The sequence below is a fragment of the Drosophila serrata genome, unplaced genomic scaffold (genome assembly GCF_035046125.1).
Source record: "Drosophila serrata isolate PLE 108 unplaced genomic scaffold, ASM3504612v1 contig_2, whole genome shotgun sequence".
Taxonomy (NCBI): Eukaryota; Metazoa; Arthropoda; class Insecta; order Diptera; family Drosophilidae; genus Drosophila; species Drosophila serrata.
Genome location: NW_028256900.1, coordinates 505815 through 758974, shown reverse-complemented (window position 1 = coordinate 758974; position 253160 = coordinate 505815). Strand labels below are relative to the sequence as shown.

General features: G+C 40.1%; 33 protein-coding genes, 1 long non-coding RNA gene and 2 other non-coding genes across 69 annotated transcripts; 15 read left to right on the top strand and 21 right to left on the bottom strand.

Annotated features, from left to right (window-relative positions):
- Positions 1-29682: 29682 nt before the first annotated feature.
- Positions 29683-32361, bottom strand: croc (forkhead box protein crocodile). Its single transcript, XM_020961922.2, has one exon. It carries the CDS (start codon positions 31884-31886, stop codon positions 30360-30362), a length of 1527 nt encoding a protein of 508 aa, XP_020817581.2. The 5' UTR covers positions 31887-32361; the 3' UTR covers positions 29683-30359.
- Positions 32362-41080: 8719 nt separating this feature from the next.
- bin (biniou) lies at positions 41081-45336 on the bottom strand. The gene is made up of 4 exons (XM_020961953.2): positions 43731-45336; positions 42540-42816; positions 42094-42478; positions 41081-41556 (listed from the first exon to the last, which is right to left on the bottom strand). Exons 1-4 carry the CDS (start codon positions 44816-44818, stop codon positions 41246-41248), a joined length of 2061 nt encoding a protein of 686 aa, XP_020817612.2. The 5' UTR covers positions 44819-45336; the 3' UTR covers positions 41081-41245.
- Positions 45337-52671: 7335 nt separating this feature from the next.
- LOC110190611 (uncharacterized) lies at positions 52672-54004 on the top strand. The gene is made up of 4 exons (XM_086832088.1): positions 52672-52938; positions 52997-53115; positions 53176-53397; positions 53467-54004. Exon 3 carries the CDS (start codon positions 53230-53232, stop codon positions 53395-53397), a length of 168 nt encoding a protein of 55 aa, XP_086688214.1. The 5' UTR covers positions 52672-52938; positions 52997-53115; positions 53176-53229; the 3' UTR covers positions 53467-54004.
- A 3341-nt stretch (positions 54005-57345) lies between these two features.
- Galphai (G protein alpha i subunit) lies at positions 57346-66023 on the top strand. Its single transcript, XM_020958594.2, has 5 exons — positions 57346-57945; positions 64208-64679; positions 64746-64840; positions 64910-65098; positions 65157-66023. Exons 1-5 carry the CDS (start codon positions 57825-57827, stop codon positions 65345-65347), a joined length of 1068 nt encoding a protein of 355 aa, XP_020814253.1. The 5' UTR covers positions 57346-57824; the 3' UTR covers positions 65348-66023.
- Positions 60614-63538, bottom strand: LOC110191211 (uncharacterized). The gene is made up of 2 exons (XR_002320024.2): positions 63070-63538; positions 60614-62636 (listed from the first exon to the last, which is right to left on the bottom strand). It is a non-coding gene; the product is annotated as an uncharacterized LOC110191211 (long non-coding RNA).
- Positions 66024-66094: 71 nt separating the features above from the next.
- LOC110189323 (uncharacterized) lies at positions 66095-67188 on the top strand. Its single transcript, XM_020959369.2, has 2 exons — positions 66095-66471; positions 66554-67188. Exons 1-2 carry the CDS (start codon positions 66393-66395, stop codon positions 67108-67110), a joined length of 636 nt encoding a protein of 211 aa, XP_020815028.2. The 5' UTR covers positions 66095-66392; the 3' UTR covers positions 67111-67188.
- LOC110189313 (putative serine protease F56F10.1) lies at positions 67102-69293 on the bottom strand. Its single transcript, XM_020959359.2, has 5 exons — positions 69178-69293; positions 68226-69098; positions 67943-68081; positions 67417-67888; positions 67102-67353 (listed from the first exon to the last, which is right to left on the bottom strand). Exons 2-5 carry the CDS (start codon positions 69011-69013, stop codon positions 67226-67228), a joined length of 1527 nt encoding a protein of 508 aa, XP_020815018.2. The 5' UTR covers positions 69014-69098; positions 69178-69293; the 3' UTR covers positions 67102-67225.
- Positions 69294-69537: 244 nt separating this feature from the next.
- LOC110189306 (cilia- and flagella-associated protein 52) lies at positions 69538-72391 on the top strand. The gene is made up of 5 exons (XM_020959346.2): positions 69538-69962; positions 70014-70718; positions 70777-71006; positions 71072-71288; positions 71349-72391. Exons 1-5 carry the CDS (start codon positions 69538-69540, stop codon positions 71998-72000), a joined length of 2229 nt encoding a protein of 742 aa, XP_020815005.1. The 3' UTR covers positions 72001-72391.
- A 323-nt stretch (positions 72392-72714) lies between these two features.
- On the top strand, positions 72715-103135 carry LOC110191316 (uncharacterized). Of its 2 annotated transcripts, none has more exons than XM_020962135.2 (5): positions 72715-73419; positions 94896-99806; positions 99870-100650; positions 100731-102169; positions 102231-103135. In XM_020962135.2, the coding sequence occupies exons 2-4, from the start codon at positions 95838-95840 to the stop codon at positions 102134-102136; spliced, it is 6156 nt and encodes a 2051-aa protein (XP_020817794.2). In that variant the 5' UTR covers positions 72715-73419; positions 94896-95837; the 3' UTR covers positions 102137-102169; positions 102231-103135. The 2 variants fall into 2 exon arrangements, with proteins under 2 accessions (XP_020817794.2, XP_020817795.2); XM_020962136.2 differs by lacking the exon at positions 72715-73419 and adding an exon at positions 85620-86142.
- Positions 102869-105249, bottom strand: LOC110191317 (uncharacterized). Of its 2 annotated transcripts, none has more exons than XM_020962138.2 (2): positions 105041-105249; positions 102869-104412 (listed from the first exon to the last, which is right to left on the bottom strand). In XM_020962138.2, exons 1-2 carry the CDS (start codon positions 105119-105121, stop codon positions 103696-103698), a joined length of 798 nt encoding a protein of 265 aa, XP_020817797.2. In that variant the 5' UTR covers positions 105122-105249; the 3' UTR covers positions 102869-103695. The 2 variants fall into 2 exon arrangements, with proteins under 2 accessions (XP_020817797.2, XP_086687833.1); XM_086831707.1 differs by having other exon boundaries at positions 104499-105198.
- LOC110191332 (uncharacterized) lies at positions 104894-106933 on the top strand. The gene is made up of 3 exons (XM_020962168.2): positions 104894-105293; positions 105431-105961; positions 106022-106933. Exons 2-3 carry the CDS (start codon positions 105773-105775, stop codon positions 106931-106933), a joined length of 1101 nt encoding a protein of 366 aa, XP_020817827.2. The 5' UTR covers positions 104894-105293; positions 105431-105772.
- A 128-nt stretch (positions 106934-107061) lies between these two features.
- LOC110191331 (2-oxoglutarate dehydrogenase complex component E1) lies at positions 107062-120430 on the top strand. 2 transcript variants are annotated; one of them, XM_020962167.2, is made up of 9 exons: positions 107062-107238; positions 107301-107775; positions 107831-107903; positions 107957-108267; positions 108337-109151; positions 109208-109362; positions 109424-110321; positions 110380-110534; positions 119889-120430. In XM_020962167.2, exons 1-9 carry the CDS (start codon positions 107062-107064, stop codon positions 120175-120177), a joined length of 3348 nt encoding a protein of 1115 aa, XP_020817826.2. In that variant the 3' UTR covers positions 120178-120430. The 2 variants fall into 2 exon arrangements, with proteins under 2 accessions (XP_020817826.2, XP_020817825.2); XM_020962166.2 differs by having other exon boundaries at positions 108319-109151.
- On the bottom strand, positions 113696-119000 carry LOC110191330 (uncharacterized). Its single transcript, XM_020962165.2, has one exon. The coding sequence runs from the start codon at positions 118833-118835 to the stop codon at positions 114009-114011; it is 4827 nt and encodes a 1608-aa protein (XP_020817824.2). The 5' UTR covers positions 118836-119000; the 3' UTR covers positions 113696-114008.
- LOC110191334 (protein OPI10 homolog) lies at positions 120421-121324 on the bottom strand. Its single transcript, XM_020962169.2, has 2 exons — positions 120787-121324; positions 120421-120712 (listed from the first exon to the last, which is right to left on the bottom strand). Exons 1-2 carry the CDS (start codon positions 121180-121182, stop codon positions 120515-120517), a joined length of 594 nt encoding a protein of 197 aa, XP_020817828.1. The 5' UTR covers positions 121183-121324; the 3' UTR covers positions 120421-120514.
- A 172-nt stretch (positions 121325-121496) lies between these two features.
- On the top strand, positions 121497-126377 carry ABCB7 (ATP binding cassette subfamily B member 7). 3 transcript variants are annotated; one of them, XM_020961564.2, is made up of 6 exons: positions 121497-121734; positions 123689-123818; positions 124163-124289; positions 124350-124504; positions 124560-125908; positions 125977-126377. In XM_020961564.2, the coding sequence occupies exons 1-6, from the start codon at positions 121624-121626 to the stop codon at positions 126220-126222; spliced, it is 2118 nt and encodes a 705-aa protein (XP_020817223.2). In that variant the 5' UTR covers positions 121497-121623; the 3' UTR covers positions 126223-126377. The 3 variants fall into 3 exon arrangements, with proteins under 3 accessions (XP_020817223.2, XP_086687655.1, XP_020817222.2); XM_086831529.1 differs by having other exon boundaries at positions 121510-121734; positions 121973-123818; XM_020961563.2 differs by having other exon boundaries at positions 121542-121734; positions 124076-124289.
- Positions 122041-123642, top strand: LOC110190905 (SET domain-containing protein 4). The gene has a single exon (XM_086831612.1). The coding sequence runs from the start codon at positions 122041-122043 to the stop codon at positions 123379-123381; it is 1341 nt and encodes a 446-aa protein (XP_086687738.1). The 3' UTR covers positions 123382-123642.
- A 7-nt stretch (positions 126378-126384) lies between the features above and the next one.
- On the bottom strand, positions 126385-195051 carry GC (gamma-glutamyl carboxylase). Of its 2 annotated transcripts, none has more exons than XM_086831304.1 (4): positions 194567-195051; positions 128047-128637; positions 127639-127988; positions 126385-127584 (listed from the first exon to the last, which is right to left on the bottom strand). In XM_086831304.1, exons 1-4 carry the CDS (start codon positions 194770-194772, stop codon positions 126491-126493), a joined length of 2241 nt encoding a protein of 746 aa, XP_086687430.1. In that variant the 5' UTR covers positions 194773-195051; the 3' UTR covers positions 126385-126490. The 2 variants fall into 2 exon arrangements, with proteins under 2 accessions (XP_086687430.1, XP_086687500.1); XM_086831374.1 differs by having other exon boundaries at positions 194440-194628.
- LOC110177638 (uncharacterized) lies at positions 191612-194166 on the bottom strand. Its single transcript, XM_020944450.2, has one exon. It carries the CDS (start codon positions 193198-193200, stop codon positions 192451-192453), a length of 750 nt encoding a protein of 249 aa, XP_020800109.1. The 5' UTR covers positions 193201-194166; the 3' UTR covers positions 191612-192450.
- Positions 195052-195795: 744 nt separating the features above from the next.
- On the bottom strand, positions 195796-203529 carry nSyb (neuronal Synaptobrevin). Of its 9 annotated transcripts, none has more exons than XR_002319310.2 (8): positions 203361-203458; positions 202479-202882; positions 201476-201540; positions 200996-201146; positions 200702-200860; positions 200589-200640; positions 199206-199335; positions 195796-197952 (listed from the first exon to the last, which is right to left on the bottom strand). XR_002319310.2 is itself a non-coding variant. In XM_086830642.1 (7 exons), the coding sequence occupies exons 3-7, from the start codon at positions 201502-201504 to the stop codon at positions 197771-197773; spliced, it is 573 nt and encodes a 190-aa protein (XP_086686768.1). In that variant the 5' UTR covers positions 201505-201540; positions 202479-202882; positions 203361-203384; the 3' UTR covers positions 195796-197770. The 9 variants fall into 9 exon arrangements, 4 of the variants coding, with proteins under 4 accessions (XP_086686768.1, XP_086686805.1, XP_086686834.1 ...); XR_015271198.1 differs by having other exon boundaries at positions 202479-202885; positions 203361-203426; XR_002319308.2 differs by lacking the exons at positions 199206-199335; positions 203361-203458 and adding an exon at positions 198528-198979.
- Mettl2 (methyltransferase-like protein) lies at positions 202649-205158 on the bottom strand. Of its 6 annotated transcripts, none has more exons than XR_015271097.1 (4): positions 204573-205158; positions 203665-204521; positions 203361-203541; positions 202649-202885 (listed from the first exon to the last, which is right to left on the bottom strand). XR_015271097.1 is itself a non-coding variant. In XM_020944448.2 (3 exons), the coding sequence occupies exons 1-2, from the start codon at positions 204798-204800 to the stop codon at positions 203702-203704; spliced, it is 915 nt and encodes a 304-aa protein (XP_020800107.1). In that variant the 5' UTR covers positions 204801-204946; the 3' UTR covers positions 202649-202882; positions 203665-203701. The 6 variants fall into 6 exon arrangements, 4 of the variants coding, with proteins under 4 accessions (XP_020800107.1, XP_086686566.1, XP_086686518.1 ...); XR_015271139.1 differs by having other exon boundaries at positions 204706-204946; XM_020944448.2 differs by lacking the exon at positions 203361-203541 and having other exon boundaries at positions 202649-202882; positions 204706-204946.
- Bgb (core-binding factor subunit big brother) lies at positions 203487-206116 on the top strand. Of its 2 annotated transcripts, none has more exons than XM_086830885.1 (2): positions 203487-203614; positions 205095-206116. In XM_086830885.1, exon 2 carries the CDS (start codon positions 205153-205155, stop codon positions 205792-205794), a length of 642 nt encoding a protein of 213 aa, XP_086687011.1. In that variant the 5' UTR covers positions 203487-203614; positions 205095-205152; the 3' UTR covers positions 205795-206116. The 2 variants fall into 2 exon arrangements, with proteins under 2 accessions (XP_086687011.1, XP_020800108.2); XM_020944449.2 differs by lacking the exon at positions 203487-203614 and adding an exon at positions 204937-205041.
- Positions 206117-206204: 88 nt separating this feature from the next.
- On the bottom strand, positions 206205-210441 carry alphaCOP (coatomer subunit alpha). 2 transcript variants are annotated; one of them, XM_020944327.2, is made up of 3 exons: positions 210310-210441; positions 209155-210201; positions 206205-209085 (listed from the first exon to the last, which is right to left on the bottom strand). In XM_020944327.2, the coding sequence occupies exons 2-3, from the start codon at positions 210098-210100 to the stop codon at positions 206324-206326; spliced, it is 3708 nt and encodes a 1235-aa protein (XP_020799986.1). In that variant the 5' UTR covers positions 210101-210201; positions 210310-210441; the 3' UTR covers positions 206205-206323. The 2 variants fall into 2 exon arrangements, with proteins under 2 accessions (XP_020799986.1, XP_020799987.1); XM_020944328.2 differs by lacking the exon at positions 210310-210441 and having other exon boundaries at positions 209155-210239.
- A 266-nt stretch (positions 210442-210707) lies between these two features.
- On the top strand, positions 210708-211190 carry LOC110177558 (transmembrane protein 60). The gene has a single exon (XM_020944331.2). The coding sequence runs from the start codon at positions 210708-210710 to the stop codon at positions 211101-211103; it is 396 nt and encodes a 131-aa protein (XP_020799990.1). The 3' UTR covers positions 211104-211190.
- On the bottom strand, positions 211131-212594 carry LOC110177557 (uncharacterized). The gene has a single exon (XM_020944329.2). It carries the CDS (start codon positions 212592-212594, stop codon positions 211188-211190), a length of 1407 nt encoding a protein of 468 aa, XP_020799988.2. The 3' UTR covers positions 211131-211187.
- Positions 212595-213091: 497 nt separating this feature from the next.
- Bro (Brother) lies at positions 213092-214426 on the top strand. The gene has a single exon (XM_020944446.2). It carries the CDS (start codon positions 213121-213123, stop codon positions 213769-213771), a length of 651 nt encoding a protein of 216 aa, XP_020800105.1. The 5' UTR covers positions 213092-213120; the 3' UTR covers positions 213772-214426.
- Positions 214207-217347, top strand: LOC110177607 (putative acetylcholine receptor chaperone). Its single transcript, XM_020944406.2, has 3 exons — positions 214207-215307; positions 216512-216650; positions 216716-217347. The coding sequence occupies exons 1-3, from the start codon at positions 215182-215184 to the stop codon at positions 216934-216936; spliced, it is 486 nt and encodes a 161-aa protein (XP_020800065.1). The 5' UTR covers positions 214207-215181; the 3' UTR covers positions 216937-217347.
- Vta1 (vesicle trafficking 1) lies at positions 216745-218971 on the bottom strand. 2 transcript variants are annotated; one of them, XR_015270975.1, is made up of 5 exons: positions 218589-218806; positions 218461-218522; positions 218224-218374; positions 217336-218081; positions 216745-217281 (listed from the first exon to the last, which is right to left on the bottom strand). XR_015270975.1 is itself a non-coding variant. In XM_020944403.2 (4 exons), the coding sequence occupies exons 1-4, from the start codon at positions 218696-218698 to the stop codon at positions 217475-217477; spliced, it is 930 nt and encodes a 309-aa protein (XP_020800062.2). In that variant the 5' UTR covers positions 218699-218971; the 3' UTR covers positions 217287-217474. The 2 variants fall into 2 exon arrangements, 1 of the variants encoding a protein (XP_020800062.2); XM_020944403.2 differs by lacking the exon at positions 216745-217281 and having other exon boundaries at positions 217287-218081; positions 218589-218971.
- LOC110177606 (peroxisomal membrane protein 2) lies at positions 218840-220064 on the top strand. Its single transcript, XM_020944404.2, has 4 exons — positions 218840-218973; positions 219062-219165; positions 219224-219482; positions 219592-220064. The coding sequence occupies exons 2-4, from the start codon at positions 219077-219079 to the stop codon at positions 219820-219822; spliced, it is 579 nt and encodes a 192-aa protein (XP_020800063.1). The 5' UTR covers positions 218840-218973; positions 219062-219076; the 3' UTR covers positions 219823-220064.
- A 1939-nt stretch (positions 220065-222003) lies between these two features.
- On the bottom strand, positions 222004-233241 carry Srrm234 (Serine-arginine repetitive matrix 2/3/4). 12 transcript variants are annotated; one of them, XR_015270926.1, is made up of 12 exons: positions 232961-233145; positions 232547-232874; positions 231958-232059; positions 229067-229426; positions 228942-229004; positions 227649-227817; positions 226356-226426; positions 224565-226299; positions 223381-223571; positions 223026-223241; positions 222557-222926; positions 222004-222475 (listed from the first exon to the last, which is right to left on the bottom strand). XR_015270926.1 is itself a non-coding variant. In XM_020944414.2 (11 exons), the coding sequence occupies exons 2-11, from the start codon at positions 232783-232785 to the stop codon at positions 222301-222303; spliced, it is 3321 nt and encodes a 1106-aa protein (XP_020800073.2). In that variant the 5' UTR covers positions 232786-232874; positions 232961-233145; the 3' UTR covers positions 222004-222300. The 12 variants fall into 12 exon arrangements, 9 of the variants coding, with proteins under 9 accessions (XP_020800073.2, XP_020800077.2, XP_020800070.2 ...); XR_015270916.1 differs by lacking the exon at positions 232961-233145 and having other exon boundaries at positions 229607-232059; positions 232547-232688; XM_020944414.2 differs by lacking the exon at positions 222557-222926.
- Positions 231854-234450, top strand: LOC110177614 (splicing factor C9orf78). Its single transcript, XM_020944419.2, has 4 exons — positions 231854-231938; positions 233273-233531; positions 233589-234199; positions 234255-234450. The coding sequence occupies exons 2-4, from the start codon at positions 233416-233418 to the stop codon at positions 234407-234409; spliced, it is 882 nt and encodes a 293-aa protein (XP_020800078.2). The 5' UTR covers positions 231854-231938; positions 233273-233415; the 3' UTR covers positions 234410-234450.
- Positions 234451-234577: 127 nt separating this feature from the next.
- Positions 234578-234675, bottom strand: LOC147645176 (small nucleolar RNA Me28S-Am2634). Its single transcript, XR_015272729.1, has one exon. It is a non-coding gene; the product is annotated as a small nucleolar RNA Me28S-Am2634 (small nucleolar RNA).
- Positions 234676-234813: 138 nt separating this feature from the next.
- On the bottom strand, positions 234814-234908 carry LOC147645175 (small nucleolar RNA Me28S-Am2634). The gene has a single exon (XR_015272738.1). It is a non-coding gene; the product is annotated as a small nucleolar RNA Me28S-Am2634 (small nucleolar RNA).
- Positions 234909-235121: 213 nt separating this feature from the next.
- RpL23A (ribosomal protein L23A) lies at positions 235122-236570 on the bottom strand. Its single transcript, XM_020944410.2, has 3 exons — positions 236514-236570; positions 235715-236136; positions 235122-235653 (listed from the first exon to the last, which is right to left on the bottom strand). Exons 1-3 carry the CDS (start codon positions 236542-236544, stop codon positions 235264-235266), a joined length of 843 nt encoding a protein of 280 aa, XP_020800069.1. The 5' UTR covers positions 236545-236570; the 3' UTR covers positions 235122-235263.
- A 277-nt stretch (positions 236571-236847) lies between these two features.
- Positions 236848-238194, bottom strand: RabX5 (RAS oncogene family member RabX5). The gene is made up of 6 exons (XM_020944427.2): positions 237873-238194; positions 237713-237814; positions 237584-237648; positions 237382-237515; positions 237084-237312; positions 236848-237022 (listed from the first exon to the last, which is right to left on the bottom strand). The coding sequence occupies exons 1-6, from the start codon at positions 238124-238126 to the stop codon at positions 236964-236966; spliced, it is 843 nt and encodes a 280-aa protein (XP_020800086.2). The 5' UTR covers positions 238127-238194; the 3' UTR covers positions 236848-236963.
- A 284-nt stretch (positions 238195-238478) lies between these two features.
- LOC110177633 (dynein axonemal intermediate chain 4) lies at positions 238479-241000 on the bottom strand. The gene is made up of 4 exons (XM_020944447.2): positions 240632-241000; positions 239114-240576; positions 238837-239052; positions 238479-238780 (listed from the first exon to the last, which is right to left on the bottom strand). Exons 1-4 carry the CDS (start codon positions 240821-240823, stop codon positions 238564-238566), a joined length of 2088 nt encoding a protein of 695 aa, XP_020800106.2. The 5' UTR covers positions 240824-241000; the 3' UTR covers positions 238479-238563.
- Positions 241001-249306: 8306 nt separating this feature from the next.
- On the bottom strand, positions 249307-251414 carry LOC147645174 (uncharacterized). Its single transcript, XM_086829222.1, has 2 exons — positions 250810-251414; positions 249307-250253 (listed from the first exon to the last, which is right to left on the bottom strand). Exons 1-2 carry the CDS (start codon positions 250844-250846, stop codon positions 249904-249906), a joined length of 387 nt encoding a protein of 128 aa, XP_086685348.1. The 5' UTR covers positions 250847-251414; the 3' UTR covers positions 249307-249903.
- Positions 251415-253160: the final 1746 nt, after the last annotated feature.

Here is a 253160-nt window from a genome sequence, read left to right as displayed (position 1 = left end):
ATGGCCGGACAGGGAAATTCCGTAACTGGCTAAGCGGCGGATTGACTTACCAACTTGCTGGCCAGGATTTGGCCAGTGGGAAAATGGGAAATACTGTGGGGATATATTGGGTTTCTTTCCGGCGGCTGCCGTTGCGGTTGAGCCCTGTTAATCCCGTCACAATTCACACGTTGCTTAGGATCCCTTCCATAACGTTGATGATGATGTGTGCAGCGTATAAACATCCGGTTTGTGGCATTTCCCAAATCAATAAACTTATTATTATCCCATTTCCACCAAGTACGCGTGCATTTTTATTTGGAAAAATTCTTAATTAAGCGTTTGCCTCTCGCACTCTCTTCGTTTTTATGAATGAAGTGGAATGAATATATGTTTGCCCACGCGTTCTCCACCCCATCATCAGTGATTTCTTTTGCTTTTACAGAATTTTAAGTGGAATTACTTGGCTAGCAAGGTGAAGCTGTGTAAATCTTTTGAATTTTTATTAAAAACAAAAAGTTTCGTTTGATTGTTCCGTTTTACCTGTCCAAGGGATCGATGCGGGGGAGGGGAGGGGGGCCAAGCACTTGATGCCCAACACTTTCGACAGTTTTATTAATGAAATTCGCAGAAAAAATTATCCACTGATGTGCTGCATCTCACTCTTCTCCTAAGGTGTTGCTCTTACTCACACAGTTTCCTTTCTACACAGAGAGATAAATTAAGATAATTAGGTATTAAAAAAGTATGAGCTATTTTGTGCATAATTAAATAATTTTATTTATCAAACTTCTATAAGATGCTTTGTTAAGCTAAAGTTTGAAGGTCATTGCATGGGTATAAACATTAGACTGTGGTTTTAAGAACTTGTTGATGCGTACAAAACTTTGTTTTACTTAACATATCTTAAGTGTTCAATGTATTATCAAGTTTCAAATGTTTTATAGTTGCAAATAGTATAGTATATATTATATGTGTATTTTTTCCCCTGTGCAGCTGCGATTTTATGAACTGCTCGAACTGCTCCTCCCCCATCAGTCGCCCCCTTGGCCACCCCCTTTGGTCCAGCTGGCGGCGCACACTTCTAAACAAATTGGGTGTCAAAAAGTGCGCACATTTCAAAAGATTTAACCGTTTTGCAGGCACCATTCGCTGGCCTTTGATCTTTGCCGCCCCCAAACGGCAGACGCCGCTGCCGGTGCCCGTTTATGTGGTTGCCACTGTGGCAGCACAGTGGAGCCTGCTGCCCCCCCCTTGGCAGGCAGGCACAGTGGGTGTGGCATTTCTTAAGGGAGAACAGGTATTAGAGTTCTCCACCCTCTAGAACTCATACGTTTTTATTGGACAACAATAACATTATAGTAATGTGTAATATTAAGATAAGTACTTGGTTTTATGTTTCATGATGAGCTTCTGGTATCTAAATTATTATTATATGTGGAAATGGGTATAATAAATTAAGGTACTTGATTTTTTGAAACATTCATAATGGTTATAAATCGATAATATTTTATATGCATCATTAGGTGTTCCATTTAGGAGGTTTCTTTAAAATGTTGCAAAATTGGGAAAGCCCAACTAAAACTAATACATTTTTCAATAATTTCCCAAAATTCCGGGTAACCGTTTAAGGAACCAATTCACCCACTGTAAAATACTGTCTGCTCTGGTCTTCTCTCAATATAAACACGATCCGCAGATATATCTTTTATCCGATTCGCTTTATACACATATACCACGCGTCTTCGCCGCCTCCGCCTTATGTCGAATTGTGTGAGAAAAGCGTCAACACAGCATTGAGATATAGTTGCAAAAAAAGGAACAATTTCGCGAAGAGACTGTTTTTTATATAAATTAGCAGGCAGTGAGATCCCCTCGTAGCTATCGCTCCCCGGGCGGGATTACGACTACAAAGAGATCAGGGGATCAAGCCGAGCGCATCTGAGGCGCAACTGTAACGGTGGCGGTATTGAGATATCCAAAGCCGCAGGCGAGGATTAAAGTCCGTTGGACAATGGGATGGATATGGCACAGTTGGGATGGGATATAGATCGAGGATGCCACCGTGCTCGAGTTTGCCATTCTTTGGCCATCTATTCTCTGCGGAAAGGTGATATAATGCGACTCCTGGGGTGGAGGAGAAGTATCTATCGTTGCTTTTGTTGGGTAATTTTGTTTGTTTACGAATTGGCAACAAAAAACGCCAGACAAAAGGCCATGGTTGTAGTTCACTGGGTTCGCACACGTACCAAAAAAAAAACGTAGAAAAGAAAACTGAATCAATCAAATCGAAGCTGCAATAACAATGTGATCAATGATCATCAACGTATGATCAGACCCGGGAACATCTTAATACTCCCAGCCTGTCAAATTATTTCTGGTTGCCCATTTTCATCTCGCCTCGTTTATCGTTTTTTGATTGTTTCTGTACAAAAAAAATAGAAAGAAAATTGTTCTCTGTTTTTCTTCCTTTTCGCCTTTTTGCTTTTCCGCTTTTCCGTTGGCGTTTTTCCATCCACCCCAACTAATTGTGCCTGACATTAATGTCACTCTGCATTAAATATAGCCTCCAGCATCTTCTCCCACCTCCTGCTCCATTTCATATTTGGGAGTAAGGGTCCCCAAGACTATATAGCTTGCTATATGGGATCGGTGTCGGAAGATCTTGGTTCTGCTTCTGGGGAGGGAACTTTGGCTTTGCCTTAGCAACGTGTTGACAGCCAGTGACAGACACATTCATTTAGCCGGAATGATTCATATTCCAAAGGAGGGACAGGGACACTGATCTGACAAATGGCTGGCTAATTTGAAGAGCATTAGACCAAGTGATTTAGGGCTTCGACTTGCGGCTAGTTGGGCTTCATCAATGAAATGGCTGACTGGCACTTGGTTGGGCATGATTTTGGATAATTTATGGGAGTCAATTGATTTATTAATTAATAAGGGCAAGGGAAAGGATCTCTTGAACCAAATCTTTGAAAAATTATATCGCAATTTAGATTTATTAAATTAGATTACACGTTAACTAGAAAGGTTATTCTCGGGAAACCGAATTTTCAATAACTTGCAATGAAATTATATCATAACTCGGTCAAAAATGGATTATATTCAGATCGGAAAGCTTTTCTGTTCTGGATTTACAAATCTCCATACTAAATTTAAATTTTAAAATTTATAAAATTTTTTCTCACAATTTTTGAAAATTTTAACGATGTAACCCCTTATAAAATTTAAAAAATTTTGAAAAAAATTAATTTGAGCCAAACATAGCTAGATCGATTGGGAATTTGATGCTGATCAAGAATATATATGGTTTATAGGGTCTGTTGTAGCTGTTTTCATTTAAAATCATTTATAAACTACCTTGTAACAATCATCTTTAAAATCTTAGAGCCCTAAAAAAAATTGTCACCAGGTGTCTCCTAGATTCTTTAATAATAGGTATTAAAAAATATTCTTAGTCATAAAACTAATATTTAAATATTTCGTATACCTCAAATAATGGCTTTTCTTCCCCTTCTTATATGATCCTAATTTTTCCTTCAAAATAGTCTTAATCATTAATAAACTATTATAATAGTTATTGAATCCCAAAAAATCTTTCATGACTTAGAATTCTCCGCCGTGTTATGATGTCACACAATAAATACGAATATATATTTAAGTATTTGCCTGTCTTTGCTTTAAAAATCAGTATCGGTTTTGCTTTCATAACCAAAATAAAAAAGAAATCCAGACCTTCCTCTGATTAATCGAATTTCGTGTGCCGCCCAATCCTTGGAATATATTTTCCACTTATTGAGTGAAATGGCGAATGAACGAGCAAACGGTCAAACCAATTATGGATTACGTCCTCAAGTCCATATGCGCGAATAATATTTTGAGAGTAAATATTGCCGGGGCGTTTTCGGGTTCCGGAGGGAGTTCGTCTCTGGTGATTTCAGGGAGGGATTGGCAATGGCCGGGGTCTCGTGTGTGTGTCCCCGCACATCATCATCATCATCATCATTTCGCATGCAAGCCGTGGGCGCAGCTCGGACACGAAATGGGCGCGGCCAAGTAGCCGCCGGTTGCTTGGCCAGAAAGGGCGACAATGCGAAAAATTGTGCAATCGATTGGGGGAGGCCAAGACCAGAATAAAAAACTTTGGGGGGAATTGGGTTTTCAATATTGGAGCTCGGCCATATGTTAAATCAAAGAAGAAATCAGGAGTGGGCCCCGGCACGAGTGTGTGTGTGTATATCCTTGATTGTTTTTTATCCATAACAAGCCCGAGGCCCCAATTTATAATAGACTCCCTCTCGGAATATATGTATATACACATACATCTCTCTGTATCTATGCCGCTCAGGCACAGGTGCCGGAGTTCACAAGCCAAACAAGGGAGTCCTTGGAATTTCTATGGAAATTCTGTAGAATTTCACAGCCCGGGCATTCCCGAGCTGCATATCTCTCCCCCCAGCTGCATACAGTAAATTACAGCAAACACACACAATGCATATAACCATAAAACCTGTCCCAGTCTTAGGATCTTAGGAAACCCAATTTGAATCGAATTCAAGTGTCATGCTATTTTTGGGCATGGAAATTTGTCACTGAGCTGGCTCAAGTGGCCACCAGACCGAGTCCCCGACCAAGACCCAGTTGCAAGTCCGTTTTCGAGGCGACATAACCCAAACCCCAGACCGTCGGGCCAGACTGCCGGGCGACACTTTTGTGGACGTCATGCCCTGCCCTAGCCCTCATCAAACTATTTGCTCATGTTACATCTCCGGCAGCCCGATGTGCCCGGAGAGGCCCAGGCCCTAATATTGTTCATGAAGCAAGGGAACAGTGGTGCTGGATGTAACCAAAAACTAGAAATCCAATAAATAAATATGTAATAGAAAGAATTTCTTAAGAAGCTATACCGAATTATATTTAATTTCCTTTTCAAGACTCCGATAATTCACTATTTCCCTAAGAATAAGCATTTAAATCCTATTTCAAAGCCTTTTTAAGACCCCTAAACTTCCATTATTTTTAAAAAGAATCCTTTCATAATATCTATATATGTTATATATCCTTATATCTGAAACTGCAACCACTGTTCTTAAAACAGCCTCCTGGTCGCTTCTTTTATCGGTCGGAGCTGGAGACCAGATTGGACGATGATCTTGGGCCTGCTCCTCGCACTTAATTGTTGGTCATGCACTGACGCTGCATTTATTTATGGTTTTCTTAATGAGTCTCATATTTATTACACAGCGGACGGTCGGACTGGCGGACACAGAGAGTCATCCACATTCATAACCATGTCCATACTACGTACTCGTATATAAGTATATCCCAGTTCCAGATCCCGTGCTGGGCCAGGGGAAATACGTGTCACATTTCATTAACGGGGCTCCCTTTCGACGAGGCCCAATCGAAGGCAAGAGTTTGTAAAATATATCGAGTGTAATTTGAATATGCACTTGAAATTGCATGGAAATTATTTGTCGCATTCGTCTTGACACTTATTCCGGTCGGAAATGACCGTACTTGGAGGCGGTGATATTGGATTTGAATGGGTCATTCGGGTATATATTTGTTTTGGGTCTGACTTTAGCTGCGCTACTCGAGCTAGAGGGGAAGTGGGTGTTGCTCTTGAGATGATCGTTTTCCGTTCATTACTAATTTGAATTAAGGGGTTATCTTTGGATGTATTTAATATATATGGTTGTTAGAGCGAAGCTTAGTGTTTCCGGTTAATCCCTAAGCTTCAAGGATTCTAATCTGGTGCTACTGGGAGTCAATTCTACCCACAATCAATTAACTCATCACTCCCAGTGGAAAACGTGATCCCTCACCAGCTTGGCTCACCTTTAAGCCCACCCTTTTTGGCCACCTCTTCAGCTCTTTGGCCGAATTGCCGCTGGGCCAGAATTGATAACATTGTAACATTGAATTTTCTGCATATAAATGAATTAATTTTCTACCGACGCATCCTGACAGCGTCAGGCTCCCTTCAGCCTTTGTCCTTCGTATCAGCCGACTGGCATCCATGGTCCTTGGTCCTGCCACGCTGCAGGCATTGTGTACCGGGCTAATTTCCATAAACCCCCCCAACTTTTCCGGAGACGAAGAAGTCGCAACGCCATTGTTATGCTAAAGTTCGTTCTGCGCGAAAGGGGTTGCCAGCTTTGAGAGAGAGAGAAATGGACGGGACCACCAGGGTTCGAGTGGGAATCCGCTAACAAAAAATTGTTGCCAGCCTGCAGGGGTCGCAGGGGATGAGCTCACCACCAAACCAAATTGTTGCACAAATGTATTCCCCGGAATTTGCCAAAAGACAGCAGCAGCAGCAGCGAATAATGGGAAAAAAGAGCAACCCATGTAAGCACCTTAAATATCGAGGCCGTAGCGCCCCTAAAAACCTGCCTTTCTCAGGGAGATACACTTGGAAAATAATAAACTAAGAAAAGGGAATGAAAATGTGTTAGAAAATGAGTTTTAATTTGATAGCACAGAATAAAAAGTTAAAAAATTGAAATATACTTTACCTAGAAGCTAAGAAAAAATCATCAGTTTCGATTTAAACCTTGCTGGGTATTATAATTTTTTCGCTGTGAAGGAGTCATTTCCGACCCTATAAACCATATATATTCTTGATCAGTATTAACAGCCGAGTCGATCTGGCTATGTTTGGATCAAATTAAATTTTTTCAAAATTTTGAAAATTTTATAAGGTTACATTGTTAAAATTTTTAAAAATTGGTAAAAAATTTAGTTTTTTTAATTTTTAAATTTTAAATGCAGATTTATAAATATAACAGAATCCAACACAGAAAAGCTTTCCGATTTGAAATTAATACATTTTTGATTGAGTTATGATAGATCGCAGTTCGATTAAGTGATCCAATTGCACAATGCAAGCGAAAATGTTCTAAATTTCAAGCAAATTTATTCCAAAAAAATCGAATGTTTACAAATGAAAAGAAATTTATTCACAGTGCATAGATATCGGGCAATTGTGATAAGTCCACCATTCTCCCAGGAACCTAATCGTCCGTGAATAAGGGTCCAAGGATCCTACGCCGGCTGAGCTACTTAGTTCTTTGTTGCTTCGCATTGCCTGCAATTGCGATTGCAAAATCGCCTGTGAAATTGCACAGAAATGTGAATTGCATTAGTCCCTACCCGATACAGTAGCAGTTATAGACAATATATATATAGACGCCCCGGCAGTCCTGTCAATCAAAACAGATCGCTCAAGACGGGGGTGAAGTCGGGGGTGAAAGACGACGAGTGAGCGTAAGGTGTTCGCTGTCAGATTTTCTCCAAAAACGGATCGCTATAAATTTTATACGCTTCTCGAAACTTTATTTTATGGCCAAAACGAAAACGAGCAGTGAGTGAAATAAAAAAAAAGAGAAAGAAATAAGGAAAATGCTGAGTATGGAAAACTAACAGCGGAATAGAACGCCGTTAATTTACGAGATATACTCCCCATGGTTTTTTCGGTTCTATTTGGTCCATTTTGTGTATACAAAGCGATCGTGTTGGGAGCAGCGGATCCGGGACTTTCCTCCTCCGCAGGCTTGGCATTCGTGTGAATTTGAAATAAAACACACTGCAGCCACTGCAAGTCCAAAAAATGGTCAAGTGCGGGGCCAAAAGGGGTCCCAAGTATCCAGAGATATTGGCTAAAACAGATGGAAATTTATTAAAACCAAGATATTACAACTTGATGGATAGTTTTTCTGAATAGTTACCTAAAAGTATATCTCCATTTCCATACCTTCTTACTATTAAAACTTTAAGATACAGTAATTTTGTAGCACTAAAACTCCCCACATAACAGCCTTGAAACCACGTCCATGTAGGATCATGAAAGATCTCAAGATCCCCCAGCTCTGTGGCATCCACAGATGCCAGCGACATGCCACAAATGGACTGTGGACTCCCCCCTTTTGGGAGAGCCTACCACCTCCCCAAACCCAATCCATCGTATCCATCTCAGCTCCATCCATTCCCATTCCCAATCCCTGATAGATTGTGACAGCAAACGACCCCGGCGGAAGAGAGAGAGACAGTCCCGCGACCCGGACATGTGTCAAATCAGCGCGTTAAATGTTTGTGGAGCATTTAAGGAATATTTTCATGTAATTTGGTAAACTAATTGTTTTGACAATAAGGCATTTGTAGCTTTTCAGCGCAAGATTCGATTTTGATTGACTTGGGCTGACAGACAGGCGAGTTGCAGGTCTCTGGGTCCCCGGGCTTCGGGGTTTTTTCCGGTATTCATTTGCCATGTTGCATTATGTTCGACTCGACATCGACATGTAATTGATATATTGGCTGCAGGCGCTTCCACGGAGATCACTCCCACTCGACCCACACACTGCTCCTCCAATTCGGATTCCCAACTAAACAGATGTTTTGCATGCTAATGTTTGTTTACTTTGTATTGTTTTTAAACTAATGCTGATGCTTCGCTCTGCGATTGTCCGGAGTTGTGCCTACAAGCTCCGTCGATCCGCTGCGGTTTTCCATATGTCAGAAGGGAGGGGGAAAATTCTTAATTGGTCGGATATTGGAAAGCAATTAAAAGAGGGCAGAGTTTTGAAAAGGTGTTGGTTTCCGAGGGACTTTGTGGAGGATTAAATGTGGGCCCAGGCGATATATTTATAAGATATGTTTATTAGAAGGTTGTATGGACGTTTCGTGAGTAAATAGTTGTTGTTTTAAATATTTATATAAAATTATTAATATATATATATAATATTTAAATTTATTTATCTATATTTAAAATATTTAATTGACTTAAAAACAAATGCAAACCGATTTCGCCTTATGTTAGGTACTTTCCCCTAAAACATCGTTTGAATCAAGATCGTTAAGCCAGACAACAAATATTTTTAGAAAATAAAATAAAAAATAAATAAATAAAAATCAATTTTCAACAAATACATTCTTATCCCATTATTCCCATTTAAATATATAATTTCTTCAACTCCAAATTAACCGATTCGTAGCATCCACATGCCCCAGTCTTGTTCATCCAATGCAATCACTCAAAAATTCTATAGAAAATGCATAAAAACTCAAGCACGGTTTGTATATACAAATTTGTTTGCTAGTAATTAACAAATTTAGGGGAAACAATATCATTAATCCTCGACAATATAAAGTCAGAGTTTATTTCCAACAATAATACAAACATTTAAAGGCCCTGCCATTCCAAAATCCCGTTGTCGTAGGGCTTCCTCGGTCCTCCGTCCTCTGAACTCCAAACCCCATCATCCTCCATCCTTCTGGGCTGTATATCAAATCTGTAATAAGTGCTGAGTGCCAGAGGAGGAGGATGATGTTGATGATGATGGGGCTGTGGCTGTGTGGGATCGGATCTGGTCTGGAATCCGGTTGGGCACATGCCTTCTTCAATTGTGTTTTTTTCTGGGAAAAAACTGTCGACGCAACGTCTACGGTGCAGCGTGCAGGGCAAGTCCATAAAAAGCAGGCGAGCGCATAATGGCAATGCCCATTAAAAAAGGTGCAGAACTGTTGATGTTTATGGCCACATCGTTCAGATATATAGCCCAGATTTACACGCATCGAATCGGTGCCAACTATAGGGAGTATTGTCTGTCCCATTCAATGGAGACAATTGTGGTGCCTCTTAATATTTATGAGAGAAATCGGTGTAATACAGAGATATTAGGAAACAATTCAATAGGTTACAAATTTAATTTATTAAGGAAAATTATTAACAATTATTAGTACCACTAAAATTAGTTATTTTGGAATTTGAAAATTATATATAATATAAAGAAGTTTATAGTCAACAACACATATTCCGTATTTTAACACAAACCGTATAAAGTTGTGGTTAACAATAAAATCTTCTAAAACATATCGTCTGTTTTTTGAAAAATTATAATAATAATATTAAACAATTTCAGTTGAAAATGCAATTTCCAAGTCTCTCACACTCGTCGACTTTCGTAGAAAGTGCCCTTGACATTTGCCTTTTACCTTTCTCCCAGTCTCAGTCCCAGTCTCAGTACTCTGGGGCGTTTCCTGTTTGTTTAACTGATTTCTTTCCTCTTTTTGGCCACCTTTCCCGAGCAAGTTTTCCCAGCGATCGTTGGGCAAAATGGCTGCCATGGGAGTAACCACCATCGGAGCTAAAGTACGGTGTACGGAGAGCCAAAGCCACCCCGAGAGCACAGACTAGACAAATATTGGGTTTTTCAATTAGCACCCCGAAAAGTTGTCTCTCTCTCTACCACTCTGCCTTTTAGCCGCCCCTTTTTGTGGCTGCAACAGAGGAAAACTTACCCCCAATGGAAGCTGCCTTCAAATCTCTCTTCTTTTCTGCACAGAGAGAAAGGAATGGTTATTATGTAAATGTAGATTTAATTAAACATTTAGTTGATAATAAGCTTAAGGTAAAATAAATACACATGATTCTACAGTTAGAGTTTTAAGCACTATATCAAGCTTGTTATTATATTTGTTAATAAATTTAATTAGAAATCAATCAAGGTCACAAAAGGGAATAATCTATTCCAGTTTTAATTTTAAATATGGTTTGATTATATATATAAATAAATGCTGATTTTCTTATTTTATGAAATTATTTTAGCAATGGAATATATCATATTATATATTCTCTTTCAAATTTAAAATGTCGTAAACAGATGCTAGCTTTTAGATGTTTTATTAACTTGAAATGATATACAAGCAGTATATTAAAGCAGTATTCTAATATATACATATAGACATCTAAATAATCACACACCCCTTAGCATGTTGAAAATCCATTAATTATCGCTCTCGGTTTTCCTCAGTGTGGATCCCCCTTCCATATTTCCTTTTTTTTTTTTTTGGTGGAATAGACGGGAACGGGAGTGTTTGTCTAAAGGATCAGGCCTCTGTTTGCGTATGGCCGCGTTAATTGCCCATAGTGGCGAGCGTTTAAAGCCGCCGCAAATCCCCGCCGACGAAATGTCATGTCGCCCCTCGCCACGTGTTTGGTGGTTTCTTTTTACCATCCAGCATTTACCTTCCGGAATTTCCTTCCTCCTCCTCCTGTGTGTGTGTGTGTGCGGAAAAGATATAGCAAACTGATCCGGGGACTCCTTGTTGTTTGCCCCCGCTTGTTTTTCATGTTGTAAAGTTAATTATAAATTAAATATTGATTCTGTGCGTGCGACACACACAGCTCACAGCTCATAGCTCTTGTTTTATTCCAATTTTCATTGCATTTTCACATTTGCACATTTTCCCTGGGTATGCGAGAGGGTTTTTCTTTTTAAACGCATGAAATTGATTGGTCACGTATGATTTATTAATATTTTCTTTTCATTACGCATCCGCAGCGTTGACAGCAGCTGTTTTAATTGGTTTAAAATTTCCAATGCAATGAAAACGCTGCTCCTGCTGCAATTTAGCCCCCAGTCGTCTGAGGTTTAATGGGCCACAGTTGTTCGTTCGCTCGACTTTCGATTTGCATATGGGAAAATTGAACGCAGAGTGAGATACATTTGCTATCTATTCTACAATAGTAAGTAAGTCATCCCAGATCATGATGTCTACCCGTTCAATTTTATTAGATTTCCTCACATGTTTTGATTAACTAATTGCAAGCTCGGTGTTAGGGTAAATATACATATATCTCTGCCTAAACTCAAATGTATCTGGAAGTTGGTTTCACAAATCCCTTAAATTGATAAGACCTAATTAATTATGTTGGGTTATATGAATTGGAATCTTGTCGAAATATTGGGAAAATTAAAGAGAAATATGTGTGCTTAGTAAACTAATTATGTTTGAATTGTTGCTTAATTCGTATCTTTGGATTGTCATGAAATAGCAATTCATTAGGTCCTATTACAGTTTATTTATTAGAGGCAGATCTATTTAATCAATTCGAATAAGTATATGTTAGCAGTTTAAATGTGACTATAGACCTTATATAATTTCACTCTTCAATAGATATACATATGTGTTTTTCTATTTATTTTAATTATTAAACCCTTGCAAGTTATTATATTATAATTCAGCATAAAAAGCCTAATCGATCTAGAAATGTCTGGTAAAAAAAATATTTTTGAACATTTTTTCGAAATTTAAAAATTTCATAAGGGCTTACATCGTATATATATTGTCAATATTTGGCAAACAAAAAAAATTTTTTTTGATTTCTAAAACTCAGTATGCAGATTTGTTATTACAAAATATCATAGAAAAGCATTCCGAATTAAAATTAATGCATTTTTAGCTTAGTTATGATAATTTCAATTATCAAACTGTAAGAGTATAAAAACGTTAATTTCCCGAAGTTAAATTCTGGTTTTCCTTCTGGGTTTGCATTGAAAAAATTATTTAATATGAACTTTAGAAATATTCTAAATAAGATCTTTTTAGTTTACTTTTGTTAAAAGCTTCATAAATATTAATATTGTAACAAATTCTTTATTTTTTTTAATTTTCTTAATATATTGAACTAACTTGTCTCTTACTCACTGCAATTTATTCGAATAGCGACGGCGAAATGTATCTTCAAAAACTTATAGCTCTCGGCACACACACACACAGTCTCAGACCTTGCAAACACACACACAGCCACACACATATTTGTATCTATGTGTGTCGACAGGTAAAACCAACCAAGATGGACAGGTCGCCACGGCAGAGAGCGGAGTGAAGGTGCAGGCGGGGAAAGGTGGAACGAGCTTGTTGCCAGTAATTTATGTGTGCGGCCATCGATGTGGTGATTCGGACGGGCTCTTGCCTCTTGGCTCTTGGCTCTCGGCTCTTGGCTCTGTGTGGAGGTGAGGCAAATGGCCACACCGTTGACCGACTGGTCAAAACAAGTTCCCAAGGGAGCGGAGCGGGCTGGGGATGGGGATGGGGGTATAGTTAAGATACAGATATGGGATGAGTGTGCTGTGTGGAGACGATCTGGAGTGAAGCGCGGAGGCAGACTGCGCGGCCCGAACGAGTTGGATTGTTCAATTGCCAATTGTTGTAGTACGAACCCCTTGGACTCACCCCTCCTCTCACTTAGCCCTGGTGCGGTGCTGCTGCCACTGCCACTGCTGCTGCTCTGTCGCTGTCGCTGTCGCTGTCGCTGTCGCTGCCGACGTTGGCTCTCTCGCCAAGTATCTGTGAGATACTTTTGTATCTGCTGCGCAGTTAGCGCTGTGGGCGTGGCCTAAACTCGCACGAATTTCGCCAAAATACTTGCCATCGTCCCCGATTTGAATTTGTGGTGTGTGGTTGTGGCACGCCCCAGTTAGATACATAAATATTTATAAACTTTAGATACTTTTCGCTAAGGTTTTTGCGTCAAGGTGTGAACGAGCAGGATGGCGCTACACAAGCCATATTTTTCGTTGGCAGATTATGAAAAAGTTTTCGAAGGCACCTTTAAATTAAAAAAAAGGAAATGAAAAAAGAACCCCAGACATTGGCAATAAAACGTGGGATATTCGAAAAATGGCCGAATCGAATTGAGGAAAATTCGACAACAATTTCATTTGATGGCCGCCTTCTTCTATTTATTTGCTTAGCGATTTCTGATTTTTTACAAGCCACAACAACCTGGTCAGGTTGTTGTCTCACTGCCTTTGCCTATTTTGCATAATTTTGCTAATTTCCATTGTTTATTTTTGCAATCGATTTGCCTTTGTGTTTGTGTCAATAAACGAGTGCGCGCGAGTTTTTCTCCCATTTATTTTTTCGTCCCGCACAATTGTGCTAATTTATTTTATTGCACTGAATATATCTATGTATCTATGTATCCATCTATCGATGTGTGCTTTGTAATTGCTTTGATTTTCGGTCCGCTTTGGCTAGAATTTTATTTGAAATTTTAATTGTGATAATATTATGCTACGGATTATGCGATTTATTTGTTATTAAACGGAAGTCATGAAAATGAAATTGGAAATTGTAATTTCGATTGTAATTTAACAATTTGGTATTATTGTTTTCGCACCGTTCGTCCGTCCATCTATTGTTGTTATTTATTTGAAATGTATCCGGCGGATAAATTGTGCACACAACCGGCACATGCTCCTCGCCTGCATTGCGATATTTTTTAATGAAGCCTGAAACATTTCAATTTCGATTTTCATTTACATTTCCATTTTCATTTCGATTTCCATTCCAATGCGGATTTGATTGCCGCCTTTTGTTTGTTATTGAATGATTTGTTCTAAAATTTTATGATGCATAGATTTGTGTAATATTTCAATTAAATAGTCAATGGTTTGCGTGTGGCTCTCAGGTTAATTAACTTTTATGAAATGAAAATGTTTGGATAGATGGATTTCACTTCCCTTTTTTCTATATATTGTTGGTGTGGCTTTCTGTTTGGATGTTAATTTGAAATGAAAATATGATGGAATTTGAAATCAAGATGCATTTGCTTGTGGCTTATGCGATTTGCTAGATAAATGCCGTTTACAAATGATTTATTGCTTATTTATTAATCAATATCCAGATTATTGGTGGGTAAACAATTAATACAGGATTTAAAACTCTGTTAGCATATAACTAACTAGGATAGTAAGTGTTTTCCATGTTTTCATACCCTTTCTGGGTATTGAATTTTTAGTTTAAAGCTTGAAACACCTGAAAGAAGTATTTTCCGACCCTATATATTCTTGATTAGCATTAACAGCTGAATCGATCTAGCAATATATGGTAAAAAAATCATTTTCAAAATTTTTCAAAATTTTTAAAATTTTATAAGGGGTTACTTCGTCAAAATTGTCAAAAATTGGCAAAAATTTAATTTTTAATTGAGTGTGTAGATTTATTAACCTAAACATAACTTACATTGCAAAGCTTTCCGAACTGAAATTAATACATTTTTGGTTAAGTTATGATCGATTTAATTTCGATAAAATGAACCTATTGGCAACTTATTGTTAGAGCACTATAAATTCAGGTTTCTCAAAGCTTATTTCATTTCTAGTTACTTACAATAAAGAGTAAGACTTATTTAAAAAGTATTCCCATAGTAACCCCTTAAAAAACAAAGTCTCAACTTATTTTCCATATTCCTATCCAATCCCAAACTTCCCCATACATGCCCATCATATCATCCTTTATTCAAGTTCCCACTGCCTCGACTCAAGAGTAAACACCATAAATCGATTATTGATTATTTGAAACGATCCTCTCTGCTGCAGTGCTCTCGGAATGCATTTAAAGGGCAAACGGCTGAAATTGAATTTCCAGGGAGTAAAACTAATTAAATGGAAGCACTTTAGTGGCCACAGTTGCCGCAGGAGTAGCAGGAAAAGGACGAGGACCAGGAGCAGGAGGCGAAGTTAGATGGCAGATAGTCGCCATTACGAATGCCAATTGAGAAGGCGACAATGCGCAGCCACAAAGGCGGATGGAAACGAGGGTAACTCGGGTAACTCGGAATGGCAACAAAAACTCCAAATGAAACTCGAATTTCGAATTCGGGCATAAGTGACAATTCAATAAGCCATGACGTGCCCAAATGTTTATTTAGCATATAGCGACGGGCGAATGAGCGACGCTCGACTGCGACTGCGACTCCGGAGCGAAGGCAAATCGACGGAAAGGGATCCGGATCGGGGAAGTACTGGCCAGGGCCATGGCTGCTGCGGAAGTGGGAGAGGGATGAGGTGGAGGAGCAGTAGCAGGAGCAGGAGCAGGAGCAGGAGCAGGAGCAGGAGGAGTCCCTTTTGGGATGCAGGGCGAGTGCTGTGCGTCTGCCTTTAAACGGTGGTACATTTCAGGCAGACAATTTACTCGACCCATCACCAGAGCTATCAGCAAAGGGACACTTGAAGAAAATATTAGCCAAAGTAATACATAATTTGAAGAATTCTAAGAATGCTAAGTTTGTTAAAAATTATAAAAAGATCACATTAAGATTTCTACACTTGCAGGGTGTTAGTCAGAAGCTTGGAACACAGTGAAGGAGTAATTTCCGACCCCATAAATCATATATTTTCTTAATCAGCATTAATCGAATCGAATTTAGGAAATGAATCGATTAAGGGATGTCCAGCCAAAAATTAAATTTTTGAAAATTTTTTCGAAATTTAAAAAAAAGATTAAGGGTTAAAATTGTTAAAATTGTCAAAAATCGGAATCTCTTAATATTGTAAATGAAGTATGCAGATTTGTTAACCTATTAAAAACTTATATAGGAAAGCTTTCCAAAATGAAATTAATGAATTTTTGGCTTAGTTATGCATTTCTTAAATTTCAATTTATCGAAAAAATTGTCATTTATAAATATCAATAAATATCTACATATTCAAAGATTGCAAATATTTTGAGCCTAGTTTTGATTGATTGTCAATTAACATTTACTTTAAAGCCTTTGTAGTATTTAAACTGTAAGGTTGTGGCCCCTAACTTATATTATCATAATAGTAAAAATAATAATTAATAATATCTATGGAATGTTCTTACTCTATTTTTCTGGCAGTGCCTGTGTCTGGTTGGCCGCTGCCACTTTCATAAAATGTTGCTGCTGTCGCAGTCGCTATGTTGCCGCTGATGTTGCTGTGGTGGCTGTGGCTGCTGAAGAGAGATGAAATGTTTATTTAGGACAAATTGTCTTGGCTCGACGACGACGACGACGACGGTGAGTGTAGGCAGCAGGAAATTGCTCATTGCAGGGCGGTCTGAGGGCTATATGTCTGCGTACCTTGTTAGGAGCGAAGCCTCGGCCGCAAAATGGTTTACCAATTAATATGCCTTGGCTGGAAAACAGGGTAGACTTCACCCTTCGCCTACTCCCTCCCGCACAGTAATCATTTTCATGGGCGTTACTCGTCAAATTGACTGCGAAATCTTCATCTTTGGCCCTGTTGACATGTGCTCGCCTTGGGGGAACTTCTTCTGATGTGTCTCCTCCGCCTGTCTCGATCAGCCTTGACTGCATCTTTTTACCACATATCTTCTTTATTTTTTGGGCCTTGTTTGCTTAGCCGCGCGCCATTGACGACACGTTTTCTTTTTTTTGCTTCTTGCCCAGCTGCCGGAGTTTCGTTAATCTGTCGCAGATACATTTTCCAATTCAGTTACAGATGCTGAGATACAGATACAAGCCTTAGATATGTCTAATTTGGTTATTTTCGAATTTGTTTTCATTGCTTATCAGCTGCATAATTAATGGCCAACACGAGTATCTGACAGATACGTTTTTAATAATCTCACTGACGGCTACTTGTGGCTGTAGAGATATAATCAGAGTGTACCTCTCATAAGTGGCAGATAGTTTTGAGTAAATGCTGAAATTATAAATTTAATTTGATTATTAATAATTAAATAGGTAATGTAAAACCTTAAAGTAATATCTATTTACAGTTTGCAGTATAGTTATTAATTTATTTATTTAATCCAAATATCTTTCTTAAAAACCACACAGAATATGTAACAAAATATTTACAATCCTAGAAATGTAAAAAAAATCTTAAGTAACAAAATATTTATAATTCTAGAAATATGAAAAATTTTAATTTATAATTTATATTTGCTTTTGTTAAAAATTATTTCTTTAAGTTAAACCCTTTTCATATCCACATTTCCACATTTTCTCTCTAAGGCTTTAATTCCATTTAACCCTTTTAAGTTCTCCTTTTTTGCCAACAAGCCACGCCCTTTGCTGGGAAAATCCCACCCCCTTTTTGGGTGGAAAACAACCAACCGCCGTCCCCCTTTGGGCTGCTAACCCCCTGCTTCTCCAAATGCGTAATTTGTCAACGTCTTCGGCGTGGTAGACTCACGTTCTCGTCGCTCGCCTCGCTGCAGTTGTTTTCCCAATGTAAATATTTAAATATTTTCAAGACAAACAGCGGCATGTTGTCTCTGAAAATATGTTGATAAAATATTTGCTTGGCAAACTGGTTAAAAATTACAACAATTCACGTCTCGTGTGTCTGCTCGTTCGCTGACTTTTGGGCATTTGTTTTATTAATTTTCTCAACACTTTTTTGCCTTTGGGTGTGGTTTGTCTTATTTCATCTGGTTTTTAGTGGCTTCTGATTTTTATACCCTTGCAGGGTATTATAATTTCAGTCAGAAGTTTGCAACGCAGTGAAGGAGGCACCTCCGACCATATAAAGTATATATATTCTTGATCAGGATCAACAGCCGAGTCGATCTAGACATGTCCGTCTGTCCGTTTCTACGCAAACTAGTCTCTCAGTTTTAAAGCTATCTTAATGAAACTTTGTAGTTAGCCTTCTATATACTCTCACTCATATATATGTCGGAACGGGCCATATAGCTGTCATAGGAATGATCGGAAAATGTTTACAAAAAAAATTATAACATTTTCAGTTTTCAGCAGATTTTTATCAAATTTGAAATATAGCCATTTTATTATACTCTACATTCTGTGTAAAATTTTATGAAAATCGAACTACTATATCATACAGCTCCCATAGGAACGATCGAGAAATTAATACATTTAAAAATTACAACTATTTCAGTTTTGAGGTGTAGCCATTTTATATTAGTCTTAAATTTTGTGTAAAATTTCATGAAAATCGGACGACTGTATCTAAGTATTCAGATGTCAAATATTAAATATATCATAACTAAGCCAAAAATGCATTAATTTCAGTTTTATTAGGGTAACAAATCTGGATACTCAATTTAAAAATTAAAAAATTCAAATTTTCGTCAATTTTTCACCATTTTAACGATACCCTTTACAAAAATTTAAAATTGTCAAAAAATTTGAAAAAATTAAATTTATGCCGGACCTGGCTAGATCGATTCGGCTGTTAATGCTGATCAAGAATATATATGAATAGTAGGATCGGAAATGACTCCTTCACTAAGTTTCAAGCTTTCGGCTGAAAGATAGGCTTTGTTAAACTATTTGGTACATAGAGCGCTCTCCTCTGCGATTCTCAAGTCTTATACTTAAGCAAGGCTCTAGCTAGAGGAAGTTTAGTTTTCTTCTTCTTCTTTTATATAAATTACTAATTTAGTGCTTGGTGGTTGATAGACTTTGATCAAGTGGATGTGGCAACCATGGCTAGATCGAGTTAGCTGTTCATGCTGATCAAGAATATATATGAATAATAGGATCGGAAATGACTTCTTCACTAAGTTTCAAGCTTTCGGCTGAAAGATAGGCTTTGTTAAACTATTTGGTACATAGAGCGCTCTCCTCTGCGATTCTCAAGTCTTATACTTAAGCAAGGCTCTAGCTAGAGGAAGTTTAGTTTTCTTCTTCTTCTTTTATATAAATTACTAATTTAGTGCTTGGTGGTTGATAGACTTTGATCAAGTGGATGTGGCAACCATGGCTAGATCGAGTCGGCTGTTGATGCAAGGTCATCCTGTCTTGTTTTTGTTGACTTATCTTATTATTCTTTTTAGTTTAGCTACATTTTTGCAGTTAGCTGTTGGACTTTAAATAGGCAGCAAAAATTGCAATGCCTGTGGCCCTCTGTTTGTTGTTGTTATAATTATTGTGGCCAGAAGGCGAAATGTTGTTGCTATTGTTATAGCTATTGTTGTAATTTTTGTTGTTATAATTGGCAGAACAGCTCGTGCAGACAGCGCGGCACCAAGTGTTTCACATCCCATGAGCAAAAAAAAAAGAAAAAGAAAAGAATAAAACCCGAAATGCGAGGATGGAATAGAAACGAATTCAGGGAATACAATGGCAAAATATTATCTGGTTGTGTGCTCTACTTTGGGCCAATTTGCATTGTGTTCTTGAGGATCTTGAGGAGAGGATAACAGAACTTTAACCCTTATCTCAATCCCAACAGGCAGTCCACTCTTCTATCCTATTTTATTCTATTTCAACCGGGAAACAAGAAATTGAATCAAGTATCGGTGGCTGGAATTTCACATAACACATTCCAATTGCCACTAGCTGACATTAATTGTGGCGCAAACGATCGATTAGCAACATTTTAAAATTCATTAATGAATTGCTTCTCAAACACACGTACACCACACTCACAACCCAACCAACAGCCATGTACATAAATAAGCAATTCCCCCCAAGTCTCCGATCCCCACATGAGCGCCTTCAAGTCTCTGGATATATGTATATATTCGAAGCTATAGCACAGTGATTTCTATAAGTTTTACTCTAGATAAGTTTAATGAAACTATAAAATATTTGATTCTTAAATAAATTAATTAATTGAGCTGGTAAAAACATTCCCTAGAGTGGAAATCTTAACTCTCTCTGTTACTTTACCCTTAAAGACTTTAACTTTTAAGCATTCTTTAATTTATATTTAAATATTTTTAAATTATTTTCATTTCTATCCAAATAAACCCCCACGTCCAGGTACTTTCCTGTATCAGTGTTTGACTTTTACTTCCTCACACACCAGAGCAAACCCAATAATAAATCGAAGAGAAAACTGTCTAAAAAATGACGAGCTGACGAGTTGTATGGTATTTAGATATCCACAGACAGCACCAACAAAACCCCCAAATTATCCAGAGGCGTACGTATAAGGGGGTTTTATATACAGACTCCAATCTATAGCCCTTGGCAGCCCTTTTTCGCACCTCCACTGGCAGCATTCAAAAAACTTATTATGCACAAATAAATACTAGAAGCGGCAGCAAATTTCCCCCAAATAGATAAAAATGAAGAAAAATCTGTTGTTGCTTTGGTTTCGACCTATAGTTCTTATATTTTTTTTTAGTTTTCCTCCAGTTGATTTATACGAGGAACGGAAATCGTAGACTTTTCGACGCGCAGCATGAGTGCAACAGACGCAGATACACAGATACATCTGCTGGCTGGCACATATCTTTGAGATACGAGAGGCAAGGAGGGAATGCGGTTGCTGAGATGCCCCGCTGAATGAAATTGGGCAAAGCGCATGAAATATGTTTGCAAACAAATTAATAACAATCGATCTGAAACTGCCCGAATGCCTAGAGTTGCCAGGTCGACCGCCCCCTCGACAAAATGATCAATGATCTGGACACTTGCAGAAAATTTATGCGATTTTAGTGCTTCTTTTTGCAGTATTTTATATGAAGAAGATTAAATTTGTACCCTAAAACATAAATTAATCATTGGTTACTATTTATTAAGTATTTATTGGGTATTAAATCTAATGAGTGATGTATGTAACTTTTACAATATCGTAGAAGGGGATTTGGACTTCAATCTATACATTAACTTCTAATGATTAAGTAAATATTTTAGTTAATATACAACTTAAAGATTGATTGATTCCTACTGATAATTTTAACTACTGAAATATATTAACAGATTTCGAACTCCTTTTATTAGGAACACAATCAAACTATTACTAGATTTTATGAAACAATATGCAGGTTCAACTGGTCTTTCTTTTTCAATGGTTTTAAATTAAACAATAATTATTCAAACAGGTAATTAAATGACTTTCTTTTTTATAAGTGCATTTCCTAAGGCTTCTGTTTTTATAATTTGGGTTACACAAACAGAGCAATAAATATAGTATTCTGCGAATGAGCGATGCAGAATTGGCCATGGACGGCTGCTTGCTGATCATTATCCCGATCTCTTCTAGGTGGTTTTTGGCATTTTTGCGAGGGCCTCTCCATACGTTCCACACACCCTCCGATCTTCGCCTATTCTCGTGTTTATTTACCAATGCATTGGTTCGACCAGACATTGGAACGCCAAAAAGCTGTCGTAACCATAAATTAGCACCTCCTTGGGACTCCACCATATGGTTTCAATGTAAACTGCATTCTGCAATCGAAGAGATTTATTCTGCCAATTTCTAAATGCTTCTAAATGAGTTGCTTGGCTTTCTTCCACTTGCGATTATTATAGGGGATTTAACATATATATATGTAATTGCAATAGATGAGATGGCTTCCGTAAACATAGGAGGGTAGCCCTTGACGATGATGGATTGAGTAGCAAATACGGAGCATTACATTGTTGATAGAGCAATATATACCAAATTTCGGTGATATTTTAAAATTCACTTAAAATATGTTTTTAGAAATAATATTTACGAATTTTTGGAACAATATTCTGCTGGATTTCTTCAAATACAACCTTCAGCTGGTCAGTCCCTAGACACGCCTCTCGCTTCTGAAAGAGTAGAATCGAGTTCTTTGCCTGCCATGTGTGAGGGATTACGGATTAGATGTGCTCCCGACCTGGTCCCGGATCCGTTGCCATACCCATGACCGTCTGTGGTCGCAGCACGAGCTGGCGCTAGGAAGTCCAGTTCGGGTGTCTGTTTTATAGCCCAAGATCTCCGTTGTTCCGAGCATTTACCACCTCCGTGGGCGATAAATCTGCAGTGCGCCCGTGGCGCAATGAACTCGAAAAACTCCACCTACCACACCCACTGGCAATTCTCCTACTCCCAGTGCCACTCCTCCTAGTCCGCCTCCTGCTCTTCCTCCCCGGGTGATTCCATTTGCTGCGGTTTGTTTAGCTTGCGTGGCGACGATAAACACCTTGGCGCCAGAGGAAAATAGCACGAGGATTGGTGAGTGGACCAAGTCCTGGTTGGAAACCATGTTGACAATGTTTCGGGCCACACGAGGCACTTGAGACCAACTCCCCCATTAAGCCTTTCAGCTGGTCAAGTGGTCCAGCTGATCGGTATGAATAATACCTGTGCCATATACACACCTGTTGCCCAATTTTGAATGCCATGGCTGGGTTATCAGTTCATGCAGATCAGTGGTGATCATGTAGGTATTTTATAGAACATACTAATTTATAGACTTTTAGTAGTATAATAAATAAATAATGTAAGATTTGGTTAAACAAAGAGTATTAAACATTTGTAAGTACATTTATTAAAAATGGAAATGAATGTTTAAATTACTTGAGCTTCTTACTGACCTATTAGTTGGATTAAAAGAGCTAAATTAGAATATTTTTGAGGAGTAAAATTATGAAGGATTTCGATTAACAAAACTACAACACACTGGCCTTAGTATATTTTTATTTTTATAACAAATTTTATTAAGAATACCTACTTATACCTACTGCTTCAATATTTCCAATATTACGTATACGACTAGTGTTACAGTTGATGCAAACAAAAAATAATAATAAAAATACAAGAACCAATAGGAAGCCTAAAATATATTCTAATTCACTAGAACGGGACTATTTTATGCCTTTTTCAGTACATTTTTTTTTAACAAATATTTTTAAATGATACAGATAAATGTTTGAAAATATTGTTTTTACGTTTATTTATACTTGGACCTCAAAAAATGTAAGAAATTCTTCTAAAAATATATTTTCAAATAGTTCAAAATTATATTTTATAAGAAACTTGAAATTTTTCAATTTTATTTAACCATTTTGATCATCTCCGATCCTGTCTAGAGATCGCTGGGATTTGGTTTTAGTGACGACGCTCTGGCGGCTGTCGTGGGGAGCGGGCTTCCGTCGAAAGCTCTTGAAATTACACACGATATCGGGCGGTAATTATGCATGCATTTATGTTATTGTTAATTGTTTAAACAATACACCTCTTCCAGTCTTCGATTGTTTAACGATTGGTTGGCGGGAGGCGGGGGCAGATCGGTTACGAAATGGAAATGGAATTGGATTCGGAATAGGAATCGGAATCCGGATTCGTTGAATGGCCGCTGTTCATTCATGCGTTTCTATTTTTTTTTTATTTTTGAGAAGGGAGTAGGGCGTAGGTGGTGTGGGCTTTCGGCGGAGTGTGAATGATTCCGAACTTATGGGCCTTCATTCGATTCATGGAAAATACTCGCAGTCCATAGACGTTCGGTATAAAATATAATCATATGCCTCAACCCAGTGCCAGTGCCCATCCCCAATTATATAACCTCATTGCAGTCACTCATTCGACCCGATGTTTTCGCTTCCCGGCATAATTACAAGAGAGAAATTCCGGAAAAGCCATTGGAAAGCTTTTGCAATTGATTTATGACCACTTCCCTGGAAATTGTCGACAAAATGTCTGGCCAGAAATTGAGGAATCAAGGGATTGCTGCTTGGTTTTCATATATGTACATATATTTTCCACGATGTTCCAATACTCTTTCTTTTTTTTTTTGCCTGCGCTCGAGGAATGCCAACGAGTTGTTGGGAAGAAGTCGTTTCCGTGATTTACACGCCAACGAAATTAGAAAATAAACAATGGATTTTAGTATTTCTGGCTGCTGGGACGCGTGATGCGGATTTCCAGAGGATTGCCTGCGGATTCCTCGAGAGCGACTGAATTTGATTATTTGATTTTCAGCCTAAGACGATGTCGGGCCCGGCACTTTGATAGTGCTGAATCGGGGATAGCTATTCGCCATTTGCCATTTGTCATTCGTTATCCCGTAATTCCCCGATTTTCCATATTATTTATTTGCTTATGTCGCGTCAACTGGTTGGCAACTTCGTCGGCAGCATCAAATAGCCCAAAAAACAGGCTAGAAATAAAAAAAAATTGAACATTCAAAGCCATAGACAGTGACGCATAAACATTGCCCCTAATCTGAGTCGGAATATATATGACTGACTGCCGATCAGGATGATCGGGATGATGATGATGATGTAGTCGTAGTGACATCAAAGCCCCCAAAAGCCTGATAAGCCAAATAAACCAAGCATCAGCATTGATAATCAACTCGACTGGGAGATAACTTTATTTTCCATAGGGGTGAAAATAAGGATTCTCATCAGTGATGGCATTTGGGTATATTTTATATTCGTTTTAACGTCTAATAAATTTTATAAATATTATAAGAACCATTATGGAATATCAGTATTATTGGTTAGAGATATGATCATTATTTTGTAAGGTATTATTTAATTGAATTAAAGTTCAACAAATATCTTAAGCTAGATTTTTTGTATGTAACCCTGAGCGTATTTTTAATTTTGAGTGATAAAACCTCTTCTTTTTCTTGATCAATTAGTTAATATCTTAATTTATTTAAAGTAAAACTCTTTCTAAATAAAAAAACAAGGCCACACTGAATCCGTTTCTGAGATCCCCGATCCCATTTAATCACTATCAGAGCGCCATCTGTTGACGTCGCCTTGCAGGATGACTGATCCATCGATCCGCCCATCGTAGATCGCAAATCGCAGATCGGAGTTCTCAGATCAAAGCGTTTCAAGCGCAGCAGTCAATCAAAGTTTCCTCCTCAGTTTTCCCCCTGAGGCTGGGCCAATAAATCCCCAGCACTCCCCCAGATTTTCCTCGATTTTTCGCAGCATCCCCTTTCGGTGTGGATAATTTACTCAAATGTCGACGCCTGGCGCTGCCTATTTGCGATTTTTTTTTGTTTTTGTTTTGGCCTATTTGGTCTTTGCCGTTGGCATTTGCATAAATCGATCATAAATTTGATTTGAAAACTGCTGGCTATAGGCGGCCTTTTGGACCAAACTCCAAAGTCATTTCTGCGTATTTATAACTCAATAAAACTTCAAAAGTGTTCGAAAACATACGCTCTCAAAGTTTGTTTAATGCCATAAAAATGCAGTTCGCCTTCTTGTTGTTCTTGTCGCTCCGCGTATTGTGTACTAAAAATCCCGGCCATAGCTTTATGGCCTTTATAGAACTCCGAGGGAAGCAGGAAGTTTACTCTATCGAGGAGTAAAAGGAGCCTCTACAAAGTCCAAATTGATTTCGATTCCGGGTGGAGGAAAAACAATCAATCTGAAGTTGATCGTCATCAAATCTGGCATTGGATTTCCCAGAAAAGAAACCATAAAGAGTCATCCAAATTTTTTACAATTTCCTTTACAATGGTTATATGATTTATAAATAAAATTTGGTAATTAGATTTTTATGGTTTTACAAAAAATTCTTTATTATAAATTGAATTTATATGTAAATTGTATACCCTTGCGGGTACTTTAAGTTTAGTCAAAAGCTTGTAAATCTATGACCCCATAAATCATATATATTCTTGATCATTTGTGTGCTTTTAATTCTAATTAAAATTCTGTGCCACTTTCCCAAAAATATTTAAATATTCCCAGATGATTAGATGTTTTTCCAAGGCTATTCTTAGTGTTTGCCAACTTTGTTGACATTTTCTTGACCCTTTTATTTACCTCCTATTTGTGGTTGTCATATTTTTCCCATTGTGATTTCAGCTTTTTCTCCCTATACACACTTTAAAAAAATTAACCAGGTTTTTGGAGTACATTAATTTACCTGCCATTTTTTCCCACACCAATTTACAAATGTCATACCGATCAGATGCAAACTATATATACACACACATAAGTACATAGGTTGTCCGGCACAATATGAATTTACTTTAGAGCCATTGTCTATTATGGCCTGGTTAATTGCAACGACAGCTGCCAAAACAACGGCAAACCGTGCAAGAACAACAACGCGAGCTCCCAGTGTTGTTGTCACCGGCGTTGAACAACGTTGAATTCTGGCCGCTGAATTTATTGTTATAACGGGGCAATGATAACAGGTCATCAACACAACTGGCCAGGTAAATAAATATCAGGTGGCAGTGGGCGGTATACACACCTCCCTAAAGGAGGGAACGCGTCCCCACCCCCTGAAAAGCGCGAAAAATAAGCAGCGTTAATTACAAAGGATCTCCCGCGGGCCAAGGCGCAGTCACAGAATACCACAGGATACGGGACAGGACACACCGTGTGTCCCATGTCTGGAGTATCCTTCTGCAAGCGTTTAGCAGCTGGCCTGGCTAATACTTGCATTTAATTAGGCTTGCAATAATATTTATGTAAATCGGGCTGGTTGCGCGATGAGCCACAGAGACAGCTGTCAATATTTGTGACGGGATACAGGGAGAGAAAATAATGCTTAGTTTAGGAGTGAGTAATTGTCATAAAAAGGATAATATTCTGAGGGCTTGAGGTGAAAATTTTAAATTTGAGATTAGACATAAGGAACACTAAGATACTTTTAGGTAAATAATTGTATACCCTTGAAGTTACGTTCTTTTCTGATAGACCTTTAATATCTTTGTGTATTAAAATATTTTGTAAGCATTTATTTAAGTAAATTAATTGATAATTAAGTAAAATATTTGTAAAATAAAAAACCCAGAGATCTTAATCAACCAATTTATTTTAAATCTCTTTATAGGTCTGCAATTCTTCTTTCTGTGTACTCCTCTATCCCACTCCTCTCCGCCATCCATTCTCTCGATTTGATTATTGGACATTTGGCATTGTTGTCCTGGCTGGTGTGTATCTGTGTGTGTGTGGGCGCGTCCTTATCGCTAAGCAAACAGTGCAACATTTTGTCGCCATCGCATTTGTTTTTCTTGTCCTCCGCTTGTGAAAGTACGCTGGACCCTGCGATTCCGGATTGTAAATTCCGGATCTGGACCACCCCGGCTGCACTCCAAGCAAGGCAAATATACACACATCGTCTCTTGTTGTTTTCGCATTTAATTTTGTTGCTTTTGACACCGAATGGAGTCGGGATGGCTTGGCATTTTTCGTTGTCAACGCAGCAGCCGAAAATTTTTGAATTCCGAATGTGCTGAATTTGCATAGCAAACACTCTCGGACACTGGACATACACGGCTCCAACGAAATATTCTGATTTAATCAACCCGAAATTTGAGACTTGCCAAATATAAGCTTTTATGGAATTTTTGGGAAATTTATGGGTTTATTACATTTCTGGAGAAAATCCGAAAAATCTTCTGTTTTACGTTATTTTTTCATCTGAAATGGCTTGTTTTGTTTAAGAATTATTACATTTAACAAGAAAGGAAACTAACTTTCTGATGCCTTCTTATTTGGAATCAAATATAGGATCAAGCCAGAAATCGATTTTTTTTTAATGAAAAATTTTTCAAAAAATATAATTTCCAAAAATTCATAACTAAGCCAAAATCGCATTAATTTTAATTCCGAAAACAGTTTTATGTTAGTTTTTATTGTGTTAACAAATCTACATACTCAATTTAAAATTTTAAGAAAATCAATTTTTTGCCAATTTTTGACAATTTTAACGATGTAACCCCTTACAAAATTTTGAAAAAAATTTTAAAATTTATTTTTTGACCGGACATAGCTAGATCGATTCAGCTGTTGATTCTGATCAAGAATATATATGATTTATGGGGTCGGAAATGACTCCTTCACTGTTTTACAAGCTTTTGAAATTCCAAGCAAGGGTATAAAAAAGGAATTTTTTATTGATTTAATTTTGAACTCTTAAAAGAAGGATAGAAGCTTCTGAAGCAAGGTAAACATATAAGCTTCTATATTCCTTATATCCCCCCACAAATTTTGTGTTGCCTAGTGTAGACCTCTATTTAAAGCTCACTTTCAGGCCTACAGTCTTTGGCACACTTTTCGCCGGTACTCAAGCCCCATTCACATGCCACCCAGCCAGGTATTTCTTTGTTATAGCCACGGCCAGTAATGTATACCAATTGACTGGCTTTCAAGCCGTGTCCGCCATTGAAAGCCACATCTGTGTACCCTCCACCGATAAATCCCCCTGCTCCCAAGTCCAAAACACCTGAGCGGAGTTTAGCCCACAAATCGAGAGTTGGAGATTTTTACCCATTTTTTCCCCCATTTTTCTGAGTGCGATCTCAATGCCGCGGTGGCGCCAAGCGAAGCTCAAGTGACAATGGCGTATTTTTAACCTTTTTTCACTGGACATGACAGCCTTATTAAAGCCCGAACTTCAAGACGAGACCGTGACAAGCTTCGTATCGCAAATAATCATCGTAGCATCGCCCAAATCAGCAGCATTTTCGGCCATCAATCAGAGGCGATCCATCTCCAGTCTTTTTTTCGGATCGATTGGGTAACTGGTTCGTGGACCAATAAGCTTCCTATTTATATATATAAATATATATATATTGCTTTATTTTTTGAGTCATTATTAATGTTGCGCAGGTTGAATTGACCCCAGAGCTTGGTGTTTTACTTTCTACCAATTTGCAGCAATTGTTTGGCAATTAGGAGGCTTAAAGGAAATGCTGAAGTCTTCTCAGTTTGCTTAACTAAAGATTTCTAATTTGCAGATCATTGTTGGGTGGTTATTTGAGTGAAAGCTAACATTTTCTTTGATAAATATAGCCAATAAATGTAATTTATTTTTATTTATGTCTGGGAAATTAAAGAAAACGGAGAATAAAGAACTTGTAAATAGATTTTTGGGTTAAGACTTTATGGGAAATCCAAACTTTAATTTATAAATAATATTTTTAAATATTTAAGGCCTGAGGAGTTTTGAATATTATTATGGGTTCTGGCTTTAAAGTATAAGAAGCTGATTTAGGAACTGTCTTTAAGTTACTTAGAAATGTATGAATAGTATACCTATTAGTTGTTGAATTTGTTGTAAGTTAGGTACATGCTTAAAGCAGCTCTTCATTACATACTCCTCTAGCTTAGAATATATGTATTTACTAGCTCCAATAACCAAATCGATTCATAGTTAAATTTCCATTGAAACAGTTTCTCAACCGATCGCTCCATTCATATTTCTCCTCTTTCTATAAATCCATCAGAACTGCAGCCATTTGATGTGATATTGTTACCAAGAAAGCCATCTTCCAACGACAACTTGTCAATTGAGCGTTGAGTCAGTCAGTCCATTCAGAGCTCGAAATGGACACGGCTTGAATAGTTATTAATGCTTTTATCTGGGAATTGTGCGATTCGGGGTAAGAAGTCTGTTTTGCCAGCGTTCAATGGCCAGATGGAATGGCAACACCTCCCATGGAAACCGAAATCAAAATTGGCGAATAAAATAAAACACACAATTTGAGATATTTTAACATATTTTCAATACACTTTTTTGTTCGGCTCATATTGGTTTTTGCTTGTACGCTAGTTTTGATAATAATTATATTATAGCTACGATTTAGTTGTATAATTTATTATTGCTTACATGGGCTAGGCTAGTGTAGTTGCAATAGTTTAGTTATTGACAAAATGCGCTAGTTTAAGTTCATATATATGTATATATATAATTCTGTATAGCAAAACCTCATCACAAATTGCATAGCAGACAATTGGGACTAAGCCTAAACGCGATAACAATTTAAGGACTACAATTACAAATACAGTTAATACAATTATGCGGTTCTGGCTTAAACAACTAAAACTTGCTTCGTATACAATAAAAGATGGAGCCAAAGGTTATAGAGCTAATGGATGGGAAAATATCTGCAAGATATGGAGCTCAAATCATTCCTTTCTTCTCCACTAGCTCATTTTCCCCTTGGCTGGAAACAGTTTCTTTTTGGACAAACAGAAAATCAGCTTAAATTCGTTCTGAGATACAAGATACATCTACAATCTATAGCTGTGGTTCGTTCTTGGGAATATATTTACACGAATATACAAGAGAGCCCAGCTGGCGGCTGTGGTGGTGATGGTGGTGATTATGGTGGGTCAGCGGGAATCCCCCTGGGGGCGACTCCTCGTTGAATCCCTCCTAGACCCCATACTTGATGCCATACTCCTGGTAGTGACCCACATGCGGCCGGTAGTGACTGAGGTTGCTCAGCTGTCCCAGCTGACCCAGGTTCCCGCTCAGCGCCGCATGGTGATGATGATGATGATGGTGGCTACTGATCACCGCTGCCGCTGCTGCCGCGGATGCTGCCGCCACGCTGGCCGGTGCCGGTGGACTGGCGGACTGAAGACTGCCCGTGGGACTACCCTGATCCAGTTGGCAGGATTGATTCTGCTCGAAGATCATATCCCGGAAGCCCAAGGCTGAGGTGGGACTGCTGGTCAACTGGGAGCCTCCACCGCCGCCTCCTCCTCCTCCTCCGCCTCCATTATTATTGAGGACACTGTTGTTGTTATTGTTGTTGCTATTCCCATGTCCCGGATGAGTGGGCGTTCCCTGCTGGTTATTATTATTAGAAATAGGCTCCGATGGCGGTGTCTCCGGTGTATACCAGCCCCCGTGCGCTGGTCCATGAGGCGTGGCAATTGTGGTGGGCGAATGACCCGACGATTGGATGCCACCGCCGCCTCCATGGCCACCGGGGGTCAGGGGATGCGAGACATGCGCCACATGGCGCTGCAGCTGCTGAGCATGATGGGCGGCGGCGGCATGGTGGGCATGATGCATCTGGCTGGTGGCCAAATTGTCGTCGTTCAAGTGGTAGGGATAGGCGCTGTGATGGATTCGCGGGTTATACACATTCATCAGGGAGTCCACCGTGAAACCGGCATGCTCCACGCCCCCGCCGGTGGCGGCCAAGTGGTTCATCTGGGCCAGACTATCGTGGCAGGAGTTGAGCATGGCGGCATGCGACACATCCTTGCTGCTCAGGCAGCCCAAATCCATCAGTGGCTCCTTCTTGAAGTGAGCCGCATGGGCGGCCATGTGCTTGGCCTCCAGAATACCATTGGTCATCAGCTTCAATGGCTTCATCTCGGCCAGCTTCTCGTTCATCATGGCCTGTCGCTTAATGGCCTCCTCCTTCTCCCGCATCACATCCTTCTTCTTGAAGCGGCGCCTCCGTCGCAGGAAGGAACCATTGTCAAACATGTTGTACGAGTCCGGATCCAGGGTCCAGTAGGAACCCTTGCCAGGCTTCTTATCATCCCGCGCCACCTTCACGAAGCACTCGTTGAGCGAGAGATTGTGCCGAATGGAGTTTTGCCAGCCCTGCTTGTTGTCCCGATAGTACGGGAATCGCTCCATGATGTACTGATAGATCCCGTTCAGCGTCACCTTCTTGTCCGCCGCATTCTGGATGGCCATGGCGATGAGGGCGATGTACGAGTACGGTGGCTTCACAATCTCCTTGTTCTGATGCGGAGCACCCAGGCCGTAGGCACTGGCCGAGTACGGATACCGGGAGTACTGGTCGTATGCGTAATGTGCCGCCGCCGCTGCAGAGGCACTGCTGGCCGCTGCCACCGCCGAGGCGGAACCATAACCGGCGGCTGTCTGGGCATAATGGCGGGTAAAAGAGTTCTGGTCACTGAATAGCGTATGCATGATGGATGATCTTGCTCTCCTCCGGTTCCGGCGGAACCTGCCTCGTGCTCCTGGTTTACTGGTACTTCTGGTTTCTTTTTTTCTTTTACTTTTTTGTTTGCTTGGAAACACACTTGGGGCAAAGCTCAACTACAATTGCTTCTGATAATATTTGCTTAAACAAGTCGGGCACATAAGTACGGCGGGATATATTTCGTACTCTACATATATATATATTTGTATATATATATGTTTGTGTACTGTACTATATATATTTGTGTGTTTTTTCTGGATATTTCGGGGGGCTAGAGAGATCACAGCGCAGAGCGAGCGCAGAACCGTCCGGAGTAGTAACACGTCTGATACTGAATCTGTGTAACTGAAATAACACGCAGCTCGCTGGGAAGCGACGCACCGGGCAGCGTCGTTGGCGGCGGCAGCGAAATGTATCTGCTGCTGCTGGCAGCCAGTGTGTATCTGTATCTGTGTGCCGCTCGACTGTATCTGTATCTGCAGCCAACCAACGAGGGCTGGCACTCGCAGTCAGTAAGTGAAGCGCCGAGCACGCTCTCTCTCACAGATACAGATGCAGATACAGATACTGTCCGCCGCCGCCATTCATGATTTCTCCTCCTGCTCTCTGCTCTGGCCAAATAGTTGTCCTTTCCCCGTGTGTTTTTGTTGTTCAAACTAATGCTTAAAATACGGCCTAGGCACATGCTCTCTCTCTCTCTCTCCCGCTCTAGCCCATGGCAAACAAGTGAGAAGCGAGCGAGAGGCATACATATACCTAGTTGAGGCACCTGGGAAAAAGCCAACCGTTCAAGTGGGCGACTTTCGGTGGGTGGCGTATGGAAGGGACTTTCCAAAACAAAAAAAAAAACCTACCCTGGCATAAATTAGTGCTCAAAGCTTTTTTTCAATTCCAGCTTAAAGTTCCCTTAAAAAGGAAAGAGAGAAAAGAAGTTCCTTGGTAATTTGCAGTTTGATGGGTTTTATGCCAAGTTTTTGGCCAAGTTAAGGTTGTTTTCCTTTCGAAGGCAAAAGGCATTAAGTATTTTAAAATTTTACTTGGTGGTAACTTCGTTTTTCGTGGAAGAATAAAATAAGAGAGAAAGAGTTTAAATAAGTTACATTTTGAGAAGAGATTAAAAGGAATCAATTATTAAAGTAATTCCTTTGGTAGTATCAATCAAATAAGACTTCTTTTTTGGGAATTTAAATTGATAAAAACTAGAATATTTAAACTTATATTTTTATAAGAAATACTCCCTTATATTAAATAAGATTTAAGGGTAACCTTTGGGTTTTAATATGTAAAACTACATGCATTCCTTACCTAAGAAATTAGAAAAGAAAAATTAAAAAGTAGCATTAATGTATGAGCTACTAAAACAATATAATTTTATATGTTCATTTTCTATAATAATTCATGACCTGTATCAAATTTTTTAATAATTATTTGTCTTAATCGAAAACCAATCTATATTTAATTAAAATTATATATTCTGCAAGCTCCTTGATGCAGGCAATTTAATTAAAACCATTTTTGATAGCTTTTAATATCATATTTCTTATGTAAATATTAAAATACATTATTATTTGTATGCATTTACCAACTGGCAACCCATTCACACACCCGATGAGTTAACAGGGCTAAAACCCACAACAATCAAATAAAGATATAGCCGCGCATAAAAAGTCCTTTCCCTTGCCTGCCTCCATGGGTGTTATTCTTGCATTCCTTTTTTTTCTGCCGACTTTGCCTCTCTTTTTTCTGCTTATTGAAACAATATTTTTTATTGACTTTGTCAGCTTTAAAGTAAATTTTATATGTTTATTTGGGCAAGGGCGAGTGTGTGTGCGTGCGAGTGGCAGAACGGGATAGTCAGCGTGTTTGTCTGGTTATTAGACGCATCGAAAACAAACAAGAGTGTACATATATTCGGTATTTGTTTAATTTAAAAGTATGCTGACTATTTTTTTATTATTATTCATCATTTATCCCTTTGAAGGATGGCGAAAAAACGGCAGACGCTTTGCATGCATTTGCTCACTCACTCACAAGCACACCACCCTCGTGTCTGGGTAATTGATACAAGAATAATATTTGGCTCTATTAACGCAATCGCATTATTTTGACAAATATTTGTATTGTCTTAACATAATTTTTCGCATGCGATCTGTCGAGGGTTGTGGCAGGGAAATGCCAAATGTCGAGAGATGAATCATTGCCATGTGTGTGTCCAGTTATATCCATGTCCTTCGACGAGAGTCGTCCTGCATTTGAAATTCGAATGAGGCGAGTCCCAGGCTCCCAGGCTCCAGCTGCTCCATTTTACGCATTTCATTTGGACTCTCTTTTTTATACCCTTTACAAGGGTATTATAATTATAGTTAGAAGCTTGTAGCGATGTGAAGGAATCCTTTCCGAAACCATAAATCATATATATTCTCTCTCCCTTTTTATATCCTTTGCAAGGGTATTATAATTAAAGTCAGAAGCTTGTAACGATGTGAAGGCGTCATTTCCGACCCCATAAATCATATATATTCTTGATCAGCATCATCTGCAGAATCGATCTAGGCATGTCCGGTCAAAAAATTAATTTTTTTTTTTAATTTTTTCGAAGTTTCAAAAAATGATAAGGGGTTACATCGTTAAAATTTTCAAAAATCGACAAAATTTTGAATTTTTTTAAATTTTAAATTTAGTATGCAGATTTGTAACCTAATAAAAACTAGCACAGAAAAACTTTCCGAATTGAAATTAATGCATTTTTGGCTTAGTTATGAAGGATGCAATGTTGGCATCCTGAAACAACTTGAAAGGGTATACAAAATTCAGCTTCTCGAAATTGGCTTGCTTTCTGGTTTATTATACACTTTTTGTATGTATAAAAATTATCAACTAACTTTATTTATGCTAAATGCACAGCTTGAAGATTCGTATTTAATTTCTAGTGTTCATTTAATTTGGCTTTATAGAGTCTCTTTAAAGGTATTTAAAAAACTACATAAACTATCTTTATAAGCCAAACTTTAATAGGTTTTCTTTTTAATTCATAGTTAACTCCTGAGTTTTAAGCCTTGATAATTTTTATAGTAACTGTCAGAGTATCTCAACTTCGTTCTGCCATACAATTTTCAAAATGCCGCTGCTGATTTAACAAATTTCTGTCTTCGACATCGGCGCCGTGATTGTGATTGTGTGTGTGTGTGTGTGTGTGTGTGTGTGTGTGTGTGTGTGTGTGTGTGCGAGTGGGTGTTAACGTTTTTTTGTGACCAACTGTCTGAGTACGTCTGTGCATTTTTGCACAGTTCATGTTATTCTTACGTAGTTGCCATTGCCTGTCTGTCCCGTCACCAATCCCGATTTCTCGATTTACCCCAGTCCAGGCCATATCCGATATGCCATTCCATTACATTTCAATCTGAAACCATCTCATCCCACACAGCTGTCGCCAACCGGAGTACTCCTTGCATTCCTATCCGTATCCATATCTTTAGTCATCGTCCCACTGCATTTGACCTATCCAAATATTATTTTAGTTTTTCAAAACTGCAACTTAACATTTTTTCCGGGCCAAAATTAAGTGAAAGTCGAAAGCTGGTGTGCTTAATTTTAATATATTCCAGTCAGGGTTTTATTTAAAGGTATCTTTATTGAAACTAACGAAGTAATCTTTATTGAATATGTAAAATATTAAATTCAGTAGCTTAACTTTTTGAAACAAAAAGAAACCTTCGAAAATTTAAGTTCTTTTGACAATGTGTCTTTTTTAAAAAGTATTTAATGACTAAAATGATATTAAAATATATGATAAATACAAACAACTCAAACCTCACCTTAATTAATATTCTTTTTGACGGTTCAAAATACATTAAATTAATTATAATTTGACCAAATAAATAATGTTGATAATGTTTGCCAGAGTTCCTTGAACTTGAGGCCTTGATGGGAGACCGTATTTCAACCCGGCTTTCGCCGCACACAACATGTCAATTTGGCAAACATATTTGCCATATCAAAACGACAACCGTGTCATTATTTTTGGGGTGAACTGTATAGAGTGGGGATACCAGGGGGAGTAGTAGCTTCACCGCTATGTCTCGCCCATTAGCCACGCTCAATTAGATGCAGTCAACGGAGCAGCGATGACATCGGGGAAATGGTGAAGTCTGTCCGAACATGTGGCCATTATTAAATTTTAGCAATTCCCCCCGCTCTCTCCTCTTCTATTTTTTGCCTTTTTTCGGGGCTGTAATCTAAGAATAATATTGATTTTAAAGAGCTGAAGCTGAAGGAGTGGGGGGTGAGGGAGTGCACCTAATCAGACACTTGAACCAAGGATTTGAGCGGCAACAAAAATACGGTTTTTCAGGAAAAACGAAGAAGGAAGAAGGAAACGGCTCCTAAAAATGCTGATAAAGCGGTTTCAATCTTTTTCAAAAAAACACACCACAAACACACACACAGATACGGGGTATCCGGCAGATACAACACGCACACAATCGCACGCGCTCTCTCTCTCTCTCTCTCATTCTCTCTCATGAATATGCAACGGCTATGTGAGAGGGGGTTCCCACGCACTCACACACTCACGAAAAACGTCTGCGCAGCACTGAGAAGGGGGCGTGGCCAGCAGCGAGCGAGATGCAGCTATGGCTGCCTGCATCGCAGCCTCTCTCTCGCACACTGCACTTTCCTGTTTCGTATCCCTCAGATACACAGATACGTAGATACATTTCCCCATCCAGGAAAGTTTTTGCTGGTTTTTCGGGGTGTTTTCGCTCACGGAGTTATGGCTGCAAAATTAAGGGTGCGGGTGTGGGCCAGGGGTGAGGTTGGGGGTGGTGGTGCGGGTGCGGGTACGGGTGAGGGGCAACTATATTGGCCACTCATTAAAATTTATGATTTGTATACAGTTCTGGGCTTATTATGCATACATATATTCCCTATCTTTATTCTCCTGCTCCTTTTTGCCCAGACAATTTACCAGATTAGTTAGTAGACAAACATGGCCAATGCACTTGGGGAAAAAATTGAAGGGGATTTGTTTCAAGAAACACACTAATTATATTCTACTAATTAAATTTATATAATAAATATTTGTAAAATATTTACCACCTAAAGAAAGACATTTTCTACAGATTTAAGTTTGGTTTTAAACAGTTTGAATGTGGGAAAACATTTTAAAAAAATAATTAATCTAATAATCGAATAATATTCATTAATTATTTTTGAATAAAAGCAAGTTAAAGCTATGGTTAAAGCTCTATTAAATAATAATAAAATATACCAAGCAAAAGAGTGGTTCTTAAATCCTTTTATATATAATTTAAAATCCATTTTAACTTTTTTTAAATTGAAACATCCTTTTGCAAAATAAATGCATTCAATAAATCTATTAAACATTAATAATTAACCATCCAAGAATTTATAACATTTTTATAATTTCTATTAAATTTATAATAGCGTTTATAATTTTCAATCAACCTACATTATAAACACGATTTCTCAACTTCGCAATCGTTGTTCCCGTTTAAGGGGTTGGGAAATATCCGCCATTACCTTAATCGTAATCATAATCATGGCGAAAATCTTCCGGTCATAAGCAGCGGAAATTCTAGAGACGGCGCTAAGTCCGGAATCGAGAATCCGGAATCCCAGATTCCTACCTAACCGGATGCTAATCATCGACGCTTAGCGGGAAAAACTTTTTAAGGCATGTTTAGACTTTAATGCGCGCCGCGGGAATTCTTAATGAAATCTCTCCGGGTTTTCCCCCAGATGCTCGAGATTTAGGACTGAATCTTTACGAGATACTTTACCTGACCGAAGGTGTGTCGGCTACTGTTCAATGTGTCCGGTCTTTTGGTTTTTCCCCCCCTTTTTCCGTAATGATGATTATGATGATGATTCCACACGCGTGTCCTGCGGTTTCTGTGGCTTATTTGCGGTTTACAGTTTTGAATTTTTATGGCTTACAACCCGCTGGGAAGTGGGAGTTCCTGCGGCTGCCACTGCTGCTGGGTTTCTGGGTTTGGTTTGCTAAGGCGACCTGGGAGGGTGGCCGAGGTGTGGATCTTTTGGCTAAGTGATGAGCTGCCGCTGGGTTTCCGGGAAGTGACCTGTCCGGCAAGCTAATGAAGGACACTCTGAAGGTTCCCTGATGGGAGGAGGTTCAATATAGATGTTATTAGGTAGATATTGGGGTGTAAATAGGTCAAGGTGTTTTATGAATATAGTTTTATAAATATTTAAGGAATGCAAACCTTTTAGAAATTTAATTTAACATTTAAGTAGTTACGTTTTATTTACCCCAGACACTGACATATTTAAATCACTGACATTTTGAAATCACCCTCCGCCATTCCGTTCCATAAATCTCAGCCCACATTATGCCGCATTACCTGGGCCAACTCTTAAATTCATTCATAAAACACCTTCTCAAACCCGATCTCAATCCCGAAACCAATCCGGTCTCCAATGCCTTGGCCATTAAGAGTTTGTAACTCGTAACTCGTATCTACTGCTGCTGCTGCTGCTGGTCTAATGTTTATTTAATAAATATTCCCTGCCATGTTATTGCAACAAGACTTTTGTTTATTTATATGAGAAATACGCGCGACATACTCGAGACGTTGTCGATATGTAGAGGGGAACCCAAAAATAAAAAGGGGGCGTAGCTTTAGTACAGGAAAATTCGCAATGGGGAAAACTCTTTGAATTTTTTTGGGGAAAATCTACATCTATATGTTATTGTCCGAGCCATTCGGCATGCCTGTTGTTTCGTCTATAAAAACAATCGGCAGCTGCTGGTGGAAATCCTTGCGAAAAATGTTTTTAATTTTCGCATAAATTTAAAGTAAATAAAAGTGCAACAAACGGTTTTTAAAAAATTTCTTGTTTATTTTAACGCAAAGAAAAATGTTTCATTCTCTCTGGGTGTGTGTGCTCTGCGCAAAAATAAAAATGTTCAAATCATTTTATTTATTTATTTATTTATGCAGGCTGTGCATCTTCGATTTGGTTTTTCGTTTCGTTTCGTTGCGAGTCCTGCAGGCTCTCTCATCGCATGGCATGTCCTGGTTGGGATAAAGGCAGGCTCCTACCAATCGTATGTTTACTTGACGCGCAAATCCTCTTACGACGGTACACTGTCCAGTGTCCCTGGGTCCTTGGTCCTCGTTGCTCGGTCCTCGGTCCTCGGTCCTCGGTCCTGTGTCCCTTTTTGTGGTTTTCGGTCGGTTTCGCTTTGCAGTTCGATTCGAGGCGGAACGAAACGAACAATTGCATGTTTTGATTGCCGCCTGCAATTGTCCTGTTCGTCTCGGTCCAGCCTGAGCCTGGGACCTGGCCTCGTCCTGGCTGTGCGCACTGTGCACTTGTGACAATATTTTCATAATTTTTGCATCTTTTTTCCGCCAACATCATCGCCAACGGTAGGTGCGCGTGTAAACATTAACTTTTCAAGAAGATTTAATCCCGATTATCCTTTGACTGTGAAATTTTTCACTCAAAAACTTTGCTTGCTAGCCGGGCCTTGTGTTTGTCTTTGGCTTTTCGGCTGAGACTCCGTCGACTTCCAATCCTTGAATCCCTTTTTTTTCTCGTTCTCTCTGTCCTTTGGCAGCTTTGTCCCTGCGAATCCCCGGATTGTCCAGCGTCTGCGTCCTGCGAGGCAGAGAGATAATGATCAGGCGGCGACGACTTCTTGATGCGATTGCTGCTGCCTTTTCGCCTCGCAGGACAATGGCTACGAGTCGAGTCGCAGGAAGAATCTTACCTCTCCTCGATTTGACTCTGGGCAGGATTTTAATTTGCCCATAAAGGTGAGACAATTAACAGAATAATTGGATTGTTCATCTGCAGGACAATGAGGTTGGTCGGTCGGGGAGAGTAAAGGATATTCAATGGGTCATCTCTTAAGCTGATTAGCTCCTCAATGGGACAGGAATTGTTGTCCACTTTTGTGGCTCAATTAACTTGTCGTTATCTGTGGTTTCTGTTTTATTGGCTTGTTTAAAATTATGGGAAATGGGCTTTGTTACAAATACAGATAGGAATTACTCCTTCAAGATACTATTGCAACATTTTTAACTAGCAAATGTAAAAACTTGAGTGTGTTAAGCATGGCATAAGGAATATTTTATAGTTTTTTCTTTAGCCAATATTTATTTATTTGAAACAAAACTTGCACTGACTGTAATTTTTAACGTACATTAATTCATTTACAACTAGCATTGCATTATATATCAAAACATTTAAAGTTTTTGATCATTTCAAAAGAAAAAAAGCAGAACCAGAAGACCCCCGTTGTCAATTGCTTCATCATAATATTTAAAAAGATTCATTTTCTAAATGTTTAAAATCTGCGCGCTTCTTCGATAACTTATTAAATCGATGCAACTCCTAGAGCTAATCTATGGCGCCCCACAGCGGATACCTCCTTAGAACAACGTCAGATGGCGCCATTGGGCTGTGTATTTTTACATGTAAGTCTGCCAGTGCTGCCAGTTAAATGGCTGTGATCGTTGAGTACTGCCACAAAATGTGAACATATGAATGTGAAATGTAAAAATGAACATATCTGGAAAGGAGCCACCTGTGGTTTGGTGAAGAAAACACCGATGATAAACTTAAACAATTATTAATTATATTTTAAAAATTTAAGTCAGAAGCTTAAAACTCACTGAAAAAGTCATTTCCGACTCTATAAATCATATATATTCTTGATCAGCATCAACAGCTGAGTTGATCTAGCTATGTCCGATCAAAATATAAATTTTCAAAATTTTTTTCAAAAATTTAAAAATTTTATAAGGGGGTCGTTAAAATGTTTAAAAATTGGAAATTTTTTTAATTTTTAAAAATTTTACATTAAGTATGCAGATTTAATAATCTAATAAAAACTAGCATATGACCGCTTTCCGAATTCAAATAAAAGTCTTTTTGACTTAGTTATGCGATTTTAAACTTTGATTTTTCGAAAAAATTGTCATAGAAAGATATCGTTTTAAAGAATGCATATATTTTAATGCATATTTTTAATTTAATATATATATTTCAGAATATAGTTTTTCACCTTCATTTTGATTTAAACATATTTCAAGGCAAATTTGTTTCCTTGGTAAATACGTTGTATAATAAATAATAAAAGTCGACGCAATAATTTTATTGTTATATTTCATATATTATTTAACTCGAAACTTCGCTGCGAGGCATGTCTTGTTTATAAATAATTTGTTTTTATTGCTACGCGTACAATGGAGAGTTTCCCCCACTTAGCACTAAGCTCTACTTAAGTCCTAATTTAACGCGATTATGTGTGTGTGTCCTTTGAGGTAATGAAACATTATAGGGCCTTTGATGCCTAGTACTTGAGGGCCTCATAGTATCCCCCACCTCCGCCGCCTCCATTCAAAGCCACCGAAGTGGGCGGCGGTGTGATGGGCGGCAGGTAAACCGGTTTCCGGTCAATGGGCGAATGCGCATGGTCGATGACATGGTTGCCACCGGACTGCGATGGCGGCGGCGTCATGGAACCATGACTCTGGTGGAGCGAACCATGGTGCTGCTGCTGCTGCTGATGCTGGTGATGCTGCTGGTGGTGCTGCTGATGATGATGATGCTGCTGGATGCTGGACAGTCCGGGCAGCTGCTGCAGCGAGATTGAGCGGAGACCTGAGAGAAAATAAAAAAAAGAAAACGAATTAAACTCGCAGTTCTTCTCATTTTATGGACAAGCGCTAAAATTCACACTGCGCCACGACGGCGGCGGCATCTATAAAAAAAGGGAGGATCGAGTGCGGCATAGATTACCATATGTTGTGTTTCCCCCTCTCCGTAATCCGAGCTGTGAAACGTCAGCAATTAAATTACCCTGATTGACGCGAACACCCAGGAACATAACGATTCCCACTCCTCCCATGCCCTAATCCTCTCAAGTGGTTACACGGTGAAAAAAGTAAGATCTACTGCTTAATTTCTTTAAATTTGATGATGATTCTAATTAATTATTATGCTTAAGATGTCAAGGAATCTTGAAAACGAAAAACTAATACAGTTCTTATTTAAATCTGACACTAAAACTGGATTTCTTCTCTAGATTTCTTTCTCTATCTAGATTCTACTTTGTTATTTACTAATACCCGTACTACCCCCTTCTTTTTGCCAGTGCATCTCAACCCTCATCTCTTTCTAGAGGAGCCGCTCACTTACCATTGTCCAGGCTGCTGGCACTTGTTGCATAGGAGTAGCCCGCGGCCACGAGACTGGCGGTTGGTGCATAATCGCTTTGAAGCGCCGCCGAACCCAGCGGAGAACTGGAGGAGCCCGTCACCGAGGGGGCCATCCCAAGGGCAGAGTGGGCCAGCGGTGGCGTGGCCGAGGAGCCATTCAGATTGCCGCCAGCGGTCAGGCAGGATATGTTGGAGTACTGTGGCAAAGAGCCAACGACGCCCATCGAAGACGATCCACTATGGGCTACATGACCGTTCCAGGCATCTCCAAAGCCCTGGACACTGCCCGGGGAGACGCCACTGACTCCAGCCGAACTGTAGTCATAGCTGCCGTAAGCAGGCGAGGCATAGAAGTTGGCATTGTCCTGGAAGGATATAGAATTATTAGTTATTCCGGTGCTTAAGGGAAGTTAATCTTCGTCTTACCATTCCCGCATCCCCGTAGCTTCCGGCAAAGTAACCATTGGCATGACCCCCATACGCCTTGACCTTGATCTTGGAGCGATAGCCCCTGGGCCTGCGCCTCAGGCTGCCCTCGTCCTCGAAGAGATGTGCCGAGTTCTCGTCAATGGTCCAGTAGTTACCCTTTCCCGGTTTGCCCACGCCCATGCCCTTGGGCAGCTTCTTGAAGCACTCGTTCAGGCTGAGATTATGACGCACCGAGTTCTTCCAGCCCACATAGGGTCCGCGGAAGAATTCATAGCTGCAGGTAGAAAAAGTTACATTTTAGAAGGATTTTTTAATAGAAAAATAAGTGAAAGTACTCTTAATTAATATTCAATATGATTAATGATTTAATATTATCATTTATATTGCCATAATTTCTTTCTCTGTTCTGCCAAAGACGAAAATGAAGTTGATTATTTATTTGGCTGCGCTGGCGAAACTCAATTAAAACCTTTTTATTTTTTGGACGATCGGAGACTGGCGACAAAAAAACCAACCATGTCAGCTTAAAAGCCCCTCACGCATCGCCACTTTGCCACTTCACCCCCTCGATGCCACCGATTCCCTCTGGTTAAAGCTCAAGTGGATCCCCGTCTCGTCGCCGAAATCGAAGTCCAAACAAACCGCCGCGAAATCTGAGCTATCTGAAGGATGCGCATGCGTTTCGTTTCGGGTTTTCATGTTGGCTAAATAATATCGGATGCAAGTAAATAAAGGCCACAGCCATACATATATATTTTTTTGTTGTAGCTACGGAACTAGATATGGCTGAGCCACCAGGTTTGGATGACGATGGAGCCACTTGGCGACATCCGAGATGCCGCCCCTATTTATTGGATTAAATAATGGTTCAAGGGGGGTTTCTTGGCACGGATTATACGGAAATATTTTTGGTATTTCTATTAACTATTATTTATAAGTTGGATATGAGTTTGAAGGTTATTTTTAATATTTATATATCTATATTTATATTTATATATTGATACATAATCTTTAGATCTGGTAACCTCAGTATAGTCATTTTTTAAAGTAAATATAGTTTATGGCATAGATAAGATAATTGTTTTTGGTGCTTTTGATAAATATTTCAAGTTCTGTTTTAAATCCCTAATTTTTCACACTATATAAGTCCTCCAAAAAATATAAAGTATATAAAACCACCTCGATTACCTCTTCTGCAAATAGGCATAGATCTCAGAGAGCGTCAGCTTGCCGGTGGGCGACTCCTTGATGGCATGTCCAATCATATTGATATAGCTAAGGGCGGGCTTTTCGGGCCTTCGAGTGCCCGACTTCTTGGTGGTGTCCGGTGTACTGATTGCATCCTGATTACCCGAACCAGATCCTCCGCCTGTGCCTCCTGCCTTGCTGCCCTGCTGCTGCTGCTGCTGATTGTGACTGAGCGGCGAGGAATCGGATCCATTGAGTGACTTGGCGGGCGAGGAGCTAGAACTGGAGTAGTTCACTCCATGCGAGGACATTCCATGGGCATTGCTGATCACCTGGCTGGGCGAGGTGGAGATACGTGGCAGGTAGGCCACTCCTCCGCTGGGCGAATGCTGGAGCGGCACTTGCTGCTGTTGCTGCGGAGTCCCCTGCTGCTGCTGCTCCACCTGAGCCTCGTGGCTGGTCAGGAGCTGATAGTCATTGGCACTGAGAATGGTGTTATTCGAGCAGTACTTGATGGTGGATGCATACTGATGGTTCATGGGCTGCAGTTGCACCTGCAGGGGCTGCACCTTGGAGGAGGCCGAGCTGGTGGTCACATACTGCAGATCCTGGGGCTGCAGGTCCTGTGCCGTGGGTGTCTTGGAGCTGGACTGCGGCGAGACGGGTCCATAGGGCGGAATGGGACTCGAGGAGGCCGGCGGAGTGCCCATGCTGTGCAAGGCACTCAAGCTGTAATGCTGAGCCGCCGACACAGGTGTGGCCGTGGGAGTGACTTCCATGTAGTGCTTCAGCTCCATATACGCAATGTTTGGCTTCTCGTCCACCAGCTCTGTGGGCGACTCACTGCCCCCCATTGTCTGGTAATTGCCACCGACCAGCAGGCCATTCCCCGTGCGATACAAGTGCCCACTGTGCGGATGGGAGTGTGGATGTCCATGGGGAAGGCCATGAGGATGTGGGTGGGGATGTGGATGCGGATGGGGGTGGCCAAAATGGGGGTGGTAGTAGCCACCGCCTCCGCCTCCAGAGCCGCCCAACTGATCCACCGACATTAGAGAGCGTTCCGATACCTCTTCACTCTTGATCATCTTTCACTGGAGTATTTTGTTTTTTAATGGCACAAACTTTGAGAAATATTTTAAATATCTCCTTTTTATAATTTGTATATGTTTTTGATATTTATTGATCAATTTAGTTTCACTATTTATGTTTATAAATTGATTAGAACTTTTAGAAATATTTTGAATATTTTTATAATAAGATATATGTTTTGTGATTTATAAAAGTATCTTTTGGATATTTGTATATCTTTATATCTCTTTCAGTGAGTTTTTCTTTTTCTTTGTGTAACACAGCTTGAATAATTATTTTAAATATTTTTTCCAACTCTTTAATTTGTTTTCTTTTTCTATCGAATCACTTTGTTTCTTGTTTTAAATTTTAATTAACAATTCCGTAGCTTTGAAGTTAAGCTTTTAAAAATCATATTTAAATTCCTTATTGTATTATATTAATATTCGTTTGACTCGCAACTTTTCCGGCGGATATGGGTTTTAATTTTGTAACCAACTGGAGGACCACACCGCTTGGCTATTCTCGCTCGACTGATTGCTCCTGGAGCAAGAGTCTCTGGCGCTGCCACGATCCCATCCGATGCGATCCACTTGAGTTGCTATCGGCTGGGAATTCTTTTTTTAGTGCGCCTACGATCGCCGCTCTCTCCGATGTCTCCCCATATGTACATATGTATATATATTTTTAAATATATATATATATCGGGGATGTCGATGGGTTTGCTCTCTTTTTTCTCGCCGCCAATTGGCTCGTCACAGAGGTTTTCTTCTCTCCGGGAAAATGCAAATGATATGGAATTCTCCATTTCGCAGATCTCTGATTTGAACTGCGGCTATTGAAGATACGCACAGGTATGCCTGGAATCTAGGGAAATCATTGGAAAGTCGAGATCTCAGTGGATTACTGTTTCTTATAGGAAAGTAACCCTAAAGTTCCAGTACAATAGGAAGTTACTTTTGGTTATAGAAAAATAGCAAAGATAGGGTTTACTTATAGGGATTTCTACGTTTAATGTTTTTACTTAAAATAAGAGATAGTACAGTTTAATATATTTTTATTATTATATGTATTTATATTAATATTTTCATTCCCAATTAAATATTTTCAGCTACTCGAATTTAATCCTTAAAAACCCCCTATCTGTTAATTATCAACCAAAACATCGCAGTAACATGGTTTTTCCCACTTGTAAGTATTTGTAAATAATAAATTCATATTATTTTCATTTAGTAAATAATTTTCGCAGCTTCAAAGCAGAACTTTTGGCACATTCAAAACTGTTATTTGTAAATATTTGGTAAACCAAAAAGTGCAATATTGGATTCAAATTGTGGGGAAGTACTTAAATCAATTTCCCCTCCTATTTACACCTCCTTGACCCCAAATACCTCGGTTCGGATCGGAACCCACTCATTACTGACTCATTATGGCTGTTATTTCCGAGCAGAACGATGCCATCTCCTCCCCCGCTGGGACAACGTTGCGTCCCTGGCCAGTCAACAGTTAATAAATAGTCAAAAACAGAGCAAGATCCTCGGAAGGCGAACCCGCAATTAGCCCCAATGAATTAGCGTTTCTCTGGAAAACCGAGGAAAGAAAAAGAAGAGAAAAAGGAAGCTGCCGTTGCTGGAGGCGGCGTTCGGATTTCGAAACGAGCTGTTAATTGATTTAGTCGTTGCCTGGCACGGATCCGGACCAAGATCTGGAGCGGGAGCTGGTGCGGACTGCGGCTGGAGAGCGGAGACCTGAGTGCCGCCATTGCTGTCAGCACTACGTCGACTCGGAGGCGACCGTGACGGCAACGGAAACAAGGGTGGAGAACTCAGGGGGAGCAGCAAAGACAACAAAATAATAATAAATTTAAACTATTTACATTCAAAATAATAATAACAATAATAATACAAAATTGAATTAGTGTATTAAATAACATATTCATTTCTATATCCTTACTGGGTACTACATTTTCAGTCATATGTTAAAAAAGAAAGTGAAGGAGTCATTTCCGACCCTATATTCCATATATATTCTTCATCAGAATCAACAGGCCAGTCGATCTAGACTTGTCCGGATGAAATATAAATTTTTAAAAATTTTTCGAAAATTTCAAAATTTTATAAGGGGTTACATCATTAAAATTTTCATAAATTGATAAAAATTTCTATTTTCTTAAATATCAAAATTAGAATGCAAATTTATTAACCTAATCAAAACTAACATAGAACAGCTTTCCGATTTGAAATTAAATAATTTTTGGCTTAGTTATGCATTTTTTAAACATTGATTTGTACAAAAAATGATCATATAAAATGAAAATAGATTTATCTATCTAATAAATTAATTTTTTTATTTCAAGTCCATTGTAAGGTATATATATTTTTATATTATATATTCAAATTTATATTTAATAACTAATTGTTAAAATAGACCCCCATCTACGCCTCTGAACTGAGACGATGGCGACGATGTGATCCCTCTCGTTCTGGCCCTCTGGCGCTGCTTGCTCTCTCCCTTTCTCTCTTGGGGCAACGTTTCAATTCGATTTGGGGATCCGAAAAGCGAAACGAGAATCGAAAAGAACCGAAGAAGAAGATACACAGGGGAGCGCACTGAGAGATACAGAGATACATTTTGTGGGAGGGACACACGGGGGCGGAGTTTTGTTTACATTTCACGAAATTCTATTTGTCGACGGCGGCGGGCACTGATTGAGAAAACCCAAAGCGGGGGGGAGCAGGGAGCAAGGAGGAAAAGCAAAGAAAATTCCGTTCCGTTCGCCGGCTACACTTTTATTTTATTATTTTCCTATTTTGTTGGCCTGTCTTGAAAGATATTTTAATTTCATCCGCCATATATCAAGCCACTCGCCATTTTCTGCGAATTTCCCAGAAGCATTTCCATTCCATGGGGTTTCGGGTTTTCCAAATTTCCCCACAGCATTCCACTCTCTTTAGTAATTTTCAATTTGGCATACAGATATTTTTCACTTTTGGCCATTTTTCTTGAGGCTTCTGCGGTTTGGAGGCCATAAATTAATTTTTCTTTTGATTATTATTACTTCTCCTTATTCGTTTCGTTTTCTTTAATTTTTGTCTGCTTCTTTTTATTTTTATATTCGATTTTCCTGCTGCTTTTGTTTTCAGGAATTTTCGCAGTGAGTGAGGAATAAATTAAACAGGCCCCGAACAATAGCTCACAAGACCCTGAAAATGGCGGGAAATTTATTAATTGTTCTGTTCTGGAATGGTTTTCTGAGAAATCGACTTTAACAAAATGATTTAGACCTCAATGTGATTTATTATGGGATTATATTGTAAATATTATTAATGTTTTCTTGTGGTTAAATAAGGTTTATAAGCTAGGAGTAAGTTTTGAAAGGTTAATTACTCAATTAAAGTTACTTGAACCATTCATTTGGATTTATTTCCAAAATGTATTTCCTCTAGGAAACAGTTTCAAGGCTAAATAAAACGTAAAATCGTAAAAATTGGCCACAAAATCAATCAACATTTTCCATCCGCAATTTGATTTGTGTAGGGCTTACACTATAGTAAACTATAAACGGAATATTTATTGGAAATTCTGATCAAAGATACAGTCTGCTGCGATATTTTGACAGTTTCCGTTTCAGCAGAAATGTTTGCCAAGAAATTTTTCCCATCCGATATCCAAGATAGAATTTATAATTTTGCATTTTCCGGTACGACATCTTGTCTTTATAGCCAACCGAATTATTTATAGACGATGTCCGAGCAATGCACTGGCCACACACGCAGAGTGCGTCATCCTTAACTGGGTCAACAGTTCCGGCCAGATTCGATCGAAATCCATGGTCCATGGTCCATAACCTATGCAGAAATCTTTGGCCAGACTGAGGAGAGAGATCCATAAACATAGCCAAGGGAATTCCCAAACAAAAGCCGTCATCGCTTTCAAGTTCAGATAATCATAATAAAGATAAGTTGGCATAGAGACGGGCAGAGCTTCTTCTTGTTTTGCTTTTAATTTTAATGTTAATGTTATTAAATGGCCGAAAATTGTTTACTACTCTCTCTATGCGTGATGTTTGTAAACAAAATTATGTATACGACGCGTTGAGCCGGCCGATCTCTCCATCTCCATCCCGATTCCATCCCAGTTCCCATTGATGGTGTTGCGGTGATCCTGGAGAGAGCAGGCGAGGCAGAGGCAGTGGCAGAGGCATTGGCCATTGTTTAAACTGTAGTTTTAATAAACATTTAACAATTAAACGCTGTACTCTAAACACACGATCACGATCAACCACCACCACCGACGACTTGTTGTTGTATACAAGAAGAAGCCGCCGCATTTGGATTTGTTTTTGCACACTGACCTACAACAACTGGTAAAAGCAAACAATTGCACCTAATACCGCCTGCCACGCCCCCGCTTATTAAACAGTCACCCCCTCCGATCCCTCGCCCAATTCCAGACAATAAATAATCAAATCGAAGCCAAGAGATATGCATTGGAATCTGGGGAAATTTCAAAATATTTACATAGAGTTTTTGAACCGAAAAAAAATTTGAGAAAATTATGCCGTCTAGTTAGAAACTTCTTGGCCGACCAAAGACTTTTGTTTAAATATTTACAAATTCCGGTCCAGTACACTATATATGTGCCGATTCCCGATCTCGAATCTATATTGTTTATCACCGCAGTGTCTTGATTAGGATCACGTGTTGCCGAAAAACATCAAAATCAAATACTCACACATAAACACAATATGATTTTGCTCTCATTTGTTTTTTAACCAGCCACGTTTTTTTTTGTTTTTAAGTTGTTATTGTTTTTTCCCACGACTGTAATTATGTGTGTTTGTAAATATTTATGAATCTCCGTGCTTTATTTCCCATTAAATGCGCTCGTTTCTGGCTAAGTGGATTCGATCTTGTTTGGGCCAAATGCGGTTGACAAACTTGAGTGTGGCATAAACATAGATTTTTTATTTGGGATTAGAAAGGTATATAGAATTAGAAAGATGTATTTCTTTAGAATAGATTAGGAAAGCTCCTCTTATTTATATAAATAGGGATTAAGAAAAGGTATTTATGAGCTAGAAATATTTAGAAATCAGGTTTACATTCACTTAGTAAATATTAAACTCAAAGATATCTTTGAATTTTAGATAAAATTGTATTTAAATGTTTAAGTAGAAGGCATTTAAACCTGGAAAAATCCATAAAATACTTACCTTAACCCATTTATATATATTTAGCCTTAATTAGGTTTACCAACTATAGGTTTTTCCTTTGATTTCTTTACAGGTTGTGCTATATTTTCCCAGCTAATGGCATTTTCGGACTGTGCCGCCTGTGGTGACCGGCGATTGCCACACTTTGGCACTTGGTTTTTCACGTGGCGGCCATAAACACCTTTGCCGATGTGTGAAATATTCCCAGCTATGTGTGTGTGTGTGTGAAAGCAAGATGGCCGACTTGCGCAAGATGGCCAAGAAGATGCCATTGCCAAACTATGCGAACTGTACCCCCTCCCTGCTCCCCCGTGTTTGGCGCTTTGCGCCATTCAACTGTCGAAGCTGGCGCAATAAAATCGAACAATTTATAGACTTGCGATCCATTTGGTGCGCAATAATTGCGCCAAATGTACAGAAATTAAGAGAAACAAGAAAAAGAAAACGAACTCAGAGAGAAGAAAGAAAAACCAAGAGGGAAGGCAACGATCTGGAAGATACGGGGCACTCGGCGAGTCGATTTCCACTTTGGGCCGCTTTTTGGTTGTTTAGCTTTTAGCTTAATAGCCGGTACTTAAAAATGCGTTGACTCACAGGAAACAGAACGAGACCGAAGCGAGGAACATCTGATCGATGGCGATTTATGCGATCATCGATTCCGCAACGTTGGCAGTAATTAATCTCTCGGCTTAAGCACATTTGCCAAAATGGCTGATCACGCACACTTAACGAGCTACCAGCTACAGTCCGCAGTATCTTTTTGTGATCTTGTATCTTCCAGATACCCTTTATTGGGCTTGGCATCTGTTTCGTTTCAATTGACGCTCATTGTCGTCATTGCCCCGCTCCAAGATCTCTGGCTCTCCCCTCTTCCACAGAATTCTCCCGTGTCGTTCGCTTTCGCTTTGTTCTTCCAGGGCTTTTGTAGTCGCACATCTCCACATCTCCGATTCGTGGTCTTTGGCCTTCGGCGGGAGCAGCGACGCACCTGTGGGGTCTAAAAATATCCGCAAGATACAAAAAACGATTTTGTGGATAGCTTGGCCAACATTGAAATGTCATGGGTGGTAGTGAGTTTCACAACTTGACAGTTGAATGCTGAATGCAATTAGCCTAGATACATTTCACAGATCTCAAGGATATATAGGAAAAAAGGAAAATGGCCTTAAAATTAATATTTTTTTAGTCTGTTTATTAATAAAATACCTTGAAGTATATTGAGTGACTTATTTAAACCTTTGATTAATTATTATTTTCCCAATTTAGAAACATGTAACCCCGCAAACCTTTATCCCTGTGACAAGCTATCAACACCAGATCATTAGTGAAAAGACAAGATCCTAGGACCAAGCCCAATATCATGTTCAAGTGGCTGTCAGGAGAGAGCAACCCAAAAGTAAATGTAAATTCTGTTGGTTTAATCGATGGCGACATCCCGTCGCAGGAGTCGCCTAATTATCCACACCAAGATCGTAAATCGAAGCAATTGAGGCGCTGACGACAAATATTTTGACGTGGCGCCGCCCAGCCGTTTTCCACTGAAGGATACGCATGGTCCAAGGATAATGTGTGGTCGGCACTTGAAACCGATTCTGGAAGCAGTAGCCACGGGGAACTATAATTGAAACCGAACACTCCGAACTCGAAACCAAAAAAGGGAAACCAAGCAGCAATTGAGAAAAGGCTCAGCCCACACGGTACTTTAATTATGTCAGTAACTGTAAAATACTAAAAAAAAAAGCAGAACTCAAAATTTTAGGCTAATAAGATTTTTTCATAACTTTTGGCAAACCGATTTTTGGCAACACAAAAAATTAAGGATGCAGCGATTCACCCTCACAGCGTTCATGAAGATGAGCGATGCTTTGATGACAAGGTCCAGAAGGGAGCAAGAAGCCGGCCAGAAGAGCTTCTCCGGGCATCACTCCTGTTGGCAGACCTCTAGACAGGATTGCTTTCTCCAGGATCCCTGCATGAACGATCCATGCCCCGAAACCTGCAAGGATGGCCCTAAGAAGGATCTCCCTAAGAAAGTGCCACCTAAGATAGAGCCACCTAAAAAAGAGCCACCGAAGAAGGATCCCATCGAAAAGAAGAGCCCGTGTCCTCCGGAAAAGAAAAAACCAAGCCCACCTCCTGAAAAGAAGAAACCATGCCCGGATCCTTGCAAAAAGCCAAAACCCTGTCCGGATCCTTGCAAAAAACCGAAACCCTGTCCGGACCCTTGCAAAAAACCGAAACCCTGTCCGGACCCTTGCAAAAAGCCAAAACCCTGTCCGGATCCTTGTAAAAAACCGAAACCCTGTCCGGACCCTTGCAAAAAGCCAAAACCCTGTCCGGATCCTTGTAAAAAACCGAAACCCTGTCCGGACCCTTGCAAAAAGCCAAAACCCTGTCCGGCTCCTTGTAAAAAGCCAAAACCATGCCCTGATCCTTGCAAGAAAAAATGGTTCTTTTTTTAAACGTGAACACATGCCAAACTTAAATTCAAGTATAGAAACTGTTAAAACATAAGTAATCTTTGAATATATACATATATTTATCGGAACTTAGTCTTTAATATATTTAAAAATAATTCTACTAAGTAGGATACATGTGAATAATTTACCTTTACAAAAGAAAACCCCAAATCAAAGCAACTCTTGAATTTAACTTATCCGGTTTTTATTTAAAAAAAATTTTAGTTTTAATTAAAAATTTTATGTAGCTAGTTTTCTGCTATTTGGTTAATAGTTTTAATAATGAATTCGCTACGGAATCGGGTCTTAATTCAACTTACAGAAGGAATGCGCCTGCGTCTCTTATCGGAATCGATAGATAAGAGCGGCAACCAACCAACCCAGCAACCCCAAGGACCCACGCCCCAGGGCGAGCCATCAAAGGATCCAAAAAAAAAGAAGCCGGAGAATATCTGTGGAAAACGTAGGTTAATATAAACATATCCCTGAGACTTTATTTAATCATTCCTTACTTCCTAAAGCTATACAACCCACCGGTCCACGCTGCAAACCCAATAAATCCGACAATTCCAAATCCAATGAAACGGAAGTCCCAAAGCCAAATTGAAGCACAGTATTTCAAATTAAAATTTAGGTTCAAGTATGCCTTGGGAATAACCTTAGTCCGTTTCGAGTTGAAATTTTCTAGTTCAATTTTTAGTTTCTCACACTTCGCTCTGGCAGACAGTTCACAAAAAAAATATATAAAAATAAAATGTCAGGAGTATTTTTGCAGTGTCGCAGAACTTTGGTGATTCTTCGCCAAAACACGGCTGTGAATAATGAGAAGGGTATCTTTTGCAAGATCCTTGACAATTACCAGAAATTCCGAAAGGATGTTAAGAACGAGGTGACCGAGGGAGAGGAACCAAAGAGGTCGTAGGTAAGAAACATACCATATAGTACATAGTACAGTGCTATATTACTCATCTCTCCTTTACTCCCTATATAGGCACAACCCTAGGAACTAGAAACTAACCCCGTTCCAAATCAGATCATATAATGGCCAACAAATTACCATATTGTTGCCGGGAGCCCAACATGAATCGGCGTCCGTTTTACGGGCAGATCATAAAACGGAACGCTCCCAGACATTATAAAGCCATAAAGCATCCAACTAAAATCGGGCAAAAATAGCTCGACTATAGAAGACCAGACGAAGAAGAAGAACAGACCCAAAAACAGACAAGTGATATAACTACATTTCAAGGGACGGTTTACAAAGTCTTAACCCTTTGGGGATGAGGAGTTGAAGAAAAGTCAGATTGATCAGATAGAAATATGACAAAAACAGGGCTGACCACAGAAGATGGATTCACCTCCCAGTAGATGGAGGATTCCCGATCTCAGCAGCAAACCCATCACCTAAATCATCATAATATTTCCATATGGGAGCTCTGTCCAAGTTCCAGATGCACAAGAACGACTCGATGACTTTGTAGTTCCAATAAATTCAATACCCACCAGAGTGGGTGGTGGTTACGATCGAATGCATTCTGGGTTCTTTCCAATTTTAATGGCAATTCAATTGCATTGCCAGCGATTCTAGCTTCCTGCCTCGAACCGATCTCCGCATGCTCTTCGGTGGCAGGTTGCAACCGTATGGCCATGTAAGATCTATATTTTTGGGTATCCTCCTTCGGTCGAAGTAAACAAATGAGGGAACAAATAAAGTCTACCCCCTCCTCTATAGTCACACTTGTCGGCCCAAGACATCCAATATAGTTCAAATACTTTTTTACCAGTTCGATTCTTTTTGCTTTATTTTTATATATTTTTTTGTACGTTGCCTTGGGGTGTGAACGATTGAATCGTGGATCGGTGTAATATATGTATAGGAGATTTTTTGTTGGTGGGTAATTATTACTTTATAGCAGCGCGTAAACAATCTGAAGCGGCTAATTTTAGTTGAAGAGATTATTCGCTCTGATTTTATGATTTTGCGGCCTCATTTCGTTGGTGAATCGTTGGAATTTATTGGATCAATGGGGTTAACTGGGGATGGGGATGTCTTTAAAGATGGTTTTTGGCAAACGAATAATAAATTTCCACAGCAATATCTATTTGTAGGGTAATGGAAATTTTATCAGAAACAAAACTGCTCTAAAATAGGACTTGAAATGTTTTCAAATCTTATCAAAATTTAAGCTATATCCCTTCGCTCTTTCTACACCTTCCCTACACCCATTTTATTCCCTCCACCGATTTATTTTCTCTACTTGTCGGCCTCTTGACGGCTTTTGAAAAAGTGCCGAAAATCAATCGAATCGCCCGACGATCGACGATCGACGCCCTGAAGAATCCATCAGTACTCTTTAAACGTCTGCAACTTCACTCTCGGGTGAGTGGTGTGCTGGGTGTGTGTGCCGTGTGTGTGAATGGGTGGGGTTTTGGGGGTATAATCGCCTGTCTGTTCCACCTTTCAACGAGGCGGCAAAAGTTTTCATACGAAACTGAATTTTCCGCTTCCCGAATTATCGGGGAAATTAATCTTCTCAATAGTGAGTTTGCCCAGTGCCATCTAACACATGTGCTAAACTCTCTGCACAGAGAGAAATATATTTTTTTGGTGCTTGATAAGTTTTTGATTTTAAAATTGATTTAAATAGTATGTATTATATATTTTTTTAAAATCAAGAGGGAAATAAACTAGCAGAAAAGCTACGGTCTAAAGCTGCTGACTAGGGAATACCGTGTACCCTAAATGGACCTAATTGTCTCTGTAAATTCACCAACATTTTCTCTCTCTGCACACATGTGCATGTGTGTGTGGGTGATCTAACGGTATACATATCTATTTCAAGGCCTTTTCCATCCTTGTAATTGCTCCTACTCCCTCTCCTTCTAGCGGCTGTTTGCATGGCAGCTTGTTGTTTTTGCTTTTTGTTCCAGCTTCCTTCTATCTCGTGTGTGTGTGTATTTGTGTGTGTGTTTTTTGAGCGCACGCCGATTGAAGTTTTTGGATGAGATGCCGACGACGACGACGACGTTCGTCAAATTTGTTGGCATCAGCAAACAGTTTGGGATTCCAGCTACAACAACAACAACAATGAGAGCTGCAGCAAACGAGAGCAATAACAATGCGGGCAGCATGCGCCTCATCTGTACACCCCAAGTGGGAAAGAGACAGGCAACGAGACCACCCAAAGCGCAGCATCCCCTTCCCTCCTCCTACTCCCACGACACACACATACACACACAGAATAACCGCAGAAATCCATATTTCTCTAGCCTGCGCTTTTTACGATAAATTACAAAACCAATGCAACAGGGAGCAGGGACAGCCAGGAGGAGAAGCTATCATTCATTCATACGGCAGCGGGATCGCGATCCCGTTTCCCCTCCAAACTGCCGCACATTTCGTGTAAACATGTGTAAATCATGACCCGTGTGTTGATGGCCTCCACCTATGTGCATGGGGGGAAGGGGGAAGGCAACATATGACGTTGTCCTCCTCCAGCAGCAGCGGCGAAACTTTTGCACTGCGACCCCATCCTCTGCGAGTTCTTATTGCTCTTCTCCTCTATCATTCCCTTCTCGATCTTCCTGCCTCGTCTGTCTCCTTTTTGTTTAGATAAATTAGCTGCGGAAAGCCCTGCGCGCCCTCCCATCTGGGCAATTTTCTTCTTTAATATCATTGATTTTGGAATACAGTAAAGATGCCATATCAGAGGAACTATCCTTGATATCTTCCTAAAATCAATTTTCTCTTGCACTCGTAGGGAAGTACCCCTGTAGCATCCAGCCAAGCGAACATGCAACTGCACACATTTGGAATCCAATTCAGAAATTCAAAATTGTATTGTCCCGAAAAGGCAAATATTATTTATTCCAGAGCCCTGAGAACTTTTTCCTCTCGGCTTGCGTCCACATGGAGTGGAGAAAGGCTACGGGGGCATAGAATGAAAGGGGTGGGCGACGACCGCCTGCATATCCGAACAACAACAACAAAAACATATTTTCGGTAAGGTTTATTTATACTTAAAGCGTTTAAACAACAAACAAAGAGCCAGCCAAAAGGGCAAGTTGAGGGGTATAATCAGATCGCAATACATAATGATCACGATGCTTAACCAGCCGAAATAAGTTCATTTCAGGGGCGTTTAATTCTAGATATTCCAAAATATGATGGTTTATTATATAAATTCATAATTTTTTTACTCAAAGGTTTTTTAAATGTTATGAATAAATGGAAATATTTTCAATAGCTTATATCAAACATATGCATTCGTTATTTTTAAGAACATTTAGTTACAACAGTAAATTAAGTATATTAATTTAATTGTTAAACATTTTTAAATTGACCGCGAAAATGACAGTTCTTGCCTTGAATGTTGGAAAATGCTTAAATGTATAAACTGATCTTTGCTATTGGTTTTTGCATATGGTTTCTCACCATTTAATCTTTATAAAGGCTTATAACAGTTAACATAGAATTCATCCTATTTCCGAACCGGGTTTATGAAAAGGAGAATGGTATTTTTCAGCACACAGGTCACTGAATATAACAACGTTCGTAACAGCATTGGAATTCAGAGTGACCAAAACAAAAATACCAAAAAAAAATCAAACAGAAAATATCGCAACATCGATATTTGAGCAAACTAAATATCGATATATCAACGATGGACACTCGATAGCATTCTGTTAATAAGAGGAGGTCTGTTAATATATTTTACTTCCTACGTGTCAAATGTTATCTAGACGTGTAAAATGTTTATTAACAGCTTCGGGATTTAGTGTGAGCAGAAACATTCTACATGAGAATTTGACTCCATGTATCTGTAAACGCGTAAAATTATTATCTAGACATGTAAGGTGTAAAATTTTCAATAACAGCTTCGGAACTCAGAGTGACCAGATCGCAACATCGATATTTGGTCAAACAAAATATCACGATAAGTACCATTTTGAGAAAAAAACCAAGCGATCGTGATTCACAACTAAAAAAAAATCGGCGGATACGAAAGATTGAAAAATTAAGTGCTACTAAATCCGAAAAAGAACGCGAATTTGTAACGAAACCGCGGTTTAATCAAGCAACTGTGGATTAAGGAGTGTCTTCCCAGCGTGTGTTTGTGTGTGCGCATGTGTGGTGTGCTTGGGTGATCGGCGCATAGGTGGAAATACACCGAAAAAGAAACGAAAAAAAAAGCGTACAGCCGACGCGCAGACGCATCTGGAAAACTGCCGAAAAGTGCGGAAAACGCGAGTGAAAAGTGCGGAAGTTGCCGGAAGAGCGAGTGCCTGTTGCCAAGCTGCAGCTCCAGCGGATTTAATATTGAAAAGCGATAAAGACAAGCAGCGAATATGGGTTGTGCCGTGAGTACAGCACGCGATAAAGAGGCCATCGAACGCTCCAAGAACATCGATCGGGCGCTGCGGGCGGAGGGCGAGCGGGCCGCCTCGGAAGTGAAACTGCTGCTTTTGGGTGCGTCTTTGCTCTTATTACTTCCCACTACTTCCCTCCTTTATTCTCCTTTTACTTTTAACGTTAATTTACTTGTCGAACTCCGTATTCGGTGCAAAATTCGCTTGGATGACCTCGTTTTTTGTGCCTGAGCGGGGTGGGTTTCGTTTGTGGACCGTTTTATTTTTTCGGCTACTGTGGTGAGTTCGGCGCAGGATTTTTGCCGGCAATCCCCTAGGGAATAACCCCTCCTTCCAGTGACTTTCCAGCGGCTGGCAAACAACTGTTAGTTCTGTGCGATACAGTGAGACACGCCTAAAGTCTACTGGTTCTTGCTATAACGAAAATAATTGATATTGCTTAAACGTATAAGTGTGATATCTAACTTTTTTGTGAGTTATTAACGCTTTTAATTCCTTGATCCTCGATTCGTAATTTTATATATTAGGAATACAAATTATTAAGGGGATATTGGTATGCCTAACCCCTTAATTTATTGGTTTTTATAAGAAACTCAAGACTTTATTCTCAACTTTTTCCTAGAACCAAAATGTTTGTAAATAAAACTTTATAAGCAATTACAACTGTTTATTCGAGTGCGCATTATGCAATGCATGTGTCGAATATTTCGTTGGCGATAAGGGAATTGAACGTAAATTGAAACCAAATGTCTCGGGTCTCCTCCGTTCTTGATTCTCGTCTTATGGCACGCACTGTTCTTCAGATCTTTTGGATTGGATCGCCTTGCCGCCGCCAGAACAAGTGGGGCGCCGCATGTTTGTGGCGCTTTGATACGAGGCTTGGTTATCGGTGGTTCTAGCTCTGGTTGCATTGGTTTCTTCTTACGGGGGAAGGGGAAGCATCCATTGAAGCGTCGAGGCGCCATCATATCGCAGCGCAATGCATCGCATTGGTGACCCGACCTCTGCGGCAAAGGCAGCGAAACGAAATGAAATGCCGCTGGTGCGATCTAACCTTCTGCAATTAAATTTTCCACACACCTGTGCATATAGACATATCTGCCATATAGACAGACAGACACACACGATATGGGAACGAAGATAGTGCTTGTGTACTTTTCATTTTCATTGCCATTCATTTTCGAAAAAACAATGCAGTTGAGGCTTTTCTCCAGCTTTTCTGCGATATTGTGTTGCACTGCTGCTGATTTACTAATGAAGCGACCCGCGATGACTAAGGCATCACCCAGTGCCAGGCGAAAAAGTACAGTGGAAAGTGGATAATAAGAACACCTGGATAAACTATCAACTTTCTTGCAGGGCATTATAATTTAAGTCAGAAGCATGAAACGCAGTGAAGCAGTCATTTCCGACCCTATATTCCATATATATTGTTGATCAGCATCAAATACCCAATCGATCTAGCTATGTCCGGTTGAAAAATATTTTTTTTAATTTTTTCAAAAATTCTAAAAAATCATAAGGGGTTACATCGTTAAAATTGCCAAAATTTGACAAAAAAAAAAAATTGAATTTTTTAAATTTAAAAACTTAGTATCCTGATTTGTTAGCGCTATAAAAAGTTGCACAGAAAAGTTGTCCGAATGGAAATGAATAAATTTTTGACTGAGTTATGGTAATTGAAAAACTGTGATTTACCCACAAAATAAGCACATAAAAGTATTGATTTAATATACCTAGAATACACACGTTGGCTTAGTTATGATAGTTTTCCTACCCCTGGTACCAAAAATTGAAATCGAAAATAGGTTTCCCAGAGACATAAATATGTCAATGAAAAACCTGTTTTAAAAAGGCCAAAGGAAATGCTAAGAAAATGTCTAAAACTTAGAGGTTTTGAGTTTTCAACCCCCAACATTGTTTACTTCTTTTATTCACTGTTATCGCACATTTCCCCAGTTGTTTTTCCAGCTGAAAAAAAGAAGCCTGGTTGGCCAGTGTAAGTTGATGCAGGTTGACGGCTGAGGCCAGAAAGCACCTTGCACTAGTTGCATTTCAGGCTAACATTTTTCCGCTGCCGCTGCACTTGGTTTAATTGTTGATATTGTTGCTGTGCGTGTGTGTGCGAGTGTGTTTGCACTTCTGTTTTTTCTTTTTATAACGAAAACTGCTCTCTGATCTCTGCTGTATTTGTTGTTTTCTTCTGCCTGCTGCCGCTGCGCCTGCGCTCTCTCTTTGTGACTGACTCTCCCACTCTCAAAGCTGAGTAATTGGCCATTCGTTGTTGTTGTTGCTGTTGTTAATGTTGTTATTGTTGCTTTGTTATTTGTCCGCTGACATTTCAAGTGGGGTGAACGATATTAGCGCAAATAAATGGCCCCACCACCAAATGCAGCTGCCAGAGCTACACGGCAAAAAATGTAGGGTTTTACTTGAGGCCTTTTAAGAAAAAATAGTTCAGACAAAGAACATGCATTTATTTGTATAACATAGAAAACAAATTTTAAGCCTGATTCTACTCAATAAAGAATACAAAAAATAATACAAAATAATATAATGCCAAAAAATACATTATTTTTCTGCGTGTCCCAGCAGCGAATGCTTCTCAAATTGGATTCGGAATTGACAGCCCCCAACGTTGCTGGCTGGGCTTATTGTGTAGATTTAATAAAAAGCTCCTCCGCCGCTGACACTCAATTTATATTACATTCGCCCTGCCCTCTCTCTTTTTTCCCTTTCTGCACGCCATTCAATTGAAAAACTACAACTTTCGGTTCAATTTCTTTTTATTTTTTCACTCCATAAGTCCACAAGCTGATAACATTTCGTGTACAAGTAAAAAGAATGCGAATTAATGTTATTTTTTAACGATATTTGCATCGAAAGAGTGAGAGCGAAGAAGGAAAGAATACCTAAGCCGCATTTGGGGCATGAGTAAGCTTCTCTCACATATAATATGTACATACATATATCTGTAAAAAAAAAGTAATATACTATATAAACAAAACAAATGTCATGCTTCGGACGCACCAATATCAAAATCGAAGCAACAGCAGACTGTCAACACAGCGACTTAATCTACAAAATATACTCGTATATATTTCAAGAATGCACATACAAACAAACCCTGAAAGTATCATTTCGCTTATCAAAATTATCGCTAATCGACCTTATACGTCAATTTTCAACCATATAAACCGTTAAATAATTGATGAAACCGTAATAATTTATATAAGAAAGTTGGGGGGAAAAATCGATGATAAGTAAGGTTTTGCGTGAAAGTCATCAGTGGGTTCATCACTAGGAAAGGGTGGGGGTTTCCGTTGCACGGCCCTATTTCATCTGATTTAATTGTTTACTTTTTTAGTCGATCCGCACAATTTTACACTCTGGCGCCGCTGATTAACACATTTCCCCGCCACCTCAGATAACTGACTTCCAGGCGCCATTTAACACGATTACTCATGGCGCAAACACTTTCCCAAAACGAGAAAGAGAGGAGCAGTACCGCGATTCTCCTCTTCTCTCGCTGGCTTTGGCTATTGTTTCTGTATGGGGTTCTCAATGGGGGCCTTAGTCACCGCTTCTAATGATGATTCTACAGACTTCAATCATCACCCTGGCCAATTACTGGACTGCACACGCCCGGAAAGTCCCCGCCCTGGAGGGATTGGTTGAATGAGAATAATATACCCTTGCAGGGTACTATAATTTTAATCAGAAGCTTGTAACGGTGTGAAGTTGTCATTTTCGACCCTATAAAGCATATGTATTCTTGATCAGAATCAAAAGGCGAATCGATCTAGGCATGTCTGGAAAAAATATACATTTTTCAAAATTATAAGGGGTTACATCGTTAAAATTTTCAAAAATTGCGAAAAATTTTAGATTTTAAAAAATTTTTTAATTGAGTATGCAGATTTAATAATATGATTAAAACTAACATAGGGCCGCTTTTCGATTCAAATTAGTGCTATTTTGACTTAGTTATGAATTATTCAAATTTTGATTTTATTAAAAAATGTTCATTATCAATATTAGTATAATATTGATATATATCAATTCAAAGAATGCAAATATGGACCCTATAAAGTTCAGGCTTTTCTTAAGAACCTGAACTGAAATTTTAAACAAACCAATATAAAAATATAATCGTCTAAAAATATATTTAATTATACCTTAACGAGCTCATTTTTATAATTATTAATATATAAAAAATTTGCGATCCCTTAGGCTCTTGGTAAGAAGGCATTTTATATACCTCTCTTTCTGCGATTCCAGAGCCCCAAGAGCTCTTCGCTCTTCGCGCGATATCCACTGCATAATGATGTTAATTATAATACCGTTTGAGCAAGGGGCACGATCAGCACGATCGCGATGATAATGGGCTTGTAAGCGAGGCTTAAGATCGCTTTTGTGCGTACCGCCGTTGTTCTAGCCCTCTCCCGGTCTTTCTCCCTTGTTATGGCACACAGCTAACGGTGCATTGATAAATGAATACCCAGACACACACACACACACATACTATTTGTTGCTATTATTATTATTATTAAATTGACCTTTTTCTGCCGTTCATTTGTGGTTTTCGTTGTCAGTCTTCTTTTTTTCCATACGGTGGCAGTGGCAGGTCTGAACGTCGCCTAATGTCCATATTCGTATTCAGATCTGTCATTTCCATCATTATGTGACGACGATCGACCGTGTTTTTCAGCCATTATCTTTGTGTGTCCTCTGTTTCTCACTTTACGACATTTAGTTTATTGCAAAATTAGTACGCATTGTTAAGATTACCTAAAATTAAAAATAACTATTTGGATTTTGTTTACGAAAACATGCTCAAAGCAATGGTAATGGCGGTATAGTAATATATTTTAAGGTATCAGAGGTATTTTATTGCGATAAACCTTTTATTATTAAGGTTTTCATTTGTATATTAAAAATACATTTTAAAATTTAATTTAATGGTTAAAAATACTGTTTTAAATGTTTTGTACTTGCTACAGCTAGTATTCAGAATCTTATCAGTATCACAAAGATAAATCATAAGAGCTATTAATAAAGTTGAATATATAAGACTAAGAATCATGCCAATCCTTGGCATATTTGTTAACCACTTTTGATAACTAATAGTTCGACCCAAGGGAGTTTTAAAACTTATATGCATGATTTATTTTTAAAAAGGAAACAAAATGTATTAAAACAATCATGGTTTTAGTGCAATTACCCATCATCCAAGCCCTAAAATGGAGAAAAAAGTGAAAGTAATGCTGTCTTAGAGCTCCTAGCAATTACCTAATCATCCGGGGCCTGTGACTGAGACTGGGGACCGAAAGTATGGGGCTCTGGGAATGGAGCCAAAGTGCAACAAAAAGGCGGCTTAATGCGCCATTGTTGCAATATCACCAGCAAACACTCGTATAACGCTTGATAACTGAAATAAAACTTAGACCGGTAGCTATAGCTCAGCGGCAAGAGTTGCCAATTTTGTTTTTTTATTCCAGTGTTTTATTTTGCCATTTTTTCCACTATTATATTGCTGAGCTGTCTTCATCGAAAAGGGAAACTGGTAAACACGTAATGTGATTATGTTTTTTATCATTTGAAACAGAAATTAAACTCATGTGGTCAGCCAGCCGACAGAGGATTGTGTTTGTTTATTATTAAAGCTCTCGCGGCGGTCAGGTCTCATTTTACAATTGAAAGTTTTCAGAAGTATTACTGTGTCGGCTTTAGGTTCCCCCGGGTTTTGATAGGCGTCGAGAATCGCTCGGAGCCGCCGGGGGAGGTTCAATGAACCCAAGAGCTTGGCGATAATATATTTAAAAAGGCTTTGGTACTCATTTCATGGCAACATAAATTCAGCAAATAATGATTAAGGTTGAGGAAAATGAATAAATAAATAAATTTGTTTAGCTATAAATATTATTTGTCTTTTACATTATATGGCCCATAGACGTACATATCTTACCCATTCTCAAGATTCATTCATTCATTTCAACATGACCAGCGCAATTAAGCGTAAACCGGCAGCTTTTTGGCCTCTTGATCCCGCCAATTGAGCGAGTTTTCTGGCATCGTTCTTCGCATTCATTCATAAAAATCCTCTTCCCATTCCCCCCAACTTCAGTTTGGATCCACCTCTTTCTATTTTCATTCCTACGATCGTACACTCATCGATTCATTCAGCTTTTTGAGTTCCGAACGTGATATTTCGATTAGTTATGGACAAGTCACGCCCACCAGGGAGAAGTATTTTGCATGAATGAGCTCACACCTCTTCTGTGGAAGACATGTGAATGTGTTTTATTAAATTGTTTATATTATATTTAATTAATCCCTTTACCAACTGCTATTTATTTTAGGAGCCGGCGAATCGGGGAAATCCACGATAGTGAAACAGATGAAGATCATCCACGAGACTGGCTACTCGCAGGAGGAGTGCGAGGAGTACCGTCGAGTGGTATACAGCAACACTGTCCAGAGCCTGATGGTAATCATCCGGGCCATGGGACGTCTTAAGATTGAGTTTGCCGATCCTGGCAGGACGGATATTGCCCGCCAGTTCTTCACACACGCCTCCGCTGCGGATGAGGGCATCCTGCTACCCGAGATTGTTCTCCTAATGAAGAAACTCTGGGCGGATGGTGGAGTACAGCAGAGTTTCGCCCGTTCTCGTGAATATCAGTTGAATGACTCGGCGGGCTACTACCTCAACTCGCTGGATCGCATCGCGCAGCCAAACTATATTCCCACCCAGCAGGATGTGCTCCGTACGCGAGTCAAGACCACTGGTATTATTGAGACGCACTTCTCCTGCAAGCAGCTGCACTTTAAGTAAGTTGGGATGACTTTGTTTACTTTTGGGTTGATGTGATTCTAATGGATGAACTCTTCTTACAGACTGTTTGACGTGGGCGGCCAGAGATCGGAGCGCAAGAAGTGGATCCATTGCTTTGAGGGAGTTACAGCCATCATCTTTTGTGTAGCACTGTCGGGTAGGTGTTATTTTTTAAAGTTAATAGTGTATTTATATAACGTTTAACACTTTCCCCTCTATATTTTAGGCTACGATTTGGTTCTGGCCGAAGATGAGGAAATGAACCGCATGATCGAGTCCCTGAAGCTTTTTGATTCCATCTGCAACTCCAAGTGGTTTGTGGAAACCTCTATAATACTTTTCCTCAACAAGAAGGATCTGTTCGAGGAGAAGATCAAGCGATCTCCCTTGACGATATGCTTCCCAGAGTACACAGGTAAGAAGCCATGATATTATAACCATCAATCAGATATTTAATTTCTTATTAAAAACAGGTACCAACACCTTCGAGGAGGCGGCCAACTACATTCGCATGAAGTTTGAAAATCTCAACAAGCGAAAAGACCAAAAGGAGATCTACACGCACCTCACCTGCGCCACGGACACGAACAACGTCAAGTTCGTTTTCGATGCCGTCACTGATGTGATCATCAAGAACAATCTGAAACAAATCGGTTTATTCTAAGGGGCGGCAAGAGATCATCATTATTTAGCTTGCGTCGTATGTAGTATTAAAGGAAAACACGCGTCAACACATTTCCATTACCCGCTAAGGAACTCGATACACTTACGCTCTATTTACATACAAATTCGTAATTGTATGCTCCATATATATACATATGTTTTAAAATGCTTTACATGCTTGACACACACTTATGTTTAATAACCGATTTGGTTGCCAGTAGTCGCGGAACAAATTAACCAACTGCAATTTAGTTAACCACCGTTGCGCACCCCATAGGTTAACTAATTTAAAAACCTTAGCCCCTAACAAATGTAAAGTACGCAAAGGACAACCGATGAGTTTCTGTATATCCTAATAACCAGCCCCCTGAGCTCGATCGGTTTTCTTTTGGAACTTAGTTAAGTTACTTTTTCGCTATCTAATGGCGCAGCCGCAAAAGGGGCAATTATTCTATCGTACAGATGAGCCCCTTTTCGACCGCGACATTTGTTTTTGCGTTTTGCAGCCCTGGCGCTGTTACGCATTTAATTTTTTTGCCAAGAGCTTGACAGCGTTGAATTAATGTAAACTTTTAGGCCTGGAGTTGTATGCGATCGCTTATAAGCCTTAAATGTAACTAGTAAACTTACTAATATGTTTAGTAATAGCATAAATAAAAAGACAATTTATAAAACAATATACATATTTGTACTGCCTAAGTTGCCACATCGTCGGGTCACTAGGCATTAGCTTTTTTCATCTCAAATCGGAATTGATATATAAATTCTTCAGAGAATATTAATTATCTAATTGTTTGTTATAAATCTTAAACGTTAAAATTAGAAATTAGCTTAGAAATTAATTTTGTATTTAACCTATATCTTTCCTGCTTTTTTGTATCCCTCGAAATGTGTTCTTTCCCTGTATTCCCGTTTCCTTTGAATGTTATGACAACTCTGGATCTCAGTTGGCCCCTTTTGTGTTGTCGGCTTGTCAACGTCGTTGTCAGACCTTTCGGAAAAAGTTGTTGAAATTCTGCATTCGTTGTAACAGAAAATCTTGGACAATGATTCGAGCAACTTTGATGGCCAGAAACCATTTGAAATGCAATCCATTTGTGGCTGGATGCCGGGTCCATTTCTGGGGTAAGTAGAGAGCACGTGCTGTAGTGTCTACTGGAAAGTAAGCAATATAATAAATCGTTGTTCGTCTGTCTGTGTCTTGCAGCTGGCTCTTCTACCTTAAAGGTGCGTAATGGTAACAAGTCGGTGGTAGTGCTAAATTCCCATCGCTTATACTCTGTGGAAGGAACAGAAGGTAGCAAGCCGACCAATTTTATGGATGTTGGGCCGATTGGGGTGAATGATCAGGGTCACCCACAGAAGGGAACTGCTACCACGGAGTTGCGTGCACCACCGACAATTGTAGGCAAACTGGGCAAAATCGAGCCCCTGGAGACTTGCGTGAACTTCAAGGACAAGTGCGATGAGGGTATTCCCTCGGAGGGACAGGAAAAGCAGGAAAAACAGAGCGATAATCAGAAGAAGGCTAAGGAGGCCCAGGATGCGGCTGCCAAGAAGTTGCAGGATATCGTGGCAAATCTGCCCAGCAAGCAGCAGACCGAGAAGTACTTTTTCCGCGTGGTTGCCTTCGCCTATGATCTAACCTACCTCACTGGTACCTGGGTGCTGCACTTTATCGATCAAAACATCATTCAGAACGACAAGGTGCAGCATTACTGGAAGCGCTTCCACGAGAAAATGGAACAGGCCAAGAAGGATTAACCCGCAGCGGAGTGTATTTAATATCCGAATGCATGCACAACTAAACAAAATAAAGATAACATGCTGACAACCAGGAAACCGACATACGTCTGCACTTTCTGCTGCTGCTCGGGTTTCAGTTGGGAACCACGGTGTAGCCCTCCAGCAGTTTGGCCAAATATTTGAGAATCTTGTTGCGGGCGGCCACTAGTTGCGGAGGATCGGTTTTCACCGGCTCATACATGTTGGCACAATGAGCGGTTCCTAAAAGGTAGAATACATTTCAAATGTGTGTTTTGTACTTATTCAATGGGGAGACAACCTCACCTTCTATGTAAATCGTAGGAGTTGCCTTGTCTGTAGATTTGATAAGACCCAACGCATGCCAGGGATCAATAGAGCCGTGCACATACAACACATTGGTCGTCTGTGGATGCAGGGCTCCATAATGCTTGTTGGTCTGCGACACAACCTGCTCCAAATACTTGGCATCCATGTTGTCCGAGAATACATCCATGCACTGGCGTATAAAGAAGTCCACTCCAAACCGGCCACCAAAGATATCAGTCTTATCTTCCGATGTCTGATAAAAGCCAAACTCGTTGCAGGTCTGGTACGTCCACTGACGCATTCCCTTGGCAGTCTCCGAGTCCCAGGACACGTTCTTCATGTCAGCCACCATTTTGGCATACTTGTAGTCAAGGCATGTGGTGTTCGATTCCTTCAGCAGCATCGTATTCACCAGACCCAGACGAGTCACAGGCGGGCCAGCGGTGGTATTAAGCATTACATCGCAGATCTAGAGATATAGATAGTATAGTTCTTTAGAGGATTATGTAGGTGTAAGGCTTACATCGTCAATGGTTATGGTGGCATGTGGACTGTTGTCCTTGTTGTACTGAACAACGCCAGCAAAGTTTCCAGCCAGATTCTCAAAGAAACTGGCAATATCAAGTTGGTTGTCAATCGAGTCCTTGATTGGAGTGCAGGTCCTAAAAGAAATTCATTTAGATTATACAGTCTTGAAGAGAATGTAGGGTTATAAATAACTATAGGTTAAGTTATAGCTTTTTAAATCTGAAGAATCAGCTATCTTAAGAGTTTAACATTCCTTTGGAATTTTCGAGTACACTCACTTGAACTTCTCGTCCAGACTACGTTGCCCGATCATGTGCCTCATAAGGATTTCCACTTGGGAAAAGCTGCGCGCCACCGCCTCCACGCATTCCGGTTTGTAGGCGGCCAGCGAGGCCTTAACCACCTCGAAGTACTCCTTGAAGTCCACTTCGGCCAGCAGCGGGCCACTGGAGCTAATGGAGCCGAAGATGAGATGAGGATACTTTTCCCTGGCCCAGGCAGCCAGCGATCCTGGATAGGAGCCACCAAAAGCAATCCATTTCTGTCCGTCGGCCAGATTGAACTTTGCCTTCATGGCAACCACAAACCTGGCCAGATCCTCAAGCGCTTGCTCGGAGCTCAGATAGGCCAGATTGGCGGTGGACAAGTCCTCAGTGGGATGGCTCTTGCCGTAGAAACGATGCTCCAGCTGCAGACACAGAGCACCGAAGTGCTCGGCATAGTGCACCCAGGCGCCTTCCCGCATCCACTTGGCCGAGGCCTCGCCCTCGCCGCCAATCATCAGGAATATGGGGGCGGAGGAGTCGTTTCTATAGTGGTCGGCATTCACAAAGTATCGCTGCTGCCAGGTGCGTGAGTCCTGACGGTTGAAGTGATCCAGCGGCTGCTCGAACCAGAGATCATCGGCGGGCAGGGACCGCTGAAGCGTGGCCTTCTGGCTGGGGTCACCGATGAAGCCGCTGAATAGGCGACCTCGTCGGAATCGCACTCCCTGCGAGGGCACTATCAGTCCCACGAGGAGCAGGGTTAGCCCCAGGGGCCACAGAACGCCCCCAATAGAAGGCATCGTGTTTGTTTCCTTTGTTTGCTTCGGTCAAGTGGGAGATTTATTATTATTGAGTATTTGAGTTGCTTCGCCTTTCGCCGCTCAACTGTAAATAGCGATTTAAAGAGTGGTGTGAGCTATATATAACTATATAGGCACCGTTATGTGTGTGTCGTCGTTCTTACCCCGATTATTCAGTTCTCGCTTCTCTCGCTTCCACGCCTCCAAATGAAAACCGCGATAATTGCAAAAACTAAGCAAAATGTAAACACCGCGTTGCCAACTGTCGCCGGCGGCTGCTGTTCTTGTTAGAGCGGGACAGCTAGCTGAGCATGTTAAAATGTTTTTGCCGTTAAAATTCAAATTTCGAATTCAAGTTTGTTGGCAACGGCAACCAAGCAACGCTGGAAAATTCTTGTTTTCAAACAGAAAACAAGCCGTCAAAACATAAAGCATAAAATAAGAGTAGACACAAACCTCTCATCATATGTTACATTCGGAAATATATATATATTTTATTAATATAATCCATAATACCTGTAAGAATGGCCCATGAGCAGGAGGCCTGTCGGCAGCTTCTGCCGCGCGCCATTTTTGGAATCAATGGAAAGGTGGAGAATGGAGTGCGCCAGCATCCGGCCACCGGATCCCTGATCTTTGCGCTGGGCAACAAAATCGGGATCGCCGACTACGCCAAGAATACCCAGGAATTTGTGGCGGGACACACCAACACCATATCCTGTCTGGATCTAAGCAAGAGCGGCAAGTACATGGCATCGGGTCAGATTAACCACATGGGCTTCAGGGGCTACGTCATCGTCTGGGACTATGCGCAGCGCAAGGAGATTGCCCGTCACGATCTACATAAGGTCTCCGTGCAGGCTATCTGCTTTACGGCCGAGGACCGCTGTGTGGTGTCTATTGGTGGTGTGGACGACGGATCTGTCATCATCTTCGACATGGAGTCATTGTGAGTTGGATCATAGTCCAAATAGATCACAGCTAATCCTGCCTCCCACAGCTCTCCGATTTGCCAGACTCCGGCCTCTCGGGCCATTTCCGGCAATGCCCTTACTGTCCGGCCATTGCACAATAATCCGTACTTCTTTTTAACCGCCGGAGATCGTCATTTGCGCCTTTGGAGCATTCTGCGGGAACAGAAGAAGCTGTACGTCCAGGATGTCCTGATGGCCAGCAAGACTCGGGTCTTTTACTGCGCCCGCATCAATAAGACGGATGATTTCGCTTATTTGGGTACTGGAACCGGCGATATCGTGAAGATTGCCCTCAATTGCTGCGATCGTGATTTTGTAAGTAAGCCGGGATCCACCAGCGGCATCCTTGGAGCCTTCGGCACCCACAATCCTCGAAAGCCAACGGGTCGGGATTGCAATCGGTATGTTAATGGAGTTCGCGCTTTGTATGTCCTGGAAGGAGGACGTCTGCTGATTGGTGCCGGCAATGGCGATATCGAATTGGTGGAGGAGCGCACCGATGTGCCGCTGATCAATTTCCGGGACTATCCAGGACCCACCTGGCCGTATCTGCGCACCCTAAAGAAGACCCATGTTTCGGGAAGGATTTCAACGTTTGTTCGCTCTAAGACAGATCTCTTTTACATTTGCACCGACACCAACGAGATTTACGGCCTCAACATAAAGACTTGGGTCCTGAAACTACTCCGAACATGTCACACCAAGTCCGTATACTGCATAACCTTTCCCAAGTGAGTTTTCCGTTGAAGGATTTAATAAGTTATAAAAAATACCTATTCCTTTAACCAGAAACTACTCAGCTGTTTTTGCCACTTCGGGCAAGGAGTCCATTCGCATCTGGTCCTCCGGACGCAAGCAGGAACTGCTCCGCATTATGGTACACAACTTTAACTGTGCCGCTGTTCGTTTCACCCATGACGGGACCAGCATCGTCTCCGTCTGGAACGATGGAATCATTCGAGCCTTCACCCCGATTACCGGAAGACTCATCTATGCCATTCCCAATGCTCACAATAAGGGTAATAATACTGAACTTTGATTCTTGCTACTTTTACCAACCATGTCCTACCCTATCTAATTCAAGGATGCAGCGCCTTGGCCGTAGCCTCTACAGGTCGCCTAATCGTTACGGGAGGCATCGAGGGTCAAGTTAGGGTCTGGAAGATTGATCCCTATCGTCAGGATCTCCTGGGCGTTCTGAAGGATCACTCGGGGCCCATAACGTCGCTAGATATTAATTACTTGGACACGGAGGTGATCTCTGCCTGCACTGATGGCTCCTGCGTCATCTGGGACATAAAGTAGGATGAGTATAATAAATTTTCTCTTACCAGTTAATGTTATAACCCAATTCCCGACAGACGTATGACCCGCAAGCAGGTGGTGACTTCGAACACTCAGTTCATGTCCGCTTTATATTTCCCAAGCGGTGTTCAGGTCATCACTTGCGGCTCCGACGGCCGGATCATCTACTGGAGTGTATACAATGGAGCCCTGATCCGGGAACTGACTGCCTCTAAGAAGTCCTCTGTTAATTGCGTGGCCATCAACGATACCGGGGACTACTTCATCAGCGTGGGTAGCGATCTGCAGGTGAAGCTTTGGGATTACAACAGCGGTGCCGTGGTAGGATTGGGTTCCGAGCACGCCTCATCGGTGATTAGCTGTGCCTACAGTCCCTGTATGACCATGTTCGTTACCGGGAGCACAGACGGATCACTGATCATTTGGGATGTGCCGCGTGACTTCTGGGGAAGACCCAATCCACCGGATGCGCCTAGGTACTCGCAGCCCAAGTCCTCCTCCTCCAAGACCAAGCTGAGCGAGGTGCCTGCTCGCGTCAATTCCGGTACGAACCTGAAGCCACCAAAGGGCGAGAACATCGATGGACTGCTGAAGGCCACTGCTAAGGACGATCTCTGCTGCGTGGAGTGTCCGCCGTGCGCTAAAAAGGAGGTTAAGCCTGATCCCTTCGCTGAGTGCGGAATCGTTCCAGATGTGAGGAAGTGCTGAGTCCTAATTGTTTAAGTTATATATTTATGAATAAAATTTGTTTAGCGACAGTGGATATATGCATAGAAACTAATTAGAGTTTTACCAGTTTTAGGCAATACAGACTTTTGAGGTTGCGAGTGTGAATTAGGAGGTGTCTCCGAAGAATATAGGCCCTGGGAAACGACTTTAAGCAGAAGGAGCATTTGAATGGTCGTTCTCCAGTGTAAATTCTGATATGGCTCTGTAGATTACTATTCGATAAAAACGACTTTGAGCAATGGGAACACTTGTATGAGCGCTCTCCAGTGTGAATCCTGATGTGGTTATGTAGTAAAACCAAAATTTGTATTTAATTTGTCTTGTTTACGATGAAAACACGGTTAAAGAGACCAAGTGGTCTTTTTTCAAATATGGCGGATCAGAAAGTCTGAATAAAAAGTGCCTAAAAAATACTGCCTTTTTTAACTTATCTGCACCATAACGCCCCCTTGTTTTCAAAATTGAAAGGTAATGTAACAACTGATGTAAATTTTTTTACATTGTAAAACGAGGAACTTTGGAACTTATTATTAAAAACATAGGACCGAATAAAATAAATAATAATTAACCTTGCGAAGTGTATACATTTCTTTACTTATTATTAAAAACAGTCACTAAATCATATATTCATATATATATGATCATATTAATTCAGTATGCAGGTATGACGTCTTAAAAATGTTAATTCATCAGCAACTTCTCTTAAGTCTCTTTATCATTTATGTTTACCTATCTTTTATTTATTTCACCCGCAAAATTCTGTTAAGATCTCCCATTTTTATAAATTCACTCGCAAAATTCTGTTAAGTTCTTTCATTCTTTTAAATTCGCCCGCAACATTCTGTTAACGTTTACCAGCACTTTTCTGTAAACATTCTGCTGAGAAACTATCGATATTATCGTTTCTGAACATCGATGTCTTTATCGATGTGCCCATCGGGTTTTGCTATCGATGTTGTTTCACCTCTATCCCCGCTGGACGGTCCGTCGCGTTTTTCGTCATTCTTTAAAAAACAAAAAATAATAAACAAACGGAGTGCAAGCAAGTGAATTGTCGCGCAATTGATAGCGGCCTATTGGTGCGGTGCGTGTGCAATAATTGAGACAAACAGAAACTAGGTACGCGAAACCAAATGAGTGTGCAGAAAAACCAGTTCTGCCCCAAGTTCGCGCAGTGTCTCCTTTTCGCTGAGCCATCGCGAAAGATGAAATAAGAAGAGAAAAACAAGCAGTGTCCAGTTTTTATGGTCTGCAAAGGAAAATCATTAATGAAAGTGTCGTGCAATGGAGCCGAATTAATCAAAATAACATCGGGCAAAAATGCTGCTTAGCTGCTGTGAAACTTTCAATAAGGCCAAAGGCGACTTCCTGCGAGCGGCGCTTGCTTAACTAAAAAAAGTAAGTACGAGCCCTAGTACAGGCCGAGTATACACACACGTCAGTTGTTGTTGTGTTGCCGTTTGTTGTTGTGTGGGTTTTGGCATCTCCTTATTTCTCCTCCTTCTTGGCCGCCTCTGCAACGACATGGGTGTGAGTGCATGCGTGAGTGTGCAGGTAGGAAAGAAACGGTTGATAAAAAAGAGAAAAACAGAAAACGAGTCAAGGGCATTAATTATAGCGTGCGATTTAGCGGGGGATAGTGGCTATTTTTAGGTCCCTACGGTGTGCCAATTTTATACGCCACTTTTATAACGCCTACTTTATGTAATTCGCAAATAATTGGGGGAAATCGGATCCCAGTGAAAAATCGATAAATCAGCGCCGCTGCAGCTGGGTTTTCATCCTGCCTGTAAGTGTGTGCGTGTGTGTATGCGTGGGCCGTTTTGGAGCTGCCGGGCACAATTGGGGTAGGAATAGAGCCCTCTCTCTCTCTAGCGTTCTCGCATCCTGTATCCTCGCATCTCCCTCAAATTTTCTCTCTCTTTCTCTCTATTCCCACTAATACACGGGCAGTGACTTACCGCAAAACAACAAATAAACCGAACGCGTATTTTTGGCGGCCCACTCTTTTCTCTCTTTCTCTTTCTTTTGCCCCTGCCTTTGGCCCTTTCTCCAGCTGCATTTCCCAACAAATGGAAATGCAAATAAGAAAAATCAATAAAACCCGCATCAAGAGCTGTGAAAATAAAAGTCATCTAATGCAAAATATAAACATGGAAATAAGTTATTAACCCAATTTACATACAGTCGGTTGTGCTTTTCACGGAATTTCAGTGGGAATAACCTTTTTTATGGAGGAAAGCGATAAACAACTAATTCCATAGCCAGAAAATTAACGAAAATGTTATAATTTCACCGTTAAATCAAGAAAATATTAATTTGGTCAGAAAAATACACATTTCTAAGTGGTTTACAAACTTTTACAAAACATTGCCTTAGATTAATGTCCCTGTTTTAAGAGTTATAACATATAACAACATAACTTAACATTAACGTATAGTTAATACATCCCTATGCTCTAGAGTGATCGTGATAAATATCTTTATACCTGAAACTAACTTCGACTTCTACGAAATTCCCCAAAAATTGTGTGAGAGCATCTTCATTTAAAAAAAGGCAAGGTATAGTTAAATATGACTGCATTGCCGACTAGTTAATCAATCAAACCAACACCAAATTTCCTCGAAACACCTCTATATATGACTCACTGACAGCCAACGAACCAGAAAAAAAAGAAAATAAGTAAATTCAAATCCCAACAGCTGTGTGCGTTTAAATTTATTCAGTTTGCTCAGCATTTGGCACTCTGTTTTCTGGATGCGCAATCCCCATATCACGATTCCCAGACCAATCCAAAATCCAAACAGAAGCGTGGGCATTCCAATTTGGCCAAAAGTCAAGTGGGTCTGGACTTAGGGGGCTTACTTATAGCAACTAAGTGATATGCGTCACTGTTTCCAGTGCAATTCTTATCCTTATCTTGGCCAGGTCAGGTACTATTATTAAAGAAGGGGGTGGCGGAATCTCCCTTAGATAACAGTTGAGGACAATATCATTATTTTATTATTATTATTTTTAAATCGAGAGAAAAATTTATGGTATTTGTCAAATCATATTCCAAAAATTAGGTGTTATAATTTCAGTCAGAAGCTTATTTAAACTTCGTTTCTTTCTTCCTCGTTTCCAATTATTTTTGCGTTATCGATGTCCTATTTATTTCTTGAGAATTGGGTTGCCAAAAGTTGCTATTTTTAAGCATGGAAAATGAAGTGCTTCATCGTCGCTTCTGGCAATCGATCAATAATGCCGCCAACCCGGTGTCTCATACGAATTTCTCCAAGTCGGAAGTCGGGTGTTATGGTTATATCTGATGTCTGTATCAGGGCGCCAGTAACGCTAGATTGTTTATGTTTACTTATCATTAAATATACAAATTCCATCGTTATCATATTATAAATGATTAAGCATAGGCATGGGTGTACAATGATAATAAAAGAACATACTAACATATGTGATTTTATATCTGTATACCCTTACTCTTGGCTTTTTCTGAGTGTGTTTTCAAAGTTCGTCCATAACGCTTGTCCACTGTATGGCACATGAGCTCATTTCCACCACTGACCTAGAAATGTTTTCCCTCTAATTCTCTTTATCCACACACACTATAATTTACAACAATTCGCGCTGACTGCCAAAGCCAAAGCCTCGCTTTGTAGTTTGTAACATAGTTCACTTATTTTAATTGTCGCATTCATTTTGACCATTTCATGTGGCCACGCACACACACTAATTTGTTCTCAGTGTGTGTGCGAGCGAGCGAGATGCCAAAGACATGACGCCATATTGCGTGCAAGAATGATGGTATGAGGGGGCGAAAGAGATAGCGACAGATAGGGGGGAGTGGGGAGGAAACAGCTGACACTTGACTCTTTGCACAAATTGCAATTACAAATGTTTTTTACCGTTAGGGCGACTATGCCACACACATGTAAATATGTAAGCGTGCTAACACTTTTTTAAAGCGTTTCCCATTACTAATTTCTCATTGTTATACCCTTGCTGGGTGTTATAATTTTAGTCAAAAGTTTGTGACGCAGCGAAGTAGTTATTTTTGACTCTATAAGGATCGAACTACTATAGCTACCATAGGAAAGATCGTTAGATGAAGGCTTTGGCGAACTTAGCTTTCGGTTTAATAATAATAAAATATTGTAATGGCTGTAAATAGTTTTCTCCCTCTCTCCTTCTCTATCTCAGGGTCTCCTTCTCTCTCACTCTCAGTTTCTCTATTCTCTTTACTCTGGGACTATAAATACAGGCAGTGCCGTCTCGCTTACCCTCATTCTGTTCGCTGCCTCCCTCCTGTTAACATCTATGGCGATTGTGATAGTGATTACCCTTCGACCCCGGAAATATCACCTGAGCAATTAAATACTTATGGATGACCTGGAAGAAACTGCAAGGGTATACAAACTTCGACTTCTCGGATGTGGTTTGCTTTTGAGTTCATTTTCCATTTCCATTAGAGGAAAGGGAAGAGAAGCCACAAACAGAAGCAGAAAACGGGCAAAGACAAATGCAAAACAAATTTTCAATTAGTTAATCAGTTGCGAGTCTTAACCGCTGTGGGTGTGAGGTGTTTCCTATCTACGTAACTGTAAAGACCAAGTGTAAAAGATATGGTAACATAACGCTTTCTCTTATAATCTCAGTGATTTTTAGGCGTCCCATATTATTTTAAGGCATCATTGAAAGTAATTTTATATTTGTTATAAATTATAATAAATAAAATCTTCGGCTAAATTCCGTGTATCGTTGCCAAAGTAGAAGGGAAACTACCTGAGCAGTTCTTCTGTTGTATCTGTGTTATCCACTTTGTTTCCTTAGAACCCAATCTAGATAGTAAAATTTCTTTTCTCCTTTTTATTATTATTATCGTACTATTTTAATGGTTGCTTACACAAACAGCTATACAGATAAGCTGCTCTTGGGCAACCAAAAGATCTTTTAAAGGGAGTATTTACTGTGCCCTCTCACCCACATTCTCACACACATGTGTTTGTTTTTTGTGTGCCTTGTTTGTGTTTGTTTCCACGTTCGCCGGCCTCGTGTTGTTTGCTTTTGTTTGCTGCCTTTCGTTTGTTTGTGTGAAAGTGAGTCAAATGATATGCTTTCCATAGGCACGAGTTTCCTACATTTGTATGTACATATGTCCCCTCCCCATCACCGTCTTTTTCCCCCATTAGTTTGGTGTCTTATCAGAGAGCGTCTTGCCAGTGCGGTGTACTTTTCCATTGAACATTAACATTAGAAACAACAATCAATGGCCGACCTGCAGCCTATTTAATTATTGAATTTGATTTCTGTATTAACACTGAAAGTTATAGTTTAGTTCTGGAAAAAATAAAACTATTATTATGAAAATGTATTAAAATTGTAATTGAAATTATCAGAAAACATATTATTTCCGTTTTAAACCTATAGGAAATATTGATTTCAGCTAATTAGTTTAATATGTATCTGTCTTCCTGCTTTTTAATTCATCTGCGGGCAAACTTAATTAGCTGAATGGCGCACATGCTGCAAATTAATTTGAAATATGTGCTGCAGCAACCGCCGCCTTAATTGTTTACAGATTAGTTTCAGCTGGGTGTGGCTCCAAACCCATTCCCATTCCGAACGAATGGCGGGTGTGAACAATTAGCCGGGCTCAGTGAGAATGCGTTGATCCCAGGCGACGCTTGGCAAAAGTGTCACGCAAATTGGGGGGGCTAGGAGAAGCGCTATGGAGGAAGCTCATGGCTCTTCATCATCATCATCATCATCATGTTCGACTGGCTGCCCAGATGCTAATCGCTTGCTATTTTTGGGCACACTTTGTTTACGTTTGGCCTGGGGTATGCCGCCATTTCATTACCCATTCCCTTGTGGGCGTAGCTCTTTTGGATCTGATTTATATTTGGCATAAATTTAGCCAAGTTTTGGGCCAGGATGAAGTGCTAAATGGCGTAGGTTGGAGAAGGTCACATACATATGTATATTGCTGTCATAATACGGTGGGAATATTCTCTATAAAATTGTCCCCAATTGGAAGAGAGGCTGAGAATGTGTGAGTTGTGAAACAAGGCAGTAGTACACATCAATCAGTTCATAAATCAATCATTCGTATAAATAATTGTTATTACCAATCAAAGCCAATCAAAATGGGAGTCTCGAATGTGCCTAATTCCAATATAACGCATGCTTGTTTGCCGTTGTTTATGGCCATAAAATATGATTTATGCGGCAATCGAACAAGCCACAATGCAATTCCTCCATAACCTTCGACACCTTTAATTTTGCGCAACATCGCTGGAAACGCTGAAATCAATTTTCAATTTGCATGCAAAAAATATACATATAATTTCAGAGTGTTTTTCGCGTGCAAAATTATGCAAATTAGATAAGTCAACACGACGGGTGGGAGAGGGCGAGCGGCAGCAGCAGAAAGGCTAAAATCAAAAAAGACGAGGAGAAACCAAAATTCCACTTGAGGCCAAAAACAAAGGGGTTTCTAGCACCCTTCAGATGCGCTTCGTCGACCAATTCAAATACGCGAGAGCGAGCTGACGTAGCACTTATCGATTTTTATTTTTATTCCTTTTCGACAATTACGAAATAATCCGCTTTTGGGGGTCAATGCAGTCGTTATGAAATTGAACGGAAAAACTGCAACGAGAATCGAAAGTTGCAAAGTTTTCCCAAAAGTTGGAAGCCGGTTTTATGGGACAAATTGCAGAATCATACTTTACCGCTTTTAGCTATTCCTTAATTATAAGGTTTTCACTTTCAGTATTTAAGATTTTCTATGCTGAATTCCCTATAAAACCCTTTACATTTCGGTAACCTTGAGAGCTTATTATTTTACCTGCCAGTTATATTGAAAGACTACCAAAAAGATTGATCATCTTTTACATAAATCAAAGCTAATCCCCTCTACTTTTACAGACCCTTACAGTAAATCCCTTGTAAGGGCACTCCCCCAATCAATTTCCGGGCTTGCTAAACATTTTAAAATATATATCATCATAAAATATATACGGCTTACAATTAATTCAACATGGCAATGTCCTCCAAATGATGTTTATTTGATCATCAATAAAACCTCCCTCGATTAATCCATTTTGGCGGCACGACACGTCGATTCGATGGCTTTTGGTCATTTACCTTTCGGCGCTGCGTGAGTTCACTGCTCACCCGTTCTCGGTTCCCAGACCCAGAACAAATCAAGATAAATTGTTTATAGTTTCAAAGTTCTACTTTTGCAAATCGAATACGGGGAGGGGCTGGAGGAGCTATTTTGGCATTGACCGGACACATAATAAACGTGTCGAGCGTCGCGTTTTCTGTGTCACTTTTGCATATATGTTATATGATTCATGGGGCTTTTCTTTTGCGTGATGTGTTGGGGCTTGTCTTTTGCTTTTCTGGGTTTCCTCTTTAGGGATTGGGGAAAGCGGTATCTTTTGAAAATATAAAAGCAACCAAGAACATGGAGAAACTAATAAGTTTTCAAAGATCTATTGGTGTTATGGGATGTACCTAACATGTGTGCTATTTCTAATGGAAAGTAAGAGTTTTCTAGACCGCAAATTGTGATGTTTGTATATGAGAAAGTACAGTAGTTAATTACTGTCTTATATATTAGCCAAGTTAAGATTTACCTTCACCCCTTTCACTGTCTGCCTTCAAGCCAGGTTTCCTTTTATTGTACATATGTGTTTCATTTGGTGTGACTTTCTTTCCACATCGTTTTGGACATGGAAATTTGTCAACCCGACGCTTTATTGGATCTGTTTTTCAAGTGTTTATTTGCCCATCTGTCGCCGCCAGCGATCGCTTTTATTGTACAATTGTTCAGCTTACAACATAATTTACCAAATGTGATTAGCAAATTATGGACATGGACTCGGAGCCGGAGCCGGAGCCGGAGCGGAGCAGAGCTCGCTTTCAATTCAACGCTTCGCTTAACTGAGGCAAATTGAAAGCTGGCTGGCAGGCTAACTGGCAGAGAGAAGCGAACTGAACTAGCAACAATTACAGAAAATTGAAAAGCATATATACTACATACGGACGGTTTTGTGGCAATAAAAAATTGGCCACCGACGAGCTTGGGGAGCTATGGAACGCGAGTTCATTGACTTTGTTCCTCTTTTTGTTTTTTTGTTTTTAACTGTGGCATATTGCTCTGCCCCCGGGGGTAGAAATAAGCTTCAGCTTCAGTTTTTTCTTTCTATATTATTTACTGGCATTAGAACCCCGCTCAGCATACCGTATCCCCCCGTTCTATTGTCACTTGGCCTCCCAAAAGCGATCTCTCGATGTCGTCATCATAGTTGCGTGGGTTTCAGTACTCTTTCGCTTTGCCTTTGTGCGGCCTTTTCTGCCTTTTACTACGTATTTTGTTTAATTAGACTGTGTAATTATTCATTACGAACTGCAATTTATAACTAAAACTAGACGATGTGTGTGTGGGTGACACTGACCAAAAACAAATTGTAAACAAATGGAAGCGCAGTAAACTTTACGCTGTCGCTGGCGTATTTTATGGCCCATTTAAACTTTCTAGGAGTGTTTTTTTAGGGGAACTCTAAAGCAAAGTTTGGAAACTACAAAGTTGGAGCTGGATATATATTTAGGCCATTAGCTTTTTTCGATTTTATCAATTGACTAAACAGTTTTAGGTGTTTATTTGATTGTAGTATTGTTTAAAATTCTCAAGTGACTTAAACAATTTCCTTTAATTTAATTAAACTAACACCTGAAGCTCTTATTTAATTATTTAATTATTTCCCAGTAACTTAATTTCTCTATTAACTTTTTTGGTTCTTTTTGTTATATGTATAACATTTTAAACAATTGATTGAGTGAATCATTAGCCAGTTTACGCTAATTGATTTGGCTTTTTGTTTAGATATTTGCTGTCATCTTTTGAATCTTGGTCAGCTTTTTCGTTTAGTACAAATACTAGCAAAGCATATTAACTAATATAAGCCAGCATTATAAAAAAGTATATAACGAAACCAACAAGTTTTGTTAAAAATAAGAAGATTGATGATACTTAAAAGGTCGCTTAAATAATGTTTCAACCTTGCACTTTTGTCTGACTCTGATTCTAATACGATTTTAGATCAAAGAAATATAATTTTTGGCTTAAAAATTAAAGATTATTTGGCGCAAATTATAGAAAAGTAAAGTTTCTGTAATTTAGAAATGTCAAAATAATACTTTCTGTTAAGTATTTAATTGTATCTCCAGACACTTTTGCATATTAAAATATTTTCGCCCTGAAGATGATTCACCTTTTGCAGTGAACTCACCCTCTGGTTTATTTTTTGTTTGCTGTTTGGGCTTAAAGATGCGCTGCCAATGATGATTCAACAACAAAAAGTTCACAAACGGCAAACATCTGCTTATATATACATATTTTATATTGTATTTATTACAATTGCTGTGATGACTTTCGTTGGCAAATTGCTGAAAAGCGAGATTTTTGGATTGAGCATGGAAATTATTTGCTATTCGCTGGCATATCAAAGCGCATATATTTTGCGCAATTATAATAAATGTAGTGGCAGTGGCAAATATGCCTTACCTCTTTTTGTTTTCTGCTTTTGCGCAATAAAAGTTTATTAACATTTTGCACATTTGCCTAGCAACAACAATAACAATGGCAGCGGCAATAACTGGGTAAATAATAGTAGGCAACGGTAGACGACCGCAAAAGTAGCTGTTGGATTTATGTACAAACGTAACGGCACTTGAGCATATTCAGTGTTGAATAATGATGGAGCATAAACAAAATAAAAAGAAGAAAGATTAACAAATGAGCTCCAGACGCCGGCTTCTTTGCTTTTCTTGTTTTCCTACCGCTTTTCCATCTCTTTTCCATATGCAAAAACCCCACCTGGACCACGCCCAGTTGTCAGTTGCAATTTGCAGAAACCAAATTACGTGTTTCTTGACTTCCTATTCTCCCTGCTCACGGAATCATATAGTATAGTATGGTTATAGAGTGCCAAAGAAAAGTAAAATCGAAAAGAAACACTCTTAATGAGCGGCTTATCTGCGCACTTGCATCGCCAAACTCTAATCACAAACAATGGAAAATTTTTTCAATATGGAAAGTTGCAAGAGCAGTGGAGTTTTGAGTCTATACTATGTACACAAAACTCTATGTCTGGCCTAATCTCTTTCCCTCTGCCCCACCTCATGCTGCCTTTAGTATAATATCGCCCCGGTTTTTAGTAGCCGTCGAGTGAGAGCGTTGGCCTGTGTGCCTATCTATCAATGTGCTAAAAGCACTCAGACTAAAATGAACAGAGAGAAAAACTAGTTGGGAATTAGTAAGGGAACATTTATAAGTTGACACTTTATATCTATATAGTGATTAATGTGCCAGTGGACTAAGATGAAGACTTTAAAGATTGTGGTTACCTTACGTCATCTTCTTACTTGTAAATCCCATATTAATCAATATTATTTTAAATATTTGTATATAAGTATAGGTCAGACTGTAGATTTTAATTATATTCACTTTTTTTTAATGGATATTTATTGATATTTTATATAACATATGATTTAAAGTAACTTCCCCTTATTTTCTCACTGTGTCCGCTCTCAAGAGCAAACCGGCAGTCAGCCACCAAATTCAGATTGAGAGCCAGATTCAGATAGAGCAGAATTGTGTTGTTTCTGTACAACAATAGGCATTCAACGTTTGGATCCGGTGGCGCTGCTGCCTAACTGCCACTGCGCTCTAATAATTATTTATAATAATTACTTTTTCAGCGGCCCGCTGTTTGGACATTAGCAGATACTTTTCGGGCTTTTTTTCGGCTTCTCTCTACGGCTGTCTGTCTCTCTCCCCAATCTATGTCTGTATCTGCCTTAATTAATCTAGCGAGCGGACTGCCAAAAGTATTTCCACTCGATTGGTATCGAGCGCTGACCTTGACGATTTTGTGGGGGGCTATAAAATAATGCCAGACGATGATCATTGCGTCGCCTGAAAATGCATTCACTTGCACTGACCGCAACTGCAGTTGGATCGTAAATTATTCGCTTGCGGCACGCACTTTCCCATTACCCCAAATATTTATTTTTTGTTTTACTTTGGTTGTTTCTTTTTTTTTTTTTTTTTTTTTTGGCACGCACATGTGGCAGACCCACAGACACCCCATCGAAATTCAAAGGCAATGGCAGAGTCACGGAGCCATTATATGCACCAGCACACACATCTCATTTGTCGTCGATCCTGACATTAAACATTTTCGCAGCCGACAATGTCAGAAATGATGGCTGCCTAGCATGAAATGCAGAAAGAAAATTTAATTTTATATAAAAACGAAGAGCGAATTACCCTGCTTATAAAAATGTTTACTTAAATATTGTGAATTTGAGGCTCCAAGTCAAAGTATCCATACTTTTGAAGCCAAAAAGGCTACACTAGAACCATCGTTAGGGACTTGTGAATTGAATTTTAATGCAACCAAAACAGATTAGATTTTATTCCTCCACTTATTCTTTTTTTATTTGCCTCAATTTGCATTGAAAACATATCGTATTATATATTCATCAATTCCAACTACCAGGAAAGGGAATATTTTGCGCGGAAAAGTGGCAGCAGCTTGCACATTTGTGCATCTTTTGGTTTTTATTATTTTTTGTTTATTTTCTGCTGATGTATTTTTGGTAGCTGGGCATGTGGATGTGCATATGCATGGTGTCTGTTTTTGCTTTGTCGCCTCGAGGTCATAAATATTTCGTTTTCGTTAAAAAAAGACGAAAAGAAGAAAAACAAAATTTTACTTCTGCAAAATAAACTTTTTGTCAGACACTTTGTTTCTTTTTTTTCTCCGTTGCTGGGCTGAAATTTGCATATGAACAGAGTGAGTGAGTGAGTGAGTTTTGGCTTGGCCCAAAGACACTGCGCGACATGTGTCTAAGGTCTATAGTCAGCTAAATAGTTTGCCAAGATGAAGATTTGGTTTCCTAAATGGTGTAGCTTCATTTTAAAATGTTAATTATACTTTTTGTGGCCAGAACGAAAGGCACGTTCCAAAAAAAAGCTGCCAACTGTTGGCCAAGTTGCGTGGAAATGCCATAAAATTGTGATTTATGCTTACAACAAAAGCGAAGCGGAATGCTTTGTTCTGTCCCACAACTGCCGCCAGCAAAATTGTGTTGCCTCTTTTTCAGATTTTCTGATTTCCTGATATTTTGTGTAATCAACGTGCATTGAACTTTCGCACATCATCGTCGACTTTGCTTTGTTTATATCGCGTCGGGCCTACGAAACTGAAATTGAGGCAGGTTCACCAACAAAAATAATTTGCCTTTCATATCAGTGGGAAATAAGAACGATATACAACTGCTCAGAGAAACAGAAATTCATTTATAAACATCCCATGTATTACATGTTTCCATTTAAAATTTAATTCATTATTGTTTACAAAGAGGGAAAATATAATTTACAAATTGAAATGACTTTGTTGATGATTTTAACAATGATTTTAAGCTAAGTGATATAATTTTTATTTAGGATACAAGTTATTTGAAGGCTTGCCAAATTAATATTCAAACATCTCAATAGGGTTAAAAAATATTTTACATATCTTAAAAACATCTAATACAAATTTACATTTTTTTAGCCAGTCTCCAGCTTATGAAAAATGTAAATTTATTATCTTAACAAAATGTTTACGCTTGACACTAGTAAATAGATATTGATATGTTTTTAGCTTGGAAATATTCCAAATTGCTTTTGCCACTTGTTTGTGAAATGTTTATTTCCATTTCAAAACATGTTTATGTTTTGTTTTAAGTTTCGCATATATTTTATTGTTGAGAAAGTTCACACCCTTTTGAACGTTTACACCTTTTAAATGGATACTAAAATACTTAGTTAATGATTTAACAAAACTGTTTCTGAATTTAAGCGTTATTCGATATCTTTTAAAGTGTTTTAATTCGTTTGATTAAAGCCGAAGCCTTTTGTGAATGTACATTTTATTATTTATAAAATAAATGATAAATGTAAGGGAAATCTTTTGATTATTTAGTAAATTATCAAGTTGAAACTAGCTTTCTCAACAATTTTCTTCTGTGCAGAAATGCTTGGCGGATGGATGGATCACTGGCTTTTTGTTTACTATTTGTTCGAGACCCCAGTGCTTAATTTTCCGCTCTTATATTATAAAGTAGGTAAATTTGCATAAAGTTTCACACGCCGGCTTCCTCCCTCCCCCCAACCCTCCCACTCACACTTACCCCAACACTCTCTCTCTCTCACTTGCACCATGCATTCAAAGTGCAACGGCGGCTGTGACACTCTCTTTTCTCTTCTGCTCATTAGCCGAAGCACAGTGGGATATATTTTAAATGTTAGGTAGCAGAAAATAAATGAGTATTTTTATAATTAATTTAATTAATTGATAGTTTGTTATAAAAAAGTACTGATAAGGAGGGAGCTAAGGTGGCGCTACATTACTGCCCCCTGTATCGACACTCTCATATCTGTCTTAACGTAAACAATAATTTGAGCAAGACTTGTAGGTATACAACCACTGTTCAGCACTCTCCTCTCCTCTCCTCGGGCTGCTCTCGGCTCGCTCGCTCAGAATGTGGAGCCCCGCCGCTGCTCATTGTGTTTTGAGCGGTGCTGGCGAGCGGTACACACCGAAAAGATTGTTTAAATGTTTATAGTTTAAACATTCACAAACGTCGTTGTCGTAGTCGCCGCGCGTATTGCCATAATATAAAAAAAAAAATAGACCTAAATTAATTTCTTTTGTCGCTCTCTCTCCAATTCGGTTGTGTGTCTCCTCGTCCCAACGAATCTCGAGACACGGCGGCAAGCAAATTTGATTAGCAGCGCTATCAAAAAAAGTCAAAATTGTATTTTTCGCGCTTCGACGTGTTGGTATTTAATCAGCAACAATTCTCTGTGTGTTCGGTGTTTCCAATAATTGGGCGAAATCTATAAATCGAATGAGAATCCGAAGGCCCCCGAAAAAAAACTTCCGTTTGCCACCTTATAAGGCAATCATAATAATAAAATAATTAAATCAAATTCCAAATGCAAAACCAAAGCCAAAGCTCAGTGCTAATGTGTAACGAACGTATATGCAAATATATTCTGTAAGTTTCCTCAGTGTGTGGGATGTAGAGTATATAAAATACAATATATAATCGTGAGAACAGATTCCAATGGAATCGGATCTTTAGATGGACTGTCAATACCATAAAAAATGGATTAATGCATTGAGCTTGCTCTCGATATAGTGAAGAATATTATTATGTGTATAAATAAGAGTGTATTTATAAGAAAATATGGTGGTAAAGTGATCTACTCTTAATAATACATACAATATGATTATTAAATATACCAAGCAAATAATATTAAACCCAAGAATGTAAACTCTACTGTTGTTTCTCAGGGTTTTAATAATAATTCAAATAAGAGTATGTTTACATCTAAAACCTAAATCAATCAGTTTAATTTAATAACTGATTTCATTGTTTGAAATGTATACTCTAAATACCATATAGTGTCTCTGGAATTTCTTATATATTTGATAGTAGTTATAGATGGTTCAGATTTCAATTTAATGTAAATAAAACACGTTGTTCTGGAATTGAGATAGGAATTATCGCCGCCTTACCTTTCACAATAATCACATTCCGCACATATTATACTATATATTCGAACAAACACATCGTTGAACAGCTGTGCTCTTGATGTTTTCACAGTTGGCTTGGCATTAGCTTCAGCTTTTGATTCGGTTTTAGATTTTAGCCCCAGCTCCAGCTCCAGTCTCAGCTTTTGGCTTTTGGCCGACTTGGGGCCCCGACACTTTGACGGATCTGATGACGGACTGGTCTCGATTTTTCGGTTTGTTTCGCTTCGGTCTCGTCTCATTTGATTTCAAGGGCCGCACACACATTTTGACGCCTGATTGAGTTACAAACGGCGCCCCACCGCTCGTAAATCAATTTTTTGTTTGTTGTTTGTAAGAGTCGCCTTTGGTGTACTTGAAGTTTATGCCAATTTACAGGTAAACTTGGCTAGGTTGTAACTCTTTGAGTTTGAAGTTTAAAGATTTATCACCAAACTAGTATTTAGGATACTTTTTAGAGAGTAAATCTCAGATTTTTCAGAGAGTTTTTAAAAGAGTTTTCATTTAAAATATAAATTTTTGATGAATACTTCTTAGAAAGACGGTTGTTTTGAAGTTGCCTTTCAATTTATTTAAGCTTCCATTAATTTAGCTATATATTTTATTAGTTTAGTTTACTGTGGCATTGTCCCCATTGAATACTGTTCGTTCCAGTCGTGATATTACACCCAACAAACAACAACGACGACGTCGGCCTCTTTGCACTCTGCGTGATCTTTAATTATGAATTAAGCCCAGCTGCGTGGTGGCTGGGCTCTCACAATTATCGTATGCATGGAAATGATTTGCATGTCGAGGGGGAGGAGGTTCATTCCATTCCATTCAGTTCACTTCCTTGAGTCTCTCTGCGAGTCGGGAAAGGTCAGGCTCTCAAGTCAATGCCAAGAGGTAGCCCCCAAGTCCGCTAATTAGCGCTGCAGTACTGACGAGGAGGCGCCACTAAATGTACACTGTAATTGCACTTTATTTGTATTTTTAATTGCCCTTCCGCCTGATCGCAATGGAGAGACGTCAGCGATGCTAATTTAATTTTTGATTTATTAACACGTTTCGCTTGCAGTCAGGGTCACTTCGTCTCGCTCCCTGTTCAAGCTCCACGTCACTCCCTTTAGAAACTTGACTTGGCACGGAGTTGGTCTGTCGGCGCCCTAATAATGGCGTGCAGTGTCCTTCGGAATGCCCCTAAAACGTGGGCTCTGCACTTGGAAATATTAGTATCAATTTTCCACATCCATTTAGGAAAAGCTTAGGGCAAACAAATGTTTGAAATTAATGATATACCAAGTGCAGTGCCAGATATCACATTTTTCCTTAGGTTTTCTACTTAAAAACATATTTGTAGCGCCATATATAACACTTTCCCTTTATTGTTCTACTTAAAAACGCATTTATTAAATGCTTTTCTCTGTGTAAAGTCTCCCAAAAAGGGGGTTGCCTTTTAAATCACAGCCATTACTGACCTCGCAACCTCGCTTTTTGGCTAGCTTCCCTGGCTCTTTGACTTGGCTGTAAGTGCAGCAGTAAGTGGCTGAAGGAAGACCCACATGGCAGGGCCCAGTGGCTTTTAGTGGTTGCCAACAACGAATCACCCAAGCACCCGCAAACCGCCCATAAAATATTCGTGGCCAGTGGTCAGAGCCAGAGTGTCGGACTCTCAGACATTGCCTCAATTCGGTTTGTTGGTTTCTTGGTTTCTGGGCCGCAGACGAAAGTGAATTCTGGTTTCCTCTACACAAGCTCTTCTAGCCCGCACGCAAGGTTTATTTTGGCGCTCATCAAATGCTATTCAACGTGCCAGCGATTGTCCATGCATGGCGCACATAATTGCCCCAAACACCAAAGTACACACACACACACACACACACTCGTTCTGCAGGTAACGCACATCGATGGAGTTGGAGCTGGAGCCTCCTCGGGTGTTATGGCTAGAGATGAGCTAGCGTGACGAGTGGTAATCCCTTCGAGGTAAACACCTTGAGGTTTATGGCATTTTCCTTGGAACAGTTTACTGGCAAAAGGTGTAAAGGATAATGGCCGAGATGGTGGTTTTCGATTAAGAGTCCTTCTTTTTCAAACCAATAAAGCTTGCATTAAAGCCATTAATGTTTGAGGCAGTTCTCTGTTGTCTCTTTAAATGCCTTATTGATTTTTCGATTAGGGTCTGATTTTTAGCCATGTCATGATCAATTGTTGTTGCTAATTTGTAACCCTTTTGGTACAAATGGAGTACTTTTAGTTTATGGTATACATTTATGTATATAAAAATATTATTTGCTGGTTTTTAAGCTTCTGTTAGTAGCTAGCTACTATTTAGTCTTTTAATCTTATCTCTCTGGCAGTTAAAGTATTTGATTACCAACCATATTTCATGAAGTTTGTACTGAAACCTGATTTAAATGTTTAACTGATTAATGTTTAATGGGAAACCTCAATTCCCCTTGGTTTTTGGTTACAAACTAATGCTTGTCTTCGAGACTCTGCCTTTCCCCATATTTAGTTACCGATTAATGTACATAGCTTGTCTTTATTCACCCGAATATATCATTTATCAGATTTTGATTGTAAATGGAGATTTACTATATGGTTGCCAACTTCCATCTCTAGCTCCACATGTGCCAATACCTGTGCCGCAGGCTCTCATCATTTGGCGGACAATTTGCTTGGCAATTTGTGAGTGTTCGTTGACTGGATACTCGTTGCTATTATTGGCTTTTATGACTGAGAGCTTGGAGAGCTCCATCGATTTGCAAAATCATGGAGCGATCGTCGAACCTCTAGGTCCCCGCCCAACAAAACGCTTTGTGCCTCCTCCTATAAATACAGGCCATTATGATTATTATTTCTTTCTTTTTTCCCCCTCTATAGTTTTATTTCTCTTTTTTATATATATAAATATTTTACTCTATCAAGTTTGCTGGCAACAATGTAGCCGCATTTATAAACTTATCGTTTGTCACTTGTCTCTATCTATCTCTGGTATCTCTCCATTCCACACCGCGACGCTCCACTCCTCCTCCATGGGATCCACACCAGCAAAACGGTGACTGGTTTCGGATGGTTGGCTTGGCTGGATGGAGGCAGAGCCAGAGCCATTGACATTCATGGCACACACTCCCCGGTCTTGACGTCGTCTTTGTTTCTATTAAAATAAACTAAAAACAAAACAGAAAAGAATATTTCAATAAGGGAGAGAATAAAGCAAGCAATTTAGATTTATGTAAGTTGAGAGGAGAGTTGTCTGTCTGCAAAATAAATTAAGATGTCTTCTTAGCTCTAAGGTTGCTGGATAAAACAAGTTTATTAGGGTCACATACTTCTTAATAAATTAGAAGCCAAAATCATAGATAAACTTGATGTATATAATTTTAATTAATACATAAACAACAAAGGATTGGCATTCGATCACAAATATAAATTATGTTAAAAAACAATAATATAATGGCTATGTATCAAATTTGATGCAAATTTGTTTAAAACTGAAGGAGTTATAATATTTTTTCATAAAATTTTCCGATCGTTGCTATGGCAACTATATATATGTATACATATAGTCCACCGATTCGCCATGCCCCGACTTATATACTAGTAATATTATATAGAAGAGTAACTCCATACTTTCATTCAAATAGCTTAAATTTGCTCCAAAACAAATGTCGCACATCTGTGCATATGATTCTCAACTGGTTCTAACATCCCCGGAACGAAGTGACTGTTGCCGGCCACGTCTCAGATATGTGTTGTGTTACAAAAGTTGCAAGTCATTGTTTATTAGTGTTCAGAGTTACTTACTGCTCATAGATACTTACTGCTCATAGATACACACTGTTCAGAGTTACTTACTGCTCATAGATACTTGCTGTTCAGAGTTATTTACTGCGCATAGATACTTACTGTTCAGAGTTAATTACTGATCAAACATACTTACTGGTCATAGATACTTACTGGTCATAGATACTTACTGTTCGGAGTTACTTACTGCTCATAGATACTTACTGTTCAGAGTTACTTACCGCTCATAGATACTTACTGTTCAGAGTTACTTACTGCTCATAGATACACACTGTTCAGAGTTACTTACTGCTCATAGATACTTACTGTTCAGAGTTATTTACTGCGCATAGATACTTGCTGTTCAGAGTTACTTACTGCTCATAGTTTTATTAATCGTCCAATTGTTCAGATATATAAATATATATATATATATATATAGTCCACCGATTCGGCATTCTCCGACTTATATACTAGTAATATTATATAGAATATAACTCCATACTTTCATTCAAATAGCTTAAATTTGCTCCAAAACAAATGTCGCACATCTGTGCATATGATTCTCAACTGGTTCTAACATCCCTGGAACGAAGTGACTGCTGCCGGCCACGTCTCAGATATGTGTTGTGTTACAAAAGTTGCAAGTCATTGTTTATTAGTGTTCAAAGTTAGTAACTGATCATACATACTTACTGGTTATAGATACTTACTGGTTATAGATACTTACTGGTCATAGATACTTACTGTTCGGAGTTACTTACTGCTCATAGATACTTTCTGTTCATTGTTACTAACTGATCATAGTTACTTACTGGTCATAGATACTTACTGATCTTGACTCCTTTTGCGTTGCAAACTTCTGACTAAAATTATAATACCTTGCAAGGGTATAACAAAACAGAAAAGAATATTTTTAATAACGGAGAGAATAAAGCAAACGATTTAGATTTATATAAGTTAAGAGGAGAGTTGAATAAACCAAGATATTTTCTATAACTTTACGTTGCCTGATAAAACAAGTTAATTATAGTGACATACTCTTGGGTTTTTAAATAAATTAGAAGCCAAAATCATAGATAAACCCGATGCATATCATTTAATTAATTCAAATTAAATTAAAGATAATATAGAAAACTTATTTATAGCAGATATTCTTATTTAACTCGTAAAGGATTTAAAGGATTAGTATTCATTTTATTCAATAGAAAATATATAAGAATATATTGTTATAACATATTCGAAAACGATAACAATTACTCAACTTCTTACCTTTCAACTTTCGCTTGTGAGCTCTTCGCTCCAGGGGCCAATTAAATCTAACAATCTTCTCGTGTTTTGACTTTAAACTTCAAAAGTTCTACCCACTCTTCCTGGTGCGAGGCATTGTTTTGTTTGACTTTCGTACATTTTCCATTTCCAGCAGAACCTCTCTTATACAATCTATACAATTTACATGCTTGATTTCAGATTTCTCCGTATTACTTTGGCTTTAGCTTTGGGTCGTCATCAACGTGAAACTTGTCGTCATCGTCAACTTGTTGCGCCCATATTTGGCAACAGATTCAAATCAGCGAGGAGCGACGTCTCTTGATCGTTTTATTTTATTTTATTTTATTCACTCTATCGACAGCTAATATCTTGTTTGGACTTGGTCCGTCTGTCTAGTGGCTGGTTGGCGTTGTTCTGGGCCTTGGATTACTCATGCCGACCTTTGTTTGGTATCTGCCAGCGATAAATGGGTGTTTCAGGGTGCCAAGTAACGCCAGGTTTTAATGTGGGGGCGTTTTTTCTATACTTTACAAATAGGATAGATTCCATAAATGTTTAAACATACCTTGATGGAAATATTAAATCCTAACAAACACTTGCCATAAACGATGGTTTCTATTAATAATTTACCTTAAAATTATTAGTAAAGGGTTTGAAATGCAAGTAAATATAATATGATTTCAGATCTTAATATGGAATTATATACTTAAAAAAGTTATTCATCATTAAATCTCTTCCCATCTTTACTTTGCTATTAAAACGCTTCTTCTCCATAAAAGAAAATCTTTTATAGATTTCCGCCTTGTAAAAACTATGATTTTAAAGTCATACCTCAATGGCTATCGTTAAATGTTTAAAGTGTACTATTAACCATTTAATTACATAAATTTCGTGTGGAATATTAAATAAATCAGCATTTGCCGTATATGGAATATTATGTTATGCATGGATTCCATCAACTTGAATATGAAGTCATACCTTGGGGGCCACAGAACGTGCAATTATCGAGTTACAAGTGAATTTATTTTTATTTTTCCGTTTTCCTTCTGCTGATTATGGTACTGGTTTCTTATTGCTGCCACTGCATATCGGCAGAGTGAGCCATAAATTACATAATTGCCGTGTGTTTATCCGCTGGATATTGCAACTGTTTGCAACTGGGGACACAATCTCGATGCCCTGGCCTTTGTTTCCAGTTCGGTTGGCAAATGTCTTTGTTTCAGAGTCGGAGTTGCTGAAGATACGATCTCTGGCAAAGTGTAACAGACCAAGAGAGCGATCGATCTTTGTCCACAGATTGATTTACTATATATTCTTCTATATACGCGAGACAAGTCCATTGTTTGTTTACCCGAGAGACAGACACACGATTTGCATGATTAACCACTCGATAGAGGTGGAGACACCCGATAGAGTACGTAGCTTATTAATTTTCATGTTTAACTATTTGTTTTTTTTTTTGCCTTTGTGTGCAAATTTAAATGGAGAATGCAATGAGTATAGCTTGGAGATATAATATATAATAATATATACAAATAAATAGCAATTTGTTCAAGCCCAAGAGGTTTTCCTTGTTTATTATAATCTTGAATATTTTCCTGACACTCGAGAATGCGTCAAAGGGATATTATAAGATACAATACAAGACTTTAAGATTAGAAAGCTCAGAAAGTCAACTAAAAATAAAGCACCACTGATCGCAAGAGACCTCACTTTAGTTTAAAAATGATTTTGAATATTAATAACTTCCCATGCCTAAAGTATAAAACTCTTTGTTGAAGGTGTTGTAGCCTGTTTTATTTCCCATAAATAAACCTCACCTTTCTGTCAACTCTCTCGTTGAACTGTGTCAATATTTGCTGGATAAATATCGTATATTATATTTATTGTTTGTGCGTAAGTTCGCTGAAATCCTCAACTCAAGGCGTTTTCCCAAACTGTGTAAACAGCTTCAGAGCCCGAGTTCCCAAGTTTTTTACTCAACTAATTCCACTTGGCCTCAACATATTCCTCCCGCTTTCCAGTATCGGATTTCAAACGCAGCGCCATTGGTTTTGCATGTGCACTTGCTTCTGAGATAACAAATTGGAATGGAATTGAAATTCTATATGTTTTCTCAGGACCGACCCCAAAAAGGGGGAAGCAAACAACAAAGTCGAGGGGCAAGCTTTTGCTATTGTAGAATGCGGTTTCTGAGGGTTGGTTTCTGGTGTTCCAAATGGGCGGTGGGTGGTTATATACAATATACACTATATATATATAGCTGAATGTTGAGGAGGTGCCATATCCGATGGGTTAAAGCCGGGAGCTGCCAACTGGCAACGATTTAGATTCGGATTTCGATTCCGGGTGGATGTGAAGCATTGACGTCATCTGGGAGCAGCGATTGTACATCGGTCTTTTGGGGAAATAAATAACTTAATTTAATGAAATTGTTGTTTATTTCTCTATAGATATATAATAGCAGATAAACCTTTTATGTATATAGTTTAAAGTTGCTGAATTTCTGGGGTGCAGATAACCTACTTGAGGCATCTCTTAAAAAAATCTAAAGACAAGGCTAAATACGTAAATTTAATTTGATATTTGAGTTCAATTGAACTAGATGTAATTTAATTTATTCAAAGCTGTCAATCCTCATTTACTGGTAGTGTTTTATTAATTAACAGAATATGTAATTGTAACATTTTGGACAATTTTAATCTTTGAAAATATACCACATATTTTGTTTCGTTAAAAAACTCATAACTAAGAAAAAATAACATTAATTTGCATTCGGAAAACGTTTTTATGCTAGTTTTTATTACGTTTAAAACCCGCATACTCAATTTAGAATTTAAAAAAATTAACATTTCTCCTTCAAGCTTCTGACTTAAATTATAATACCCTTACAAAGGGTATAAAAAGCCAAACGACAGTAATTTATTATTGAATTATATACATACGTTTCCCGTCTCGCAAGCCCGGACTTAATGCTTAATGAGACTTAAGTTTTTAATAATTGCCAGTACACAAAATTTAATAAAAAGTTAGCTGCAGTTAAAGGCACTGCAATAAAATAAAAGTAAGCAAATGCAATAATTTTTGCCATGTGTGTGTGTGTGTGATTGTGTGTATTTATTTGTAGTTGTTGCCGTGTGAAGTAATTCATGTTTTCTCTTATTTTTTTTGCAGCTTAATTGTGCAACAACAACAGCAACAGTGGAGTCTCAACAATTGGCACAATTGGCGATAAATCAGCAGCAGCAGCAGCAGTAACACAATAAAAACAACAACAAACCCCAAGATAGCGAAGCTACAGAAGAAGTCAGTGTGAACTTTTAGCAGACGCAGCAGAAAAAAAACAAAACAAACAAAAAACGAAATAATAGCGACGTTGCACATGAAGAAAGGGAAAACGAATAAATCTACGAACAACGAAAACAACGAGCTGGAGTGAGATAGCAGATCTGGCCCTCATTAGCATTCTCAGATATTCAAGAGCAAATGAAGAGGAAGCCAATGCACCATATAATTAAAGAGAGTGAACGGCAGGTGTAGTGGTAAGCAGTTCTGGAGCAAGAGGAGAGTTAAGCTCGAGAGAACCAAAGGATCTTGAAATTCATCTAAGAGAAAGCAAGCAGTTCGAGGATTAATCAGCAGGCAAATGTGCAAAGCAGTGTAAGCAGACGCAACGATTGACTCAAGAGAGAGCAGCCTTAAAAGCAGTAAGCTCAAGAGAGATCCAGCTGTCGTGCACTTAACACTCTTGAGTATCGATTTCACAGCCTGCCACTGTTGTTGTTGTTGTTTCCAGTTGCCAACACGCGCTGACAGTTGACAATTTGACAGTTGGCAGCTGCAGCGGGGAGAGGGGGACGTGGCATCATCAGCATGTGGCCCTAGACAAAAAACAACGGCAACAAAAAACTGCAAAGATAGCTAAAAGAAAAGAAGACAAAACAAAAAACAAGGAGAGAAGAAGGAGGAGGAGAACCACTTGGCATTCAGCAGGCAGCGAAGCATAACCAGGCTTGGTTTGCGCCCAGACCGGAAAGCGTCGATGAGTTGAGTGAAGCCACTCATTCCACTCTCCACTCACTCCACTGTCCACTCCTGGAACCCCATTCCCCCGCGATGGATGCATCGCCTTTGTCGCCGGAACAGGCACCCGTCCTGGTCACCGGCCGCTCGCTGGACCAGCAGGTGGACGCCAGTTCGCCGAATCACTCGAACTACTCGAATCTCACCAATAGTAGCAGTGGCAGCAGTGCCTGCAGTCCCTCTGCCTGCTCATCCTCGTCCTCGTCTTCCTCAGCGCCGCAGTACAGCGAGGATATACGCCGGGCGGCGGCCGCAGTGCGTCCTGCTCCTGGAGGAGCTTCACAGCTGCAGCATCAGCCTGGCTCGACTTCCGGTTCGGGTTCGGGTTCAGGATCAGCCAAGACCTGCGAACTAGACTTGGGTGAGGAGCGTGACACCTTTTCGCCCGTCTCCAGTCCCGACTGCAACGGAGCTGCCGTCTCTGCCGCGGATGTGCTGCCCTCGGGCAGTGGCCTCACCGTGGACAATAAGATCTATGAGGGTGCCAGTGCCAGCAAGGTGAAGCCGCCCTCCAAGGAGGAGAAACAGCGCCAGAACGAGGAGATCGTATGCATGGAGACCTCGACAGTGTCAACGGAGACTGGTTCCTGGGAGTCCATGTATCCAGCAGCCACCACAGTTCTGGCACCAGAGGGGGAGCCGGAGGAGAACACAGAGAACACGACGCCTTCTGTTTTTAAGGGCATCACCGCCAGCTGCTTGCTGAGGGATCTGGAGAAACGGGATCAGCCGCTATCGACCTCCGGTACCAGTGCTTGCTTCATAGACGCCTCCTCGTTGAGGGACGAAGACGAGGTTCTGTCTTTTCCCAGTCTCGATGGCCATGCTCACGAAGAACCAGAGCCACAGCAGGAGGAGGTGGAGCCAGAAGAGGCTGAGCCCTCGCCCACACAGCAGCTAGAGCAGTTCCACAAGGCTTTTGCCAGGTGCAAAGCCGGTCGACAGAGTCAGGAGCAGGAGGAGCAGCGTGAGCATGAGGAGGCAGCCGAAGAGACGGCAGAGGAACGTCCGGCAGCGCCCATGTCCGTTCCCTACAGCTTCCAGCACAATGCCCAGCATTTTAGCGTGCATCCACTGGGCAGCAGCCCCAAGTTCACACACCACCAGCTCCAACATCACCAGAGTCAGAGCCAGCACCATCCCGATCTCAGCTACACCACAGACTACTCCTCCAGCAGTCCGGCTCCGAGTCTAGTGTGGTCGGAGCAGGGCAGGAGCCACCAGGGTGCCTCGGTGTCCGCTTCGGCCTCAACGCCGCACAACTCCATGGTGCACATCGAGCCGGCGTCCGCTGGGAGTAATAACTCGTCGATCCACCGTGACTATACACTGTCTTCCTCACTCTCACATCACAGGGACTCGGGAGCTTATTGCAGCGATGCCACCGACTCGCCGCTGCCCCTGCCACGAACTCCCAAGCGCAGCTCCAAGTTTGACGAGGCCAATCCCATTGTCTCGGGCGGTGCGTCCATCGAGGACTTCCGGGAAAAGCAGTGCGAGAGTCCAAGCATCAAGAGGCGCACGGACACCTGTCCGATTGTCTCCGGGGGCTTCGTGTCCCTGGATTTTGCGCCCACTCGCCCGCTGGCGGATGAGGATGATGATGAGGAGGATCTGGCCGAGGATCCAGAGATTGCTGGCGTGGAAATGCGCGTCAAGCGGAAGCCAGTGTCTGGCATTGCCTCTTGGGTGGTGGACATGAGCGACTGCCGCCCGGAGCGACGACGCAGCACCAGTAGCACCACCTCCAGCTTCCGTGAGCGCTCCGACTCGAACAGCTCGCACAAGAGCGGCTGTGGTTTCTACGTTTCCCTGGATGATATGGACAGGAAGCCGCAGGAGCAGCCAGCAACAAAGCCTGCAGCTGGAGTGACGCCTGCTTCGCAGCTAAGCAAATCCTACACGGCTCCAAAGTCGGCGGGATTCTTTGTAGATCTCTCGCAAAGCAGCAAGGACGAGGAACAGGAGCGCAAGGAGCGAGAGCTGGCCCAGGCCCGGGAGGAACCCAAGCCGGAACCAAAGAACATATTCAGCATGTTCATTGACTTTGGGGAGCAAAAGACCCCACGTTCCAATGGGCGCAAGGAACCTCTCAGTCTGGCCCAGCGGCTGTCCAGTTCCCTGAGCTCCTCATCGACTCCCCAGCGAAGAGCCGGCGAGACCGAGGTGATGAAGTCCAGTGCCAGTTCCACGGAGACCCTAATGGCCAAGAGTGCCAACCAAAAGGACCTTGCACCGGTAGCCTCGGGAGAGAGCAAATCTCTAGATTACAGGTGCAACCTAGAGCCTCCGTTGACAGTGGCTGCCCTGCGTCGTCTGTCGCAGCAGCAGCGCCAGCAAAGCGATCCCGCCAAGCGGCACAGCTGGGGGAGCAACAACGGATCGGGACCGGGTACAGGCAATGAGTGCAAGCGTTCCATCAGTCTCACAGCCAACGGAGGAACGGATTCGTCGTCGTCGGGCCTCATGAGCATCATCGACAAGCTGCCCATTATATCGAAGGCGTCCTCCCTGTCCATTGACAGCTCTGTGTCGCCATACGACGACTTCAGTGGCTCCAATCCCGGCCTAAGCAGCTGCTCGGAGGAGGAGCAGGCCCATGCCCAGAATACCAGGATCAAGAAACGCCGAAGGGATGTGCAGCTGAATGAGACGTATGACAAGTCGAGTCTGGCCTCGGTCACCGAAGGAGTGCTCTCCAAAGACATGTCGCCCGCCTCCAACACGGACACGGATGATCTCACCTTCCAACAGGACGAGAAGCTGGCCAAGGAGCAGGCGGCGGAACTGGTGGCACTGCCCGTGTCCATCCAGCTAACCAGCAGCAGCTCCAATCGCACCAGCAGCGTGATGGAGACGATTATCGAGGCCAAGGAGACGGCTTCGCCCAAGAAGCAGGTTACGGTGGCGCTTAGCAATGGCCACACCATGGAGTCCCTACACGCAACCATCGAGAAGCAGAAGCAGCTGCTGGAAACGGTTAACGAGCACGGTGAGCAACAGGCGTCGCAGCAGGCCCAACAACAGCCCTCCCAGATCCCCTCCAGCTTTGTCAAGCTCTCGGACATGGACAAGCCGGTGAAGCACGATCTACAGTCACCTGATTCGATGAGCAAGAGTGTGGGCAATAACCACCGTAGCTCCCAGTTGGGCCAGAGGCTCTACCGGGACGAAAACCGAGCGCGTCCGCACTCGTGGGCCATGACCCGATCCACAGGGAACACTCTACAGAACTTCACCAACTCGGTGGACAACATTAGGAGCCTCTCCCGCCTGTTTCCCAACTTCTCCAAGGAGTTCTCCAACTCGCTGCCCAACGACATGACCCTGGAGCAGGGCCAAATGCAGCAGCAACAGGTGGACTACATCCAGACGGATCTCAGTGCAGACTCGAGTCTCGCCTCCAGCTTCAGCCGATCGGGCATGGATGAGTCCTCGCTAAGCTGCCGGCAGCCCCGTCGTTTAGGAGAGGATTTGCTCAAGATGTTCCTGCAGGAGATAGCCACGGACATGCTGGTGGAGGTGCATGGTCGTCGAATCCGCGCGCACAAGTGCATCCTGCGCTCCCGCTGTCAGTACTTTGCCGCCATGCTGGCGGGCCACGGAGCCCAGAGCGTCGTCTCCCTGCAGGGCTACTCCTATGCGGCTGTGCACTTTGCGCTGTGCCACATCTACTCGGGGGCGTCGCATCCGCCAGATGGCATCAGTCTGATGGAGCTGGCCGCCCTAGCAGATCTGCTGGGTCTTGAGGGTCTCAAGGAAGTCACCTCCCATGCTCTGAAGACGAACTACTGCCACAACTTCCACAAGCCGTGCTCCGGCTGCACGGACGGCATCCTGCAGGTCCTGCCTGTGGCCTTGAACCATGCTCTGGACGACCTATACAGGAAGTGCCTCCGCTGGACGTGTCGCCACTATCTGAAGGTGTGGCCCACGCGGCAGTTTGCCCAACTGCCGCCGGATATTCTGGGACGATGTCGCCAGCAGATCGTCGCTTACTTGGTGAGTAATCCCCTGGAGGACTCTGATGTTATCTATTTCTGAATGTTTCCTTTCTCTCGCCAGACTTCCGAGACAGTGCTGGACACGGTGCTCGACTGCGACCACCTGCTGGCCCAGCTTTCGGCTTACCGCTGGGGCCACGTCTGCGAACAGCTGGTGCGCGACATCCTGGACGCTGCCTACGCCTACGTGGGTGACCACTTCGCCAGCCTGATTGCCAGCGACGCTTTCCTGTCGCTAGGCCACGATCGCAGCCGGCACATTCCACGCCTGGAGACGCTCCTGTTGCACACGGCCGCTGAACTGACTCCGGAGCAGGCCTGCCGAAGCTATCAGCGTGTGACCCGCTTGAACACGGTGTTGCAGGCCAAGGTCATCCATATGCCATCCAGCTTGGGTCAGTCTGAACTGGCCCGCGAGCTGCAGGGTCTGCAAGAGGAGCAGCTGGACTGGCAGCCTGAGTATATCCGGCTGGTAGGAGCTCTCGTCTATGCCGTAGAGCAGTGTCTCATCCGGCAGTGCTCACGGGCTATGCGAGTCACAGCCTGGCAGCGCATGGACCTGGAGCTGCGCAAGAAGATTCAAACGCTAGCCCGTCTCACCGAGCCGCTGGACATGAAGCGGCAGAATGGCAAGCCGGTGGGCAAGGCGTTCTCCTTCGGTGGCAACTCACGGAGCCAGGATCTCGTGCAGATTAAGCTGGCCATCCAGGCGCAGACAAAACGAGCGCACGCACAGGAGGCGCAGCTATACAAGGCCACGCAAACACACGAGGCGGCAACTGGTCACGTCCAGACCGCGGATCGGGGAGTGCAAGCGAACCACGAGTCCCGCGAGGGAGGAAGTAAGCCCTGTTCCATAGTTCCTATAGAAGCTAATACCTCTTCTTTACTTATGTACATTTTTCTTGCACATCTTTTACAGGCAAAATACTCAAGTCTAACTCCCGGGCCTATGTTCCACATCGCGCCAGCTCTCAGGTGGCCTCGGAGCGCAACAGCTTGAATCTGCATCGACGTACCCAGTCGGAGGCCCCTCCGGTGACGCACAAGAAGCCAGTTCCGGCAGCGGCGGAATCCAAGGCTGCTGCCCCAGCGAAGACAGTCGCTGCCACTGCTTTGGCACCCACTAAACTGGCAGAGGTGCGACCTCGTTACCTGGAACCCCGCAAGCCAAGGGCTGCAGCAACAAATGGCCACAGTGCCGGACCAGTTCGCAGTGCCACCAGCTCGAGTATTCCAGCCAATGGTGGCAGAAAGGCGCCAGCGAAGAATCTGCACATCTCCTCCAGCGACAGCTCACGGAACTCGAGTCCAGCGGCTCGCCGAGTGCAGCAGAATGGAGCTCGACTGGGCAACAAGTCAAGCAATCTCTCCATGGACAGCCTAGCCTCGCCGGCGCGTAGGGCCAAGAGCAACTCGCGGGGACCACAGGACAGGTACTCCTCCGACCAGAACTCTCTGGCGGAGAGCATGAAGAGCTCGGTCATCACCAACAAAACGATCTCACACGAGTCGCTCTCGGGCAGTTCGAAGCTGGCCAGAGTACAGCAGCTCAACGGCCACGGAAAGGCAAATATCACGGGCAAGATCAAAGCCACACAGCGTGGCTCTACCGTGGGCAACAAGTCGACGCGTCAGCTGAAGCAACAGCACAATGCGGTGGCCTCCAATGGATCCAGTCCCAGTTCCGTGCATACGACCAAGTCGGCCGCCAGTCGCCTGTCCTCGGTCAGCAGCACGCTCTCCACCCGGGAGCTGTTCAAGCAGCGCTCCATTTCAGTGCCAGCAGGTGGAACAGATGGCAGCGGTGGTGGAGCACCGAACAAGGGACGCCACAGCTTCCTTTCGGCCAAATCCCGCGAAATCCTGGCCAAGCGGGCCGAGAAGAACAAGCTCCAGCAACAGCAGCAGCAACAGAAGCAAACCGAAGCGCCGGGCGATGAGCAGGTGCAACTGCGCGCTTCGGCCGGACCCCTGCGCTCCTCCTCACATTCCGCGGTGACCAGCATGCTGCAGCAGCACAATCTACGCAACAGTCTGCCCTCCAGCATACCCACCCGACGACCCAATACGCTGCATCTAAAGAAGACCACAGCGGCGGTGTCCAATGGAGTGGCCACCACCAAAACCACCACTAACGGGCTTACGAATGGATCCTACAAGTCAGCCCAGGCAGTCAAACAGAAGCTAGACCTGCTCATCGATGCCCAGATGGAGGGCGGGGCGCCGGCGCCCAAGGAGCGCGTAGAATCCAAGCTAGAGCGTTCGAGCACCTTCTGCAAAGACAGCGCCGATCTGGATATCAGCGAACTGCAGATTGTAGAGTAAACTCAGCCGGAACAACAGCATCAATATGATGGGGTGAGTAAGCATGAGAGAATGGATTACACCGGTAATCTAATTCGCTTCTTTCTATCCACAGGTTGTATCAAATATGACCCCAGAAACGAAGCCGAAGTCCATAGAATCCAGCAACCAGAACCCCGAACCGTAAACGTCCCATAAGGCAACACTAGTCAATAATTTAGCATAGGCAGCTGCCGCAGGAACCCATTTGAAGGATAACGAATACTAATGCGAAGATGTTACTACTATCAACGGATAACCGAGATAATTAACAATCCCAAAAGTCCCCGAGATCCAAACCAGAGTTGGAAACAAGTTATATAGCCGTTGAACCTAACCCAGCCCACTTTAAAGTATAACTATATATATTAGCTTATTGCGATGATAGGAAGGCGACGACGAGCGACGGATATATAGGCCAGGGAAATTGCTAAAAGGAAAAAGAAAACAAAACTGATAAATGAAACAAGTATTTGGTGATATTATTTAGAGTGCGTTTTATGTTTACGTTTAAATGCTAGCGACATGTGCTTATACCCCCGAAAACCAGCTCTCTACTCAAAGTACGAACCAGCGATGGCCTACTGTATGCTTTATGCGCTTTACAGGCTGCATTTAAAGTCTCTCCTCTAAGCTCTCTCTTACCCCCGCTTGATGATAAATATATATATATAGAAGAGGGATCTATATATATGTAATATTTTAGGCTTGAACTCTTTTTTATACTGTTGTTTATTTAACTCGTATTCGTACTCGTAACACAATGGCGCATTACTTCAGCAAGGCAACCAAGGAAACGTCTATTTTACACATAAATCTATTATTTCATACAATTAATTTATACATTTTAATTAGTTTCGGTTATTATACTTAGAACGAAGCGAACGAAAGTGAGTTTTTGTAAGCAACGGCATTGATATATTGATAATGAAGTGCAAGAAGTAATAAATGTGTGTATTTATTAAAAGTTACCATATAAAATTAAAAGGGTTTTACTCTATCGGTTGGTTAAATGAAAAGTTGGTTTGCATTTCACTAAAATTTCTCAAAGTAAAATTAATTAAATCACTTTTCTATTCTCTCTCTTACAAAGTTGCAATTGAGAGCAATCACAACAATCAAAATAAACGTAACAAATACGTGAGAAGTGCATTGATGAGCCCATTTTCTGAGCTGTGATATTTCTGTAGCTGGTCTCCGCACTTACGAAAGGGATCTGGCCACTGATAACAACAAATAGATGGAGAGAGCACCGGTGCAGTGAAATTCGTCGTATTCTATTTTTATTCCGTTCTTTTCTACAATCATTATCGTTATGTGTGGTGATCTATTATTAGTTAAAATATAAAAAAGCTTGGCTTGCGTTCATTCCGTTTCCGCACATTTGCTAATTACAACCGAAACTGGGACTTGTACACTAATTATCATATCGCGCATTCTCGCATTTCTTCGTATTTATATACCCGAACGATATACGAAACCGGGGGAGCTGTGCAAGTTACATATAGAATCTAGAGTCTAGACTTAGCCTAGGACCGGGTTCAGTCGGTGGCAGCAGGGGCACCTGCTACAAGGTCGGGCTTTTTAATGCTCAGCGCCCATTCGTTAAAAACGTTGCGGCAGTGGATGACGACGCACTCGTTGCTGCAGTACTCGTCCTCCCAGTCGGGATTGATGATGGCCGGTTTGTTGCACTGCTCCCGCGTACACTTCTGCACCCTGGCCGCCTCGCTGAGCAGCTGGATCTGTTCGGGCGGCGGTTCCTGCGGCTGCTCCACTTGTGGCTGTTCTGGCGGGTCCACCTTACACACTTCTGACTTGGGAGCCACAGCAGCGATAGCAACAGCTGGAGTTTCTAGCTCCAACGTGGCCTCTGATTCGGACAGTTGCTGGCGATAGTCTCGTATGAGACGCACATAGTCTCGCTTTTCCTGCTCGTGCCGCTGAGTATACACATTCTTCTGGGTCTCATCCAGGGAGTCCCACATGGTCTGTACAATGACCTGCATCTGCTCCAGCGAGCAGGAGGGATTCTGCTGTTTGATGGCCGTCACAGTGTCCCGGAAGAACAAAGCAAACGGCGCCAGCGGCTTGGGTGGTGCCTGTGCCTGTACCTGTGTCTGTTGCTGGGGAATCAGCACCTCCTGCTGCGGCTGGTGCTGTTGGGCCACCAAACCTTGGCCACCGCCATATGTGTCGTACTCGTCTTCATCGTCGTCATTCAACGTGGAGTGATCCAGGCTAAGCATTCTCCGCGACTGGAAAAAAGGGAGAACAGAGGCATTGTTAGCGACGGCTGCCTTTCACAACTCCGACCGATCCGGCCCGAAGCCAGGGAGCTCACTAGAAACTTCTTCATCTGACGCGCAATCCCACTCGCAGAGTGAACAACTAAACTAATGTACAAATCGTTCGCCCAAGCACAGTCCACTTGGATGGAGGCGGGCATAGCGGGGGAGGGCGCTATGTGCTGTGCGGTGTGGTAACCTGCCCGTCGCCTCTGTCGTTGCTGTATGAGCGTGTGTGCGTGCCGTTTGCTGATAAGAAGCTGACGCGGCGTTTGTGCCCGCTCTCCAAACGATAACCCCCGCTCGAAATGGGGGGAAGGGTGTGTGCTCCACTTGCAATTGTGTGCGTGCGTACATGCGGCCGGGGAGTCCATTCGTCCAGCTGGTCGCCAAAACAAACGCGATTGCCCGGCGATTTCGATCTGTTGTTCATTATAAAACCATTACGGCCATCGATGCACAGCAATTACTGCGGGCGGTCGGCTGTGAAAACTGTTGCTGAGTTTTCCCGAGCTGGTGGCTCGTCTCGCCTTCAAACCTCCGAATCGGATCGGATTTGTTGGCTTCCTTCGGTGTCTGCCAGAGCAGTCGTACTTACCGCCTGGGTCGGACTCTCTGCCGGAGTGTCATTCAGCTCGAAAACTTCGTCTCCGAAGGAGGGCGTATGAAACTGGTTCATCGTGGCGCCTCCAACAAGTCTCCTGGCTTATTTACAAAAGATATCTAAACAATTTAATAAAGTTTTTTTTAATAAGTTCGCTAAAGTGACCGTATCGTGCCAATTGAAAAATGCCTTGCACAAAAGACACCACATTTTATGGTTTCTAACACTGGACCGAGTCAGTTACCAGGTAAGCAGTTTTGAAATAATTAAACATGGTTTTTAAATTTTTATAAAATAAGAAGCGGAGCTTGCATCTTAATTTTAACTGTTTTTTTTTATTTTGTAATTTTTCTTACCTAAATTATGTTGTAAATTTTTTTGCAGAAAGCAGTGGCTATCTTTGGCCTTTCCCAGTGCCCGCCCAACTGTTTAAAGGGGCACATTCGCCTTTTGTTTATTCTTTCAGTCTAAACGATGCACTACTTTAGGGCCTTTCATACCCATTTGTTTAATAGCATACTTTCACGGTATACTTGCATACTTTTACGCAGTAATTGAGCACAGTCCCGATATGTAGTATACAGCTAACCGACTTAGGCTTGCCATTTAGCCAGGCGAAACCTGTCTTTCATAGAAATGATTTTCTAAAAATTACCCATTTTCGAGGCGACCATCTAAATTATTCATTTGGCATAAAAATAGCTAAATTGAGGGTTTTCTTTTAATATGGCGTGGACCACCGGTCGCATACTCCTACAGCTATACTCGCACCGAGTCCAACGCCAGAGCTTCGCCTCAACGACACCTGATGGCGCCAGTGGACAGAAACTAGACGGGCTTCCAACTACTGCGAAGGGCTCGTTTATGGAATCACTATTTTCCAAGTGGCTGCAGGACCACAGGTCGATCCATGGAGTAAGTATTACAAAATGAACTTTTAATATATATAAAATAATGCTTCATTTATTATTGCAGACCTGGAATCGATTCTTTAAGGACTTTGTGGAGGACAAAGCTGCGGCCAGTGACGATTCCAGTACTAAGACTGATTCGGAAAGCAATCAAGGAAGCGAGATCCTTGGACAAGGGGACACCTTACCACCACAGCCCACGTTGGATTCAATATTACCAGGATCGGTGATCCAGCTCCCAGAAAAAATTACCCAGCAGGAGACACCAGAGGAACCCGATAAATCAGCCAAGGGTGACGAGAAACCTACAATCCGCAAACGCAGAAGGTTTCCGAAATTCACTTTATTCCATAAATTTGCAAAATTTCGAAGGCGTGGGGTGCAAGAAACAAAAAAAGGCCGATCCGTGCTCTTCAAGAGCTATTACGAGGACAAACTGAATAAAGAGAAAGCTAAGCAATCAAAGCGGAAACAAGATGGCCTCAAGGATAATCCAAAGAAGGAATTGCTTGAGAAGTCGCAGGAAAAGCTACAACCAATCCATCTTGGTGACGAGTTTCACGATCCAAATGAATCGCCCAAAACTAGTACATATAAAAGCCTGGACGCCATTATCGATGAACTGGACAATGCCACCATAAATATGGCCTTGCCCCATCCAATTCACAAAGAGGGAGTAAAGGAAATTCAACTTTGGAAGGCAGACGGAGCATTACAACTTTGTAAAATGCCTTCAGATATCAAATCTTTTACAGATTTACCGAGAACATTGATAGATCACTCCGAGAAAAGCTCCAAGTCTGAAGAAATAGTGTTGATGAGTGAGGATAAAGCAACAGATAATGTATCCACCGCCGAAGTAACTGCAGAAGCCAAGTCTGAGAATCTCACTGAGGGACTCCAAGCTCCACTTGACGATGTCATCGACAAGAAGCACGAAACGGACGCTCCCACGCAGCCTCCCATTGATCCCTAAGCTGTATCTTGGATGTTCAATCTCAGCATGTCTGGAATTTAAAGGCTTGACTAGCTTAAAACTCTCCTCTCTCTTTAGCTATTAACATCCAAAATTTTCCGGGCTTACCAATAGTTTATGACAGAATCATGAATATAAGGCGACTGCTGTTTAAAAAGGACCTGGTGTGGGGCCTCCGCTTCCTGAGGATAAGTCTTTCGCTGAGCAAAGCCAACGATCTGGACTCCTTTACCAGTGGGTGCAGTGCCGCCTACATTGAGAATATGTATAACAGGTGGAGAAATAATCCCAAGTCCGTAGAAAAGGTAAGAAGCACTTATGGTTAGCCGTCCTCCGATTGTAACATTCCTCACTGTTTAATTTCTAGTCCTGGAATGCGTTCTTCAGCGGCAAGGATAAGTTGCTTTCCAAAAAGTTGCCAGATACCAGGAAGTTCAGGAAGAGCCCACCACCAGACAACATACATATTAAGGCCCGGTCGCCCAAGGGAACGACTTCTGACAGCCAAGTGTCTACTCCACCGGCGCCTACTCCACCGGCGACTGCTCCATCGGGGGCTAATAAACCGGTAGCTGCTCCACCGAAGTCCACTTCATCCGCCTCTGATTCACCCAGGGCAGCTTCACCGGGACCTGCTCCACCAGCGCCTGTCGCCAACTGGAAGAACGTCGACGACCATCACACGGTGCAATCAATCATCCGTGCCTACCAGTTGCGTGGTCACCTGGCAGCCGATCTTGATCCTTTGGGAATCGTGGGACCCACGAAGACATCCTCGGTAGACGGCACCCAGCGACAAGCAGCAAAGGAGGTACTCAGGCAGCACTACTCTTACATATTCGGTAAGGATTTGAGTCGATCTTCACTTCACATCTCCATCTTACTCCCTTTTTGCAGGCGATCTCAATGCGATGTTCAAGCTGCCCTCGTCCACAATGATCGGAGGCGATGAGAAGTTTTTACCCCTCAGGTGAGTTCCAAGGCATGAATCCTGGCTACGTCACGTGACTTTATTGCCTGCAGGGAGATTCTGGACCGTTTGGAGCGCTCCTACTGTGGACACATCGGAGTCGAGTATATGCAATTGACTTCTTTAGCCAATACCACATGGATTCGCAGAAGATTCGAGAAGCCAAGTGCCTTGGACTTCAGCAAGGATGAAAAAAGGATCATCCTGGAACGACTGGCCCGTGCGACGGGCTTCGAGAACTTTCTAGATAAGAAGTTCACCTCGGAGAAGCGTTTCGGTCTAGAAGGATGCGATATCATGGTGCCCGTCATCGATGAGGTGGTGGATAGGTCCGCCAAAGCCGGTGTGGAATCCTTTCTTATAGGTGAATCGTAGAAGTCTCCCTTGATTAACCTTTTATGATATCCTTTAACAGTATCTTTTCTTACCGCAGGGATGGCCCATCGCGGTCGCCTTAATGTACTGGCCAATATCTGCCAAAGGTCCATTGCCGACATTTTGTCTCAGTTTCACGGTTTGGAGGCTAGCGACTGTGGATCCGGTGATGTGAAGTACCACCTGGGTGTGTTCCAGGAGCGGCTGAACGAATTGAGCAACAAAATGTTACGCATTACCGTGGTGGCCAATCCCTCGCACTTGGAGCACGTTAACCCAATCGTTTTGGGAAAGGCACGGGCGGAAATGGATCTGCGCGGCGACACGACCGGCGATAAAGTTTTGCCCATCATCATTCACGGTGATGCCTCCTTCTGCGGCCAGGGTGTGGTCTATGAGTCGATGCACTTGTCCGATCTGCCCAATTATACCACCTATGGCACCATACACATCGTCTTGAATAACCAGGTGGGCTTCACCACGGACCCACGCTTCTCGCGCTCCTCGCGCTACTGCACGGGTGTGGGCAATGTAGTGAATGCCCCCATTTTCCACGTGAATGCCGACGATCCGGAGGCATGCGTCTACTGCGGTCGCATTGCCGCCGATTACCGCGCCAAGTTCAAAAAGGATGTGGTCATAGATATCGTTGGCTACCGTCGCAACGGGCACAACGAGGCGGATGAGCCGATGTTTACCCAGCCATTGATGTACCAGACCATCCGAAAGAAAAAGCCCTGCCTGGAACTCTATGCGGAGAAGCTCATCAAGGAGGGCATCGTGTCGGACAGCGAGTACAAGGAGATGGTTGCCAAGTACAACAAGATCTGCGAGGAGGCATTAATTGAGTCGAAGAAAATTAAAACGATCAAGGTGAGTCCTGAAAAGTCTCTGCTCTCCTCCGTCTCTTACTCTCTCTGTGGCCACAGCACTCCACATGGATCGATTCACCATGGCCTGGTTTCTTCGAGGGCCGCAACCCGCTCAAGGAGTGTCCCACTGGCGTCAGCGAGGACACCCTCAAGAAGATTGGCACGATTTTCTCCAGTCTACCGCCTCCGGAGCGCAAGTTCAAGACGCACAAGTGAGTAGAGGGGAAGGATTTCAAGAGCAGCTAGTTTGAGAGACTAACATATTACCAAAAGGGGCATTGAGCGTATCCTGTCGCAGCGGAAACGGATGGTGGACAACAGGGTGGCGGATTGGTCGTTGGGCGAGGCCTTCGCCTTTGGATCGCTGCTAAAGGAGGGTATCCACGTGCGTTTGAGTGGCCAGGATGTAGAGCGCGGTACGTTCTCGCACCGACACCATATACTCCATCACCAGACAGCCGACAAGACGGTGTATTCTCCACTGAACCACTTGTATGCCGACCAGGCGGAATACTCCGTCTCCAATAGCTCGTTGTCGGAGTGTGCAGTCCTGGGCTTCGAACATGGCTACTCGATGGCCAGCCCGTATGCCCTGGTCATTTGGGAGGGACAGTTCGGAGACTTTTGCAATACGGCGCAGTGCATCATAGATCAGTTCATTGCCAGCGGTGAGTCCAAGTGGGTGAGGCAATCTGGCGTGGTCCTGCTGCTTCCCCACAGCATGGAGGGCATGGGCCCGGAGCACTCCTCTGGTCGCATGGAGCGTTTCCTGCAGATGAGCGATGACGACCCTGATATATACCCGGATACCAACGACGATGACTTTGCGGCACGCCAGTTGATGAACATCAATTGGATCGTAACGAACCTATCAACGCCGGCCAATCTCTTTCATTGTTTGCGGCGTCAAATAAAGATGGGTTTCCGTAAGCCTCTGATCAACTTCTCACCCAAGTCGGTTTTGCGCCACCCGATGGCGCGGAGTCCCTTTGAGGACTTTAACGAGAGCAGCTTCTTTCAGCGTCTCATTCCAGAGAAGGGTCCAGCTTTAGAGAATCCCGAGTGCGTAACCAAGCTAATATTTTGTTCCGGAAAAGTGTACTATGATCTTTTCAAGGAGCGTGAGGACCACGAGCAGGTGAACACCGTGGCCATAGTGCGGGTGGAGCAGGTAGGTTTTAGTGGCCTTCTTTACTAACCCCTATTTAATGGCTTCTCCCTTACTTCAGATTTGCCCCTTTCCCTATGATTTAATAACGCAACAAGTGGAGCTGTATCCGAACGCGGAGTTGCTCTGGGCCCAGGAGGAGCATAAGAACAGCGGTGCATGGTTCTACATTCAGCCACGATTCGACACTATGTTGCTGCAGAACGAGAACGAAACGTAAGTCTCTAAATGCCAAGGTGCCGTGTCGGTGGGGACCTTGGGCTACTCCCCTTTTGGGTGATTCAATTCAGGTGCGATTATCGTCGACGCGCCTTCAAAGTGTCAATCGAGGGGTGCGTGACGACGACGAAGAGTACTTTGCAGAAACCATCTAAGATCTATCCCAAGAAATGGTGGGCGACGACGCCGTGTGACGCCATCTTTGGCGTTCACGGTGATGCCGATGGCGATGGCTATGGCAAGATGGTGACACCCAAGCCCAAACCAAAGGCATGCCAACAGCCAGCGAATGTCTTTTTTTGTTTGGGGAATTTTCTATTTAATTGTTTTTGCTGGGAAGATGGGAAGATGAGGTTCGTTTGGTTTGTGGGGATGTTTGTTATAATTTAACATCAAATCTATGGAAGGACTTGGTGTTATAACTAAGTTTTACAAATATTTCAGCTTTAGGAAATGTACAAATTTAAACTGATGTAGAAATTAACTAATTTCTTTCAGTTTTCCTCCTCCATTTTATACAAGAATTTCTAATTAATTCCTTTGATTCCTTCACAAATCACTTATTTAATTAGTTGTACTTTCTAGCAGGTAGCATCATCTAATCATTGTCACTTGTTGTTCTGCTTGGCTTTTCTTCTCTTTTTTTTAGTGAAGCGTGTGCCAAGCAAATCCGAGCAGGTTGCCTTGCTCTGTTCTTGCCCCAATGATTTATAGTTTGTGGGTTGTGTGCGCCCTCGTAAATTTACAAAAACGGCCTTGCCAGAGTTCAGAGCCAAAGATACATAGTTCCTCCATGGAATTTATGGAATCTCCTAGGACAAACAGAAATACACTGAAGCGTGTGAGTTAATGGATACTTGGCACCTCTGTCGCTCTGATACGATTAATTGTGCTCCAATAATTTGTTGAATTTGGCAATTGCGTTGTTAGTAATGGGGTTCGACCCGATCCCAATTGAGCAGCCTCGTGGCAGACCTCAGACAGCCACATCGATGTTGGACATCGCATTGTAGTATTTTACGAGCAAGGAACTTGGCACAGTTTCGTTACCAAAGTGCTTCTCCGCTCTCTCCAACAATGATCCTCCGTTCAGCTCCTCCTAATGCTGACCACTAATGGTTGCTAATGCTCCGCTAGATTTCTGCTCTGATTTATGGAAAGCACATAAAGATTTCTGGGGAAAAACTGAAAATAATATAAGCATATGGCTATGAGAGACATAGTACATACATATATGATTTCGCGTGTAACCACAGCGAGGACTCTTCTCTGCACTTGAAATCTTTGATGTTGATGCTGCGGCGATGCCAATGTTTTGTTTTTTTGCTCTTCATAAGTGTTCCCAACTATCGCTCAACTCGAAATTCCGAACATATAGAATAAAATGTGTTTTGTTTTCTATTTTGTTTTCAATTGCTTTTGAGCAAAATATGTCGGTACACATCGAGAAAGAAGGGAATGATTATAAGAAATGATATTAGTGAGTGTATAAGGTATTTTAATTCATTTCATTTTATCCTAGTATGTTTTAAGAAAAGGATTTATTAAAGAATGCAAAAGGTCCTCCGTGTGCTTAGTCCTTTGTTCTGATCTTAATGTCTTAAGCAGACTTGTATCTCTACTAAATTTAATTACTTTGTTGTACTTCATCATACTATATATTTTATTTATTTCCCTGTTTTAAATCACTTATCCAAAATTTATGAGAACAATTACTGCCCCTGATTGATCACCTTGTTTACCTGTGTGTGCCTTTGTCGTAAATTGATTTAAATCTGAAAACTCTTGACAGATCTGTGACAATAGCTCATAAAATATCAAATTTTTGTTCCGTGTACTCGTTACCAGACGTACATAATGTCTTGATCGTACATATATATGTTAGATATATGTATATAGTACTGCGGTTGCCAGCTCCGAGAATTGAATGAAAATCCCGCCGGCCAGCGGCCCCCAGGAATGTAGCATATTCGCAGGTCTACTATATTATGGTATGCCCCATCTGATCTGAACCCATCTCCTGCCCCCCGCATCATGGCATCATGTTATGTTTATGGCTGGCATGTGTGTGCTCTGCATTTTGTTTTCCCTCAATTTCTTTGTGGTTTTTGTCGGCGCGAATTAAAGTCTCTTGTATGAAGCGCGGCGATAATTGCGAGAGATTTCCCTCTGAATTCCGAAAGCGCCAAAACGCCTTGACAATCAATTATGAGAAATGTCCGACGATCTTTAGCGGAATGTTTTTCTTTTTGTTTCCTCGGGTTTTCCGATTTTCCGATTTTCCGATTCTATATATTCGATTTTCACTCCTATATCTCGAGTGTGTGTGTTAATGGTGGGATGCAGGCCAATGCACAGCAAAGCTGCGCCAAAGTTTTATTAATGGCACGCATTTCTCTGTTGTCCAAACTTTCGGGGATTGTGGATATATGTATATAGTATATGGGATATAGTATTTAGGGGCATATCGACGTTGATGGAGTGGGCGTTGGAATATCGTTCTGTTTGTCGATTGAGAGGTTTGCCTGGCACATTTTATGGCCAAATGACCATGGAATGCTAACATGGTCCAAACGAGAAGGCGTCCGAATCCATCCAACCATTCCAACACTGAACAAAATGGTACAGTTTATATTCTTTTATATCAAAGGAGGAAAGAAAAGCTACCCTTGTGAATGGGAAATCTATCATAACTTTGGTAAAACTATATTAATTTCAAATATTTGTAGATTGAAAAAGGCTTTTAATCGAAGTCAAAATGAATTGACCAGCACAAGCATCTGGCAAGATCCAGTTGGAGCTGGAGCAAAACAAACACTAAATGCTCCCATAAAACTAAAACAATATAAAATTGTTGATCTTCAAACAACCTAAAATGTATCTTGAACATTGCTCATCAGATTTTTTGTTCGTGTGTAGCGCCTCTGGCCTTTGTTTTATTGTGTTCATTCATCGCCCGATTTGCCCCGATCAGCGGTTGCTTTATAAATAAACCGAAAGGCGAAAGGCGAAAACAAGCAAATCTCGGCCAGAGTCGCGGGGAAGCATCAATCGTCGTAGAATGGGAAGCATCGGAATAAACAGATTCATAAATGTTTTTATGAGTAATTGGCTTTGGAAAACCCCAAAAATAGAATGGCGCAGCTCTCGCTCTCGCATAACTGAAATATTTTCCGCTTTATTTAACATTAAATTGCTTGTTTTATATTTACACATACAGAGTACTTAAAATGTAAACGAAAGGCCACATCGCAGGGCTCTACAGCGATCCTGGAATCCTGGAATAAGTTACACTAAACACTAGGATAACACTAAGCTCTAGACTGAACACTAAACATAACTGAATGTCGAGTTGAGATCCTTAAAAAATCCCCCTGAAGCCGGGCCAGGGAGTCTTTTAATTCCACTCAAAGGTAACCGAACACTGGACACCACTGGGGTTGGGATTTTGGTCCTGAACCAAAGCTGGACCTACACCATGTTCCATATGCTGTAGCTGGCCGCCCGGCGCTCCTCCTCGGCCACCTGCTCGTAGTCAATCTCCAGGTACTCCTTGCCCCCGAAGCGCACCTTCCGTCCGGTGTACTTCTTGATATAGCTGACATGGGCGGGCACCTCCTTTCCCTCGATTTCCAACTTGTACGAGATGCTGGTGATCCGCTCCAGAACTCGGCCCCGTTTCCAACGCACCTGGGTCTTGCGAAAGCGTTCGGCGTATAGTACCAGGTCCCCGATCTTGTATTCGCGGGCATGCATGCAGGATTTGAGAGCCTTGCTGGGTTCCTCCTCGGGTGCCTGTTCCTCCTCCTCCTCCTCGTCATCGGTCACGTAGGCAATAGCCCGCTCAATGGTCTCGATCTCTGGGATCGTGGGCTCCTCAGGTTCCGGCTGCAGGAAGAATGTGTCGCCGATGGAGAGACGTCGCTTCTGTCGCTTGATGATCACCTTCTTTTTGATCTTGCGCGGCTTCTTGGGCTTCGGAGCAGGCTCGGGTTCGGGCGCAGGTTCCGTTTCGGGTTCCTCTCCAGGCTCAGTTTCTAGTGGAGCCTCCTCCGCCACTGATGATTCCTCCTTTGGCTGCTCCTCCTTAATCTCCGTTGCTAGTTTCTTTTCCTCCTCCTTGGGCTGGGTGGGCGGTTGCTTTACTGCCTGCTTCTTGGGCGGCGTGAGCTTGTTGATCCTGGAGGAGAGCTCATTGATCTTGTTCTTGTCGCGCAGTATGTTGCTCAACTTAGTAGAGTCCTGCTGTTTCTGATCCTGCTGGTACTCATCCTTGCTCTTGTCTATGGAATTCTTGCGCACCAGCTTCTTGAGGTGCGACGGCGCCTTCTTCTTGACCAGCGGCTCCTGTCCCTTGGCCTCATCGTGTGGCTGCTCAACGGTCTCGATCTTGACGGGCTGCACCGGGCCCGCAAGTACTTTCAGCTCCGGCATGATGGCTAGACTGTCGCCGGGAGGCGCCTGTTCTCCGACTTTTGTAGCTTCGACCGCCTCCGCCTGCTGCTCTGGCTGCTGCTCAGGCGATGACTCTTCCTGCCTCAATGTCGTCGCTATTTGCGGCGCAATGTCAGCGGCGACGGCCACCTGTTGAGGCGTTGCTTGCACCTGCAGCTGCGTCTCCTGATTAATGGGTTCTTTGGACTTGGTTGGAGGCAATGCCTCGGTGGCTGCTACTGCTGCTGGGACTGGATGGGGTGCCGGTACTACCAGCACCGTTTCACCAACCAACTCCGCTAATTTCAGGCTGGCGCGTCTGCTTCGATTGCCTGCTGGCGCTAGATTGCCATCGATTGCCTCCGTCGGCGTGGCTGCTGCAGTTGTCACTGCCTCCGCCGCAGGCGTTGTCGCCTCTCCTTGGTCACTCTTGGCACTGGCCGACTTGGCTGCCACTGATGTGACCTCTGGCGTCGCCAATTGTTCTTCGGCTATCGAAGGCGTCGCCTCCCTCCGATTGCCGGAAGTTGTAGCCGCCGATGTTGTTGATTTTGCTGCGGCTTCTGCTGCTGGCGGGGATGTGGTTGGGGATGTGACTGCGCCCATTAATTTCAGCTTCTTCTTGCGCTTCACAATGGCCTCCGAGTCGGAGGGTCTCCGCTGAATGATGAGAGCATCGATCTGCTCGACGGCCGGCTCCACCTTGATCTTGGATGGCTCCACGGCTGCTATAGAGGCGCGCCTCGGGTTCTTCGCCTTCACGATGACTTTCTTCTTGATCTTGGGCGGAGGCTGCACTGCGGCTGACTCATCTGGCAGCGGCCCAGCATCATTGGCTGCGGTGACTACTAGTTCGGGTTTAACTGGTTTATGGGAAGTGGTTTCCTTGGGAGTCTCCTCCTTTGGCAATGCTGCCTTGTGTGCTTCTTCCTTTGGCGTTGTTTCTTTGAGCGATGCTTTCTTCGATGTAACTTCTTTTGGAGTTGTTTTCTTTGGCAAGGCTTCCTTTAAAGCTGATTCCTCTGGACTTCGTTCTTTGGCAATTGTTTCTTTGGGTGCTGCTTCCTTGCGACTGGCTTCCCTCACGGACTTGGACTTGAGCTCACTTTGTACCTTGGCAAGGAACTCAAGTTTAGTCTGGCTTTTGCTCTTCTCGAGGACTTTGTTTATATCCCCATCTGTCCTGGGTAGCTCACCATTTACCTTTGGTGGTTCCTCTGGGACTTCTTTAAAATTAGATTTCGTTGTAGCATCTTCTACTTTTTCATTTTTCACAGGATGTTTTGCTTCTTTGATTTTCTCAGATTTCTCATTTGGTTCTTTGGTTGCCTCTTTGATTTCTTTCGACTTTAGTAGACCAGTCGACTTGGACTCCTGGTCCACTTCAAAAGCTTGATTTTCCTTGTGCAGAACTCCAACTTGATCAGACGTATCATTTAAATCCTTTTGCTTTTCATCCACGCCTTCTTTTTCCCTACTTTCCACATTTTTATTAGGGCTCGATTCATTTTTCTCAGTAAAGGCAAAGGGCGTCTGTTCTCTCTTAATTTTATTATCTTTTTGTGGAACAGAAAGGTAGCCCTGATTGCTCTGCTTTTCCTTATCCTTAGTAGCTTCTGTCTGCCCTCCTGACTGAGCCTGCTCCTTCTCCTCCTCGGCCTCGTCAAAGTAGCTGCGTCGCCGCACTTTTGTCACAAACCGAAAGGACACTGGAGCTGTATCCGCGGCAGCTAGTGATGGCTTCGATGACGGCGTCTCTTGGGCTCCACCTTCCGCCTCGCTCTCCGTGCTGTACTGCTTGAGCACGCCCTTCACCTCGCTAAGGGCTCCGGAGATGCGGGCCTTCAGCTTGTTTATCCGTTCAATCACATCCTCAGGCTTTTCCTCCACGGAATCCTGTGAACGCATGCGTCGCTGTCGTCGGAGACGCGTCCTCTCCGGCAGCACTGAGTCCGTATCAATGGAGGAGGCCTCGGTGGAGCTGCGCTTTAGTTCGCCCAGCAGAGGAGTTGTCGTTGTCCGGGTGGTTCCCTGTACACCCGCCACATCGCGTATACGACTCGTGGCACTTGGCCTGCTGCTTGGTTGAATTGCGGGCTGAGGAACCTCTGTCCTGGGAATCCTACTGGCAGTACTCGTTGAATACTTCATATCGATGGGCTCTGTGATAGTGGCGGAGATGCTGCTGCTATTGTTGTTGTTGTTGTTGTTGTCCAGCTCCGACTCCAAGTCTAGGGGCTGATCGAGTTGCTCGGCGGCGGCGGGATAAACGTCGACGGTTTCTGTCTCCCGCTCCTCACTGACTTTGCTGACGGTCATGTCCGCTCCGGCCTGGACCGCCTCCTCGCTCCAAAGGTTACCCGTATCCGCAGGTGCGGCGCAGAGCAGCTCGATGGCGTTGGTCAAAAGTTCGAGCAGCTCCCAGTCGCAGTCCCAATCCCAGTCAATCGGAGAGCTGTCGGCGAGAAAGGCGCGCACGGAACTCTTTAGTAATTCTATATTTGGGCACGGATTCCGATAGCAATTCTGAGTTCGATTCCGCTCGCGGGTCAGTTGCTGTCGACCGAGATTATTCACGTCCACTTGCTCTGGCGACGATTCGCGCGCGTCTGAGGCTGAGAGTTCGCCGGATAGCTGCCACCGCCGCCGTCGTTGCTGGTGGTTGCCATTCCCATTCCCATTCCCATACCCATACCCATCCCCATCTATTGTCTGCTCCCTGGCCAAGCATATTGACTGCCTCTGCCACCGCTGCTGCTTCTGCTGCTGCTGCTCTTGATCCGCCAAGTTCTCAGTCATATTTAGCTCATTATGATCTTCGGCCTTCTCTAATTTGCTTTGCTCGCATATTTCGCGTTTATTTTTGGCCACATCCACATCCATGGCGTCGTCGCTGACTCTGCCTTTGTAGTCGTGTCGCTGGCCGAAGGCGTCATTAAGATTTTCCGCCTGTTGATGCTCGATTTCCTTCGCCACCGCCTCCACCACGTTCAAGTTTAATGCTGCCGCCGCCGCCGTTGCCGTTGCCCTCCTCTCGGCCTCGGGTTCATTATCAAACACCTTATGTACACCACCGACGCCTCCTTCGTCTATTTCGGTGACTTTGGCGGGTCCCCGCTGCGTCACAGTTGTTGTTGCGGGCGTCGTCTTTGGCCCATCTTCATTCGCCACCGTTCGATAATTGGGAAAGCTAACAAATTGCTTTTTAATTATGGGAAATTCCTGGGGAGCCATCGCGATGGGTGGTGAGCTGGCCACTGCTGGTTTGCGCCTGGTCATTGTGATGCTTATGTGCGGGACTGCATCACCGGAATTCTTGCGGTTCCCCAGCTGTATCATTTGGGGAAATCCATGGTGCAATGGGGCGTATACTTGATGTAGGGGAAAGCAGGGTGTCGAATACGGGGCGTATACTTGATGTCGCGGTACTGTTTTTGGTTGTCCTTGATTGGAGGTGGTGTATACCTTCACTAAACTCAATGGAAAGCGTATATTTTCTTTGAAATCCAAGGGAAAGACTTGGTGTTCTCTAAAATCTTGAATTAGAGGAAATTTGCCCGCCTGTACTAGATGTGATCGAGAGTTCCTGCTTCCATGTTCGCCCTGTGATGACGGTTGGTGGTGATTCATTGGGTTGCTCCCGCCCCAGGTGATCCCTCGACCAACCGGAAATTGCCCTGTCATACCGAGCACTTCCGGCGCCGTCGCCATCGCTATTGACAAACAAAACACGGCTGACTCAGGCTCTTGATTTACGAGGCGCTGCGAATTATTAGTATTATTAGCTGCTGCCTGCGACATTGATTGCGTCTGCTGGGTCCGTTGCTCCTCTCCCGCCCTTTCCTCTGGCTTCGTCTCTGTCATGCTGTGGGTGTGGGCGTGGCCGTGGGCAGTGCTCTCCTGTTGACCTATCTTCGTGGTCGCGGTCGCCAATTTTGATTCGATTCGCAGCACAATCTTCGGCTATGTTGCACTCAACACGTTGCAAGCGAAACTGGCGCAATCTGTCGACAATCGGGCAGAGGCATCACTAGCACCAGTTCCCTGGGGGCTGCGCCTCGCTGGCACAGGCACAGCATCCGATCATTGATCAGTCAGCAATCTATGTAATTGCAAGTGAATTATGTAGTGTCTGGGGATGATTTCAAAACGAAGCGCTTATGCCCTGTAAAAAACGTGGCTGATATCAAGATAATGTAAAAAGAAATATCAAAACCCTGTTCGCTATATAGACGATGATTGCCCAACTAAAAAGGATTTATTAATTAAAATACTTTTCATTATTAGCGGCAAGGTCTGCCAGCATTTATAGATATAGTTTGACAATAAAATAAGTTAGCCAAGTCTTTGTAGAAACATGCTCACAAGCCCCAAGATCCCTGACACACATATATCTATATTTATTTATGGGATATATTTAAAGGAGAATCTTCCGCCAAGTATTTAATTAAATGAACCCATTAAGCGCCTATAAGAACTAATTAAAATCCCAGAGCAGCTCCGTTCGATTATATGCAGGGCATATCAATTGTTTATAGATCTTGTAAGACAATAGAAACCGCGACATGGTCAGGAGAGGTTGCGCGTGTTTCGGATGCCACGCAGACAGAGACAGAGGAGCGGAGCCCTCGTGTAGACGGTCTATATCTATTGGTATATATACTATATCTGCCACTATATAGACTGAATAAATATGTCAGCTTGCCAAATTGCTTTTTTGCAGGCCGCAAAAAAGGAAAGAGCAATAGGCGGAGAGAGAACGGATAAAAATCAGTTCGTGTCGCCAATGCTATTGTTTAAATAGACCAAAGACCATGCCAGCGACGTTGTCTGATATCTGGGTGATGGGAATATGTCGCGCACAGATACCGGGTGTCCAATTTTAGCATGAATTCCCATTTTTCTCTTTGTTTACAGACGCTGCGTGTCCTACCATGGACGTGCGCCCAGCTCCTCGCCGGCGACTGGCAATAAGATGCAACACTTCAAGGAGTATAAGGCCTTCATGGACAGCATATTTGGCGAGCTGACCGAGGAGAATAAGGCCCGCCTGCAGCGCATCGTCAAGGATCAGCAGGCGAAGACCAAGGCTGAATTCCAGACCTCTAGACAGAATAGTCCAACGCCACCGCAGAAGCCGAAAGATGATGTTCCGCCACCTGTTAAGGCTGAATCACCAAGCAAAAAGCCCTCGAGTCCGTCCTGAGCCAAATAGAAAAGAAATTCACGTTTCTGAATCCAGAGCAAGCCCTCCGACGCCGACCAAAGGTGCATCCCCTTCTTCTACTCCTGTCACAGAAAAAGTCTTGTCCAAAAAGTAGCGCAAGCCTAAGCCTTCGCCAGACGAATCTAACCGAGGACCCTAAGGCGTCAACGAAGACCAATGTGTAGCCTTAATTATCGTTCGGGATGACCTACATTAATCCAGCAAATAAACCAGAAAACAAAATTCACTGAAAGAACATATTTATAAAACTTTACTCCTAATATAAAAAACTTTCGGAGGAGAAGGCAGCTTTCGCCTCCTGCCACTCCCGGTGCCCTCAATACTTCCAGAAGTTCGGATTTTGTTCCATTCGCCGCTGGAAGTTCGTATACCAATTCTGAACGACGGCAAAGGGAACAAAAGTTTCGCTTGTACTGGGCGGTATGTCCCTGGCCGCCACTCCGAAGCTGGAGGCGTAGTTGAAAAAATTCTCCAACATCCGCTGGCCGAATTGTTTGTTGTCGTTCGCACTGGACTGCAAAAACAGGAGTATCGGTTAATATTATCTAAGTTCTGCCTACCGCTTATCTAATCCCATGAAGAACTCACCACCGCCGGCGTCTGCTGCGCCACCGTCAGTTCCGGCTCGAGGGAGACGCCGATCTGGGCGATGTGCGAGATCTCCTGGCTGCCAAAGACCATCCCATGGGCCTGCGCCTCCAGTTCGTGGCTCTTCTTCAGCTGGGCGATCTTGAAGATGGCGGAGGGCTTGTTGTTGTTGATGTGACCCAGATACTGCCATGTGGGCGCCGCATTCGCGTCCGGCCAGCTGAAGTATATGGCGGCAGCGGTGCCCACGGGCAGCGGCGAGACGCCGGTAAGGAATACTACCAGGTAGTTGACGGTGTCGATGTCTGGCACATTGATCAGCAGCTTGGTGGCGTCCACGGCCACGAAATCTGATTGCGGCAGGCGTCCTGAGATAATCAGTCCAAAGAGGGACATCCTTAATATTTGTTCTATCACGTTTTGTGTGTGGATATTTCAAGTTTTCACCAAACGGTCACACCGAACCAGTGTTGCCAAGTTAGACGTTGCCGTCTTTTTTTTTTTTTTTTTTTTTCGATGTCAATGTGCAAAAAATAACAAAAAACCGAGAACGCCAACAACATTGAAAAGGCTTGTGGATGCATCTAAAGACGCAATAAAATGGGATAACATAAAAAAATATAAATTTAATACCATTTATTTTCATTAGCTATTTTTTAGCTGCCCTTTAAATACCGTCTAGATTTTTCCTATAATAATTCTTGGCAACACTGGCGCACACACACAAACAAAACACACCAAACAGCTGGCGGCGCAGAAGACTCCGTAGCAAAAACACGGGAAGAAGGGACGAAGGAAGAGGGACTTTTATTTTGATTTCGTTGGCCAAATTGAGTAATGGCCGGACTCCTTCACCTGACCAAAAAGTGCAGCCTCCACCTACCAATCTACTACGGACGCGTGAAATGCCACACCGCTGCTAAGGGAGCACACGTGCAGGCGAGAGTGGTGAGTAGCACTTCTCCCGTTTCAAGGCCACGCGCCGAGCGCAGAGTCACTATCTAGACTAGATTGCTATTTCGTAATTACGCGTAAATGCCTGATGAATTGGCGGTTTAAATGATGACTGGGACAAACGGAGGCGGAAGCGGTCAGGCAGCAGTCTGCGTGTGTGTTGTTTTGGCCCATTTTCCGAGCTAAATCCCGAATTAATGCACCACAACCACCCTTGCTTCTTTACTTGCAGCAAGCGTAGAGCGAAGAACTAGAGACGGGCAAAACAGCACACACGCAGCAGGTCAGGGATCAGGCACAATGGGTCGTACTCAGCGTCGTCGTCACAGCCAGCTCCACAGCAGGGACAAGAACCACAGGGACTCCAGCTCCTTGCAGGCTCTGTACGTTGACCTCCACTCCCGGGGTTGGCAGAACTCTACGCACCTTTCGGCTTGCAACTTTGCACAAACGGGCAGAGGACTGTGCTCGAAGCGGGCGACTTTTGCCTCTGAGGATGAGCTGATACGTCTGCCTGTGGACTGCCTCATAAGTATAGCCAACCTAGAATCCGATAAAACTTTTAAGGAGCTATTCAACAAGGAGCTCTTTGACAAGGACGCCAGGATCTCCTTTCAGGCCCTTATAGCCTGCTATCTTATGTACCAAAAGCACCTACAAGACTGCTCAAACAGCTCAGCCTACACCGCCTACTTAAATACGCTGCCTGTGAGTTACTCCACACCCTATTTCTGCTCCATTCCCGAGTTACAGTGCCTGCCCGAAACGGTCCTGGAACGAACAGTGGCCCAGAACCGGCAGATAAAAGAATACTACGGAATAATCAAAAGTCTGGTGGGCTCCTTGAGCTGCCAGTGTTGTGACCAAAGCTACTGCCAGGAGATTTGGACCCTGTCTGATTACCGGTTGGCATACTTTGCCGTAAACACCCGCAGTGTATATCTTAGTGCCAGGTTTCTGAAGAAACAGAGCAGCCACTTTCAAGGCTTACTCAGCGGAGACACCAACTTGGCATTAGCTCCCTTTCTGGACCTTTTCAACCACTCGGATGCCGTGCAGACCACCGCTGAGATACAGGCTAAGGACTACGTGGTCACCTTAAAGTCCCTGCCTCTGAGTGAGATCAAACCCTACAAGCAGTTGTTCATCAGCTACGGCGCTCTGCCCAACTTTAAACTCCTGACTGAGTACGGATTTTGGCTTAAGGGCAATGCCCACGACTACTTTGAGTTCTCCCTGCTGGACATCGAGCATATGATCAAGCACCGCAAAGAGCTGTGCTCGCAGACCTTTCACCGCAACATCTTTAAGTTCATAAGGGAGCATAATCTATCCGATCAGATGTTCGTCCACCTTGGGGACGGATGCTCCCACAATTTACGGGTGGTGCTGCACCTGATTTTCAAGCAGCAGGCCTACTTTCCCAACATACTCAACCAGATTGCCTTTGGCGATGCCGATCAGTTCGAAGACGTTCAGCCGGAGCTGACGTATCTTGTAAAGTACAAGGTGCAGGAGTACGAGATCTTTATCGGAGAGCTGGATAAACTTCCCGAGCTGACGGAGAGTGGATCTATTGCGCGATCTTATTTGCAAGAGTGTATTCGTTACCTGGGCGACTTTGAAGCTATGCATTTCTGACTAAGGGAACCTAAGATAAGTTTAAATTTGGAGCAGAGTGGAGAGTACTTTCTCAGGGATACTTTTGTACTCTTATAAGAATTGAAATGTCATCATTTTTAAATAATTGATAGGTCATAAGTTATTCCTACTTAGTTTCGCTGAGCATAACCGTTATCGAGTTGAGTTTTTTTATACTAATGAAATGAAATGAATATATTTCTAAAACGATATGAGTCAAAATGTTAACGGCTTTTATAATAAATCCCTACAAAGCCCTAACCTCCATTCCGTGTTCATTTGATCCAAAATTGTACACCTTTTTCAGCTGTACTCTTCGCTAGCCAAGAGTGATGACCAATCTGCCAGCAACGATGGCAAACGGAAAAAGATCACACCCTTTACGCCGACACCGGGAAGCAAGCTGCTGGGCGGAGTGTTCGGCAAAAAAGCCAAAGGTAAGGTGCCCGTCCAGCCTCCAGTGTTTCCCAGATGCCTAACCGATGTCGGAATATGCGTAATTAACCCAGCACCCACTCACTTCGATACAGTTTATTGTTTAGTAATAGCTTCTCACGCTTTTTACGATTGACTAACCCCAGACAATTGAGTTACCTTACCCCCAAAAAGTTGTTTGTTTGTTCGTTTGTTTGTGCGCTTGTTGTGTGTTGAGCGCCTGTCTGAATTTGGCTGCATCCAAGTGGATTCAATGCAGGTGGAGCACCAGCAACATCAACGACAGCAACGCTACAGCGGCAGCACCCACAACGACAACAATTACGACTATGTCACGTTCATATAGGAAGCGGCAGCGGCGATGGCAGCTCAGGACTGGGGAAGTTGGACGCACCGGAGGTCACCTCCAAGGATATGCTACGCGCCATGATGGCCTATATTTGGCCGAAGGAGGATCCTCTAGTGCGAAAGCGGTGAGTAATGGAGAAGTCCAGATCCAAGGTGCTGAATAATACCTGTTCTCGATTTTATAGAGTGGGCATCTCTTTGGGTCTGCTGGCAGGCTCTAAGCTGCTGACCGTCTGCGTTCCATTTATGTTTAAGGGAGCAATAGACACCATGACCACCCTGAACATGGACACCGCACCGGATGCAGTGCTCTCGGCAGCCACTGCCCTGCTGCTCGGATGTAAGATGGTGAATTATGGATACTCCAAGTATATATAATAATGAATCTCCCCCAGATGGCATCGCCCGCGCTAGTGCCGCGGGCTTCAATGAGCTGCGTAATGCGGTGTTCGCCAAGGTGGCCCACCATTCAATCCGTAAGATTGCCAGCAATGTGTTCCTGCATCTCCACAATCTGGATCTGGCCTTCCATCTGAACAAACAGACCGGCGCCTTGTCGAAGACCATAGACCGAGGCTCTAGGGGCATCAACTTTGTGCTCTCCGCCATGGTCTTTAACATCGTGCCTACGATCTTCGAGCTAGCGCTCGTGTCCAGCATTTTGGGTGTGAAGTGCGGCCTGGCTTTCGCCGGCGTGAGCATGGGCTGCGTGGGCATCTACGCCTTGTATACGTTGAGTGTGACCCAGTGGAGGACCCAGTTTCGGGTGTACATGAACCAGGCCGAGAACGAGGCCGGAAACAAGGCGGTGGACTCCCTGATCAACTACGAGACAGTGAAGTACTTCAATAATGAGAAGTACGAGGCAGGCTGCTACAATGAGGTGCTGAAAAAGTACGAGACGGCCAGCCTTAAAACCAGCTCCAGCTTGGCACTTCTCAATTTTGGACAAAACGCCATCTTCAGCAGTGCCCTCAGTCTGATCATGGTGCTGGCAGCCAAGGAGATCGCCCAGGGCAACATGACGGTGGGCGACTTGGTGATGGTCAATGGCCTACTCTTCCAGTTGTCGATCCCCCTCGGCTTCCTGGGCAGTGTGTATCGCGAGGTGCGGCAGGCGCTACTGGATATGCAAGCCATGTTCACGTTGATGAATGTTGACAGTCGCATCCAGACTGCGCCCAATGCCCAACCCCTGTTCGTGGACAACAGCAATTCGTCTATTGAGTTCCGCAACGTGAGCTTCGAGTACGAGCCGGGTAAGCCGATTTTCCGTGACCTCTCGTTCACTATTCCCGCCGGCAAGAACGTGGCCATAGTTGGGGGCTCTGGCTCTGGAAAATCTTCAATGGTTCGTCTCCTGTTCCGGTTCTTTGAACCGAACTCTGGCAAGGTTCTTATCGGCGGCCAAGACATCAGCGCCGTGGACCTGGAGAGTTTGCGCAAAGCTATCGCTGTGGTGCCACAGGACTCAGTGCTCTTCCACAACACCATCGAGCACAATATCCATTACGGCAACCTGACAAAATCGCATGCCGATGTGCAAAACGCGGCTCGTATGGCAGATCTGCATGACTCTATCATGTCCTGGCCGGCTCAGTACGGTACGCAGGTGGGCGAGCGGGGACTGAAGCTCTCTGGTGGCGAGAAACAGCGCGTGGCTATAGCCCGAGCTATTCTCAAGAACACACCCATCCTGATCTTTGACGAGGCAACCAGCAGTCTGGACTCCATTACGGAGCATGTGAGTGTGGATTCTGCATAAAGAGGTGTATGATAATATTATAAGCCTTTTTCGTTTTGTTTCCACAGAACATTCTGCAAGCATTGACCCGTGCTACCTCCGGTCGGACTAGCATTTGCATTGCCCACCGCCTGTCCACTGTCAAGGACGCCGATGAAATCCTGGTGCTGGAAAACGGACGGGTGGGCGAGCGCGGCACCCATGCGCAACTGCTGACGCAGAACGGTCTGTATGCGCGCCTCTGGGAGACGCAGACTCAGCAATTTGATCCAAGTAAAGAGTCCAGGGATGAGACGATAGCCGGTGCGGCATAGGCTTGGTCCCATACCTCCTATATGTATGTTTGTTCCGACGTTAAACCAACCCCATTCGATCGTCCCTAATCTGTCCCCCCAACCCTTACTCCCGTAACCCATTAAGTATCATTGTGGCGTTTGTAAATACAGTTGTAGATATGCGATAGGAGAAAGAACATATTTAAAAGGGATGCTGCGGTACAACATGGAACATTTATTATCAGTTCTATCACTCAAAACATTCTACGGCTATGTTGGAGATTGTGGCCTCCATCTTATCATATTCTCAATCTCTCTCCCTCACGGCCAATGGAATGGGGACATCGTAGAGCAAGTACAAAAGGCAGTTGGCAATGTGGCCTAGGAACTGGTGGTAGTTGATCACCCGCTGCTGGAACTCCTGCCACAACGGCAGGACGGATCGATCTTTTGCCAACGAACCCGGGTCGTCTATCGTGATGCCCTGCTCCATCATGGTTTTGTTAGTGTACGTGAACAGATAGGACGCTGGCCGCTGGCCAATGGTGGTCACTAGGTGGGTAATGTTGCTCTCCAGACCGATACTCTTGCCGGCTGTAAGGAAATAGGCTTCCGGATCCATCTCGTTCCGATATCGCACGTTGCCCTCTAGAATGGTCAGCGTGCAATTTATGAGATCCGGCGAGATGAAGTTAGTGAGTGTTAGACCAGGGAAGTCAGCCACGAAGATGACGTCGGAATAGTTGTTCCATGCCAGCACCTCAGTCTCGATCGTCCGAAGCTTGGGCCTCATGTGATTCAGTTCAGTGAGCAGGGGTAGCGACCAGGAGGTGCTTTCAAAGGGCGACCACTTGGCCTTGAGGAGATCCACACGCGGATCAAAGGAACGCTGTTGAAAGCGGCCGTTCATGGAACACCAGATGTCAAAGTAGACGGAGATGTTGTTGCTAATAGCTGCCGGCTGACCCACACGGAGATTCTCCTCGATGCATTTGGCATACTGCACCGCCATGTCGGCGTACTTGGTCCAGCGATCGTACTCCGTAAAGGCGTAGGGGTTCAGGTTATGCACCTGTCGGCTCTCATTGTCCACCACCTGAATGGAGGTCTGCAGGGTGTCGTACGAGTGGACCATCATATCCCAGGAGTAGCCGTATAGGCCATTCGTCCAATTATTGTAGCCCTTGGTAATGAAGTGGGAGTAGGGCAGAAAGAGCTGCAGTGCGCAGTATCCGAGGATGAGGCAGGTGCGCAGCCTGGCCAGAATTCCTGGCTGCTTGATCGCCTCTGTTGAGGGCTGGGTGGGCAGAAGTGGCTTTGATTCACCACCCCATATCCTCCGTGGCCAGTCGGGGCTGAAGAAGAGCGGCACCTCGGCCAAGCACACCCATGGAAACATGCCTAAAGATAGATTTCGAATGGTTTCAATTGATTCATTTTTGGACACTCACTCACCAATCACAAATAGCCGGGAGTTCATCAGATGGAAACTGAGCATAAAGGGGGTGACCAGCAGGCGCGTCCTCTCCATAGTCATAAAGAAGGCGATGGACAGATCGAAAACGGCGGTGAACCAGTGAACGATCAGCAGGTCGATCGTCTCCGAGTCTAGCATCTGGCGGAACGGTGTGAAGAGCCAATGGTGGCTGAGGTTGGACATGGCGTATCCCGAGAGCCACTCCACGGAGAACTTCTTCAGCCCCGCGTACAAGTACAGCACGAAGAACTGGAACTTGATGAGGAAGTAGTTCCAGTAGGGAATGTATTGACTCCTCCTTCGCGGATGAAGCCAGCTCTCCAGGGAGCTAAAGGATAAAACAACATTAGGATTTTAACGAATTCAGAGTGTTCCGCTCTCCAGACCAGTAAGACTCTGCCTGGGTGAAGAGCAGCAGCGTGCCCGCTAGCCCGAACAGGTAACTATGGTTGTTCCACGTTGGCTTGTCCAGCAGGAATATGTACCAGTATGGCACCAGGAAGGCCACACAGCTCGCCCGGAATCGAAAGCCCAGCGTGATGCCCCAGGCCCCCAGCCACATGCACAGGTAGACGCAGCCCATCAACGGATATGGCAGAGCACCAATCTCGTTAAAGAGTGGAAAGTGACAGTGATGTGGTTCGCCAAACCGTACATCCAGCTGGCCACCGCCTCGCTCCTCCGCTATATCGATAAGCATAGCAGCGCCGTAGAGCATCCGAAAGATGCCCAGAGCGGCTCCATCCACGGGTCTCTGCAGCCACAAGGTAAAATGAGACAAGCTGATGAAGTTGCTCAACTCATGGCCCATACAATCGCGAAAGAATTGCCCAAGCATTGAGCAATCCCTTGCTACGAGAGAAACTTTCTCGGTGACAGACTTTTCCGTTCGACGGTCCTTTGTCGCTGTAGCATTCTCTAGAGAAGTAGCTTTCGCGATCAACTTGCGTTTGGAGTTGGCCATTCTGGAAGTAGCTCTGAAAAGTAAAAGATTGCTTTAGAGGATACGCAAGGTAATTTTTAAGTTAAAAAATTTCATAACTCGGCCAAAAATGCATTAATTTCCATTAGGAAAGCATTCTTTTGTTTTTCTTTATTAGGTTAATAAATCTGTAATTTTTTAGCTTAATTATGATGTTTTGAAAAACACTGATTATTTAAAAAAATTGCCGGCTTTTATACCTTTTTGCGTGGTATTATAAGTCAGAATCTTATACCGGCAAACGCAGTATGCAGATTTGTTAGCGCCTTACAAATTAGCACATAACAGCTGTCCGAATTGAAATTAACGCATTTTTGGCTTAGTTATGATGTTTGCAAAACACTGAATTTTTACAAAAATTGACTGTTTTTATACCTTTTTGCTGGGTCTTAGTATTATTCAGAAGCTTAAAACACAATGAAGGAATCATTCCCGACCCTATAAATCATATATATTATTGTTCAGAATGAACAGCTGAATCGATCTAGCCATGTCTAGTGGCAAAATAAATGTTTGCATTTTTTTCCGAAATTTGAAAAAAACATAAGGGGTTACATCATTAAAATTTGCTAAATTCGACCAAAAATTGAATTTTTTAAATTTCAAAACGCAGTATGCAGATTTGTTAGCGCTATAAAAATTAGCACAGAACAGCTTTCCGAATTGAAATTAACGCATTTTTGGCTTAGTTATGATGTTTGCAAAACACTGAATTTTTACAAAAATTGCCTGTTTTTATACCTTTTTTCTGGTTATTATAATTTCAGTCCGAAGCTTTTAACAGCATCAACAAACGCAGTATGCAGATTTGTTAGCGCTATAAAAATTAGCACAGAACGGCTTTCCGAATTCAAATTAACGCATTATTGGCATAATTATGATGTTTGCAAAACACTGAATTTTTACAAAAATTGCCTGTTTTTATACCTTTTTTTCTAGTTATTATAATTTCAGTCCGAAGCTTTTAACAGCATCAACAAACGCAGTTGCAGATTTGTTAGCGCTATAAGGACTACCACAGAACAGCTTTCCGAATTGAAATTAACGCATTATTGGCATAATTATGATGTTTGCAAAACACTGAATTTTTACAAAAATTGACTGTTTTTATACCTTTTTGCTGGGTCTTAGTATTATTCAGAAGCTTAAAACACAATGAAGGAATCATTCCCGACCCTATAAATCATATATATTATTGTTCAGAATGAACAACTGAATCGATCTAGCCATGTCTAGTGGCAAAATAAATGTTTGCATTTTTTTCCGAAATTTGAAAAAAACATAAGGGGTTACATCATTAAAATTTGCTAAATTCGACCAAAAATTGAATTTTTTAAATTTCAAAACGCAGTATGCAGATTTGTTAGCGCTATAAAAATTAGCACAGAACAGCTTTCCGAATTGAAATTAACGCATTTTTGGCTTAGTTATGATGTTTGCAAAACACTGAATTTTTACAAAAATTGACTGTTTTTATACCTTTTTCTGGTTATTATAATTTCAGTCCGAAGCTTTTAACAGCATCAACAAACGCAGTATGCAGATTTGTTAGCGCTATAAAAATTAGCACAGAACGTCTTTCCGAATTCAAATTAACGCATTATTGGCATAATTATGATGTTTGCAAAACACTGAATTTTTACAAAAATTGCAGGCTTTTATACCTTTTTGCTGGGTCTTAGTATTAATCAGAAGCTTAAAACACAATGAAGGAATCATTTCCGACCCTATAAATCATATATATTATTGTTCAGAATGAACAACTGAATCGATCTAGCCATGTCTAGTGGCAAAATAAATGTTTTCATTTTTTTTCCGAAATTTGAAAAAACATAAGGGGTTACATCATTAAAATTTGCTAAATTCGACCAAAAATCGAATTTTTTAAATTTCAAAACGCAGTATGCAGATTTGTTAGCGCTATAAAAATTAGCACAGAACAGCTTTCCGAATTGAAATTAACGCATTTTTGGCTTAGTTATGATGTTTGCAAAACACTGAATTTTTACAAATATTGACTGTTTTTATACCTTTTTTCTGGTTATTATAATTTCAGTCCGAAGCTTTTAATAGCATCAACAAACGCAGTATGCAGATTTGTTAGCGCTATAAAGACTAGCACAGAACAGCTTTCCGAATTGAAAATAACGCATTATTGGCATAATTATGATGTTTGCAAAACACTGAATTTTTACAAAAATTGCAGGCTTTTATACCTTTTTGCTGGGTCTTAGTATTAATCAGATGATTAAAACACAATGAAGGAATCATTTCCGACCCTATTAATCATATATATTATTGTTCAGAATGAACAACTGAATCGATCTAGCCATGTCTAGTGGCAAAATAAATGTTTGCATTTTTTTCCGAAATTTGAAAAAAACATAAGGGGTTACATCATTAAAATTTGCTAAATTCGACCAAAAATCGAATTTTTTAAATTTCAAAACGCAGTAGGCAGATTTGTTAGCGCTATAAAAATTAGCACAGAACAGCTTTCCGAATTGAAATTAACGCATTTTTGGCTTAGTTATGATGTTTGCAAAACACTGAATTTTTACAAAAATTGACTGTTTTTATACCTTTTTCTGGTTATTATAATTTCAGTCCGAAGCTTTTAACAGCATCAACAAACGCAGTATGCAGATTTGTTAGCGCTATAAAAATTAGCACAGAACGTCTTTCCGAATTCAAATTAACGCATTATTGGCATAATTATGATGTTTGCAAAACACTGAATTTTTACAAAAATTGCAGGCTTTTATACCTTTTTGCTGGGTCTTAGTATTAATCAGAAGCTTAAACACAATGAAGGAATCATTTCCGACCCTATAAATCATATATATTATTGTTCAGAATGAACAACTGAATCGATCTAGCCATGTCTAGTGGCAAAATAAATGTTTTCATTTTTTTTCCGAAATTTGAAAAAACATAAGGGGTTACATCATTAAAATTTGCTAAATTCGACCAAAAATCGAATTTTTTAAATTTCAAAACGCAGTATGCAGATTTGTTAGCGCTATAAAAATTAGCACAGAACAGCTTTCCGAATTGAAATTAACGCATTTTTGGCTTAGTTATGATGTTTGCAAAACACTGAATTTTTACAAAAATTGACTGTTTTTATACCTTTTTTCTGGTTTTTATAATTTCACTCCAAAGCTTTTAATAGCATCAACAAACGCAGTATGCAGATTTGTTAGCGCTATAAAGACTAGCACAGAATAGCTTTCCGAATTGAAATTAACGCATTATTGGCATAATTATGATGTGTGCAAAACACTGAATTTTTACAAAAATTGCAGGCTTTTATACCTTTTTGCTGGGTCTTAGTATTAATCAGAAGCTTAAGACACAATGAAGGAATCATTTCCGACCCTATAAATCATATATATTATTGTTCAGAATGAACAACTGAATCGATCTAGCCATGTCTAGTGGCAAAATAAATGTTTGCATTTTTTTCCGAAATTTGAAAAAAACATAAGGGGTTACATCATTAAAATTTGCTAAATTCGACCAAAAATCGATTTTTTTAAATTTCAAAACGCAGTAGGCAGATTTGTTAGCGCTATAAAAATTAGCACAGAACAGCTTTCCGAATTGAAATTAACGCATTTTTGGCTTAGTTATGATGTTTGCAAAACACTGAATTTTTACAAAAATTGCCTGTTTTTATACCTTTTTTCTGGTTATTATAATTTCAGTCCGAAGCTTTTAACAGCATCAACAAACGCAGTATGCAGATTTGTTAGTGCTATAAAGACTAGCACAGAACAGCTTTCCGAATTGAAATTAACGCATTATTGGCATAATTATGATGTTTGCAAAACACTGAATTTTTACAAAAATTGCCGGCTTTTATACCTTTTTGCTGGGTCTTAGTATTAATCAGAAGCTTAAAACATAGCTTAAATTTCAAAACGCAGTATGCAGATTTGTTAGCGCTATAAAAATTAGCACAGAACAGCTTTCCGAATTGAAATTAACGCATTTTTGGCTTAGTTATGATGTTTGCAAAACACTGAATTTTTACAAAAATTGACTGTTTTTATACCTTTTTTCTGGTTTTTATAATTTCAGTCCAAAGCTTTTAATAGCATCAACAAACGCAGTATGCAGATTTGTTAGCGCTATAAAGACTAGCACAGAATAGCTTTCCGAATTGAAATTAACGCATTATTGGCATAATTATGATGTTTGCACTGAATTTTTACAAAAATTGCAGGCTTTTATACCTTTTTGCTGGGTCTTAGTATTAATCAGAAGCTTAAGACACAATGAAGGAATCATTTCCGACCCTATAAATCATATATATTATTGTTCAGAATGAACAACTGAATCGATCTAGCCATGTCTAGTGGCAAAATAAATGTTTGCATTTTTTTCCGAAATTTGAAAAAAAACATAAGGGGTTACATCATTAAAATTTGCTAAATTCGACCAAAAATCGATTTTTTTAAATTTCAAAACGCAGTAGGCAGATTTGTTAGCGCTATAAAAATTAGCACAGAACAGCTTTCCGAATTGAAATTAACGCATTTTTGGCTTAGTTATGATGTTTGCAAAACACTGAATTTTTACAAAAATTGCCTGTTTTTATACCTTTTTTCTGGTTATTATAATTTCAGTCCGAAGCTTTTAACAGCATCAACAAACGCAGTATGCAGATTTGTTAGTGCTATAAAGACTAGCACAGAACAGCTTTCCGAATTGAAATTAACGCATTATTGGCATAATTATGATGTTTGCAAAACACTGAATTTTTACAAAAATTGCCGGCTTTTATACCTTTTTGCTGGGTCTTAGTATTAATCAGAAGCTTAAGACACAATGAAGGAATCATTTCCGACCCTATAAATCATATATATTATTGTTCAGAATGAACAGCTGAATCGATCTAGCCATGTCTAGTGGCAAAATAAATGTTTGCATTTTTTTCCGAAATTTGAAAAAAACATAAGGGGTTACATCATTAAAATTTGCTAAATTCGACCAAAAATCGATTTTTTTTAAATTTAAAACGCAGTAGGCAGATTTGTTAGCGCTATAAAAATTAGCACAGAACAGCTTTCCGAATTGAAATTAACGCATTTTTGGCTTAGTTATGATGTTTGCAAAACACTGAATTTTTACAAAAATTGCCTGTTTTTATACCTTTTTTCTGGTTATTATAATTTCAGTCCGAAGCTTTTAACAGCATCAACAAACGCAGTATGCAGATTTGTTAGTGCTATAAAGACTAGCACAGAACAGCTTTCCGAATTGAAATTAACGCATTATTGGCATAATTATGATGTTTGCAAAACACTGAATTTTTACAAAAATTGCCGGCTTTTATACCTTTTTGCTGGGTCTTAGTATTAATCAGAAGCTTAAGACACAATGAAGGAATCATTTCCGACCCTATAAATCATATATATTATTGTTCAGAATGAACAGCTGAATCGATCTAGCCATGTCTAGTGGCAAAATAAATGTTTTCATTTTTTTCCGAAATTTGAAAAAAACATAAGGGGTTACATCATTAAAATTTGCTAAATTCGACCAAAAATCGAATTTTTTAAATTTCAAAACGCAGTATGCAGATTTGTTAGCGCTATAAAGACTAGCACAGAATAGCTTTCCGAATTGAAATTAACGCATTATTGGCATAATTATGATGTTTGCAAAACACTGAATTTTTACAAAAATTGCAGGCTTTTATACCTTTTTGCTGGGTCTTAGTATTAATCAGAAGCTTAAGACACAATGAAGGAATCATTTCCGACCCTATAAATCATATATATTATTGTTCAGAATGAACAGCTGAATCGATCTAGCCATGTATAGTGGCAAAATAAATGTTTTCATTTTTTTCCGAAATTTGAAAAAAACATAAGGGGTTACATCATTAAAATTTGCTAAATTCGACCAAAAATCGAATTTTTTAAATTTCAAAACGCAGTATGCAGATTTGTTAGCGCTATAAAAATTAGCACAGAACAGCTTTCCGAATTGAAATTAACGCATTTTTGGCTTAGTTATGATGTTTGCAAAACACTGAATTTTTACAAAAATTGCAGGCTTTTATACCTTTTTTCTGGTTATTATAATTTCAGTCCGAAGCTTTTAACAGCATCAACAAACGCAGTATGCAGATTTGTTAGCGCTATAAAAATTAGCACAGAACAGCTTTCCGAATTGAAATTAACGCATTTTTGGCTTAGTTATGATGTTTGCAAAACACTGAATTTTTACAAAAATTGCCTGTTTTTATACCTTTTTTCTGGTTATTATAATTTCAGTCCGAAGCTTTTAACAGCATCAACAAACGCAGTATGCAGATTTGTTAGCGCTATAAAGACTAGCACAGAACAGCTTTCCGAATTGAAATTAACGCATTATTGGCATAATTATGATGTTTGCAAAACACTGCATTTTTACAAAAATTGCAGGCTTTTATACCTTTTTGCTGGGTCTTAGTATTAATCAGAAGCTTAAAACACAATGAAGGAATCATTTCCGACCCTATAAATCGTATATATTATTGTTCAGAATGAACAGCTGAATCGATCTAGCCATGTCTAGTGGCAAAATAAATGTTTTCATTTTTTTCCGAAATTTGAAAAAAACATAAGGGGTTACATCATTAAAATTTGCTAAATTCGACCAAAAATCGATTTTTTTAAATTTCAAAACGCAGTATGCAGATTTGTTAGCGCTATAAAAATTAGCACAGAACAGCTTTCCGAATTGAAATTAACGCATTTTTGGCTTAGTTATGATGTTTGCAAAACACTGAATTTTTACAAAAATTGCCTGTTTTTATACCTTTTTTCTGGTTATTATAATTTCAGTCCGAAGCTTTTAACAGCATCAACAAACGCAGTATGCAGATTTGTTAGCGCTATAAAGACTAGCACAGAACAGCTTTCCGAATTGAAATTAACGCATTATTGGCATAATTATGATGTTTGCAAAACACTGAATTTTTACAAAAATTGCCGGCTTTTATACCTTTTTGCTGGGTCTTAGTATTAATCAGAAGCTTAAAACACAATGAAGGAATCATTTCCGACCCTATAAATCATATATATTATTGTTCAGAATGAACAACTGAATCGATCTAGCCATGTCTAGTGGCAAAATAAATGTTTGCATTTTTTTCCGAAATTTGAAAAAAACATAAGGGGTTACATCATTAAAATTTGCTAAATTCGACCAAAAATCGATTTTTTTAAATTTCAAAACGCAGTATGCAGATTTGTTAGCGCTATAAAAATTAGCACAGAACAGCTTTCCGAATTGAAATTAACGCATTTTTGGCTTAGTTATGATGTTTGCAAAACACTGAATTTTTACAAAAATTGCCTGGTTTTATACCTTTTTTCTGGTTATTATAATTTCAGTCCGAAGCTTTTAACAGCATCAACAAACGCAGTATGCAGATTTGTTAGCGCTATAAAAATTAGCACAGAACAGCTTTCCGAATTGAAATTAACGCATTTTTGGCTTAGTTATGATGTTTGCAAAACACTGAATTTTTACAAACATTGCCTGTTTTTATACCTTTTTTCTGGTTATTATAATTTCAGTCCGAAGCTTTTAACAGCATCAACAAACGCAGTATGCAGATTTGTTAGCGCTATAAAGACTAGCACAGAACAGCTTTCCGAATTGAAATTAACGCATTATTGGCATAATTATGATGTTTGCAAAACACTGAATTTTTACAAAAATTGCAGGCTTTTATACCTTTTTGCTGGGTCTTAGTATTAATCAGAAGCTTAAAACACAATGAAGGAATCATTTCCGACCCTATAAACCATATATATTATTGTTCAGAATGAACAACTGAATCGATCTAGCCATGTCTAGTGGCAAAATAAATGTTTTCATTTTTTTCCGAAATTTGAAAAAAACATAAGGGGTTACATCATTAAAATTTGCTAAATTCGACCAAAAATCGATTTTTTTAAATTTCAAAACGCAGTATGCAGATTTGTTAGCGCTATAAAAATTAGCACAGAACAGCTTTCCGAATTGAAATTAACGCATTTTTGGCTTAGTTATGATGTTTGCAAAACACTGAATTTTTACAAAAATTGCCTGGTTTTATACCTTTTTTCTGGTTATTATAATTTCAGTCCGAAGCTTTTAACAGCATCAACAAACGCAGTATGCAGATTTGTTAGCGCTATAAAAATTAGCACAGAACAGCTTTCCGAATTGAAATTAACGCATTTTTGGCTTAGTTATGATGTTTGCAAAACACTGAATTTTTACAAAAATTGCCTGTTTTTATACCTTTTTTCTGGTTATTATAATTTCAGTCCGAAGCTTTTAACAGCATCAACAAACGCAGTATGCAGATTTGTTAGCGCTATAAAGACTAGCACAGAACAGCTTTCCGAATTGAAATTAACGCATTATTGGCATAATTATGATGTTTGCAAAACACTGCATTTTTACAAAAATTGCAGGCTTTTATACCTTTTTGCTGGGTCTTAGTATTAATCAGAAGCTTAAAACACAATGAAGGAATCATTTCCGACCCTATAAATCGTATATATTATTGTTCAGAATGAACAGCTGAATCGATCTAGCCATGTCTAGTGGCAAAATAAATGTTTTCATTTTTTTCCGAAATTTGAAAAAAACATAAGGGGTTACATCATTAAAATTTGCTAAATTCGACCAAAAATCGATTTTTTTAAATTTCAAAACGCAGTATGCAGATTTGTTAGCGCTATAAAAATTAGCACAGAACAGCTTTCCGAATTGAAATTAACGCATTTTTGGCTTAGTTATGATGTTTGCAAAACACTGAATTTTTACAAAAATTGCCTGGTTTTATACCTTTTTTCTGGTTATTATAATTTCAGTCCGAAGCTTTTAACAGCATCAACAAACGCAGTATGCAGATTTGTTAGCGCTATAAAGACTAGCACAGAACAGCTTTCCGAATTGAAATTAACGCATTATTGGCATAATTATGATGTTTGCAAAACACTGAATTTTTACAAAAATTGCAGGCTTTTATACCTTTTTGCTGGGTCTTAGTATTAATCAGAAGCTTAAAACACAATGAAGGAATCATTTCCGACCCTATAAACCATATATATTATTGTTCAGAATGAACAACTGAATCGATCTAGCCATGTCTAGTGGCAAAATAAATGTTTTCATTTTTTTCCGAAATTTGAAAAAAACATAAGGGGTTACATCATTAAAATTTGCTAAATTCGACCAAAAATCGATTTTTTTTAAATTTCAAAACGCAGTATGCAGATTTGTTAGCGCTATAAAAATTAGCACAGAACAGCTTTCCGAATTGAAATTAACGCATTTTTGGCTTAGTTATGATGTTTGCAAAACACTGAATTTTTACAAAAATTGCCTGTTTTTATACCTTTTTTCTGGTTATTATAATTTCAGTCCGAAGCTTTTAACAGCATCAACAAACGCAGTATGCAGATTTGTTAGCGCTATAAAGACTAGCACAGAACAGCTTTCCGAATTGAAATTAACGCATTATTGGCATAATTATGATGTTTGCAAAACACTGCATTTTTACAAAAATTGCAGGCTTTTATACCTTTTTGCTGGGTCTTAGTATTAATCAGAAGCTTAAAACACAATGAAGGAATCATTTCCGACCCTATAAATCGTATATATTATTGTTCAGAATGAACAGCTGAATCGATCTAGCCATGTCTAGTGGCAAAATAAATGTTTTCATTTTTTTCCGAAATTTGAAAAAAACATAAGGGGTTACATCATTAAAATTTGCTAAATTCGACCAAAAATCGATTTTTTTAAATTTCAAAACGCAGTATGCAGATTTGTTAGCGCTATAAAAATTAGCACAGAACAGCTTTCCGAATTGAAATTAACGCATTTTTGGCTTAGTTATGATGTTTGCAAAACACTGAATTTTTACAAAAATTGCCTGGTTTTATACCTTTTTTCTGGTTATTATAATTTCAGTCCGAAGCTTTTAACAGCATCAACAAACGCAGTATGCAGATTTGTTAGCGCTATAAAGACTAGCACAGAACAGCTTTCCGAATTGAAATTAACGCATTATTGGCATAATTATGATGTTTGCAAAACACTGAATTTTTACAAAAATTGCAGGCTTTTATACCTTTTTGCTGGGTCTTAGTATTAATCAGAAGCTTAAAACACAATGAAGGAATCATTTCCGACCCTATAAACCATATATATTATTGTTCAGAATGAACAACTGAATCGATCTAGCCATGTCTAGTGGCAAAATAAATGTTTGCATTTTTTTCCGAAATTTGAAAAAAACATAAGGGGTTACATCATTAAAATTTGCTAAATTCGACCAAAAATCGATTTTTTTTAAATTTCAAAACGCAGTATGCAGATTTGTTAGCGCTATAAAAATTAGCACAGAACAGCTTTCCGAATTGAAATTAACGCATTTTTGGCTTAGTTATGATGTTTGCAAAACACTGAATTTTTACAAAAATTGCCTGTTTTTATACCTTTTTTCTGGTTATTATAATTTCAGTCCGAAGCTTTTAACAGCATCAACAAACGCAGTATGCAGATTTGTTAGCGCTATAAAGACTAGCACAGAACAGCTTTCCGAATTGAAATTAACGCATTATTGGCATATTTATGATGTTTGCAAAACACTGAATTTTTACAAAAATTGCCGGCTTTTATACCTTTTTGCTGGGTCTTAGTATTAATCATAAACTTAAAACACAATGAAGGAATCATTTCCGACCCTATAAATCATATATATTATTGTTCAGAATGAACAACTGAATCGATCTAGCCATGTCTAGTGGCAAAATAAATGTTTGCATTTTTTTCCGAAATTTGAAAAAAACATAAGGGGTTACATCATTAAAATTTGCTAAATTCGACCAAAAATCGATTTTTTTAAATTTCAAAACGCAGTATGCAGATTTGTTAGCGCTATAAAAATTAGCACAGAACAGCTTTCCGAATTGAAATTAACGCATTTTTGGCTTAGTTATGATGTTTGCAAAACACTGAATTTTTACAAAAATTGCCTGGTTTTATACCTTTTTTCTGGTTATTATAATTTCAGTCCGAAGCTTTTAACAGCATCAACAAACGCAGTATGCAGATTTGTTAGCGCTATAAAAATTAGCACAGAACAGCTTTCCGAATTGAAATTAACGCATTTTTGGCTTAGTTATGATGTTTGCAAAACACTGAATTTTTACAAAAATTGCCTGTTTTTATACCTTTTTTCTGGTTATTATAATTTCAGTCCGAAGCTTTTAACAGCATCAACAAACGCAGTATGCAGATTTGTTAGCGCTATAAAGACTAGCACAGAACAGCTTTCCGAATTGAAATTAACGCATTATTGGCATAATTATGATGTTTGCAAAACACTGCATTTTTACAAAAATTGCAGGCTTTTATACCTTTTTGCTGGGTCTCAGTATTAATCAGAAGCTTAAAACACAATGAAGGAATCATTTCCGACCCTATAAATCGTATATATTATTGTTCAGAATGAACAGCTGAATCGATCTAGCCATGTCTAGTGGCAAAATAAATGTTTTCATTTTTTTCCGAAATTTGAAAAAAACATAAGGGGTTACATCATTAAAATTTGCTAAATTCGACCAAAAATCGATTTTTTTAAATTTCAAAACGCAGTATGCAGATTTGTTAGCGCTATAAAAATTAGCACAGAACAGCTTTCCGAATTGAAATTAACGCATTTTTGGCTTAGTTATGATGTTTGCAAAACACTGAATTTTTACAAAAATTGCCTGGTTTTATACCTTTTTTCTGGTTATTATAATTTCAGTCCGAAGCTTTTAACAGCATCAACAAACGCAGTATGCAGATTTGTTAGCGCTATAAAGACTAGCACAGAACAGCTTTCCGAATTGAAATTAACGCATTATTGGCATAATTATGATGTTTGCAAAACACTGAATTTTTACAAAAATTGCAGGCTTTTATACCTTTTTGCTGGGTCTTAGTATTAATCAGAAGCTTAAAACACAATGAAGGAATCATTTCCGACCCTATAAACCATATATATTATTGTTCAGAATGAACAACTGAATCGATCTAGCCATGTCTAGTGGCAAAATAAATGTTTGCATTTTTTTCCGAAATTTGAAAAAAACATAAGGGGTTACATCATTAAAATTTGCTAAATTCGACCAAAAATCGATTTTTTTTAAATTTCAAAACGCAGTATGCAGATTTGTTAGCGCTATAAAAATTAGCACAGAACAGCTTTCCGAATTGAAATTAACGCATTTTTGGCTTAGTTATGATGTTTGCAAAACACTGAATTTTTACAAAAATTGCCTGTTTTTATACCTTTTTTCTGGTTATTATAATTTCAGTCCGAAGCTTTTAACAGCATCAACAAACGCAGTATGCAGATTTGTTAGCGCTATAAAGACTAGCACAGAACAGCTTTCCGAATTGAAATTAACGCATTATTGGCATAATTATGATGTTTGCAAAACACTGAATTTTTACAAAAATTGCCGGCTTTTATACCTTTTTGCTGGGTCTTAGTATTAATCATAAACTTAAAACACAATGAAGGAATCATTTCCGACCCTATAAATCATATATATTATTGTTCAGAATGAACAACTGAATCGATCTAGCCATGTCTAGTGGCAAAATAAATGTTTGCATTTTTTTCCGAAATTTGAAAAAAACATAAGGGGTTACATCATTAAAATTTGCTAAATTCGACCAAAAATCGAATTTTTTAAATTTCAAAACGCAGTAGGCAGATTTGTTAGCGCTATAAAAATTAGCACAGAACAGCTTTCCGAATTGAAATTAACGCATTTTTGGCTTAGTTATGATGTTTGCAAAACACTGAATTTTTACAAAAATTGCCTGTTTTTATACCTTTTTTCTGGTTATTATAATTTCAGTCCGAAGCTTTTAACAGCATCAACAAACGCAGTATGCAGATTTGTTAGCGCTATAAAGACTAGCACAGAACAGCTTTCCGAATTGAAATTAACGCATTATTGGCATATTTATGATGTTTGCAAAACACTGAATTTTTACAAAAATTGCCGGCTTTTATACCTTTTTGCTGGGTCTTAGTATTAATCATAAACTTAAAACACAATGAAGGAATCATTTCCGACCCTATAAATCATATATATTATTGTTCAGAATGAACAACTGAATCGATCTAGCCATGTCTAGTGGCAAAATAAATGTTTGCATTTTTTTCCGAAATTTGAAAAAAACATAAGGGGTTACATCATTAAAATTTGCTAAATTCGACCAAAAATCGATTTTTTTAAATTTCAAAACGCAGTATGCAGATTTGTTAGCGCTATAAAAATTAGCACAGAACAGCTTTCCGAATTGAAATTAACGCATTTTTGGCTTAGTTATGATGTTTGCAAAACACTGAATTTTTACAAAAATTGCCTGGTTTTATACCTTTTTTCTGGTTATTATAATTTCAGTCCGAAGCTTTTAACAGCATCAACAAACGCAGTATGCAGATTTGTTAGCGCTATAAAAATTAGCACAGAACAGCTTTCCGAATTGAAATTAACGCATTTTTGGCTTAGTTATGATGTTTGCAAAACACTGAATTTTTACAAAAATTGCCTGTTTTTATACCTTTTTTCTGGTTATTATAATTTCAGTCCGAAGCTTTTAACAGCATCAACAAACGCAGTATGCAGATTTGTTAGCGCTATAAAGACTAGCACAGAACAGCTTTCCGAATTGAAATTAACGCATTATTGGCATAATTATGATGTTTGCAAAACACTGCATTTTTACAAAAATTGCAGGCTTTTATACCTTTTTGCTGGGTCTTAGTATTAATCAGAAGCTTAAAACACAATGAAGGAATCATTTCCGACCCTATAAATCGTATATATTATTGTTCAGAATGAACAGCTGAATCGATCTAGCCATGTCTAGTGGCAAAATAAATGTTTTCATTTTTTTCCGAAATTTGAAAAAAACATAAGGGGTTACATCATTAAAATTTGCTAAATTCGACCAAAAATCGATTTTTTTAAATTTCAAAACGCAGTATGCAGATTTGTTAGCGCTATAAAAATTAGCACAGAACAGCTTTCCGAATTGAAATTAACGCATTTTTGGCTTAGTTATGATGTTTGCAAAACACTGAATTTTTACAAAAATTGCCTGGTTTTATACCTTTTTTCTGGTTATTATAATTTCAGTCCGAAGCTTTTAACAGCATCAACAAACGCAGTATGCAGATTTGTTAGCGCTATAAAGACTAGCACAGAACAGCTTTCCGAATTGAAATTAACGCATTATTGGCATAATTATGATGTTTGCAAAACACTGAATTTTTACAAAAATTGCAGGCTTTTATACCTTTTTGCTGGGTCTTAGTATTAATCAGAAGCTTAAAACACAATGAAGGAATCATTTCCGACCCTATAAACCATATATATTATTGTTCAGAATGAACAACTGAATCGATCTAGCCATGTCTAGTGGCAAAATAAATGTTTGCATTTTTTTCCGAAATTTGAAAAAAACATAAGGGGTTACATCATTAAAATTTGCTAAATTCGACCAAAAATCGATTTTTTTTAAATTTCAAAACGCAGTATGCAGATTTGTTAGCGCTATAAAAATTAGCACAGAACAGCTTTCCGAATTGAAATTAACGCATTTTTGGCTTAGTTATGATGTTTGCAAAACACTGAATTTTTACAAAAATTGCCTGTTTTTATACCTTTTTTCTGGTTATTATAATTTCAGTCCGAAGCTTTTAACAGCATCAACAAACGCAGTATGCAGATTTGTTAGCGCTATAAAGACTAGCACAGAACAGCTTTCCGAATTGAAATTAACGCATTATTGGCATATTTATGATGTTTGCAAAACACTGCATTTTTACAAAAATTGCAGGCTTTTATACCTTTTTGCTGGGTCTTAGTATTAATCATAAACTTAAAACACAATGAAGGAATCATTTCCGACCCTATAAATCATATATATTATTGTTCAGAATGAACAACTGAATCGATCTAGCCATGTCTAGTGGCAAAATAAATGTTTGCATTTTTTTCCGAAATTTGAAAAAAACATAAGGGGTTACATCATTAAAATTTGCTAAATTCGACCAAAAATCGATTTTTTTAAATTTCAAAACGCAGTATGCAGATTTGTTAGCGCTATAAAAATTAGCACAGAACAGCTTTCCGAATTGAAATTAACGCATTTTTGGCTTAGTTATGATGTTTGCAAAACACTGAATTTTTACAAAAATTGCCTGGTTTTATACCTTTTTTCTGGTTATTATAATTTCAGTCCGAAGCTTTTAACAGCATCAACAAACGCAGTATGCAGATTTGTTAGCGCTATAAAAATTAGCACAGAACAGCTTTCCGAATTGAAATTAACGCATTTTTGGCTTAGTTATGATGTTTGCAAAACACTGAATTTTTACAAAAATTGCCTGTTTTTATACCTTTTTTCTGGTTATTATAATTTCAGTCCGAAGCTTTTAACAGCATCAACAAACGCAGTATGCAGATTTGTTAGCGCTATAAAGACTAGCACAGAACAGCTTTCCGAATTGAAATTAACGCATTATTGGCATAATTATGATGTTTGCAAAACACTGAATTTTTACAAAAATTGCAGGCTTTTATACCTTTTTGCTGGGTCTTAGTATTAATCAGAAGCTTAAAACACAATGAAGGAATCATTTCCGACCCTATAAATCGTATATATTATTGTTCAGAATGAACAGCTGAATCGATCTAGCCATGTCTAGTGGCAAAATAAATGTTTTCATTTTTTTCCGAAATTTGAAAAAAACATAAGGGGTTACATCATTAAAATTTGCTAAATTCGACCAAAAATCGATTTTTTTAAATTTCAAAACGCAGTATGCAGATTTGTTAGCGCTATAAAAATTAGCACAGAACAGCTTTCCGAATTGAAATTAACGCATTTTTGGCTTAGTTATGATGTTTGCAAAACACTGAATTTTTACAAAAATTGCCTGGTTTTATACCTTTTTTCTGGTTATTATAATTTCAGTCCGAAGCTTTTAACAGCATCAACAAACGCAGTATGCAGATTTGTTAGCGCTATAAAGACTAGCACAGAACAGCTTTCCGAATTGAAATTAACGCATTATTGGCATAATTATGATGTTTGCAAAACACTGAATTTTTACAAAAATTGCAGGCTTTTATACCTTTTTGCTGGGTCTTAGTATTAATCAGAAGCTTAAAACACAATGAAGGAATCATTTCCGACCCTATAAACCATATATATTATGGTTCAGAATGAACAACTGAATCGATCTAGCCATGTCTAGTGGCAAAATAAATGTTTGCATTTTTTTCCGAAATTTGAAAAAAACATAAGGGGTTACATCATTAAAATTTGCTAAATTCGACCAAAAATCGATTTTTTTAAATTTCAAAACGCAGTATGCAGATTTGTTAGCGCTATAAAAATTAGCACAGAACAGCTTTCCGAATTGAAATTAACGCATTTTTGGCTTAGTTATGATGTTTGCAAAACACTGAATTTTTACAAAAATTGCCTGGTTTTATACCTTTTTTCTGGTTATTATAATTTCAGTCCGAAGCTTTTAACAGCATCAACAAACGCAGTATGCAGATTTGTTAGCGCTATAAAAATTAGCACAGAACAGCTTTCCGAATTGAAATTAACGCATTTTTGGCTTAGTTATGATGTTTGCAAAACACTGAATTTTTACAAAAATTGCCTGTTTTTATACCTTTTTTCTGGTTATTATAATTTCAGTCCGAAGCTTTTAACAGCATCAACAAACGCAGTATGCAGATTTGTTAGCGCTATAAAGACTAGCACAGAACAGCTTTCCGAATTGAAATTAACGCATTATTGGCATAATTATGATGTTTGCAAAACACTGAATTTTTACAAAAATTGCCGGCTTTTATACCTTTTTGCTGGGTCTTAGTATTAATCAGAAGCTTAAAACACAATGAAGGAATCATTTCCGACCCTATAAATCATATATATTATTGTTCAGAATGAACAACTGAATCGATCTAGCCATGTCTAGTGGCAAAATAAATGTTTGCATTTTTTTCCGAAATTTGAAAAAAACATAAGGGGTTACATCATTAAAATTTGCTAAATTCGACCAAAAATCGATTTTTTTAAATTTCAAAACGCAGTATGCAGATTTGTTAGCGCTATAAAAATTAGCACAGAACAGCTTTCCGAATTGAAATTAACGCATTTTTGGCTTAGTTATGATGTTTGCAAAACACTGAATTTTTACAAAAATTGCCTGGTTTTATACCTTTTTTCTGGTTATTATAATTTCAGTCCGAAGCTTTTAACAGCATCAACAAACGCAGTATGCAGATTTGTTAGCGCTATAAAAATTAGCACAGAACAGCTTTCCGAATTGAAATTAACGCATTTTTGGCTTAGTTATGATGTTTGCAAAACACTGAATTTTTACAAAAATTGCCTGTTTTTATACCTTTTTTCTGGTTATTATAATTTCAGTCCGAAGCTTTTAACAGCATCAACAAACGCAGTATGCAGATTTGTTAGCGCTATAAAGACTAGCACAGAACAGCTTTCCGAATTGAAATTAACGCATTATTGGCATAATTATGATGTTTGCAAAACACTGCATTTTTACAAAAATTGCAGGCTTTTATACCTTTTTGCTGGGTCTTAGTATTAATCAGAAGCTTAAAACACAATGAAGGAATCATTTCCGACCCTATAAATCGTATATATTATTGTTCAGAATGAACAGCTGAATCGATCTAGCCATGTCTAGTGGCAAAATAAATGTTTTCATTTTTTTCCGAAATTTGAAAAAAACATAAGGGGTTACATCATTAAAATTTGCTAAATTCGACCAAAAATCGATTTTTTTAAATTTCAAAACGCAGTATGCAGATTTGTTAGCGCTATAAAAATTAGCACAGAACAGCTTTCCGAATTGAAATTAACGCATTTTTGGCTTAGTTATGATGTTTGCAAAACACTGAATTTTTACAAAAATTGCCTGTTTTTATACCTTTTTTCTGGTTATTATAATTTCAGTCCGAAGCTTTTAACAGCATCAACAAACGCAGTATGCAGATTTGTTAGCGCTATAAAGACTAGCACAGAACAGCTTTCCGAATTGAAATTAACGCATTATTGGCATAATTATGATGTTTGCAAAACACTGAATTTTTACAAAAATTGCCGGCTTTTATACCTTTTTGCTGGGTCTTAGTATTAATCAGAAGCTTAAAACACAATGAAGGAATCATTTCCGACCCTATAAATCATATATATTATTGTTCAGAATGAACAACTGAATCGATCTAGCCATGTCTAGTGGCAAAATAAATGTTTGCATTTTTTTCCGAAATTTGAAAAAAACATAAGGGGTTACATCATTAAAATTTGCTAAATTCGACCAAAAATCGATTTTTTTAAATTTCAAAACGCAGTATGCAGATTTGTTAGCGCTATAAAAATTAGCACAGAACAGCTTTCCGAATTGAAATTAACGCATTTTTGGCTTAGTTATGATGTTTGCAAAACACTGAATTTTTACAAAAATTGCCTGGTTTTATACCTTTTTTCTGGTTATTATAATTTCAGTCCGAAGCTTTTAACAGCATCAACAAACGCAGTATGCAGATTTGTTAGCGCTATAAAAATTAGCACAGAACAGCTTTCCGAATTGAAATTAACGCATTTTTGGCTTAGTTATGATGTTTGCAAAACACTGAATTTTTACAAAAATTGCCTGTTTTTATACCTTTTTTCTGGTTATTATAATTTCAGTCCGAAGCTTTTAACAGCATCAACAAACGCAGTATGCAGATTTGTTAGCGCTATAAAGACTAGCACAGAACAGCTTTCCGAATTGAAATTAACGCATTATTGGCATAATTATGATGTTTGCAAAACACTGCATTTTTACAAAAATTGCAGGCTTTTATACCTTTTTGCTGGGTCTTAGTATTAATCAGAAGCTTAAAACACAATGAAGGAATCATTTCCGACCCTATAAATCGTATATATTATTGTTCAGAATGAACAGCTGAATCGATCTAGCCATGTCTAGTGGCAAAATAAATGTTTTCATTTTTTTCCGAAATTTGAAAAAAACATAAGGGGTTACATCATTAAAATTTGCTAAATTCGACCAAAAATCGATTTTTTTAAATTTCAAAACGCAGTATGCAGATTTGTTAGCGCTATAAAAATTAGCACAGAACAGCTTTCCGAATTGAAATTAACGCATTTTTGGCTTAGTTATGATGTTTGCAAAACACTGAATTTTTACAAAAATTGCCTGGTTTTATACCTTTTTTCTGGTTATTATAATTTCAGTCCGAAGCTTTTAACAGCATCAACAAACGCAGTATGCAGATTTGTTAGCGCTATAAAGACTAGCACAGAACAGCTTTCCGAATTGAAATTAACGCATTATTGGCATAATTATGATGTTTGCAAAACACTGAATTTTTACAAAAATTGCAGGCTTTTATACCTTTTTGCTGGGTCTTAGTATTAATCAGAAGCTTAAAACACAATGAAGGAATCATTTCCGACCCTATAAACCATATATATTATTGTTCAGAATGAACAACTGAATCGATCTAGCCATGTCTAGTGGCAAAATAAATGTTTGCATTTTTTTCCGAAATTTGAAAAAAACATAAGGGGTTACATCATTAAAATTTGCTAAATTCGACCAAAAATCGATTTTTTTTAAATTTCAAAACGCAGTATGCAGATTTGTTAGCGCTATAAAAATTAGCACAGAACAGCTTTCCGAATTGAAATTAACGCATTTTTGGCTTAGTTATGATGTTTGCAAAACACTGAATTTTTACAAAAATTGCCTGTTTTTATACCTTTTTTCTGGTTATTATAATTTCAGTCCGAAGCTTTTAACAGCATCAACAAACGCAGTATGCAGATTTGTTAGCGCTATAAAGACTAGCACAGAACAGCTTTCCGAATTGAAATTAACGCATTATTGGCATAATTATGATGTTTGCAAAACACTGAATTTTTACAAAAATTGCCGGCTTTTATACCTTTTTGCTGGGTCTTAGTATTAATCATAAACTTAAAACACAATGAAGGAATCATTTCCGACCCTATAAATCATATATATTATTGTTCAGAATGAACAACTGAATCGATCTAGCCATGTCTAGTGGCAAAATAAATGTTTGCATTTTTTTCCGAAATTTGAAAAAAACATAAGGGGTTACATCATTAAAATTTGCTAAATTCGACCAAAAATCGAATTTTTTAAATTTCAAAACGCAGTAGGCAGATTTGTTAGCGCTATAAAAATTAGCACAGAACAGCTTTCCGAATTGAAATTAACGCATTTTTGGCTTAGCTATGATGTTTGCAAAACACTGAATTTTTACAAAAATTGCCTGTTTTTATACCTTTTTTCTGGTTATTATAATTTCAGTCCGAAGCTTTTAATAGCATCAACAAACGCAGTATGCAGATTTGTTAGCGCTATAAAGACTAGCACAGAATAGCTTTCCGAATTGAAATTAACGCATTATTGGCATAATTATGATGTTTGCAAAACACTGAATTTTTACAAAAATTGCAGGCTTTTATACCTTTTTGCTGGGTCTTAGTATTAATCAGAAGCTTAAAACACAATGAAGGAATCATTTCCGACCCTATAAATCATATATATTATTGTTCAGAATGAACAACTGAATCGATCTAGCCATGTCTAGTGGCAAAATAAATGTTTGCATTTTTTTCCGAAATTTGAAAAAAACATAAGGGGTTACATCATTAAAATTTGCTAAATTCGACCAAAAATCGAATTTTTTAAATTTCAAAACGCAGTAGGCAGATTTGTTAGCGCTATAAAAATTAGCACAGAACAGCTTTCCGAATTGAAATTAACGCATTTTTGGCTTAGCTATGATGTTTGCAAAACACTGAATTTTTACAAAAATTGCCTGTTTTTATACCTTTTTTCTGGTTATTATAATTTCAGTCCGAAGCTTTTAATAGCATCAACAAACGCAGTATGCAGATTTGTTAGCGCTATAAAGACTAGCACAGAATAGCTTTCCGAATTGAAATTAACGCATTATTGGCATAATTATGATGTTTGCAAAACACTGAATTTTTACAAAAATTGCAGGCTTTTATACCTTTTTGCTGGGTCTTAGTATTAATCAGAAGCTTAAGACACAATGAAGGAATCATTTCCGACCCTATAAATCATATATATTATTGTTCAGAATGAACAACTGAATCGATCTAGCCATGTCTAGTGGCAAAATAAATGTTTGCATTTTTTTCCGAAATTTGAAAAAAACATAAGGGGTTACATCATTAAAATTTGCTAAATTCGACCAAAAATCGAATTTTTTAAATTTCAAAACGCAGTATGCAGATTTGTTAGCGCTATAAAAATTAGCACAGAACAGCTTTCCGAATTGAAATTAACGCATTTTTGGCTTAGTTATGATGTTTGCAAAACACTGAATTTTTACAAAAATTTACTGTTTTTATACCTTTTTTCTGGTTTTTATAATTTCAGTCCAAAGCTTTTAATAGCATCAACAAACGCAGTATGCAGATTTGTTAGCGCTATAAAGACTAGCACAGAATAGCTTTCCGAATTGAAATTAACGCATTATTGGCATAATTATGATGTTTGCAAAACACTGAATTTTTACAAAAATTGCAGGCTTTTATACCTTTTTGCTGGGTCTTAGTATTAATCAGAAGCTTAAGACACAATGAAGGAATCATTTCCGACCCTATAAATCATATATATTATTGTTCAGAATGAACAACTGAATCGATCTAGCCATGTCTAGTGGCAAAATAAATGTTTGCATTTTTTTCCGAAATTTGAAAAAAACATAAGGGGTTACATCATTAAAATTTGCTAAATTCGACCAAAAATCGAATTTTTTAAATTTCAAAACGCAGTATGCAGATTTGTTAGCGCTATAAAAATTAGCACAGAACAGCTTTCCGAATTGAAATTAACGCATTTTTGGCTTAGTTATGATGTTTGCAAAACACTGAATTTTTACAAAAATTGCCTGTTTTTATACCTTTTTTCTGGTTATTATAATTTCAGTCCGAAGCTTTTAACAGCATCAACAAACGCAGTATGCAGATTTGTTGGCGCTATAAAAATTAGCACAGAACAGCTTTCCGAATTGAAATTAACGCATTTTTGGCTTAGTTATGATGTTTGCAAAACACTGAATTTTTACAAAAATTGACTGTTTTTATACCTTTTTTCTGGTTATTATAATTTCAGTCCAAAGCTTTTAATAGCATCAACAAACGCAGTATGCAGATTTGTTAGCGCTATAAAGACTAGCACAGAACAGCTTTCCGAATTGAAATTAACGCATTATTGGCATAATTATGATGTTTGCAAAACACTGCATTTTTACAAAAATTGCCGGCTTTTATACCTTTTTGCTGGGTCTTAGTATTAATCAGAAGCTTAAAACACAATGAAGGAATCATTTCCGACCCTATAAATCGTATATATTATTGTTCAGAATGAACAACTGAATCGATCTAGCCATGTCTAGTGGCAAAATAAATGTTTGCATTTTTTTCCGAAATTTGAAAAAAACATAAGGGGTTACATCATTAAAATTTGCTAAATTCGACCAAAAATCGAATTTTTTAAATTTCAAAACGCAGTATGCAGATTTGTTAGCGCTATAAAAATTAGCACAGAACAGCTTTCCGAATTGAAATTAACGCATTTTTGGCTTAGTTATGATGTTTGCAAAACACTGAATTTTTACAAAAATTGCCTGTTTTTATACCTTTTTTCTGGTTATTATAATTTCAGTCCGAAGCTTTTAACAGCATCAACAAACGCAGTATGCAGATTTGTTAGCGCTATAAAGACTAGCACAGAATAGCTTTCCGAATTGAAATTAACGCATTATTGGCATAATTATGATGTTTGCAAAACACTGAATTTTTACAAAAATTGCCGGCTTTTATACCTTTTTGCTGGGTCTTAGTATTAATCAGAAGCTTAAAACACAATGAAGGAATCATTTCCGACCCTATAAATCATATATATTATTGTTCAGAATGAACAACTGAATCGATCTAGCCATGTCTAGTGGCAAAATAAATGTTTGCATTTTTTTCCGAAATTTGAAAAAAACATAAGGGGTTACATCATTAAAATTTGCTAAATTCGACCAAAAATCGAATTTTTTAAATTTCAAAACGCAGTATGCAGATTTGTTAGCGCTATAAAAATTAGCACAGAACAGCTTTCCGAATTGAAATTAACGCATTTTTGGCTTAGTTATGATGTTTGCAAAACACTGAATTTTTACAAAAATTGCCTGTTTTTATACCTTTTTTCTGGTTATTATAATTTCAGTCCGAAGCTTTTAACAGCATCAACAAACGCAGTATGCAGATTTGTTAGCGCTATAAAGACTAGCACAGAACAGCTTTCCGAATTGAAATTAACGCATTATTGGCATAATTATGATGTTTGCAAAACACTGAATTTTTACAAAAATTGCCGGCTTTTATACCTTTTTGCTGGGTCTTAGTATTAATCAGAAGCTTAAAACACAATGAAGGAATCATTTCCGACCCTATAAATCATATATATTATTGTTCAGAATGAACAACTGAATCGATCTAGCCATCTCTAGTGGCAAAATAAATGTTTGCATTTTTTTCCGAAATTTGAAAAAAACATAAGGGGTTACATCATTAAAATTTGCTAAATTCGACCAAAAATCGATTTTTTTAAATTTCAAAACGCAGTATGCAGATTTGTTAGCGCTATAAAAATTAGCACAGAACAGCTTTCCGAATTGAAATTAACGCATTTTTGGCTTAGTTATGATGTTTGCAAAACACTGAATTTTTACAAAAATTGCCTGTTTTTATACCTTTTTTCTGGTTATTATAATTTCAGTCCGAAGCTTTTAACAGCATCAACAAACGCAGCATGCAGATTTGTTAGCGCTATAAAGACTAGCACAGAACAGCTTTCCGAATTGAAATTAACGCATTATTGGCATAATTATGATGTTTGCAAAACACTGAATTTTTACACAAATTGCCGGCTTTTATACCTTTTTGCTGGGTCTTAGTATTAATCAGAAGCTTAAAACACAATGAAGGAATCATTTCCGATCCTATAAATCGTATATATTATTGTTCAGAATGAACAACTGAATCGATCTAGCCATGTCTAGTGGCAAAATAAATGTTTGCATTTTTTTCCGAAATTTGAAAAAAACATAAGGGGTTACATCATTAAAATTTGCTAAATTCGACCAAAAATCGAATTTTTTAAATTTCAAAACGCAGTATGCAGATTTGTTAGCGCTATAAAAATTAGCACAGAACAGCTTTCCGAATTGAAATTAACGCATTTTTGGCTTAGTTATGATGTTTGCAAAACACTGAATTTTTACAAAAATTGCCTGTTTTTATACCTTTTTTCTGGTTATTATAATTTCAGTCCGAAGCTTTTAACAGCATCAACAAACGCAGTATGCAGATTTGTTAGCGCTATAAAGACTAGCACAGAACAGCTTTCCGAATTGAAATTAACGCATTATTGGCATAATTATGATGTTTGCAAAACACTGAATTTTTACACAAATTGCCGGCTTTTATACCTTTTTGCTGGGTCTTAGTATTAATCAGAAGCTTAAAACACAATGAAGGAATCATTTCCGATCCTATAAATCGTATATATTATTGTTCAGAATGAACAACTGAATCGATCTAGCCATGTCTAGTGGCAAAATAAATGTTTGCATTTTTTTCCGAAATTTGAAAAAAACATAAGGGGTTACATCATTAAAATTTGCTAAATTCGACCAAAAATCGAATTTTTTAAATTTCAAAACGCAGTATGCAGATTTGTTAGCGCTATAAAAATTAGCACAGAACAGCTTTCCGAATTGAAATTAACGCATTTTTGGCTTAGTTATGATGTTTGCAAAACACTGAATTTTTACAAAAATTGCCTGTTTTTATACCTTTTTTCTGGTTATTATAATTTCAGTCCGAAGCTTTTAACAGCATCAACAAACGCAGTATGCAGATTTGTTGGCGCTATAAAAATTAGCACAGAACAGCTTTCCGAATTGAAATTAACGCATTTTTGGCTTAGTTATGATGTTTGCAAAACACTGAATTTTTACAAAAATTGACTGTTTTTATACCTTTTTTCTGGTTATTATAATTTCAGTCCAAAGCTTTTAATAGCATCAACAAACGCAGTATGCAGATTTGTTAGCGCTATAAAGACTAGCACAGAACAGCTTTCCGAATTGAAATTAACGCATTATTGGCATAATTATGATGTTTGCAAAACACTGCATTTTTACAAAAATTGCCGGCTTTTATACCTTTTTGCTGGGTCTTAGTATTAATCAGAAGCTTAAAACACAATGAAGGAATCATTTCCGACCCTATAAATCGTATATATTATTGTTCAGAATGAACAGCTGAATCGATCTAGCCATGTCTAGTGGCAAAATAAATGTTTTCATTTTTTTCCGAAATTTGAAAAAAACATAAGGGGTTACATCATTAAAATTTGCTAAATTCGACCAAAAATCGATTTTTTTAAATTTCAAAACGCAGTATGCAGATTTGTTAGCGCTATAAAAATTAGCACAGAACAGCTTTCCGAATTGAAATTAACGCATTTTTGGCTTAGTTATGATGTTTGCAAAACACTGAATTTTTACAAAAATTGCCTGTTTTTATACCTTTTTTCTGGTTATTATAATTTCAGTCCGAAGCTTTTAACAGCATCAACAAACGCAGTATGCAGATTTGTTAGCGCTATAAAGACTAGCACAGAACAGCTTTCCGAATTGAAATTAACGCATTATTGGCATAATTATGATGTTTGCAAAACACTGAATTTTTACAAAAATTGCCGGCTTTTATACCTTTTTGCTGGGTCTTAGTATTAATCAGAAGCTTAAAACACAATGAAGGAATCATTTCCGACCCTATAAATCATATATATTATTGTTCAGAATGAACAACTGAATCGATCTAGCCATGTCTAGTGGCAAAATAAATGTTTGCATTTTTTTCCGAAATTTGAAAAAAACATAAGGGGTTACATCATTAAAATTTGCTAAATTCGACCAAAAATCGAATTTTTTAAATTTCAAAACGCAGTATGAAGATTTGTTAGCGCTATAAAAATTAGCACAGAACAGCTTTCCGAATTGAAATTAACGCATTTTTGGCTTAGTTATGATGTTTGCAAAACACTGAATTTTTACAAAAATTGCCTGTTTTTATACCTTTTTTCTGGTTATTATAATTTCAGTCCGAAGCTTTTAACAGCATCAACAAACGCAGTATGCAGATTTGTTAGCGCTATAAAGACTAGCACAGAACAGCTTTCCGAATTGAAATTAACGCATTATTGGCATAATTATGATGTTTGCAAAACACTGAATTTTTACAAAAATTGCCGGCTTTTATACCTTTTTGCTGGGTCTTAGTATTAATCAGAAGCTTAAAACACAATGAAGGAATCATTTCCGACCCTATAAATCATATATATTATTGTTCAGAATGAACAACTGAATCGATCTAGCCATGTCTAGTGGCAAAATAAATGTTTGCATTTTTTTCCGAAATTTGAAAAAAACATAAGGGGTTACATCATTAAAATTTGCTAAATTCGACCAAAAATCGATTTTTTTAAATTTCAAAACGCAGTATGCAGATTTGTTAGCGCTATAAAAATTAGCACAGAACAGCTTTCCGAATTGAAATTAACGCATTTTTGGCTTAGTTATGATGTTTGCAAAACACTGAATTTTTACAAAAATTGCCTGTTTTTATACCTTTTTTCTGGTTATTATAATTTCAGTCCGAAGCTTTTAACAGCATCAACAAACGCAGCATGCAGATTTGTTAGCGCTATAAAGACTAGCACAGAACAGCTTTCCGAATTGAAATTAACGCATTATTGGCATAATTATGATGTTTGCAAAACACTGAATTTTTACAAAAATTGCCGGCTTTTATACCTTTTTGCTGGGTCTTAGTATTAATCAGAAGCTTAAAACACAATGAAGGAATCATTTCCGACCCTATAAATCATATATATTATTGTTCAGAATGAACAACTGAATCGATCTAGCCATGTCTAGTGGCAAAATAAATGTTTGCATTTTTTTCCGAAATTTGAAAAAAACATAAGGGGTTACATCATTAAAATTTGCTAAATTCGACCAAAAATCGATTTTTTTAAATTTCAAAACGCAGTATGCAGATTTGTTAGCGCTATAAAAATTAGCACAGAACAGCTTTCCGAATTGAAATTAACGCATTTTTGGCTTAGTTATGATGTTTGCAAAACACTGAATTTTTACAAAAATTGCCTGTTTTTATACCTTTTTTCTGGTTATTATAATTTCAGTCCGAAGCTTTTAACAGCATCAACAAACGCAGCATGCAGATTTGTTAGCGCTATAAAGACTAGCACAGAACAGCTTTCCGAATTGAAATTAACGCATTATTGGCATAATTATGATGTTTGCAAAACACTGAATTTTTACACAAATTGCCGGCTTTTATACCTTTTTGCTGGGTCTTAGTATTAATCAGAAGCTTAAAACACAATGAAGGAATCATTTCCGATCCTATAAATCGTATATATTATTGTTCAGAATGAACAACTGAATCGATCTAGCCATGTCTAGTGGCAAAATAAATGTTTGCATTTTTTTCCGAAATTTGAAAAAAACATAAGGGGTTACATCATTAAAATTTGCTAAATTCGACCAAAAATTGAATTTTTTAAATTTCAAAACGCAGTATGCAGATTTGTTAGCGCTATAAAAATTAGCACAGAACAGCTTTCCGAATTGAAATTAACGCATTTTTGGCTTAGTTATGATGTTTGCAAAACACTGAATTTTTACAAAAATTGCCGGCTTTTATACCTTTTTTCTGGTTATTATAATTTCAGTCCGAAGCTTTTAACAGCATCAACAAACGCAGTATGCAGATTTGTTAGCGCTATAAAGACTAGCACAGAACAGCTTTCCGAATTGAAATTAACGCATTGATGGCATAATTATGATGTTTGCAAAACACTGAATTTTTACAAAAATTGCAGGCTTTTATACCTTTTTGCTGGGTCTTAGTATTAATCAGAAGCTTAAGACACAATGAAGGAATCATTTCCGACCCTATAAATCATATATATTATTGTTCAGAATGAACAACTGAATCGATCTAGCCATGTCTAGTGGCAAAATAAATGTTTGCATTTTTTTCCGAAATTTGAAAAAAACATAAGGGGTTACATCATTAAAATTTGCTAAATTCGACCAAAAATCGAATTTTTTAAATTTCAAAACGCAGTATGCAGATTTGTTAGCGCTATAAAAATTAGCACAGAACAGCTTTCCGAATTGAAATTAACGCATTTTTGGCTTAGTTATGATGTTTGCAAAACACTGAATTTTTACAAAAATTGCCCGTTTTTATACCTTTTTTCTGGTTATTATAATTTCAGTCCGAAGCTTTTAACAGCATCAACAAACGCAGTATGCAGATTTGTTGGCGCTATAAAAATTAGCACAGAACAGCTTTCCGAATTGAAATTAACGCATTTTTGGCTTAGTTATGATGTTTGCAAAACACTGAATTTTTACAAAAATTGACTGTTTTTATACCTTTTTTCTGGTTATTATAATTTCAGTCCAAAGCTTTTAATAGCATCAACAAACGCAGTATGCAGATTTGTTAGCGCTATAAAGACTAGCACAGAACAGCTTTCCGAATTGAAATTAACGCATTATTGGCATAATTATGATGTTTGCAAAACACTGCATTTTTACAAAAATTGCCGGCTTTTATACCTTTTTGCTGGGTCTTAGTATTAATCAGAAGCTTAAAACACAATGAAGGAATCATTTCCGACCCTATAAATCGTATATATTATTGTTCAGAATGAACAGCTGAATCGGTCTAGCCATGTCTAGTGGCAAAATAAATGTTTGCATTTTTTTCCGAAATTTGAAAAAAACATAAGGGGTTACATCATTAAAATTTGCTAAATTCGACCAAAAATCGATTTTTTTAAATTTCAAAACGCAGTATGCAGATTTGTTAGCGCTATAAAAATTAGCACAGAACAGCTTTCCGAATTGAAATTAACGCATTTTTGGCTTAGTTATGATGTTTGCAAAACACTGAATTTTTACAAAAATTGCCTGTTTTTATACCTTTTTTCTGGTTATTATAATTTCAGTCCGAAGCTTTTAACAGCATCAACAAACGCAGTATGCAGATTTGTTAGCGCTATAAAGACTAGCACAGAACAGCTTTCCGAATTGAAATTAACGCATTATTGGCATAATTATGATGTTTGCAAAACACTGAATTTTTACAAAAATTGCCGGCTTTTATACCTTTTTGCTGGGTCTTAGTATTAATCAGAAGCTTAAAACACAATGAAGGAATCATTTCCGACCCTATAAATCGTATATATTATTGTTCAGAATGAACAGCTGAATCGATCTAGCCATGTCTAGTGGCAAAATAAATGTTTTCATTTTTTTCCGAAATTTGAAAAAAACATAAGGGGTTACATCATTAAAATTTGCTAAATTCGACCAAAAATCGATTTTTTTAAATTTCAAAACGCAGTATGCAGATTTGTTAGCGCTATAAAAATTAGCACAGAACAGCTTTCCGAATTGAAATTAACGCATTTTTGGCTTAGTTATGATGTTTGCAAAACACTGAATTTTTACAAAAATTGCCTGTTTTTATACCTTTTTTCTGGTTATTATAATTTCAGTCCGAAGCTTTTAACAGCATCAACAAACGCAGTATGCAGATTTGTTAGCGCTATAAAGACTAGCACAGAACAGCTTTCCGAATTGAAATTAACGCATTATTGGCATAATTATGATGTTTGCAAAACACTGAATTTTTACAAAAATTGCCGGCTTTTATACCTTTTTGCTGGGTCTTAGTATTAATCAGAAGCTTAAAACACAATGAAGGAATCATTTCCGACCCTATAAATCATATATATTATTGTTCAGAATGAACAACTGAATCGATCTAGCCATGTCTAGTGGCAAAATAAATGTTTGCATTTTTTTCCGAAATTTGAAAAAAACATAAGGGGTTACATCATTAAAATTTGCTAAATTCGACCAAAAATCGAATTTTTTAAATTTCAAAACGCAGTATGCAGATTTGTTAGCGCTATAAAAATTAGCACAGAACAGCTTTCCGAATTGAAATTAACGCATTTTTGGCTTAGTTATGATGTTTGCAAAACACTGAATTTTTACAAAAATTGCCTGTTTTTATACCTTTTTTCTGGTTATTATAATTTCAGTCCGAAGCTTTTAATAGCATCAACAAACGCAGTATGCAGATTTGTTAGCGCTATAAAGACTAGCACAGAACAGCTTTCCGAATTGAAATTAACGCATTATTGGCATAATTATGATGTTTGCAAAACACTGAATTTTTACAAAAATTGCCGGCTTTTATACCTTTTTGCTGGGTCTTAGTATTAATCAGAAGCTTAAAACACAATGAAGGAATCATTTCCGACCCTATAAATCATATATATTATTGTTCAGAATGAACAACTGAATCGATCTAGCCATGTCTAGTGGCAAAATAAATGTTTGCATTTTTTTCCGAAATTTGAAAAAAACATAAGGGGTTACATCATTAAAATTTGCTAAATTCGACCAAAAATCGATTTTTTTAAATTTCAAAACGCAGTATGCAGATTTGTTAGCGCTATAAAAATTAGCACAGAACAGCTTTCCGAATTGAAATTAACGCATTTTTGGCTTAGTTATGATGTTTGCAAAACACTGAATTTTTACAAAAATTGCCTGTTTTTATACCTTTTTTCTGGTTATTATAATTTCAGTCCGAAGCTTTTAACAGCATCAACAAACGCAGCATGCAGATTTGTTAGCGCTATAAAGACTAGCACAGAACAGCTTTCCGAATTGAAATTAACGCATTATTGGCATAATTATGATGTTTGCAAAACACTGAATTTTTACACAAATTGCCGGCTTTTATACCTTTTTGCTGGGTCTTAGTATTAATCAGAAGCTTAAAACACAATGAAGGAATCATTTCCGATCCTATAAATCGTATATATTATTGTTCAGAATGAACAACTGAATCGATCTAGCCATGTCTAGTGGCAAAATAAATGTTTGCATTTTTTTCCGAAATTTGAAAAAAACATAAGGGGTTACATCATTAAAATTTGCTAAATTCGACCAAAAATTGAATTTTTTAAATTTCAAAACGCAGTATGCAGATTTGTTAGCGCTATAAAAATTAGCACAGAACAGCTTTCCGAATTGAAATTAACGCATTTTTGGCTTAGTTATGATGTTTGCAAAACACTGAATTTTTACAAAAATTGCCGGCTTTTATACCTTTTTTCTGGTTATTATAATTTCAGTCCGAAGCTTTTAACAGCATCAACAAACGCAGTATGCAGATTTGTTAGCGCTATAAAGACTAGCACAGAACAGCTTTCCGAATTGAAATTAACGCATTGATGGCATAATTATGATGTTTGCAAAACACTGAATTTTTACAAAAATTGCAGGCTTTTATACCTTTTTGCTGGGTCTTAGTATTAATCAGAAGCTTAAGACACAATGAAGGAATCATTTCCGACCCTATAAATCATATATATTATTGTTCAGAATGAACAACTGAATCGATCTAGCCATGTCTAGTGGCAAAATAAATGTTTGCATTTTTTTCCGAAATTTGAAAAAAACATAAGGGGTTACATCATTAAAATTTGCTAAATTCGACCAAAAATCGAATTTTTTAAATTTCAAAACGCAGTATGCAGATTTGTTAGCGCTATAAAAATTAGCACAGAACAGCTTTCCGAATTGAAATTAACGCATTTTTGGCTTAGTTATGATGTTTGCAAAACACTGAATTTTTACAAAAATTGCCCGTTTTTATACCTTTTTTCTGGTTATTATAATTTCAGTCCGAAGCTTTTAACAGCATCAACAAACGCAGTATGCAGATTTGTTGGCGCTATAAAAATTAGCACAGAACAGCTTTCCGAATTGAAATTAACGCATTTTTGGCTTAGTTATGATGTTTGCAAAACACTGAATTTTTACAAAAATTGACTGTTTTTATACCTTTTTTCTGGTTATTATAATTTCAGTCCAAAGCTTTTAATAGCATCAACAAACGCAGTATGCAGATTTGTTAGCGCTATAAAGACTAGCACAGAACAGCTTTCCGAATTGAAATTAACGCATTATTGGCATAATTATGATGTTTGCAAAACACTGCATTTTTACAAAAATTGCCGGCTTTTATACCTTTTTGCTGGGTCTTAGTATTAATCAGAAGCTTAAAACACAATGAAGGAATCATTTCCGACCCTATAAATCGTATATATTATTGTTCAGAATGAACAGCTGAATCGGTCTAGCCATGTCTAGTGGCAAAATAAATGTTTGCATTTTTTTCCGAAATTTGAAAAAAACATAAGGGGTTACATCATTAAAATTTGCTAAATTCGACCAAAAATCGATTTTTTTAAATTTCAAAACGCAGTATGCAGATTTGTTAGCGCTATAAAAATTAGCACAGAACAGCTTTCCGAATTGAAATTAACGCATTTTTGGCTTAGTTATGATGTTTGCAAAACACTGAATTTTTACAAAAATTGCCTGTTTTTATACCTTTTTTCTGGTTATTATAATTTCAGTCCGAAGCTTTTAACAGCATCAACAAACGCAGTATGCAGATTTGTTAGCGCTATAAAGACTAGCACAGAACAGCTTTCCGAATTGAAATTAACGCATTATTGGCATAATTATAATGTTTGCAAAACACTGAATTTTTACAAAAATTGCCGGCTTTTATACCTTTTTGCTGGGTCTTAGTATTAATCAGAAGCTTAAAACACAATGAACAGCTTTCCGAATTGAAATTAACGCATTATTGGCATAATTATGATGTTTGCAAAACACTGAATTTTTACACAAATTGCCGGCTTTTATACCTTTTTGCTGGGTCTTAGTATTAATCAGAAGCTTAAAACACAATGAAGGAATCATTTCCGATCCTATAAATCATATATATTATTGTTCAGAATGAACAACTGAATCGATCTAGCCATGTCTAGTGGCAAAATAAATGTTTGCATTTTTTTCCGAAATTTGAAAACATAAGGGGTTACATCATTAAAATTTGCTAAATTCGACCAAAAATTGAATTTTTTAAATTTCAAAACGCAGTATGCAGATTTGTTAGCGCTATAAAGACTAGCACAGAACAGCTTTCCGAATTGAAATTAACGCATTGATGGCATAATTATGATGTTTGCAAAACACTGAATTTTTACAAAAATTGCCGGCTTTTATACCTTTTTTCTGGTTATTATAATTTCAGTGCGATGCTTTTAACAGCATCAACAAACGCAGTATGCAGATTTGTTAGCGCTATAAAGACTATTTTTTAAATTTCAAAACGCAGTAGGCAGATTTGTTAGCGCTATAAAAATTAGCACAGAACAGCTTTCCGAATTGAAGTTAACGCATTTTTGGCTTAGTTATGATGTTTGCAAAACACTGAATTTTTACAAAAATTGCCTGTTTTTATACCTTTTTTCTGGTTATTATAATTTCAGTCCGAAGCTTTTAACAGCATCAACAAACGCAGTATGCAGATTTGTTAGCGCTATAAAAATTAGCACAGAACAGCTTTCCGAATTGAAATTAACGCATTTTTGGCTTAGTTATGATGTTTGCAAAACACTGAATTTTTACAAAAATTGCCTGTTTTTATACCTTTTTTCTGGTTATTATAATTTCAGTCCGAAGCTTTTAACAGCATCAACAAACGCAGTATGCAGATTTGTTAGCGCTATAAAGACTAGCACAGAACAGCTCTCCGAATTGAAATAACCGCATTATTGGCATAATTATGATGTTTGCAAAACACTGAATTTTTACAAAAATTGCCGGCTTTTATACCTTTTTGCTGGGTCTTAGTATTAATCAGAAGCTTAAAACACAATGAAGGAATCATTTCCGACCCTATAAATCATATATATTATTGTTCAGAATGAACAACTGAATCGATCTAGCCATGTCTAGTGGCAAAATAAATGTTTGCATTTTTTTCCGAAATTTGAAAAAAACATAAGGGGTTACATCATTAAAATTTGCTAAATTCGACCAAAAATCGAATTTTTTAAATTTCAAAACGCAGTATGCAGATTTGTTAGCGCTATAAAAATTAGCACAGAACAGCTTTCCGAATTGAAATTAACGCATTTTTGGCTTAGTTATGATGTTTGCAAAACACTGAATTTTTACAAAAATTGCCTGTTTTTATACCTTTTTTCTGGTTATTATAATTTCAGTCCAAAGCTTTTAACAGCATCAACAAACGCAGTAAGCAGATTTGTTAGCGCTATAAAGACTAGCACAGAACAGCTTTCCGAATTGAAATTAACGCATTATTGGCATAATTATGATGTTTGCAAAACACTGAATTTTTACAAAAATTGCAGGCTTTTATACCTTTTTTCTGGTTATTATAATTTCAGTCCGAAGCTTTTAACAGCATCAACAAACGCAGTATGCAGATTTGTTCGCGCTATAAAGACTAGCACAGAACAGCTTTCCGAATTGAAATTAACGCATTGATGGCATAATTATGATGTTTGCAAAACACTGAATTTTTACAAAAATTGCCGGCTTTTATACCTTTTTGCTGGGTCTTAGTATTAATCAGAAGCTTAAAACACAATGAAGGAATCATTTCCGACCCTATAAATCATATATATTATTGTTCAGAATGAACAACTGAATCGATCTAGCCATGTCTAGTGGCAAAATAAATGTTTGCATTTTTTTCCGAAATTTGAAAAAAACATAAGGGGTTACATCATTAAAATTTGCTAAATTCGACCAAAAATCGAATTTTTTAAATTTCAAAACGCAGTAGGCAGATTTGTTAGCGCTATAAAAATTAGCACAGAACAGCTTTCCGAATTGAAGTTAACGCATTTTTGGCTTAGTTATGATGTTTGCAAAACACTGAATTTTTACAAAAATTGACTGTTTTTATACCTTTTTTTTGGTTATTATAATTTCAGTCCGAAGCTTTTACAGCATCAACAAACGCAGTATGCAGATTTGTTAGCGCTATAAAGACTAGCACAGAACAGCTCTCCGAATTGAAATTAACGCATTATTGGCATAATTATGATGTTTGCAAAACACTGAATTTTTACAAAAATTGCCGGCTTTTATACCTTTTTGCTGGGTCTTAGTATTAATCAGAAGCTTAAAACACAATGAAGGAATCATTTCCGACCCTATAAATCATATATATTATTGTTCAGAATGAACAACTGAATCGATCTAGCCATGTCTAGTGGCAAAATAAATGTTTGCATTTTTTTCCGAAATTTGAAAAAAACATAAGGGGTTACATCATTAAAATTTGCTAAATTCGACCAAAAATCGAATTTTTTAAATTTCAAAACGCAGTAGGCAGATTTGTTAGCGCTATAAAAATTAGCACAGAACAGCTTTCCGAATTGAAATTAACGCATTTTTGGCTTAGTTATGATGTTTGCAAAACACTGAATTTTTACAAAAATTGCCTGTTTTCATACCTTCTTTCTGGTTATTATAATTTCAGTCCGAAGCTTTTACAGCATCAACAAACGCAGTATGCAGATTTGTTAGCGCTATAAAGACTAGCACAGAACAGCTTTCCGAATTGAAATTAACGCATTTTTGGCTTAGTTATGATGTTTGCAAAACACTGAATTTTTACAAAAATTGCCGGCTTTTATACCTTTTTTCTGGTTATTATAATTTCAGTCCGAAGCTTTTAACAGCATCAACAAACGCAGTAAGCAGATTTGTTAGCGCTATAAAGACTAGCACAGAACAGCTTTCCGAATTGAAATTAACGCATTATTGGCATAATTATGATGTTTGCAAAACACTGAATTTTTACAAAAATTGCCGGCTTTTATACCTTTTTGCTGGGTCTTAGTATTAATCAGAAGCTTAAAACACAATGAAGGAATCATTTCCGACCCTATAAATCATATATATTATTGTTCAGAATGAACAACTGAATCGATCTAGCCATGTCTAGTGGCAAAATAAATGTTTGCATTTTTTTCCGAAATTTGAAAAAAACATAAGGGGTTACATCATTAAAATTTGCTAAATTCGACCAAAAATCGAATTTTTTAAATTTCAAAACGCAGTATGCAGATTTGTTAGCGCTATAAAAATTAGCACAGAACAGCTTTCCGAATTGAAATTAACGCATTTTTGGCTTAGTTATGATGTTTGCAAAACACTGAATTTTTACAAAAAATGCCTGTTTTTATACCTTTTTTCTGGTTATTATAATTTCAGTCCAAAGCTTTTAACAGCATCAACAAACGCAGTAAGCAGATTTGTTAGCGCTATAAAGACTAGCACAGAACAGCTTTCCGAATTGAAATTAACGCATTATTGGCATAATTATGATGTTTGCAAAACACTGAATTTTTACAAAAATTGCCGGCTTTTATACCTTTTTGCTGGGTCTTAGTATTAATCAGAAGCTTAAAACACAATGAAGGAATCATTTCCGACCCTATAAATCATATATATTATTGTTCAGAATGAACAACTGAATCGATCTAGCCATGTCTAGTGGCAAAATAAATGTTTGCATTTTTTTCCGAAATTTGAAAAAAACATAAGGGGTTACATCATTAAAATTTGCTAAATTCGACCAAAAATCGAATTTTTTAAATTTCAAAACGCAGTATGCAGATTTGTTAGCGCTATAAAAATTAGCACAGAACAGCTTTCCGAATTGAAATTAACGCATTTTTGGCTTAGTTATGATGTTTGCAAAACACTGAATTTTTACAAAAAATGCCTGTCTTTATACCTTTTTTCTGGTTATTATAATTTCAGTCAAAAGCTTTTAACAGCATCAACAAACGCAGTAAGCAGATTTGTTAGCGCTATAAAGACTAGCACAGAACAGCTTTCCGAATTGAAATTAACGCATTTTTGGCTTAGTTATGATGTTTGCAAAACACTGAATTTTTACAAAAATTGCCGGCTTTTATACCTTTTTGCTGGGTCTTAGTATTAATCAGAAGCTTAAAACACAATGAAGGAATCATTTCCGACCCTATAAATCATATATATTATTGTTCAGAATGAACAACTGAATCGATCTAGCCATGTCTAGTGGCAAAATAAATGTTTGCATTTTTTTCCGAAATTTGAAAAAAACATAAGGGGTTACATCATTAAAATTTGCTAAATTCGACCAAAAATCGAATTTTTTAAATTTCAAAACGCAGTATGCAGATTTGTTAGCGCTATAAAAATTAGCACAGAACAGCTTTCCGAATTGAAATTAACGCATTTTTGGCTTAGTTATGATGTTTGCAAAACACTGAATTTTTACAAAAATTGCCTGTTTTTATACCTTTTTTCTGGTTATTATAATTTCAGTCCAAAGCTTTTAACAGCATCAACAAACGCAGTAAGCAGATTTGTTAGCGCTATAAAGACTAGCACAGAACAGCTTTCCGAATTGAAATTAACGCATTTTTGGCTTAGTTATGATGTTTGCAAAACACTGAATTTTTACAAAAATTGCCGGCTTTTATACCTTTTTGCTGGGTCTTAGTATTAATCAGAAGCTTAAAACACAATGAAGGAATCATTTCCGACCCTATAAATCATATATATTATTGTTCAGAATGAACAACTGAATCGATCTAGCCATGTCTAGTGGCAAAATAAATGTTTGCATTTTTTTCCGAAATTTGAAAAAAACATAAGGGGTTACATCATTAAAATTTGCTAAATTCGACCAAAAATCGAATTTTTTAAATTTCAAAACGCAGTATGCAGATTTGTTAGCGCTATAAAAATTAGCACAGAACAGCTTTCCGAATTGAAATTAGCGCATTTTTGGCTTAGTTATGATGTTGGCAAAACACTGAATTTTTACAAAAATTGACTGTTTTTATATCTTTTTTTCTGGTTATTATAATTTCAGTCCGAAGCTTTTAACAGCATCAACAAACGCAGTATGCAGATTTGTTAGCGCTATAAAACTTAGCACAGAACAGCTTTCCGAATTAAAATTAACGCATTTTTGGCTTAGTTATGATGTTTGCAAAACACTGAATTTTTACGAAAATTGCCTGTTTTTATACCTTTTTTCTGGTTATTATAATTTCAGTCCGAAGCTTTTAACAGCATCAACAAACGCAGTATGCAGATTTGTTAGCGCTATAAAGACTAGCACAGAACAGCTCTCCGAATTAAAATTAACGCATTATTGGCATAATTATGATGTTTGCAAAACACTGAATTTTTACAAAAATTGCCGGCTTTTATACCTTTTTGCTGGGTCTTAGTATTAATCAGAAGCTTAAAACACAATGAAGGAATCATTTCCGACCCTATAAATCATATATATTATTGTTAAGAATGAACAACTGAATCGATCCAGCTATGTCTAGTGGCAAAATAAATGTTTGCATTTTTTCCCGAAATTTGAAAAAAACATAAGGGGTTACATCATTAAAATTTGCTAAATTCGACCAAAAATCGAATTTTTTAAATTTCAGAACGCAGTATGCAGATTTGTTAGCGCTATAAAAATTAGCACAGAACAGCTTTCCGAATTGAAATTAACGCATTTTTGGCTTAGTTATGATGTTTGCAAAACACTGAATTTTTACAAAAATTGCCTGTTTTTATACCTTTTTTCTGGTTATTATAATTTCAGTCCAAAGCTTTTAACAGCATCAACAAACGCAGTAAGCAGATTTGTTAGCGCTATAAAGACTAGCACAGAACAGCTTTCCGAATTGAAATTAACGCATTATTGGCATAATTATGATGTTTGCAAAACACTGAATTTTTACAAAAATTGCCGGCTTTTATACCTTTTTTCTGGTTATTATAATTTCAGTCCGAAGCTTTTAACAGCATCAACAAACGCAGTATGCAGATTTGTTAGCGCTATAAAGACTAGCACAGAACAGCTTTCCGAATTGAAATTAACGCATTGATGGCATAATTATGATGTTTGCAAAACACTGAATTTTTACAAAAATTGCCGGCTTTTATACCTTTTTGCTGGGTCTTAGTATTAATAAGAAGCTTAAAACACAATGAAGGAATCATTTCCGACCCTATAAATCATATATATTATTGTTCAGAATGAACAACTGAATCGATCTAGCCATGTCTAGTGGCAAAATAAATGTTTGCATTTTTTTCCGAAATTTGAAAAAAACATAAGGGGTTACATCATTAAAATTTGCTAAATTCGACCAAAAATCGAATTTTTTAAATTTCAAAACGCAGTTTGCAGATTTGTTAGCGCTATAAAAATTAGCACAGAACAGCTTTCCGAATTGAAATTAACGCATTTTTGGCTTAGTTATGATGTTTGCAAAACACTGAATTTTTACAAAAAATGCCTGTCTTTATACCTTTTTTCTGGTTATTATAATTTCAGTCCAAAGCTTTTAACAGCATCAACAAACGCAGTAAGCAGATTTGTTAGCGCTATAAAGACTAGCACAGAACAGCTTTCCGAATTGAAATTAACGCATTTTTGGCTTAGTTATGATGTTTGCAAAACACTGAATTTTTACAAAAATTGCCGGCTTTTATACCTTTTTGCTGGGTCTTAGTATTAATCAGAAGCTTAAAACACAATGAAGGAATCATTTCCGACCCTATAAATCATATATATTATTGTTCAGAATGAACAACTGAATCGATCTAGCCATGTCTAGTGGCAAAATAAATGTTTGCATTTTTTTCCGAAATTTGAAAAAAACATAAGGGGTTACATCATTAAAATTTGCTAAATTCGACCAAAAATCGAATTTTTTAAATTTCAAAACGCAGTATGCAGATTTGTTAGCGCTATAAAAATTAGCACAGAACAGCTTTCCGAATTGAAATTAGCGCATTTTTGGCTTAGTTATGATGTTGGCAAAACACTGAATTTTTACAAAAATTGACTGTTTTTATATCTTTTTTTCTGGTTATTATAATTTCAGTCCGAAGCTTTTAACAGCATCAACAAACGCAGTATGCAGATTTGTTAGCGCTATAAAACTTAGCACAGAACAGCTTTCCGAATTAAAATTAACGCATTTTTGGCTTAGTTATGATGTTTGCAAAACACTGAATTTTTACGAAAATTGCCTGTTTTTATACCTTTTTTCTGGTTATTATAATTTCAGTCCGAAGCATTTAACAGCATCAACAAACGCAGTATGCAGATTTGTTAGCGCTATAAAGACTAGCACAGAACAGCTCTCCGAATTAAAATTAACGCATTATTGGCATAATTATGATGTTTGCAAAACACTGAATTTTTACAAAAATTGCCGGCTTTTATACCTTTTTGCTGGGTCTTAGTATTAATCAGAAGCTTAAAACACAATGAAGGAATCATTTCCGACCCTATAAATCATATATATTATTGTTAAGAATGAACAACTGAATCGATCCAGCTATGTCTAGTGGCAAAATAAATGTTTGCATTTTTTCCCGAAATTTGAAAAAAACATAAGGGGTTACATCATTAAAATTTGCTAAATTCGACCAAAAATCGAATTTTTTAAATTTCAGAACGCAGTATGCAGATTTGTTAGCGCTATAAAAATTAGCACAGAACAGCTTTCCGAATTGAAATTAACGCATTTTTGGCTTAGTTATGATGTTTGCAAAACACTGAATTTTTACAAAAATTGCCTGTTTTTATACCTTTTTTCTGGTTATTATAATTTCAGTCCAAAGCTTTTAACAGCATCAACAAACGCAGTAAGCAGATTTGTTAGCGCTATAAAGACTAGCACAGAACAGCTTTCCGAATTGAAATTAACGCATTATTGGCATAATTATGATGTTTGCAAAACACTGAATTTTTACAAAAATTGCCGGCTTTTATACCTTTTTTCTGGTTATTATAATTTCAGTCCGAAGCTTTTAACAGCATCAACAAACGCAGTATGCAGATTTGTTAGCGCTATAAAGACTAGCACAGAACAGCTTTCCGAATTGAAATTAACGCATTGATGGCATAATTATGATGTTTGCAAAACACTGAATTTTTACAAAAATTGCCGGCTTTTATACCTTTTTGCTGGGTCTTAGTATTAATAAGAAGCTTAAAACACAATGAAGGAATCATTTCCGACCCTATAAATCATATATATTATTGTTCAGAATGAACAACTGAATCGATCTAGCCATGTCTAGTGGCAAAATAAATGTTTGCATTTTTTTCCGAAATTTGAAAAAAACATAAGGGGTTACATCATTAAAATTTGCTAAATTCGACCAAAAATCGAATTTTTTAAATTTCAAAACGCAGTATGCAGATTTGTTAGCGCTATAAAAATTAGCACAGAACAGCTTTCCGAATTGAAATTAACGCATTTTTGGCTTAGTTATGATGTTTGCAAAACACTGAATTTTTACAAAAAATGCCTGTCTTTATACCTTTTTTCTGGTTATTATAATTTCAGTCCAAAGCTTTTAACAGCATCAACAAACGCAGTAAGCAGATTTGTTAGCGCTATAAAGACTAGCACAGAACAGCTTTCCGAATTGAAATTAACGCATTTTTGGCTTAGTTATGATGTTTGCAAAACACTGAATTTTTACAAAAATTGCCGGCTTTTATACCTTTTTGCTGGGTCTTAGTATTAATCAGAAGCTTAAAACACAATGAAGGAATCATTTCCGACCCTATAAATCATATATATTATTGTTCAGAATGAACAACTGAATCGATCTAGCCATGTCTAGTGGCAAAATAAATGTTTGCATTTTTTTTCCGAAATTTGAAAAAAACATAAGGGGTTACATCATTAAAATTTGCTAAATTCGACCAAAAATCGAATTTTTTAAATTTCAAAACGCAGTAGGCAGATTTGTTAGCGCTATAAAAATTAGCACAGAACAGCTTTCCGAATTGAAATTATCGCATTTTTGGCTTAGTTATGATGTTGGCAAAACACTGAATTTTTACAAAAATTGACTGTTTTTATATCTTTTTTCTGGTTATTATAATTTCAGTCCGAAGCTTTTAACAGCATCAACAAACGCAGTATGCAGATTTGTTAGCGCTATAAAACTTAGCACAGAACAGCTTTCCGAATTAAAATTAACGCATTTTTGGCTTAGTTATGATGTTTGCAAAACACTGAATTTTTACGAAAATTGCCTGTTTTTATACCTTTTTTCTGGTTATTATAATTTCAGTCCGAAGCTTTTAACAGCATCAACAAACGCAGTATGCAGATTTGTTAGCGCTATAAAGACTAGCACAGAACAGCTCTCCGAATTGAAATTAACGCATTATTGGCATAATTATGATGTTTGCAAAACACTGAATTTTTACAAAAATTGCCGGCTTTTATACCTTTTTGCTGGGTCTTAGTATTAATCAGAAGCTTAAAACACAATGAAGGAATCATTTCCGACCCTATAAATCATATATATTATTGTTAAGAATGAACAACTGAATCGATCCAGCCATGTCTAGTGGCAAAATAAATGTTTGCATTTTTTCCCGAAATTTGAAAAAAACATAAGGGGTTACATCATTAAAATTTGCTAAATTCGACCAAAAATCGAATTTTTTAAATTTCAAAACGCAGTATGCAGATTTGTTAGCGCTATAAAAATTAGCACAGAACAGCTTTCCGAATTGAAATTAACGCATTTTTGGCTTAGTTATGATGTTTGCAAAACACTGAATTTTTACAAAAATTGCCTGTTTTTATACCTTTTTTCTGGTTATTATAATTTCAGTCCAAAGCTTTTAACAGCATCAACAAACGCAGTAAGCAGATTTGTTAGCGCTATAAAGACTAGCACAGAACAGCTTTCCGAATTGAAATTAACGCATTATTGGCATAATTATGATGTTTGCAAAACACTGAATTTTTACAAAAATTGCCGGCTTTTATACCTTTTTTCTGGTTATTATAATTTCAGTCCGAAGCTTTTAACAGCATCAACAAACGCAGTATGCAGATTTGTTAGCGCTATAAAGACTAGCACAGAACAGCTTTCCGAATTGAAATTAACGCATTGATGGCATAATTATGATGTTTGCAAAACACTGAATTTTTACAAAAATTGCCGGCTTTTATACCTTTTTGCTGGGTCTTAGTATTAATAAGAAGCTTAAAACACAATGAAGGAATCATTTCCGACCCTATAAATCATATATATTATTGTTCAGAATGAACAACTGAATCGATCTAGCCATGTCTAGTGGCAAAATAAATGTTTGCATTTTTTTCCGAAATTTGAAAAAAACATAAGGGGTTACATCATTAAAATTTGCTAAATTCGACCAAAAATCGAATTTTTTAAATTTCAAAACGCAGTATGCAGATTTGTTAGCGCTATAAAAATTAGCACAGAACAGCTTTCCGAATTGAAATTAACGCATTTTTGGCTTAGTTATGATGTTTGCAAAACACTGAATTTTTACAAAAAATGCCTGTTTTTATACCTTTTTTTTGGTATTATAATTTCAGTCCAAAGCTTTTAACAGCATCAACAAACGCAGTAAGCAGATTTGTTAGCGCTATAAAGACTAGCACAGAACAGCTTTCCGAATTGAAATTAACGCATTTTTGGCTTAGTTATGATGTTTGCAAAACACTGAATTTTTACAAAAATTGCCTGTTTTTATACCTTTTTTCTGGTTATTATAATTTCAGTCCAAAGCTTTTAACAGCATCAACAAACGCAGTAAGCAGATTTGTTAGCGCTATAAAGACTAGCACAGAACAGCTTTCCGAATTGAAATTAACGCATTATTGGCATAATTATGATGTTTGCAAAACACTGAATTTTTACAAAAATTGCCGGCTTTTATACCTTTTTTCTGGTTATTATAATTTCAGTCCGAAGCTTTTAACAGCATCAACAAACGCAGTATGCAGATTTGTTAGCGCTATAAAGACTAGCACAGAACAGCTTTCCGAATTGAAATTAACGCATTGATGGCATAATTATGATGTTTGCAAAACACTGAATTTTTACAAAAATTGCCGGCTTTTATACCTTTTTGCTGGGTCTTAGTATTAATAAGAAGCTTAAAACACAATGAGGAATCATTTCCGACCCTATAAATCATATATATTATTGTTCAGAATGAACAACTGAATCGATCTAGCCATGTCTAGTGGCAAAATAAATGTTTGCATTTTTTTCCGAAATTTGAAAAAAACATAAGGGGTTACATCATTAAAATTTGCTAAATTCGACCAAAAATCGAATTTTTTAAATTTCAAAACGCAGTAGGCAGATTTGTTAGCGCTATAAAATTTAGCACAGAACAGCTTTCCGAATTGAAATTAGCGCATTTTTGGCTTAGTTATGATGTTGGCAAAACACTGAATTTTTACAAAAATTGACTGTTTTTATATCTTTTTTCTGGTTATTATAATTTCAGTCCAAAGCTTTTAACAGCATCAACAAACGCAGTATGCAGATTTGTTAGCGCTATAAAACTTAGCACAGAACAGCTTTCCGAATTAAAATTATCGCATTTTTGGCTTAGTTACGATGTTTGCAAAACACTGAATTTTTACGAAAATTGCCTGTTTTTATACCTTTTTTCTGGTTATTATAATTTCAGTCCGAAGCTTTTAACAGCATCAACAAACGCAGTATGCAGATTTGTTAGCGCTATAAAGACTAGCACAGAACAGCTCTCCGAATTGAAATTAACGCATTATTGGCATAATTATGATGTTTGCAAAACACTGAATTTTTACAAAAATTGCCGGCTTTTATACCTTTTTGCTGGGTCTTAGTATTAATCAGAAGCTTAAAACACAATGAAGGAATCATTTCCGACCCTATAAATCATATATATTATTGTTCAGAATGAACAACTGAATCGATCTAGCCATGTCTAGTGGCAAAATAAATGTTTGCATTTTTTTCCGAAATTTGAAAAAAACATAAGGGGTTACATCATTAAAATTTGCTAAATTCGACCAAAAATCGAATTTTTTAAATTTCAAAACGCAGTAGGCAGATTTGTTAGCGCTATAAAAATTAGCACAGAACAGCTTTCCGAATTGAAATTAGCGCATTTTTGGCTTAGTTATGATGTTGGCAAAACACTGAATTTTTACAAAAATTGACTGTTTTTATATCTTTTTTCTGGTTATTATAATTTCAGTCCAAAGCTTTTAACAGCATCAACAAACGCAGTATGCAGATTTGTTAGCGCTATAAAACTTAGCACAGAACAGCTTTCCGAATTAAAATTAACGCATTTTTGGCTTAGTTATGATGTTTGCAAAACACTGAATTTTTACAAAAATTGCCTGTTTTTATACCTTTTTTCTGGTTATTATAATTTCAGTCCGAAGCTTTTAACAGCATCAACAAACGCAGTATGCAGATTTGTTAGCGCTATAAAGACTAGCACAGAACAGCTCTCCGAATTGAAATTAACGCATTATTGGCATAATTATGATGTTTGCAAAACACTGAATTTTTACAAAAATTGCCTTCTTTTATACCTTTTTGCTGGGTCTTAGTATTAATCAGAAGCTTAAAACACAATGAAGGAATCATTTCCGACCCTATAAATCATATATATTATTGTTCAGAATGAACAACTGAATCGATCTAGCCATGTCTAGTGGCAAAATAAAAGTTTGCATTTTTTTCCGAAATTTGAAAAAAACATAAGGGGTTACATCATTAAAATTTGCTAAATTCGACCAAAAATCGAATTTTTTAAATTTCAAAACGCAGTAGGCAGATTTGTTAGCGCTATAAAAATTATCACAGAACAGCTTTCCGAATTGAAATTAACGCATTTTTGGCTTAGTTATGATGTTTGCAAAACACTGAATTTTTACAAAAAATGCCTGTCTTTATACCTTTTTTCTGGTTATTATAATTTCAGTCCGAAGCTTTTAACAGCATCAACAAACGCAGTATGCAGATTTGTTAGCGCTATAAAGACTAGCACAGAACAGCTCTCCGAATTGAAATTAACGCATTATTGGCATAATTATGATGTTTGCAAAACACTGAATTTTTACAAAAATTGCCGGCTTTTATACCTTTTTGCTGGGTCTTAGTATTAATCAGAAGCTTAAATCACAATGAAGGAATCATTTCCGACCCTATAAATCATATATATTATTGTTCAGAATGAACAACTGAATCGATCTAGCCATGTCTAGTGGCAAAATAAATGTTTGCATTTTTTTCCGAAATTTGAAAAAAACATAAGGGGTTACATCATTAAAATTTGCTAAATTCGACCAAAAATCGAATTTTTCAAATTTCAAAACGCAGTATGCAGATTTGTTAGCGCTATAAAACTTAGCACAGAACAGCTTTCCGAATTAAAATTAACGCATTTTTGGCTTAGTTATGATGTTTGCAAAACACTGAATTTTTACGAAAATTGCCTGTTTTTATACCTTTTTACTGGTTATTATAATTTCAGTCTGAAGCTTTTAACAGCATCAACAAACGCAGTATGCAGATTTGTTAGCGCTATAAAGACTAGCACAGAACAGCTCTCCGAATTGAAATTAACGCATTATTGGCATAATTATGATGTTTGCAAAACACTGAATTTTTACAAAAATTGCCGGCTTTTATACCTTTTTGCTGGGTCTTAGTATTAATCAGAAGCTTAAAACACAATGAAGGAATCATTTCCGACCCTATAAATCATATATATTATTGTTAAGAATGAACAACTGAATCGATCCAGCCATGTCTAGTGGCAAAATAAATATTTGCATTTTTTTCCGAAATTTGAAAAAAACATAAGGGGTTACATCATTAAAATTTGCTAAATTCGACAAAAAATCGAATTTTTTAAATTTCAAAACGCAGTATGCAGATTTGTTAGCGCTATAAAAATTAGCACAGAACAGCTTTCCGAATTGAAATTAACGCATTTTTGGCTTAGTTATGATGTTTGCAAAACACTGAATTTTTACAAAAATTGCCTGTTTTTATACCTTTTTTCTGGTTATTATAATTTCAGTCCAAAGCTTTTAACAGCATCAACAAACGCAGTAAGCAGATTTGTTAGCGCTATAAAGACTAGCACAGAACAGCTTTCCGAATTGAAATTGACGTATTATTGGTATAATTATGATGTTTGCAAAACACTGAATTTTTACAAAAATTGCCGGCTTTTATACCTTTTTGCTGGGTCTTAGTATTAATCAGAAGCTTAAAACACAATGAAGGAATCATTTCCGACCCTATAAATCATATATATTATTGTTAAGAATGAACAACTGAATCGATCCAGCCATGTCTAGTGGCAAAATAAATGTTTGCATTTTTTTCCGAAATTTGAAAAAAACATAAGGGGTTACATCATTAAAATTTGCTAAATTCGACCAAAAATCGATTTTTTTAAATTTCAAAACGCAGTATGCAGATTTGTTAGCGCTATAAAAATTAGCACAGAACAGCTTTCCGAATTGAAATTAACGCATTTTTGGCTTAGTTATGATGTTTGCAAAACACTGAATTTTTACAAAAATTGACTGTTTTTATACCTTTTTTCTGGTTATTATAATTTCAGTCCAAAGCTTTTAACAGCATCAACAAACGCAGTAAGCAGATTTGTTAGCGCTATAAAGACTAGCACAGAACAGCTTTCCGAATTGAAATTAACGCATTATTGGCATAATTATGATGTTTGCAAAACACTGAATTTTTACAAAAATTGCCGGCTTTTATACCTTTTTGCTGGGTCTTAGTATTAATCAGAAGCTTAAAACACAATGAAGGAATCATTTCCGACCCTATAAATCATATATATTATTGTTAAGAATGAACAACTGAATCGATCCAGCCATGTCTAGTGGCAAAATAAATGTTTGCATTTTTTTCCGAAATTTGAAAAAAACATAAGGGGTTACATCATTAAAATTTGCTAAATTCGACCAAAAATCGAATTTTTTAAATTTCAAAACGCAGTATGCAGATTTGTTAGCGCTATAAAAATTAGCACAGAACAGCTTTCCGAATTGAAATTAACGCATTTTTGGCTTAGTTATGATGTTTGCAAAACACTGAATTTTTACAAAAATTGCCTGTTTTTATACCTTTTTTCTGGTTATTATAATTTCAGTCCAAAGCTTTTAACAGCATCAACAAACGCAGTATGCAGATTTGTTAGCGCTATAAAGACTAGCACAGAACAGCTTTCCGAATTGAAATTGACGTATTATTGGTATAATTATGATGTTTGCAAAACACTGAATTTTTACAAAAATTGCCGGCTTTTATACCTTTTTGCTGGGTCTTAGTATTAATCAGAAGCTTAAAACACAATGAAGGAATCATTTCCGACCCTATAAATCATATATATTATTGTTAAGAATGAACAACTGAATCGATCCAGCCATGTCTAGTGGCAAAATAAATGTTTGCATTTTTTTCCGAAATTTGAAAAAAACATAAGGGGTTACATCATTAAAATTTGCTAAATTCGACCAAAAATCGAATTTTTTAAATTTCAAAACGCAGTATGCAGATTTGTTAGCGCTATAAAAATTAGCACAGAACAGCTTTCCGAATTGAAATTAACGCATTTTTGGCTTAGTTATGATGTTTGCAAAACACTGAATTTTTACAAAAATTGACTGTTTTTATACCTTTTTTCTGGTTATTATAATTTCAGTCCAAAGCTTTTAACAGCATCAACAAACGCAGTAAGCAGATTTGTTAGCGCTATAAAGACTAGCACAGAACAGCTTTCCGAATTGAAATTAACGCATTATTGGCATAATTATGATGTTTGCAAAACACTGAATTTTTACAAAAATTGCCGGCTTTTATACCTTTTTGCTGGGTCTTAGTATTAATCAGAAGCTTAAAACACAATGAAGGAATCATTTCCGACCCTATAAATCATATATATTATTGTTCAGAATGAACAACTGAATCGATCCAGCCATGTCTAGTGGCAAAATAAATGTTTGCATTTTTTTCCGAAATTTGAAAAAAACATAAGGGGTTACATCATTAAAATTTGCTAAATTCGACCAAAAATCGAATTTTTTAAATTTCAAAACGCAGTATGCAGATTTGTTAGCGCTATAAAAATTAGCACAGAACAGCTTTCCGAATTGAAATTAACGCATTTTTGGCTTAGTTATGATGTTTGCAAAACACTGAATTTTTACAAAAATTGCCTGTTTTCATACCTTCTTTCTGGTTATTATAATTTCAGTCCGAAGCTTTTACAGCATCAACAAACGCAGTATGCAGATTTGTTAGCGCTATAAAGACTAGCACAGAACAGCTTTCCGAATTGAAATTAACGCATTATTGGCATAATTATGATGTTTGCAAAACACTGAATTTTTACAAAAATTGCCGGCTTTTATACCTTTTTGCTGGGTCTTAGTATTAATCAGAAGCTTAAAACACAATGAAGGAATCATTTCCGACCCTATAAATCATATATATTATTGTTCAGAATGAACAACTGAATCGATCTAGCCATGTCTAGTGGCAAAATAAATGTTTGCATTTTTTTCCGAAATTTGAAAAAAACATAAGGGGTTAATCATTAAAATTTGCTAAATTCGACCAAAAATCGAATTTTTTAAATTTCAAAACGCAGTATGCAGATTTGTTAGCGCTATAAAAATTAGCACAGAACAGCTTTCCGAATTGAAATTAACGCATTTTTGGCTTAGTTATGATGTTTGCAAAACACTGAATTTTTACAAAAATTGCCTGTTTTTATACCTTTTTTCTGGTTATTATAATTTCAGTCCAAAGCTTTTAACAGCATCAACAAACGCAGTAAGCAGATTTGTTAGCGCTATAAAGACTAGCACAGAACAGCTTTCCGAATTGAAATTAACGCATTATTGGCATAATTATGATGTTTGCAAAACACTGAATTTTTACAAAAATTGCCGGCTTTTATACCTTTTTGCTGGGTCTTAGTATTAATCAGAAGCTTAAAACACAATGAAGGAATCATTTCCGACCCTATAAATCATATATATTATTGTTCAGAATGAACAACTGAATCGATCTAGCCATGTCTAGTGGCAAAATAAATGTTTGCATTTTTTTCCGAAATTTGAAAAAAACATAAGGGGTTACATCATTAAAATTTGCTAAATTCGACCAAAAATCGAATTTTTTAAATTTCAAAACGCAGTATGCAGATTTGTTAGCGCTATAAAAATTAGCACAGAACAGCTTTCCGAATTGAAATTAACGCATTTTTGGCTTAGTTATGATGTTTGCAAAACACTGAATTTTTACAAAAATTGCCTGTTTTCATACCTTCTTTCTGGTTATTATAATTTCAGTCCGAAGCTTTTACAGCATCAACAAACGCAGTATGCAGATTTGTTAGCGCTATAAAGACTAGCACAGAACAGCTTTCCGAATTGAAATTAACGCATTATTGGCATAATTATGATGTTTGCAAAACACTGAATTTTTACAAAAATTGCCGGCTGTTATACCTTTTTGCTGGGTCTTAGTATTAATCAGAAGCTTAAAACACAATGAAGGAATCATTTCCGACCCTATAAATCATATATATTATTGTTCAGAATGAACAACTGAATCGATCTAGCCATGTCTAGTGGCAAAATAAATGTTTGCATTTTTTTCCGAAATTTGAAAAAAACATAAGGGGTTAATCATTAAAATTTGCTAAATTCGACCAAAAATCGAATTTTTTAAATTTCAAAACGCAGTATGCAGATTTGTTAGCGCTATAAAAATTAGCACAGAACAGCTTTCCGAATTGAAATTAACGCATTTTTGGCTTAGTTATGATGTTTGCAAAACACTGAATTTTTACAAAAATTGCCTGGTTTTATACCTTTTTTCTGGTTATTATAATTTCAGTCCGAAGCTTTTAACAGCATCAACAAACGCAGTATGCAGATTTGTTAGCGCTATAAAGACTAGCACAGAACAGCTTTCCGAATTGAAATTGACGTATTATTGGTATAATTATGATGTTTGCAAAACACTGAATTTTTACAAAAATTGCCTGTTTTTATACCTTCTTTCTGGTTATTATAATTTCAGTCCGAAGCTTTTACAGCATCAACAAACGCAGTATGCAGATTTGTTAGCGCTATAAAGACTAGCACAGAACAGCTTTCCGAATTGAAATTGATGTTTGCAAAACACTGAATTTTTACAAAAATTGCCGGCTTTTATACCTTTTTGCTGGGTCTTAGTATTAATCAGAAGCTTAAAACACAATGAAGGAATCATTTCCGACCCTATAAATCATATATATTATTGTTCAGAATGAACAACTGAATCGATCTAGCCATGTCTAGTGGCAAAATAAATGTTTGCATTTTTTTCCGAAATTTGAAAAAAACATAAGGGGTTACATCATTAAAATTTGCTAAATTCGACCAAAAATCGAATTTTTTAAATTTCAAAACGCAGTATGCAGATTTGTTAGCGCTATAAAAATTAGCACAGAACAGCTTTCCGAATTGAAATTAACGCATTTTTGGCTTAGTTATGATGTTTGCAAAACACTGAATTTTTACAAAAATTGACTGTTTTTATACCTTTTTTCTGGTTATTATAATTTCAGTCCAAAGCTTTTAACAGCATCAACAAACGCAGTAAGCAGATTTGTTAGCGCTATAAAGACTAGCACAGAACAGCTTTCCGAATTGAAATTAACGCATTATTGGCATAATTATGATGTTTGCAAAACACTGAATTTTTACAAAAATTGCCGGCTTTTATACCTTTTTGCTGGGTCTTAGTATTAATCAGAAGCTTAAAACACAATGAAGGAATCATTTCCGACCCTATAAATCATATATATTATTGTTCAGAATGAACAACTGAATCGATCTAGCCATGTCTAGTGGCAAAATAAATGTTTGCATTTTTTTCCGAAATTTGAAAAAAACATAAGGGGTTACATCATTAAAATTTGCTAAATTCGACCAAAAATCGAATTTTTTAAATTTCAAAACGCAGTATGCAGATTTGTTAGCGCTATAAAAATTAGCACAGAACAGCTTTCCGAATTGAAATTAACGCATTTTTGGCTTAGTTATGATGTTTGCAAAACACTGAATTTTTACAAAAATTGCCTGTTTTCATACCTTCTTTCTGGTTATTATAATTTCAGTCCGAAGCTTTTACAGCATCAACAAACGCAGTATGCAGATTTGTTAGCGCTATAAAGACTAGCACAGAACAGCTTTCCGAATTGAAATTAACGCATTATTGGCATAATTATGATGTTTGCAAAACACTGAATTTTTACAAAAATTGCCGGCTGTTATACCTTTTTGCTGGGTCTTAGTATTAATCAGAAGCTTAAAACACAATGAAGGAATCATTTCCGACCCTATAAATCATATATATTATTGTTCAGAATGAACAACTGAATCGATCTAGCCATGTCTAGTGGCAAAATAAATGTTTGCATTTTTTTCCGAAATTTGAAAAAAACATAAGGGGTTAATCATTAAAATTTGCTAAATTCGACCAAAAATCGAATTTTTTAAATTTCAAAACGCAGTATGCAGATTTGTTAGCGCTATAAAAATTAGCACAGAACAGCTTTCCGAATTGAAATTAACGCATTTTTGGCTTAGTTATGATGTTTGCAAAACACTGAATTTTTACAAAAATTGCCTGGTTTTATACCTTTTTTCTGGTTATTATAATTTCAGTCCGAAGCTTTTAACAGCATCAACAAACGCAGTATGCAGATTTGTTAGCGCTATAAAGACTAGCACAGAACAGCTTTCCGAATTGAAATTGACGTATTATTGGTATAATTATGATGTTTGCAAAACACTGAATTTTTACAAAAATTGCCTGTTTTTATACCTTCTTTCTGGTTATTATAATTTCAGTCCGAAGCTTTTACAGCATCAACAAACGCAGTATGCAGATTTGTTAGCGCTATAAAGACTAGCACAGAACAGCTTTCCGAATTGAAATTGATGTTTGCAAAACACTGAATTTTTACAAAAATTGCCGGCTTTTGTACCTTTTTGCTGGGTCTTAGTATTAATCAGAAGCTTAAAACACAATGAAGGAATCATTTCCGACCCTATAAATCATATATATTATTGTTCAGAATGAACAACTGAATCGATCTAGCCATGTCTAGTGGCAAAATAAATGTTTGCATTTTTTTCCGAAATTTGAAAAAAACATAAGGGGTTAATCATTAAAATTTGCTAAATTCGACCAAAAATCGAATTTTTTAAATTTCAAAACGCAGTATGCAGATTTGTTAGCGCTATAAAAATTAGCACAGAACAGCTTTCCGAATTGAAATTAACGCATTTTTGGCTTAGTTATGATGTTTGCAAAACACTGAATTTTTACAAAAATTGCCTGGTTTTATACCTTTTTTCTGGTTATTATAATTTCAGTCCGAAGCTTTTAACAGCATCAACAAACGCAGTATGCAGATTTGTTAGCGCTATAAAGACTAGCACAGAACAGCTTTCCGAATTGAAATTGACGTATTATTGGTATAATTATGATGTTTGCAAAACACTGAATTTTTACAAAAATTGCCTGTTTTTATACCTTCTTTCTGGTTATTATAATTTCAGTCCGAAGCTTTTACAGCATCAACAAACGCAGTATGCAGATTTGTTAGCGCTATAAAGACTAGCACAGAACAGCTTTCCGAATTGAAATTGATGTTTGCAAAACACTGAATTTTTACAAAAATTGCCGGCTTTTGTACCTTTTTGCTGGGTCTTAGTATTAATCAGAAGCTTAAAACACAATGAAGGAATCATTTCCGACCCTATAAATCATATATATTATTGTTCAGAATGAACAACTGAATCGATCTAGCCATGTCTAGTGGCAAAATAAATGTTTGCATTTTTTTCCGAAATTTGAAAAAAACATAAGGGGTTACATCATTAAAATTTGCTAAATTCGACCAAAAATCGAATTTTTTAAATTTCAAAACGCAGTATGCAGATTTGTTAGCGCTATAAAAATTAGCACAGAACAGCTTTCCGAATTGAAATTAACGCATTTTTGGCTTAGTTATGATGTTTGCAAAACACTGAATTTTTACAAAAATTGACTGTTTTTATACCTTTTTTCTGGTTATTATAATTTCAGTCCAAAGCTTTTAACAGCATCAACAAACGCAGTAAGCAGATTTGTTAGCGCTATAAAGACTAGCACAGAACAGCTTTCCGAATTGAAATTAACGCATTATTGGCATAATTATGATGTTTGCAAAACACTGAATTTTTACAAAAATTGCCGGCTTTTATACCTTTTTGCTGGGTCTTAGTATTAATCAGAAGCTTAAAACACAATGAAGGAATCATTTCCGACCCTATAAATCATATATATTATTGTTCAGAATGAACAACTGAATCGATCTAGCCATGTCTAGTGGCAAAATAAATGTTTGCATTTTTTTCCGAAATTTGAAAAAAACATAAGGGGTTACATCATTAAAATTTGCTAAATTCGACCAAAAATCGAATTTTTTAAATTTCAAAACGCAGTATGCAGATTTGTTAGCGCTATAAAAATTAGCACAGAACAGCTTTCCGAATTGAAATTAACGCATTTTTGGCTTAGTTATGATGTTTGCAAAACACTGAATTTTTACAAAAATTGCCTGGTTTTATACCTTTTTTCTGGTTATTATAATTTCAGTCCGAAGCTTTTAACAGCATCAACAAACGCAGTATGCAGATTTGTTAGCGCTATAAAGACTAGCACAGAACAGCTTTCCGAATTGAAATTGACGTATTATTGGTATAATTATGATGTTTGCAAAACACTGAATTTTTACAAAAATTGCAGGCTTTTATACCTTTTTGCTGGGTCTTAGTATTAATCAGAAGCTTAAAACACAATGAAGGAATCATTTCCGACCCTATAAATCATATATATTATTGTTCAGAATGAACAACTGAATCGATCTAGCCATGTCTAGTGGCAAAATAAATGTTTGCATTTTTTTCCGAAATTTGAAAAAAACATAAGGGGTTACATCATTAAAATTTGCTAAATTCGACCAAAAATCGATTTTTTAAAATTTCAAAACGCAGTATGCAGATTTGTTAGCGCTATAAAAATTAGCACAGAACAGCTTTCCGAATTGAAATTAACGCATTTTTGGCTTAGTTATGATGTTTGCAAAACACTGAATTTTTACAAAAATTGCCTGTTTTTATACCTTCTTTCTGGTTATTATAATTTCAGTCCGAAGCTTTTACAGCATCAACAAACGCAGTATGCAGATTTGTTAGCGCTATAAAGACTAGCACAGAACAGCTTTCCGAATTGAAATTAACGCATTATTGGCATAATTATAATGTTTGCAAAACACTGAATTTTTACAAAAATTGCCGGCTTTTATACCTTTTTGCTGGGTCTTAGTATTAATCAGAAGCTTAAAACACAATGAAGGAATCATTTCCGACCCTATAAATCATATATATTATTGTTCAGAATGAACAACTGAATCGATCTAGCCATGTCTAGTGGCAAAATAAATGTTTGCATTTTTTTCCGAAATTTGAAAAAAACATAAGGGGTTACATCATTAAAATTTGCTAAATTCGACCAAAAATCGAATTTTTTAAATTTCAAAACGCAGTATGCAGATTTGTTAGCGCTATAAAAATTAGCACAGAACAGCTTTCCGAATTGAAATTAACGCATTTTTGGCTTAGTTATGATGTTTGCAAAACACTGAATTTTTACAAAAATTGCCTGTTTTTATACCTTCTTTCTGGTTATTATAATTTCAGTCCGAAGCTTTTACAGCATCAACAAACTCAGTATGCAGATTTGTTAGCGCTATAAAAATTAGCACAGAACAGCTTTCCGAATTGAAATTAACGCATTTTTGGCTTAGTTATGATGTTTGCAAAACACTGAATTTTTACAAAAATTGCCTGTTTTTATACCTTTTTTCTGGTTATTATAATTTCAGTCCGAAGCTTTTAACAGCATCAACAAACGCAGTATGCAGATTTGTTAGCGCTATAAAGACTAGCACAGAACAGCTTTCCGAATTGAAATTAACGCATTATTGGCATAATTATGATGTTTGCAAAACACTGAATTTTTACAAAAATTGCCGGCTTTTATACCTTTTTGCTGGGTCTTAGTATTAATCAGAAGCTTAAAACACAATGAAGGAATCATTTCCGACCCTATAAATCATATATATTATTGTTCAGAATGAACAACTGAATCGATCTAGCCATGTCTAGTGGCAAAATAAATGTTTGCATTTTTTTCCGAAATTTGAAAAAAACATAAGGGGTTACATCATTAAAAGTTGCTAAATTCGACCAAAAATCGAATTTTTTAAATTTCGAAACGCAGTATGCAGATTTGTTAGCGCTATAAAAATTAGCACAGAACAGCTTTCCGAATTGAAATTAACGCATTTTTGGCTTAGTTATGATGTTTGCAAAACACTGAATTTTTACAAAAATTGCCTGTTTTTATACCTTCTTTCTGGTTATTATAATTTTAGTCCGAAGCTTTTACAGCATCAACAAACGCAGTATGCAGATTTGTTAGCGCTATAAAACTAAGCACAGAACAGCTTTCCGAATTGAAATTAACGCATTTTTGGCTTAGTTATGATGTTTGCAAAACACTGAATTTTTACAAAAATTGCCTGTTTTTATACCTTCTTTCTGGTTATTATAATTTCAGTCCGAAGCTTTTACAGCATCAACAAACTCAGTATGCAGATTTGTTAGCGCTATAAAAATTAGCACAGAACAGCTTTCCGAATTGAAATTAACGCATTTTTGGCTTAGTTATGATGTTTGCAAAACACTGAATTTTTACAAAAATTCCCTGTTTTTATACCTTTTTTCTGGTTATTATAATTTCAGTCCGAAGCTTTTAACAGCATCAACAAACGCAGTATGCAGATTTGTTAGCGCTATAAAGACTAGCACAGAACAGCTTTCCGAATTGAAATTAACGCATTATTGGCATAATTATGATGTTTGCAAAACACTGAATTTTTACAAAAATTGCCGGCTTTTATACCTTTTTGCTGGGTCTTAGTATTAATCAGAAGCTTAAAACACAATGAAGGAATCATTTCCGACCCTATAAATCATATATATTATTGTTCAGAATGAACAACTGAATCGATCTAGCCATGTCTAGTGGCAAAATAAATGTTTGCATTTTTTTCCGAAATTTGAAAAAAACATAAGGGGTTACATCATTAAAAGTTGCTAAATTCGACCAAAAATCGAATTTTTTAAATTTCGAAACGCAGTATGCAGATTTGTTAGCGCTATAAAAATTAGCACAGAACAGCTTTCCGAATTGAAATTAACGCATTTTTGGCTTAGTTATGATGTTTGCAAAACACTGAATTTTTACAAAAATTGCCTGTTTTTATACCTTCTTTCTGGTTATTATAATTTTAGTCCGAAGCTTTTACAGCATCAACAAACGCAGTATGCAGATTTGTTAGCGCTATAAAACTAAGCACAGAACAGCTTTCCGAATTGAAATTAACGCATTTTTGGCTTAGTTATGATGTTTTGCATTTTTTTCCGAAATTTGAAAAAAACATAAGGGGTTACATCATTAAAATTTGCTAAATTCGACCAAAAATCGAATTTTTTAAATTTCAAAACGCAGTATGCAGATTTGTTAGCGCTATAAAAATTAGCACAGAACAGCTTTCCGAATTGAAATTAACGCATTTTTGGCTTAGTTATGATGTTTGCAAAACACTGAATTTTTACAAAAATTGCCTGTTTTTATACCTTTTTTCTGGTTATTATAATTTCAGTCCGAAGCTTTTAACAGCATTAACAAACGCAGTATGCAGATTTGTTAGCGCTATAAAGACTAGCACAGAACAGCTCTCCGAATTGAAATAACCGCATTATTGGCATAATTATGATGTTTGCAAAACACTGAATTTTTACAAAAATTGCCGGCTTTTATACCTTTTTGCTGGGTCTTAGTATTAATCAGAAGCTTAAAACACAATGAAGGAATCATTTCCGACCCTATAAATCATATATATTATTGTTCAGAATGAACAACTGAATCGATCTAGCCATGTCTAGTGGCAAAATAAATGTTTGCATTTTTTTCCGAAATTTGAAAAAAACATAAGGGGTTACATCATTAAAAGTTGCTAAATTCGACCAAAAATCGAATTTTTTAAATTTCGAAACGCAGTATGCAGATTTGTTAGCGCTATAAAAATTAGCACAGAACAGCTTTCCGAATTGAAATTAACGCATTTTTGGCTTAGTTATGATGTTTGCAAAACACTGAATTTTTACAAAAATTGCCTGTTTTTATACCTTCTTTCTGGTTATTATAATTTTAGTCCGAAGCTTTTACAGCATCAACAAACGCAGTATGCAGATTTGTTAGCGCTATAAAACTAAGCACAGAACAGCTTTCCGAATTGAAATTAACGCATTTTTGGCTTAGTTATGATGTTTTGCATTTTTTTCCGAAATTTGAAAAAAACATAAGGGGTTACATCATTAAAATTTGCTAAATTCGACCAAAAATCGAATTTTTTAAATTTCAAAACGCAGTATGCAGATTTGTTAGCGCTATAAAAATTAGCACAGAACAGCTTTCCGAATTGAAATTAACGCATTTTTGGCTTAGTTATGATGTTTGCAAAACACTGAATTTTTACAAAAATTGCCTGTTTTTATACCTTTTTTCTGGTTATTATAATTTCAGTCCGAAGCTTTTAACAGCATTAACAAACGCAGTATGCAGATTTGTTAGCGCTATAAAGACTAGCACAGAACAGCTCTCCGAATTGAAATAACCGCATTATTGGCATAATTATGATGTTTGCAAAACACTGAATTTTTACAAAAATTACCGGCTTTTATACCTTTTTGCTGGGTCTTAGTATTAATCAGAAGCTTAAAACACAATGAAGGAATCATTTCCGACCCTATAAACCATATATATTATTGTTCAGAATGAACAACTGAATCGATCTAGCCATGTCTAGTGGCAAAATAAATGTTTGCATTTTTTTCCGAAATTTGAAAAAAACATAAGGGGTTACATCATTAAAATTTGCTTAATTCGACCAAAAATCGAATTTTTTAAATTTCAAAACGCAGTATGCAGATTTGTTAGCGCTATAAAAATTAGCACAGAACAGCTTTCCGAATTGAAATTAGCGCATTTTTGGCTTAGTTATGATGTTTGCAAAACACTGAATTTTTACAAAAATTGCCTGTTTTTATACCTTCTTTCTGGTTATTATAATTTCAGTCCGAAGCTTTTACAGCATCAACAAACGCAGTATGCAGATTTGTTAGCGCTATAAAATTTAGCACAGAACAGCTTTCCGAATTGAAATTAACGCATTTTTGGCTTAGTTATGATGTTTGCAAAACACTGAATTTTTACAAAAATGGACTGTTTTTATACCTTTTTTCTGGTTATTATAATTTCAGTCCGAAGCTTTTAACAGCATCAACAAACGCAGTATGCAGATTTGTTAGCGCTATAAAGACTAGCACAGAACAGCTCTCCGAATTGAAATTAACGCATTATTGGCATAATTATGATGTTTGCAAAACACTGAATTTTTACAAAAATTGGCGGCTTTTATACCTTTTTTCTGGTTATTATAATTTCAGTCCGAAGCTTTTAACAGCATCAACAAACGCAGTATGCAGATTTGTTAGCGCTATAAAGACTAGCACAGAACAGCTCTCCGAATTGAAATAACCGCATTATTGGCATAATTATGATGTTTGCAAAACACTGAATTTTTACAAAAATTGCCGGCTTTTATACCTTTTTGCTGGGTCTTAGTATTAATCAGAAGCTTAAAACACAATGAAGGAATCATTTTCGACCCTATAAATCATATATATTATTGTTCAGAATGAACAACTGAATCGATCTAGCCATGTCTAGTGGCAAAATAAATGTTTGCATTTTTTTCCGAAATTTGAAAAAAACATAAGGGGTTACATCATTAAAATTTGCTAAATTCGACCAAAAATCGAATTTTTTAAATTTCAAAACGCAGTATGCAGATTTGTTAGCGCTATAAAAATTAGCACAGAACAGCTTTCCGAATTGAAATTAACGCATTTTTGGCTTAGTTATGATGTTTGCAAAACACTGAATTTTTACAAAAATTGACTGTTTTTATACCTTTTTTCTGGTTATTATAATTTCAGTCCAAAGCTTTTAACAGCATCAACAAACGCAGTATGCAGATTTGTTAGCGCTATAAAGAATAGCACAGAACAGCTTTCCGAATTGAAATTAACGCATTATTGGTATAATTATGATGTTTGCAAAACACTGCATTTTTACAAAAATTGGCGGCTTTTATACCTTTTTGCTGGGTCTTAGTATTAATCAGAAGCTTAAAACACAATGAAGGAATCATTTCCGACCCTATAAATCATATATATTATTGTTCAGAATGAACAACTGAATCGATCTAGCCATGTCTAGTGGCAAAATAAATGTTTGCATTTTTTTCCGAAATTTGAAAAAAACATAAGGGGTTACATCATTAAAATTTGCTAAATTCGACCAAAAATCGAATTTTTTAAATTTCAAAACGCAGTATGCAGATTTGTTAGCGCTATAAAAATTAGCACAGAACAGCTTTCCGAATTGAAATTAACGCATTTTTGGCTTAGTTATGATGTTTGCAAAACACTGAATTTTTACAAAAATTGCCTGTTTTTATACCTTTTTTCTGGTTATTATAATTTCAGTCCGAAGCTTTTAACAGCATCAACAAACGCAGTATGCAGATTTGTTAGCGCTATAAAGACTAGCACAGAACAGCTCTCCGAATTGAAATTAACGCATTTTTGGCATAATTATGATGTTTGCAAAACACTGAATTTTTACAAAAATTGCCGGCTTTTATACCTTTTTGCTGGGTCTTAGTATTAATCAGAAGCTTAAAACACAATGAAGGAATCATTTCCGACCCTATAAATCATATATATTATTGTTCAGAATGAACAACTGAATCGATCTAGCCATGTTTAGTGGCAAAATAAATGTTTGCATTTTTTTCCGAAATTTGAAAAAAACATAAGGGGTTACATCATTAAAATTTGCTAAAATTCGACCAAAAATCGAATTTTTTAAATTTCAAAACGCAGTATGCAGATTTGTTAGCGCTATAAAAATTAGCACAGAACAGCTTTCCGAATTGAAATTAACGCATTTTTGGCTTAGTTATGATGTTTGCAAAACACTGAATTTTTACAAAAATTGACTGTTTTTATACCTTTTTTCTGGTTATTATAATTTCAGTCCAAAGCTTTTAACATCATCAACAAACGCAGTAAGCAGATTTGTTAGCGCTATAAAGACTAGCACAGAACAGCTTTCCGAATTGAAATTAACGCATTATTGGCATAATTATGATGTTTGCAAAACACTGAATTTTTACAAAAATTGCCGGCTTTTATACCTTTTTGCTGGGTCTTAGTATTAATCAGAAGCTTAAAACACAATGAAGGAATCATTTCCGACCCTATAAATCGTATATATTATTGTTCAGAATGAACAACTGAATCGATCTAGCCATGTCTAGTGGCAAAATAAATGTTTGCATTTTTTTCCGAAATTTGAAAAAAACATAAGGGGTTACATCATTAAAATTTGCTAAATTCGACCAAAAATCGAATTTTTTAAATTTCCAAGCGCAGTATGCAGATTTGTTAGCGCTATAAAAATTAGCATAGAACAGCTTTCCGAATTGAAATTAACGCATTATTGGCTTAGTTATGATGTTTGCAAAACACTGAAGTTTTACAAAAACGGCCTGTTTTTATACCTTTTTTCTGGTTATTATAACTTCAGTCCGAAGCTTTTAAAAGCATCAATAAATGCAGTATGCAGATTTGTTAGCGCTATAAAGACTAGCACAGAACAGCTTTCCGAATTGAAATTAACGCATTATTGGCATAATTATGATGTTTGCAAAACAGTGAATTTTTAAAAAAATTGCCTGTTTATTAGACCTTTTGCTGGGTATTAGTATTAATCAGAATCTTATAACACAATAAAAGAATCATTTTCATTAAATTGATGTATTAAGTACTGACACACAACCGTTTAGAACTCTAAAAATATATTACAAAGTCACCCAATTGATTATAATCACACCCTATGCCCAATTATAGTAGTCCTCTCTCTCTTTGAAACTTAAGTTTTTTTTTTTGTAGAATTTATTGAAAAAGTTGACATAAATACATGCATGCATATTGTTGTATACTAAATATATAATATATGTGTCTTTTACATTTCGTCTGTTGACTCTTGCGTAAATATCTACGGTTCTGTTTGGATCGCTTGGCGTGGAGCCCACGGAAAATATTGCTGTCGGATTGGTGTGGAGCGACACGGGTCGCGTAAAAAAATATATCAGTTACGAAATGTACATCCATTATACTCGATAATTGAGTTATTATTGCAACAGATTTGCCCAGCTTCGTTTCGACAGCGGAGAGTCCGCGTCGCGTTGAACGTGTGATGTGGTAACTGCAATGGAGGAGACATCGTGCTCCCCTCGGTCTGAATACACGCTCTTTGGAAACGCAAATACATATATTCCGGTTTGAATTTGAATGGGTTTGCTGCTGGCCAGTGTCCAGTGTCCTGTCCTGCCCTGTGCAGTGGTTCGCAAAATGTCCAAACTTTTTGGGAACAGGAACAAGCTTTGAAAATGCCTCAAACTACATACATATACGAATACAATATAAGCCGTCGTCGTCTTCTTGAATATACTTTTGATATTGGTTACGATTAAGTACTTAATGTGCTAAAGATATCGCACACACGTGGTAATTAAACTTCTATAGATTTCGTTTCGGGGAAAGTATAACGATCTCTGGGCCCGAGGAATCGGGTCCCGGAAGTGTGTGTTTGGAAAAATCAAATGGGGAATAGTCGGAATAATCATCGTTCGCGGTGTGTGGTTTTAAATACGCTTAGCTTGGATTTGATCATAGTTTTTGTTTGTTTTTGGTTTACTTTAATTTAAGTACGACAGTTATGCATAAATGACTAATATTTTGTTTGCTTCACATCTATTTTACTTGTGAGTTTTTGCATTAAAATACTTTTGGTTTTCCTTATCGATTTCATTACACATCGACTTGATTCGATTCGATTTGTTATTTACGCAACGCTAAAACATTTTAAAATGCATTTTCAAAGTTAATTCAATAAATACGCTGTTTGCTTTTCCATTAGATAGGTTCTGTAAGCTTTTAAAGATCTAGACATTGTTTTCGAGTGTCAAAAATTAGCAGAAAATGGTTGCCTACGAAGCGGCCGCCCAGTCCTGCTCGTGCTCCGGCTCCTGCTCCTCCAGCGAGAACGAAAAGCGGGCTATATTGGCGGTGTATTGGGTGTCGGTGCCTCTCCATTATTGTTGCCGACTGCAGTGGTGGCTAGCAACCCTCGGACGACTTGTCAGGCTGCGATGCAGTTCCTCCCCCGTCCACCCTCCCTCCCGCGCATGCGCTCTCCTTTTCCTCTCTGCTCCCGTTCCCTGGTCCAGCTCCTCCCTACTGCTTCAACCTGGCCCGGTCACCGCTCTCCCGGCCGCCGGGCCCGTCCCTCTAGAGGCGGTTCTGATTAAGTTGCGAGCGCGGAGTGAAGGGGCTGACCATGACGCCGCTGGGCCAGATCGCCTCATTGAACAGCTCATTGAAGCGGTAGTCCGGAATGGAGATCTTGAACTTGCAGTACGACAGCTGCGACAGGTTGGCGTCGTTCTTCACCAGCTTGGTGCACTTGACCAGGTTCTTGTTAATCTTCAGCTCCTCGGCCAGGTGGTCGATCACATCCTCCTCGCTGGTATTGGTAGCGAATTTGCCCACCTGCACCCAGCGGCCATAGTCGCAGACAACCTGCAGCCGATCCGAGTTGCAGTTGTTGCCAACGACAATAAGGTTGTTCTGCTGCGGATGCTTCTTGCCGTCGAGACCGCTCCCGGGGCCACCAGGCCCAAGGCCGGAACCCATGCCACCAGAACCGGCACCCAGAGCTTGCAGCGGCTGGTTGCCGAACTGGAAGTACTGCTGGTACATCCTGCCCTGGATCTGGTTGACGCCGTTGCACACCTTGTTCACCTTCTCCTCGATGGTCTGCAGTTTGGTGGCGAAGGCGCGAGGCGATTGATTTTTGCACTCGTCGCAGTGGAACGAGACCATCGAGTTTTTCTGGATGGCTTCGAACACCGCGTCATCGATGTTGACGCACGTGCGGTGGAAGCGCCGGCGGCACTCCTCGCCGCTGCAGGCAATGCTCGTGGTGGCTGCCTCCTTGGCGACGATCGATTTCTTGCACTTTGGGCAGTTTTCGGCCATGATTAGCAGTCGTTGGATGTGGCTAGCTCCGCTGGGTTTCGCTGGATTCTCTTGGATTTCAGTACCTCCGAATGGGTTCTAACAGCTTTTCTTCGAAATGGCTGACGTGCGCCGCAGACGGAAATGGGAATTCGCTATGAACTTCCAGAAAAAACACACACACACTGACGCACACTGGGTACATACAGCTGGGCCACGGCACAGCTACAGCTCCAGCAACAATAACAAATGCTAGAAATTCGACCGAAAGTCGCCTCCTCTCGCTTCTTCACCCTCTCCTTTTTCAGTATGGTGCCTGCGTGTGTGTGTGTGTGTGTGCGAGAAGAGCGAAGAGCTGAAATCGAGGAAAGAGAACGACGGGAACAACGCGAAACCTGACAACCGAACGCTCCGAAGTTTGCAGAATGACTGTGCCGGATCTAAGGCCGAGTCGGAGCAGCAACCCCTGCGAAAGCTGCCAGGCCACGTCGGGGGTGGTTTTAACCCCTATTCTCACCATATGATTGCCGCAAGTCGTCGGCTGGCAACCAGTTTTTATTTGGATTGCACCCACCCTGTTTTCTGTTGGATTGTGGATTTTTACACGTTCAGTCAGTGCGATTTAGTGTTGGAAATTCTAAGATTTCCAGTAAAAGGTAAGAATTACTAGCATCCAGGGATATACTTTTAAAATTTGCATGGTTTTTAAATTACTATTTATCTTTTTTTTTCGATAAATTCTTTCAACCACAAGAGAGATTTTTAAACATTACCTTGCCTTTCACAATAAATATTTCCAGTAATGCATCCCCAAAAACAATATTATATTAAACATTAATGCTTATAAAAAGCTAAGCAAAATTAATAAAAAATTCAAATTTTAAAATAAGGCAAAATAATAATATTCATATTAAAGCTAAAGTTTTCCAGTATATATATGTTCTTAGTTAATTAATAGTTATAGTTTTTTTTATAAATAATAACAATATCAAAACAAAACCGATATAAATCCTTTAAAAATAATCGCCGTTACTACTTTAAATTGAAATAAGCTCTACAGAAAGGATGTCCTCTTTCTTAGTTAATTAATAGTTATAGTGTTTTTTTTATAAATAATAACATTATTAAAACAAAACCGATATAAATCCTTTAAAAATAATCGCCCTTACTACTTTAAATTGAAATAAGCTCTACAGAAAGGATGTCCTCCGCTTTGCTGGCCATACAACTGGCTTACAATGTAGTACTTCAATTACACACCTGCAGTTTGCTGCACTTGCTGCACAGTAATTGAAGCCGTTATCCTGGCACCCGACACCGGACACCTGCTCCCTGCACCCGTCGCAACTTGCAACAGTTGTCCGTTTTCACGGATGAACACTCTCACCTCGCGGATGCAGCGAACTGGGAAAAGGGACACGCGAACAACACGCTCCGCCAACTGAGGCTGTGCGCACAAGCTGCGCTGTATTTATACGCGGCTCCACGCAGAGATCCCGTGTCCGCCTTCCGTGCTCCAGAGTTCGGAATCAGTGCAGCCGGAGAGGGGGATGAAGGCTGTCTGAGTGCGATGGACGGGGGGTGTTTGCGCATGTCCTTGCCGTTAACTGGCGATGAAGTTAATAATAATAAACAAGTAAATTTGTTATTGCCAAAATCGATGCGACAATACAATTCCTAGGAGCTACTTTTTCGATTTTGTTTGTTGTTAACATTATAAATATTAATTTATTATTATTAAGAAACTAGTTATTAAAAAGCCTCATCAACTGTTTTATTTTAAGCCTTTTAATCTCATTGAATTATATTTCGAATAAATATACCCTTTTTCTTTATATTTAATGGGTACCAAAAATGGCAGAAAAAATGAAAATAAAATTTTCAGGTGTTGGGCCTTCGCCCTCGATGACTCTGTGGGTCTCCGCCCCAGCTCCCTTGCTCCTCCTTCCGACTCTTCGCAGATGTTATTGTTTGCCATCAGCCGCCTCCAGGACTCGCTTGTTGGGCGGACACCTTCGGTAATTGGGTTTCATTTGGGGCAGCAACGGAGGGCGACGGAGGCGGGGGCTTTTCCGTTTCCTTTGTGGATCCTTCTTAGCACTGCTCCAATTTCACCCCGGCGCCTGCATTGTCAACAGATTTTAATCAGGTGTGGCAAGCTTGGTAAACAGAGGCGCCTCCTCCGGCCCTTTCCTCGCTGGTTTCCTCTATTTAAATCTGGTCTCCTTGCCACCACAGACTATTATTTTCATTATCCTGTGTGGTCGCTGTCTCCGCACCAATTGTTATTTATATATGCCCCCACGTGGGTCCTGCATCCCTTTACCGGGAATCAAGTGCGCAGTTCGCCAGACGTTCGGGGCAACGCTGAATAGTATGCTACACTTTTTATGGGAGACTATTTTTATGTTTTTAGTTATGACATTTGAAGACAATTCGATTTACTCAACAAATTTGCATATAAAAATGTTAATTTAATGTCCCTAGAACACACATATTTTAGCCAATCGCTGCCAAAAGGCATAATATATATTTGAAATTGGAATCAAAATCTAAATTTATAAAGATTTGACAAAAATTTTAACTGCATTTTTCATTTCCCTTAATAAAAAAACATTTATTTTGTTTTTATTTATTTATTTAAATAATTATGTATTTTCGGGGTGCAATTAATCATTAAATTAATTAGTAATATTATTGTTATATACGATTCATATATATATATATATATGTATATATATACTCTCATTTCCGTTTGTTTTTTCTTGTCTTCTGGTTTTCTTACATCTTTCCCTTAGATTTCCGCCCTCTTTCCTTCCGTGAACTGAAGTTCCTTTCTTATTCCAATTTCCGGGACTCTCATAGGTGTGTTTGTGGTTTTTGTTGTGTATACAATTTGTGTTTTTTCTTCTTTTCGGTTAAAATCGAAACAAAAATCGAAACGCTTTTCTAAACACTTGTCATTATGTTGGTTATTACATACATATATTGGATTTATATCTGATAATGGTTATATGCATGTGAAGTGTCGTCTGGGTGAGTACGAAATGGACATTGAACGAGATTTACTAATAAGCTTTAAGGGGAGCGACATATTGTACACGCTACGAATATTGCTAAAAATACCTGCATTTGGAATTGGATCTTCGATTTAACCCTCACTTCTTTCTTTATCTTTTTGTTTCTTTTTCGATTTATTTTTGTAATTTAACATATTATTCTCGTCGATTTGTTTTGTTTGTGCCCCAAAATGTGTGTGTCTAGTAGGCAAAGTAGCACTTTGGGCAGGCGCTTGTTGAATCAATTAGTAATAATACACTTTAATTGTAGTATAGTTTTTGTATTTTTAGAACAAGGTATAAGTACAATATGTGCGGCAAAGTTTTATGTATTTCTCTATGCGTTCGGATGGGCTTTCGGTGTCTGGTGAATTGTGGTGTGTGGTCTGTGGCATGTGGAGTGGAGTGTGTGAGATCTAATATCATCATATCGTTACACGTACGTACATTTATGTTTATATAGGCTCTACGAATCCATCTCCTCTATTACTCGTAACATTGAAATATACATACATATTGGTAACTGCCTCTGCCTTGCTCTGTTAAATAAACAACTCCCTTGGATAACCAACGTAACGTAACGTATTGTGTGTCTAGCGCTTAATTTAATCGTTGAACTGTCCGGTTTCATCTTTCATCTTCAATTTCAATTGCGTAATACCATTATAATGATTGCACATAAACAAAATGGCTGCAAAATAAATAGCTTTGTATATTTTCACTAGATTTCAAGAGTTCTTTGGTTTCTTTGGTTTTTGCCTTCTTTCTATATAAGTTTGTTGCACAGTAAAGTTCCATGAATACATTTAATAGTCAATTATCTATATGTTTAATTGCTGTTATTTCTTTCTTTCTTTTTTGGATTATACATTTTCGAATACTCGCACATATTTGCGTAACTTTACTTAGGAACAAAAGCTTAGATTTCTTTGGTTTCTGCCGCCTGTTCCGAAATAGTTCCGTTCTTTACTTGTCTTTTCTAGATTTTTTGCTAAGGAAACTGAGTTCAAAGAGCTGCGAACATTGGAAAGCGACCGCCTGGCCCTCCTTCTGACACTGGCGCTCCTTGTTGCCAGTGCAGCGCAGAGATTCCAGTTCCGTATAGTATAAGTATGAGATTTTGGTTGGTTTTTGGTTTCGGTTTTTTTTTCGGGGTTACTCGTAATATTCAAGTTCCATATATTTATATTTATATTTATATTTTTATGTTATATTTATATATATATACCGCTTTTTTTATGCATGAAATAATGTAACCATAAACAAATTAGCAACAACTTTAATTTGTCCGGAGCGTCCGTCTTCCCTTTTAGATTTAGTATTAATATTATGACGTAAGTACTTAAAACCTCTCCTGCTCATCGTTAAAGTGGAAATTATTACTGAGTTCCATTCTCGAGATTTTCTAGTTTAACTGAGATTTCCTTTTTGGGATTTGGGTTTTGTTGTTGTTTCGCCGCCGCCACTGGGGTGGTGGTGGTGTCATCTTATCATCGAGAAACGTTCGTCAATGCAGCCAGGATACGGGACACTTATACGCCTCCATGGTCGCCGCCTGCTGCTACTCCTGCTCCTCCAGCGCCTGCTCCTCCATCATCCACCAGCGACGACTGGCCGGCGGGCTGCTGCTGCGGCGGCGGCGGCGGTGGCTGCATGTACTGCGGGGGATACTGGTACTGCGGCGGCTGCTCCCCGCCTATGAGGCCAAGTTTATCTGTGCGGGAATACACATAATCAGGGTTAGTAGATTGAATTAACAAAGGGCTCATCTTTTGGTTAGCTGCCGCCAATCTCGGTCGAATGACAATCACATCGATACACACGGGTATACGCCAAAAATATTACACTTTCAATGGTTAAAAGCTTCACTCATGATTGAATATATTATATTATATATATATTTATATAGTAGCAAGTGGACGTGGGATGTAGATTATGGATGGGCAAGGGCATCCAAAGCATATATATGTACATTAAGGCAGTCACAGAAAGCTGTTCATCCCCCATTTTCCCCGCCAAATAATTTCCCCCGGCTTTGCTTAGTTGGTGCATTAAAACTTAGGCCAATTTTTCCAGAACAGAACGCATATTTCAACAACATTGAATGGATAAATTAAAGAAAACATAAGGAGGAGTACTAAGCTCAAGGGCAAGCACATCGATTAACTCACACACATGCGGCTAAAATAATACAGAAACATGGGAAACAGCGGAAACGGAAATGGAAACACAAACGGAAACGGAAAGAAGCGCAGGTGTCAAATTACATGTTTTTAGTTTTTTGCTTACAGTGTTGAAAAATATCGTATTTTTTTCAATGGTACAAAGAAAATGTGTTTTGTTTTTCTGATTTTTCTCAATTTTTTTTTGCTAATTTTGGTTTAATGGTTCTACGGATGCAGCTGGTGGTTAATCGATGGATGTTGTTGCTATTCAGTTGGTTGGTAATTATTAATTTCTGATTGAGAGAGCTGAGCTGAGATCGTTCTATTGTCCAGTCGCCACTTCATCCGACGGACTCTGTGGGTTGTCGGTCAATTTCTCGGCCAATGGCTTCTCAAGTGTCGGTGGTTCAGATTTTTGTGTATGGTGGTGTTGTAGCTGTACTTGTTGTTGTGGTGGTGATGGTGGTGCCGAATCTGCTGCAGATGCCTGGGCCTGAGCCAGAGCAGCCTGCTGCTGCTGCAAGGCAGGTAGCTGCTGCTGCTGCGGAGCAGCATTGTCATCCGACATGTACGGTTCTACGAGAAATTTTTGTTTGTTTCGATGAATTTTTAATTGTTTTTTTGGTTGCGAAGCGAGCAGATTTCAACAATATAAAAACAAAGAAAAACATAAATATAAAAACACGATAGAAATTCGAGTTGTTGATTGGAATAAATGATTATTATTTTTGCTTTAAACGGGTGCACCTAGCGATATGATTAATAATAAACAAAAGTGACTCTCGTCGTCGCGTCTCTTTACCTCACACATCAGACTGTGTGTGTCTGTGGTATTTCGGGGGTAAATTGTGTTGATCGAGAGTCATATATTCTTATGGTAAACAAATATTGTACAAAGCTTTCAGTGTGTCTCAGTTACTCTTCGTCTTTCTCTGTAATTGTTCAAAAATAAATTGTTCAGTGTGGCAGTGTGTCGAACATAGGTGGAAAACATTTAATAAATATAATAAGAATAAAAAGGAACGGCAGTACTTTATGCTTTTTCTGTGGTTCAAGTATATAGCTAGCTCTTTGATCTAATTGGGCGATGGCCGTTGCGTTTTGCGTTGAGTTTAGAGTTCAGAGTGAAGAGTTGAGAGTTTTCGAGTATCGAGAGAAGAGGGGGTCTATGTATACTACGTTTACTGGGGAAGCTGGGGGTTTCGAGTTGTATTTTTATATATTTTTACAGAGGACTCGGCACAAAAATTGTGTATTTGTGGCTGCTGCCAATCATCAGAACGAAACAAACGAAAAACGGATACGAAACACTGAACAAACCACAAACTTTACGATTACGGCTTACGGGAATGTTACTTCAGCTAAGTTTGTATGCTCGAACTTAAGGTCCTACGGTTACGAAAGCTAACAAGGTACAAGGTACAAACAAAGGTATATCGCCGCTGTGCTGGGAGCAGAGGGGCGGTATCCTCGGATTACGGGTGTTAAGGCAACGGAACGATAACAAGACACGTTAACGACACACGATCAAATCATTACCGAACCTGTGCGTATGCTCGTTATGGAACCAGATGATGTTGGGCTTGGATATTCAAACAATACAAATATATACCGTATATATTTATATATAAATATATATAAGGTTATTGTTCTAGTGGCTGTTGAGGCGCATGATATGGTATATGGCTTTTTTATAATTTCGCAAGGCATCTAGGTCGAATCAGCGAACGATCAGTTGGACTGTGAGTTCGGCGGAGCTCTACTCATAATAGCTGCGTTAGTGAATCTGAATTTTGGTTTCGATTGGTTCTTATTGGGTTGATTGATTGGCTTTTGATTTAGTTTCGATTTTCATTGCATTGCGGCTAAGTTACTATGTTCTTATGGATTAGATAAGTTGCTTAGCAATCTACATAAAGTTACCTAGAGAAAAAAACGTGGCAAAGTGGAATTAAAAACGCAATTTAGATTCGGAGTGTGTGTAGAGAAACGAAATCGAAATTAGCGCTAAAACAAGGCGAACTCAAAAGACAAAACACAATTCGGTTAAGGAACGAGGAGTTTCTTGGAGTTTCTTCGGTTTCGGTTATATGTCTGAGTCGCGTGGCTCTGGGGGTCATGTATGCTGTGTGTGTGTGTCCAGGTAATGAGTGTCTGAGGAGCCGGCTAGGATCGATCAACTTACTTGCAATGATGCCCACGACAACCAGGCCAATCACTCCCATGATGATCATCATCTGCGGGAAGGAGTCTATATAGTGAAAGGATTTGTATTAGCTAAATTTAGAAGCTACCCACCTTCAAATTCTGCAGCCAGAATTTCCTCTTAAGCTTGCCCGCCTGCTGCTCGAACTGCGAGGCACCCTGCTGCAAGGCATCGGCACGATCGTCCAGCTCCGACAGCTTACTGTCGCGCTCCAGCACCTTCTCCACATTCGTGCGCATGATGTCCACGACCTACATGAAAAACGGTATATATCAAGACTCTCCTTCAATGAAAGCAATTCTGATAGAGTAGAATAGGTAGGTCTTAATCCTTACAGTGACATTTCTTAAGAATCTTATTGACCTTTCTTCTCCCGTATAACTTACCTCATCAACCTGCGCCTGCGTCTGCTGCAAACGCTTCTGTGCCGCAATCTGCTGCGGATTGTGTGGCCCGCCCACAATCTCGCCATCGCCGCCCTCTCCGGCCGGGGCTCCGGCATTTGGTGGTGCATCGCCAGCTGGTGCAGCGTCCGCCCTGCGATGCGAAGGAGCATGATGATGAGGATAAGCAGAAAAAGTCGTCATTAGTCATCGAGAAATGCACAAATATAGCACAGAGCCAAGACTAATCAACTCCCAACGGGGGTTCGCTCAAATTAAATACAGTACTTGGATTACACTGGGGAACTGGGTGTGTGAGTTGGGTTCGGGATTCGACTAGTTGCTAGCTTTAATTGAATACATCTCTCGCCGATACAGTACGTGTGGGCTATATAGACAGTGCTGGAATATATACGAGTACTTTTAGCCGGCAAATGGCTACGGCTACGGCTACCCTTTTGATTTACAGAGCTTCTCACTTACGGTTCCTTGTTCTTGTCTTTCTTGCCCATCTCAGAACCCCTTAAAAAACTGAGACTTGTGCTCGGCTGATAAATAATTAAATAAATAATTATAACCAATTAATATTATGGCTTGGAATTCAACGGACACTTTTCTAAATCGTATATTTCAAACTTCTTTAAGAAATGATATATGTATTAAAGGCTAAAGATTTGTGTGAAAATGGCTATATTTTTACCCTTACACCGTATTATAATTTCAGTAAACACATTCCAACGCAGTGATGGAGTCATTTCCGGACCCCATATTCCATATATATTATTGATCAGCATCACCCAATCGATCAAGCTATGCCCGGTTAAAAAATACATTTTTCGAACATTTCAAAAAAAATGTGTTACATCGTTAAAATTGTAAAAATTCTACAACAAATTGAATTTTTTAAATTTGAAAACTCAGTATGAAGATTTGTTAGCCCTATAAAAACTAACACAGAAAAGTTTTGCGAATTAAAATTAATGAATTTTTGGCTTAGTTATGGCATTTGAAAGAACTTCGATTTACTTTCTCTTTGTTTGCAAACAACAAGGGAAAACAAATCGATATATTTAACAACCGGCAAGTGTGGAATTTCCAGTGGTTCTAACTATTTTTCATTTCGGCTGAAAGTCAGGCCTCTCTTAGGTTCAATTAAGGGTCTTTGCATGTTGTCCTGACTCATTTGCTGCGAAGCGTATTCTTTTATTGATTTTGCGGTGTGAGAGACTGGGCCATGTGATGCCACGACAACGTCATCGTCGTCCACCAAGTGATTCATTCCCACAACACCGAGCTGTACAAATTGCAGCTGCAGCTGTTGTCCGTATTCGTTTTCTTTTTTTTTACGATTCCCAGACACTTGTACTGGAAATAAAATGGCAAGTGGCAAGTGGAGATGGCCGAAACCCATGCTGCGTATACTTAATGCGTGGCTATCAAACGGGGAATACTGGGGGGAAATCAATAACGATGTCCTTTCACTTACATTTCTCTGTCGTTAGTTGGTTGTTAGCTTCGAGTGACTGGACTCTGGCGATGATTAGGATGATGTATGCAGGACTGGGACCAGTAACGTCTTTCACTGGCGCAGGTCGAGGATGGCTGGCTGGATTAGATGGTGACCACTAGTGGGTGCAGCTGAACCGTGTTTCGTTGTTTTTGTTGTCTCTCAGTTGCGTTCTCTCCGTTCTGCTCTCTCTCTCACTTGCTAGCTCTTCCGCCAGAGCTTTTTGCGCCCCCGAATCGTCAATGAAAATTCACTTCGAGCACTCCACGGGGGGATTGGCTGGACCTGGATGTGTATGTGTGTATGCGCGCGTATGTGTGTGTGCGGGTAACACTTGCCACGACAGCCCTTCCGAGGAATTTTCTGGCTCTGCGCTGCTGAAACTGCTGGATAAAGTGCGAAAATAGTTGCAACTATTTTTAGTACGAGGTTAATTGCTTGCTTGTCTATTTCTTCTAATTCTAATTCCAAGGGCCGGAGCACCGCGAGACGCCCACCAAAATGGCTTCTGTCCTTTCAGTGTCACAGCCAAAAAGAGAAAGAGTCCTTGCAAATTCTTATATTTTACGTGCTGATTTGCTATTTTCAAAATAGTCTCAAGTGCCCCAAAGACTTGGCTCTCGGGGACAGTGTGGAAAAAATCAATGAAATTTTGCACGACACACAGGATTCGGTTGCATTTAGCGTGACATTTTGGTTTGAATATTCTTAGCAAAGTTTCTTTTAAACGGTTACGAACATTAGGATATCGGCATGAAGCACTCTTAAACTTGGCTTGGGCGGTAATAATTTACAGAAAATGTTGCTTAAATAATATTCTTAAAATTATTTTCACGCAGCACAGGAAAAATTTTCACTTACGACGTTTTTAGCCAACTGCGAAAACTTGCAGCTTTTCTAACTGTTATGTGTATTTGGGGAAAAAGCTTGCGCAATAACGAGCGAACGATTTGGTTTCCGGCGAGAGCTTTTCCATGGCGATACACCAAAGTAGCGATTGGTAAGCCGCAAGTCGGGATATAAGAGAAGGCTTCAAAAGATCCTTTTTCAGAACAATATTATTTATATAATATATGAAATAAGTATAAAGAACAGCGAACTACTGTAAGATCTAGGTATTGATCTATTAAAACTTTTAACTTAAAAGTGCTGTACGACAAATTACCTCGGTGTCCTCAGGGAGCAGTAATAATAGAATTGTACTACAGGGGCTTTCGGAACTTTGTCTGAATCCAAACACGATACATTTTCAAGCCCCGACCACGATTAACCTGCAGCCGGCGGTCTACAATAAGCTGCTCCTCCTTCAGCCCAGCCTGGGTGAGCATGCTCCGCAGCTCGTCCTCAGTAAAAAAGTACACCATGGTGCCATCGCCACGCACGTAGAAGTTGTCATCCAAGCACTTTCCGCTCTTAAAACGCAGCTGAGCCAAGTCATACCGCCCGTAGTCGCGGAACAGCAGAAGACCACCGGGTCGCAGATATCGATAGCAGTTTTCCAGAACTCGCTGCATCTTCTTAGGTTCAATTGCTGACAGAACAAAGATCATCACAATGATATCCTGGGAGTTTTCCTCGAAGGGCACCTGCCACTCATCCAGAGTAGCGTCCATGACAAACACCTCGCAGCGCTTATTATCAAACTGCGGCTGACTCTGGAGGATATCCACGGCCCGGGGGGAGAAGTCGCAGCCAAAAACTTTTAGATTCGGTTCCGAGCTGTGCTGCAGCAGGGGCAGGATGGTGTTACCGACGCCACAGCCCAGCTCGAAGATGCTGCGAGGTTGCGTCGTGTCGGTTTTCTTGTCCGCTTCCAATGGAGCCAGTTCGGGAAACTCAGTGAAGAGCCAGTGGCGGTCCTTGAAAAAACGGTTGTCGTGGATGCCATAGAAGCAGTCCCAGAACTTGGGCGCATCCGATTGGAATCTATCCTTTTGCTCTTCGTCCATTTTGTTGGCCGAGTTCTTGGCTACCGCCGCCTGGGCGGCCAGTTCCTGCTCTGCGTCCCACTCAACGTGGTCCCTGCAAAACGAGAATTAGAGAAATTTCCGTGAGTATAGTACCAAGCATTACCAGGCGTTAAACTCGAACACCTCGCGCCCATCAGTGAGCAGACGGCCACCAGCCCCCGCCGGCTTCCGACGATGGCGAGTGTGCTCCCAAGTCTTGCTGGCCAATCCCCGCCAGATGTGCCATCCATATTTACCAAGCATTGTGCTTGAAGACGTCAGCGTCGTCGGTGAGCAGGCGGGTTCCAAACTGGGGACGCTTGTCGTTCTCCGTCGCGGGTGTGTCAGTCATCGCAGGGTGTTTAACCAGGTGTCTGTCCTTTTGTTGTTCCAAAATATAAGTTGTAATTTGTAAACACGCCGTCGGCTGTTCTCAAGGGAATACAGTATTTTCGGGTTTCTGTCGTCGGGTAACACTGAATGATTAGCGGGTGCAGTGGCATCGATGTATCGATAGTACCGATAGGCACATCGATAATTTTGCAGCTCTAATTGTGTATATCAAAACCGCAAACCAGCCTTTTTGTTGTATTGTGCGTTGTTTTCTTCAATAATATTAATAATACAATTATTAATTGTATATTAGCGTCCAGCTATTGGAAGACAAGCAGCAGCAGCAGCGATCTGAAATCCCAACAGACAAAATGATGAACGAAGCTGCTCTGGCCAACATGATACCGTACGACACGATTGGGCTGTACGAGCAGCCCAAGCCGCGCTTCATCTTCAAGATGCCCCGTGTGGTGCCGGACCAGAAGTCGAAGTTTGAAAGCGACGAGTTGTTCCGCCGACTTAGCCGGGAGAGCGAGATCCGGTACACGGGCTACAGGGAACGGAGCATCGAGGAGCGGCAGGTGCGCTTCATGAACGGCTGCCGTGAGGGCCACACGGAGACCAGCTTCGTGGCCTCGGGCACCAACCTGCAGCTGGTGTTCAATGCCAATCAGAACCCTTACCTGCACGACAAGGAGTGCGATTTCGATAAGGAGCACGGCAAGGTGCACATCAAGTCCTATTTCATCATGAACGGTGTGTGCGTCCGCTTCCGCGGCTGGCTGGACCTGGAGCGTCTCGACGGCGTCGGCTGTTTGGAGTACGATGAACGGCGGGCTATGCATGAGGATGCCATCCTGCGGGACCAGATCGATCGGTATAACCAGCGATTGCGCGAGTTTGAGGACACCAAGCGCGCCTACCGGGACAATCGGCAGGACGAAATGGAGGCGGTGCGGCGAGGTGTGGCCTCCGGGGGCATTGGTGTTGGAGCCAGCATGTGGCGACGTTAGTTGGACCTGTGGACGGCACCGCCGCCGTCGCACCAGCTTCAACAGCAGCCGCCGCTACCGCCACCGGCGCTGCACCAGCAGCAGCAAGAGACTCAATTCGCTAATACTCATTACTTCATGGACAACTGAGAATGCTCCGAGCCCGCTAACGGGTATCCACCATTGTGGGAGATTAGAATACGCTCGAATAAATATGCTCCTAGATTTAGTTTTAGATCTAATTAATGCTTACTTTACGTATGCTTTTACGGTATTATACTTACAAACTTAGCGTGAAATTAGTGTCGTATCTTTAACTAAAAAATACATCATTACTAATCGAGATCTTGTTTGTTGGGGGTTTTCCGCAGTGACGCAGCGCCTTGACGGCCAAAGTGGATAGACATATTTAGGAAAAAGACAGGTTCCTCTTGATTATAATATACAGATACTGAACTTTATATTTCATACATAAGCAATGATCGTGTAAAACTAAACTAAGCAGGGTCTCTCGCTCGGCGTGTGAAGAGCGTTATTTAGGCAGATGTCTCTAGCGAAATTGCAGGCTGGATATACGCAACCCGATGCTCTCCTTGCCAATTTGGCTCACCTCACACACTGTGCACAGGTTGCCCTTGAATTGCGGGTCAAAGGAGGAGCCGCAGAAGGGACAGGTCACCTCCGGCTTTCCTCTATACAGCGGCTTCCAGCTGATGCCACAGATGGTGAACGGATTGAACTCCTCGTACTGCAGCTGGTGCTCATCCACGGGATTTACCTCGCAGGCCTGCAAGATTTTGCGCACCTGCTGTGCCACATCCGGCCGCGGTGCCAGCTCCAGAAGTCGGCGGGCAAAGGAGGCGGCTGTCTTGTAGTTCTTCAGTTTGAAGAACATATTGAGGGCTGTTCGCAGGGTAAGGATCTGGTGGACGGGTTGCAGTTTGCAGTGCGTAAAGTAGGCTGCCATTTCGCACAGCCGCTTCTGCTCCTCCAGCGTTGACTTGGGCATGCCCTTGCGCACCGTCTCCATCTTCAGGCCGACAATGTACTCGGCACAGATCCTTAGCAGCTGCTGGGCCTCTGCTGTGTCTACCTTAGTGTCGACCACGAGCAGCGGAATGCTGATGAGAATAGAGTGGAATTTCTCTACGGCCTCGGAGAACTTGCCGGAGGTTGTGAGCTGGTAGCCAGCCTGCAATCGTGCCACCAGATCGTTCAGTTTGATGCCCAGGGCCGGCCGATGCAGCTTGGCATTAGCCTCCGAGTAGTTTCGCAGAGGATAGCCATTGAGGGACTGCAGATTTGGATTGGCCGAAAAGCTGGTTCGGGAGCAAGCGTAGTTTTGCAGGAACAGCGGCTTGAAGGGCTTAAAGTTCACCACGCCCAATTGGTCGTTCAGAAGCCGGAAGGCGGTTTCAAAGGATCCGGCCTTTACGTGATCCAGCACCAGGGGCGAGTTGTTGGCCCACTGCTGTGCTGGAGAAAGTCCCTTGTTGGGGGCCGCATAATAATTGCTGTCCAAGGCGGAAGCCTTTATCTTGGAGGCCAGCTCCTCGGGCACCACCAGATCGTCGTCGCCCACATCCCAGCCGGCGCCATCCTCGCCACCAGCTCCGCCCTCGCCGTCGTTACTGAGAGCATCGTGCATCTCTCCATCCTCACCGTCCTCGTCGAGTCCCAGATCTGCATCTGCTCCCCAGCCATCTCCGCCGGCATTGTGCTCGTCCAACAAAGCAGCATCGGCGTTAATGTTCAGCGCCTGGCGAGCGGTGGCACTGGTTCCTGCTCTCGTGACCATAGCGCCCTCAAAGAAGCCCTTCGAAACTGAAAGCAGCGGCCAGTTGGTCTCCAGCTGCTGAATGGGCACCGGAGGCTGTAGTAGCTGGGCATTGGGATTCACCTCTGGCAGAGTGTTGCCCTGTGAGGTGATCGACTCGCCCAGGGATTCGGTTAGCTCTTGGAAGCCATGGGTTGCTGCCGTGAGATAGGCCAGCGAGTGCTGTCCGCAATTCTTGAGAATGCTGACTCTTTCCTTAACGTCGCCCAGTAGCAAGGCGCCCTGGTACTGGGCGGACACATCCTTGCGAATTTCGGCAATCTTGTTCATCTTCTTCAGCTTCTCCAGGTTGCCTGTGATCAGATAGAGGAAGCTCAGCTTGTCAAAGTTCTTGGTGCGCTGGTAGCACATCTCCACCACTTGATGGTTGCCCTGAAGCAGGGCACTCTGGCCCAGACGGTCCCAACAGTCCTTGTCGTCCAATGCCTTAGCTGCCTCCAGAGCGATCTCGATGTTGCCGCACTCTAGGGCCAGTCCGAAGCGCGTCTTCTCGTCCTTGACAAAGTGCAGGGCCACCTCTGGATAGCCCTTCTGCTGCAGGTAGGCAATGATGCTCTGTCCCACCAAACGGGCGTTTCTAACCATGTGCAGTACCTCGTCGTACTTGCGCTGGATCAGTGCCAGCTTGAACTTGTACTCCGTGGGGTCGATGTGGAGAACGCGGGTGCGGCACTCGCGATCCAAGCAGAACACCTGATTACCCTTGACGCGCGTAAGGTAAATGGGCAGATCCAGGGTACGGATGATGCCGTGGTCGCCGTTAGTGATGGCGTATTTGATGTGGTTGCTAGTCGTATAGATGAACACGCCGGACTCGTCCCAGGCGCCGGACTTCACACGACAGTTCTCCTGCACCGTGCACAGGTACTGAAGTCTCCGGTCGCATATGGTAACTGAATGCTTGCAGAGCAGCGCCACCAGGGACATGTCTGAAGACCACACCACGTAGCGGCATTTGGCCAGCTTGATGCTGCCCACGGAGACGAGCCGTTGGACCTCGTACAGGGTGACAAATTCGGGATCGCGGATGAGAAGCATGCCGGTGCCGGCGTAGAATATCTCCTCACAAAACGTGGGCAGCTTCTTGGTTACCTCGTTCTTAAAGTTCTTGATCACCAGTTGCTGGTTGCGGTCCAACACCGCGAATCGGTTGCGTGCCACCCAAATGGCTGTGATGCCGGAGCTGCGCTTGCTGTCCGACTCACTCTGGCTCTCCGTGTCCTTGGGTATCTGGCACAAGTCATACGTGCTGTTCTCCAGGTTGTTTGTTCGCGTGCAGATGAGCACAGCATTCAGAGCCGGATTGTACGACATGCTGTAAACAGGCGATTTGCCTGGACGTAGCTGCATCACCACCGTGTCCTTGGTGGTGGTGAAATCCAGCTTGCGCAGGAAGCGTTCCTTCACATAGTAGAGCATGTTGCCGTGTACGGCGTAGGCGGGACGTTCACGCTCCAACTTAAAGACCACCATTCCTGGGAGGGAAATAGAAAATATTAATATTAAATACACAACTTTCCAAAGGATCTGCAACAGAAACTCACCTCCATCGTGTCCGGCCGCAAATAAATTCAGTGTGGGATGCGCTGTGAGGATCCAGAAGCGTTCATTGTCCCGCCGGAATGTAAACAAGCACTGGCGCTTGGTCATGTCCCAGACGCGAATGCTGCGATCCTCTCCGTTCGACAAGATTAGATCCTGACGCGGATGGAACAGCACGCTGGACACGTTGTTGTAGTGGCCGCGACAGGTGTCTACCTCCCAGGCCTTGTACTCATTCATGCGCCACAGCTTCACCAACCTATCGTCGGCTCCGGACACAATCAGCGGCAATGTCGGATGGAAGCTGGCCCAGTTAACGCCGCGATCGTGACCCTCGAGCACATGCTTGACCACAGCATCTGCCTGTCCAAAGAGATCCGTGGCGCCCGGATGACCCTTCAAGTGATCATCGAGGCCACCGGGGCCGGGTGCCACGTTCTTCTTGCGCAGTCCTGAGATGTCCCATACGCGCACAGTCTGATCAAGCGAAGCGGAAACGATCTGGTCCTCCGTAGGATGGAACTGGGCGCACATCACATAGTGGTTGTGGCCCGTCAGCACACAGATGCAGTTACGAGACTGCCAGTTCCATATGCGGATCGTTTGATCATCGGAGGCGCTCAATATCCACGGATATTCGTGGTGGAATGCCACCGTGCGAACGTAGTCCAAGTGGGCCAGTAGCGTGAAGATGCAACGACGTTGCTTGTAGTTCCACACCTTGATCTTGTAGTCGTCGCCGCCGGAGACAAACAGCGGCATCTGCTGATGAAAGGCCACGCCGCGCACTGGTCCATCATGCTCATCGAACTTTTCGAGGAGCGTGTGCATCCGGTAGTCCCACAGTTGGATAACGCCGCTGTGTAGACTGACCAAAATCCAGGGCCGCTTTGGATGGAACGAAAGTCCCTTTACCCGCGCCGACTTTGACTCGAAGTTCGTCAGCATGTTGAGGCTTTTATTTTTCACAATTTCCTGCCTGCGTTCACTTGCTTGTGGGTGTCGGCTTTTCTTTCAGGTGCCCGCTTTCTGGTGGGTTGGGCACGCGCCTGTATCAAAACATGTGAGAAAGATGGAAACTGTTATTGCCCAGTCAATGGATACTAAAAAGTACACGTAGCCGTGGCTTATTTTAAATTTTTAGAAGAAACACCAACCAAATTGTGAAAATTGTGACACGTCAATTATCTTCTTCTTCTCGCTGAACACGCAAGCAGAGTTGCCATCTGGTGGCACAGGCCCATTAACAGCTGTTCTACACTGACTGCCATTAAAAGGCACACATTTCCAAAGCTTAACAGTTATACAATATTCTTACGATATGGAGATCTCAAGAGTTATGATTAAAAATGAATAAAATTATTTAAATTTATTGGGGTAGTATTTTATTTTGCATTACTCTTACCATATAAGTCCAGAAAACTTATTTACTTTTCAGCTCTCTTTTAGTAGTCACTGTGCGGTGAGTTGTTTTCCCACACTGGCGCAAATTCGGTCTCGCGTTTGTTTATTTTTTGGTCTGCGATGGAAAAGTGATAAACAATAGGCAGACGAAATGACTCTGGCACACCGAGCGCTCTTCACATGGTTCATAGTTCTGGTCTTCTTCATACTGCTGTGCCTGCGCCTGGAGCCGCGCACGAACTGGAATTGGTTCGTCACCTTTACACCGCTCTGGATCTTCGACGTTATAATCATCATCTACGTGATCATCAAGTTTATAAGGAAGTGGCGCAACCTAAATCGCCTCACGGACCTCCTATTCCTCTACAAATGGAACATTGCCGGCGTGCTTCTCACTATCGCCTCCCAGGTCATGATTTGTCTGCGACTGGAGTATCCTCATCAAATCCCCATCTATGTGACCATAGCTCCGCTGATCCTTCTACTCAGCACCGCCATATTCTACGTGGGCAGCCACCTGGGAAAGCGCGAGGGCTGGTTGCAGTGAACGGCAGATAATAAGTCTAGTATAGAATTAGGATTAGGTGTATATTGTAGGGTTAAGAGGCGTAAATAAAATGAAAATGGAAATTCAGAAGCCATATTTGCTCTGGGTTGCTCGTCGTGTCTGCCTGTTGGCCGACCACATGGCCTGCAGCTCAGCCTCGTTGGCCTTGGCCTTGTGTGCCAGGTAGGTGATCTGGTGCTTGCGCCTCGTGCCAGCTACCGGCTCCTCGTCCGTCAACACTCCGGTGGGCTGGAAGGTCGTGGACGAAGCCAGAGCCGATCGCATCCATTCTTCCCGATCGGGCAGGACCTGCGATCCAGAGATGTCGATCACCTGCATTTCCTTGGCCTCCTTTCGGCGCCGTTTGGCATTTTTGCCTACCAGTGCGTCCATGGCCTCGGCGTTTAGTTGTTGCTCGTGGTAACGTTTTTGTGCCTGCTGCACTTGCTCCTCCTCGAGACGAGCGGCCTCTGCTACGGCCGCTTCCCTTTCTGCGATCTCCTCGAGGTATTTGCTGCTGGCCTCCACCATTTTGGCTGCACGTTTGGCCACCAACGCGCTGATCTCATTGCTGCTTACCTCTGGCAGCTTGTGTTCGGCGTTGAGGGAGAAGAAGTCACCAGAAGTGCCTTCATCTTCATCCTCCTCACTGTCGCTGGCTTCCACTAGCTTGGCCGCAGGCTTGGATTGGGTGGTCTTAGAGCTATCCTTTCCCTCGGTAACCTTCTTGTGGCCAGAAGCCTTAAGGCCATCCACTCCTTCAGTGTTGTGTGCTGCTCGCCGCTGCTTCACTGTATCGGGTACAAAAGCGGGCTGGGTTCTTGCTGGATTACTTGATTCAGGTTTTGGAGCAGGCGTGGTGCTTATTCTTGGGTTGCCAACAGCTGCTTCCGATGATAATGTCTTGGCGAAATTCCGCTCTGACTTGGCTTGGGGGAGCATACTCAGCAATCCGGATCCCTTGGGCGCAATGGGCTTGTCCACCTTGTTCTTGGCCTTGTCCGCTTTCTCCTGGTCGACATCGGAAAAGTCTCTCAGCGATGGTATGCTGATCTTGACGCGTCCCTTAACCGGCGGTGGTGGTGGTTTCTCTATTTGAACAGGCAGCACTTTTTTGTGTAGGAACTCATCATCCTTTTCTTCTATGATTGCCTTGGCGGCGGCGGCTGTTGTGCGTGGCATTGGTAGTTTGGCAAAGGCGGGGGCCATCAGCTCCTCCACATCTTCGCCTCTTGTCTCCTCCTTAGATAATGCAGCTGCCTTAGGCTTGGGCAAGGCTAGAGTAAGTCTACCGGTGGGCTTTAACTCCTGCAAGGACACTTCTTGGGGCATAAAATCGTCATCCTCGTCGCTGATGTGACCACTGACTGATTGTCCTGTGCTGGGCTTGTCCTGGGGCTTAATCACCTCCACCTGTAGCCTTGAGCTCTCTTCCTCCTCCTCGTTCTCAGAGTCTTCGTCAGAACTGGCAGCATAAGCGACGAGTGACATCTTTATTAAAAAAAATATTAGAAATTGGTAAATAAAACAATTCGCCTCAGCTGTTTAGTATGTCTAGCGTTGCCACCTTTTTAATAAGTTCTATGTTAGCCATTTTTATTTACTATACTGCACCACTAGGCAACACTGTTAAAACGAACTTTTCAAATTTAAACTAGTTCTTCATTTAAAATAAACAAATATCATATTACACATATGTATTTGTCTACCTGTTGACCAATAAATAAAGATCCAATATATCTTGTACGCTCCAGGATTATTAAACTTTAAACCTTAAAAAGGTAGTGATAATAAAGCTATTACCTGTGCCCAGGTGGCATTAGATTAGAGGAAAATAACACCATATGTCACAAAAGGGATCAGAAAATCGTACCGTTATAGTTTAGGTAACCCCATCTTTAATCCTGAGACTACCTGTTTCCTATTTCTTATTCGATATAAATAAGGGGACATTCTCGATCAGAAATCAGTCAACACATTCCCTTCAGAGAACTCAGGTTAAGCCCAAGTGACAGCTATGCATCATCACCAAAATCTCGGAGAAGCTGCCGCAGCACTTTCGGGGATGATTCCTCCTCCCTACGAAGCCATGGCCATGTACGAGCAGCCCAAGCCGCGATTCATCTTCAAAATGCCCCGCGTAGTGCCCGACCAGAGGTCGAAGTTCGACAGCGACGAACTCTTCCGTCGTCTCAGCCGTGAAAGTGAGGTCCGGTACACGGGATATCGGGAACGGGCTGCCGAGGAGCGCCGGATGAGGTTCGTGAACGACTGCCGCAAGGGCTACGCGGAGATTTCCTTTGTGGCATCCGGCACCAATCTGCAGCTGTATTTCAACGCGAACCACAATCCGTACGCCCAGGAGCAGGAGTGTGACTTTGAGCGGGAGCGGGGCAAGGTCCATTTACGGTCCAACTTCATCATGAACGGCGTGTGCGTCCGTTTCCGTGGCTGGGTGGACCTGGATCGCTTGGATGGAGTGGCCAGTCTGGAGTACGATGAGCCACGGGCCCAGCAGGAAGACGCCCAGCTTCAGGAGCAGATTCAAAGCTACAATCTGAGGATGGCCGAGTCCAAAAGGATTTACCATACACCACAAACATCACCCGAGGATCATCCTCATCGCAGGGGAGGACCTGGGATGCCAGGAGGGCCTATGGGCTGGTAGGGTGATCTAAAACGAGCCATTAACTTAAGTATAATCGTTTGACGACTGATTCTAGCCTTGCAGGGTATCATAATTTTAGTCAGAAGCTTATAACACCATTAAGAAATCATTTCCGACCGTAAATACAATATATATTATTGATCAGCATCGACTGGCGAGTTAATCTTGCCATGTCCGGTTAATTTTTAAAGTTGGAAAACTAAGTATGCAGATTTGTAAGCGCTATAAAAACGAATACAGAAAAGCTTTCCGGATAAGTGAATTTTTAGCTTATTTATAAGTATTTTAAGATTTAATATATTTACAAAAATAATCATATAACTTAATAAAGTAAAATAAAGGAAATATTTCCGGAATTCTTAAAGGCATAAGATGGCAAAAAAGCAAAGGTCATGTATGTTATGATTCGCCAACAAAATCTTAATAATTAAAAATAAAATAAATAGAAATTTTATTATATTTTTTTTTTTTTAATTTTATAAAAATCCATCCTACTATATAATTTTAGATTGAAAGACTGAATAACTTTTACTTAAAAGTACTGGTTTTAAAGTCAGTGTTTTAAAAATTACATTTGAAGCTGATCTTTTGATGTGAAATACTGACAGACTTAAATATTTTTTAAAATCCTTTAATAAATACTTAGTAACCCCCATAATAATAATAATAATCTTTCAATGTATGTTACACTGATGAAGCATTCTAATGAGTCTCAAAACTAGTCATTTGGGGCAGATATTGTCCAGATATTTGGCGAGGAACCACTCGTATTCTTTAACGATTGTTTATCTGGGGCTCCTTAAGGGTGGCTCACCGGGGTCTATGGCCTTAATTGCGCCAGTTTCGGTTTCGGAACAACCACCAACCCAACACCACCCGAGGAAGAGTCCGGTCTCGGTCTCGGTCCAGCTGCCAGTTGTGCTCTACGGGGTGGGAATCCTCTCCTTGCACACACATACATCTCAGAGAGTGTAGAGCAGGCAGTACCGGGCCTGTGAGAGCACATATTGATTTTCCGTCGTGGGGATGCTGCTGCTGCCGAAATAAACTTTGCAACTGGTCCGAAAATCAGTCTCTTTCCGAACGCGAAACTGAAAGCGGAAAAGCGAAAAAGCGGTAGACTGAACATGAAGTGAACGATAAATAGAAAGGGAACGAACGGACGCCGCCGAATAAGAATTCATAAAATTATACATACCGCCAGCGGGGCACGATTTGCCAAACATTCGGATTGTGTGCTTGAATTTGTTGCTTTGGCCGCCGCGTACTTTTCCGCACGGAAAGCTGGCGAGATTTGTCTAAAATTAGCGACCGGTGTGTTATTGTAGGGTGTCCGTATAGGTTGTATAGAAGGCGGAGTAGGAGGTCCGATCCCGAGAGTGTTTACCCCATAAATTGGAATCCGCTAAGATGCCCTCACCCGCATCCAATACGATTGTGCTGAAGAGCCTCTCCGTGCTCTTAGGCCTATTCTTCATCTTTGTGGGCACTTTGAAGCTGACGCCGCACATTAGCAAGGACCTTTACAAGGATCTGGTAAGTGCGTCGGAAAATCGATACAGTTCGGGAGTTTTGCTCGGCCTGGTGGGCGGGTGCAAAGCCTATCGATTTTTCCAAGTTACTGCCAAAGTTTGGGCTCAGGGCAATGCAATCTCCACTTTCGAATGGAAAATCTCTTATGTAAATAGGCCTGCACTATTTTCCATGTGGAAGAAAAGCCTCTCGTTAATATGACTGACTAATTGGGCATTGAACTCGACCCCATCAATGCCAATCGCTGACATTCGGACGCTGAGGAGAGCCTCCGCTATGATCTTCAGATATATTTTAGGAAAATTATATATTTTAATAGGCGAAACGGCTGCCTCTTGGCGGCTTTTGTCAAAGAAACAAACATAAATCCAATAAGAGAGATTTCGGAAAAAGATTTGACAAATATTTGGAATTATATTGCTCAAAAATATTGTTTTCTAAGGAATCCATATATAAATATATTTGGTCTACTTTAAAAAACCTCAGGAAGTTGAAAAAAATTAATAATCATTTTGGGTTGAAAATTGGTTTCGAGAGCCGATAAACAAACTAGAAAAGGCGAAAGATTTATAGAACAGCTGTTAGTTTAAAATTTCTTGTTTACGTTTTGTAAAAACAACGGCCAAAAGTTTTCGATTTCATTACCAAATAAATATTTTGCATTCCTGTGCAAATACTAGACCTAACACAAAATCCAACATGACGTATCACTCGGCTATTATTTATAAACAATAGGGTGAATCGGCTTTTATTTATAAACAATAGGGTGAGTCGTTTGCACTAAACAATTCCGTTTTATTTTTCTATATGTATATTTTGGACTCTATATTAAGTCGATTTTTTCAAATTTGCAATGCGTTCGTTACGCGCCATTTTACTCTCATTTATCATGTTTTTTTTTTCAATCTCTATTTTGCGCCTCAAGGTATGGCATTTTAATTTCGAAATATTTGTTTTGTTTGTGGCTCCTCAGACCCAACGGTGTAATTACCGCCAAACACTTGGGGCCACTGGTGCCAACAGAAAGCACAGAAAACCACACATACGACGAATTCTGACAAAAAGAAAAGCTAGTGTTCATTTAAAAATAAATGGGCTGCACTGCCTTCCTCTGGTCGGAGCAAATGGCTCTCCTGGGGGGGGGGTCTCGTTTCTGGGCATAATTAATTATAACATATTTGATTTGCTCCCAATCCACAAATTGCAGCGCACAGAGTACGTGAAGTATGCCAAAGTATTCCCGCTGACCGCCCTCTTCGGAGTGAAGATCCCCTCGAAATGGTATCGCCGCACCGTTGGCATTCTGGAGATCGTATGCGGACTGGCTATGGCACTGATTCCCTACCGTAAGTGAAGTTGAATATAGCCTCAAGGTGTTTAATTAACTTAAAGTATTGATATTTACCCACAGACAAGGTGAAGAATGCGGCAAATGTGACGCTGCTGGTGCTGATGCTGCTGGGCATCTACCAGCACTGGATGGTCAGCGATCCCTTCGAGCGCTCCGGACCAGCGCTCGTGTTTACCTTCATGTTGGGCGGCCGGTTGGTGGTTTGGTATCAGACTGCCCGCCTACAGGACGAAGCTGCTGCGACCACCCAGCCGCCGGCGAATGGCGTCAAACAGGATTAAACGAAAGCTGCTTCGCTTCCTGGAAAATCACACCATATTCATAGTCATTCACTGATCCAGCTTTGTTTTAGCACCTTGAGTTGGGTTCGAAAGCGAACTGCGGGTCACTAATCATCACGAACAAATACACCACACACCAAATCACTACATTCATTCTAGCAAATCGAAATTCATGTTTTTCACTTTGGTGCCAAAAAATTTATCGTATAATGAAACCAATAATATAACGTATGTAACAGCTAGAAATATTAGCTAAACAGTAGAGAGCCACGGCGGAAAGACAAGACCAGAGAAACAAAAACAAACAAAACGTGTAATCAAATCCTCTTCGTACCGGGCAACCATCTAAATTACGACTTTTAGAAACAATTTTAATAAATTTGAAGAACTCATACATACATTTAAAGTTAATTATCCAACGTCAGTTCGATTTGATTGCGTGTAATAAGCGGGAGATTATTGGGCATACACTGGTGCTATGTAAGCTATAACCGTGCTCGGGTTAGTTCCTATATACTACATGCATGTATATATGCTCCTATTCGGAGCCAGTGCTAAGCAGCTTGAGCGCCTTTTGGAGGTTTTCTATAGCGGTTTTCACATCGTCGTAGTTGAGGGCACTGCCGGCATACTTGCAATACTTCTGGGCGGTTATCATTTGGTCCGGAGTGATTTGCACCCCGGCCACGGGCACAATGGGCTGATAAATGGTGGCCGCCGTAGCTGGATGCGGCTGACCTGTCGGCACATACGGCTCAAAGCCGCCTGGCTTTTCTTCATCCTCCGGCGGACTGGGCAATTTGTTCGGATTGTTCAGAACCTCCTCGGCAGTGGGAGGCGTGACATTCGAGGGCGGCGAAGATGGTGCCTCTGGCTGGAAGGGGGGTGGGGCAGCCGCTCCGGCTGCATCCTCGGGTGAGGCATCCGCCGAGGCATTAGCATTTTCCTCCCCCTCGAGTTCCGCCTCATCGTCGTCGGGAAGAGGTCCGGGAATGGGCGTCTCGCCGTTCTTCAAACAGTTGTGGATGTAGGCGGCCTTCCACTTAGCATATTTCCTGTTGTGCAGTGCCTCCTCACTCAGCTCACCGAAGGTCTGGAGTATATCGTAGAGCACTCCGCTGGAATAGAAGGCCTTGACCACGTTTCTGGGAAATACAAGAAAAGAAATGAATGAGGTAGAAAGCTTAAAGACATAAGACTTATAGGTATTCAAGAAATCTCCTGAAAAGGTTTTAGATATTTTATTGCATACAAAACTCGAGTATTTCTGAACCCGACGTGACTTACTTGCCAAAATTCTCCTCGCGATCCTGCTTATCGGCGTACAGGAAGAGCTTCAAGGCATAGTTCTCAATGTGAGCCTGAGCAGCCACCTCGTTTGTCACCGCTTCGTTATCCGCATGCTGCTTCTTCACCTGCTCCAGCCAGTCCATAATGGCTGCGATGCAAGAGGGGAAACCGAAACCAAAACAAAACACAGATGAGTCATGGGCAATCAAAATGCGTATTTCAATTTTCGCTTACACAGCAGCAGTTTGGTCTCCTCGCCCGTCTGGGTGGACGCTTTCAGTCCCACCTGCAGAGCACTGTACCAGGGAACACCAAGAGATTAGTAAGTGCATCTTTATAAAACCTTAAAACAAAATACTCACTAGAGTCTGGCCCAGTAGGCGATGACCAAATCTCTTGTGTCATGCTCTTGGGCCAGCTTCAGGAAGTGCTGGATGGACTTCAGCGAGGGTGGACAGGGCGGAAACTCCATTGTGGCTGAAAGGAGCTTCGGGTCTTATGATTTTGTATCTTTGCTGGAATAATAACGAATACTGTGCCGAAACTAATTGATGACGGCTCTTGCAATGTGGCCAGCGCTGCAACTTATCGATAGTCCACGAACAAAGTGACCAGATGTTCGTCTGCCAGCGATAGTTAGAACCATAAACCAAAAACAAAACTAAAGTTTATAACTCCTTTCAACAAGTGTCGGTATCTGCACTTGCTCATTTGATAATCTGCGGCCAAGACGTTAGGACACCTCAGGTAAATATTCAAGCGTTTCGCCTGGGTGTGCCTTGGCGCCGCTATCAGTTGCACTTTGCACTTTAACCTGCATCTCGCGCTCTTTCAGTTACCGCAGTTCAACATGGTTCTCTCCAAGCCCCTGTACTCGCTCTTCGGCACTTATCTGGAGCAGCTCTTCAACCACCCGGTCCGCACCAAGTCCATCACGGCGTGAGTACTTTATACCATTATCGCTCCGCAATTTAAACCGTCTTCCGATCCAATGTAGATGCGTTCTGGCCACCTCTGCGAATGTGACCTCTCAACGTTTGGCGGGCGCCAAGACGTTGAACCAGCAGAGCGCTTTTGCCTACGGACTGTTCGGTTTGATCTTCGGAGGCAGTGTACCGCACTACTTCTACACAACGGTGGAGCGGCTCTTCAATCATGATGTTCGATTCAGACGGTTCTTCCTGTTCTTGTCCGAGCGACTGGTCTATGCTCCGATCTACCAGGCACTCTCGCTGTTCTTCTTGGCCCTGTTTGAGGTAAGAGCCGCCTATTTGTCTGTTGAATCTCTAATTAAGAAATTATTATGAGAGGCATCTTTGGAAAACATCCCTTACTTCTTTTGATAACCAATGTGATTTATTCCAGGGCAAATCCCCTAGCACCGCTCTGCAGAACGTGGAGAAGTTGTATTGGCCCCTGCTGAAGGCCAACTGGCAGTACTTGTCGGTGTTTGTGTATCTGAACTTTGCATACGTGCCCCCGATGTTCCGATCGATCAGCATGGCCATCATCTCCTTCATCTGGGTGGTATACATCGCTCAAAAGCGACGTCGCTTCCAGGATAAGCTGGCCGCTGAGAAGAAGGCCACCAAATAAGCGCATTCCGTCACCAAGACTTTATACGAGGTGTAGTCTAATTCCGATTGCTCTGTAGATTACGGTCAGGGCCTGCTGCCTGAGGTTCCTAATCTCTTATTGCGAAAATTCTGTGAGGGTATGTGAGGACTAAGATAAGCTAAAACTAAATGCAGATTGCTCAATTGTTATACCTTAATATTTTTTGTAATCTTTTTCATAATAAAAATAAACATAAATAAAATAAACTATGAAAAACATAAGTTTTGCACTTTGCAATAGTATTATTCAATTGAATTGGAAGTCGATCGTTACAATTCCAATATATTAATTTCAGTTGAGAAAGCTGTTTTATACAAGTTTTTGTTATGGTTATAAGACTGCATAATAAATTGAACAGTTTTAAAAGTTTTAACTCTTTGAGAAGTTTAATGAATTTGAATTTTTTTTAATTGGATAATTGGATTTTAAACAATGCCCAATATTTTATTTAAATTTATTTATAATTTTAATTTCAGTAAATAACTATGAGCAGTAAGTTTCAATGAACAGTAAGTAACTTTGACCAGGAAGTATCTATAACCAGTAAGTATCTATGATCAGGTACTAACTTTGAACACTAATAAACAATGACTTGCAACTTTTGTAACACAACACATATCTGAGACGTGGCCGGCAGCAGTCACTTCGTTCCGGGGATGTTAGAACCAGTTGAGAATCATATGTACAGATGTGCGAAATTTGCTTTGGAGCAAATTTAAGGTATTTGAATGAAAGTATGTAGTTATTCTTCTATGTAATATTACTAGTATATAAGTCGGAGCATGCCGAATCGGTGGACTATATATATATATATATTTATAAATCTGAACAATCGGACGATTAATAGAACTATGAGCAGTAAGTAACTCTGAACAGTAAGTATCTATGAGCAGTAAGTAACTCTGAACAGTAAGTATCTATGAGGAGTAAGTAACTCTGAACAATAAGTATCTATGACTATTAAGTATCTATAACCAGTAAGTATCAATGACCAGTTACTAACTTCGAACACTAATAAACAATGACTTGCAACTTTTGTAACACAACACATATCTGAGACGTGGCCGGCAGCAGTCACTTCGTTCCGGGGATGTTAGAACCAGTTGAGAATCATATGTACAGATGTGCGAGATTTGCTTTGGAGCAAATTTAAGCTTTTTGAATGAAAGTATGGAGTTACTCTTCTATATAATATTACTAGTATATAAGTCGGAGCATGCCGAATCGGTGGACTATATATATATATATATATTTGTATATCTGAACAATCGGGCGATTAATAGAACTATGAGCAGTAAGTAACTCTGAACAGTAAGTATCTATGAGGAGTAAGTAACTCTAAACAGTAAGTATCTATGAGGAGTAAGTAACTCTGAACAGTAAGTATCTATGAGGAGTAAGTAACTCTGAACAGTAAGTATCTATGACCAGTAAGTATCTATGACCAGTAAGTATCTATGACCAGTAAGTATCTATGATCAGGTACTAACTTTGAACACTAATAAACAATGACTTGCAACTTTTGTAACACAACACATATCTGAGACGTGGCCGGCAGCAGTCACTTCGTTCCGGGGATGTTAGAACCATTTGAGAATTATATGTACAGATGTGCGAGATTTGTTTTGAAGCAAATTTAAGCTATTTGAATGAACGTATGTAGTTATTCTTCTATGTAATATTACTAGTATATAAGTCGGGGCACGGAAAATCGGTGGACTATATATATACATATATATAGCTGCCATAGGAACGATCGGAAAATTTTAAGAAAAAATGTTTTAACTTTTCCAGTTTTCAACAGATTTCATTCAATTTTATATATAGCCAATATATAGTAGTCTAAAATTTTGTGTCAGATTTTAAGAGAAGCGGACCATTCAAACGATCGTTAAAAATATATAAAAATCGAAAACTGTGAATGTAAATTTGTTAAGACTAATCACTGCTTTAAAATACCATACCTTTTTCAAAAAATTATTAAATTCAAATTGGAAAGCGTTTCTATTCTAGTTTTTATAAGCTTCAAAAATCAGCATATTGAGATTTTTAATATATATACCAAAAAAATTACTCATTTGCTTGTTCAACCCGTATAGACGATAGACCAAAATCTAAATGGTCTTAGGCATTAATTCCCTCCTTAAAAAGAGAGCAAACTTTTCGAGATGGGCAACAAACAATACGTGTATTTAGTTTAAAAACGCAGATTATAACTAGCAAATAATCGAGAGCAAAGGCTTACGAACGAGTATTGGCTGAATATCGTGACTATATAATAATTTTGCTATTTAATTCAGGGACCTAACTTAAGGCTATTGAATGTTGATGTAAAACAAGTTCAATGCGTGGATAACAACTATCTTAGGACTAGAAGTGACTAGGATGAGAGTGATGGGTGGAGCTTCCCCTGTCTCAGGACTCGCCGCACATTTTGCGCAGCGATGCGGTTAACACTCAGAAGGCGGCCATCGACGGACTTCGGCTGCTCCGCAAGGGCGTAAGAAGAGGCGTAGCCGGACTGCTGGCGCGGCTGAAGCAGCTAGAACAGCAACTGGACGCTACCTCCTCCGCTGCCTCGCCCTCGGCCGTGGGTGTTTTGTGGTGATACGGAATCGGACGCTTTCGGGCACTGCAAAGGGAATATTATATTAGTTATTTACTCTTTCTTTAAATTAAATATGTTTTATACAAATTCTTCAATTCAACTCACCAACTGAAAATCGTAAGAGAACATAAAAATGTTGACTACAAATCAAACAAAGGAAACAAGGAAGTCCTATCTAAAACCATAAAGAGTCGGGTAAAGTGACAAATGTTTATTGGCGCCTTCGCTAAATTACGAAAAAAATAAAATAGAATACAATTTACGAGCAATAAAACTGAAAAATCATTAAACAATTTAAGGTCAAATCATAAGTATTTCCTGAGTATGAAGCTGAAAAAAAGAAAATCATTTAAAGGACATCGGGCATGAAGTGCTGTATAAATAAAGTGTGTAAAATCAATGCAAACTCAAGCGTCTATAGTGGGATAATTTCGGCCAGCTAGCTTAGTGTCTTGAGCTTCGCGGCGGTCGACGGCTACATAATTAAGGAAATAAAAAGTAAATAAAATTTATTAATGTAGAAATTAAGAGTAAAGAACAGAAGGTGGTTAAGGATTCCCTCCCATCTAGCTACCTCGTTATGCGACGTCTGTCCAGAAAGCTTGGAGAGCCGCGACGCCTTGGTATGGATGGGGAACGAGAGCCCGACTGCGATGATCCCGAACCACTGCCGCCGGAGGAGGAGCTGCCTGTGCTGCTATGTGATGAGCAGCTAGAGCGGGAGGAGTGCGAGCCAGAGCGGGATCGGGAGCTGCGGGAACCGCTGCGACTACTCGAAGAACTGTAGCGTCTGTGGACCAAGACATACAAAAAAGTGAGTATAGGAAGATAATATGTGGTCAAGAACGGCCGAAATGATCGATATGTAAAATTTGACGTCGAAGGTCGATTTCTATATATCAAAAATTATTATATTTTCGATAACTTACGATCTAGAGCGACTGCTGGAGTGATGTCGGTGATGGCTACCGCTGGTACGTCGCTTGCTGCGACTCCGGCTCCGACGCTCACGGCTTCGGCTCCTGCGCGCCGCACTCTCCGCTGCGGCCACCGTGGCAGTCGATACCTTGGAGACGATGGCGTCCACCAGCGAGCTGTCCGCCAGCGCTGCGACTAGGGGCTGTGGATCGTGAATTTTGAAGGGTTTTATAACGATTTTCGGTTTCTGTTGGTGTTGATGATGATGATGATGGTGGTAGCTTATACTATTGGCAGCCACGGCCGCCGCCGCTGCCGCAGCACTGAAACTAATAGCACCACCGGCGCCACCAGCACCGCGGCCGTGAGGCGGAAGCCCCAGCAGCGGAGCGCCCGGCCCGCCCATGCCCGTTAGCGAGAGGAGACCGGGGTGACGCGGTGCGTTCCCGAAGAGCGACGAATTGTAGACTAAACCACGGGCCAAATGGTGCGCCTGCTGCTGCTGCAAGCTCTGCTGATGATTTTTGCAGATGTTGTAGTGGGTGGCGGTCAGTAGGGGGCCGTGGTTCAGGCGATTCGTGGTGCGGTTGTAGGTACCCGGTGTGCCCGCTAGAAAGGGCAGCATGGGCGGGTTGCTGCTGCTGCTATTGCCGCCGCCCCCGCTGCTGTTGCTGTGGTTGGGATTCGAATGAGGGACACCGCCACCAGCGCATGCATGAGGGTTGTTAGTACTATGTCTACTGTTAGGGTTATTATTTAGCGTTCTGTTGTGGAAGATGCGCTTCCCCGGATGCAGATGCTGCGGATGCGGGTGCTGGTAATGCTGATGCTGCTGCTGGTGCTGTGGAGGCTGCCTGTGGTGATGCAGATGGATCTTGTGACCCATTGTCGGACTTTTGGCCTCGCCATTTGCCGCCATTACGGGCGTCTTGCAGATGGGCGGAGTGCTCGTGTCCCTTTTGTTGTTCGGCTCCTCCACAGACACGGCTGTCAGCTCCTGAACTTGCTGCTGATGCTGCTCCCTGCGCTGCAGCTCCTGCGGCGCCACCATGGGTGGCGGTGGTGTCGTTGTAACCAACAGTGTCGGGGGCGTGGTTGTGGTCAGTGGGTTAATCAAGGCAGTCACGTTGTTAGCAACAAGGAATTCGCTTAGCGAGTTACGTTTGTTAGCTGCCAGCATGTCGATTCCACTTACATCGCTGCCCTCTTTGGCCGGGTCTTTCTCCATTGTGCTCCTGATCTTCTGCTTGGCCTTGGCCGCAATTCCCGACTTTAGCTGCTCCAGCATGCGCAGCTCCTGCTGTTCTTCCCGCTCCCGCTTGCTTTGCTGGAACTCCTCCAGGGCGCACCCATCTGCTTCTGTCTCGGCATCGCTGCCATCGTCACTCTGTGCCCGCAGGCGAACTACGGGAGCCGGCTTCGAAGAAGCAGCGTCTCTAGCCTTCGATGGTCGCTTCTTATCCGCGATAATGATGTCGTGGTAGCGCTCCGGGTGCCGTTCTGCCGGTGAGTAACGCAGCTCCGAAGAACTCGACGAGCGGGAAGTACGATGGCGCGCTGGCTTCGGACTGGGCTCTGTAGCCGCCTTGCTCTTTGGCTTAGGTTTCGGAGAGTTGGAACGCTCCCGCTTGACGGTCTTGCGAGGCTCTCTCTTGACCGGACTGGCCTCCTTCTTCACCTCCTTTGGCTCGGGTGTGCTACTTGTCTTCTTTTGCTTTTTGGGTGTAGGCTTCGGTGACGGCGTCCGGGAGGCAGACGAGCTACTGCTGCTACCGGAGCTACCGGAATCCGAGCTGGAACTGGCGGAAGCCTCTCGTTGGCGCTTGGTCTGCTCCAGAGCCACCATCACCGACTTGGTGCCCAGGATATCGTTGACCGTATCCTCAGCCGCCTTGAAGGGATTGAAGGCTAGCAGGGCCGTCTTCTTGGGCGGCGCCTCTGGGGAATGGGCTTGTGGAGATTGCTTGGACTCATCGGTTTGTTTTCTGCTAACATTTGATGGAGATCGCTGGTGTTGGTCATCTCTTTTTTTTGGACTGTGATCCTTTGAGGAGTTTGTGGCGTGTGATTCCTTGACTAGACGCTGCCTCTCCTTTGAGGGCTGTCTTTCATTGGAGCGCTGTCTTTCTTTAGAGCGATTCCTTTCCTTAGAGCGCACTCTCTCCTTGGAGCGCAGCCTATCCTTAGAGCGCTGTTTCTCTCTTGAGCGCTGCCTCTCCTTGGACCGTTGTCTCTCCCTAGACCGCTGCCTGTCCTTAGAGCGTTGTCTATCCTTGGATCTCTGCCTCTCTTTGGATCGCTGCCTTTCCTTGGATCGCTGTCTCTCCTTGGATCGCTGTCTCTCCTTGGAACGCTGCCTTTCCCTGGATCGCTGGCGCTCCTTCGAACGGGGTCGAGCTTTGGATCTCTCCCGTTCTTTCTCCACAGATCGTTTTCTGTCGTTAGATCTCTGCCTATCCTTGGATCTGTCTCGTTTTTTATCCACCAATGGTTTTTTGTCCTTGGACTTATGCCTTTCCTTAGACTGGTGTCTGTCTTTTGATCTTTGTCTCTCCTTTGATCTCAGCCTGTCCCTGGATCTTTGTCTTTCTTTAGACCGCAGTCTCTCCTTGGAACGTTGTCTTTCCCTAGATCTCTGTCTTTCCTTAGAACGTTGTCGCTCCTTAGAGCGTTGCCGTTCTTTGGAACGCTGTTTTTCCTTAGAGCGTTGCCTTTCCCTGGAGCGTTCTCCTTGCGTTAACGGCTCCTTTCGTGGAGGAGTGCCAGCCGATCGATCCCTGACCTCGTTCGATCTGGCCTTCGCATCCTTTCGACGCTCTCGTGAGCGGCTGCGAATTGAATTATCCTGGTGCTGCAAAGGATTGACATCAGCCTTTGAAGACTTTACGCCTCGCGACTTGTTCGGTTTCCTCTCCTTCCGCGATGGAGTGCTATGTAAGGGAAATGCAATAAGTAGAGTCGAATCCTTAAATAGATTTGGACTTACTTGGATCGCTCAGAGTCCGTGGAACTGGCACGGGGGCGTGTCTTCTTTTTCAGCTTCTTGTCGCGCTTTTTCTGCATAATAGAAAGGTGAAGAGAGTTAGTGGAGCGACGACTAGGAGGCAAAGGGCTCTTGCCAAGAGTCTAACTGTTAGCAGTAAACATAGTTCATTCTGGATGGCATGACAGACATATGAAGTAGAGTTTGGTGCTTTCAATTTTGGCAGCATATGTCTTGGGCAAGCATTCTCTCTAGGACTGGAAACAGTTTTATATTTTGCATTTCGTACACTTTTTTTAGTTCAGTTTCTGCTATCACTGCGCACTAGATATATATTCTATGATCGTGGCTGTTAATAGTTAGTAGCTTAAAGAAAAACAGTCAAAATGAAAGTACTTACAAAACTACAAGAGAGCCATTGAAAGCTATCCTATATCAATGAAGCGCCAAGGGTTTTTCGTAAACAAAATGTAAATTTCTTTTGTCGTTTCTTCAGATTTACTTAAGCTAAATAATTTGTTTGTTTGGTTTTTTTGGAAAAACGATCTACGTGTAACTGAAAACTGTTACGAATAATATTTGAAAGTATAAAAAGAGAGCGAGGGGCCATCCGCAGGTGGTTTTGATTTGGAATTTGGTCTGTACAGCTGGATAGCCCCTCAAAGAATTTCTTTCTAGGCATCTATAGAGGAACACAAAATTAGGTATAGAAAGTAGAGTTCAGGAGGAAAATTATAAATTGTTTATACTAGATTGTGAATGCGGTTGAAGCCTTTTTACCTTTTACAATATTTGTGGGTGATTTTTTTTGGTTTGGATTTGATATTTGTTTACTAATTTATACGCAGGATTTATATATATATATATATTGTTAGTTCAGTACTTGATTCAGTAATTGTTATATTATATTGAATGTTTTCATATTTGGTGGAAAAAGAAGTAAATAAGCAAGAGAAGAAATGGCGTATGTTTAATATTCGGTGATCAATTGAAACAACGAAACGGAAAAGTCAAACGAGTTATCATCATATACAGGTAATAATATCATATACGTAATACAATATATATATAAAGAGAGAGGCAGTAGTACTTCCACTTGTTAGTTGTATTTGATGAGTTGGTAAAATATATAGGAATAGATATATGTTACAATATTTGGCGGGGTAGAGTGCGTGAGAAAGAGCATCAGAGCTGGACCCTCTACTGGACAGTACACATGCACTCCCGCTTTCTCTCCCTCTCCCCGAACATCATCAAATAGAGCTTCGGGGATCATGGCCCTTAGCCCAGTCATACCTTGTCCTTCTTGGCTTTCTTGCGGGCGCTTCTCTTCGTCGACTCGCGTCGCTCCTCGTCATCACTGCTACCCGCCGCCGCATCATCCTCGTCCTCGCTGTCCTTGTCACTATCCTGTCGCTCACTGTCGCTGTGTCGGCGCTTGCGTGACTTTTTCTTCTTCGACTTACTGCAAGTAGAATGGTTGGGCATCCTTTTAGAATTAGTTAATCCACGGATTACACAGATCACTACTGAAGAGTGTGAGATATTGGACAAGGCGCTTCTGCTAGGAAGCCCTAGAGGTTGGCAGCGTTATGTATAAATAGGTTAACTTGTGGTTCAGTGCTTTACCTTCATCGAAAACAGCGCAAATTGCTTTGTATTAACATTATAAGAAGGTAATCATAACAATAGAAAGAAAGATGAGAAAGTAATTCGCTTTTAATTCACAGAAAAGACCTCTTAAACTTTATTGTATTGTATTTTTTCATTATTTCTAGTAATTCTTTACTGTTTTTGGTTTTTTTTCTGGTTGGCAAATGCATGTTGTCTATGGTTTTTATAGATTGTAGAATCGAATTATTACTTACCGCCGGGCAGTTTTTTTTTTGTTTTTATTTTTTGGGAAAATGTGAATGGGCAAAAATCTGTGATCAGTTTCGGTTAGTTGAGTGTAAAGTGTTAAAGTGTTAGGTGTGTAGATTGTGTGTGTTGGCTAGTGTACAACCCATACGTACTTAGAGATCCCTGATCTTGATCTAGATCTACTCACTCTCGCTGCACACGGATTCAAATAAAAGATTGCCTTGGGCAAGTGTTAGGATATCGAAAGTATATATAATATATATTGCAGAAAGGCAAACATTTTTGAAACATTTTTTTCACTTGATTGGATTTGGATTCGGTTTGGTTTGGTTCATATGACTTGTAGGATAGTGTCAGTTAGCGCGATTAAAACTAAGTGGGAGAGTCATTTGTACGTAACTTTTCGCTTCTTTTTACTTTCTTTCTCATATGAGTCCCTTTTGTGGTTTTAAATGCAATGTAAAAGAAGGAGTAGAGACGGAAAAACAAAATGTATTAAGCAGTTGATTGATAGTTTACAAAAATATCATTGGTTTTGTTGTCGTCACGCTCTAAGTTTTACTATGTACGATAACGATAACGAAGGATAACCATAACGATAAGGACAACCAAAAATCATGAGACAGTAGAGTCCACAAAACGAAAACAGAGCGAAAGGAAACAAAAACACAGAGAGCTACGGTTGAAGGCGGCAGAATTTTGGTTCCGGGGGCCCAGGACTCTTACCTCTCTTTCTTGTGCTTCTTTGACTTTTTCTTTTTGTCCTTCTTGCGCTCAGGACTGGCCGAACTGTTAAAAAGAGGGATATCATATCAGTAAATGAGATTTAAGAAAGCTTTAAAAGGACATACCTTTCTCTGGCGCGCTTCTTGCGCTTCTTTTTGTCCGACTTGGAGACATGCTCGCGCTCATTGTCGCTGGTGTTGTCGGCATCCCGTTCGCGGGAGGGAGTGCGGACTAGAGCATACCGCTTGCCCGTCTCCTTATCCTTGCCTGCTGCAGCCGCTGCGGCCGCCGCCGCTGCTGCCAGGCTTTCGCGCTGGGCGTCCAGTTCCTTTTGGAGAGCCACGCTTTTGGCTAGATCCTCCTTTGCCTTGCGATCGCTGTCAAAACTGCTGCCCTCCACAAAGTACTCAGATATGTTGAAGGCCTCGCGCAGCCTGGCGTTCTTCTGCTGCTGAGCCTCGGCTATTTGATGGGTGTCGCGAACACTGCAAAGGGATTAAGCATAAACATTTCATTAATAATTATACATACTTTACAATTTATCATTAATTTAAAATCCTATGAAACTGTTTCCAATTTGAACTTTGTTCTTTTGATGGCTACACTCTCTTTCTCTGTGTATTAAACATCTGAATATATTTTGTATAAGTCCCATAGATGGCTACCTTGTGGCCACGACACTGCCGGCACCCAGCAGCAGTGTCTCCAGCAGATTGCTCGAAGATTGCTTCAGCAGCTCGAGCAAAACGCTGCTGTCTATATTGATTTTTGAACAATAAGACGAAGGCAGCTCCCGCTGGATGGCAAGCTCAGCTGTTCGCTGACCGGGCTCAAGTGCTGGCAAAGACATGGCTGCCGGCTCCGGCTCGGTCTCTTTCTGCTGGCAGGCGCAGGCGCAGTCGTGCTGCGTCCGTCTGGAGACTGCTGGTCGCCTGGTCTTGTTGGCGCCGCTTGCCAACGCCGGCCGCAAGGGCTTGAACTTCCTGGCTACCGCTGCATAGTTCCACGTGTGAGCCGTGGCGGTGAGACGAAAGCCCTCGTACTTGGTCAGGTACTCCCGGTTGTCGTGCTGGAAGTAGGGTGCCTTGCACTTCCTGCCCCCGTTCGCGTTGGCTTTGGGTCGGGGACTGCCTGGATTGCTCCCGGGTGTGGGTGTGGGTGTGCTGCTTGGGGTGGCAATGCTGGTGGTGGTGGTGGAGGTGACCGCGTGACCTGCGCGTTTGCGTCGCTTGCGGCGTTTCTTCGGTTTCATCACCTGCACTGTGGTGGCCGCCGTTGTTGTCGTTGTGGATGCGGTGGCGGCCACCAAGGCAGCTGCCGTGGTATCCGCTGCTGCCGACGTAGCCGTGGATGTGGCGTTGGTTGTGATGTTGCTGTAGATCTCCGAGGAGAGCATCTTAAATATATTTAAAGGCTTTAAGGTGCCTTTCTGTTTGTAATATTTATCTATTTCTATGCTTCTTTATATTTTGTATTTAAACTCCACAAAAGGAAGACAGTGGATATTACCAAATGGGTTTTATTTCGCGATTTAAGTCGATTTTTAATTATTTTTAAAGTTGAGTTAAGGACTGGTTATGAGTATATTTTTTATTTATTTATTTTTTTTTTTAATTTTTATTTTATTTAATTCACTGTTTTTAGTTTTCTCAGGGTTTTGTTTGTAGTAAAAATATATTTTTAATTTTATAAATCCATGTATTTGGAAGACAGTGGACTTTTTTTGGTAAATAATTTCATTAACGCGTTATAGAACGTTATCTTTATAAACATCTTCATTAGTTTGCATATCCAAGTATATGGGAAGACATTGGATCTTGGCAATAAATATATCCTTTTATATGTGTATAAAAATATTAATTTTATATATAATATTTCATCGATTACTAATTGGAAGACGATGGATAAGCTTATATTTGGTTTCACTTTCGCACTACATAATGCAAAATTTGATTCTCATTAATCTCTGGATATCCTTATCGTTGTGGAAGACGTTGGATGAGATTTAACTGACATTTACTCCGCATAGGGCAACTTCGAGCACTTTCTGACTCTGCTTCACAACTTAGACTACGTTTAATTACTGACTAGGAATTGGAAGACTTATTTAGTGATTTGTTGCATTCATTCGGCTTGGATATCAAGTGTTGGTCTCTCTCCGCCTCGATGCCATCTTAATGGCAAAGGGGGCTCCACTCGTAGCACTTGCAACAACCACTAGAATATAGTAGACGACATGAGCGCTTAATCCACAAAGGCTCGGTAGCGGGTTGCACTGCTGACTTAGGGGTGGGCCAAGGGCTGTCAGTCACCACCAGCACGGCCGGGTTTCCCTTCGGCGGGTGCATTTGCTCTTCCACTTCTCCTCCTCGGCCACACTTGAAGGTCTGCTGCTGCTGGTGCTGCTACAGCAATCCTAGTCATGTGGAATATAATACGCCTTTTATTTTTTTATTCCCCTTTGATTAGTCGGTTGCATTTTCGGGCCTCTGGTCTCCCGTGTTTGGGGTTGTTATTGATTTTTCGAGCGATTTTGCTGGCACATCTAGGCCGCTTTCCGGTTCCCTCTTTTGCACCAACTCCATCGCATTGCCACCGCACACCACGTCCTTGCCAAGGACACACTTAGTCGGTCGTTTTAGTGAACATTAATTGATCTAATTTGTATGTATAGATTTATCTAGTTGCTACGCGGAGATTCCTGAGTTGCTTTGGCTTTGGAAGACTTGAAGTGACTGAGCGCATCCCGGAAAAATCTTTGCAGCAGCATTTTCTCTATCTCTCGTCGCCTGTGATTGGCTCCCGACTGACATGGGGGTGGTGTTGGGCGCTGCGGCGGCGCATGTCGCCTGACTGCCTGCCTGCGTGTGTGGCATACCATACAGCTGTCAAAAGCTGGCCGAGATTTTGCCAGGCCTTCGTTTTGTTTAACCGTTTATTGATTTCTCCACGTTTGGGTGCACGTTTTGTTTAAAATTACATAAGGTTGATGGTTAAGTAAGTGGTTGGTACTCACGCTACACGCCCAAATTCATCCTTGGTCAGATCGGTTTTGCCCTGTCCCATCAATTTCTGGCGGAAAGCGTCCACATGCGTCTTGATCTCCTCCGGTGTGCGTCTGTTAATTGCGAAATATAAAATATTAATTAATGGGATAAGTATATATTGATTAATGGCTGCTTAAGAGTACCTTTCAGCCTGGTTTAATTTAATATTTAAAGCGCTATAAAGTAACTAGAGTGTAAACTGGGGAGTGCTCGGATTTGCGGATGTCTTCCGCTCAAAATAGTCTCTACAACTGAAATGCACTTTTTTCACCACTAGCAGGCCCAGGCCCAGGCCAGGCCAGTCCGGGCCGCCGGAAGAGTGCTCACATGTGACGGCGACGCACGAGGGGGTGCGTCTAAGGGTGGCTCGTGCCTCAGTATTAGGGGGGTTGTTCATTTCGGCGCGTGTGCGTCCGCTCTTTCGCTCTTTTGGCGAGCTACCAGGCGCCAATGTAAACATAAACAACACACCAGCAACAGACCGGCGTTATATAATATTTGCACCAACTTAACCCGTTGTCGTAAGTCTGATTTCCGGGAAATGTAAATAATTCTCACCCCTGCTTCTCGAGAATTTCCTCGAACTCGAGGCACTTCACTTCGATCTTGCGCTTGCGGTCATGGTCCAGGATCTCCTTGTTGGGCGGCCTATTCAGCTGGGCGTCCAGTTTCTTGGTGTCGTCCTCGGCGCGGTAGTCCTTGTCCTTCTTGCCCGGCCTCACAAACGCCCAGTTGCGCTGCACGTGGCCATTGGTGCCGGAGCCACGGGGAGTGGTAAGTCCGATGCCGTTGTACATTCTGCTACTGCTGGATGTACTCCAAGTAACGCAGCTAAACCAATAACGTCTGCTCCCGGACGGTCACTCGTGCGCTGCTCCACAAAACGCTGCAATTTCGCCAAGGTGTAAAATCGATTTTTGGTGCATTGGCATCGGAAATGCAAGTGCATTTTCCGCGGGCTTCTGTTCTCACCTGTTTTGCGTTCCTTTAGCGCCGCAAACTGAGCTCTGGCGGACTATTTTCTGGTTTTTCCTCGGTTCCGGTAAAATTTTATGCCAATTTTCGGAATTTGTTGTGCGAAATTCTTGTAAAATATTTAGAGATGGGAAGAAGCTTGGATGCCTTGATACTTCGATGTTATCGATAGCGTGGTAACTATCCCGGCTTGGAATCAGAGGGACTACCGCGGTTTCTTCTTAAAAAGCAAAAAAGTTTTGTTTGCGAATATTAACAAATACCAATACAGAAAAGCTGATCATCTATTGTAACAAAATTTCACTTTAGCCCGCCGATTACTTTAATAATATCGATACCTGCTTACATGTGTCCCCATCTCGAACAACCACGGTCACACTTCTGCCAAACGTAAACAAATTTTGTAGTTTTCGTAAATTAAGGGAATTTAAAGAAATTACTAAACTATTGACATGAGCGATACTGAGGAGCCAAAGTCAGAGAGTTCCTCGAAAATTGTATTTAAGAAATCCGGCCGAAAGAACTTGCGTCAGCGTAAAAATTCGGATGACGAGGAGAAGGAGGAACAGTAAGTATCTTTTACAATAAATTGATTAATGAAATTCAAATAAATATTCTTAAACAGATTAACCCTTGATGAAATCAAGGAGCGCCAGAGACTGAGACAACGGCCCAATGGCGTCAGCCTGGTGGGACTGGCCCTGGGTAAGAAGATTGCGCCCGAGGAAGAGCTGGCCATCAAGGATCCGTTTAATGTCAAGACCGGCGGACTGGTCAATATGCAGCAGCTAAAGTCCGGCAAGGTGAAGGAGGTAGAGGATGCCTATGATGTGGGCATTGGCACACAGTTCTCGGCGGAGACAAACAAGCGGGACGAGGACGAGGAGATGATGAAGTACATAGAGCAGGAGCTGCAGAAGCGCAAGGGCGGCGCTTCAGAGGCAACAGACGATGATGGCGATGTGAACAAGTACCTGACACCTGAGGATGCCGCCTTGTACGCCCTGCCCGACCATCTGAGGCAATCGTCCTCGCACAGATCCGAAGAGATGTTGTCCAATCAAATGCTCAACGGCATTCCGGAGGTGGATCTGGGCATTCTGGCCAAAATCCGCAACATCGAGGCCACGGAAGATGCCAAGCAAAAGCTGCTGCAGGATGCCAAGAATAAGAAGGACGGACCCTCGCAGTTTGTGCCCACGAATATGGCGGTGAACTTTATGCAGCATAACAGATGTGAGTGCGTATCTTATTTAATCTTTTTATTTCTATAACTATCTCGAATTTTCAGTCAACATCGAGGATAATGGCGATCAGAGGAGACGGAAACGAGAGGAGCGAGAGGGAAACAAGTCTGCCCAGCATCAAACAAATCCCAATGGTGTCAAGCGGGCAACTGATGATTACCATTATGATAAGTTTAGGAAACAGTTTCGCAGATATTAAAAGCTTAACAATAAAGAGTACACTTTGTTTATAGAAGTAAAGGATTTGTTTTATTTTTAATATACGATGAAAGAATTTATTTTTTACGGAATCCACTTGTAGCGCCTCTTCTGTAAGATAACAAAATAATAATTAGTAATCAAGATTATACATAACATATATATTTATATTTTAATGATCAGTAAGAGACAAAATTAATTTCAAAGCAACGCATGACTGAAGCTCAATGAGATTCCTACTCAAAATATCATCATAAACAGAATACTTAAGGAATTTTTTGTAAAGAATTTATACACACCTTGTAGGAAGAGAGCACCACGATGCAAACAGATTGAAACCTGAAATAAATTAGAAAAAATGACTTTATTAGTTGGGAACACTTTAGAGAGAATTTTATGCTTTCAATTTGTATTATCAGAGATTTAAAATGATTTCATAGCAACGCATGACTGAAGCTCAATGAGATTCCTACTAAAATATATCATCAACTAAGGGAATGTACACTATTCATATTCCAAAATGTATAATTACCTTCATGTTCGAGAATTTGAAACCATTTAAAGACAACCTGTAAAGAAAAAGATTTGTTAATATGAAGAAAACAATTAAATATGCAGTTCAAACTTACCTGTTGTTGGTGTTTACATTTCAATTTAAAACTTAAAAATAACACTGAAATAAATATTAAAACAAACAAATTCACGAGTTTCACTTAGTTTTTGAGTGGTTTTTATTATACCCAGACAACTCTGAAACGTTCATCCTCGCTCTAAAACGGTCAGCTTAGCAATATTTTGTTTATAGAAAAAAGATTCTACATGGAACATGTAGAACGCGATGCACATTCCACCCGTTTATATGATGCCGATCTTGTTGGCAATGTCCAGAGCATCGTAATCGCGCGCCAGGCGCACATAGGCCTTCTTCTGGCCATCGGGCCTGATCAGCACATTGACCTTGGCCACCTTGATGTCGTAGAGCTTGCGGACGGCCGCACGCACATGGTTCTTGTTGGCGCGCAGGTGAGTGAGGAAGACCAGGGTGTTGTTGTCCTCGATCTTCTTCATGGCCGCCTCCGTGGTGAGCGGGTACTTGATGATGTTGTACGCGTCCATGCGGTTCCTGGTCGGCACCGACTTCCTGGGGTACTTGGGGTTCCTGGGCAGCTTCAGGGTGGTGGGCCGACGGAAGTGCACGTTCGTGCGCACCTTACGGGCACGGGTGCCGAAAGCGCCCTTGATGATCTACGAAATAGTAAATACATTCGATAAGAGAGGGATTCTGCGATTTAATGAAAGATCCTACCTTCTTCTGGACCTTCTTGGCGTTCAGCAGAGCCACAGCCTTAGCCTTGGCAGTTCCCTTGGCGGGCTTGGTGCCGGGCTTCAGGGCCTTCTTGGCCTTGGCGGCGGCACGAGCCTTCGCGGAGAGCTTGGCCAGCACCGACTGGGGCTTCTTGCCGGCAGCCAGCTTCTTCTTGACATCCTTGGCCTTAGCCTTGGTGGCCACGGTCTTCTTCACGGCCGTGGGCTTCTTGGCAGCACCAGCAGCAGCGGCGGGCTTCTTGGCAGCACCAGCAGCGGCGGCGGGCTTCTTGGCCGGAGCAGCAGCAGCCTTCTTAGGGGCAGCAGCTGCGGGCTTGGCGGCAGCCGGGGTTTCCTTCTTGCCGGCAGCGGGAGCCGCAGCAGCAGTCTTCTTCTGCTCGGGCTTCTTGTCGCCCGGCTTGGCTGTAAACAGAAGGGGAATCGGGGGTCAGCACGAAGTTCGCATTAGTAAACACGCTCCAAAGTTAGGTTAGGCCTGATCGATCAGCAAATGCAATGGGACGCGCTTTAACTAATGTTTCATTATTTTTAATTCACTTTAACACTGCATATCACACTCATTAGGTGCGTTCAATTAGCTCGCATGTTCCCACAACTGCTCAGACGCTGCACCCACCACCGCACGTGGCTCATCGGAGTCGGTTAAAAACGCACATTTCTGCCTTAAATTAACCAGTTTCTGCGCACATTCGTATTTCCACGCATTAGTCTAGCTTTCGCCTTGCTTTTGCTGATAAATTCACACATTTTCGGCCTATTTTTATATGAAAAACCCTTACCGGATTTCTCGGTTGGCTTTTTGGGTGGCATTTCTACGAGAAAAAGAAATGAAAAGGAAAACTGAGGGGCAGTTGTCAAAAAGCGGAAGCACGAATTGACAGCGGCGTGGCCAGATCGGCGGAGTTCTGCGCTTAACAGCACAATTTTACGTGCTTAACAGCTCACTGTTAGCAGTTAACATGACAATGTCTGCACGCTGCAAAAAAGTTACAATGAATGGCAGTGCTGTTATGCACGAGAGAAATTCGGTTAATTTTGAATTTTTAAATTCTATTTCTTTTTTCTGTAAAATAAATGATAATATATTGTATAATAATAAAAGTACTAAAAAAGTTTGTAATTAGATTTTTTATCCAAACAAGCATTAAGCATTTTTTAAAACTGAACCTTTTTTTAAGAGACACGTACATAAATACAGGTTATGATTAAACTTATAAAATTAAATCAGGCTAGCAAGCACAGCCACTTTTTTGAGGCGCAAATCGACTGCTAATAAAGTTACGTAAATCTGAAAATAATAAATATATAAAAAATTCGAATTTTAGACATTTAATTTCAATCAAAATTACCAAAAGTTTGCGATTTAGCTGATACATCAGTCTTCCCCTTTTCCTGGGCAGTGCCTTTGTGATACTTAAGTTCCTGCTTTATGGCCTCCTCGAAGGCCAAGCCTGCAATCCTTTGAAATAGTTCCGTGACCTTATATCCGGATCTGGCCGATACTGACCAGTATTCCGCCTGCATTTCGGAAGCGGCCAAGCCCGCCAAACGCTCCATCCGCAGGAACTCCTCTTTTGTCTGGTAAATAATTTATAATTTATCTTATTTCCATAATTATATATTTATATATTTTTATATTGAGTTTACCAAGAGATCTGCTTTTGTGCCCGTCAAAAATATTAGCGGTTTCTGGCCAGCGTTATAGTTAAGTGCACTGTTGAGCCATTTTTTTGCCGATTCCAGGGAATCACGCTTAGTCATGTCAAAGGTGACCACTATCACTGAGGTAGGGAGAAAGATAATTATTACAAATATTTAAAAAATAATTACATCTTCTTCTATTTCTTACCACTTGCATTGCGATAGTAAGCTCCTGCAATGCACTTAAAGCGCTCTTGTCCGGCAGTGTCCCACCTTAAAAACATACACTAGTAATAAATAAAATAGTAAATAATAAAATGCCCAAAGATAAACTCACATTTCCAGACCATAATTGTGACCCAATATGTTAAAGTTCTCCAGCTCAAAGTCAACGCCAATGGTGGCCTTGTAGTTCGACTGGAACTTGTCGAAGCAGAAGCTGCAAATAAATAACCTTTTGGATATCCCCATAAGATTTTAACTTATCCAAAACTCACCGATTCACGATGGCCGTCTTGCCCACCGAGCAGTCGCCCACAAATATGACCTTGCAGGGTCGCAACTTGGGCCTGCGTGGCTGCTCCAGGTGATAGCGCACCTGTGGTGCAAAGTCCCGTTCCCTATCCCGACTCAGCGGAGTCTGGGCGGGACTATAGGCCGGCGGCAGGTGTCGCAGGTGGGTCCGAGGATCGTGCATGACCACCGTGGGCGGTGCGGGCAACAGCAGGTTCTGCCGCAATAGATGAGGCATTGTGAACGTCTAAATTTCAACTAAATAAATGCTACGAGAACTGGGAAAGCCAGCCAGCCATCAGCCGCAAGGCAAGTCGTCATCGCAAAACCACAAAAACTTAGCTGGCGACGCGACCTGAACTTGGTGGCTATGATATGCTCAAGGTGCTCGCAATCCGAGTAGTGTTTTGCATTGTAAATGCACGCGGGAGTGATAAGAGTTAGTTCCGATAGGAAAAGGTATCCCAAGGCGGTAACTGAAGAGGGGACTGTAGCATACGCTTACCACAAAATCATGTAAGAAAGGGTAGTGGCAGTACCAAAACACGTTATTTTATGGCACTTGAAAGTATGTATCTTTAGCTTCAATATTTATGTACGCAGTTTTAGGGAATAACTTTAATTTTAGAGCTATCTGGTGGCTCTCAGTCTTGATTTATTAAGTTAATATTAAACTCAAGCCCTGGTTAGGCTTTTCCCACCCGGATAGCCAAAGTAGCCAACGCTCTTCACTTGCTGGCGCAAATCTGGCTGCATGGACAAGGCCTTAAAGATGGCCCTTTTGAGCTGCTTGTATTGAAAGTGGGGGGAGAAGGGCATGTCCTCGAAGGACAACATCAGCAGATTGCCAGCTTCATTTCCCACGGCCAAGGAGCGCCCACAATGGGTGAATCTGCAATCAATCAAAAAGTTACAAAACTAAATTAAAAATGCGAAAGAAAAACCCACTTGAAGGTTGTATAAAAGATGTTAGCATCGATCGTTGTGGAGGACACTGGCTTCATGGTGCTGTTCCGCAGATCCCAGATGTCAACGGTGCTGCGACTAAGCGAGACCAGGATGGTGGAGTGAGTCCGGCTCCAGCGAGCGCAGTGAACCGGCGACAGGTGGTGTTGCAGGGTCACTATGGGAAAGAGGATGCCAGCCAACCAAATTCGAATGCACCTGCGAAGAAAAAGAGGATAATTAGGCTAACAAATGCCTCGCAAAGTGGGGGAATCCCCACCAGTCACTGCCACACGTGAGGTACATCCTCGGAGACCACGGCGAGAACTCCATGCAGGCTGCGGGTCCGTCGTGAACCTGCCTCAGCTCCAAATGCTGCAGCGGGTAGTTCGTGGAGCATTTGTATAGGGTACCCTCGTCGGTGAGGACATAGTAAATATCCGCCTGAACAGGATCAAGAACCAATTCCAGGCACTGTGGATGCCGATTGGCCAAGAGAGAAGCAGCTGGCGGTGCTCGATCAATGGGAATCCCCTCCAGCTCGCCCTCTGCCCGCTGCAGGCGTTGCTGCTCGAATCCCAGCAAGTTAGGACTATTGATCAACCGGTACTTGGTCACAGCTCCCGCCTGTGAGGTGGCCAAAAAGGGCGTGATATGAGGATCCTTGGAGCCGACATCGCCCTCGAAGTAGATCCATTTGATGGCGGTCACTGGCTCAAAGTGTGGCGATGTCGAGCGTTGAGATATGGCCAGCGGGGGAAGATCCTGACCAGAAATATCCCTCACCTCAACGCTGCCATTGTGCAGGCCAATGGCCAGCAGTTGGGGCTGCGTGGGAGAGAACTCCACGGTGACCACAGGCACCTGGTAGTTGTAGCATCTCTCCGGGTTCACCGGGTTCTTGATGTTCCACACATAGACCCAACCGGAGCGGGGTAACCGGCCCACCTTGCCATGGCTGTACACACCATAGGCTACCGCCATGATGTCCCCGTTGCTGGGGCAAAAGCTCATATCGCTCACCGCCTGATGAACTGCCGGATTCGCTGACGGAGGACTCAAACGCCAAAGGAGTCCCAGTCGATACTTGAACTTGACATCCTCGGCCAAGGGATCGGGTGGGGCCATGTTCCTATACCGTCGCTGTTGTGGCTCAAACACATTGCTGGCCAGGATGCGCATGGTCAGCATGAGGGCCAGGCGGAAGCCAGGCAGGCTGTTGATCTCCACAAACTGATCCACTCCTCCGACATGGTAAGTGGTAACCTCAATCTTGCGCTCGCCCTGCACCTCGACACTTGTCGTGGACTTTTGCAAATCTGCGTAGGTGTCGTACATCTCAAAGTTGGACACGTAGGACCCCATCTGGGCGGTGGTCAACCGCTCGGTGTTCACCAGTCGGGACTTCATCAGGGCCGTCATGGTTTGGGTGTCCGCATCCACAGTTCGCCGCGTCTTGTCTATTCCAGAGAGTAGTTCGTCGTATTTCCGATTGTCCTCTATGACCAGACGACCCTCCTCTGTATCCACCAGGGCGGTCATGCTGCGTCTCTCAAAGAGCACCACAATGGGTGTCTTGCGGAGCAGCACCTTGATAAAGGGAGCGGCCGAAGGACGAGCGGCAGAGGTAGCGGATCTGGGAGATCGACCAGAGAGAGCCGAGGGGACGGGCTCCTCCTGGAACTCGGTTTCCTCGGGCAGGGGCGAGTGCGGCTTGTCCAGCTGCAGCTTGTACAGATTGATCTGGAAAGGATCTGCTTAAGATTTCTCAATAAAATAATTTAAGTGTAGATCTCACCCCCAGAGCGATGTCATCCAAGGAGGCTCGCATGACGCACTTTGTCCGATACTCTGGAGTCCGTAGTTTCTGCATCTGCTGCTGCTGCTCTGCTCCGGGAGCCCGCATCAGTGGGTGATCCCGTATAAGCTGGCTAAGCTTCTCAAAGTCCGCCGTGCGGTAATCCTTCCTCAAAGGCCGGGACATTTTCATTCAATGAGATTGGCGCGTGCCGCCGTTTCACGAGCCTGTTTATTCCGCCCCATGACGACATGGTAACGTAACAATAACCATGTTACGGCTGCCATAACTACCTCGAGTTGCATTCGGTGGGTGTTGCGGCATGGAGCTCCATTAACAACCTTACACATCGTTGATCCGCTGCTCTCTTTGCATCTATAAATATTTATAATACATATTTTAAAATCACGCAATGGAAATGCATATATACGAAGGCACACAGAGTGATCACTGGGGGAGAGATACTCTTTATAGAGCGGGGGAGTTAAGTTAAGGTATTAAACATTTGATTAATATTTTGGAAATAATTTATTACTAAGATATTATAAACCAATTGATATCTCATACCACAGGTGACTGAACGAAAGTACCCTCCTTTTGATCTCATTTCCTATAATAACAAAAACAATCTATTGTGATCCAACCGACTTTCCGCGGAAAGCCCTCAAACAATAAAGACAAACAATTCATCGGCAGTTGGTGCTATGACCTGTCACAAGAAAAACCCCCCAGCCGGAGAAAAAAGAGATGGAAAACCAAGTGGCAACAATAGTAGCAATAACAAGCACCACTACCAAGCAACAAAAATGAAATTCGTATTCCAATTAGACGCGTACCAAAAGCAATTTGCCGGTGCGATGGCGGCAATAGTAGAAGAATAGTAGAGTAAAGGGTCTTTAATTCCGCCACATAGCCTGACAATGGCCCAAAGATGAGGTCCACCAGAGGAGGAGGAGGGAGCAGTGGGCCATATGTCTGATGGCGAGTGGTAAGCCATATATAGTACACATAACAAAATAATGTGATTTTTAAGAATAATAAATGTTATTAAAATAAAATGTAAAGGTGTTCATTACTTTAATTTCTAAGTGTGCTAAAAATGAAAATTAATTCAGAGGTCATTGAACGATGAATGCATATGACATAGGGCAAAAAATAAATCTTACAAATAAATCTGAAAAATATATAGATCTATTTGTTTCTGTGCACTTAAAGTACAAGTCGAAAAGAAGTTGTTTATGTTAATTTAGGTTTATGCTTCGCTACGCTGATTCGCTTAATGAACAGGTAACCAAGGAGGGGTAAGAATCATACATAGATAGTATTTTTTTGGGGGGAGAAAGCAGGAGACTAAGCCAAGTGCAATATGTCAAATGGACGGGCAGCCGACCAAATGATGGCCAAGAAGCAGCAGAGAGGCTCTACAACAGCAACAGGAACCGTCAACGCATCAAAGCGTTAAGCAATAAATGTGCAGGCAGCGAACAAAGAAAAATTATAAATTTACCATAAATACGAGACTTTGCAGGTTGCGTGCATTGTGAACTCTGCACGAGCCAACGAGTGATCACAGCCCAGTGTGGTTGTTGTTCCCGGTTGGTTAATATTGTTGTTGTTGTTGTTGTTGTTTTGATACATATTTTGAAGCCAAAAACAACAAGCACAAGCACGTCAGCCAGCGAAATTCAGTGAACCGCCACCAACGCAACGCCAACTGCGGATGCAGCGTCGGCTGCGACTGCGCAGTTGGACACTGAATTAACCCCGTTTATTTTTATTTATATTTATTTATGAAATAAAATTAAATGAAACATATGAGCTATGATTATTTTTTCTTTAGTTTAACATTAGTAATTGTGTTAATTAAATTAATTTTAATGCAATTTTGGCCTAGTTATGAAATTTTGAAAAGTGTGATTTGTCAAAAAAGTATCATATATAAATATAGATTAAAAGATTAAGAATATATTTTAAGTTTTCTAGAAGACATAAGATGCACATATGTACATACATATGTACATATGTATATGTAGATCGGTCCTAAAGCATTTATAAACTTTACATAATTGTCATGGTTATTACTTACCGCATGGTATTGATGATGAGCTTCTTCCTGGTCATCCGGATGTAATGAGTTGGCCAGATGTATCAGTGCAATCACTATCACTAACCACTATCACCATAGATGTTAACACCAGGGAGGCCGCGGACAGAAAGAGGGCAGCGCCGCCTGCAGTGCCTGTATTTATAGTCCCCGAGGAAAGAGAACAGAGAATATGAGAGCGAGAGAGTAAGAGCCATCTCTAGAGAAAGGCAGAGAAAGTTAGAGAGTAAGGGGTACCTCTAGAGATATACAGGGAGTATACAGAGCTACAGAGTTAGAGAGAGCGGGAGAGGCAGAGTGGCAGAGCGGTACAGATAGAGCCAGAGAGTCAGAGTGCCAGAGCGCCAGAGCTAGGGAAAAACGGACATGGCTTGATCGCCTCAGATGTTGATACTGATCAAGAATATATATATAAATATATAAGAAGCCTCCGATGTTGATGCTGATCAAGAATATATAAAACAGGTGTATATATATATATGTATATATTTATAATAATATAATTATAAAATTTTAAACTTACCTAAATTTAGTAAACAATTTAGAGTTGATAACAAAGGACTAAGAGGTTTCTTTAAAAGAGTAATAGTTTTATTTTAATTTTGTTTATTGTGCAACAAAAATTAAGTAAATTTTCCAAAAAGCTTGTTACAAAATTCTTAATTATCCCAACAAACATAATTTTTAACTGACATTTAATTATCTCAACACCTTGTTAGCAAATAAAACTTCTAAACTGGTTAACCCTGTAATTACCAGACAATCTCTGCTCCCAAAAAATTAATATAGTATATTGTATGTTGTTCCAACATAATTTGTAAGCGATATATGAGACAGGCTTACACCAACAACGTTGAACTCAAACCAAAGACCTCAAATCTTTGGACGGGGAAATAAAACGCTGTCGTTTTTACGAACATCTAATTGTGTCCACACCCTGGAAACCCATAAAACTCCAAATGTGGCCGGATCCCCGTCCAGTTGTTTATCTCGATCTTGCATACGCTTCTTCATATGTCGCTCATTCATATCGCTTTTTACCTTAGTTTTTACACCTGTTTTATGTCCCCACTGGCCCCAATGTGCGTTGACTTCGACGGTGACTGCGACGTCGACGGAGACGTCAGTGTTTTGGTGTAACATATTTTCTTTTTCATTTTTTTTCCTCGTATATATATACATATGTATATATATTTTTTCGTTTTTATTGTGGCACGGAGCGTGGAGCTGCCAAGCACGAAGCGAAACAGAAACGCAGAGGAAGAAGCGGCAGCGCTTAAGCCGAGCTCAGAGCTCGCAGCTCGAAGATTTTTTTCGTAACAGAAAAGCGACTTTTTATTCGTTAATTAACCGTCGAGCGGGCCAGAAGTTCGCTGCTGTCGAGTTTGCCAGTTTGCTGGGGGGAGAAAAAATAAGGGGCGTGAAAAGCGCTTAACGGAAGTGCACGGCAAGCAGGTAGCTAATTGAGGTGACACCTGACACTCTCTCCGAGCCCTCCCCCAAAAGTACTAAATCGAAAGCTAATCGCTCTACTTGCACGTACCAAGTCATAACTTTCCTGCAAGTGAGTCTCTGGCCAGACTTTAAGCAGACTTCAAGCACTGCAGTTGCTCTTCCGCATGTCTCCGGCGCGGGTGTGTGAAATTATCCCAAGGTTCCCGAGATCCCCAAGAAGCTCGGTTGCTTCCCCCCTAGATCAGTGAGTGATTTGAGAATTATGCTAATCACAGTGTCCGCGATAATTAATGCGCCTTGTGTCAAATGTTAACAGCATTTCGCAATAAGCCAAAAACCGACAGACCAAACGAACACCCGCATAACCCAAAACGTGCTCACATAACGAAACCAATCGTCGGATAGATCTTATCACCACAAGATAAAAAACAAAAAATCAATATAAAATGTTGTTTTGGAAGCGTCGTCTCCAGCGATCGAGAAGCAGCTCTTCAAGCGGTAAGTTTTACGATAAAGTTAAGGCAAAAATCAGTGACCACGCCTTCATGGCGCCCAACCTGGGATTGGGATTGGGCAAGAAGAAATATGATTTCGCTGGGGCAGGTGGAATTCATTTCACTTTGGATACCCCACACTAAGTTTCTGCGTCGTCTCATCTGCATAATTTGCATCTTAAAATTATTTCTGATTCGGTTTCGACTGGTTTATTGATTTGATTTTGTTACATTTTCTGTTCGGCTGATTCCCTGGGCATCCCTGACCATCGCGAACATCTCGAGTGTGTGTCGCCGCATTAATAAATAACCCCATCTGGGGTTTTATCACCTACAAAAGACCTGGAGGCTTGCGGACTGGACAAATACAAATGAGAGCGAGAGCCCGCCACCGACGGGGGGCATGAATAATAGCTCATATCTCATTATCGAGGTTCTCACAGAGGGCGAGCGGAGTGGGGATGGGATGGTCCCTTTTGTGAATGATGTTTGCCAAAAAGATTTATGAATGAATTTAATGTGCTTAGCATAATTATGCAGAGTCTGTGGCGATAATATCTCACTAAGGTGGGGGATTCAAGTCCAAGGAACCTGGGAGCCAAGGTGTCTTTTGGAGAGTTGGGATCAAGATTTGAATGCTTGGCAGGTAGTTAGCAGAATATTATTTGTTTTGACTTTGGAAATTTGTAAAATTAATCAGGTTTCTAAGAATTCCGGATCAGTTTTGTTCTTGTTTTCACTTTTAAACTGGAAATTAAACAAGAAAGGAAGCTAAGTTCGAGAAGTTGAAGTTCGTATCCCCTTGCAATGAGCCTAGCTTAATCGAATATGCAATCGATCATAACTAAGCCAAAAAAGCGTTAATTTCAATTTGAAAAGCCGTTTTGTGCTTATTTTTAAAGCGCTAACAAATCTACATACTGCGTTTTAAAATTTAAAAAATTAAATTTTTTGTCGAATTTAGCAAATTTTAATGATGTAACCCCTTATCTTTTTTTTAAATTTCGAAAAAAATTCAAAAATTTATTTTTCCACTAAACATGACTAGATTGATTCAGCTGTTCATTCTGAACAATAATATATATGATTTATAGGGTCGGAAATGATTCCTTCATTGTGTTTTAAGCTTCTGATTAATACTAAGACCCAGCAAAAAGGTATAAAAACAGGAAATTTTTGTAAAAATTCAGTGTTTTTTAAACATAATAATTAAGCCAAAAATGCATTAATTTCAATTCGAAAAACTGTTCTGAGCTAGTTTTTATATGGTTAACAAATCTGCATATTTAGTTTTCGATTTAAAAGATTTAAATTTTTTTTTTCAAATTTTGACAATTTTAATGATGTAACCCCTTATAAAATTTTCAAATTTTGACAACATTTTTCAAAATTTATTTTTGGACCGGACATGGCTAAATCGATTGGGCGTTTGATTGTGATCAAGAATATATATGGAATATAGGGTCGGAAAATACTTCTTCACTGTGTTCTGACTAATATTGTGTAAATAAAGAATGCAAAAATATTTATATTTTTATAGTATTGTAAAGGGAATACTTATAGAAAATAGATTTCCACCATAAAACATTATGTTAAACCTAAGCTAGATCTTAAATTTAATTGAAATTGATCTTGTTTAATGAATCGTGAAAAGATCTTCAATATTATTCCTTGTTCCTTGATTTATTTTGATAATAATTTAAGAAATCTTCGCATTTTGTAGAATGTAGGATTAATAATGAATTTATACCCTCATTCTTACACTTCATCCTCACCCTTCTTATCTTCCCGGTTTCAAACCTTTTTAAGCCCAAAGTCAGGTGTCAAAACACATTTGCCCCGAGGCACAACAAGGTGGTAAAGGCATCTTTGATCCCAGAACCCCAGGAATTCTCCGCAGCATCTCCTGACCCTTCTTCATCTTTTTTTTCGCCACATTTCTGTGGTTCTTGTGGTTAAACTTCTCCCATTTCATACCGCTCCATAACTTGCCCGCTAAGTGCCGACGACTATCTGTCTGAGTCCCGATGCCCAAGCTGGGTCCAGTGCCTAGTCTCTCGGTTCCATCTTTTTTTCTCTGGGGTTTTATTTTGGGAGAACATGACATTGACTTTGACTTGTGGTAATTTGATGTTAATGACAATCATCAGCCGCGGCGACACAAACAATAACAAACAAGAAGCGATGTGACATCCACACCATGGAAAGAGGTAGGAGGAGGCGCTACTCCCAAGTCGCGGGGCATGCTTAACACGATTCTTGGCCAAGAGACAGTTTTATGTGCGTTCCGTTCCCGAAAGTCGTGGCCCATAATCGGCTTACACATAGCTCTCCGTGTCTTGCCCTTTCTCGAGCTGACACTCTTGGCTATTGCGTCCATTTAGGCATTCGTGTTATAAGTTCGTGTTTCGGGTTCTTATAAACTCCCCCATCAAGATGCCGGGTTTATAGTCTCTTTTGGCCCAGTGCCCAGTATCGAGAAATGAGTCCAGCGTTTTGTTGTGACACTTTAATGGGCCTCAGGTTCAGCCCGAGATGGTTATCAATATTACAAAATAGTTTTCGGTCGAAGCGTGCTAGATGGGATTGGGAATGGGTATGGGTATGAGGATTGGTGGTATGATAATAAGGCAAGTGATTCCGAAACTTAAGACTATGAGCAAGGTGGAAAAGGTTAAATTCCCATAAATTATGATCTCCTACGATTTTTGTACATTTTGATTTTAAGAAATGCCAGCCAGAGTTTAAAGTACATTTTTCGTTCTACAAAGTTCAGTTATGAACTTCTCCAAGCTAAATTTGGGACACTGAACTTCATAACTTGTTTAATTCCCATAAATTTCATTTGTAGATATTTCACTTAGCTTCACGCTCTTCACTCTCTCTCTCTATCTCCCCGAACTTCATCTTAGCCCACATCTTCGGGGTGATGCCCCCATCCTCAGATCAGCTCCTCCGTTTGGATGGACCTCGAAAATCGTCTGCAAATTGCTCATAAATTACATGAAAAACCGTCGCAATGCCAAAAGCTGCACCTACACCATCATTATCAGCTTGTAAATAAAAAGACTTTATCAATCGTTAAGCCGCGGGCGGAACAGGGATCGAGAATCGAGGGGGGAACCGGCCGAGCTCTCACCTAATAACACCAGCCAGTTGTCAGAGAGGGAGGAGACGAAGATGGAGCGAGATCCGATGGTGGAAGGTGGAGCCGGAGTCGGAGTTGGAGTTGGAGTTGGAGTCGGAGATGGAGCCGCAGCTGCGGTCAAGTACAAATATTTTTATTTATGATTTTACAGATCAGCATATTGCTCAATAATTTCACCGGCTATGGCTACGAAATAACTTTCAAATTACGCCAAGGGATCCTCGCTTGGATCCACGGCTCCTCATCCTCGCTTAAGTGCGCCAATTTTGAAATTATTATTGCCGGCTGCGTATGCAGATAATCGTGACCTGATCCCCGCGAGACTTGGCAGTCATAACTCAGGCCAGAACCGAAATTGCTGGATGAAGATCGGTGCACAGAGATCTGGGCAGGGTTATCAGCTACGCCTAAAGTGCTTGTAGATAAGCTTGCGCTTAGTTAATTACTCTATTTCGGTTTGGTTTCTGACCCAAACTTAGCATCTTTTTTGTGGAATCCCGAGGAGCTTGGGTATTTGGGGCAGCTTTAATATTTTCCCATAAATTATTCTGCGGCTAAGAGAAAATTACTTTAAAATTTATGGCCATGGAAGAGGCCACGCTGATTTGGCCCTTTCTGGATTTTTTTTCGGCTGTGTTTCTCTCTTTCGGCCCTGGGAACAGGTAGGTCTCTCAGCCTGGTCTGGATCGCAGTGATATCCGCGTTCCGAGGGGGCGGCCCCTGGAAAGTGAGTTCGCACGATTGATGATCGACTGGCGGTGGTGCTGCAGTTCCAGATCGGCCTGGCCCTCCCGATGACGCCGTCCTGTCACCGCACCGGCTCGCCGTTTATGTAATTACAGAGATCCCGACCAGATCCGATCGGGATCGCACACACAGCTTGGGCTTTGGCCACGGTCGCGGCCAGCTCTTGTAATTATTTTCTACTTAATCTTCATCACATGTGAAACATGTCGAAAAGTTAAGCGATGATGCGAGACAGCCACTCCCATTGTCCACGGATGCATTGCGTCGGATCTTTGGGGAGTGAGACCTCCGCACAGCCATTTCCAATTGCTAATGACTTTGGGAAATTGGCCGGAACTGTGAAGTACTATTTTTTTGAGGAATTTATTAAGCGAACTCATCCTGAATTTCACGGTTTGCCAGCTGGAATGCTTGGCCAAGTCTTTTGAGATATAACAAAGCTCAGGAGGGGCTAGAAGATGAGTTGTTTCTAATAGTAAACACTTTCTTTATTAACATATCGGAAGTAGACATCATAAATCAGATTTTCTCAGTTTAATTATAAGTTATTTCAACTGCAAGTGTTTTATTTTTGTTTTTCCTTACTTTTCTTTGTAAAATGACAAAACTAAGGCCTGCAAACATTAATTGTGCTAAACAATATCATGTTTTGGGCAGAAAAGGGAAATGGAACCAACTGATCTGGTAAACACACAGCAAAGAATTGTGGTAAAGATCACTTGGCTAGTGCTAGTCATAGAAAATCACATATTTAATAGACTCTCGTTTAAATATCAATTGATTAAAGATAATATCTTCTTAATTTTAATATAAAATCCCTGTGAATACACGCAATATTTCCTCTCTGTGTACCATAGCCCGCTGTTTCAGGTGAAAACGAAATGGAAAGAGTGCGTGCAAAGGCAGATCTCCAGGTTCTTCTCGCCTCCTGCTCCCTTCGAGGGCAAGTGCATCGTATATCAGGTGTCCCAGGATCCTGCATGCAGATTAAATGCTGCCGAGATCTGGGAAACGCATAATGTACGGGGCGGGGTCAACCTCTGACCGAATTTCCAGCGATAATTATCGGCTGGCGTGCAAATATGTGGAGGGAATGCCCCTCACCAGGCATTCGCATTTTGTACCTTCGTATGTTTTCGTACCGCTTTTTCGTCTTTAAATGGAACTAATTAAATTTCGGAGCCCTGAAAGCGTTGAGTTTCATCGTAATTGGGGCTTGTAAGGCCGCCCAGAAACGCCCACAAAACAGACACACACATGCCATGCCGATTTCCACTCTAACATGTATGAGGTGGCCCCGCACCCACTTTGCACTGATTTAGTGTCATATAAAGTTGTAAGTGAAGATTATGTTACCAGAATTAATTGCAGCCAAGGTGAAGGTAACCAGGCACAGGGGAGGAGTGCCAGAAGGAGGAGGGAGGAACTGGAGATAGAGGGAACTGCGTCCCCTTATTGCCAGTCTCGTACTCGTTCCAGTTCCCAGTCTCGGTCTCAGTCCTCGGCCTCCCTCCCAGTCCCAGTATATCGGTCTGGTTCTGGTTCTGGGTTGTCCCTCCGTTTGTCTTTCCGATGACAGCACGTGCTGAAGTTGTTTCCCCTTCCTCCTGGTCGTGGCCTGGGCCATCGTCTGGGCCTGGGAGTTTTCTGCCAGTGTTGCCCGAAATATAATGGCTAAAAGGAGATAGATTATATTTTAGTAAAGGAGAGGAAGCCTTAAGAAGAGCATATTATAGATAGGTCTGCGAACTGGAGATAAGGTTAAGAAAAGCCTAATAAAGACTGTCATTTAATTATATTTTCTTTAAAGTAAATAAAGCAATATATCTTCTTTATTTGTAGTAAACAAAACAAGTTAATAATAAGAAATTTATTTAACTATTGTTTAAATAAGCCTGAAGTTAGATTACTGTCTTTCTTTTCACATACATTTTAATGGGTTTATAGTGTTATTCAAATCAAGTAATTAATATGTTCTCATAAACAAATAGTTATTTTGTTGAAAATCTAAAAGATCTAAGCTATTCTCCCCACAAATTAATTTCTACAATTGGATCCTATAGTTTACCATTTCCATTAGCTAAAAAGCCATCACTTGCTGTCTGGTAATTTTTATAATTTAATTGAAAAAATGACAGGTTTACCCGGCACTGAAATGGAGTGAAGCCTTAAAAAAGCAGGCAATTGATGCGATATTGATTTTGGTCCCCCCAAACACACACTCACATACCGTGACGATACGGACTTCCATGGCGCGTGTACTTCATTTAAGTGCCGTTTGGCAACGGGTCGGATACTCAACCTCTGGGGATGGGCCGTAAATTGACTTCCAGGAGCAGGAGTTGCCGTCGTCCTGGTCGTCCTCGTCGAAGCAGCAGGATATTTCCTGCCTCGGTGCAGGTGTGCGACCAAACGGAGGAGATTTAATGTCATTGCCGGGGTTGACACTTGCCTTGCCGCCCGCCCTGCAAATTGCGAACAAATTATGAAATTCAACAAATTGTGATTTAAATAAAGGCCAAACGGAAAAGCCGGAAGGAAGCCCTGCATTGTGCTTAAAGCCACGACAGGCTCGCTCGACCGTGGCTTATAATATAATAATGTCCTTAACGTCGTCATGGCCTTTTGTCGGAACTGCAAGTCAACTTCATTGGCCCTCCATCCATGTGCTGCTCCGGATTCCATTGTCGGTCCTCCTCCTTCTCCTCAACTCCAGCTGCCTGCTTGGGATTCCTTTTGATGCACATTAGATAAATATTCCATATTTCAATGCTGACCAACAAAGCAAACAGAAGATGCTTGTGGGGATTTGCAGTGGGAGAAAGGAAGTGGGAACTGAGAGTTGGGACTTTAATAGAAACAAATTTCTTTAATTGGAAAACATCTTTAATAAGATTTCTTAACTGTAGATTTAAAACCTTCTAAAGATATTTATTCTAGCTTGTTTGCTCTTATATTTACTCATATTTTTCTGGCAGTGTCGCTGCACACTCACATGTATTTGCCAACAGCAACTAAACCCAATCAAACAAATATTTGAGTTCCGTTTCAGTATGCAGCTCTGGGCCAATGTCCTTTCTGTGTGTGTATCCTCCTGCTTCCATGCTCCCCCCTAAATATATTCCTGCTACAGTTGATTTTATGAATATTTAACGGACTGCAGCAGCCGCAACAACGGAACAAAAAAAGAATGAAATAAATAAAAATAAAAGCCAGGGAAAAGAGTTGCACTCGAGAGAAGTTCGCAACTTCAATATGGAATTAAATACAATTTTTAACCCTCTTTGGGCCACAGTTGCAGTGTGTGTGTGGCTCCCATTTAATGGGTCGCCGAGTGGAAAAAGTGAAAAATAAACGCCGGGGATCTCACTCCTTCACACATTTATCTTTTGTACATTTTTTTTATGTGTGGAAACTCCACCTGCGGAAAGAGAACTTAGTTTAAATGTAGCATAATTCACAGCTACCAGAGACCTTGACAAGTCCTGCCATCGTACTCCTGCCATAATTGCATATGAACGCAATTACTAGGGGAGTTCCACGGAGCCGGGAAATTTCTCTCTCCGGGAAATGGCAAGTCCATGGATGCAAAAAACAATTACCATATGCAAAGGCAGCTGGCGGGGTCTCGAATCCAGGATTTTCAACGATTTTCTCCTGGCAGCGTAACCTCAGTTATGCAATCCTTTTGCAGCCGTCAGCAAAGTTGCTGCAGAAATTGTTTAGATTTTTTCCTACATGCATTTCGCATTCACCGCCCTTTTGCATTTTCTTCTCGTGTTTTCCTTGGTTTCTATTTCTCAGCTTACTTCCTACTTTTCACTTGGATTTTCTTTTCTATTTTGCAATACCCTTCCAGGGTATTATTACTTAAGTCAGAAGCTTAAAACTAAGTGAAGAAGTCATTTCCGACCCTATATTTCATATATATTATTGATCAGAATCAAAAGCTGAATCGATCTAGACATGTCCCGTTGAAAAATAAATTTTTGAAAACTTTTCGAAAATTGAAATTTTTACATCATTAAAATTTCCAAAAATTGACAAAAATTCGAATTTTTTAAATAGTAAATTTGGTATGCAGATTTATTAACCTAATAAAAACTGACATAGAAAAGCTTTCCAAATTGAAATTGATGCATTTTTGGCTTAGTTATGATTAATTTTTATGATCCTAATGCAAAATCTAAGGGTGTTTAAATATCGGCTCTTTGAAGATCCTTCCATGCTTTCTTTTTTTGTTTTTATTTCATCTTGTACTGTCTTTGTTTTATTTTTGATAATTCTGTTTTGTTGCCAGACATTTCAGAGGGAAGCAAGACTGGAGGAGCACGCAAAGCGGATTTTGTAGAATATTTGATGGGAGGCAAATGTGTTTTAAACACTGAACGAAAAACCTGATTTCCTATAGCCTTTTTCCTAAAAATCAATACGGGATGTTTCAATATTTATTTGCAAAACGCCTCAATGAGTAATTCCCTTCAACTGAAGACCTCCCTCGAGCCATTATGGAGTGCGACAGATAAAGTGGGGGGCTGGACTCGTTCAAGTGGCTTCTAATCACCAGTGGAGCAGGAACCC

Coding starts and splice junctions, on each gene's coding strand:
- croc (XM_020961922.2), bottom strand. CDS start 31,886: ATGCATACGCTATTCAGTGACCAGAACTCTTTTACCCGCCATTATGCC.
- bin (XM_020961953.2), bottom strand. CDS start 44,818: ATGATCAAGAGTGAAGAGGTATCGGAACGCTCTCTAATGTCGGTGGAT. Junction 42,817..43,730: donor TATGCCTATTTGCAGAAGAG/GTAATCGAGGTG, acceptor TTCTACCTGCAG/CTATGAATTCTTCCGCGGAC. Junction 42,479..42,539: donor GCTACGGGGATGCGGGAATG/GTAAGACGAAGA, acceptor ATATCCTTCCAG/GACAATGCCAACTTCTATGC.
- LOC110190611 (XM_086832088.1), top strand. CDS start 53,230: ATGTCAGGAGTATTTTTGCAGTGTCGCAGAACTTTGGTGATTCTTCGC.
- Galphai (XM_020958594.2), top strand. CDS start 57,825: ATGGGTTGTGCCGTGAGTACAGCACGCGATAAAGAGGCCATCGAACGC. Junction 64,680..64,745: donor TGCAAGCAGCTGCACTTTAA/GTAAGTTGGGAT, acceptor CTCTTCTTACAG/ACTGTTTGACGTGGGCGGCC. Junction 65,099..65,156: donor ATGCTTCCCAGAGTACACAG/GTAAGAAGCCAT, acceptor TATTAAAAACAG/GTACCAACACCTTCGAGGAG.
- LOC110189323 (XM_020959369.2), top strand. CDS start 66,393: ATGATTCGAGCAACTTTGATGGCCAGAAACCATTTGAAATGCAATCCA. Junction 66,472..66,553: donor ATGCCGGGTCCATTTCTGGG/GTAAGTAGAGAG, acceptor TGTGTCTTGCAG/CTGGCTCTTCTACCTTAAAG.
- LOC110189313 (XM_020959359.2), bottom strand. CDS start 69,013: ATGCCTTCTATTGGGGGCGTTCTGTGGCCCCTGGGGCTAACCCTGCTC. Junction 68,082..68,225: donor AGTCTGGACGAGAAGTTCAA/GTGAGTGTACTC, acceptor AATTTCTTTTAG/GACCTGCACTCCAATCAAGG. Junction 67,354..67,416: donor TCCTACGATTTACATAGAAG/GTGAGGTTGTCT, acceptor TCTACCTTTTAG/GAACCGCTCATTGTGCCAAC.
- LOC110189306 (XM_020959346.2), top strand. CDS start 69,538: ATGGCCCATGAGCAGGAGGCCTGTCGGCAGCTTCTGCCGCGCGCCATT. Junction 69,963..70,013: donor ATCTTCGACATGGAGTCATT/GTGAGTTGGATC, acceptor TGCCTCCCACAG/CTCTCCGATTTGCCAGACTC. Junction 70,719..70,776: donor TACTGCATAACCTTTCCCAA/GTGAGTTTTCCG, acceptor TCCTTTAACCAG/AAACTACTCAGCTGTTTTTG.
- LOC110191316 (XM_020962135.2), top strand. CDS start 95,838: ATGGATGCATCGCCTTTGTCGCCGGAACAGGCACCCGTCCTGGTCACC. Junction 99,807..99,869: donor AGCAGATCGTCGCTTACTTG/GTGAGTAATCCC, acceptor TTCTCTCGCCAG/ACTTCCGAGACAGTGCTGGA. Junction 100,651..100,730: donor CGAGTCCCGCGAGGGAGGAA/GTAAGCCCTGTT, acceptor CATCTTTTACAG/GCAAAATACTCAAGTCTAAC.
- LOC110191317 (XM_086831707.1), bottom strand. CDS start 104,816: ATGGACTCCCCGGCCGCATGTACGCACGCACACAATTGCAAGTGGAGC. Junction 104,413..104,498: donor GTCAGATGAAGAAGTTTCTA/GTGAGCTCCCTG, acceptor CCTTTTTTCCAG/TCGCGGAGAATGCTTAGCCT.
- LOC110191332 (XM_020962168.2), top strand. CDS start 105,773: ATGGCGTGGACCACCGGTCGCATACTCCTACAGCTATACTCGCACCGA. Junction 105,962..106,021: donor ACCACAGGTCGATCCATGGA/GTAAGTATTACA, acceptor TTATTATTGCAG/ACCTGGAATCGATTCTTTAA.
- LOC110191331 (XM_020962166.2), top strand. CDS start 107,062: ATGAATATAAGGCGACTGCTGTTTAAAAAGGACCTGGTGTGGGGCCTC. Junction 109,363..109,423: donor CGCAAGTTCAAGACGCACAA/GTGAGTAGAGGG, acceptor TATTACCAAAAG/GGGCATTGAGCGTATCCTGT. Junction 110,322..110,379: donor CCATAGTGCGGGTGGAGCAG/GTAGGTTTTAGT, acceptor CCCTTACTTCAG/ATTTGCCCCTTTCCCTATGA.
- LOC110191330 (XM_020962165.2), bottom strand. CDS start 118,835: ATGACAGAGACGAAGCCAGAGGAAAGGGCGGGAGAGGAGCAACGGACC.
- LOC110191334 (XM_020962169.2), bottom strand. CDS start 121,182: ATGTCCCTCTTTGGACTGATTATCTCAGGACGCCTGCCGCAATCAGAT. Junction 120,713..120,786: donor CGCAGCAGACGCCGGCGGTG/GTGAGTTCTTCA, acceptor CTGTTTTTGCAG/TCCAGTGCGAACGACAACAA.
- ABCB7 (XM_020961563.2), top strand. CDS start 121,624: ATGGCCGGACTCCTTCACCTGACCAAAAAGTGCAGCCTCCACCTACCA. Junction 121,735..123,688: donor CACACGTGCAGGCGAGAGTG/GTGAGTAGCACT, acceptor CACCTTTTTCAG/CTGTACTCTTCGCTAGCCAA. Junction 124,290..124,349: donor GATCCTCTAGTGCGAAAGCG/GTGAGTAATGGA, acceptor TCGATTTTATAG/AGTGGGCATCTCTTTGGGTC.
- LOC110190905 (XM_086831612.1), top strand. CDS start 122,041: ATGGGTCGTACTCAGCGTCGTCGTCACAGCCAGCTCCACAGCAGGGAC.
- LOC110177638 (XM_020944450.2), bottom strand. CDS start 193,200: ATGGCCGAAAACTGCCCAAAGTGCAAGAAATCGATCGTCGCCAAGGAG.
- GC (XM_086831304.1), bottom strand. CDS start 194,772: ATGCGCAAACACCCCCCGTCCATCGCACTCAGACAGCCTTCATCCCCC. Junction 127,989..128,046: donor ACCCAGGCAGAGTCTTACTG/GTCTGGAGAGCG, acceptor TTTATCCTTTAG/CTCCCTGGAGAGCTGGCTTC. Junction 127,585..127,638: donor CTCCCGGCTATTTGTGATTG/GTGAGTGAGTGT, acceptor ATCTATCTTTAG/GCATGTTTCCATGGGTGTGC.
- nSyb (XM_086830642.1), bottom strand. CDS start 201,504: ATGGGCAAGAAAGACAAGAACAAGGAACC. Junction 200,641..200,701: donor TCTGGCTGCAGAATTTGAAG/GTGGGTAGCTTC, acceptor TCCTTCCCGCAG/ATGATGATCATCATGGGAGT. Junction 197,953..200,588: donor TGTCGTGGGCATCATTGCAA/GTAAGTTGATCG, acceptor ATTCCCGCACAG/ATAAACTTGGCCTCATAGGC.
- Mettl2 (XM_086830440.1), bottom strand. CDS start 204,712: ATGCTTGGTAAATATGGATGGCACATCTGGCGGGGATTGGCCAGCAAG. Junction 204,522..204,572: donor GTGTTCGAGTTTAACGCCTG/GTAATGCTTGGT, acceptor CTCGTTTTGCAG/GGACCACGTTGAGTGGGACG.
- Bgb (XM_086830885.1), top strand. CDS start 205,153: ATGATGAACGAAGCTGCTCTGGCCAACATGATACCGTACGACACGATT.
- alphaCOP (XM_020944327.2), bottom strand. CDS start 210,100: ATGCTGACGAACTTCGAGTCAAAGTCGGCGCGGGTAAAGGGACTTTCG. Junction 209,086..209,154: donor TGCGGCCGGACACGATGGAG/GTGAGTTTCTGT, acceptor TTTCCCTCCCAG/GAATGGTGGTCTTTAAGTTG.
- LOC110177558 (XM_020944331.2), top strand. CDS start 210,708: ATGACTCTGGCACACCGAGCGCTCTTCACATGGTTCATAGTTCTGGTC.
- LOC110177557 (XM_020944329.2), bottom strand. CDS start 212,594: ATGTCACTCGTCGCTTATGCTGCCAGTTCTGACGAAGACTCTGAGAAC.
- Bro (XM_020944446.2), top strand. CDS start 213,121: ATGCATCATCACCAAAATCTCGGAGAAGCTGCCGCAGCACTTTCGGGG.
- LOC110177607 (XM_020944406.2), top strand. CDS start 215,182: ATGCCCTCACCCGCATCCAATACGATTGTGCTGAAGAGCCTCTCCGTG. Junction 215,308..216,511: donor AGGACCTTTACAAGGATCTG/GTAAGTGCGTCG, acceptor CACAAATTGCAG/CGCACAGAGTACGTGAAGTA. Junction 216,651..216,715: donor TATGGCACTGATTCCCTACC/GTAAGTGAAGTT, acceptor ATTTACCCACAG/ACAAGGTGAAGAATGCGGCA.
- Vta1 (XM_020944403.2), bottom strand. CDS start 218,698: ATGGAGTTTCCGCCCTGTCCACCCTCGCTGAAGTCCATCCAGCACTTC. Junction 218,523..218,588: donor GCCTACTGGGCCAGACTCTA/GTGAGTATTTTG, acceptor TCCCTGGTACAG/TGCTCTGCAGGTGGGACTGA. Junction 218,375..218,460: donor GGAGACCAAACTGCTGCTGT/GTAAGCGAAAAT, acceptor CTTGCATCGCAG/CCATTATGGACTGGCTGGAG.
- LOC110177606 (XM_020944404.2), top strand. CDS start 219,077: ATGGTTCTCTCCAAGCCCCTGTACTCGCTCTTCGGCACTTATCTGGAG. Junction 219,166..219,223: donor CGCACCAAGTCCATCACGGC/GTGAGTACTTTA, acceptor GATCCAATGTAG/ATGCGTTCTGGCCACCTCTG. Junction 219,483..219,591: donor TCTTCTTGGCCCTGTTTGAG/GTAAGAGCCGCC, acceptor GATTTATTCCAG/GGCAAATCCCCTAGCACCGC.
- Srrm234 (XM_020944418.2), bottom strand. CDS start 232,785: ATGTACAACGGCATCGGACTTACCACTCCCCGTGGCTCCGGCACCAAT. Junction 229,427..229,606: donor GGCAGTGTCGTGGCCACAAG/GTAGCCATCTAT, acceptor ATCCCTTTGCAG/TGTTCGCGACACCCATCAAA. Junction 222,476..223,025: donor GACAGACGTCGCATAACGAG/GTAGCTAGATGG, acceptor TTCCCTTTGCAG/TGCCCGAAAGCGTCCGATTC.
- LOC110177614 (XM_020944419.2), top strand. CDS start 233,416: ATGAGCGATACTGAGGAGCCAAAGTCAGAGAGTTCCTCGAAAATTGTA. Junction 233,532..233,588: donor GACGAGGAGAAGGAGGAACA/GTAAGTATCTTT, acceptor ATTCTTAAACAG/ATTAACCCTTGATGAAATCA. Junction 234,200..234,254: donor CTTTATGCAGCATAACAGAT/GTGAGTGCGTAT, acceptor TCGAATTTTCAG/TCAACATCGAGGATAATGGC.
- RpL23A (XM_020944410.2), bottom strand. CDS start 236,544: ATGCCACCCAAAAAGCCAACCGAGAAATCCG. Junction 236,137..236,513: donor AAAGCCAACCGAGAAATCCG/GTAAGGGTTTTT, acceptor TTCTGTTTACAG/CCAAGCCGGGCGACAAGAAG. Junction 235,654..235,714: donor CCAAGAAGGTCCAGAAGAAG/GTAGGATCTTTC, acceptor ACTATTTCGTAG/ATCATCAAGGGCGCTTTCGG.
- RabX5 (XM_020944427.2), bottom strand. CDS start 238,126: ATGCCTCATCTATTGCGGCAGAACCTGCTGTTGCCCGCACCGCCCACG. Junction 237,815..237,872: donor AAGACGGCCATCGTGAATCG/GTGAGTTTTGGA, acceptor ATTTATTTGCAG/CTTCTGCTTCGACAAGTTCC. Junction 237,023..237,083: donor AGCTAAATCGCAAACTTTTG/GTAATTTTGATT, acceptor TATTATTTTCAG/ATTTACGTAACTTTATTAGC.
- LOC110177633 (XM_020944447.2), bottom strand. CDS start 240,823: ATGAAAATGTCCCGGCCTTTGAGGAAGGATTACCGCACGGCGGACTTT. Junction 239,053..239,113: donor CTCACGTGTGGCAGTGACTG/GTGGGGATTCCC, acceptor TTTTCTTCGCAG/GTGCATTCGAATTTGGTTGG. Junction 238,781..238,836: donor ATCTTTTATACAACCTTCAA/GTGGGTTTTTCT, acceptor GATTGATTGCAG/ATTCACCCATTGTGGGCGCT.
- LOC147645174 (XM_086829222.1), bottom strand. CDS start 250,846: ATGAAGTACACGCGCCATGGAAGTCCGTATCGTCACG. Junction 250,254..250,809: donor TGGAAGTCCGTATCGTCACG/GTATGTGAGTGT, acceptor ATCTCCTTTTAG/CCATTATATTTCGGGCAACA.